This window comes from Seriola aureovittata, chromosome 5 (assembly GCF_021018895.1).
Source record: "Seriola aureovittata isolate HTS-2021-v1 ecotype China chromosome 5, ASM2101889v1, whole genome shotgun sequence".
Lineage (NCBI taxonomy): Eukaryota > Metazoa > Chordata > Actinopteri > Carangiformes > Carangidae > Seriola > Seriola aureovittata.
This window is the reverse complement of record NC_079368.1, coordinates 3,020,612-3,260,193: the sequence shown is the minus strand read 5'-3', so window position 1 is coordinate 3,260,193 and position 239,582 is coordinate 3,020,612. Positions and strand designations below refer to the sequence as shown.

The 239,582-nt window shown below is 40.2% G+C and overlaps 12 protein-coding genes across 20 annotated transcripts in view; 7 read left to right on the top strand and 5 right to left on the bottom strand.

Moving 5' to 3' along the window:
* Positions 1-89,077: 89,077 nt before the first annotated feature.
* On the bottom strand, positions 89,078-110,827 carry traf2a (Tnf receptor-associated factor 2a). Of its 2 annotated transcripts, XM_056377185.1 has the most exons (10): positions 110,322-110,826; positions 107,080-107,158; positions 106,280-106,378; positions 104,841-105,002; positions 101,866-101,940; positions 101,659-101,733; positions 98,887-99,372; positions 97,900-98,077; positions 97,637-97,785; positions 89,078-95,419 (listed from the first exon to the last, which is right to left on the bottom strand). In XM_056377185.1, the coding sequence occupies exons 1-10, from the start codon at positions 110,507-110,509 to the stop codon at positions 95,201-95,203; spliced, it is 1,710 nt and encodes a 569-aa protein (XP_056233160.1). In that variant the 5' UTR covers positions 110,510-110,826; the 3' UTR covers positions 89,078-95,200. The 2 variants fall into 2 exon arrangements, with proteins under 2 accessions (XP_056233160.1, XP_056233161.1); XM_056377186.1 differs by lacking the exon at positions 101,659-101,733 and having other exon boundaries at positions 110,322-110,827.
* An 867-nt stretch (positions 110,828-111,694) lies between these two features.
* On the top strand, positions 111,695-136,292 carry rabl6b (RAB, member RAS oncogene family-like 6b). Its single transcript, XM_056376402.1, has 17 exons — positions 111,695-111,826; positions 112,852-113,246; positions 113,371-113,505; positions 113,867-113,914; positions 114,093-114,122; positions 114,499-114,551; positions 114,767-114,855; positions 116,469-116,609; positions 120,513-120,618; positions 120,720-120,823; positions 122,226-122,605; positions 124,412-124,565; positions 124,767-124,970; positions 128,271-128,532; positions 128,831-129,017; positions 130,549-130,607; positions 130,701-136,292. The coding sequence occupies exons 2-17, from the start codon at positions 113,117-113,119 to the stop codon at positions 130,884-130,886; spliced, it is 2,268 nt and encodes a 755-aa protein (XP_056232377.1). The 5' UTR covers positions 111,695-111,826; positions 112,852-113,116; the 3' UTR covers positions 130,887-136,292.
* A 711-nt stretch (positions 136,293-137,003) lies between these two features.
* On the top strand, positions 137,004-143,833 carry imp4 (IMP U3 small nucleolar ribonucleoprotein 4). The gene is made up of 9 exons (XM_056375340.1): positions 137,004-137,130; positions 139,104-139,212; positions 139,316-139,399; positions 139,486-139,595; positions 141,051-141,183; positions 141,539-141,693; positions 141,786-141,880; positions 141,982-142,055; positions 143,396-143,833. The coding sequence occupies exons 1-9, from the start codon at positions 137,128-137,130 to the stop codon at positions 143,506-143,508; spliced, it is 876 nt and encodes a 291-aa protein (XP_056231315.1). The 5' UTR covers positions 137,004-137,127; the 3' UTR covers positions 143,509-143,833.
* Positions 143,834-144,137: 304 nt separating this feature from the next.
* On the top strand, positions 144,138-162,242 carry araf (A-Raf proto-oncogene, serine/threonine kinase). The gene is made up of 16 exons (XM_056375847.1): positions 144,138-144,209; positions 146,051-146,265; positions 148,823-148,926; positions 149,443-149,545; positions 149,697-149,851; positions 150,707-150,805; positions 150,902-151,046; positions 151,647-151,674; positions 151,791-151,921; positions 152,091-152,293; positions 152,432-152,608; positions 153,105-153,151; positions 153,705-153,823; positions 153,937-154,068; positions 155,010-155,144; positions 155,460-162,242. Exons 2-16 carry the CDS (start codon positions 146,155-146,157, stop codon positions 155,598-155,600), a joined length of 1,830 nt encoding a protein of 609 aa, XP_056231822.1. The 5' UTR covers positions 144,138-144,209; positions 146,051-146,154; the 3' UTR covers positions 155,601-162,242.
* A 277-nt stretch (positions 162,243-162,519) lies between these two features.
* LOC130170114 (leukocyte surface antigen CD53-like) lies at positions 162,520-170,576 on the bottom strand. Of its 3 annotated transcripts, none has more exons than XM_056377258.1 (9): positions 170,180-170,576; positions 169,568-169,741; positions 168,711-168,795; positions 167,545-167,733; positions 165,084-165,158; positions 164,880-164,990; positions 164,653-164,757; positions 164,445-164,528; positions 162,520-163,883 (listed from the first exon to the last, which is right to left on the bottom strand). In XM_056377258.1, the coding sequence occupies exons 3-9, from the start codon at positions 168,771-168,773 to the stop codon at positions 163,812-163,814; spliced, it is 699 nt and encodes a 232-aa protein (XP_056233233.1). In that variant the 5' UTR covers positions 168,774-168,795; positions 169,568-169,741; positions 170,180-170,576; the 3' UTR covers positions 162,520-163,811. The 3 variants fall into 3 exon arrangements, with proteins under 3 accessions (XP_056233233.1, XP_056233236.1, XP_056233234.1); XM_056377261.1 differs by having other exon boundaries at positions 169,568-169,711; positions 170,180-170,502; XM_056377259.1 differs by lacking the exon at positions 170,180-170,576 and having other exon boundaries at positions 169,568-170,144.
* A 2,275-nt stretch (positions 170,577-172,851) lies between these two features.
* On the top strand, positions 172,852-181,516 carry dph7 (diphthamide biosynthesis 7). The gene is made up of 10 exons (XM_056375644.1): positions 172,852-172,926; positions 173,225-173,397; positions 174,761-174,894; positions 174,974-175,061; positions 176,282-176,376; positions 176,499-176,656; positions 178,581-178,653; positions 178,730-178,795; positions 178,919-179,091; positions 180,004-181,516. Exons 2-10 carry the CDS (start codon positions 173,266-173,268, stop codon positions 180,411-180,413), a joined length of 1,329 nt encoding a protein of 442 aa, XP_056231619.1. The 5' UTR covers positions 172,852-172,926; positions 173,225-173,265; the 3' UTR covers positions 180,414-181,516.
* A 231-nt stretch (positions 181,517-181,747) lies between these two features.
* Positions 181,748-183,789, bottom strand: mrpl41 (mitochondrial ribosomal protein L41). The gene is made up of 2 exons (XM_056375646.1): positions 183,657-183,789; positions 181,748-182,376 (listed from the first exon to the last, which is right to left on the bottom strand). The coding sequence occupies exon 2, from the start codon at positions 182,335-182,337 to the stop codon at positions 181,930-181,932; it is 408 nt and encodes a 135-aa protein (XP_056231621.1). The 5' UTR covers positions 182,338-182,376; positions 183,657-183,789; the 3' UTR covers positions 181,748-181,929.
* Positions 183,790-183,903: 114 nt separating this feature from the next.
* Positions 183,904-210,902, top strand: pnpla7b (patatin-like phospholipase domain containing 7b). 2 transcript variants are annotated; one of them, XM_056375643.1, is made up of 35 exons: positions 183,904-184,103; positions 184,842-184,888; positions 186,616-186,690; positions 187,505-187,592; positions 188,037-188,116; positions 190,346-190,440; positions 191,106-191,246; positions 192,901-193,060; positions 193,183-193,263; positions 194,431-194,559; positions 194,714-194,794; positions 195,239-195,359; positions 195,453-195,530; positions 196,699-196,781; positions 197,349-197,495; positions 197,704-197,781; positions 198,984-199,189; positions 199,277-199,408; positions 200,517-200,640; positions 200,805-200,994; positions 201,189-201,338; positions 202,242-202,305; positions 202,524-202,692; positions 203,920-204,102; positions 204,203-204,321; positions 205,565-205,721; positions 205,984-206,100; positions 206,313-206,382; positions 206,731-206,847; positions 207,667-207,815; positions 208,258-208,410; positions 208,511-208,627; positions 209,052-209,136; positions 209,394-209,524; positions 210,083-210,902. In XM_056375643.1, exons 2-35 carry the CDS (start codon positions 184,844-184,846, stop codon positions 210,107-210,109), a joined length of 3,942 nt encoding a protein of 1,313 aa, XP_056231618.1. In that variant the 5' UTR covers positions 183,904-184,103; positions 184,842-184,843; the 3' UTR covers positions 210,110-210,902. The 2 variants fall into 2 exon arrangements, 1 of the variants encoding a protein (XP_056231618.1); XR_008827808.1 differs by lacking the exons at positions 209,394-209,524; positions 210,083-210,902 and having other exon boundaries at positions 208,258-208,342; positions 209,052-209,075.
* A 1,305-nt stretch (positions 210,903-212,207) lies between these two features.
* Positions 212,208-218,411, bottom strand: LOC130169168 (phosphatidylinositol 4-phosphate 5-kinase-like protein 1). The gene is made up of 10 exons (XM_056375645.1): positions 218,332-218,411; positions 217,838-218,026; positions 217,698-217,748; positions 217,380-217,534; positions 215,569-215,693; positions 215,104-215,138; positions 214,958-215,013; positions 214,758-214,870; positions 214,460-214,622; positions 212,208-213,355 (listed from the first exon to the last, which is right to left on the bottom strand). The coding sequence occupies exons 2-10, from the start codon at positions 218,024-218,026 to the stop codon at positions 212,941-212,943; spliced, it is 1,302 nt and encodes a 433-aa protein (XP_056231620.1). The 5' UTR covers positions 218,332-218,411; the 3' UTR covers positions 212,208-212,940.
* Positions 218,412-219,376: 965 nt separating this feature from the next.
* Positions 219,377-220,362, bottom strand: LOC130169824 (C-X-C motif chemokine 10-like). Its single transcript, XM_056376840.1, has 4 exons — positions 220,208-220,362; positions 219,975-220,104; positions 219,809-219,889; positions 219,377-219,684 (listed from the first exon to the last, which is right to left on the bottom strand). The coding sequence occupies exons 1-4, from the start codon at positions 220,260-220,262 to the stop codon at positions 219,591-219,593; spliced, it is 360 nt and encodes a 119-aa protein (XP_056232815.1). The 5' UTR covers positions 220,263-220,362; the 3' UTR covers positions 219,377-219,590.
* A 4,587-nt stretch (positions 220,363-224,949) lies between these two features.
* On the top strand, positions 224,950-225,935 carry LOC130169839 (C-X-C motif chemokine 10-like). The gene is made up of 4 exons (XM_056376863.1): positions 224,950-225,104; positions 225,208-225,337; positions 225,423-225,503; positions 225,628-225,935. The coding sequence occupies exons 1-4, from the start codon at positions 225,050-225,052 to the stop codon at positions 225,719-225,721; spliced, it is 360 nt and encodes a 119-aa protein (XP_056232838.1). The 5' UTR covers positions 224,950-225,049; the 3' UTR covers positions 225,722-225,935.
* A 1,550-nt stretch (positions 225,936-227,485) lies between these two features.
* The window catches only part of fam189a2 (family with sequence similarity 189 member A2), a 19,748-nt gene continuing 7,651 nt past the window's right edge, over positions 227,486-239,582 (top strand). For 3 of the 5 annotated variants that reach the window (XM_056376791.1, XM_056376790.1, XM_056376789.1), the window contains exons 1-6: positions 227,486-227,961; positions 230,289-230,345; positions 233,409-233,519; positions 237,225-237,344; positions 238,972-239,079; positions 239,373-239,506. In XM_056376791.1, coding sequence (XP_056232766.1) covers positions 227,683-227,961; positions 230,289-230,345; positions 233,409-233,519; positions 237,225-237,344; positions 238,972-239,079; positions 239,373-239,506 — 809 coding nt within the window. In that variant the 5' untranslated portion in view covers positions 227,486-227,682. The remainder of the gene's footprint in view (positions 227,962-230,288; positions 230,346-233,408; positions 233,520-237,224; positions 237,345-238,971; positions 239,080-239,372; positions 239,507-239,582) is intronic. The other 2 variants (XM_056376792.1, XM_056376793.1) reach the window with 2 other exon arrangements.

Here is a 239,582-nt window from a genome sequence, read left to right as displayed (position 1 = left end):
CTTCACAGCCTCGCCAGGCTTTGCAGAGAATAGCTGTGGGAGTTCTCCACCTTCTTGTATGTGAAGGTGTACCTGTTCACCGACTTTCAGAGCAAGTGAACTGAGCAGGTTTGATTTCCCAGATGACACCCCGTATGTGCATCCTCGCCTGTCATCCAATTTCTTCCTCTCTGGAACCAGACATCTGCTTGAGGGAGCCTCTTTTTTTTTATTTCCATTAGAGCACAACAATGTTCAGTTTTATTGGCTGTCATTTAACATATACAGAGACAGAAAAATATTACAATAACATGCCAAAGAGAAGAGAACAACTACCTGCATTGACTGATGTTGCATAAGGCTGGAAAAATCGGAGACTGCAGAGGGACAGGCTATTTTCAAAAACAGGTTTCCATGACACAACCTACTTAAAATTAAATTTATGAGTTGTAACGTGTGTTATGACAAAACTTAATTGTATTTGCGATATTCACAGTGTGTAACCCACTCCTGGAAAACTTAATCTACAGGCAGCAAGAGGAAAAATGTTGCTTGGAGCTCATAGTAAGGTCTTCTTACCACTGTATAATTGATCATATCTAACCTGAAGGAAAAAGAAGGGACTCTGTGGGAAGTGAGACTCGTTCCGTCAATGACAGTGAGACCTAATTATACTAAGGAGCCCCTGCAGCCATGGAGCATGTCAAAGAGGGCAGCAATAAGGCAGCCGATGGGGAAGACACACCACCCACTACGGGTGTGTGTGAGGTTGCAGGTGACCTGGAAAGACCTGTTTACCTCATTAAAAATGAATCACAAGGTAATAAGGGCCCCCGCTCCCATTCCTCCCCTCCCTCCCAATGTCTGTCCTTCATCCATTATGCAGCAGCAAGGTGGGACAGTGTGGGTTAAATCCTCAGGGAGGGTCACTTTAACAGAGACCCAGTCTACCTCCTCTTCCGCAAGCTATTGAAGCCCCTGCCTCAGTAATGCAATAATGAGACAATAACACAGTGATGGGAAGTATAATACTGGCGATGAGCACTGAAGTAGGGAGTCCAAGTAGAGGCAGCCATCAGCGATAAGCCTCCGACCACAATAAGTTAAACAAGTGAGAAACAGCCTATTAGCAGTGATCCATAATTCATAATGCAGGGAATAGATGGGCCCAAAGATAGCTTTCATGAGACGTGGAGGCACAGAGAAACCAAGCGTTTCTGTTTCACTTTTCTGCAGCTGTTTATATAGCTGTTTGCATCATATTTATAAAAGACTTTCTTGAATACATGAGGGATTATAGTCTAGAGGTAAGAGAAACAGGACTGACATCTAAAAATTGCCAGGTAGAATCTCTTACTGCAGAAACTTGACAGGAATCAACCTGGAGGCAAGTGTCCTAGTATTCAAGGAATAGTTCAACATTTTTTACCAAATTCACATTTTTGCTTTCTTTCTCAGAGTGAGATGAAACAGCTCTGTTTAGTAAAGCTCTGATGAATCCAGTGAACATTAACTGCCCAGCAAAATACAGACTTTGAATTATAATGAATTATAAGATAGTTTCTAACTTTAGCCTTAAGTTACAGTTTAGCTAATTAATGTTAGCTAGCTGATATCGCGCCCTGTCATTTCATCACCAATACAAAATGTCATATCTAATGTTAGCAAACACCGGTGCTCAGTCATGAGCAGTGATACAATGGAGGATTCTGTTTTGATATATATATATATAGAGTTTATTATTTCATTTTATTAGTCTTTTGTGTGTCTGTAGTGGTTTTGGTTAGCAACTATTGGTGAACATAGTGGAGCATTTAGCAGTTATTAGCAGATATTTCCCTTAGGAGTTGGTGGAGACCAAAACAGAGTGGTTTGCTAACACTTTCATAACAACTTCATAAGTTGATGATATGCCAATTATGTGCTAACTTGTTGCACTGTCCCCATCTGGTCAAAATATCGGTCAATGGAGCTTTAAACAGAGCACAGAATTGGAGTCACAATGTCTTTCCAGTTAGCTTAGCATATAGACAGGAACTAAGGGGAAACAGTTAGCTCCGTTAACAAATATTATTAACAAATATCATAACCTGTATAGACCTGTTCATGTACAAACCGAAGATATAAGATACAATTCATAGACAGTTTTACAGCTGCTGGTAAGTGTTTTATATCCCCCCTGCTTCCAGTCATTAGGTTAAGCTAGGCTAACAATGTCTCAACTTTAATTCTCTAGGCCTACATGACACAAAAACATAAAATTATTATTTTAAATCTTATTTTCAGAAAAAAATAAAACAAATTCACATTTCCTATAGTTTTAAACTAACCCTTTAAAGTTGAACAACAGAGTACCTGGCACAAATTATGTGCATGAGAGGCTTTACTCACACTCTGCTGTTATAGACCACACACAGTGACAACTGCTGAACCCATCTGCATAAATCGGCAATAAATGTCCTCAACACAGTGTCAGGACCTTGTATCTGTGCTGTGGTCCCTGACCTCTGACCCTATAACTATTCTCCACCCACCTTTTGTGTTGCTACAGTTGGCACCCTGTTGCCTCTGACTGCCACCTACATTTGACAGCTGTCTCAGTCATCCAAGCTTGACAGTGCACATACGATACTCTTACTCTTTGGATCTGTGTATTTAAAGCAAGGCAACACAGAATATAAGCAACATTTTCAGAATACAGACTGACAGACCACATGTAATGCAATAAACACCAAACCCTTCAATATCCCACACTTGCATATTTGTCTTTGTTATTTGTTGTAATAAATGGTCCATTTTAACCACCACAGCACCACGCTTCTATAAATAAACAGAGGTCTAACAGAACATGTCAAACAAGTAAACCATTTCGTCCCCACTGGCTGGCCACAAAAGAGTCTATGTTTTAGATTAAATGAGAATTATTACCAGGGACCTCACTAAGCTTTCTACTATATAACAAACAAGGGTTCAGATAAGATAAATACTTCAAATATTATTCTAAACCATTCCGAGTACTTTGATTGGAAGAGGAAATAAGTGGGATTTGGAAAAAGAAATTGACAGCTAGTGAAACTGAGTGCAAATAGCTGTCCTGTCCTGTTGCTTGCATTCATGAAAGAATGTGTCCAGTAAGAGCTGGGGGACCTCCTGGGTGAAATGACCTCTTGAGATCTGACCTCACAGAGGAGTGAGAAAGTAACGCCACACAAACGCAGTGAGACGCCCTTAGTGAGCCCAGGTTACAAGACTCTCAGCTTTCAACTAGTCTGTCCTCCTGCAGGGTTACATGAGGCCAAGAGAACTTCAAAATGAAGTTGGACAGAGAAACCAAAAGAAAGATGACAAAGACAAAGAAAACTGATTATCTTTCAGATGGTGTACATTGTTATCAAAATTAGAGATCTGATCTAATGCAACTGCTTTGCTGGTGGAGATAACAAGACAACAACCAAGAGCTCCAATAAAGAAAATTAAAATTAAAGTTGCGTTACTAGTTTTAACATTAATTAGATGAAAAGATATGCTAACACAACTACTTAAACTCAGTGAGTTAAGTATTCAAGTCAGACTAGAATCAACTTCCTAGGGTCATGGCAAATTTGTTTTAATTAATTAAAAAAGCGCTAGCGTGGGGCGCCTCGGTGGCTCACCTGGTGGAGCATGTACCACATAGGCTTAGTCCCAACCACGGCTGCCACGGGTTGAAATCCGACCCACGGCCATGCACGCCTCCCTCCCTCCCTCCCCCACCATGACCATCACAATAAAGGCAAACATGTCCAAAAAATAACTTCTAAAAAAAAAGGCACTAGCAGTAAATATTTGCCATTTAATGAAAGCAAACACTTTTAAAGGGGATTTAGGGGCTAATAATAAGAGGGGCGAAAAGACTTTGAGCTTGTAAAGTGATGTTCACAAACAATTCCAAAGTTGGTAGTTGTAACTTAACCTTTGAAATCCAGTAAAAATAAATCTGCATGAGAAATTCAAGTTTGTACACGTGTTGAAAAAAGTGTATTTGTAAAAAAAAAAAAAAAAAAAAAAAATAGAATTACCTCCTTGTGGTTCTCTACATCTGCCACCCAGACTAGTTTCAGATTACACACATAATTGCTGTGAAGTCTTGAGTTATGGCTAAAAAGTGTTTTGTGAGGTCACACTGACCTTGACCTTTGACATTTTTGACCTTTGAAAATTTGATCAGTTTGTCCCTGAGTCCCGTTGGACATTTGTGCCAAATTTGAAGAAGTCCCGTCAAGGTATTACTGAGATATCATGTGCAAGAGAATGGACGGACAGACAACATGAAAACAATATGCCGGCTGTTGCCAGTGCGGAGGAATAAAAAAAATAAAAAAAACAGTGGGAATAAACTCTGTGAACAAATGATATCAGTGGTGAGGTTACACAAAAACACAACTGTGTACAGATACAGAGAAGAACACTGCAGGAAGCCACCACTACAACCAGTTAGAAAAAGCAAAGTAATCCGGTTTGATTATGAAATTCATAAGCGATCGTGGTGATGAGCAGGATGAGCCATTGCTGGTGTGGAAAGAGAATTTACTTCACTGGTTTTTGAAACAGCTTATTATTTCACTCATGAGTTTGTAATTTCCTGTAGGCACAATTCAGCCACTCGTCATGCTTGACTACGCTGGGAATTAAAATCATACACTGCAAATTGATGAGTTTCCTCTCACATCACTTTGATATAAAACAGGGCATTGTGTATCATGAAAAAGGCTACACCGGGATGTTATTTTTTTTTTTTGTTGTTGCTGGTGATGTTCGCTTTGATGCCAACATCAGTTTGTATCAGCAGGCATTGTCTTCAGGAGATAATGGGCATCGCAGTCTCAAATCTCACAGTGTTCAGCAGAGGATTCTGCACGCCTCATTTCCGTGTGGAACACATATCAGCCCACACCAGGTTTTTTTTTTTTGTAATAATATGTAACAGCATGGATGCATGCTGACACTTGGTCCTTATCTCTGCTATTTTAAGCTGTGGAAAGGAGCCCCTATAGAACAGTATGGCAGATCCCACCCGTTGCCTCCTAGCTGAACCCAAGCTCCACATCAAACAGGTGGAGACAGATAAACAGCTACTGTATGTCAGACTTTATTGCTTTGTAGATTAACGTGTCGGGAAGTTCAGAGTATTCCTACAAGTCTATAAAGCCTACAGTAATATAGCTTATGGTTTAAACATGATGTGATTTGTGCCGTAAACCATGACAGAAGCATAAGCTGCAGGATTCAACCTGACAACAAGGATCCAGAGCTGATATTTTACTATCAGGAGCAAGTTGCACCATTGCAAAAAAAGAATTTAAATTCCCGTATCTTGCTTCCTCAGCATACCAACACAAGGCTTGCACACTCATTACACTTTTCTGTGGTGAACCTGAGAAGCTGATGCACTACAGCTTAAGAAAACACATGCAAATAGACAAAACACATGAAGATGGAGAGAGCAGCTGACAATGAAGAGTTTAGAAAAAAAATGCAGCAGAGAAGTAGACAGAGGCAAGTTGAGAAACACATTCATTTTGACATTTGACAACAGCAGCATAAAGAAATGTGCTGCAAACACAAACAACACAACCAAATATAGAAACACAGAAATGACTTCTACTTCTGAAAAGTGTTGGGAAATGAGCTGACACTTTTCAGGTTTAACATTCTGATTGGATAATACAGATATTGTTGCAGAAGCTATATAGTGTACAGGCTTACACAGCCCAGATATTAATTAACTCCAGCCCTTTAACCGTGGTAACAGCTCATGGATAATGATAAAATGAACTGGATACCACTTATAAAGATGGAAGCCTCTTTGCCCTAATGATGAGAAACTCTCCAAATTTTGACTTAGGCCTACCCCAAAGTCACATGCGCTAGCTAGCTTTCTGTCATTGCTATGGGAAAAGTGGTTGGCATGCATGGCTTTGCACTGATGTTGAAGCAAGCAATTAGACTATAAGTATAATACTACAATTATGATTAAACACACTGTACAGAATAGTAACCAAATGACCCAAATTTCAATGTAACAATTATAAAAATAGAATAAAATAATAATACATCGATCCACATTGAAGGCTGATTACCTTATAACTACATCACATGCGGCCCTATAGAAAGTCATTACTTTGAGATACTAAAGTACTTATAGAAGATACATAGAAGATGCTATTTATAAAATACATTATAATGAGATGCCTCTAATTATTTTGAGGAACTTTCTCATTAATTTGACATACACTTTCATCAAAGTGGCGCCTTCATCCAGAGGGAAGAAGCTGAAATTCACTGTTCAGAGGGTCAGAGAGTCGTCATTTAAAATTGAGCCAGCTATCCGCTGTAACTGTTTGGTGTACAGGGATTCTAGGTTAAGCCATGACTCACCAATCAGCTGACTGGACCATTCAACAATTTGATTGTGAGAGAACTCCTGCTCTTTGAAGACGGATTTCCAAACCACAACGCCAGAGAAAAACATAATCAATTCTGTGTTCAAACTTAGAGGTCTATTCATTTCTGTCATGTAAACACTTCATTACAAAGCCATGTTTCCACAAGCTTCCTCATGCTACTGGATTTTTGGGGCCGTAGAGCATGTGCAGAAGAGCCCTGCTCAAGCCTGACTTCCCCGATGGCTCCTGAGTAACAATTTCGTCATATGGCTCTTCTAAACTTAACAAATGTTATTGGACCAAATAGATCAAATTGTGATCACAGTGAGTGTCATTTCAGAGGAGGTTTGATGGTCAGAAAAATCTATTCACTTTTTGTGTATGGGAAAAATACACTGAACCCAGACAGGGTTCATATATCCGCTGGATCCACTTGCTTTGTGACTTAGATGCATTTTCTTTCTGCACAACTTGAAACGTTTCTGCATTTTGTTGTGACTGAATTTTCAGCACATGTTGTGTCATGTCACTGTTTCTGTGTGTGCTTGTAATTATCTGTACTGACACCGTTTCTGTATTTGGCTCTCTACAATTGCAGCACTGTTGACGTGCCGCATATGTGTCGAGAGATGAAGGTGTGGCTGTTTTCTTTATTCGACCGTGTAACACATATTTGTAGCACATTTCTGTATTTGATCGTGTTGCTTGTGTTTTTCTTTAGTAGCAGTGAATTGAGTGCTCTCGGCGCCACCGTAGTTATGCTGTAAGTTAAAGAAATGTAAAGATGCACACAATAATGAGGACACCCCTCAGAGACAGAGGCTATGTAGCTGAAGCTAAAGGGCACCCCGTCACAGCGCAGCTCCATTCAACCCCAGCATCTCTTTATGGTCGCTTTACACAGTCTGTCTGGCCAAAGGGTTCAGGCCTGTGTCTCTTCCTCTTTTGTCTCCTCTCCTGGGGGACATGAATGGGAGGTTGGGGCCTGAACAAAAGGCAGATCATGGTTCTCTTGGGGGGGACAAATGAGCTTAGTTTGGGTAATGGCAGCCAAAAGGAAAAGGAGGTCTGGAGAAGTATTGAAGCTCACCTAGGACCGGAACGGGAGGGGAGATGAGTTCTCCAGGATGAACAGCTGAGATCCTCCTTCCCACACTGCACATGCTCCATCACTATCTGACAACAACAGGGCCCGCACTGTCTACAGGCGGAGGACGGGAGTGAAGGGAGGGCACGGGTGGTGAAAGGGAGAGAAACACCAGCTGATTGCATGTTTCTCCATGGCAACTGTGCCGCAGTCCTAATAAAGAGGAGGGTGAACTATGACCACTGGCTGGTGATCATCACAACAAAAATTACAACTTATTTTGGACTTTTTTGAGTCTTAGAATCACCCAAATCTTATACAGCATTATTCCCACCTCGATACCATGCCATTATGGAGAGTTATGGATAGTTTACATCACATATTTTTATCAGCTAGAAAAGTTGTAAAATGTACAGAGATTGAAGCAGGTCTGCGAGTCTACATCTGAAAGTGGATGCTTTCACACAAAGGTGGACTCGTGTTACACAACACCTAGATGTTAAACTGAGTGAGATGGATTGTTGTAACAAAAATGTGGACTGTCAATGAAAATGTCATCATTAATTTCCTCTGTAACAGACACTGTTATGCTGCAAATGCCTCCCTTTGAGAAATGTGTGTCTCTATGTATTGATTTTAATTATTATTATTTTTGTTTTTATTGAATGTGTTTCGGTCCTGTGTCAGACACCGTATTGTTCTGTAAAATAATGTAAAAAAAAAAAAATAATAATTAAAATAAAAACAAACCAGAAACAAATGTACAATTCTAATTCCAAGTGAGGAATCTGAATTTTGGTTTATCCTTGTTTGTATCACAAGCTGTGATTATTAACAGCGTCTGTTGTAAATGAAATGCTCCTATACTGTGGTATATACCTCTGCTACTACAACTTGTGAGCAACAGCCAGACCCCTTTTTTTTCCAGGGATCAAGATAAAACCTTTTCGTTCAAAAGAGATTGAGGTGAGATTTCTCTAAATGTCACCTTATCACAAATGCCATTTGAATTGCGCCCTTCCACCCACGTCTGCTGCTTCACGCTTTCATTTTTTGTTTTATTGCACACTCCTCACTCCTCACTCATACACACACACTCCTCGACATCCCCATGTTACCCCCCCAACTCCCTTGTGGTTTGTGTCTGCTGCTGCTTGCTTATAACCCCTTCTCCTGTGTCACTAATCCTGCAGACAGCAACACTGAGAGAGGCATACTGCAGACCACAGAATACAGGCAGCTTATAGTAAAACCAGAAGAATTACGTTTATTATTACTTTTTGCATATCCAGTGTTGCTTTTGAATGCATTCATTAGTCCCTATACGCCGGCTGTATGCATATCAGATATTGGCAAGTGAATGTGGTCGATTTCTGATATGATGGATGTCAATGCTTTCATTGGTTAAATATCCGCTTTTTGATTGACTGGTGCTTTATGTGCAAAACCGTGGCAGCTGGCAAGCTAATGAAGACACATCACGGTGCTCGTCTCTAAGGTTTGTATTGACTTGTGCTTTTAAAATCATTTTTTATGACAAATGTGAGGGTATAGATCTTTAGCAGAGAACATCCCCAATGTGGTGTTGCCCACTCTGATCCCTACATCACTCCACTGAACGGCAGGTAAATGTGTGACAGAGAGAAAAGTAATTCCCTGAGCTTCAGATAGAGATGGACAGTTTCTAGTCTGGGAGGGTCCAGTGAAAGATGATGGTGAAAATCAATTTGCATTATGGGAAATGTAGGATCCAGTGTTTTGGAGCTTCACTCGGGAAGAAAAGTCAGCAAGCCGAGCAGTTCCAAAACAACCATGTTACCGTTAGAAAAACAGATATGGTCGAGGTTTGATTAAGTTTAGGCAACTGAAACTACATGGTCACAGCCACTCAGTACACTGAACCATCCATCCCACCTCCTTCCTGACACCCTGGTGTAGCATGAGGAGTAGTGTCAGCAGAGCAGCAGCAGCTCAGCGTAACACAGGATGTGTTCAGGAACAGAACTGAGTGTAGGTCACATGCCAAACCGGAAACCGACACACAATCACTGCAGCTACAAACATAAAACACCTCAAAATATGTTTGGTGTTTTACACATGTACAGTGATGAAACATGAGCTGGGTGAAAAAGTAAATCTCTGGATGAAGGGAATTGAATCATGCCATATATTTCCATTCAATCAAATCAGGTAAAATTAATTGTTATATGAAATAGATTTATGGATGAAAACTCATATTAAATGCACCAAATTTGACTTTTGTTAGAGTAAACACGTTTCCTTTAGTAAGTCCAATTAAATTCACTTTAATTTAATGAAGAGATTTAAGAGAGATTTATTATTATTATTTAATCTGTTAATGAACTTTTAATAGCTTTACTAATATCAACGTCTTGTTTATTTGCTTTCACTCCTAGTACCAATAAACATTTGTTTCAAGGCCATGAATGTATTTGTTTTTACATGTGATATTAACAACAGATATTGGACATGCTTTACAATGCATGAAATGAACTCATGGGTACACCTAGCTAAAATTAATGAAGTCTAATCCATGAAGCTTATAATGTTGAGTGTTTGTTTAAGAAAGGTGAATGAGCATTTTGAAGGATGCAGTTTGTGCTGCAGTGGAGTTGCATTACACTGAAGAGCTGGTGATACTTGGTTAATCCTTTTTAACAGAGTTGGTTGAACAAAATACTGGAAACACCTTTCTAAACAAAAACTGAACAGCTCGAACACTTTAATGTAAAACATTCAAGAGGTGTAAGTGTGTGTGACTGCTCCAGCTGCAAATGTCCACTGTGAAATACACTGTGTGTGTGTTATTAAGTTAAATCTTCATGTGTAAAAAGTAGTTTCAGTTGCCTAATCATGACCAAGCCTAAACCACAGAGGTGGCACATAGAAAAAAAAACATAAATGTCAAATGACCCATTTTATTATCCAAGTAGAAAGACTTGTTTCTCTCCAACCAAATTCTGTCCAGGCATTTCATCTTTGCCATGAAAAACTAGTGTCTGGGCAGGGGGGTTAATCACAGGGAGATTTAAATCTTTAGACAAAAAGAAAAATCATATCTGAAAATCTAAATGTGTGTTAAAGATTATTTGTTAAACTGTTGTGTCCGCTGGTAATTAACTCTCTTTTACTGCCCTACACTCCCAAGTGACAACTAATAGCACCTCGTTAAACGGATGAAAACACATTCTAGTGCCGGCTGTAATGATGTGACTCTGGCGATGTGACTGATGACCAACGGCAACCTCTGGGTACGAGGTCGGCTGACGAGCTGACAGGTGATGTGTAAAGCAACAGGAGATGAGCTGCTGAATAATGGGCCCTTGTCAAAGCCTTTTCTTTTGCTTTAGAGGAGCCGGCACACAAGGGCGAGCACAGCCTGGGCTCCCATGATTGATGCCCACCTCGGGACTGGGCTCTGATAGGCTGTTGGTGGTCCCTGAATGTGAATGAATGAAATGTGTTTTTTTTTTTTTTGTTTCAGTCATGTCAAGAATGCCACCGCCGTCCACAATATCTTCATTCGCTATAGCGGTAAAGACATTAAAAAAATGCCATGTTTTGCAAATCTGTCTAAGCTGTGTGAGGATATCTGTGAGAGAAACTGTGGTGCAATGAATTTTAATGAGGCTCATTCTCTTAGAAATACAATGAAAGAGGTGTTCCTAATGGAAACTCAGGCATGGGGATGTCAACTTTTACAGCTTATCTCTGCTGTTTATATTCCCCAGCAGTAGAGCTGGAGGCAGACACAGTGTGAGGACGGCTTCTCTTTTCATTCACGGCTCCTTCCCTTCTTTCTCCAATCTTCTCTTTGTCTTTTCCTACCTTTACATAACCATCCTTTACCCATCGTTTCTCTTTTTGCTTTTGTCAAGCAGTAAAAAAAAAAAAAAAAAAAAAAAACCCCAGCACGAGCCACACTTTATGGGATTTCAAAACGCTGTGTTAGTTGCAACTATCGGTCTCATCTAAATCACCCGCCAAAGAAGGGAGCCTTTTTCCCTCTGGAGGAAACGCCCGTCCATCATAACACGGCAGCAGCTGTGATGGATAGAGGTGAGAGGTGAGGGCAGCCGGGTCAGCACCGAGCAGAAGGTCCGATGGACAGAGTGGAGAGGCAGCTCTGCACAAATCACATTAGGCAGCTGTGAAGAGGTCTGAGCACGGCTCTGCTCTTCACATCTATTATATTTTCTCAGTCAGCTTCAATGAGGAGCCATTAAGACGCTCTTCTATTTGTCGTCATTGTGCTCCTCAGGAAGAGCACCGGACTGAAGCTGTATGAAAGGTGCATATTTTGCCATCTTTGTTTACAGTGCACCCTTCTGATTCCTGCTGGGTGGAGGTGTCCTGCTGCAGCCGCGCAGGCCGCAGGGACTGGAGATACTGTATGTGATATTTTATTGAGCTGGAAAAATTAGGTGACATTATGGGGGGGTTATAAGATGGACCATTATTATCTTTCCCCACCCTTTTTTTTAGTGTTGGTGGTAGTGGGTGTATTGTGTACTCCACGTTTGTAACTATATGCAGAATATGTGTACATGTATACACAAATGCTCTTGTTTAAAGTTTATATTGAAGCTCGCCACACACTTATTATATACTGACTCTTCAAAAAACGGAATGGACAAAATTGTGAAAAAATAACATCAAATCAAAATCAAATGGGAATCAGTGCCGAGGGCATGTTAGTCTAACCGGCTTCCCCTCTCAGGCTGATGCTGGGAACACACTGCCTGTGCTGCGTGTGCATGGCAGCTGGTGGAGGTGAGCTGCTGCGGAGAAGCACAGGTGTATGTTCACACTGACTGTGTCTCTGCTTCTGTCAGCGCTATGGCTCTACATAGAGTTTGCAGTTTGCATCAATTAAAAATATCAAAATAAAATATCACTGTCCCCCAAAAATTTGATTTATTTTTTTTTTTTTATGTCTGTGTCACATTCAGATTCAGCCTAGACAGAGACAGAGATAACTATAGTGGGAGGAGTCAGTTTAATGTAATGTCGCTGGTACATCACACCATATGACATCAACAGGTCCGTTTCTGCGGCGAGACATGCGCAGCACGTGTCTTTAATGTGTTATGTGTTTATATGTTTTATGATTTTGTCAGATGACGTCGCAGTTTTAAAATCAGGTTTTGACCACAGGCGGTCTAGACATTTATCCTTGTTGTTTTTTGGACATTCTCGCTAGTTGCTAACTTTGCTGTTTGGCAGCGTACAGTGGATTTATCACAGGTTAAATCAGCTGCGGCTGAAAATGATACACTGAGAGCGAAGTAAACCAGTACAGGTGTGGGCTGGAAAAGCAAAAAGAATCAACCGAAAGATGTTAGAACACATCACATTATCATCATCATCACACTTCTTCTCTGCACTGACTTTTGTCAGAGAAACTGCTTTTCCATAAATCTCTCAGTGATCCCATGTCAACCCTCTCATCCTCAGTTCCCAGAGTCCACACTGAACAAGCAGTAATTAGTTAGTCTACACACACACACACACACACACACACACACACACACACACACACACACACACACACACATACCTTGCACTTCAGCTTTCAATATCCCTTTTAAATGCTTGGAAAAAATTATGTAAAGAAAACATTATGTAAATCACCTTAGTGTACAAAATGTGCTCTACAAATAAACGTGCCTTGCTTAAATGACTTGTTAAGATAGGAAATTTTTGCTGACTGCCATTAGTATTCTTCCTAATGTTCATACTGAGAAAATGTTGGCCTTGCAGTATAAAAGGGTCTCTCTCTCTCTCTCTCTCTCTCTCTGTCTCCCTCTCTCTCAGCTTGTAGGCGTGTTCATCTGTAGAAAACACTGTTAATGATTCATCTTCTCCTGCGCAGGGATGGAGCGATGGAGGTGCAGACGCAGGGAGGGAAGGATGGAGGCAAATGGGGACTACTAAGTGTTTATTAATGATAAACTAGCTGCAGAGACTCTGGAGGGCTCAGTGATCTCCTGAGGTGTAGAGGCTGCTCCATTTATTCTCACAACCTGTCAGCCCATTTGAAAAAAAAAACAGACAAAATTTATCTGGAGCCCTGCTGTGTTCACTTATGGAGCCGTGCAAATGTCTCGCAAACACAAATTACATTCAAATTTACCCCAGAGCTTTTCTTTAATGATGGCAGGTCTGTCTGGATTCTAACACTTTCAAATTTTGGGTGGAAGAAGAAAAAGAAGCAGAAGAAGACACAGAAGAAGAAGAAGAAGAAGCAGAAGAAGAAGAAGGCAGGCTTTCAGTTATAAAACTAGTTATTGAAAAACACATTGTTCTTGGGAAAGTAGTGGTTCAAACGCTGGTTCTCAGGAACAAAAGTACCAATGATTTTCAAATTAATTACATTCCAAGCATAAATCACTCTTTCACTATAAAACAGCACTATAAGACCAGAAGTAAATAAAAGCATGTGTCTACATACTTTGGTTATGTAGTACATATTTATTAATTCCATATTTACAAATTGCAAATAGATCAAATTTTCATTTTGTTTAGTTTTTCTCACTGGAACCTGCTGCATCGTGGTGACGCTCTGATCTGAAATGATGGGACGCACTTGTTGCGTGAACAACAAGTGCGTCCCAGCCGGGTTCATTGCTGTTTTTTTTTTTTTATAATTTTTTTATTTCACCTGGTCGAGTGCATACCATGAAGGCATAGTCCTAACCACAGCGGCCACGGGTTCGAGTCCAACCCTTCGCTGCATATCATCCTCTCCCTCCCTGACTTTCCTGTGTCTTTATCGCTATCAGAACAAGGCAAACATTGGAAACCCCTGGAAACGTGATTGATGAAGCTGTTTTCTGAATTTGTTTGTGTTTCATCTATTTACATGTGTTTTGTTCTGTGGCAGTGTGTTGAGCTCTCAGGGCCACCGTACTTTTTTATTGCTTTTACTACCAGTGTCCATGATTTCCCTTGAAATTTCTTGTCTTATCCAGTATAAATAATTAGTGCAAAGGGCAAACTTTGAAGCAGTATTGATGGTAAATTTGGAAGGGATGTGGTAAAAGATCAGCACGATGAGTATAGCAATGCTCAAAAAAAAACAAATGAATGCACCAACAAAGTCAGTGTAGAGAAAAACTGAAATCTAGCAAGCATTTAGAAACAAATAAAATATTTTTTAAAAATCTTTTAAAATGTTTTCTGTGGACCAAAATGCATTCAGCACATTTGTTAAACCTCAAGGACACGCACAGTGAGTTGTTTATGAAAAAAACGCCACAGGGGAGCTTTTACGATCAAGTAGCCTGCAATTATGCAACATGGACTCAAAAATCCAGGTCTCAGTAGGAGTCCTGAATATTTTGCCATGGCAAACATAACCCTGCTATTTGCAGTTTACAGATGTCTGATGATGGGACTTGCCTATTACAGAAAGTCATACAATCACCTTTTCTCCAATTTGTTATCAACAGTGTACATGAAGATTAAATTAGGCAACTGATAATCTGACTATTCAAATGAAGCTATTCAAATGTTCAATGCCAAATGTCAAAAAGAACTTCACTGGTAACTGCAGGCACAATGTAACTTCCAATAAGTATAAAATCACTGTGCTTTCAGCCACTTTCCTAAAAATCCTGCTTGTATGATTATATGAGCGAGTGTTGTGCATGTTTACCCTCCCTGAATGTAATGTGACTTTATTCCTCTCTCAGCTCACCCCTTGTCAGACCAGTTGCTCAGCAGCTGTACTGCACATCTGTATGCCACCAGCACTGCCACCCTGAAACACAGTCAATGCGGCCTGGAAGGAACAGAGAGAATAGCTGAAGGTTTTCTGTGCTACACGTTCAGGGTAATAATCGTACACTGCTGAGATGCTCTCTTTGGAACAGTAACAGGGGAACGTAATGGCCTCCGCCGCTGGTGCTGCTGCTGCTGTCTGAACACACCGAGCAGTCTGTCGCAGACATGTTTTTTTTCCCTCTTTATGTTCACACTTGCAGATGATATACATTGCTTATAGAGAGTTTTGTATGCGTGGATGATGTGTCCATAGTTTTCCTCAAATTCCGCAGCGCTGTGTACGTGCATGGACATCTGTGTGTGCATGTCTGTGTTGCTTACACAAGTCTGGTCTGCTGAAAGACGAAGCCACAGCCTCATTACCAGCAGCCTATAATTACAGAGGCAGCTTCAGTGCGAGAGCAGAGAGCCTGCTGGGTAATTGCCACTAAGAGCAGAGGAAGTATGGCTCCTTTACGTCCTGCACTTATTCAAATGGATCAGCTCAAGCCATTCCAGAAATTGAACAGGGCCAAAAAAAAAAAAAATCACAGCAGCCTTGTGTGATTGCATCTAAGTGGCAGAAAAAAGTCAGCAAGAGTCACCTTTATAAGTACATAATTATGAATACTTAATAAACTAGTGGTAGATGGTAGTAGTAGAAGAGACTTCATTGTCATGACAACATCCAGCGAGAGGTAGATATAGATACAAAGGAGCTGTGTTGGTATCTGAGTATTTTTTGTTGATATGGCTATCTTGAAGTGTTTGTAAAAAAAAAAAAAATCCACTGTGGTGGAAACGTATTTGTTCATTTTTGCTTGGAGACAGTTTCCAAAACAGTTGCTGCTGCTGTCAGGTTGCTGTATGACCATAGGCTGCAAATAAAGATTTCCAAAGAGCAGTTTTGAAGCTCAGAGTGAGCTGCTCCACTGTTGTCACCTTGGCAGTGTCTGACTCCGCCCTAACTCTCAGCTAATCCAAAATTGAATGAAGAGGAGGGGCGTGTGTGGAGCTGAGACTTCGGTGCATGATGGTTTGTGGCAAGCATACGCTCACCCACCTGTCACTCGAAGCAGACACACCCTCAATTATGTATAACTTTAAGTCTTAATAACATTTAAATGGGTGAGTTGTATAAAATTTCACTGCCCCTTACAGTTACCACCCGTATAGAGACCAAAACTATTTTTTGAACCAGGCTGTAAACATGTTTATTTCTGCTGTAAAGTTGGACATTTTAGTATGAGAGTCTATGGGGATTGTCATTAGAGGAACTGCAGCTTTTTGCCACAATTAAACCTCAAGTTCCTCTCCAGACATGTTCTAAACTTTGTAAAAATCCCCTGCTGTGATTAATATTTTGTTTAACATGGTTTTCCCACATAAAAGGGAGGACAAAAGGAAAACTGGGTCTCATCTACACTTATTTCCTCATTGAGAAATCTGAATCAGGCCCAGCCTACCACCTGCTTGCTCCAGGTTGACAGGTGAAAGAGCAGAGAGTATCAAGATGGTTAGAGGAGAAAATATCAGAAAGACTCAGAGAGACCCAGACTCAGATGAGGAGTCTGTTAAGACCAGAATCTTGATTTTAATCAGATGGGATCTTTCACAAATAGTGTTTGTGTCTTTTACATTTTTTTTGTCTCTTTGCACAACCCTGATGATGTAATCAGGGTAATTTTTATCTTTATTTTTAAGTGAACTGACCTTCATGTGAGAAATTGGTAAGCTTACCCTTTAATGCAAAAGAGATGATGAAGTAAACAAAGATATAGATAGTACATATACATATTGTATAGTATCTGGTTAGCCTGTGCTGGCTGCATCTATACCAATATCACAACTGATGAAAACCTCACTCAGAGTGCGCAACTGGAAAAATAGTAAAGCAGAATGAAAGTGAGCTTTTCATTGAATTTGAACGTTTGGTGTAGCCCCTTCAAATTATGCTGGACACTTAATTACAGCACAAGGCGATAAATACACACACACATACGCAAACCTTGGCAAGCTAGTGAAATCTGAAACATCCCACATAGGGATCCTGGGCATTATCACAGGGCTGCAGCTGACATTTTACTGCTAGTCAAGTCTGCGCTCTCAAATCTAGAAGCAGCTCAAACAGCCAACAGCTCATTGTGTCAGAACAGAGCGAGTTTTAAAGGAACAACAAAGTCTGTAACACTGTGTGTTAGTCAGGTTTATATGAAGGAAGATGTTGTCTCTTCAACTCATGTAGCGCATCCCGCTAAAATAGGTCATGTTAGCTCTTCCTCTTCTGATACCAACATTTCTCAAGAATAACCCCCACACATCTCAAAGAGGTCATGTACTGTGTAATAGAAATGCACATTTGAATAAGTAAGTGTACAGACTATACCTCATTGTGTCCAGTACGTAGAATGTTTCTGGGCACACATACTTATTTATTACTCATATTTATTATTTCCTACTCCATTAAAATTCTGCTTGGAAGTTAAAATTGCTGATTGATGCATTAAAATACAATTATAGTTACTGAAAATAAATGACTGACCCGTAATGTTGGATCTTACTTTCCCATAATGCAACTCTTTCATTTGACCATTTCCATTGGTGGAAAGTAACTCAGTACATTTCCTCAATACTGTCGACTTCTCAGGTGCTTTACGTTAGTATTTCCATTTTGTGAGACTAAAAACACATGACAAGCCTAAGAAAGACAATGTATTGGTAAAGATTACCATACAAAAAAGTAACAAAAAAGAGTCTTAACAGTTTTAACAGTTCCACCAGAGAAGAGAGGGGACACTCCTGTCCATAGGTGTAGTGCTGACGGAACCGGAACGACGCTCCATTACCTTTTTCTCCAAGCGATGAAATAAAATATCTACTATTCACATAATCCGGTTGAAATTGATTTATATTTAAAAGCCAGCCATCATTAAAATGTGTGTCATGAAGAGAGCTAAGTTCTGTGTATTGACATTTAAGATGTACATAACCTTCGAAACGAGCCACAACTTAAACCCTCTGAGACCCACAATACACACATTCTGAATCAGCATAACCTCAGCTAATAATAAATGTCACCCAATAAAGACTTCAGTATAACACAGGTTAATAGCCCATAAAACATAAACAAATAAAACAAAAAGAAAGAAGAAATCAACACAGAAAGTTGTCCTTATTTGTTTGAGTTGTTCTAGGTGATTGGAAGTTTCTATCTTTTTCTGTTCCTGAGATATGCTCATTCTCTGGAGCAGTATTTATGGGTGTTTTTTGTCTGCTCCTTGAAAAATCAACTCCAAATCCTCCGCTGCACTAAATATCCGACTGCTTACATCCTTCTGTCTTTATTCTGTCACTTCAATAAACTCAGAACAACTTCTCCTCTCTCTGAGCTCAGAGTAAAACAGCACTGCTCCCATTTAGTCTGGGTATACAGCCAGAGACAGTAGAGAAACAAGATGGTTCATTTCCAATTATTTCCTGTATCTGTGTCACATGAATTTCTCCACCTCCCCGCCCCTTTAGGAGACCAGCACCAGGTCTGAGTCTGTTCATTTCAATGGGCAAAGTGAACGAGATCACAGATTATCACAGATTCTTTTGCTCCATGGTCAACATAAATAAATATTGGACCAATTTTTCACAAGCCACAAGTCTTCAGAACATTCTGAAATCAAAATAACATTTTTCAGATGAACAGATCAGGAGAAAATTAACTTTATCGGAGACCTCCCTCTGTCTCAGTGCCATACTCTCGCGAGATCTGGCAACTGCCGACATCGTTTGCCAACCAATAACCAGATGTTTAGATGGACCAGAGTTATTTTTGGATCGACTTACTTAGACATGAAACCATGGATTAAACTTTAAAACTTAAAGAAAACTTGTTTCATTGCTTAACAATTACTATCGTTGTATGTCGTCATTATTCAAGTATTTTGGAGGAGAAAACGGAGAGTATTTGGCGTGATTGGGAAACCAGAGTGGCTCGGTAGACTGCTCGAACAAGAGGTGTAGTCCTAAGCCCCCGGTCACCTCCATACACGGTCCAGTCATGAACCAGGTTTATACCCAGTCTGTTTTTAAAAAATCTCTAAATATAGTGACAATGTGCTACATTGGCAGCACTGCAGCTGTAAACACCCCCTAATAGAACCTGTTTTTACTAGACACTCCAACTGAGTGACCAGGCACTCAGCTGACCAGTGGTGGAAATATGATCACTCAGTCAGTCAGTCAGTCAGTCAGTCAGTCAGGGATATACCAGATTATAGATCTGGCCCTGCTGTTGCAGTCCTGCCAAACACACAACAGAACAACTAGCATTATGTTCCAAATGAAGAAAATGGCGCTTATTCATATTACAACTGCATATCTACTGACCTATTGTTATTACCATTCCCCGATTTTTGTCTGATTCTTGATCATCAACAGCAGGACCTGAAGTTCTGCAGTGTGAAAGTCTTCTTTTGTGCCTGCTCTGGCCCAGCTCTGCGGGACCTACATCATGTAGACAGCACATGCGAAGACATACACTCACACTTTGTGGTGACCCTTCTCGGGTGCTCATTTACACCAACACACAGTCACTCAACTGGCTTTGAGTAAAAAGCAGTGACAGACAGTGACCTCTGACCCATAAACATCAGGACCCTCAGTCTGCGTGGCAGTAAATTGAGTGCTGTGGCTGTAAACCTTAAAAAAAAGACAGGGAAGGGACTGAAACAGAGATCCACAAGAGTCGGGTTTGAGGGATTTATGAGAGACACTGATGTGAATGTAAAACACTGAAGGCAGCCCGCAGCTTGTCTCAGCTTTCAGCAGAGTTTTTATTTAATCAGGGCTGAAGCCCAGCTGGAGCCACAACTCCCTGACTCTCCTGACTCTTCTCACTTTCTGTATCCACAGGATACCTGATCAATTACAGTATGGAGCAGGAGAGCCTGTGACACCAGACACACTCACAAAGTCCTATGTGCTCGTACATGTATTCATGCCATCTGTGAAGCCCTTTGGGATGAGAATGTAAATAAAGGAATTTCCAATAAATGTAGGTTTGACCTGGCTTGCCTCTGTGTACGACTCCGTCAATCACTATGACAACTGCTGGCACGGAGACCGTGGACAGCCTAAAAAAACCAAAACACTGTAGCAGAGCTGGGCAAAGCGTGAAACCAGCAGAGATTTGTTGAATCCAAATATTTTCAGGAGTTCAATTTGGCAATCTGAGTGTGCAATGGGCTTTTGAGCTTCACAGTGTGATCTCATCCCACAGGGCCACAGCAACAGTTGAAAGCGCAAACTTCTGCAAAACTCTGCAGAGGCAAAAATATCAATTTTCACTAAACTTCTCCACATTAAAGATCGCACAGCGCTGCACGTCGACGCTGCCCTGAGATGACCAAGCTTGTGCTTAAATTATCCTTTAATATTCCTGCACTTTTGTGTGTGTGCGTGCATGCGTGTGTTCCGAAGCATTCGTTTCGACAACTCTGCATATTTCATTTAAAATGTGAAGAAACGTCTTTTGCCTTTTCATCGCCGACAGCCCAGGAGGGTTGGATATCACTGCGATTCCTGTTGTGTGATTGACGAGCCCTGCCGCCTGTGTAATCTCATTGCATGGCTGACTGGCACGATCTGCGGAGTCAAACAGAATAAGGCCTTTACATTGATATGCTAGGAGAGTCCGGGGACTGAATGGATGGAGACCAGTGGTTTCCTCACTGTGATTTCCCCCTTCTATGCTATACAACCGCGCTAGTGGCTGACGGGGGAGTGATACAAAGAGCTCAGTGTGTGAATGTCTAGGTGGAGAACAGTAGTCAGTGTCAAACCCAAACACAGACACTCTAAACATGAGGACACATGACTGAACAGATGGTGAAAAGACTTAACACTCCACAATACACTCAGCTACGGGCTTTGTTGGGAGATTTGGAGATTTTTGTCACATTACAGCATTGGATTTCAAGGTTGTTGGAATTAGGGAACACACACTTGATGATCAGATGCATTTGAGGATTACATAACTTCTCAAGTTCTGACCCTGTGCAAGCTGCAAAATCTCTTGGAAAAAATGCTTAATCAGCCTAAAACAAACTGATGTAAGTCTATGAACGGCTCATGCTACAGATACGGCAAGAAAAACTGCGAAACCGAACATGTTGGAGAGAAATGTGTCGGTGTCAGCGGGAATAGGAGGGATGAGATCAAAGACTTTTGTACACATTACAAGATGGTCAGGATGATAAAACTCACTCTTGACTCGATTCATACAGATTACATTCAGATACTTTTTACCATTAAGTTCATCTTTATATGAATTAGGTCAATTGTATCATGATACCATAATAGAAGGCTGAGGAGTTTCCACCTTTGATGTGAGAAAAACCGGGACACTCGGAGAAGGAGGGGGGTGGGGAGGCCTTTATTATAATCCATCTCCCCCCAAGTTTTTTGTAATTGTTTTTACTAACACTCCTACAAGGACCCGCCCCAGTCCTTTCTGCCTGGATTCATGGAGGGGTCAATTTTTGCCCTTTTTTTTGCCTTTATTTGACAGGACAGTAGAGACTGACAGAAAATGCAGGGACAGGGAGCAGAGGAATGACATGCAGCAAAGAGTCTGGCACAGTCTGGAGTCAAACTGGGAACTCAACCAAGGGCATCTGCACCCATTTAGTATGCACCCTAACCACCTGGCTATCAAGTCAACCAAATCTGCACTAATAAGGTAAATTGGTCACTGTTGTACCTGTTTCCATATGTTTACAGACACAGGACTGGACATAACCCGGAAGGAAATAGAAAAGCAGTAGAAGGAAACAAGATGTTTTATTTGAAACTAGGAAATTCTGGATTAGAAGTGAATTTTCACAAAAACTGGAACAATTTGTGTCACGGGAAAGAATATTAATTTTCTAGGACAGTCGCTAGATAAAGAAAACAATCGCACGAAAACATTCACACAAATCAAATGAAAGCTGATGATGCTCTGTGTCTACTGTATGTGTAACTGTTTGCTTCTCACTTCAGATGGAAGTAGACTGATGTTGGGTTTACACTTTAGCCTACAGCAAAAATCAACCAAACAAACCAAAAACACTACACCTGGGGGGTTTCACCTTATTTTGTTGCTAGGTCTAAAAATAAAAGTATAAGCCAATCATCACTGTTATCCCAATTTTCATATGTTTACGGACACAGGATTGGACAAAAGTGCATCTTCACTAAAACTGGGACAATTCGTGTCCCTGGACAGAATATTCATTTTACGGGACAGTTGCTCAAAATAAGCGAACAATCAAACAATCCCAAAAAAACAGGACAGGTGGCAACCCTACCTGGCTGCCATGGAGCTGTGTTCCCATCCACCTCATAGACTTTGTCCGACATTTAATTTTAACTCTATTTTGGTCTCCACCAACTTCTGAGAAAAACATATCCGGCTCTGTAGCTGCTAAATCTACCGCTATGTTCACCAGCTAGTCTCCATCTTCGTCTGTCTGCCATGTGGTGCTGAGCATGTATGTGTGTGTACAGTGAGGTTATGAAAGTTTTTTTTTCTTCTGCTGAGAGCAGCTGCCCTCTGGAAACAAGAACGACAACAGCTGAATTTGCATGTTTATAACAAAGAGCTAAAACAGACTGTGAAGCTCTGTAGAGCTGAGGGGAAGTGCACAGTCGTCAGGCTGTCACCCTCCCGACACCCTTCACATTACACACAGTCATTTGATCCATTGTTAATATCCTGTAAAAAATATTGAGTGCAGCTTTAAATATTTGAATCCTTCTGCCATGTTTATATCAAAGAAACACACGAGTATCTAAAGACACACTCTCAGACTGCAGTGAGGTTCATCTCTGCTGTGAGCACCGAGCCGTAGCCTGATTGAGGGGCTTTTCACCGCCTGAGCGAAGGACCTTTTCCTGGGAATCGATCCTCCATGATGACATGTCATCCTGAGCCTGGATGGATCATCCAATGTCTCCTCAATGTCCTGTGTCAAATAACCTGGATCATCTATTCCCAAGTCCCTATCTCAAGCTGATCTCAAATCCCCCGCTCATAGTGAAAACATTTATAAGAAGCTGAAGTATTGTGCTATGATTTGTGTTTCCTCTCTCTTCACATGCCTGTTCATCTTCTCCTTCATCACACAGGAGGAGAGGAGAAGTGATGGAGCACAGCCTCGCCCCTCTCTCCTGACTCTCAGACACATTAATGCCAGAGGAAAGTCCCTCTGGACCGACGCACCGCTGTAATATACTGTCTGTTTGGACTTGTAGACACATGCAGCTACTGGACATATTTTCTGTATCAGTGCTGAAAGCTCTTTGTTTCGTACATGTTTGATGTTTATATATTTGCAAAGGCAATGTTCACTTTTAAACATATCAAGCTCAGATATAAATTCCAACCCATTCTGGACCCGACTTTTGCTGACTGACTGACTGATGAAGTTTCACCATTTGTTGGTCGGCCGACTGTTCCCCATTGGCTCAACATGATCTGGCATGAACAGTTTCCCATTACATCATCAGGAGGGAGTTTACAGGCAGTGATGCCAACTTACTGTAAGGTTTAGATGTTGTGTATTTGAGTTAGTTTACTAAAAATATATGTGCAGTGTTTATACAGTTAATTATTTACACATTTATGTTTATACAATTCTTATTTACATATTTACAAGTTTAAATATTTACATGTGCATCTTTGAAAATAGTTACATTAACCTCCTGAATCAAACTCAAAAGTTTTCCTCTCATTTACCTCAGTCTAAGTCCTCCTCACCTATTATTGGTTAGTTATGCGACATGGGACTTAGCGACAGGAAGTGTTGCTGTTGTGAAGCGGACAAGGTGAACTGTCTCCATCCAGCTGTTTCTTTTACCAAGAGTGATCCAAACCACCACATATCCAACCCTCACATTGCATTTGCATCATTGTCACTGGATTTTCGGACTTTTCAGATTCTCCTAGTGAATTGTATTTTTTTCAAAAAAGCACCTAGTGACAAATCCAGCGATTTTTTTGGACAAAGATTAGCTACTTTTCACACAAGTAAATCGCCAGTGTTTGTGCGTGAGATCAATGTCAGGTTTTTCCCTCCACAGGCACGTCTCTTTACGTATTGTTACTTTTTGCTTGCGTACCGTCACTTCTGACAAGCTGCCGGTAATCTCTTCTGCCCTCTCTATGTCAGGTTCTGGCTGATCCGTATTGACCCTATACGAACTGCATTACCCAGAGGGCACTACGTGACTCATATGTTCACCTCTCAACAAATCGAGTTATTCCTAGCAGAGACCGTCCAATGCTTATTGAAAGTTCTCTGATGCTAGTTTAATTAACCAGTGTGTCCATCATGGAGTGTCACATGCCTCCTCTGATAGATGTGGAGTAACTCAAGTGCAGATCTAGAGCTTCCAGTACACACAGACATAATATACAGTTTCAAATTAAAATCTTTGGCAAATGGTTCCTTTGAGAAAATACATTTATATAGTGAACACCAGCGATATCTAGTGTCTTATATTCACTGTAGAAATTTACTCCACGATCTCTGTTCCTTTCATTCAGCAACAGCGGATGTGATGAGCCTCAAACTTTCTCTCTGAGTTACAATTTTACTGGTAAATATGAAGCTGAGTGAACGTCCAGTCAGTAAAAGACGATCTCCTTGCACATCCCTTCTAAGTCACAAGCACAATTTCCTTTTATGTCTAAGCTCCACCCACCAACTCATTCTTGTCTTCATCCAATCACAGCCTGACACGCTCACCTTAGCCAATCACTCGTAAGCTGTTAAACTTTAAGTGTTCTGTCTCTCTGCTGTCATTCAGCACCCACCTCCACCCCTTCACCACCTTAACTGCGGATGCCTGGCCGTCTCCAATCAAACCCTCCGATTAGAAGTTTCCCTCTCATGAAGAAGTTCCCATCACCAGTGTCTACAGGCTCCAGGGGAAGTTTCCCATGGTGCCTCGGCTTCCTGCCGGGGGGAGCGCCAAAGTGTATTCATCTTGTTCGCAATGAATTTAGTTTTACTTAAAATTTCTCTTTCTGTTGTCGACAACTGAAACAGAGATAGATGTAAATGAACAGCTTTAATCTGAATTCAGTTGTATTAAAAAAACTGTGTATGAGCAGGAGAGAAGAAAACAGATGAAGGGCTGAAAACCAGTTCACACGAGGCAAGGTTAATGCAGTTATTTTTTCCGCTTAATTAACTTTTTTATTTACTTAAAAAACTTGTATGCTATGGCGTGAGGTTACAGGCAAGGTTTCCTTCTGCAGACTCCTCCATTTAGATGCTGTTTGTGCATCAACGCTGCACCGTGGACGTTGCACCACGACTTCTGTGTCAGCTGAACCTCCCTGCAGCTCCTTCGCATTCATACTGGGACGCGGTTTTGCCGCTCTGCCCAGAAGACATGCAGTTTTATCTGAAAGTTTTCTTGATCTTTCAGATCTTGTCTCGACAGTGATCACAGTTCCTCTTAATTGCCATTTCTTAATGACCTTTCGGACAGTGGAAACTTCAAGCTGGGAGCGCTTTGATATCTTTTTACAGCCTCCCCTGCTTTGTAGGCATCAATTAGCTTCATTTTAGATCCTCGGTCAGTCGCGTAGCGGAGCCCAGGGTCGTTGAGTGTTACCACAAAGTTGGAAGAGTCGGAGAATTTATCATCAGCTGAGAAATCCTAAAGACACTTCTTGACCTGCTTTAAGTCTATCCGTGAGTCAATTAAAGCCTAACAAGTTCATTCAATTCAGAATATTTTACATGAAGCCGAGCCGAACAAAGTGCCCAAACTTTTCAACACATCGCAATTACTGTGCAGTGCTCTAAACGCACCAAATGTAACTTCCACCTCTAAGGGTCTCTCAATCAAAACAATAACAAAAGACGGCGTTAGGTGATGTCGTAAAGTAGCGTGGGATCATGGGAGTTGTTGTTTTCACCACTTTTGTCATCAGCTTCTCCCGGTTTGATTTCCTTCATTGTCAGTGGTTCAGGAGATTTTTACCAGGGGCTGAATTACTCACAGACGTGTCCTCCTCTCCACAACAAACACAGCAGGTGATTAAAACCAGTACAAACACTGAACAAAGCAGTTTCACATTTAAAGTTTCACCGACGCTGCACGGAGGACAGAGGTCAGGGAAGAGTTGGGAGATGAGATTGATGCTAACCTTTGTTTTGTTTGTTTCTCTGATTCAAAAGGTTTTTTACCAGCAGCTGATTTATCCACAGAGGTGTCCTCCTCTCCATAACAAACACACCAGGGGATTAAAACCAGAAGAAACACACATAAAGCAGTTTCCATAAATCAGTCTTTCAGAGACGCTCCTCAGAGCTGTGTAACATTTCCTCAGCTTGTCTCTCTGATAACCTCAGATCCAGACGGCAGATGACTAAAATCCTTCATCTGGTTCAAAATACATAGTTGAAAACGAGCAAGTAAGTGTAAACAGTGTATGCGGCTTAAAACTGGATAAAAGTCCATTCTGAGCGTCTGGCAGGAAACCACAACACTGACCCACATGGGAAAGGATATGATGTCATGATGCCATGATTAGAATCACAGATTTCTCTGGTTTGAGAACTAATGTTGAACTAATGTAGTTGTTTTAGAACATTTTAATGTGGTAGAGTTACATATAATAACTTTAGAAAGACTGAAGAAAGGCTCACTTTTAATGTCTGTTGCTGTAGGGGTTTGTATTTACCTCTTTTCACTTATAGAATATGTAAAAGTACATATGTAAAGTACGTAGGGGTGGCCACACGTTAGCATACAACTGTACACCAATCAGCCACAATGTTAAACATGTAAATGTGGCTGATGTTCACTGTTTAGAGAAAGGGTCATTCTGAACGATCAGTCATGTGATTTAATTATTCCTTAAGTTCATGACATCACTAAGTCAACAATAAAGTTACATTAAAACCAGTTACCTGTTTTACTGTTGTGGTTGAAGTGTATGTTCTAAGTCTTTAGAGACACACACTCAGAAAATGTGTGTTGCTTTAGAGCAGCACTGTTCTTACCTTTAGAGTCTTACCTTTAACATCTATCTGTAGTGATAGCACCTTTGATTTTTAAATGGGGTAAACATTTCTCCAATCCTTCAATCCAGTTTTCTATTTGCCTTTTTTCTCACAGTGTATCATTGTATCTTTGTATCTATCCATGCTTTCATAATTCAGAGAAATGTCTCATAATAATCCTTGACAGTGTGACAGTAGGTGCATTTCCATCTGCCCTGTTCCTTTGCACATTTTCAATCATTTTCAATTTGGGCATAAAAAAAACTGAATTGAAATGCAGATAATTCAAAACCAAACTAGGTAAAACAAACGTTATGCTTAGTTGAGGTGGAAAAGTTGGTGTTGGTTGGATTTGATAAAAACAAAATGCAACAGAAACAGACTTAGTGAATAAATCATCAGGTACCCGAGGTTGTGATCTATTTGTCACTCCAGATGTGACAAACACATCTGTGTGGAGCAATGAGGAGACTGTAAGCATCACATTCTGTGTTTGGATATGCTACAAATTCAAATTACAGCAAAGACCTGATGTCACACTGCAGGTATGTGGAGACGGAGACGTCTTTTTCCTGCCTCCTGAAACAAGGATATCATAGATTTATTATATTACATGACCACAAGGATATGAATATGTGGCAGCTCTGCTTTCTGCTGAGGAGTGAAGCATCTCTCCACACATCCACGTTAGACTTAATGATGACATCAGAAGATTTAAAGGCACATCTAGATTTGGACTCTCTGAGGAGATGAGTCATGCAGCTGCAGAGCAGACACATCTGCGTGTAGTCTGCTGAGACCGCAGTATTGTCATTATCAAAGCCAGGTTTGACCTCGTGACTAAGTTGGTTAATGTAGTTTTCAAAAAGTGTGGATTCACAGACAGTGAAACCATGTCTGAATCCAGTAGCTAGTAGTCTGAGTCTTATTTTATGACCCGACATGTCACACCAATTAAAAGCAGCCCTGGAGGATAATGACCTCATCAGTGCAGCTTGCCAGCACCTAGGAGATCATCATCATCATCATCCGGACTGCTTTGTTGGGGAGCAGGATTGAGGAAACATCCTATTTGGCCGTTGGAGAGGACCAGACACTGATTACAGCATGCTGTAGCACTTTCCCCCAACATTAGCACTAATGCAATCCAACAGTGGGAGGAATGACACCGAGCAGCAGGAAGGCAGCAGGTCGCACCAGCACACTGTGCCACTGGCATGGCAGTCTACCGTTTGACCTTCTGCACATCATCACTTGGCCATTAACCAGGTGAAGGGGAGAAGGGCCGTGTTTTAACAGCCACTTAGTGAGAGTGCAACTGTGGAGCTGAGCGTGCTATGTAAACACATTTACCCCCGGCATGTGTGCTCTGTGGACATACTTAAATCTACTTCACTGACAGTTTACTGGTGTTGATGGCGAAAGTGAAAGAACACTTCACAGCATCACCGAGGCTCATCGCTGTCTAATAAATGAGCAGAAAACCCCCATCCCACGCTCCTGGGGTGTAAAAGCTCTGAGAGTGATCCTCTGGCATGCTTTCTGGCTCATGCCTTTGGATTTGCACAGGAAAGTAGCGCCCGAAATGGACTCTGCTAAAAAGATAAATCTTCTAACGCGAACAGTAAACATATCTGTTCGTAAGTGTGTGGCCCAGCGGCCTGGCAGAGCGATAGGCGATGCATTCTAGAGAGATGGCAGCCTGAATAATGCAGGCATTTGTTCTGTTTTGAATGAAAAGGAGTTGGCACTGGGGCAACTCTTGCTGGCAGATGATCCAATGGCAGAGTGCCGCCCTCTGTAGGGGGTGGTGGTGGTGGGGGGGGGTAAAAAAAAAATAGAGATCTCGAACAGAATCCACCCTTTGCATAACCTAGACTAGACCAGAGAAATCATACATTCCAGGAGTCATCAGAAAGGTTTGTGACTGATAAATGAAAAACAAACCTACAATGTAATTGAGCTCAGAGGAGGTGGCACCGTGGTCTAGGTACCTGTAACGATCTGACATCAGCCCCCCTGTAGAGGTTGTGCTCATGGAAACAGGAGCCTGAGAAAAGCGCTGTGCAAGGTGCTTTTTCCTACCCTTCTTTTCACCTTTTCCTACCATTAATTGGTTGCCAACAGCACTTGACTGTAGCGAGTTGAAGCCTCCTTCTTGGCAGGTCTTTAGCTCAGTCCAGAGAAAGCTGGGGGCCAGATGAGCAGAGAGGTTTTTGCCAGTTCCCAGTGCCAAGACGCCAGAGAGCCGGACTGTTTGCATTTGGCGTGATTAGATAGCTGTTATGTGTCACACAAGTCTGGGCTAAGCCTGGGTCCACTCTCTCTTTGGAGGAAAGCTCTGTGTCGAGCGTCGTGTATAGGAGGAAATTATTTCATCCGTTAGTCTCAGGCCACTGCTGACAAGGTGGGGGAGACCACCAGCTTCCTCCTAACTAGGTCACTGTGTTATTCAAGTCCAGCAGGAGACTGGGTACAAGAGAAGGCTCTGTTTAAACTCTCCATCACCCACCGCTGGGGATCTTGTTAAAAAATGCCACAGAAAACTAAGAAGGCAAAATCGGATCAACCATAATTACATTTCTAGAACAAACAAGTACAACACACAAGAAACTCTGTGTGATTCTGCCCTTTCTTTTTTTTTTACCTGACAACAGTATATACACAGGATCATTTACTGTAATGGGCTCAGTATGGGCAGTGAGAATAAAAGCAGCCGCAAGCTCTACCACTATACAGTATATAGCTAATAATCTAATAATACTTATATCCTATTCTGGCTCTTTAAAACTTAAACTATAAAGTCAGCATTCTCTTGACATTCTGTCATCTCATATCACAATCTTCAGTTTGTCCTTTTTTAAAGTGCTTTAACATTTTTTCAAAAGGCAAACATTGTTCAAATAAGACTAGGTCTAAACCTAGTGTATGTCTGGACCACCTTTGGTCAAATTAAGCAAGCATGTGAATCATAGTCATTGGTACTCGGCCTGCAGCATCATACCGACAGTCACAGCTGTGCTGATATTCAGTACAACATCATGACCTCGAGTGTGATATTGCTTTTATACAACAGTTCTATGAGCTTCATATTAGTTATATAAGCAACAACATTTGTTTGTTTACTTTGTCATTTATTTGGCTACGACAACACAAATAGTTCCACAACTGGACTGGTACTGGACTGTTGCTAAGCAACACATAAACATTTTCCTGACCTGCACGCTAGCTTGCTACTTTAGCCATTTTTCAATCTGCGTTCTTCTCTGTATTTGTGTCTACATGTTACTGAGGTATCCAGGCTTCTTCCCTTCATCCTCTTCTGATGACCATACATAATTTAATTCAATTTTTTTTTTCGAAAATATATTCATCTTTGCAAAGTTTGTGACAATCTAAGACAGATGACAACCATTAATGTAACATTAATTAACAGTTAACAGAACACCTGTAAAGCGGAGTGATACATGTAGTTTAAAGTCCCAATCGTCCAATCAAATTACTTGGTCGGAACAAACTGTTGTATAACCCTGATTTTATAACCACGGCGTTGTCCGATGAAATCACCAAACACATAAATTAAAGTCAAAGAATGAGCTGTGATTTCAGTTGTATTTACTGTAAAATGAGCCCTTAGAGAGAAAGTTAGAAGATCTTTATTTTCTTAAGTTATTTTTTCAGTCATAGTGAGAGAGAGAACAAAGGGCCACAGAAAAGAATAAGCTTTCGTATCTAGTCTCTCACACAGCTCACAGCATCCGTCTGGGATCCACAATAGTTTGGTCTTGATTTACTTCAACTCTGGAACGTAACAGACTTTTATTAGAGACAGGTCTTTATGTCTAACTCCCTCTGTTTGATATGTAGAGTCTATCATAGCAGTTAGTATGAAGCCTTGATACTGATGACTTCTCTCTCTCCTGCTCTCTCTACTCAGTGTGTCTTATGTTTAGTTATTCCTCTGCCTCCTTTACTAATAATGATACATGTAAGGAAAGTAGTTTATTTGCTGTGATGGAGGCGAGGCTCAGTGTATTGGAAGCGCTCCTCCTCTTCCCTGCAGTTCCCCAGCATCTGGGAAACCAGAGTGGCTCAGTAGTAGCCCCAAGCCCCCAGTTGGCATTCATACACTATCCAGTCATGAACCAGGTTTACAGCCAGTCTGTTTGAAAAAAAAAAAAGTCTAAATCTAGAGACAATGTGCTAAGTTGGCAACACTGCAGCTCCAAACAGCCCTAATAGAACCTGTTTGCACCAGAAACTCAGTGAAGAGGCAAATATGACCACTCAGTCAGTCAGTCAGGGAAATTTCAGATTATAGGACTGGCCCCGCTGTTGTGGTCCAGCTAAAAAGCATAGCATTGTTAATATTACAGAGATTTATTATCTTAACAAAACAAAACAAAAAAAGGCAAATTTCTTTAGGAAGAACTCAAATTTCAACATTTCATTAAGTCCATTAGGTTCGATAGTGTTCAATTCACAAATCCAAAATGCTTCTATTCTTAAGAGCTGATTAATCAAATGGCAATGCCGGTAAATTTAAGGGAAGTAGCCGACCCATGGTTTTTCTCTTTGTGGTGTCCAGTAATGGTACAGTCCAATGTTCCATTTCCAATGGCAGCCTTCTGCTCAGCAACCCTCAGTCTGAGATTGTGCTTTGTTTGGCATACATACATTAAGTCACATGGGCATTTCAAGATATAAATGGCATGTGTAGAGAGGCAGTTATATGTCTTAGTATCAAATGTATTTGAAAGGTGTGTGCACATTTTCCACATCTATAATTTCCATGTACATGTTGAGAAAGCCAATTATTTTGTGTGGGTTCCTGAAACATAGAACTAAGAACTATTTCTCTGACATTTCTGCCTCTCTGTCACCTCTATATCACATTTTCACACCTGTGAAACGTGTTGTTCCCTCTTTAAAAAAAAGTCACAGTGAAGCCATTACAGTGTGCTGTGGTTAATATGATTTTCACGTTAGATGTTCCTGTGACCAGCCAGCTCCTGTCTTCACCATTCATTAAATCAAGCTATGGATCATTTTACAGAAATGTACCTGAAGGCTGCCACTGCCAGAAGCCAAATTATCAGTCTAAGCAGTCGTTGACATACCAGTCAAGAACCCCCCTCTTTTTTCATTTGAAATATTCATGATAGAAAAATACACCTCTTCAAAAACAGCCAACTCAACTTAGGAAAACCTCATTCAGTGGCTGCCGTGTGAGGTGCTGGTAGCTCTGAAAAGAAGCAGTGAATTGCCTGTAATAAGGTCCCTCTCAAGTTAATCGGTGGGACTTTGGACGACTTCTGCAGAGATCATCTTACACAACAATGGCTTGAGGCTAAAATGAGAGACTCCAGCTGAAAATGTGTAGCTGCACCTGCAGAGCCCAATAAGCTTCCAAAACGGTTCTGGTAAGAAGTACAAGGGTAGTGCTGTGAAAGGATGTGTATTATTTTGTTGCAGGCCTCGTGTAGTCAATCTCTCATTCGCTTTTCCTCTGAAACACTGCATGTTGCCATCAATAAGATAGAATCCAGTTTCCCTAACCTGACACAGAATTTCAATTGACCACATTAACATTTATTTTGCTGCAAAGCAGAAAACGGTTGTTCAGTTCTTCTAGACCGCTCATTGTTGTGGTGTGGAACTGATAGTCACCTTTGTCCTTTATCTTTTTTTTTAATTTTTTTGGCGCATTTTGCCTTTAATCCGATAGTTGCCATTAAAGAAAGAGAGGGAAGTCGGGCAGAGAAAGGGGGGATGGCATGCAGCAAAGTGCTGCAGGTCGGACTCGTACCCGGGTCGCTGCGGTTAAGACTAAGCCTTTGTGGTGTGCACTCTACGAAGTGAGCCACCGGGGCACCCCCGGTTCCAAAATCACAACCACATGTTTATTACTGTAACCATGATGGCGGAACAGTAAGGAAGTACTTGGGTCCAAATGTCACCCTGTTTTTTCCCAGCCCGGCTGTTGCCATCATGTTATTTTTACATATAGTTGCTGTCAATGATTCTGGTGCAGAGGAAGAGAAATGTGTATCCATTCAAAGAATTGATCATGATTTGATTATGAAATCAAAAAAGCTTTTATTTTTAAACTTGTTTAAGTCACTTGTGAGATTGAGACTGATTGTTGATTAAATTCTTCTCATCAATGTCTCATCTTCGTCATGGGAAAAAAAAAAATGTTGACCAATTTATTTCCTCACAATTTTCAATAATGAAATTAACCCTTATATTTAATAGCATTATATTTCATCTGCACTGTGAGGAAGTTCTGCATTTTGCATTTTCTGTTTATTTAAAGTGAGACCTGTAGTAATTGATAAAAGAAATACCACATCCCAGAAATTCATAATTGAAAACGCACGCCTGCTTAATTCAATACACTTTGTGTATTTGGTTAGTTGTTGTTGCAGTTTCAGCTGCTACCGCCTTGGTGTGGTAGGACCAGTAACTTCTGAGAGCTAATGTTAGCAAAGCTACTTTGTAATATACATTACTGAGTGTGTTTCCTGACTTTGTGATTATTTTATCACACAATTATCACCTAGACTTGATTTAAGCGAAGTAACAGATCTTTATTAATGTAACATTACCACATGCAGAGGAAAGTTAAGTCTGTTAACAGATACCTTAAGTTACTAACTAACATTAGTCACCATGAACTACTGTTAAAGAATTCAGCTTTTCATTTTGAAGAAGGAAATGTTATTTCTTCTTCGAAAAGAAACTCACTCTGATTTGAAGTAGAGGGGCCGGTTTCACAGAGATATGTCAGACTGGTCTGTAGTGTTGGTCCAGTTTCCATTTCACTCATAGATTCGTCTGATGCGAGTCAGACTGTTTCACAAAAATAAAGACTGCCTCATTTCAAGTTAAAATCATTTGACATCTTACCCCCAGGCTAAGTCAGGCCTAACACCAATGCTACCATGGTAACAACCAATGACACCTGCGCTGACCAGAATTCTGGGTAAATTAAGACAGGGAACCGCATCCAACTGCTCAGCTCCATTTACCCTCAGCAGAAAACGTTTGTCTTTTGGAAGAATTCAACAGTTTATTTACTTTTACTTGGGAAATTCAGTGAAGAGTGAAACAATAAAAAGAAAAATTGGATTTTGGAAAAAAACTGTGCTGTCTCTAAAAACTCTTTCCCTTCTCCTTTCTCTCTCCATGACAATGTTTTCCTGTTTTTTGTTGCTGGGTGCTACATTGTACAGCAGTCCAGCTTAAGATAGTCAAGAACTAAACTGCTTTGTGCAACCGATGAATTCAGACGTCTGTCTGAAGTCTGACTCTTTGTTATATCTTAGACACAGTCAGAGTCTGTCTTTGTGAAACTGGCCCCAGTGCTTGCTCTGTATTTTTTACTTTATAAGCACTAGACAGTTGATTTTTGAAGTTAGCTAATGAGAAACTTTCTGTGCCGAGGTTTCTCGTCTTCCTCGGTTTGTGTTGCTCATTGAGAAAAATTCATCGATTTGGTTATTTTTAATTTCAGTCCTGCAGTATCGGAGCCAAGTGTGCAAAGTGATGGAGAGATGGAGTTTTACAGGAGTCAGATCTTGAAAAGCAATCCAATTAAGAATTAAAGTTAATTAATTTATTCCCCTGATTTTACACATATGAGCAGTGCTACTGAAAGCAGCAGACTGTGAAAACAGGAACAGGAATTCCTGCTTTATGGAAATTACTTGACCAATAATAAGGAGAAACATTTTTGTGAGTGACGCAGGTTTGTGTAATACTAAATCAACAGAGGGCCCCTTTAAATCAGAGCCTCCATGGTTTAGGTTATAAGAGTATTACTCACTATATGGTAGCAATAATGATCGGCCTACTATTAAACATGAAAGTAAATAACAAAAATTGAAATGTGCCCTGTGTACAGCAGATCTCATGTACATCATATAACATCACGAGCTGTTGAGACGCCTGACTGTGATGGGAAAGCAGAACTTGTAGAAGTTACGTCCTGAGCTCCAAAGACTCTTTCTAAACACACTGTTTTGACGCCTCCCAATCCAACACTGCCTCTCCCAAGGCCACCAACCCCCAAAAGTGGAGCACGGCGCCTGGAGCAATGCAAAGGTAATGTAGAGGGAATTCTCCAATCAAATAGCTGCGAGGGGCTCGTGCTGCCGAGCGACGAGGGCTTCCTCCGCCTGCAGCGCTCTCCCCAGCTTTGTTCTGCCCGTTATCTTTGGCAGCAGATTATCCTGAATGTGCTGCTTGGATCACAGCTGCTTCGCCAGAATCAACCACCGGCTCATCATGCATGTTAAACTCATTATATATTCAAAGGGAACTAAATCTGCTGCATATCTGCTTGCTGTAGGGGCCTGTGCATGTGTGTTTGCATGCGTGAGTGTGTGTGTGTGTGTGTGTGTGTGTGTGTGTACGTCAGCCTCCTCCTTCATCCTCACACTGGCTTTGTTACTGGCATTCTTCACCCCCTATTTAACCTCCCCCCTTTCATCCTTCCCCTTGCTCACATAGAAAACAGTTTGACTCAAAACTTCACTTTGTGGATTCTTTGGAGATTGTTGTAGCTGTTGATAGATAGATGAGTGTGTGTGTGTGTGTGTGTGTGTGTGTGTGGGAGGGAGTGTTACACAGGGTCAAGGCTCTGACTATCATGTGTCCCAAAGGACATGGCAGCATCTGAGTATGAGCAGATCCGAGAGAGATAACCGATCCTACAGGGGTAAAAGGTCAAACCCACCAACGTCTGAGGTTACACTGCATCTGATTTTAGAACAGTGTGAAGGTCAGTGTTCACAATGGGACTTGAACACCATCTGACAAACAATAACTATAATTAAAGCCAGACTAATCAATATCTTTATATCCACGATGGATCAATAACTATGTATATGTAATGTAAAAGGGCCGCTCCACAGGAAGTTATCACCCACCTCTGCACTTCCTCTCACTTTCTATGGAGCGTTTCAGCATCTTTTGCTCATTTGTTTTCACAGGCTGCAACTCTGCAGTTATGGTTAAATACATAAATAAATAAAACGCTCTGATAAACCATCTGTACACTGTCTACCCAGACCAAACAGCAGGCAGACGCAGTATGCTAGTTCACATAATGGAGCATTTACCAGCTACAGATCTAGATATCTCCCTCAGGGGTTGGTGGATACGGAAGCAGAGAAACATACACACAAATATTTTTTCATCCCGTTATCTCAAGATAATAAAGCTGGTTATCCCGAAATGACGAGATATTATCATGAGAAAACAGTTGTGACTGAACCTCATACACTAAGTTGCAGTAACACTCCTTAGCAACAACCCTCAGTGACTCGTTAGCTGACGAGGACTGATCTGAAAATGATCTTGTATGAAAAGACACAGTGTGATATTGAAATATTGTCTGGCATATCTGCATTCTGGAGTGGCACATCTGATCTCTGATTAACAAACTAATTACGATGAGAAAACAAACTTCGTTATCTCGAGATGACGGGATAATTATCCATCTATTTATTCTATCTCAGAATAACAAAAAATCTTTTTCTCCTGATAATATCTCATTATCTTGAGATAACGGGATTAAAAAAAAACATTTCTGAGTTTGGCCTTTCTCAGCTTCCATAGGTGGAGACCAACACCCAGCTGAAAGAGAGTAAGTACTGAATTTACAAAGATTACGCTGTGGCTAGAAGAACAACTCAAAATGAATGCCAAGCTTGTTCTGTGTCTGCCGGATGTGTAGACACATTGACATTTACATTTACTCATTTTGCAGATGCTTTTATCCAAAGCCTCAGTGCTCAGTCTGTTCAATAAGGTGAAGTGCAAGAAGACAGGTACACTGTAAGAGCTAGTTAGACATAACATGGGTGTTAGAGGTGTTAGGAGAGGAGGTGCTGTCTGAAGAGATGAGTCTTCATCAGATTCTTGAAGATAGAGAGAGAGACGCTCCTGCTCTGATAGCATCTGGTAGCTTGTTCCACCATCAGGGAACCACAGACCAGAACAGTCTGGACTGAGAGTGTCTTGTGTGCAGGGATCGCAATGCTAGACCACCTTCCTTGGAGGAACGCGGCGGCTGAGAAGGAGCATAAGGCCGAATGATGGAGTTCAAGTAGATGGTGCAGAGCCAGAAGTCGCTCTGAAGGCAGCATTAGTGATTTGAATGTGATCCAGGCAGCCATGGGTAGACAGAGGAGCAGCGGAGTGACTAGTGCCTTTTTAGGCTGAGCAAAGACCAGGTGAGCTGCTGCCCTCTGGACCATCTGTATGGTTTCACTGTGCTATCACTATCTGTTAACTCTTTCATTTAAAAATTCAGAGCAACAACACTTTTATTTAAACGGCAAAGGTGACTTGAATAGATATTACAAAATATATTTATTTTTCTTATTTGCAGATGATTTTAGTCTTTGAATTGAATTAACAATATTAATTTACAATTGTGTCTTTTCATCTATAGGTTGACACCTGACGATACTGCTTGTCAACATCTAATAAAACTGAGAATGCATTAAATAATAATAATAGCTTTAATTATATAGCACTTATCAAAACAGAGTTCCAAAGTGCTGTACCAACATAAAAACAAAGCGAAGCAATAAAAGACACAGAGAAGAGAGAGAACGTGTAGTGCATAAATATCTGTGTTAAAACAATGAGATCGATAGAGCAACAAAAGAAAATAAAACCAAAAGTAAGGACCCAAAGTTAAAAATTTAAATCAAGAATTAGAAGCTGCTTTGTACAAGTGTGTTTTGAGTAGTGATTTAAACAGGTGCAACGACTCAGCACGCCTGATCTCCACGGGCAGGGCATTCTGGGGGCTCTGATAGTAAATGCACAGTCACCTTTGGTTTTTAACCAAGACTTAGTGTTTTGCCTGAGAATCTCAGGGAGCATCTAATTTAAATGCTTAAATGCATTTAAATGTTAGAGTCTGAGCTTTGTCATCATAATCACTGGAGCAATAATTATCCAGAGCTCATTAAGACCTGTACTTTTGTTTTGTTTTGTTACAGATATTTGCTTGCACAAAGCGCTCCAGACAACAGTTCATTTATTTATTACAGTTAATTAGTTGCTAACAAGCTTTAAGTATTTTGCTCATTGCCAAAGAAGCTCAGTCAACAAAGATCCAGCCCTAAATGGGATGAGTTGTATACATGCCTTATATCTCATCTAATTACACTGAATCCCTGCTGTTTTATTTGGATTTCTCATAAGAGCTTGTTTGGACCTTGGTAACAACAACAACAACAACAACAACATAACAATGACATGGGCTGACACTGTGCAGTAACTAGCTGTCCTGAACAATTATAATAATAATGTGAACGCACCAAATCAATTGGGTTAAACAGAAAAGAAGTTGAGTGTATTGTGTCCGGTATCAACCAAATCTGGTTAAAGAGATCAAGGAGATTATTGCAGAATACAATCTCCAGAGAGAGGGCTCATCTATTGTTCCACATGATATGTATGGTTTCCCCAGAGTTCATACATTACACATGCTTGCAGTAATCACATCATATTCTAGGATCTGTGTAGAGGAGTTTAAGCTGCAGATCAATCTACAGTGGACATGTGCTCGGCGACGTTAGGTTAATTAGTCGTGTTGGAAATGCGTTCGTTTGCATGTTGGGCTCAGTCAGTGGCCGCTGATCTATCTGCAAGTCCTCACCTCCGCACTCACCCCTTAATCCTGTCCCCAGACAGGCTGATGCCAGATCAGCAGTGACTTCAGGCTGGAGGGACCCCCATCTCCACTAGTAAGCCTTCTGGCCAGAGAATCAGCCTCCATAATTCACCACTAACAGTTATCTGTCAAGGTGGAGGTAAGACTATCAAAGTGCATTACTCCTTTCTACCTGTGCAGTATCCCAGCACCCCGTTCAAAAAAGGAGGTGAATGGATCATCGCTAAATTGTATCTTCAAATAACAATCTTCAACTTTGTTTTTTTTCTTTTATACAACTCGAAAAATCTTTACAGTGAATTATATTTTCAAGTACAAAGGCATAAAATGCCCAAATTCCCTATTGTTCCAGGTTGCCAGGGGAATATTGCCAGTGGATCAGCGGACAGTTTATTTATTTATTCATTTAGTTAGTTAGTATTTTGTGGACAGGTCAGTGTAGAGAGACAGAAAACGCAGGGACGAAGAGAAGGTGAATGACATGAAGCAAAAAGTCCCTCCGGCTGGGAGTCCAACCATCTTGCTGCTCAAAAAGTCACATGCACCTTAACCACTCAACTATCCAGACGCTCTAATGTGCTCATGTTATTTTGACTGAGAGAGCACTGACTGTCAGTCAATGGATAACATTAGTGTCGGCTGTTGCCCTCAGTCCCTCCCTCTCAGCGTGTCTCGTGTTGTATTTCCTCTCGTGGATCCTTGGGCTCGTACAGGTGCGCTCATCGTAACTTACTGAGAGATCGTCAGTCGGAAGCCAGGAGGTTGTGAAATGTCGCAGAAGCAGCGAGTAACACGGTGTAAACCATGTTCCTGAGCCTGAGCTGTGGCCGTCGCCTTACAGGAAGTAGTCTACAGACACTGTGAGAGTCTATGCAGCTGTTTCTAAATGAACTATAGCACCCATTTTTTAATAATGAAGGAACAGTGAAGTACATTGTTGGTTTCGGTCTTTTCAGGGGATTTGTTGACAAGAATAAAAATATAGAAAATCACCAGCCTCATCCTCTAATTCATTCTAAGTGAACCAAATGAACTCTGTTTTCATTCTCCCTATGGTTTACAAAGTTGTAAAATAAGGCTATACCAGTAATTTTGTTTCACAAGGATTGCAACCATACATATCAATGCGTTATGTAAACAGGGCTCAGTGTACAACATGTATATTACTGTATGTTCACGCATTGAGCTGTTTTAAAAAGATTTTCTATGCAAGAAATAAACTGCAGTAACTAATATCATAGGCTAGAGATTTATCCATACAGCACCGTAATGAATGAAAAGCATCCTTGTAGTGGGAAGCATCTACAACAAACAACATTCTCGCCCATTCCAAGGCCCAGTCATTTAAAACAGCACATATTAAAAGGCAAATTCGTTCTACTTGATTTGAATTACTACAGTCAGTGGAGGTGAAGTAAATCCACACAAATATTTCTATGTCAAGTTCAAATGTGGTGAACTTTGGTGGGCGCTAGCTGTGTTGCACCATCAGGCTTGGTTATGCGGACGGTTGCGAGACAGAAGTCGGTGGTACACACACACTCATCTGACAGTCTGGAGAGCTGTGACGTGCAGGTGATAGCGTGTCCCTGGCTGCCTTGCATGTAGCAGTTAGCTTCTAGCTCCACTGATTTCCTGATGTGAGAGTGGGTTTATACTCATTCTGCACAACTACCTTCTTCACGTAAGCTGATGTCATTGACTTTTTTTCCTGTCCCTTCAAGGATTCAACAATGCATGGCCATATGGGTGTGGACAGTATTTTTTTTTTTACATGTATTTTCATGATACGAGTCCAGTTCCAGGCAAGTTATATCAGCGAACACATTCAATTCAAGTAAACAGTTTTCTGCAGTCAGGCTCTTTGCATATGCTTGTGCACATGTGTGCTTATGAATGGGAAAAGAGAGCTATAGAACAAGTGCACATAATACAAAAAATGTCTCTTTCAAAGATAAAACCCACACCTATGCCCTTGCAACCATGCAACCTTCCACACACCAAACCTTCTCTTGTATTTACAGACTACCATCTGAAGTTGGCATATGTTTCCCAGGTTTGCCCAGGATGCCCTGCTGCCACTCTGCACCCCATAACACCCACAAAGACACCTGAATCTGGCCCACATTTGTTTGTTTATTGGCCGCAAAGAGAGTGGTACTTTGTTGGCTAGAAATTCTGTGAGCAGAATAAAATCACAGCTGTAAAACAAGCGTAAAATATCAAACCATTTGTGCACTGCTCTCATTCTCCTCGAGGTTCTTCAGGTATATCTGAAGGGGTAGTAGAGATCAAATATACTGCACCATTTGTATTTGTTCTATTTTAAAATCAAACATCGGGCCATGAGTTTTTGAAATAGGTCAGATTATAGCGATAAGACAATGGCTTCATACATTTACAGGACACATATGGTCTGGGATTCACCACCACCCCAGTACATGCTCAGAATTTCTATCAGATACTCCTGTGAGACGCCCCCCCACCCCACCCCACCCACCTCCTGTGTCCTCAGGTCAATATAAATCTGTCTCAACACATCATCCTCCAGCCACTGCCTCCACACTTGCCGTCATATCATTGTCCTGTTATAATCTACTGTTTGAGGAGCACACAGGAAGATCAATGTCTGATTACGGCAAACACACTAAGTAAGGTGTTGTGATGGGAAAATCTATCACAGCTCCATACAAGCTGCAGAGGAAAGAGCTATATAGGCTACATCTGATGTATCTGCTGAGCGCAGGTCAGGGAGAAGTGAGGGGGTTCACAGAGTCTTTGATTACACTACAAAGTCTTTAAAAATACACTCGGGTAAATGGAACACAAACTTGGACCAATGGCGCATCTGAATCAACAGCCTTGTGGGTTTGTCTTGTCAGCTTGATTAGATTCAGGAGGAAAGTGGGTTGATGAGTAAACATGACAGCATCAATATTGCATGAGACTGAACATCCGAGTTTTTTTTTTTTTTCTTTAATGTTTGTAAGAGATCTGGGTCGAATCCTCTTAATACTCATGACTTGAAAAATGTTTTTTTTTCGTTTTTTCATGGATTAAGCTGCCGCATTGAAAATGAACATGGAACATAGAGAGTGTCAGAAGTGAGAAACACTAATCAAGTTTCAAAATCTCAAATGTGCAGTTCACCAACTCAACGTCACAGGCGATTTACTTTGCTTATACAAATACTCAGTTTCACCTATCATTCATTTTATACAGAAAAGCAGAAAAAAAAAACAAAAAAAAAAAACTCTTCTTAAAGGAATAAAAGCCGTAAGCAGCAATCCTTAACAAATCCTGTGAAAGAAACGAGTCTGCACCCGCAACCTGATAATCCCAGAAGCACAAGAAGAAGTGGAAAAAGTCTACCTTGTTTATATGGAGCCGGGGCACTTCAGGCATTGTCAGTGCTGTAGCTGCAGGGTGCTTGTGTTTCCCCAGTGAACTGAAGCAGATGTCAGCAGAAACACCTGCTCTGGCTCAGCCTCCTCCTCCGTTGCCTGCCAGCCCAGATGTCAGGGGTCGCCGCCCTGCCCCAAAATACACCCAACGCTCAGCCCCCTGGCATGCTATTATCTTAAGCACAGCCACAGATTTATGAACTCATTAAGACATTTGAGCGCCTTTCTCATCTGTTGCGTGACCAGTGAATTGCTGTGAATTAAAGGAATGGGAAGCTGATAACCTAGAAGCAAAGACGGCGTCATGAGCATCATTATTCTTGCGAAAAATATAACTGATTGCTTTGATGAAAAGACCTAAATTAGAGATAAGCATGAAAAAAAAATTTAAGGAGCTTATACTCTCTTACCAAGGGAGTAGGTCCGGGTTAGGGCTGGGTGGGTGGGTGGGGAGGGGGGTGCGCGCGTGTGGTGGTGGTGGCTGGCCATCTGTTTGGAATGTTTCACGGTGGGCTTGCATCAACGCCTGTGTGATTGATTGACAGCCCGGTAATCCAATCCCTGCTGCTGGAAGTGGGAGTCAGAGATACACAGGGCAGTAAGGATTCTTGGTGACAAAGGACACTGAATCACGCAAACCTTCACAACAGCACAAACAGGCGAATGTTGTGTAACTTGGCTGTGACGGCCGGGCAGAGATCTTAGGCCATAGGTTGCGGCTTTAATCAGGCCCTGCTCAGCAAAGACACGAGGAGCACTGACCTACATTCGCCTTCATCTGAATGACAGATGTCCCCCTGTATCTTTGCTGCAGAGTAGTAGTATGTGCTTATTCTTTAGTGATTACTGCTGCACACCACACAGCTCAGGCATTTACAGCTTCTACAGCAGCAAAGAGTCTGAACTATCTGGAAATGTCCTGTGTAATTATACCAACCCTGCTTCCTAATGATGTCACATGATACGACTCATTTAGAAATATGTTTTGTATTTTTGATGGATTATGTTTTTTTCTATCAACATAATGAGGATATGTTGTTCATTTACATGTTTGGCAGGTGACAGAAAGGTGTGATCTCGCAGTACGATGTCCAGTAGTGGCAATGTTAAATGTTTTATGTGTTATGTTTTGGTGGTCAGAGGTCAAAGGTCAAGGTCACGAGGACCTCACAAAACAGTTTAAAGCCATAACTCCAGACTTCACACAGCCATTATGTCTCTGGATAAACAGGGATGTAACCTGAAACCAGTCTGGGTGGTGGAGACAGACAACCACGAAGAGGTGATTCTAGTTTTGTCACGATTCCTGTCATACTCCACCCCCCACCCCCCCCACCCCCGATGCCCCCCCCCATCCACCTGCTCACCTGTTTTCCATTCCCAATCACTGGAATTTCCCCGCCCACCCACACACCTGTTCCTCATTTCTGTCATTTTCTCCCCTGTATTTACACCAGCCCTTTTCCCCAGTCCGTTGCCAGATAATTAGCTCATGTCTCAGCGTGTTTCTCTTTGCGATATGCGTCCTGTGGACTCTCGTTCCTATCGCCTTGCCTTTTTCACAGAAGGCCACAACTTTCACCAAGTGCTTTGTGGCCTAAATAACAATAGAAAGTCATCAGGCTTTAGTCGGCAGTAGAGGATATTGAAGGAAAACAAATGATATACATTGACAATGAGCTATGCTGGAAGATATTTACAGTGGTGATGGAAAAAAAAAACCTATAGCCCTTTAGTTGTAACTGAATATTATTTTGGGGGGGGGGCAGGGTTGCGTTTAGCAAAGATTACAGAGCTGAACTACAAAGAGAAGTGCAGTAGTGGGTTGTGTTAGTAACATTCGAGCATGAACGAGGCACAAAGTCATATTCAACTTTGGTGACTTTACAGAGCAATGCACACATGAACAGATCCTATTCAAGAGCGTACAAACCCCTCCAGACCGTTAGTCTGACCTTGATACGAACGCTCCTTATGCAGGAATAAAAACATCCAACATTTGTCCTTGTAACTGCACTGTACTGCACACACACGTGGCTGTGGTGTAAATGATCCAACCAGCATCAACATGCAACATGATGGGGATTGCAGAGGCAGCCAAATACTGAATGTCAGAGATAGGACCATCTGAGACAACTGTCCCAGTGTCTTCCATATGTGTATCACACGCAGGTTCCTCTACAACCAAATGGAGTTTAATCTGTTTTTTCCAAAGGTGTCCAACATAGGCTGGTGGCAGTTTTGCACCTGCCACACAATGCCACTGTTTCCCCCTCGGGGGGGGGGGGGGGAGCTTTTGTCTCTTTTTCTGTTTGTGTCTGTTTTTCTCTTCCATTTTGAAGTTGTCACATCACCGTGGCATTGCATGCTCTGCTTTTACTGGCGGGAAAAAGAGGTGATTTGATCAATCAGGACTAATGTCAGGCCTACAACACCTTCTGAAAATGTATTCCTCCCATTTCCATCTGCACCGCACGCCTCTGGCAATACACTTAAAAGTCAGACTCTGTGTCCTTGTTCTGTGCGCCTTTGACTGAGCTGCGCACCATTAGTTCACATGAGCCAAACCCTTAAAAGATGGATGTAACAAGCCTGAATTTATAAAACCAAATGTAGGATTTCAGTAATATCCACTGGCAGTATTGAGACAATAAATCCATCCTGAAATCTCATCTGCTGTGCAGAAACTGTCTAAAGCCCAGCAGGCTTTGCTCCTCAACATTAGGACTGTAGGTCATCGGTGTCCTCAACCAAAGTGAACAAGCAGACGGCCATTTGTTAAAATACATTACCCACAATGCATCTTCTATCCTAAGAGAGCATAAAAGTAAGATTTTGCCATGGAAGAGGTCTACTGTTCACTTTATGATCCTGTTTAGAGGATTTGTGGAAGCTCAGGAAATTATTTGTAAGAACAAAGTGAAGTGAAGTGTTACAGACAGTGTCAGATTAGCTCCAGTAATAAAATGTATCTAAGATTCAGCAACCTGCAGTCCTGATCTTTAACTTTAAAACTTTGTTTTTGTTGGGCTTCTCCAAACTCTTGAATGTATGTTTATGCACAGCAGTGGTTATTAACAATAGCCACAAGAAGAAGCATATCCCATAATAATGCAGTGGACCATAGAGGGGTCACTTGTTAAGGATGCACACACAGCAGTGGGCACACTTCCACAATAACAGCTTACGTATAGACATCTTTACTTTTGTAATAAAGCAGCTTGCTCCTTCTTCAACATTTCATTCCTGTTTGTTTTGTTTTTGTGGTTAGGACAAGAGTATTTATCACCCATGTGTTATAAATAAAGTTGCTTTAAAAGAAATACCAGTGTCCTAATGAATTCTCCTTCACATCTTTCATTAACTCCTCCTTGATCAAAGCCTCCGTTACAGCACCCTGGCATGAGCTTTCCTGGGAGGCCTAGAAGTGTGATACCCTGATAATGGGAGCACACCCTCTGGTTACCCTCTCTAAATACAGGAAGCACAACATTTCCAGTCCACAGGCACTGTCCCCGTCCTCTAACCAGCACTGAAGAGCTGTGTCAGCTGATACAGCCCAACAATGTCCAGAGCCTTCAGCATCTCGGAAAGAATCTCATCCACACCTGGTGCCTTGCTACAGAGGAGCTTTTTGCTGAGCTCAGCACCCAGCATGTGAGTGAGCTGGAGGCCTTTTTTTTCCCCCCCTTTCTGAACCGAAGGTCCTTCTCCATAGCCTCCTCCAACTCATGTTCTTGCAACCATGACCACTGCAGCTGCAGTCCATCTGGTCCTCCAGTACCCACCGGCTGCTTCTTGAGACTCCCGGGCCAACCGTGCATGAAAGGCACTCTTGGTCAGCTTGACAGCCCCCCTCACTGCTGGTGTCCACCAGCGGGTTGTCAGGTTGATGAAACGACAGGCACCTTCACTTTCTGATCGCAATCCTGGCCAGCTCCCTTCACGGTGGAGGCCCTGAACACGGCGCTCTCCAATTCCAGGTCTCTGACCTCTCCTGGGATGCACGAGGACTTCTTGACTTTTCGTTGAGTTGAAGTTCTCGGAGGTGTAAGTTGAGGACCTCATTGACAAACTGACTCATTGTCTCGGCCTGGCGTCCCCAGGCGACACTCTTGTTCCCCGGGGACAACTCCGAACATTGCGGCCCTCAGCCGTTGGCTTGTGAGAATCCCCACACCCGCCCAACGCCTCACACCCTGGGCAAATCTTCAAAAGCTTCTCTTACTTATTTGACATACACAAATCAGCTGTATCCATGACTGTGGGAGGTTTGTCATGCAGCGCTCAAAAACAAGCTGCTCCCATAATGTAGTCGAGGACGCATTAACATGACGTTAACGTACATGTCCGTGAATCCGCAATGCTGCGAAGGACTGCGACCGGATCCAGACTGGATGTGTAATGGGTGCATTCACACAAGACACACGTGAGCACCAAGTGTGAACAAAGCTACAGTATATCAACACCATGTGTGTGAACAGTTGTAGCTCGTATTGAGGCTAGTATAAAACTTAAAAGAAGCTGGACAAAGCAACTATAAAAGCCTCTTACGAACAGTATGGTTCAGGTTAAAAGGGACTTTGAAGACTGACACCAGTGTGTCTGGATGTGAATTGCTGACAACTCGTCATTTTATGCTAGAACAGCATTTTGTTCCGCTTAATGGAAAACAACGGTTTGTTACAGCGTACAGGTTTTTATCTCAGATTTGTTCAGACATTTGGTTCTATCTGTTATCGTGTTCACTAAAGTAATAACTGAGCTCTCACAAGACATCAACATTACCAATTTGCTCCCTTTTACATTTATTTATGAATTGTTTCTCTGGCTTGTTCACCTCAATAGGCAGATACAAAATGAGGGGAAGTATAGAGTTTTTCTACCACATGGCACCGACTCAACTTGACTCACTTTTAGTACCATCACTGCTTTGGATTATGGGTAAGCTTTCACTTGGAACATGATGGCTGCTGTGACACTCACACAGTAATGTATATAGACCCCTCTGCCCTGCAGATGAGGGCATTGTCCTCCTGTTTCTCCACATTTTTCAGGTTTTTCTGCGACCCGGGTAGGAAATTCACGGCAGCCATGACGGTCATGCAGTCGTTGCCCCTCCCTCTGGCCGTGATGCCCCCCCAAAAAATTGTATGCCCTGCAGCCAAGCGTGTTCTTTGCCCCCTGATGATACTGTTAAAATATCGAGGTCGCTTTAAAAGCTGTGCTGCAGCAGTCCTTGCAGCTTAGATTGCTTGTGCGGATATACTATATTGCTAACTTCTAACTAACTAGTTAATTCTCTGCTCCAGTTGCCAGCATGACCCCTCTCCCTCCCCCTCTCCCTCCCCCTCTCTCTCTCACAGCTTTAATTTGGCAAACAGCGCTTGCCTTGCCTGCCCTGACGGCACTGAGTAGAACATTTAAACTTTACTGTGTGAAATGATTTATGCGAGTTTGACACTTGGAGACTGTTCTTACATTCATCTGCTGAAAGTGATGAGTTTTTCCTGAAAAGAAATATATTTACATTTTTATAGAGTCCGGTGAATTAATACATGATAACAGATTGCATCTTAAAACATGTCTTTTTTGATTTAAAAAAATAATAAATAAAAAATTTATGATTTTCATATCACACTTCTGTTATTTTCTAAGTTTCTTCTCATCAGAAAGTCAATAGATTTGTTTATAGGCATCAAATCACTCTGTGCTCTTTGTGCCCTAAAAGTTTTTGTGATACTGAAGCCTTGCCCCTAAAATGACCTAAAATACAAAGTCCTGGTCTGACTGTGACACTATTACATTTTACTAAATATACAAAAGGCCTACTTTTGCATCACCATCAACCTCTGTGTTATCATTACAGATAGATAGATAGATAGATAGATAGATAGATAGATAGATAGATAGATAGATAGATAGATAGATAGATAGAGTGTGTGTATCACTGCAGCCATTAGCTCCTGTTTTGAAGCGAGTTGTGCTTGTACTGGCCCCCGTTCAGGAAGCAGTCCAAGGTTAAATGATTTTGCAGTCGTTGTGGGGACATTTCCAATGAAAATAAAATGAATGCAATGTCTCTTCCCTTCCTCAGATGATGGGAAGACATAAAGACGGTTGTGTTGGCAGAACAATTTGCTTTCTTCTCGTCTTTGAAAATTAAAAAAAAAAACAAAAAAAACAAAAGAACACCTTTACTAATGGTCAAACCAAACATAGATTTTTTTTTTTTACCTCTTGCTCGCAGAACCAAATAGGAAAAAACGTGCGAGCGTGACCACCTGATTGCTGGACTGTATGATAATAACTTTACGTTCACAAGCATAATTCTGCCCCCCCTCACTGAATACTAGAGATGTATTTGCTCCACTTGCTTCGGCGCCTGTGTGGTATATAATACTGTATAAGACGCTCCACTGCAAATATTTTAATGGCCAGGTAATTTTGTGACAGGTAAATAATATATACAGCTCTATCTCTGTTTGCTGTCAGTCTCACCTGTTGTTCCCGCCTTGGCTGGCTCTCCCACAGCAGCATGTTGGCTCTCTCTTCATTAGCCGCTATCTCTTCCTCCCTTGCTGCCTCCGCCGCCACAGCAGCACTGGGTGAAGCCTGGAAATATTCAAAACTAATTAATAGGAAAGCTAATCACACTGTTCAGATTTCCAACTTGTGTTTTTGTGAATTTTCTATACTGTTTGCCCGATGGTGTGAGGCTTAAGGTTGTCAGGGCTCAAACGCAACAGAAATGAAGGCTGGGAGGTGCAATGAGAAGGAGCTTTAATTAACACAAACTTACAGAAGCGCCGGGCAAAACTCAAACCAGAACAGAAGCAGGATGAAACATCAGGGAACAAGTGAACAGAAGCACAAGGAGTCACACAGGAACAAAACTAGAAAAATCCAAACATGAGGGAAACGGACGAACTGACAAAGACTGAGGTGAAGACAGAACCCGTCAACATGGATTCTCCTCTGGCCTTGTGAAGTACTGTTCCTATTCAAAGTCCACATCCAGCCAAGTACAGATCAGGTGTTCTCCTTCGAGGAAGCATCAGGACTTGAGGGACTGCTAAGTATCCCAGAATGCCTTTCACACCAAACAGCAGCAGTTGTGGAGATTCTGAGCCTGGCTCAAAGCTGAAACAATTTTCCCCCTAGGAGTGTAATCATATCAGTTCATTAAGTTTTGATACTGGGGACATTAGGATTCCGACTATGTGTCCGTTTATCCAAATAACTCCTGTTAGGATATTTGCTCGGGGCGTTTTCAGAGATGTGAGGACCCAACTGCCGGGTGAGAGGTCACATCAGCAGCTCTCTGCCCAGCTCCTGGGACCACTGGCCAGTCAGTGTGTTATCTCTGCGAGCCCTGTGACAATTTGCAGGTGTCATCGGTCGTGTTTTGATATATGATAAAATTCCTTTTGGGAGATGAAATTTGATCCGAGTTGAAACATAATATTTGTTACTGATGAGTTTGTCTGAGAAGATGAAGCTTAAAATACATGATTTGGCAGAGAGTAACAACAACCGTGCTGCCTTTGTGGGCTCCGTACAAATAGACCATATTTCAATAAAAATAAATATATAAATGAAAATGAGCAGAGGCAGTGTTTTAGTTTAGGGGAACAGTTCAAATATCTAAAGGTTAGAAGTTGTTAAGCACAAAAAAAACATAAAAAAATTGCACTGGACCCTGTTTACATCCATGTCGTTGCTACTAATGTAAGAGTGATCATTCTGACCCTTCAGACTGTGTGTGTTTCCTGTGTTGCACAGGGGAACAACATTTGGTCGCTCCCCTGTGGGTTTGGCAAATACATGTGTGAAAATGGCAATAAAAATGAACCTTCTCTGGAACCTTTATTGGAGCTATTAGACCTGCTAACAGAAATATTGCAGCACAAATCCCAAATGAATGAGTTTATTTTTTTCCTTATTTTTTCCATTTCCAGATGAGATTAAATTGTATTGAAAGGGAAGCAGTGCCGTTCGCTGTTCATTGCCAGACAAGATGGCTGTGAGGAGAGGAGAAATGAGAGGTGACAGATGCTCACAGAGGAGTATCACTTCAGAAACTCATTAAAATGAATGAAGGACAATAGATTGAGTCCATTGTTTTTACCGGTTGCCAACTGGAATCTCAAATCAAACACGCTCAGAGACCGGGAGGTTCAAATGAAAATTATTGGCGTTTTGTGCCTTTGATGGGCACCTCACTGCTGGCTTTGCTGACGGAGAAATTTCATTTTCATTCACAGATATTGCGCTCTTTGTTGCTTATTCTTAAAATGAAAACGGAAAAGGGCAAAATTCAATCATGGTCCCCTGGAAGACAATGATTTAGACAAGGACAGATAATGAGACAATGGGCACAGACAAGCAAACACCAAACACACACACACACACACACACACACACACACACACACAGTAATTGTGTGTCTGTTTGTGGTCATTGAACATCTCCCGCATTCTCATGTACACAATATCTCAGCAACGCCTTGAAGGAACTTCTTCAAACTTGGCACAAATGTCCACTTGGACTCTAGAATGAATTTACTAGATCTTGCTGGCTAAAGGTCAAAGGTCAAGGTCACGGTGGCCTCACAAAACATGATTTTGGCCTCGTGAATGCAATATATCAAGAATTCTTCAAAGGAATCCCTTCAAATTTTGCACAAATGTCAACTTGGACTCAGTGTCGGACTGATCAGACTTTGGTGGTCAGATGTCAAAGGTCAAACCTCACAAAACTCAGTTTTGGCCTTGTGAGCGTGATATCTCAGTAATGCCTTCTTCAAATTTGGCAAAAAATGCTCACTTGGACTCAGATTTTTGATTAGATTGTCGTCAAAGGTCAAAGTTCAAGGTGCCAGTGACTCTTCTTGTGAATGCAATATATCAGGAACACCCAGAGAGAATTTTATCATTTCTGTCACACTGTGACCTCACAAAACATGTATTTGGCCATAACTCACAAATTCACACACTAATTATGAAACAATTTAACTCAAATGTCTCTAAGGATAAAATGCAGTGATGATATTTTCTATCTGCCACAGTTTAAGTTAAGGCTGGACCCACATGCATGCCCAAACACAAGGGAGCAGGTGGAAAGAAAATGATTTACTTACAAGATAACACAAGGAACATGAACAGCAAGCTGAAGCATGAAGTAACACATGGAACTTAAACAGATACCAGAGGGGAGCACAGAGACTAAATACACACAAGGGAGGCAAGGGTGATTGAACACAGGTGAAACGCATTAGGGCGGGGCAGACAATCACCAAACAGGGAAACAGGACAAAGACGGGAAGTTACAAACATCGAGACACACAAGGAAAACCAACTACAAAATAAAAACAGGAAGTGACAAAAACCCAAACATAATCTCAAACATAAAATGCCCGCCATGGCAAACCATGACAACATCCAAATGGTCAAAGGTCAATTTCACTGTGACATCATAAAGTTCTGCAAAAACACTTCTGGCCGTTATTCAATGCTGGAACTCAGAAAAGAGAGATTGTGACCATATTTAGTGGAACTAATCTGAGTGGTGGAGGGAACGCCCGTGAGGCGGTAATTCTAGTTTGTGTATGTAGTTGTTTTGCATGTCTTTGTAGTCATTTTGTGCCTAGTCACACTTGTTTTGTTTTGTTTTTTGTACCTGTTTTACATCACTCAATTGTTCATTTCATACGATGCTCAGGTCCAGGGGCGTCTTGAATCCTCAGGCCCACTAGGCCCGTTCAGTAATCCCTCCATGGATTTGGAGGTTGTTCTGTCTGCAGGACCTTAGAGGATGAGAGGGCAGGAGAAAGGACATATGATGGTGATGAATAAAAAACTAGCACCTCATTTCTTTCCTTTGTCCATACCTGTCAAGCTCCACCGCACAACTTCTATAACTCATGTCCTCATAAGATTTATAGCTGCTCTCAATCACTCCCATTAAATATGACTAATTCTAAGTGATCCTGAGTGAAAGACAAACGTAAGGTAATTATTCACTCTCCATTAGACCACCCATAATCTGCCAGTAACACAATAATGATTGGCATTCACCCTTAATGTGTATGTTAAATCTTAACAGCCTCCTTTTCAGATTTACTTTGAAGCTACATAGCAAATATATGACTAGAAATCAACATGCTATACAATACTGAACAAAGAAAGCTATACCTGAAAAGAACAGTTGTCATGTGGGGGGTAGATCTGTTCATTAACATTGCAAATGAAAGTGAATTTTGTCTAAATATAGTAAGATAGATTTTTTTTTTTTTTCCAAATTTAGGTTACTGGGACACAGGAAACGGTCTTGTCTTTAGCTCTAGCCCCTGGGGGTTTGTATTCTCGACATCAAAGCACTGCTCGTTGGAGCTTTAGAAAAATAAGCAGAGTTTTCTTAAGCACAGACTTGCTTTTGGCTTTATTTCCAGGCTAGCTATAGCCAGCAGGTTACACAAGTTAGCGTGTATTGTATGCATTGTGAAGCTTTTAAAAGATAATTTAATGGTTTAGATTTGTTTTATATATATATATATATATATATATATATATATATATATATCCACATGCAATAGGACATTTAAAAGTGTTACTGGATCCAGTAATCACTCTGGCCATTCGTTGATCCATTGATTGATTTCTTCTCTTTCAGGTCTGTTCAGTCAGGAGTCATCATAAAGAACAAGAATATTGAATGGATGTCGCTTCACTAAATCCCCTCCTATTATGGAATGCACAATAAATAATGACTTCAATTGAATTTTCTTTACTTAACGACTGTATAAAAATGTCTAAAGCACCTAGGCCAGGAAATGGCTCACCTTTTCCCTACTCCTTCATGTCATCTAATTTCAACATTTCAATCCTGTTTGTTTTGTTTTCGTGGTTAGGAAAGGAGGATTTATCGTGCATGTGTTATAAATAAAGTTAGTTTAAAAAATAAAAAAACTTACTGTTTCTTTATGAAAACATCATGCTCACTCATTTCTATGTTAAGGGCTTATAATGAGAGCCCTTTATATTAACCTATTAAACAGTTTGAACCATACAGCATACACAACATCTGGTTCAGCCATATTATTTCTGTCTACCAATGACTGACCTCTAAGCATTCATAAAAGTAAGTAGCACTTATTGTTTAATTGTTGATGTCACACTGGTAAAAATCACTTCACACAGACTTTTTTTTTTTTTCTTTTTGTTCTACCCTGAGACAGTCTTTCCCTCTGTTTAAACCCCGTGTCAGTGTTTAATGTCTGTCTCTGTGCCAGATGGTTTTCTCATTCCAGTAAGTGTAAAAAGAAGACTTCACCGATCAAACCAGAGCGGAAAGCCCAAGGAAGGAGTAGGCTACTGGGGCCCCGGGGAGTCCATCCTCCTCAGATTACCACGCTGAACATAACTCTCGGTTTGGACACAGAGACGCTGATTGAAGCCAGAGACAGAGGAAGCTGTTTTGGTTCACTGTAGCTTTCCACAACGGGAGCTTAATGACCTGTAACCTGGAGTTTCCTATAAGCTGAACTTTGAAGAATGTGTAACGCTTTGGTTTCAGGTTCTGCCACGTGTCTCACTGTAGTCTACAAAGCAGAAAACAGCCAGTCTGGATTTACATCACCGAAAAATAGATATAGACAGTTAAAAAGCTGATACTGGTCAATCACATGACACCAATTTCATGGACAATGCAATGCTAATTGTCCAGGGCTGCACCCCCAAATCAAGCCTAGAACCAGAACCATGACAGTTGTTCTTCAGTTACAGGTCATCAAGTTTCCATAGTGGAGAAGACATACAGTATTTCATTACTCTCATGAACCTGGTTTCCAGCACAAATAAACAAACAAACAAACAAACAAATAAATGAATAAGTAAATCGGAAAAATCCAAACACAAAAATAGAGACTTTTCTTCTTCAGGGGTTGGTGGAAACCAAAATGAGTTAAAGGCAGAGTGAATATTGAACTTCATCAGATAACCAATTTTTTAAAATATCAAATATCATTATTATTATCAGGTTTGATCTGGTATTAAAAAGTGAGTTTCCCCAAATATCAAAAATACCTTTATTTACTGTTTACTATATGTTTAGGTGCTGGCAGCACTTGGTTAAGGTTAGGAAAAGATTATTGTTTGGTTTGGCCTAATACAGAAAAAGTCCACAGTGACTTTACACGCATGTTTATGAACATTTAAAACAGCAATCTTTACTCACACAGAGACTGTCTTATGTTAATAATAAAACCTGTAGAGCAGCCAGGAAACCTCCTGATACAGTCGGTCATACCTCTCACTTTGAGAAGATGACTGCATGTTTTCCTGCCGGATGTCTAGAGAAAATATAAAGGAGTTTTCCATTCTCTAAGTTTTGAACCCTTGACCCCTGTCCTCCCAGGAGACCAGACGTTTTATGCCTTGTGTCTCACCTGGCCTCACTATTCATCCAACGTGTGTGACCGCAAGTAGTTTGTAACCTCAGCCATTCCAAATTGAGAGAGGATATAGAGGAGGTACTTGCACCTCAAATAACTTGATGTTTCTCCATTGTGTGATAAATGACAGGAGTTGTGCTCAACATCTGGCAGGAGCACAAGAAACTGAGGGGAGACCTGGGGAAACTGGGTCAAATAGTAGCTGCAAATCATCATGTTGTTTTAATCTGCGTTCACTGACCAGATGGTTGGGCTTTACTTCAGCTCAGACAGTGGTAGGTAAGTTTTCAGCCAGAGGAAAGCACTAAAGAGACATTCCTGTTATTAGATACATTCTCTGCACTTCTACTATGTGGAAACACATGGAGTCAAATCCCTGGTATGACTTGGCTGAATAAAACATCAATCAAATTGCCATAACAGAGCAGATTGATACAGCTTTCTCCTCGGCCATGATGGTGTAGCATCTGTTTGGTTTAACTGTGTAAATACACTTTCAGCAGATCTCTATACACAGTCATTTAGTGTGGCAGCCTTCAGGGCTGAAAATGGAAGTGAATTTAACTCCAGTTACTTTAATGGCCATTTGATACCGGCTCCACAGAAACTCTCGCTGTGAAAACATTTCACTCCTTGCTTAAAATGCAAATTGAAAAATAATTTTAATAAGAATTTAAAGGAATAGTTTACATTTCGGATTAAATATGTTTATTCACTTTCATGCCGTGAGACGTTCCCTGGTAACACTTCCTTTGTCTTGTGAGTATTTGTTGAGGAACTGATGAAGATATTTTCTAGTAAAATGTTTTACTAGCAGTCCGACTGGTTGGTAAACCCAGCAGCCTGTTCCCCTCACTTCACCCCATGTTAACCACCAAAACAGGTCCATATGTATGAACTCCCAAAAATCTACCCAAACTGCCCTAGTATGGTTTTTTTTTTTATAACCCTGTGCTCCTGACGTTTACCCTGAAACAGAACATACATGTTGACACAGTTTGGAATATGCAGATTGAATTATATCTCTCAGCATTTTAGTCGTTTCTATAATATCTCCCACGGCAGAGTCTGTTTCATAAATAACTACCGCACAGAACCCAACACTTGACTAAATGACAAGGTTGTACATGATATCTACAGAGAGAAAATGTGTCAGTTGGTTGAATATGAAACAAACTTTGAATGTCATTGCACACAAGGGACTATTTTTACTTCTGCCGGGTTTGATCCACTGGCCTATAAACAAACTGCATCTTTGAGGGAGAAGGACGGCACGTTCTGCAAAGCTGCATTATAGGCACATATGGGCATATAGATGTTCCCTTGGGAGAGCTATTTGAGTGTCCGTTCTCTAGAGAAAGATGGCAAACTTGTCTCTCCGTAGATCCTGTCCATCTTAAACAGTATTTCAGACCATCTAACAGTGCTGCTAGTCATTAGAGGAAACCATGAGAACACCTCACCTCTCACTCCATTTTTGTAACAACAAAGTCTCCCCACTCGGCTTTTCCACATTTCTCCCTGGTGTCTGTGTTTTTGTGTAATAATCTTTATGCGACTAAGATGATATCCACTTTTGCAGATACTGTATCCCTGCACTCAAAATGTCTGATTCTTGAAAGTCATCTAATCCTTCAGACTGGCGAATTTCAAAGCTTTGTCATTCAACTAAGCTTTCATTTAGTATTCTGATACACTGGTGAAGGGATGGATTAGCGTAACCTGATTACAGACTGGTCCTGCAGCTCAAAGAAAGCTACGTATACTGTATACGAGACAATGTTTCTTGCATTCTCTAGATGTTATTGTACTGTTTCTACGACCAAAGCAGAGGTCACAGCAAACATCTTTTATTATAGTCGATACCAAAATATTATGAGCCCTCTAAATTCCTATTAGGCTCTGTTTGACGGATGCAAACAAAACTTAAGCTGGTATATTCATGCTGGTGTTGATTTTTGACTATGACAAAAAAATTTTACTGTTCATTGACTCCTCAAAAAAGATCAATATTAGATCAAAATTTGAAAACAAAAACTATGATGAAATGTCTTTTAAAAATTTTGAGTAAAAACTAAATAATAATCTGATTTGTCTTTTAATGTAAAGTTCTGTTTAACACCTGCAGAATGAGACATTATGCTTTTGCAAAACACATTCTCTGTCACCAAAAAATATCTCTTATTTAATTTAATTGATCTAATTGACCTATTGAGCTAATAAGCTGTCATGGTCTGCCAGGATTGGACTCTTTATGTTTGGATTTTGGGTGATTTAATGTCGATTTCCTGTTTTATTTTGGAATTACTCCCCTTGTGTGTCTTGTGGTTATTTTACTTCCTGTCTTTGTCCCATTTCCCTTGTTGATTGTCTGTCCTGCCCTAATGTGTTTCACCTGTGTTCAGTCACCCTTGCCTCCCTTGTGTGTATTTAGTCTCTGTGCTCCCTGTTGTCTTTGTCAGTTCATTTGTTTTTACTCTGTTTGCCTTTGAGAAAGTTTCCTGCATCTTGTGCCTTTGTGTTGCCAGTTTTTGGGTTTTCTGTTTTTGCTCCAGTTTTGCTCCTGCTTTTCTCCCCATGAGTTTTCCTAGTGGTCTGTTCCTGGGTTTTGCCTCCATATTGGATTTTGAATTATGGAATAAAGTCATGTACAAATCTCTCAACAACAAAAACAGACAAAAGGTCAAAGCTACTGTTATTAAGGGCTATGGATGTGGTTGTAACATTAATGTGATTTTCAGTTGGCTAACTTTCATATCTATAGGCTGCTGTTAGCAATGAGTGCAGGTTTGATGTAGGCTCTTCCCCTTCATGTTGACAATCAAATACATTTCATTGTTTTAAAAGAAGTCAGACATATTTACTTTCTCATCGTAAATTGGATGAGAAGATTGATGCCACTATAGTAAGCGTGTTGACTCCCTGTGGGCCCTCCACCTGCAGGGCCAGGAAGGACAGAAGGAGCCAGAGTTGGTGCAGGAGATAGGTAGAGAAACTGTACTGGAGCTCACTAGCTTTTCCTGCTATGACAAGTTAAAATGTCTGGTGTGACAAAGGCCAAAATCAAAACAACAAAAACAAAAATCAAATCACTAAAATACGACTAGAACAAACAAAATTTTCAGTAAACTGACATTAAAATCAAATCCAGGTGCCAAAATGAAAACTTTATGAAGCATCCATGAAAAATCTAGCATGGCACAAGGTCAGCATGTAAAGAGAGGGACATGCACGAAATGATTATGAAGGCAGGACGGCGCAGAAGAAAGAAGTCCTTTGTATAGCTCTCCCTCCTCACTCAAACCTGTAGTCAAGAAAAACATATGACAGATGTGGTGAAAGATATGAGCCACGTGAAGAATCAATTGGAATGTCTGTCTGAAGTGACTCAATGAGTAAATGGAGGCTCTCTTATCAAGAAAGCACAGCTGAGGGCACCTAAATGTACTGGTCATTATTTATTAAGCTGTGCTGTTTATCTCCTGGGAAGAAGAAAGTGGTTGATACTCCCCTCTTGCTCTGACAGCTTAGGAAGGCGACGCAGTCAACTTCCTGCAATGACTGAAGGAAAAAGACTGTTTCTATGGTGATGAGCATGTAGATGGTATATAAAAGAAGCTGAAGTAGACAAATGGGGGGAAAAAAAAGAATAATTACAATAAACACGACGCAAAAGATTTTGGCTCTGACCTGCTAGACAGTTGAACTTCCTCCCTTAGGAAAATTGCTGAGTAAAATATGACCCTTTAAAGTGTCTCTGGTGCACACTCAGCAGGGACCCTCCGGAGGATTTCAATAGGGACGTGTCTTGTGTGGGTTTGCAGCAGTGGCATCAATAAAATAGGGGGGGCCGGCCCAGTTTTTGGCATTTTCTTGTAATCATCTATTGAACTTGCCCCGGGTAATGACCTAATTCTCATTGAGCTTCCCAGTGTGCCACAGTGCCTCCGTATGCAGCCGCTGCCTCCTGCTTCCCTTCACTCATCACTGCATTCACTCGCTTCCAGAAGATGCGAACATGGAAGCGAGCAGGAGGACTCACGTGAGAGAGGGGCGAGTTTAGTCCATCACGCCTGGCTTCATCATCATCATGGGTCCGAGCTGATGTAAAGGGTGCATTGTGAAAATCGGGTCCAGTGGAGCAGCAGGCGTGACCTTCTTCTACTGCGAGTTAGAGGACACTGTGATTGAGTGGGCTCTATCTCTGTGAGTACATCTACACACACTCACACATTATCATAATAACACTGGCCCATCATAAACTGTAATATGAAGTGATTTACTAAAGAATAAGACTTCATACAAGTCAAGTGTATGAGCTCTTCTCTTTGTTTAAGAGCCTCATCATTCCTCAGTCATATGGCAACGTTCGTGATGAAGTACCCTGTTATTCTTGCACTGAAGACTGGATGAGTAATCAAGAAATAACTGTCCAGACTGCAGGCGACCCCCTGCCTGTCCCCCTGCCTGTCATTTGGACTAATCCCCTGTCATCGTCGGGAAAGTGTAATGGACGGCAATCCTCTGAAGCATTCCACAAAGCAATATTCTCAGTGATGAGACTGTCTTCAAAGAGAAGAAAAACTCTGACATCTCAAATCTCCTTACTTTTCTCAACATTAATCATATTATGTTCCTTATACAGTAGCATAGTTTTTTTTTTTCTTTGGAGGGGGCTGGGGAGGCACACTATCAGCTGCTGCTGGCAAAGTGCAAGTCAAATTGATAAAGGATGTATATAAAATGACAGTGCTGGTGTACAAAGGGAGCTAGATCATCATAATCATCTGATAGCTGGAATCCCATTAGCTATGGGTCTGTGACTTACAATAATGATGCTGCGACTCAGCGTCATAAACTGTTGACACCACACCGCTGCAGATCGGCCGCACTACCTGCACCGGTGTGGAACCCCAATAGATTATAGCAGGTTTCTGTTGGATTCATCTGAGAGCCATACGTTCTGATCGACGAGAACATGATCGACATTTGTTATTTATTGGCAAGGACAGAGCGTCACAGCGCAAACATAGAGTACACTTCCATCACACATGACAGCACCACTGTATACCTCCTCATTAAAACAGTCCTTGAGAAACTAATGTTTAGTATACTGAGTAAACTCGTAGACTAAAGCTGCAGCTTGGCTGTTTTTGTCATTGGCAAAGATGTGTCACATTCACATTGTCCTTTCCATGTTTAGAGAAACGATTGTACATGGGTTTGTTTCGACAGCTGCAGCACCACAATGCAGGAGCGCTCTCTCTCATTAGCACATGAATATACCATATGTTAAAGATGAACTTTCAAATGATCTGCCATTGGTGGAGAGTAACAGCATACATATGCATTGTGCTGTAATATTTTTTATACTAACAAGTTTAACACTGAGAATGTTGAAGCGGTCACTCACATCAATGAACCTACAGAGAATTATCATCTGAATCTGTCCTTAGACAGAGAGTTTTTACCCTCTTTTGCTGTTTTTCAGCACAAAAAACAGCTCTAAAGCCCCATAATACACTACCTGGCCAGCATCAAGCAGCAGACAGGCACAATTAGAGACTAGCTGGTTGCTTCCCTCAGGACAGATGAGACTGTCCACCTGGAAAAAAAAACGAGCCTGTAGGTCGTCTGTGCAGCAGGTTATTATGACCCATGATTACATTTTGTTGCTAGGTGACATCTAGTGGTCCTAGTAATTATGACGGGAGCAAAGGGAATAGTGCAGTGATGTAGTGTAAAGTCCACATTAGGAGGAGGCCTCTAGGGGGAGTGCTAAATGGAGCATATGCACTGTATTTAAGCTCGCTAACGCTTGCTACGTTATCTGTTGCTAATTTATAATAAATAGTAAAAACTACGACCAAATGTAAAAAAGAACATGCTGGCCTTTTGGTTCGAAGCTCAAGCTCTTATGCTGAAGCTGTTCCACGTACAGCTCCCCCTAGAGGCCTGGAGCACTTCTGTTGTGTCGTCTGGATATGCAGCATTTTTTCTGTCTTGTGGGTTTGTGTGTTTTTGTTTTTTGCATCGTTTCTGTATTTGCAGTGTGTTTGCTGCTGTCACATATTTGTTCTGTCTTCCTGCAGCTCATTTTTTCATTTGCAGCACATTTCCATTGTTGAATTTGTTTTGCATTTTCGTATGCGTTTTTCAATCTGCATCTTTTCTAAATTTGCAGCCGGGGGAGGTTTCTACTGAAAAACAGCTCACAGCATCTCATTAAGAAAATATTCATTCAAAGAGTTCATGTTTACTTAGTTCAAAATTCAAAAATTGTGAACTATGACTGTGACCTAGCTCATGAACTGAACTTTGAAAACATTGTAGCTCAGTGATACAGTCTTATTTTTGCTTTAGATAAAATTCAGAAAAATCTTTCAGCCAGATCATGAAAACTTCCATCAGAACATCTCATGTCATTTCCACATGACTACTGTAGTAGACTGTGCGTTTGTACCTGTACAGCTGGACAGCTACCTGTTTGAAATTACATTTCCAATCGTGTCGTTGAACACACTTTTCCATCTGTACAGGACAGTGTGTTGCCATTTCTGTGTCTGTAGGTGCAAAGTATATTCATGTCTGTTCCATGTGGATTTACAATTCCCTTACATTCAGAAAGCTCAGAGAAGCTCTTATGTAACAGTGGCAACTCCCTTGACAGCGGCTGTCCCGCACTCTTCGGCAGCATGGAGGACTGTAGGGACGGTAGCAGGAAGTTGCTTCTGGAGGTGAAGCAGGGGAAATTATTTACAGCGCTCTGTTCTCTCTGCTGGGATAATAACTGGACCAGACTTCTGTCAGGACAAAAGCCAACAACAACCTACTCATCCAGGACCAGAGCCAGAGAGCTGGATGTTGAGGTTCTCTGGTACACCTACAGTGGAGCAAGATCAAGTACAATTGGCTCAAATGAAGTATTGGCTTATATCAGACTGGGACCAGTAAAATTTTACACGTAGAAGGACAGTACCAAAAATGTGACCCACCGTTGCACTAGGTAATAAAGAACACTTTAGAACTGGGGAGCTGGGGCTGACTTCCCACTCTCTAAGCCCCAGTTTATGTTGCCAGTCAACCTCCAGGGGCCTATCAGATACAATGCGCACAGTAGACACATTCAGCTTCAATATATTTTCCCTATAGCCCCAGACAGAATACTACCAGGTTTCAGGTTTGGCCTCAGCCAAATGAGGCGGTGTGGTAATTTGATTAAACTCAGTCTCCCTGTACTCACTCTTGGCTGCTGGACGTGTGCCTGAACACGAGCGCCGCAGGGGACTGTCCTCTCACCTTCCCTCTTCATTTTGTACACCTCTCACTTTCAGTGCATCCCTGATTCCTGTCACCTACAAACGTTTTCAGATGACTCAGATGATGCAGTTGTGGGGTGTGTCACAGGAGGCAGGTGGACTGCCTTTAGGCGTGGTGTGGGAACAACCACCTGCTCTTCAATGTGGCAAAAACCAAGGAGATGGTTGTGGACCTCAGGAGAACCAAGGACTATATTCAACACAATTTCCATTTTTGGAAAGGAGGTGGGGGCTGCACGGTGGTGCAGTGGTTAGCGCTGTCGCCTCACAGCAAGAAGGTTCTGGGTTTGAGTCCCGGCTCGGACGCGGGATCTTTCTGTGTGGAGTTTGCCTGTGTGGGTTCTCTCCAGGTACTCCGGCTTCCTCCCACAGTCCAAAGACATGCAACATGGGGACTAGGCTGATTGGATACTCTAAATTGACCATAGGTGTGGCTGTGAGTGTGAATGGTTGTCTGTCTCTATGTGTTTGCCCTGCGATGGACTGGCGACCTGTCCAGGGTGTACCCCGCCTCTCACCCGAAAAGATGCTGGGATAGGCTCCAGCCCCCCCGCGACCCTACTAGAGGATAAGCGGAAGAAAATGGATGGATGGATGAATGGAAAGGGGGTGGAGGTAGTGGAGGGGTACAGATACCTTGAAGTCCACCTCGACAACAGAGTGGACGGGAAATGCAGCACAGAGGCTCTTTACGGGAGGAGACAGAGATAGGAAGAGACTGCACTGACTGTTGAACATCATGGAGAACATCTCACAACCTCTTCACCACCTGCTGGTCAGACAGCAGAGCAGAGCCTCCTTCAGCCCCACTACAGGAGGTTGCTCCTGCCAGCTGCCGTCATTCTGCACAATGACACTCCTCTATGTCGGGGGAGGGGACTCCTCCGACTCAATAGCTTTTCCTTGTAACAGCACAAAACTGCTCGACTGGACTTTTTATTTATCACATTGTGCAATACATCCGTTATATATTAAATGTATATCTGATCTTTCAAGGTTTGCTCTATCCAACAGACCTGCACTAATGTACAGTGTATTGTACTATATGACATTACCACCATTGTACAGTTTAGATTGAGCACACAGTATATCTGTGTCTCTCTCTAGTGTCTATTTTATTACTTATACTAGTCTTGCATTATTGTTATTTACATATACCTCATTGTTTTTGTGATTCAGCTATTATTTACTCATGTTAAATACACATTATGAGAATGATTTTATGACGTTGCAACTAGTCTGGAAGTGACACATGGTCCGGTATAAAACGGATTTAGATTTAGGAAGATCTACTGTGTGCAACAGTTGATTTTTGGAAGTAATTCACAAACTGAAACAGATCTCAGAATGTGTGTGTGATATTTAACTCTGTATTAAAATGACCTAGGGTATTATTTAATCCCAAACATGTGTGCTATTGTGCAAATACTTAGGCAATGTAGCTTTATAGGCTTAATGACTGGTCTTAAAGGAACACATGGAAATCTACAGAGGGCACCAGAGAAGTGAGTCAGCCTCTTTTATTGCCACAGTCATTTTAGAAGGGGTTCAACAGCGTACTGAGTTTATGGAAGATAGACCAATAACTGAGACGGACCAAAGTCAGTAATCCTGTTCATGCTGGCTGTGGGGAGTTGAGAGCCGGTCTGGGTACAGTGGCAAAGAGACAATAGTGGCACTGTGAGACAGACAGCTGGGTTTCCACCCCCCTCTCCTCCCCCCACCAGCCCCCACCGACGTGGCTTTGTTCCACCAGCTTAGGCCGTGGCAGACCCAGGGCTTCCCCAAACCCTCTGACATCACTGCCCAGCTGATAGGAAGCACAAAGGATCCTGCGGGGAAAAAAAAGGATGCCTTCTATTTATAATCCATGAATGAGCACCGTGATTCAACTGCCTCAGTCGTTTGTGCTGAACCTCCAGGCCAAGCACTGCACTGCGAAACATTAAGGAGGAGGAAAAAACTGCCAAAAAAGCTTTTCAGTTCTCCAAAGGCAAACTGTCATATTGAAAACATATGCAGTCTGAAGAGAAATCCTTCACAAAAGACACACAGCACTTACATGCGCAATAGTGTGAAGTCCAAAGACTGCTTAAGTATTTTACTAGTAAAATTTCTGATGTTTTCCAACCTATTTCTTTCTCTGTGATACACAGTACTTAAAGCAGGGTTGTATAGTGGAGGTGTTCACACAGGCCAGGGGTGAGGTGAGGGGGTGACATGTACTGTACAAAATCCCCAAATCAGACCGAAGATTTTCTACTGAGATTCAAAACACAAGATTGGAACCTGCTGTAAAATAATTGGTGGATACTTTAACACAGGTACATTGGTCCAGACTGAAATATCTCTACAACAAATGGATGTTTTGACATGAAATTTGGTACAGACATTCATGGTTCCCGGAGGATGCATCCTACCGATGCTGATGTACCTAGGGAGTAGGTACAGCCTGTCAGAGCTGCATGGCTGCAGACTTCTATATTCAGGAGGCATTTCAGGTACATTTTTCTGTTTTATGTTTACCTGACTATTTAAATCAATCCAGCTGTCTCCACAGCTGTCTGCTTACAGTGTAACGATTTTGTGTTTCAGTTGCGCTTTATGCTCATAAAGTATATTCTTTTGCTTTAAGGTAATTTCCTTCTGTTTTATCCATGTAACTACAGTGATTTTGGATCAGGCTCTGAGTGCTGCCAAAATGTAGGAATTACTGTTTCGTATCATCTTGCAAGTCCCTGAGAACAGCTGTGATATGAGGTGATTTTGGCACAGTGGTCAAACTATGTACAACTTCTGTAATCATCATTTCATACACATTGGTCCAAAAAAGCTTTCTTCTTCATACACTTGTAAAAGAAGCAGCTTTAAAAAAAGTGAATAGATTATTCTGAGCGTCACTACAGCCCTATAATAACTTTTCATTATTAGGATTTCATCCATTTGGTCCAAATTATATTTGGAACGTCTAGAAGAGTCATATAATTAAAGCTGCAAGCAATGTGTATACTGAATTTTGTACAAACACAGTGCAAGTAGTGCCTAGTTTAAATTTTCTAGGGGGTCTTATCGAGCCATTTTGCCACACCCATGGGGGAGACCCATAATATTTGAGTGCAGTAGGCTATCAACTTATCTGAATACATCCACAGAGCACTGTAAACAGTTAACTAGACCTCTCTCAAGTAAGTGGTTAGGCTTTTGTGTTTAGATGTCCCTCAGAGAAAATAATGAATGGATTAATGAAAGGTGAAGTCCAGTTTTATAAAGATTGCCAGATCTCTATTCTTAAAGTACTTAAACTATTTATGTAAAAATAAAAAAAAAGGTCTTGCAACAAAAACGTAGCAAACTTTAAAAAGGGGCACATTGCTTAAACATGGTAGTTGGAAATAATTTTTACTTGCGTGGAGTGCAGAGTACATCTTCATTGTTTCCTGTTTTAAGTCAGTCAGGTGACTGATCCCCAATCCATGCTTCTGTGTCTTCAATCACTCCATATATACCAAGAAGCAACATAACTACACACATTTACAGACTGGTTATTCGTCTGCTCCCTGGAAGAAGGCAAAAATGTTTCATAGCATTTTCAGACAGTTCGAATGAGGTTGGATGGCACAATTTCATGAGGTTATACTCAGGGGTTTTGTGGTGAAATGACATACAATAAACTAAGACAGCTGCAGGGTTGTGTGTGCTCCAGATTTGAGTGCTTATAAAAAAAGGCTGCCCCTGGACATATTCATCGCTCTCCAAAACACAGTATGAGAGGGTGAAGTACAAGGCTGGTTGAAGAGCAGCCGTGCTCCTCTTAAATTACCTCACCAAAGAGATGTGAGGAGGAGAAGTCTAATCGATAAATCTTATATCCTCCTTCCTCAGTGCTGGGAGCAGTTAGAGAAGCACAATGAGCAGGTACTCTAATGATCTGTCCTGGGACTTCCACCACCTTCATTCTCAGTCAGCAGTCGTCCACATCCATTTTTATATTGACAGATATCCCATCGAGCCCAATAGATGCATTTGATGAAGCCAGGCGCTCACACACGACTGTTTAATTCAAGTGCTCTCCATCTAAATATTGACGTGAATAAGTGGCAGCAGCACAAAGAATAATTATGAATCTGAGAAGATGTGGCAATGATTGTGCTTGAATATCATCTCTTTCAGCACAACCTGTCTGACTGTTCCACTATCCTCAAGGCTAATTAGACAAATTTTTAAACATGTCACTTCCACATGAACTTCCAAATGATCCAATAGTTTACACTTACATCAAAACCTGTCTGATCTTTAAAGGGGCCATTTGTACCTTTTCTCTGCCGCCAAATAATAGTTTCTTGCCGATAGTGGGTGGTGGTGATTGAAGAGCTTCGGCCATCATTATCTTTATAATACAAGATGTTATAATATATCCTTTGAGTCGCTACTGGAAAGTGACAAGACAGGCTGGGGCTAGGTGGTTAGCATGCTAACTTCAGTAGAAGAAAAGACGGATAGAGACAAGATGTAGAGACAACTGTTTGTTTCCACCTCTGGAGACAGCTGTTGGTGAGTAAAGGAATGACATGCATACAGCCATGCTAGCAGCTCAGTAAGGCTGTACTTTGGCACAGTACATCAGCATTACGGCAGGTACAGACGTAAGATTTGTTGCTTCTGTTGACAGGAAGCAGTTACGTTTCTCAGCTCAATAGTAAAAACTACACCAATCACCCACAACATTAAAACCAGTTACCGGTTTTGAGGTTGTGGCTGATGATGTGTGTGTATATAAATGTATATGTAAATTTATAGCGATATGAGGATGATATCAAGATTTTAATCTAGACTTTATGTCTCATGCAACTGATGACTTGAAAGATATGTGTACTGAATTAAATCTTACCCAAATGATAACAGAACCCACACCATCTATTAGCAAAATATTAAGTCATTCCTTCCCGCTAGATCTCATTCTTACCAGTAGGCCAAATCATTATGTTCCCAATACATTTGGCAATTGCTGTCCAGTGGGCTCTGCAGAATTAAAAGATCATGACCTCAGTATGTCTGTGAGAAATAAACTAACTTTGCTGAAATGTTGTCTGTCTGTTTTAAACTCTATAGCAGAAAGACAAGCTCCAGTTGTGAGATTTAGGATTAAAAATAGATTTAATAAAGATTTAGGTGAGGTTATCTTACAAAAAAACAAAGCTTGGGCTCTGGCTTGAACTACTGGTAGTGGTGTGGCCTGGCAAACTTTCAGATGTCTTGGAAATGCACGTACTCGCATGGTGAAAAGGGATAAATCTTTCTAACTGTGGTAACAATTCAGCAAATTCTGGAAAGTGGTAAAAGCTCTTAAAGGCATTACTTCATACACCCTCCTTCAACAGATTAAACTAGACTCTAAAGTTGTCAATGAGAAAAAGGAGATTTGTAATGGTTTAAATGATCACTTCATCAAATTTAGCTTGATGAATGTTTTTTAGGACTTCCCCTCTGATAAAACACAGTGCATAGATGCTACAGAATTGTTAAGATTTAAAAATGGTGTGCCACAAGGTTCAATTTGAAGCCCACTGCTGTTTACTTTGTATATTAATGATGTCTGTACCTCAGTAGACAACTGCAAAGCACATTTTTATGCAGATGATACTGTTCTTTATGCTTATGCACCATCTGTGATGCAAGCCATGTCAGATATTCAATATGCATTTGATTGCATGCAGAAATACTTTTTAAAAAGTCTTAGATGGGTTCTAAATGAATCTAAAACTAAATTCATGCTATGCACAGAGATTTTTTTTAAATGATGACTGGATTAGAGATTGACAAAAATTAACAACTACTAACAATATACTCTTTCAGTCAAAAAAAAGAAAAATTTCGACTTCAAACCTTAATGATAGAGGTGGCAGATCAGAAAACACTTGTATGGATCATTTTAGGAAAATATTTGTTGTAAAATTTTTATCAGTATATCAGTATCATAATTGAGCATTGGTTCTGCTACATTGGAGCATGGCCCTGCAACTGACTACTTCCAGCCCACCGCATCATTATTACATCTCAAAACTTTACGGTTTCCAGAAAATCCACTCACCAGCAGCTGGCTGTAGATTCACCTCAACTGAGACAGAAGGACCATGGGATTGGTTTCGAGACCCCAGGCAAGACCTCCAATGGCTCAGTGGTGCAGAGGGGAAGATTTAATTTTGATCAATGGTCGCAATTAAACAGATTAAAAAAGCAGATGCCTAATGAATTTATCAACACTTTAATCAGGAGTGTGGAGGGAAGCTTTAAAACTGGCTCTCTGAAATTTCTAATTTAATACTTTAAATAATTGCAATGGTTTAAATGAGAATTTAGCCCTATTAAACCCAATTCAACACTAATGACCACTGCAGAATGCCATTAGACCTCCAATTAGTAACCTAGCCAAGGCAAGGTTACCAATTGGTAATAACTGCCATATGTTGACTTAATTGAGCCTGATGAGTTGAAATCAATTTGTTTGATAAATGACGATAAAAGGGATATCATGGGGGAAGTAAACAGTAGATTCAACATCAAACTAAATGGCAATGACAAATACTCAGTCTGTTTGAAGTGAAAAGCAGAGGAAGCAGAGAAAACCAGGGTCGTATCAATCTTCAGAGAGGATTAACCCTTTCCCCAGGGGTTCTTTATGCAATGGGAAAATATCCCCATGTTAAGAGGAATGCGTCACAGATACAAATCAGTCATCATGTGGCTCTGTGTGTCTGTGTATGTTATTTCCTCCCCACACAGATGCTGGACCAGCTACAGGTCACCAAACAGGGACTCAGCTAGAGGAAGAAAAGGCCTCAGTTTACCTCAGCTCCCTCTGAATCAGCCTAGAGTGATTTCAGCTGAACTGTTACTAGACCTTACACTGATCACATACTGTGTATATGTAATGCAATTTTATTTTATCAGTCCATCAAACTTTATTTGTATAGCACTTTTCATACAGGTTAGTGCAGTTCAAACAGCTTCGCAGACGACTGATAAGCTAAAAAGAAAAAGATAACTCAAGTAAGAAAGCTGACAATCAGATACAATAAAATGATTTAAAAAGCTATCATAACATTAGCAAACAAAAACAAACATAAGAATATTAATAATAAATGTAAAATACAATAGAAGATCCAGACTACTACTACTAAATTAAATAATAATCTGCTCAAGTGTTTCTTTTGTTACTCACTGATTTCTGAAACATCTGGGCTACTGTGTAGTGACTGTATTAGTGTCTACTGTCACCATTTTAAAAAACAAATTTGAACAAATTTAAAGTAACATATATTTTTTTTAAATAGAATGCAAGCAGTATAGTCTAATCCTAAAATATATTGTAGAATTGAGATTATGGTCATTAGCGGTGCCTACACTGCTTCACCTGAGTAACAAGCTAACTTTACTAGAAGGCAGTTTCATTTTACAATGTGAGCCAACAGCTTCACTTTTATCCATGATCTTTCAATCTCATGGGCCGAATTCCAAATTGTTTCCTCAAATTACTTCACAGATGGTTTGGTAGAATCTTTTTTTTTCCTAGCTCCTGACTTACTGAAGTAAATACACAACAAACACTTTTTAATCATCATCATCATAAAAGACAGTGTTTAAATGTAAAACTAAAGTGTAATCTTACACATTACAATCTGTGCATGAAAATTTTTATTCAAAATGAAAAATAAAATTTAAAAAGTTTTATTATACTCCTTACTATACTCCACCTTGGATTTCTATTTCCTGTTTACAATTGCTTGTATTGACCTTACACGTATAAGATGTCTAGATTACTGCATTCTCTCTTACAGAAGAATTAAGCCAGGTTGTGTGCACCACCACTTATTAATACATATAAAATATTAATACAATAATATATTACTAATTATCAAACAACTTAGAATGTAAAGTCCCAGCACCATTTATGTCTGATGTCATGGTCTCATTTTCTAGTGGGTTCATCCCCTCAACCAGCGAAGGAGACAAGGGGACTTTTATCACCTTGTAGCTGAGCTGAGGCCGGACAGCCAGCACCATCATCATTATTTTCGGATGAGTGCAGAGCAGATGGATGAACTTCTGTCCCTCACTGGCCCTGAACTGACCGCACAATCAACAAACTACAGAGCTGCCTTACACCCCGAGCAGAGACTGGCTGACACTGAGGTAAACTGCAAATGTCAAAGAGAAGAAAGCACTGGCCACGAGCTTAAGAACCTTATTGTTTTTCAACGAAAGAACTTTTTTTTTTCTAACATTGAAAAATAACAAATACAGTAAATAACTGTTCAAGTCAAGTCTCTATGGAAATATTACAAAATTTTGATTTGAAAAATTTACATATTTTTAATAGAGACACCAATTCCAACACCTGAACTTGTCTCTCGGCCATTTCAGATTTCAGATCAGATATTAATGCCTTAAAAAAATTAACAGCTGCATACTATTAACACTGTATCACTGTTGTATGGCATGGCTCAGGTTAAACTCTTTGTAAAACACGAACAAATCCTTGAATCTCTCTTTTTTTATACATGGTAAACCATTTATAGAGATCACAGTTGGAGTGATCAACAACTTATATGGATCAAAAAACTTCCTATACAAATGCTGTTTGTAAAATTCACTTACAGTAATCAAGTAGTCTGCTTACAGTGTTCATTTTGGGTCTTTTCATACATGACTACATAAGTAAGTTTCGATAATTAATTCAACCATGTGGTTCAGTCCTGTTTTTACCAGCTGAGGATCATTTCTATCAATCACTGACCTACAGATCATTGTACATGCATTTATCTATTCTCGGCTTGATTATTGTGATGCACTCTATTCAGGTATCAGCCAGGCCTCCATCCACCGTCTTCACCTCGTACAAAACTCTGCTGCTCATCGTATTACTGGAACTAGCAGGAACAATCACATAACTCCGGTGCTCGCCTCCCTTCGTCGGCTCCCTGTTAGATTTCGGATTGATTTTAAAGTTTTATTGCTGACTTTTAAGGTTTTAAATGGCTCTGCTCCCAATTACATATCTGATTTATTGATGTGGTATGTGCCCAACCGAGAATTGAGATCTGCAGATGGAGGCCTGCTGGTTCCCCCCAAGGTCAAGGTTTGTGAGTAAGGGTGACTTAGGTTTTGCTATTAGAGCCTTGACACTCTGGACCTCTCTCCCAGCCGAAATCAGACGCTGTCACTCATTAACTTCCTTCAAATCTCTTCTAAAAACACATTGCTTTGTCTTAACCTTTGGTAATGGCTGATACTTGTTTTATTTATATTGTTTTATACCTAATTAATGTTTTTACATATTTTATTGCCTCTCTTCACTTATTGTCAGATCCTTTTGCAGCATGTTCATACAGTATATGATATGTTTGTTATATATGGTTTTCAGCTCTTTTCCTCTGCTCAGGTTCTTTGACCTTTTCTTCTATCTGGTTTTAGTTTTCTGTGAAGAACTTTGTAACTTTGTCAAGAAAAGTGCTATATAAATAAACGTTATGATAATGATAATCATCATAATAATAATATGGAAAAAGAAGCTGTAATATACTGAGGCTCCCCAACTCATTTCTCTGACTGCTGCTCATCCAATCACATGACCAGTAGAAAAGTTGCACCAGTGTAAACAGAAGCACACAATGTAATAATAACTTCTAGGTTATAGGTCCAGGTCCATATATTATCTAGGTCAGCCAATCAGTGACCTAGGCCAACGACTATGGTTACGCTATTTACCAGAAATCAGTTCTTCTTTGTCAGTAGTTGCCAGTGTCTCAGTGCAGTTCCCTGAGTCGGCACCTTAGTGGAAGTCAACAAGAGTCACTTTCAAAACAAATTCACATTTTTGTTCTTGCGTTTTTCAAAATGCTTATGTTGACTTGTTTCCATCTTATCCAGTCTGTGCAACAGTGGCACAAGGCGTAGGGTAAAGGACTGGGCTTCACCAAGTTCATCATCTGGCATATGAAGTTAGCGAATTGGTTCTTGAAGAATGGACGATGTCTGTGGTCTGTGGCCCCCCTCGTCTTTTTTGTTGCACATTGTTCCACTGCTGGTCTGGACATCTGCTCCGAGGAGCTAGGGATCCCAGAGGGCTTTCCCTCTCTCCTGAGGTTGTGGGCAGGGAAAGAGCTGGGGCTGGAGATCCAGATGTAGCCCTCTGCAGCTGCTGTGAAATACCTGGGCAACTGGATAGTTCCTCAGAGCCAGATAGTGTTAGGGGGGTACCAGATGTGTACATCCACTGTTGGTGGACTACACAAGTTGATTTTTGAACTATATAAAAAAACTAATAGCAAAAACTAAACGGGGAAAAAAAGAAAAATGACTTGTTGCAATTCCTTTATTCCAACGGAAAATATCATTATAATTTCTTACCAGCTTTGCATTACACCATGAAAAGTTTTAGTGTTGCTTTACTCACCAGTAGTGTTATCACATTGGTTAAGACTCCAATAATTTCCTGAATGTTAAAATATTTCCATACTGACCTTCTTTGCTTTGCTTTGCTTTGCTTTGCTTTGCAAGGACATTATCTGTGCAGACTTCAAGCGTCGACTGAATCAAAGAGTAGAGACAGATGAAGAAAAGAATTTCACTCATAAACATCTTGTTTCTTCCCTCACAGGCACTGGTCAGCCTAGCACTCAGCTATAGGTTGATTACCTTTTAGTAACCAGACACTTATAACAGAAGGCTGGAATGGAAATCCACCCAAAACCACATCTGTGGACAAGTCACATGAGAGAGTGAGACTGGAGGAGTGAGAGAAAGGAAGAGAGGGCACAACATGTCTTTGTTTCTGTGACAGAGGAGAGAGAGAGTCTGACTGTGTACCTGAAAGACAGAGCGCTGTAAGGTTATCTCTGCTGGACAGGACTGGACTGTTTAATGATATTGTGTAGCAGAACAGATCGCTATTCTCTGATTGACAGAAATCAGTGACATTTCCCTTTCCCCAGTTCTATAAATTACAAATAAATGACACATTTCCCGGCCAAACCTTGCAAACATCAAACGCATTCTGAGGCTCAGGAAAAATATTTCATGATAATTAAAATAGGAAAGTAAAATAAAAAATGTGTGACATGTGAAAATTAACAGCAAATATTTCAAGTTTGATTATATATGGCATTTTGTGAAACTGTCCTCTAAAAAATGAACCCATAGGTTGTCAACTCATAGTTACGTTTTGTTGCTAGGCGACATCTAGTGGTTGTAATAATTATGACAGCAAAGGGAAAAGTGCGGTGACGTAGTATAAAGAGAGACAAAGTCCACATCAGGAGGAGGTTGTGGTGGATGGATGGGTCAACAGAACACGAGAGAGCAGTGTTCGATTCCCATTTGAAACTAGCTGTTTATTCTGTAACCATGACAACAAAGAACGTGTAATGTTGAGGAAGTACAGTCACCATCTTTTCCTAAACCTAACCAAGCCATGACCATTATCATAGTAACCATGGCAACAAAGTTATAGTCTGCACAGTCCACGTGTCTATTATCATAACCATGACAACCGAGGTGTGGTACGCCTACCGCCATAGCGGCGCTATTTTAGTAGATGCTCCCACGGGTCGTATCAGAGGGTTGGAAAAAAATGGCGTGTGTGGTTGTTGTTGCATTTCGTTGGCAAGTGGCCATGGTGTAAGTGGGATATTACACCCCCAAGTTTGTACGTTCCATGATTGTAATGGATGGAACCTCCCTTCCTCTTAGCTGTACAGGCTTATGTCCTCATTTCGAAAAAAGTTAAATTTGTCTCATACGCACTGAAACACATGGCCAGTGTTTTCAGCTGTACACTCTCTGGACGCTGGTTTGGAGAAAAATGCTGCTTCAGCCAGGACAGACGGCTGACACAGGGAGGGAGATGCTTTTCTTGCAAAATCCATACAAAGGGGAAAAGTCTCATGGCTTTGAGTTGTGTAATAAGAAGTGGATACCCAACTCCAAAATGGCACCCATTCAATTCCTATAAAAGTTGTCCACCCACCTGTTTCCCGAGCCCCAAACCACTTGCTCGTCATGTAGACTTTATTTTGGCGTTATGCACATAAAAATAGCTTAGCTAGGCTTTGGAAAACTTTTTCAAATATTAGCTTTTCATGGCTAAAATAGCCACAACACAAAAAGCAATAACTGACCTTGTATGCAGTAAAATAATAATAATAATAATAATCATTTTACAGAGGTCTCTTTACTAATGGTGATCTGTGAGGAAAATGTTTTTTGGGGCGCCAGGGACTTTTGTTAGTTGCAGTACCATGGCTGACATGCAGCATCCAGTAAAACCAGTGAGACAAAGCTAATATGATGAGGTTTCTCCATGTTGTACTCTGTGGTTCTCTCTGTTCTGTCAAAGTTTTTAAATTGGTCAATGGCAACAAATTTGTGTATCAATGTTCACCAAAGTTGAACTCTTCACAAATGTATGATGCAAATTTACTTTGTTCTGAAATTTGAATGCAAGTTCAAACAAACATGTAGTAAGCATTTGCAAAGAGATTTGGTTTGTGGCTTCCTCTTTGTGGGAAGTAAATGGATCTGGATAATGAGCATAAGCAAAACACTGGCTGACCAGACAAAAGAAACATCAAAAGAAAATGATGTCATGAGAACGGACTTGTTATGAGTAATGTGCAACGAGCTCCTAAAATGTTTCCAGAATTAAACAAAGTTTGAAGAAAAAGAAAGATTTTGCAGATTTCATCACATCACTTTCTGCTACAACCAGAATTCTACTCTTGTAGAGGAGCAGCTCCCCCAGACCACATTAGAGTCAAGTTACATACTCAAGGGCACCTCAAGCACAAGTTGTTGAGGAGAGGGAAAATGTTAGTCACTTCCCCCACCCAGTCTGATGACTTGCCCCTGTCTGCTTGTTCATGCCTCCCCTCTGAACTGCGTGCCTCTCCTCGGACAGTTTATTATTAAGACTTAAGACCCCACACTTTATTTGTAGCAGTCACCCTTGAGTTTTGCCCTCTACATCTCAAAAGGGCCATTTTGTCAGGGAGGTGATGTGTCCCTAAGGGGAGGCCGCTCACAGTGTTAATGTCGTTGAAAGGTTCAATTACCAAATGTGACGTCTAGATAACTATCTCAATGCGAGCGTAAAATACGGAGGCCCCAAGTGGCGCTGAACCAGAGGATCCCTGAGCAGACAGCAGTCAGAGTCTCCAGCCTGTGGTGGATAGAAGATCTCAGAGAACAGAGAGAGTCTTTGTGCTCAAGCCGCACTGCTGAACTGTTGGTTCTGTGGTGAGCCACAGAAATGGAGGAAACCATGTAGCTTTGACATGAGGTGAGTTCACCCCCACTGCCACTCACTGTATGATTGTGGAAAGCAATGTGCCATGTCATCACTTTTTAGTTCCACTTTAACCATAAATCATCTACTTTTCTCATCCCTGAGGATCCCTTGTGTGCGTCAAAGCCGATAACACCACTATTGGACTGATGATGCAACGGTTACATGTTTTTCCATTTACATGCCACAGCACTTAATGTATTCATTGTTCTTACACAGTTATACTTTAATTAAGAAGCCAATTAAATTATTTTATCCCCCTGTGGGCAAGGTGTTTTATGAGTTCATTTCTAGAAGTCGTGTGGACTGTCTTCAGGTAGCTGTAATTAAAGCTGCTATAATCAATATTTTTATGCCTTCGCACCGGCAGCAGGCAGAGCTGGAGGTATATTTTTTTCGTCCCATTCTCGTGGACAAGATATCTGTGTGACAACTCGGCAGAACTTTGACTTGGACTCAAGGATGAACTGAATAGATTTTGGTGGTCAAAGGTCAAAGGTCAAGGTCACAGTGACCGCACCAAACACTTTTTAGCCATAACATAACAGGACAGCAATTATGACAAAATTTCACACAAATGGTTCATATTTTATATGACTCTGAACAAACAGGGATGTAATCTGAAGCTAGTCTGAGTGGAGGAGGGATACTCAGACTGATCAGTCATAGTCATTCTATTTATATTAACTTCATTGATAATGCAAGATGGTCAGATTCAGATTAAAATGCTATAGTATTCGGGTTCAGGTCTCTAACATTACAATCGGGGGAGGCTGGGAAGGCTGTTCAATGATATATTGACCTCTTGACATCAAGTAAGTGTGTAGAGGTTCCACAACTTTTTTCTGTCTTGCAGCTGTTAGCTCAGTGAAGGAATGATGTTGGTGCTGTGTTGTCAATAAAGTAAAACATAGAACAAGTAAAAAAAAGGTTGGATGGTGGATCCAGGTGGGCCATGGCTGAGGGCAGTGACTGTATAGTTGTGACATCACAAAGTTACAGAAGCCCTGACGGCTGGTTTTAAGGCTCAGTTTCTGAAAACAGGCTGTGTGCATTTCTCAGTACTTTCACAGAGACCTGCTTTATGATATAAACATTACACACGAGACATGAACATTATAATAAAGACATGGACATCTGCCTTTATACTATATGGGACCTTTAAATCACAGTGTGTAATGTGAAGGATATCGTTTTATTACCCAAATCAGCAGTTTCCCTCAGCTACTGTTTTTATCCTTTTTCAGCTTTGTGTTTTGGTTTCATGGCTCACAACTGTCGGTTCAGTCTCACCGCTCTCATCAGTGTAGTTTCAATGATCATCCTAAAGGCAATTGTTTACTACCAAGTTCGCAATATCATCTTTAAAAGGGGATGAGTCAGTGTTATTTTTACAGCATGTTTCTAAGTGGACAAAACATATTGAAATATTAAGTAGTGCTTACACTGTGCTTTAGTAGTGCTACATTAATATATGAAGAAGTAAATTTCCACATGCTGAAGCTGGTGTCTGTCGGCCTGAAGGGTCCAGGGCCTTCGCCTGGTTAGTAATGCAGCCTGGCTGTTAAGTCTCTCTGCTGTCTCTCCTCTCCACCAGTGTCCAGGCCCCATCTAAAGCTCCCCTGGGGATCTCAAGAATGAGCAATTCACAGGGTCTCACCCCTATAAATTGATTTCACTGATGGGGTCAGTGTCAAAGATGTTTTAATTACCGAAATAAACGTCTGTAGAAGTATGGCGTCCTCCCTGATTGAAATATGTTTCTCTGCACTGGTTACACTGGTTACGAGCTGCAACCACTTTACAGCAGCAATAAAAAAGGCATCCAGATGGGCCTCGCTCACAAAACTGCCATACAATTATGGAGAAAAGGAAGGAAAGAAGTCATAATTCATAATTGAGGTTTCATCTTATACGACTCCCTGAGTTTGTGATACATGTATACTGAGAAATCTCGGCCATGTTGCAAGGTTTCGCCATTTAAATGTAAAAAAAAAAAAGGTGGGAAGCCAAGATAGTGCTGCTGATGCTTTGACTCCATGAGCTGCCAGTATTATTTCAGGTGAGTTGGGAGACAGCCACTGAGCTCCTAAATTAATTTTCTGACGGGATTCAGAAAAAAATGAAACATGACAGTTTGTGTAAATACTAGTGGGCTTAGAGGTTCCTTGTTACCAGAAGGTCATACATTCACATAATAATAGTAACATCAGCAGCCTGGTGTGTTGCTGAAATCTCCTTGGTGCCTAAAATACATTGTAAATAAACCTTACTGATTGTTTGACGTAACCTGTTTTTTGTTTATCTCTTGTGAATCCTCTCCATCATTGCTGTTCCTGCAGCCTAATGCTCATGTTCAGATTCCACACTGACACCCACCTTTCAAACAGCAGTAAATGGAAATAATAACTATTATTATCATTTCTGCCACACTGTTGCACCTTATAAACCACGAGGACGATCCAGGTGCTTGTAGTGCACCAGTCTTTGAACGTGTATGATCAAAGCCTCTCTGGAGCGCTTGAAATGCACAAACACTGTCCTTTACATTGTCAATAGCTCCAGAAAAGACAGAACCTTTGCTCCTCTACATTGTTAAAAAAAAAAAAACAGTATCTGTGACACTGAGAAGTAAAAGTTAGCTAAGTGCTGGCATGTCTAATGAATGGCTACTTAAAGCTAGCTATGATGCCGCGGCTCATCCAGGCATCTTTAGAGAAGCTGTTAGTGTGAAGACAATGATTTAGAGGCACGGTGCTGAAAGTGAAGCGGCCTTTTCAAATTTATAGCTTTTAACTCTATCATTCCAGTACGTATCCCAGCATGCTGCCTGTCTCCAAGCTTTTGTCTGGAGAACCTACTTACGTCAAGAACCCTTTCATAAAGTTCAATGGTCTCCTTCTCCAGACCCGTCAGGGACATTAAGAAAATGCTTGTAATTTCTTTCCACAAGCCGGTCACAGCCCACATTATAACAAATGGCAGATTTAATACATTTAAATGTCTTTTTGAGTAAGACTGTAATATAATCCAAGGTGGACAGGAAAGAGGAGAGAAACTGATTCTCTGTCCGAACTCCACTGCCCTAAGCTCTAATAGTTAACATGTGTAGTCCAGACAAAAACCATGACAATCAGCTGTTTTAACAGGGGGCTATGAGTAAGTAAATGGATTTCCATCTGCTCGGACCCACTCACAAGTGATTTTCATGGCTTGCTGGCAGGATGCACACTCTCCAAACACACCTGTTGTTTAGACATGCAGTTCTTTCAGGTCAGCTGTGACTCGGGAGGTAGAGACGGTCATCCACTAATCACAGGTTGGTGCTTTGACTGAAGTTGAGTTCTGCTGAGTCCACTACTGATTGACCTCCACTGGCTACTCATGACCGCCTGAAGTCGCTATTTCTTGCCTTCAGATTAACTCCCATCATCTGCTCCATCTATTTGAACTCCATCATTCAGCCTTATGCTCCTTCTCAGCCGCTGTGTTCCTCCAAGGAATGTGGTCTGTCATTACCAAACCCTCACACAGAAGACAGTCTCAGTCCAGACTGTTCTGGTCTGCGGTTCCCTGATGGTGGAACAAGCTACCAGATGCTATCAGAGCAGAGGCATCCCTCTTCAAAAATCTGTTGAAGGCTCATCTCTTCAGAGATCACATCCTCTCCTAACACCTCTAACACCCTTACATGTCTAACTACACTTTCACTGCACTTCTTTACCTCATCTCCTTGACCTTCACCTTATTGAATAGATGTAGTACACCAAGGTGTCCTACTGCACTGAAGCTTTAGTAATGCCCCTCACTTGCAAGTCGCTTTGGAATAAAGCATCTGCCAAATGAGTAAATGTAAAATTACCGCCTTGCTGTGGTATCCCTTCTCCACTCAGACTAGTTCCAGGTTACATCCCTGTTTATCATGACTAATATAAAGTATGAACCATTTGTGTGAAATTTTGTCATTATTGCTGTGTGAAGTCCTGAGTTACTTTTGTGAGGTCACCGTGACCTTGACCTTTGACCTTTGACCACCAAAATCTAATCAGTTCATTCTTGAGTCTCAGTGAATGTTTGTGTGTCATCAAGGTGTTACTGAGATATTATGTTCAGAAGAATGGGACGGATGGACGGGCTCTGGCCGTCGCCGGCACAGAGGCATACAAATGAAGTTGCAACTACCTTTCTCAGCCCTGAGTAGCGTCTGCAGGTACCAGTGAGATAAGGCGGTCTGTATGTAGCCTAGAGACAAAAGCCAGAAGTCCACAAAAGACTCCCCACACCACACTACTGCTCATTCAGTTCATTGCTTTGAGTGCACAGTAATAACCATGTGAATATATCAACATTGACTGTGTGTTACTGTGGTGGCTGGACGGTAAGAGAACTACAGTTAAAAAATACCAACCTGAAACAATAAAGGTGACAGGGACATGCCCCTCCCCTTTCCCATGTGGAAATTGTGACCTTGAAATTAGATAAATGTGGCTATTTACCATTATCATTTAAAGCAGTTAAAACAGATTCTTTGCACGGCTCGCACACCAGGTACCGTCTTTAATTTAATCCTCTGTGAAAACCAGGATGTAAAGATAAACGAACCTTACTTTTCTATACACTGAATAGCTTGCAGTTCTTAGTGCAACAGGTGATATAAACACACAGACATTATGGTCTCCTGTTCTCCAGTGGAACTCTACATCTACATAATAATAATTTCATTATGAAGGGCAGACATCAAGCCACAAAACCATCTTTCATTTAGTAACTAATGGTTTAAAAAGATAGATGCATTATCCTTGCTATAAATATATTGCTAATTTCACCTCTGCAGATGTGCGGATTGTGAACTATTGTGAAAATTATTACTCCATTAAGCAGATATTAATGTTTGATGTTGGGTTACATCATTTAACATCTTAAATTCGTGTCAATAAGTGTGTGACCCATTTTCCTGCTTCAGTGAAGGCGTGTATCTTTATGTGTGAAATAGGTTACACACATCTACAGGATATCACATGCACAGTGAGAAGGCCAGTTCTAAATGATTTGACTTAAGCCACCAACCATGATTTACATCCCTCTGTCACAAAACAGAAACATCTGTGCAGCAGTCCACTCGGCACTAAGCTGGGCTCATAAATCGAAGGTTCAGTTACAGAAGGTGTGGGTGTGATAATGAGAACCACGTTGGGGTTTTTTCTTCTTTGATAAGGGTTTGTTTTGCTCCATAAATATGACAGAGTGGGGGAAACTCTTCCCCTACCAGCCACTGACAAGGAAAACATAAGGGAGGCCCCAGTGCCACGGAGGATTCAACTTCCACTGAGTCCAGACCATCCAGAGGCAGACAGAGACCCGGCCTCTCGGGAAAGCCAACTGCAAAGGGATCTGAAAGGGATGAACGTTCTGATGGTTATAAAACCATCCAAAGAATAGTGACTTTGTACAGAGAAAGTGCACTATAGGTTTTAGAGCATATCTGTGGAACAGTGTTTCACGGTGAAGAGCCTCTGCGACGCCAGCGCCCGGGCAAACGCAGCTTTTATGAAATTTTCAGTCTGGGCCTTCCAATTTATGTGTTGCAGTCGCAGTTATAAAATCAGGATCTCACCATAGTCACTCCAGACATGAACTAGGTTTTGACCTAGTCTTGTTGTTATCTGACATCAGCGCACATACACACAAACTCTCATAAAATAACCCCAGGATAACACACTGTTTTTCAGGGCATTGTAAATATTTCTCTCATTTTCCATGTGTTTTCAATGACTGGTCTAAAAGTTTCCAGGTTTTTTCAGGATCCATGGGAACCCTGATCACACTTAGACTTTACTATTAGCGTCTTTATGGGAAGCTTCACTTCCTACACACTATACTACATGTATTTTTACATTTTAGTTAATTTCATCCAAACCATTCAGATTCTGTGGTCCACATCTCCAGTCTATCTTTTTCTTGTTTGGTCTAAATAACATTGTGTAACTTGTAACTCTGTGCAACTTGTGTAAGGTGAATTCAACATGTAGATAACAATGAATGTTGTGGTTGCAACTGTTAGTCCCATTATATAGAGGCTATTAATATGAAGAAAAGTACATATCTACATTAAGTACATAAGGAACATTTGTTTTCTTTATCCAAGACTAATTCCAATTTTAAAGAACTCCTCAAGTAATCTCTCATTTGAATTCATGTGTCTCAGTTTCCTGATGTAAAGAAAATTGTTACAGCGCTAATGATCGCAAAGCCCTTGTAGATGTAATATTTGAAGACATCATTGCATCACTAACAAAACACTGAAGTTTCAAGCGATCTGTACCAACTCTGTGGAGAACGTTCCTTGTTATAAATGAAAAATTGCTTCCACTGAGCTTCTTCAGACAGCTGCTTCATCATCCCGACTCCCCAGAGATGAGATGTCTATATTCATCTTTAACCAACTTCCATCTCTCAAACTCATCTTCCCGCCATCACGGTGTTGCCCGATGTGCTCAAGCCTTCAGAAACAACCACTCGTGCTGTCGTATGACCGGGGGTGCCATGTGATGGCTGTGTTCTCTGGGGAGTCGCCAAGCGGCGGCAGAGATATTTCACAGCTTCAGCACGTCCACTGAGGTTGAACCTTAACGCGACCCAGGCCTAACTCTCGACCATGTGTTCAACAGCCACATGCTTCCATCTTGAAGAGATCACATGCTGACTTGCATTGTGAGCAAGAGACATTTGTTTCATCAGGGTGGCCCAAACAGGAAATTCTGTAGTGGAAGAGTGATGCTGTACCACACTGAGTCACAGCCGAGAGGGAAAGAAGTCATGGAAACACGAGCAAAACCTAAATAAATACACAACCTCTAAACCCCCCCGCAACCACCCTCCACCCACCCCCATCCGCCCACATCAACCGCAAGAGTTGTCTATAGCCTTGGGCCCCATGTGGAAGACTGTTGACGGGTGACACATACGCATGGAAAATCTGCTTCTGTTACTTTCACTGTAACTAAAATGTATAATTGAAAGATAAGCATGAGGTGAAAATGACTCACTTATTCACCTGTCAGCTCAAAATATCACGGTCCAATTCAAAGTGAATGTTAAGAAGCAGGCCTGACGCTCAGTAGGTGACACTTCGCCTTAATAATGAACATCGCAGCAGGTACAAACTCCGAGAGGTCGGCAGTAACACCTGAATGCCATTTACTATTTCTATTGAGTTGTAAAACTCACTGTGCGGTGTGTCTTCTCAAGGGCTCATAAAAGCAATAACAATAAGTAATTGTCTGGTGCAGAGTGATCTAAGACGAGCATAAGAACTGAGTATAGTTCAGTATATCTCTGCCAAGACAGATACCAAGGGGAATTACATAGTAAAACTCAATATATGTGACCTCTAGAAAAAAAAAAAGAATAGAACTTCTGTCCCGCAAAACTTCGTAATACAACTTTTCAAAGAGGTAATAGCAAAACTCACATCAGATCAACTTTATTGATACATATTTTATTGTAGGTCCATTTTATCATTATTGCTGGTCCCAGGATAAAGCTGTTTTCTAGTGACAATGCCACTATGTTTTTTCTTGGGGAACTCAGGCTCATTGATTTCCTTCCCACGAAGGTAAATGTCAGGAATTTCAGGAAGGAGTGACAAACTATCATACTTAAAAAAGACTCTCCCATAACATTGTTGGTACAACAGACAGTTTTTTTTTTTTTTAAAGAAAACTATCATATTTTTTATTCAAAACATTTTTCTTCCTTGGCAAGACCCAATGCCTCGTTACCCATTCGGAGATTGGGATGTGCTTCCACATAAATCATCAATTTAAGTTATTTAGAAACGTCTTATTTGCATATATTTCATTAAGTTAAGGTTAAAATTCCCCATAAATCTGTCTTTTTTCGAAATGAAGAAAAAGAGAAAAGAGTTACATGACTGAAGCCTTTTTGTCTTTTTATACCCGTGTCTCTGAGGAGTGAGATGGTTATGTCAGTATAACATAATGCAATTCAACAGCACCACAAACTGCATGTCCTTAAAGCTGAATCAAGATTCAACAACAACAGTTTCAACAACATGCTGGAGGGAGGAATTCACTGCAGGACTGTGTAGCCAGTGTAAACTGGCAACAACTGTTTGCGTCCAACATGTAGTTGAAATAGGACAAAATGAAATGTAGCCATTTAAATGTTGAAACAATGTTGATCACCTACAAATGTTAGTATTAGTAATAGTATTCAACCAGTTCAGTTACACCCAGACATTTAGACGACTATTGACCTTTAAATAAATCCTTGTTGGGATATTGTGAATTGTAATTTACGATAAAATTGCTGTTAAATTAGTGATACTAGCAAAACGAATGGCTAGCAGAGCTAAGGGAATGTTACTATAATTTAATCTGAAGGTTCTCTCGATCAAAACAATAACAAAAGATGGCGTCGGGTGACGCCAAGAAATAGCGCGGGATCATGGGAGTTGTTCAGAGATTCACCGACGCTCTTCAGCGACACAGGACAGGACGTCTCCAGCAGCTGGGAGCTGAGCTGTCTAACATTTCCTCAGCTTGTTTCTCTGATAACTTCAGATCCAGACGGCCGACGACTCAAATCCTTCATCTGGTTCAAATATAGAGCTGAAAACCACCAAGGTGTTAAAAGTGTACGTGGCTTAAAAGCAGATAAAAGTCAATTTAGAGCTTAAACAGATACTTAAGTAAAAGGATTGTTAAATTGTAAATATCGTACAAGTGCATTGTAACAGGAACTGTAAATTTCTCCCCCACGTGGATGAAGGATAGTCACATTCCTGTGCTGCAGTGTAAACTAACTCAGCAGGGGGGCTCCTTAGACCACCCACTATTTACCTTGAGATTGGATCTTGTGTATCCAACAGAGCAAACACAGAGGTTCTCCATGTAGACCTCCTCATGGTTCTGAAACTGCAGAGGATGAGGAGAAAGGGTTAAAATGATATCATCGAGGGGGGAAAACTGGATGGCTGCTACCCACAATGCCTTTTCATGCTGGGGCATGGAGCCATGCTGAAGAGGTGATGGGAGTGAGGGCAGGAGAGGAAGATGGATAGATAGATGGATGTGTCAGACAGCATTAATCATTCTCTTCACTTGTCATCAGTCTACTGATGTATCTTTCCCCTCTACAGCTCTAACAACACACACAGTGATGTAGTCTATCACATATTGAGATAGTGGGTGTTTCAAGGAATAAAAATACACTAGAAGAACACAGCTCTGTTAAACATACATAAGGTTTATAGGATAAAAACCCAAGAAAACAACTATATTGAATTCACTCGTATTTGTGTTGGTGCTTCAGTGAAAATTGAGACAAGCCTGCCCTCTACTGGGCAGCGAGGCGGGAGGCACATCAGATGGCTCCGAATCTTTTTGCATCAGTTCCAAGAATCAAGAAATAAAGAGTGAAAAACGTTCATCCATTAGTTAGTGATAGAGTCTTCATTGTCTTGTCTCTAATTTGATTTAGAGTAGATAAACATTTTTAAGAAATAGTCTTTCCCAGCACCTTTAAGTCAAATTGTCACTGGAGCAGTGCAGTATGGTAACTGTAGTTCATGTACTGGTGATAATGAATATATAAGAACTAAATCATCTCCAAGATAGATTATTTAATGAATGAGGTCTACATTAAAAGTACTAAACAATAAAATATCTTTAATTATATACCGTATATGCATTTATGTATTCATTCATTCATTCATTCATTCATTCATCTTCTAACATTACCCTGGATTCTTTGCTTGCTTAATATTAGACTTTTATGTCCTCTTGGCTTTTATTTTGACTTTTTTACAGTTCATTTAGATTGATTTTTCGTTTTTTGATTCTGACACTTAAAAAGTTTTTTCCATTTTGGTTCTGAGGTGAAACAACAGATTGGATTTTTTTTTAGAAATTGAAAAAATGTCTGATAGATTATCTGATGACACCCAGACTGTTAACATGTGTGCTAGTATCCTGTTATGATCAGGTTCTCGGAGTACCCAGATCATGTAGTGGTAATGTGAGCACTATATCCTGAGTTCAGAGACCAGGATAAGCTCTTATCCCTGTTCTAATAAACCTGGATCTGTGAGCTGCAGTACGTCTTATCTAGATTTCTGATAATTCTCTGCATCATCAACTACCTGTCAATAAATCAAGAAATATGATGTTAAATGATGTAACATGTTGAGGAGGATGAGGTCGCTTAAATAAAGGGAAAATCTGACGTCAATAAGGGACTCGACATCTTAAAATTGTATTATTGCCAACACGTCTTTCAACCTAAATAACCACAGGTTTCTTTCCCTACTATTAGATACAGCCAGGGGCGTACCAGCGACGGGCGTCATGGTAACAACATGCAGCTTTTGGTTAGTTATCCAAAGGAGGTTTTCATTGTGTTTGGTTTATGGACCCTGCAAAATTACATTCCCATCAGCCTCGGCTGTACTTGGTGTCCAGAGCAAATTAGCCAATGTTATAGCATGCTAACACGCTAAACTAAAACAGTCATTGGTAAACATTATACCTGCTAAACATTAGCATGTTAACGTTGTCGTTAATTAAGAGCTGCTGTAGACTCTTGCAAAGACCAAGACGGACGAGGGATGTTCTAAAGGAACATGAAACCGATCATGTGCTCTAGAAAAAACATCAAAAAGAAGTTCTCCTCCGTTTGTTGTTTTTGGTTGGACAACCTGTAAAAGTCGAAAAGATGACACATGACACCCCTTTACATTTTCACTATCATAATAAAGGCAAAAATGCCCAAAAAATAACTGTAAAAAAAACAGTGTGTAAGTCAGAGGACAAGTGTGAGATTTGTTTTTAATGTACTCATATGTTGATTTTGATATCTCTCTCATGGATTTTTTTTTTTTTTTTTGAGTCTCTAACTAAAGCCCCTTCTCCACTGGTCAAAAAACCCGCTCAGCCCTGCTGACGTCAGGCTTTTATCGGCTCACACCCAGGACAAATGACTCTGCAGGAGAGGCAGGTATTTATCTGCTCTGGGTCCTGTCAGCACTGATGTTAACGCAACATCCAGGTGAACCCGCGGATTGTAACAAACAACACACAGCTGCCCAAGGAACATTTATTGGGGTATTTGGGTTCAAATATCTGTCACACGGTTCTTTCAATATTGACGTAACCTTACTCAAATCCAAGCTGAGACATGGCGCTTTCTTTTTTTAAATTGAATGTGCTGAAGCACGGAGCCTGGAGAGCTAAACAATGTGTGCGCGTCCAAATGGACTGTATATTCCAGAATCTATATTCCAGCTACAGGCCCTTTATTCTTTTAATGGGTTCTGTAACTGAGGAAAACATTTCTCAGTTCTCTGTCCACCTACCATTGTTGAAGGCACCATTACCTGGATCAGTGGAGAGACTGGAGGACAAATTTCACAAAGATCTGCCTGTGTGAACAACCATGGCCTCATTCATAGAAACGGCAGGTAATGTTTCCTCATCCTCAAGACGAACTCACCGTATTCCTGAGTGCCTGTCACTGGTCATTTCCTCCACTCCAGCAGCAGCTGCCACTTCAGATCATCTCTGTCTTTGAAGCTGCGGATTCCAATCTTCCCACGAAGAAACCCCCCCCCCCAAAAAAAAATGGGTCTTTGTAAAGGCCACTTCTTGCTTCAATACTTAAAGTTGTTTTTTTTCTCCTGTATCACATGGAGAGGAAAATGAGCAGTGCTCTACTTTCATATTTAACCTCAAAGATGTTAATGGTCGTTCGCATGTGGAGAAAGTTTCATGACCATAAAGCTACTTTTCTTATTTCTTAAAAAAACGTCAAAGTTAACCCTCTGGAGTCCGTCTCTTCAGTGGGGAATACAATGAACATATTTCATTTACATGAGCGTAACTTTATTTATATGGTCATGTAGAGACAAGATGAGAAGACAAGCTGAAAATGCTGCGTGGGGCTTTCCGACGTGATCTAATACACATCATTTATTAAAAGAGTTTTAACATAGTGAGATGGTAAAATGAATTCATATATTCAGTTAGATTTCTAATGAAAAAGTTCAAGAATAAAATCGCTTTACAGCTGTAACTTTAGAGCTGTGTCTGTATAAACAGGAAACAATATTTTTTTAACCTTAAACCGTTCTTTGATCATATTCTGAATGATTATAACTAAGGATTTGTAAAACTCTATTGTCTGACAGCTTTACACATGGAACAACAGGAGGATACAGAGTGCAGAAGAAAGAAAAGATCGACCTCGACTCCAGAGGGTTTAGATAAAAGCCTTCGACCCAACGGCAACAATTTGTTGCTTTTTAATTTTAAAGTAGAGAGAACATCCAAATATATAAACCGTTCAATATATTATTTGCTATGGATGTAATTTCCATTCATGCTTGCTGTCACAGAATATGATTTACAGCCTGATCTTCAATCACACACACAGGAGGAAGTCTGTCAGTGGGACACAGAGCTCTTTACCAGATGTGTGTGTGTGTGTGTGTGTGTAAGACGTTAGCTCATAGCAGTTCCAGGGGATTGACTAAAAACCACTGCCACCAGGATGACATAATATGGACTCAGCACCATTATTACTAACTGATGTTAGTCCTCAAACATCTTGGATGAGATCTACAAGAGTTTCTTTGTATGTGGATGAGTCTGTTACCATTTTGGCATTTTCATTGAGAAAGCAGCAACATTTCCATGGGCTTAGATATTAAGTAAATGACCCCTGCTGTGTGTATGAATCTATGATTCATTATAAATTCATTTTTTATATTGCTTAGTTTAAGGTGTCCCAAATACATTTACATACATTTTGCCTAAATCTTTACCATGACTTTTATATCTATAAAAGCTTGTCACTTGTAGTTTCTTAGTTTGCATCTTGGTGTAATGAGTTTTATTTGAAGACATGATCATTGATTTATTATTAATAACACAACCATCCAGAAAACACACATTGATATTTTTCCTAAATAGTTGGGACCTGTACTGGACTCAGGTTTTTAAATATCTGAGAATGTCAAGTGATCTACATGAACCAAGAATAAGAAGTTGCTATAAACATTTTTAAAAAGCTGTGATAGGAGGGTTCCCAATCTCTCAGTGCTGCTTTTAAAATGCTTTGTCTGCTTTGTAAGTTCAGTTAAGTTGTATTTACTTTTTTCCACTTCAAAAATCAACATAATACTGTATGTAATTTACCCAGGAGTACCCAAAGTTTTGCATACAACTGTACATCACATTGAGGTATCGTATGTTTTGTTGCACTAATAATGAGGCGCAGTGCGGCTTTTCCTTCAAGTCAGTATCACTGACACATGATATTGTTCCCCGAGCTGAAGTCGAAGGTTTCTGTTCAATCTATTAAACTCTTCAGCTACAGGAGGCGACTAATGTGTATATGTAGATGCCCGTTTATGACATTTCCCAGCATACATCACAAGACACAGCAAATATACACATCAGTACGGAGCTGCAAGTATGAGCATAACATCAGACCCAACGAATGTAGCAGCTGATTTATTTGAGGCCACGGTCATACATGCAAAATGGAGTCTATGTAATGTGCAGGAAAAGATTCATGTTTCTGCAGTAACGACATAAGCTGCGACCTGATGTGGTCAGGCTGCAGATGTTTTCTTGTCCTTCTCGCTGATGGTCACAATCTCCCAAACAAAGCAACACGTGCTTTTAAACTGTCTCAACATACAATGTCACTTTGCTCTTCAATAAATACTGTGTATATATTATGTATATTTATTAAAATGTTAAATATGTTAGAACTTTCTCACAGCAGCTCACACACACCGTCAAGCTCGAGTACACCGTCAACATTTGTACCAATTTCATGTCTCTCACACACACACACACACACACACACACACACTTGCTCACATGTATATTGATCATGAAATCACAAAGAAATAAAATAAATAATATGAGTTCCTACTGAAACGTCTCATGCACAGGGAGGTTTCAGTATGTTGAGAGTTTTAACACTTGCCGGATGTGTTTGGGTGAAGGTGCCAAAAGCTTGTGTGATGGTTTAACAAAGTAAAGCTGTAACATTCATTAGTTTTATGTATGGAAAGCGACAATGGAAACATTCTTAGTCAATTACATTGTATCACAAGGGTCCAGTATTGGCGGGGAGGGGGTTATAAGTATAAGTAGAAAAAATAAAGACACAAATTAAGATCACACTGCACAAAATCAAAACATTCACATTCTGGTAGGTTTAAACTCACAGGGAAGCACATCCACAACTCAGTGGGCTCAAGAAAAACATTTCTTTTCTTTTTTTTTAAAAAAAAGGTACAGGCACTTCTTTTTCTGTAGAAAGCAGCTCAGTTCAAAGCTGTAAGGAACAAATATTACAGTAACATCAACCATTTCCTCTGTGAGTGCCTCAGCTGCGCTTCCATCCGGAGGCCGTCACATCTCAGTTCCAGACCGACTAAGCTACATATCCACACACAGCTGACACATTTTAATTAAGGTAATGAAATAACTCAGAAGGCATCTTTTGGAGTCTCCAAATGCATTTCATTGATCATGATCATAGAGAAAAACACAGATGATCTGACATATCACAACAGAAACTGGATCACAAAGGCTTAATTGTAAAATGAATCAAGATTAAAAGAAGGGAAAGTGTGTTTAAACTCAGATTTAAAGCCCTTCGAGGCCCTCAGAGACACAAAACAACTACAAACACCACCACACTGTTTGTAGTCATTTCGTGCATCTTTGTAGTTGTTTAGCGTCTCTTTGTGGTAGTTCAGTGTCACGTCGTGGTCAGTGCTTCTCTTTGTTGTTAACTTTCAAACAGGAAACATTAGCAGAGGTTCCGTTACGAACCAGCCAACTATCTATCACCTTCATATCCCAGCCCTGGCCACCCCCTCTGGTTCCGCCTCTGAGCCTGAGCCTGTATTTATCAAGCATGTCACAATAGTGCTGTCACTTTATTCCTAAAATCAAGTTTGAATGAAGTTTAAATTACACATGACACCTGACATCGCTCCATGTGCTGCCTCTCTTGGGTGGCAGGCTACTACAGTGTAGGACCTACGGTACTTCCACACACTTCCTTCTCAGATGCTTTGGTGTCTGACCAACAAAATCACATTGCCGGCTGCTCGGTTTACTGATGGGTCAGCGGGGCGCGCTTTGGGTCGAGCTGAGAGCGAAGGTTTACAGCGCCCTCTGCTGGAAGGAAACCCACATCACATGGTCTGTTCCTCTTGTAGACTGTAAATTTGAATCTCAGAATCAATCCTAATTGAACTGCACTGAAAGTTAAAACACTCCTGCCTCAGAGTATGAGAGAGTGTGATGTCAGTGTTTTTACAAAATCTCAGCTGAAAATATGACGACGTGTTTTTTCTGACAGTTGCTGTCTGCGATATTAAATAATGAAAAATGACATATATAGAAAATAACATTCTATGTGCAGCCTTAATGTATATGGTCAAACAATATAAGTGACTAAGCTGCTTACATTTCATATGCAAAAATATAATGCAAATTGAATCAATAGCTAAATCAAGTCTCATTATATTTATCAGTGAAGTGATCGTAAGTCAATACTGCTTGACTTAACCTAGTCATCCAATTACAACTCGTTACGCTGCCTGCAATAGTGTCACACTGTGCATGTATTGTGCACCTTGCACACGCACCCAGCAATGATGTTACATTGCAGTTATCTTATTTTTCCACTGTTCAATTTATCTTTCAACTACACTTAACATATGTAAATGTCAAAGGTGGAGAAAATTGATCATTTCTGTAATGTCACTATTGTGCATTACAACATTTGGACATATCTCAAATATCAAAGTTTGATTTATCACTGTAGAAATTACTGTCAGTATTATAACCAAATCAGCTGCAATTTTCCTGTGGCTGTGAGGCTTTGTTGACAGAGCATAAACTCTCTTTGGCACAAGGCCTGTCAAAAAATTACATTATTTTTTTTTGTTGCAAAAACTGTGTTTTAAGTTAATAAAAAATAAATAATGGCTGAGATTGAGCAGTGATTTCCAGGGTTAAGAAAGTTCATTAAATGCTTTTCCTCCTAGTCCTGAAAGTAAGAATAGAAAATATATTAGTCTGAGAATTTTTGCAAATTTCTGGACAGCCGAGAAAGGTCATACTTACAAATACTTTTTTTTTATCCCGTTACCTCGAGATAATGGAGCTTTGTTATGTCGAGATCATGGAATAATTATCCTTTTACCTCGAGAACACAAAGCTCCGTTATCTCGAGATAACGAGACAAAACAAGAATCTGCCAGTTTGACCTTTCTGGGTTTCCGTAGATTGCCTAGTCTTTGGAGATTGATGAATATATCTCTGTGCCCCATGTTTCCAACGAAGTGTTGAGAAAATGAGGTAAATAACAGAGACTATTATGAAGCAGCAATCTCAAAGATGTACAAGTAATGGACCTGAATAACAGACACCATGTCAGAGGTGGCCCTTCATTCATCAACATTGTTCACAATTCATTGCCAGTAAACCAAGCCATTAAACACTTACAGTGAATTGAGATTTGTCTCATCTGATGAATCCAGTTTCAAATATACCACATGGTATTCTCAGGGTTTGATGTAGATAACCCATCATGCATGATAACAGTCATACAGTTACTGTTTTTTCCTACATAAAGACAAAAGAGTCTAAGGGCACAGGGTCTAAAGGTGAACCAAATTCTGAACCGTCACATATTACCGTTTATAATATTATTACATTTGGGGGATAAAAATGTGTGTATTTTGGTCATTACAAACAAGTTTGGAGAACTACATTTAGGCAACGTAGATAAAAACTAAAATATTTTGAGAAGAGACTGCCAATGGACATATGTTTGATATGCCTCTCATGTTGGTACATGTGTGCATAAAGATAGTATTATATTATATTCAATATTCTTTTGGCCATTTCAATATTTGTACATATGCATGTTATTAAATATTATAAATTGCTACAAACAGAAGGGAATACATCCTTGGTAAGGTGGTCAAAATGCTGTAAATATGCAAACAACAAATATTGAAAAAAGCCAAAGTTTAATATCAAAAGATATTTATTGAATTTATTAGAACTTGTATGCAAATACATGTTTTTATTTATAATAAAATATGTCATATTTCCATTTGGGCAAAATCAGCTTGACCACCATCACTGTTCAGGTTTCCTGGACAAACAACCCAGAAACTGTTGTAAGATACAGTGCATCATCCACAGATCCAACATGAAACTAAAACTGCAAATCACAGCAAAGAAATGTACACGTACACACACTCTCTCACACACACACACACACACACACACACACACACACACACACACACACACACACACACACACACACACACACACACACACACACACGCACACCAACATTGACAGCTGAAATACTGCACTCAGAATTCATGGAATTCAAACAATGTCCACCACCACAAATGATTACCAATGAACACAGGACTCGAGTTGGAGGCATAGATGTTAAGAAACTATAAACAAGTTAAAAAAAAAAAAAAAAAAAAAAATTCCAACTCCACTACAAACCGTGTGCAAAGCTGAGCTGATACTCTGAAGGCTACATGGCGTCACACTGGAACTCCAATTAACAAAAACAATCAGTTAATCAAATGTCAGGCAGCACATGCCTCCACCTGCTTGATCTATCGCTGTTCTTGTAGGCTGTTTAATCTACATAGCTAGTATTTTCATGGCTCAGTATTTTCAGTTTTTAAATTAAAAAAAAAAAAAAAATTGGAAATGTATTGGTGTTTGAAATTTCAAACTATAAAAATACAAAAATACAATAGAAAAACCCAGGTGAAGATTGGATAACAGAAATATAATTTGCATCACAAGCAATTTGTAGTTGACAGATGTTTTCTTTAAAGCTGCACTATCGATATTCTTAGATTAACAATCAATACAATAGGCCAAATAACTACTTGCAATTTTTGGGGAGTCACTCCTGGTGACATACCTGGAGATAATTATAATCTGATACCTTTTATCAACTTTTAGCTGTTTTGATTGTGCGACCCACAGTTTTGCTGTTTTGATTCAGTCTCACCTCTTAGTATCAGCAGGCATCACGCTCTGATAAACCCACTGTACACCACACGCCCAGTGCTGAACAGCAGACAAAGTTAGCAACTAGCTGGTGAACATAGCAACTAGCAAGCTAAAGAGAGATATTTTTCTCAGGAGTTGGTCGAGACCAAAACCCCACAAAAAAGCTCATTTTGGAATTGAATTTAATGTCGGACTTTATATTTCTCTTCTCCCACTGAATGCCATGGGCAGGCATAGTCAAACTTTCAATGCCATAGTTGTCAAATGTGTAATCCTTAGCTTGTTGTGGAGTTAAAAAAATAATGATGTAGCTCTAAGCGTTGTGTGCCACTCGATATGTGGTAATAAAACTAGCTACTAGTTAAAGTCCAGTTATTTTGGCTTTAAATAGCAACTAGTGGTAATATCTATTTTTTTCTCACAGGAGGACCGAATTTAGTTGTAGCATAGCAACATTTGAATGTTACGACGGAGTATAAGGGCCACATTGAGAAAAAGTCATAATATTATGAGAATAAAGTTGTAATATTACGAGAATTAAAAATGTTAAATTTTGGGAGAAAACCTTTTGTAGGAATATTACATCAACCAATAAACTGGGTGAAAGGACAGTCAGTGTCAGCCTGCGCTGCTTCTGGCAGCTGCTGTTTGTGAGTCTAACTATAGAACAGACTCTTTCTTCACAATGTTTTAAATGTCCTGATGATGATGATGATGACGATAATGAGCCTAAAGATGAAGTATCTCCTTGTTAGTGAAACCTCAGCTGCAGTATAACTTCACAGGATGCTCCACGTTCCTCATTTTAAAGCTTCTGATATTTCCCCTCTAAAACAACACGTGACCTAAAATTACCACTTTATTATAATATAATTACTTTTTTCTTGAAATATTATGATTTTATTCTCAAAATTACAACTTTATTCTCATAATTTCAAATTTTCTTTTCTTCAATGTGGCCCTAATACTCTGTTGTAGAATGTTAATGGACATAAAATCCTTGTGAAATCAGTTTAAAACTTAAAGTTTAAACCTTAAAAAGAATAAAAAATAAAAATCAGGTAATTTTTCTGTGTGAGAAATGATGGTGAGCCTCATCTATGGTACAAGAAGCCATAGGATGATCACTAATGATTAGAGACAGTGTCGTAGTTTTCTAGTTATTTCACAAGTATAATATACTACCTAGGTTTTGGAATGCTTCTGTGCCACCAGCCACATATTAGCATGTATACTGTTTTGTATTAACTCCTCCAGTGACCTCTGAAGGAAATCAATGTTTTTGTCGAATAAAAACTTGGTTAAACAGTTACTATGGTTAAGGAGGTTTTGAAAAACCCACAGCCACGGTGACCAGTGGCCAAAAAGAAGTTACGTTTCCTGCTCTGTTCTCACATATTGCAGCCATTAATCCGAAAAGAACTCGACGGACCCCAGCGTTACTGGTGGTACAAAAGCCTGTTGATTTGAACAGGTTAGTAGCAACAAAAGGCTGGGGTTGCATTTATGCTCTCATCTTTTGCCTAGAGTCCAGTGAGGTCTACGATGGCCTTGATGAATATGGTGTCATCTCGTATGTAGGAGTTTTTAGAGTCCAGTTTGGAGAGCGAACAGAAGAGTGGACAGCCGCTGGCGATGTTCATATCACTGACGGGCCTCTGGAAGGACGAGGAGGAGATGTCGGGCCGGAAGGCGTCGATTATGTGCTCCCTGTTGTTCTGGTCAAGCAGCATTAGGGTGACCTGGGTACAGATGTTACGAGTCTAGCCTTACATCTGCTCTGACAGGAAAACTGCAGCTGAGCCACTAAAGCACATCCAGTTTTAGCACGATGACACTTTAAGGGGTTGGTTATAATATGATTAACAATGTATTCAAATTAATAATACATCATAGAAAAGGTAAATCAATTGATTAAATACATTTTGGTTTAAAACCCCACTAAGGACGTAAATCCGAATAATACAGCAGAGCAAAACATCATGGTGCTTTAGGAGTTAAAATCATTTAAAAATAAAAATGCTGTATTTCCTCAAAAAGAGGGCGATGTTTTTATTTACCTCGACATTCGATGGTGACAGGCCTTTATTTGAGGCAGGTCTGTATTTCCACCTCCCTCTGTCTGAGTATAATTGGTTTTAGATGACTGCTCTTGTTTTCTTTGTAAAGTTACTACATTACGCTGTTAGTACGATGACAACTCAACTCAAATCAACACTTCCTGTTTCAAAGTAAAAGCCCTACAATGTTTCAGTGGACAGAAACCACTTCATTTCTTAACAGGGCTTTTATTGTGAAACATTTGCAGGCATGCCATACGAATAATAGCCAGATGGGATTAAAGGTGAAAGGTTAAAGTGGATCACAATGAATGAATCAAAAACTTTAGATGAGTAATCCAGAACAGCAACTTGTTGAAAAAAGCATGATTATATTGTTGAATTTATTAAATAAAAGCAGTAGAAATATACATTATTCTTAACTGGTGTGCACATTATATAACAGGCACCAGACATTTCTCCACCCTTGTTTTTTTCCCAGCCAGTATTTATTTGTTGTTGTTGACCACACCAGTGGCCATTATTGGAGACCCAGCTTTTTTTATTTGAGGAAATATGTTAGCTAAAAGACGCCAAAAGTACAGTGTAGGGATGCCCCGATTGATCGGTCCCTGATCATGATTCATCGATTTTCATTAAAAATACTTGAACGGTAGATCTGCAAATTATGCTCCTAGTCACAGATCATCTTAAAACTGATGATCTGTGGATAATACTAGTGTAGTCCCACATCCCACCTTGTTCACTGTGCCGGTGCAGGACAGGACAGGCCACAAAACAAAACAACATGTCGGCCGCGTGGAACTTTTACAAAGTGTGCGAGAGTGATATAATGTACGCCATGTGCAATGCAGGGCTCCAGACTAACTTTTTCACTGGTTGCAGCCATGATTTAGTCGCTCCTTTTTTAAATACAGCCTATTTCTTCATGAAGGAGGCTCTGAGGCTTCCTCTTCTTCAATTATGTTAAACAAAAATATAAAATTATATCACTACATTTCAATAATGAGGTACAAAATTACATTATGGTTTTTATAAAAGCATACTAACCTAAAAACCTGTTACTGAATCATGACAAAGTTTCAGAATGACAGAGACACAGAGTCGCGGTAACCATAGTAACTCGATCACACACCTGTCTGTGTACACATGGCACGAGAGAAGCAGCAGAAAGGGAATAAATTACAATAAGAGATTTATGGATATTTCTCGCTTTGCTCTGATGGTCTGAAGAACTCAGTGTTTCTCTGTCTTGTCTGTCATCGTCCTATCACGCAGCGACCTTAAACTCAAAAAAAATTATTTTACAGTGTAAAATTGTGCTATTTGCGCTGTTAGAGACTATGTATGCTACTCATATGCTATTAGGTTTACTGGGAGAGTATATATTAGTAATATTAGTGAAATATTAGTGTAATATGATGGAATGATGTGGAAGGGGACGGAGCAGCCAGGTACAACATTGCTATTATACTGCAACCACAGGTACGGAGTTAGCCCAGTGTCTCTGTCTGTCCCTGTGTGCACCTGCATTCTGATGAAAGCTCAGGTAGTCAGAGAGATGGAGCCAGTGAAGGGGAAAAAAACAAACTTTCAGCTACAACACAGCAAATGTGGGGCACCAACACAGCGTTGCATGTGTTATTTTAACTCACACACTCACAAAAAATAGTTGCATATGTGTTGCAGTTTGGAGCCCTGCAATGTCTGCTAAAAGTGATCTGTATCGGCCGATCTCACTCGTACATGATCGTATCGGTGGCAAAAAAAAACGTGATCGGGGCATTCCTAGTACAGCGCATTAAACTATGTTGAATAATAAACTTCTAGCATTAGTTTTATGAATGTATTAATTTCAAAAACAATTAGTCATACAGTAACATTAATTTTGAGTGTTACCTTCTGATTAAAAGGCCACTTGAGGAGTGCGTCGCTGTGTCCTCTCATCACCACAAAGAACAGAGACAGGTGGGTGCCGCGGCCGGTCCCATCGCCGTTCAGGTAGATCCGCAGGCACATCTTGTAGCCGTATTTACTGGTATAAAAGGCTGGAAAACACCAATGAAGTAAAATCATGTCTGTTATTCACTGCTTATCAGACAGACAGCTCATCATTGTCTGGATTATAAATCAAGATGTTATCCATCGTGTGAAGCTGTTACCAGGAGAGAACATAGCGGGGGCACGGCCGGCCACGGCGTCCTGTCTCTTCTTGGTGAAATCTGAGATCTTCCAGACAAAGATGCCGTCGTACGTGGCCGCAGACATCTCCCTCATTTTCCCCTCCATCTCCACGATGGACAGGTCTCTGAGACTCACCGTCCTCTCCAGCTGACGAACCTGCAGCACAGCGACACGTGAACAAGGCGGTTTGTTTAATGTGACGCGCTGTCTTTGAGTTTTCAGTTCCAACCAAACTGACCTTCCCTGAGTGTTGCAGTGTAATGTGATGAGCAAACATCTGATGAAGCTTTTCGCAATGATTCTATGGAGTTAAATATAATGAGAAAATTTATATTGTGAAAAAAAAAAACAGGATGGAATGACTGGGACCTTTGACAGACTCATAGATGATAGTGAGTATATTTTCATTTGTGGTGTCTTAACAATAAGGGTTGGGTGGGAAAAAAATTCACATAAAAATCACCACTTTTACATTCCACCAATGAGAAGTGCTTAACAAAGATCAAAAATGGATGAGTTAGTTAATAACTCTATGTTGATAGAAGTGCGAGGGCACAGTGCAGCACCCGGACAGTGACCAGCACGCACATACTACAGTAAACAGTTCATTTTCAAAAAGGCAAACATTTAGCAACATTTTGGATTTAATGACTTCTTGAATGAATTCTTCATGCCCAATCATGTTTTCTAGTCTAGTCTGTTTCATTCATCAAGCCCTGCACCAGCAGTGTCTGTGACACACAGCTCAGATTCACTGAACGCACCTTAAGTAGCAAAATGAAGCTGTTTTTGATTCCAACAGCATCACAACTTGAAATTAAAGCAGACACTAAAAATATGATAAACCATCCCTGTGTGATATGTTTGAGGAGGCGCATTTGTCTCCTTTCAGTGTCACACTTTGCAGCTCCACTGTGATTTTCATCAGACCAGTGGTTTTCAGAGCTCATGTGTCATTTTGTCACCTTGTTGTTGAGGATCTCGATCTTGTCCTGGTCCAGTCGGTGTTGGCGGTTGTAGGCCTCCATGGTGGTGCAGGAACGCTCCATCTCTCGGTTGAGGACGCACACGATGTTCTCGAACGTGCTCACTTTGAGCTCCAGCTCCTGGCAGCGCCGGCTCAGCTCCGCCACTTTGGTCTTTTCACTCTGGAGCTGTAACTCCAGGGCCGCGCCCATGGCGCTGGGCAGCGGGGTGAAGGAGGTGGCCAGGGTCGGGGCGCACGCACCCTGCACAGGAGCTGCACCCCCCCCTCCACCCAGCTGGCTCATCTTCTGCTCCAGGTCCCTGAGGGACTGGTGGAGCTCCTGCAGCTTGTGGCTGGCGACCTCCAGGCTCTGGGGCTGCAGGCTTTCCAGGCTCACCTTGATGCCCATGATGAAATGCAGGAGCAGGTTGAGGTGTTCGTAGGAACACTGGCGCTCATGGTCATGAATCTTCTCTTTCTCCACCTTCAAGTCAAAGAAAGATACAAGCAGAGACACATTAAGAACACAGAGAGAACAGTCCTTATCCACTATGTACATGTCAGCAGAAATGCCATCTTAATGATGTGTGTGAACAGAAGAATAGTAAAAGCACACAGAAAAGAAATAATAAAGCTAATAATGGATTCATATACTATACAAAGTATTTATCCTACAGTTTTTTCATGGTTTTTGTTTATCCTCACTGATACTGAGCAACAGAAAAATGACTTGATGTCAAGTAAAGTGAAAACAGATCTCATAAATTAAGTACAAATATAAACCACAGATATTCACAACCTTTACTTTTATGGCATGTTTTTGCAAGTCCCAAATTAAGTTGAATGGAGACTAGAGTATGTGATTAATCTAAGGTTAAATACACCTGGTGGTCCGACAGTTTCTGGTCAAAAACTACAGAATGGCCAAACTAATCTGGAATAATAAAAATGAAATTGCATGAAGAAAGGCACAGTACATCCCTCTGAGTACAGTGAGGTCAGCACATCTTGCTAGAGAAGGTAGTGCTTGAAAACTGAGGGGCTGTGGTTTACTTAAAGAACTAGTTTTTAAAGCTCACATGACGTCTGGGCTAGTGTTTATTTCAGAGTCTTACACATGCCCTCAAGTCAATGTGACGGTGGCAAGAAACAGAAGGTGAACCTTTTGCAAATTTGGTCAGATCTTCATCTAAGTTACAATTATAAAAAAACACAATCTACAGTATTTTAATTAATAACACACAGATCGTTATATTGGCCTTCTTCATAATGAAAACAGGTTGGTTAGAAAAGTATGAACTCTTCAGGTTTACATACTTTTCCAGTTAGCAAATATCAATGAAAGCAGATTGGAGATGTAGGTCAGAGCCATTTTTGACTTATAACAACAAACACACAAACATGATTGGGTCTGAAGATTACAAGCTGGAAAAGTAACAACGTGGGGGTTAAAAAGACGCCTCTGCTGCAGGCTACAGGGGCTGGGCTACATTAGCTGCTACCATAGAATAACACACCCAGATCTCTGAGCAAAACTGCCGGCTATCAAGATGCATTGTTGGTAATGTAGGCACCAAATTTGGACAAGGAAGAAAAATGTGTGGAATAAAAAAAAAAACTGTCCACAGAGAGTCTAACAATGTCAAAGGGAGGCCAATGTTAAACTGGAAGAATACTCTTTTAAAACTGTTACTGCCACCAAAGGTGCTTCTACAAAATACAGAGGGGGGGGGGGGGGGGGGTGGAGTCAAATTTATGTTTCATATTTGTACTGAAGTTTCCACGAACTGATCTAATTTGTTTTCACTCTTTCTGTTCATCAGTGTCAAAAAGCCAAACCACACCCATCTCAGGTGTTAAGTAACACATGAAGGAGTTCAAGATAGGTGAAAACTTTACATAGGCATTGTGCATATATACAAACATGGGCTTCACACGCAGTAACACAAGATCCATTCACAGGTGTAGCAACCAATTCTGTAAAGCTGTTCAATAATGTAAAACTTTGCTAATAGTCTGTGTATGATCGGATAATCCGTCCAGAATTAAAACCAGAATCAGAATCAAAAAACGAAAAACCAATTAAATGGTCGGTGGATTTCGGTTCATGTCCTGTTGGCTTTTAGTTTGACTTTTTTACACTTCACTTCCTCTTCCCGTCTGTCCACCTATCTACTGTCTCTGCCAAATGAGAAATGGAAAAATTAACTTTCCAAAAAACAAAATTGGTCTGTCTATTTGAATTTGATTTGATTTTGAATTTCAATTTCAATTTTGTCTTAGAACTAAAAATCATTTAAACCATATGAATTTGGTTTTTGGTTTCAAACTAAATAATGATAAAAGGAATTGTCAAAAACCAAAAACAGACCATTTTGATTGGTTTTTCATTTTTGATTCTGACACCAAAAAAGTTTTTTTACATTCTGGTTTTAAAATGTCATTTTTAAATTAAAAATGAATTAGGGATTATCCGATGATACCCAGACCATAATGTTCCTATAAATGGTTCAAAAACAAAAACATCCTTTCTTTATTAAAATGATGTAATTTAATTTTCCCATAATATATCAGAGCAAATCATGTTATTTGTACACTTTACCCTTTCTAGATAAAACATCAGTCTGAAAATTGAATTACTGTATCTCTCTGTATTTTTGCTGAGTTTTACTACTTATTAAATGATCCTGTAGTTATTACATCAGCCAGTGTTACATATATGTAGATGTATATATATATATAGCAAATTATGACAAAAATCTCTACTTACAGACGTATCGCAGCCAACAACATGAAATCTGCATGGTGCTTTAAATTTACTGCAGAACTTAATATGGTCCACATACTGCAAAACAAAAAAAAAGAAAGAAGCTAATGATCTATAGAAACGCTGAGGAATTTGATCCCTAGCTGAATGGTTAATGAGATCAATCTAACAGAATTATGAACATTCACTTGGAATGAATATCTGTGATACCTTTTCTCTGGGGATCTTTTTCTTTGCACAACCTTCACAAATCATTGGGTACTTTGGACAGATTTCATCATGAGCCTAAAAAGAAAACAGGAAGTAAAGTTAGTTCCCAATAAAATCAATGTCACATTGTAGTGCAGTTGGCAAACACTCAGCCTCTTTCACTTTTCAAGCACTTTTTCTTCTGCTACTAATTCAGTTCTAAATATAAAAAAAAGTTCTTTATTTTTTTTTTTTTTTTTTTTTATGAACATCATTTTACCAAATATGTGTTGAGGTATAAAGTTTGCAAAGTTTACCCATACACTTTTTTGTCTATATGTTCCTTTGTATATAAATGGATACAGGAGAGTGTCAGTGTTACAGGGATGTAAGAAACAATCTGAGATTTCGTTAATATCTAAAAGATATTAGATTGACAATGCAACAATGGAAAACTTCACATTACACTTTTAGCTACATTACACACTAAAAGTGAATGCATTAAAACCTTAACTTTTGAAATCATGCCTTAAACAAAGGAACCAAATGTACAAACACGTTTTCTGCTTTTCAGTTTGTTTTCAATTCTACAACACACACTTGCAAAAACACTACACACTCTTTCTTACATTAGAGTCTTTGTTCAAAACTTAAATCTAGCAATCATTGGGAAAACACTTCTTTTTCAAACTGTAAAAATCACCTGGATTTGGCACCACACACATACACACCTAAAAACACTTATGCAGAAAGTGAACAAAGAAGACCTGGCAACAGGCGGACACATATTTCAGATGCTTTGTTGGACCAGGTTAGAAATCATGGGCTGACACTGAGGGAGGCTGAGTGGAGACGCCAGTTCAACCTCAGTCACTACACAGTGGCATCCATATTACAGACATCTGGACCGGAGAGCAGGTCTGCAACTTTCTACTAGACGGCACCTTTGAGTGTATTGACACTCAATGAATATGTGCCCGTATCACTGAGCTGTAGAGTAATACAGTAATGGCAGTAGATTGTGCAGTGTTGCCAATGCACATATTCAGACAAAGCAGTATGTGACCTGCTAGTTCACCCTTTCTGGGGGTGGTGTCTGTCCCAACCGCCCCCAGCCCCATCCTTGTGTGAGAGTAATCCTGTGTGTTTTTCACACCAGAGTCACTTTCACCATATTTACAGTTGAGTGTAAACATGTTCTGTTACAGAGTCCTGGACGTTGATGCTGCTGAACAACCTGTACATTCTGCTGTTCTGTAAAAACCTGTTTGCTGAAAATGTTCTATTTCTGTGTTGTGTGAAGCCTGGATGACCAAATTAAATAGATGTACAAAGTTGTAAAGACAGCAGTGTTTTGTGTTGTTGCAGCTTTGGAGTAATTCAGATGGTGCGTATGGTTTTGTTCCAGAAATGTTTTGATACAATGAGCCAAACTGTGCAATAAATGTGTGAACAATCACAAAAAACCTTAATGGATTTTGTAACTCTTACTTATATTACTATTGCATGGTCTGTCCACTAGAGAGCACTGTGACTCCACTGTTGGTAAAATGGCAGCACAACAGTGGAGTACCTGTCCTGTGAACTGTCCTATAATATTCTCCCTCATCACTATAGTGCTGGCAGCTGCTATACAGCACATGCTTAAAGTTTATCTGTTCATTAATTAACCATGAAATTAGCCAGTGCTATGACCTGTCAGTGGAAGACAGCTGAGGAGTCGTTCATGTACAGTGATATACTCATTCTGCCTAAATGACATAATAGCAAATACAGTATATCCAAGACTTGCATTCTTAATGTGTTTTAATCTCAATTTGTGTAACTGTGTACGGTGTCCTTGAGTGCCAAGAAAGGCGCCTTTAAATAAAATGTATTATTATTATTATTATTGTACAGTTACAGTCAGTTACACAGTTACAGTGCATTGGACACACAATTTCCACCTATGATATTATACTGGTTTTCCATAGTTAATGTCTGACTGTCACAATTCAAACAGCTACAACTGATAATATCAGAGGCGTTATTAGACTGGTGGAAAAACAAAAGAAATACCCCCTCCCTCTCATTTCTGCAGCAGCGTTCACTCTCAGTATCAGTTTCCTGCGTCATTAAAGATGATGCTTTAAAAGTGCAACATCAAGAGAGGTTGGAAAATTGCATCTTTCAGATAGAAATACAAATGTGCTGTTTATTAGAAAAACTGGATAAAGCAATGCTTTAAATTACCCCAAAAAGCAATAGTTGCTCAAGTTTACCTTTTGCTATGTTAAAAAATATATCTGCTGTCTATCAGCTGATACATCATTATTAGAGTTTTTCAAATATCTGAATCAGCCTCTGCTTTAAAAATCCTGTACTTAATGTCAGACAGAGGTAGGAACATTTTTACATGTAATTTGGGTTTATAAACTTGTTTACCCGTTTTGGGGAAAAAGTATTGGGATACGTAGGGATGTAGGGTGCACTTGATTATATATGTATCACCAAGACTGCGCTTATTGGAGGAACAGATTTGTCCAGTACATAGAGGTCATCACGGCTCCCCGAGTGATTCTCTGATATTATTGATAAGTACTTCCTCTCAGTGTTAGAGATAGTATCATATGAACATGTCAGCTAAAGCCAGTGATGAAGGTGAAAACTTTAAGATGTCTTGGGACCATTTTTTTGGTCACTACTTTAATTGTGAAATGTTAATTAATTTTGGTTGTTTTAAAAAACGGTAATTTACCATGGACCTTTGAATATCCCATACCCAAAGATGATAATACTGTCTGTTTATGTATATTTAAGTAAATAAATAAAAACTTGAATTATATTTTTAAAAAAGAGATGTTACAAGTTGTAAACAGGAAGTGTAATGTTGCCATGGATTCAGTGAGTTAGCAGTGGGGTACAATTGGAGCTCCATATTTTCACAAATCACAAAGCGTGAACCACACCCTAAAGACAAGACAGTGTTTGATCATAGTAACACAGAGAAGTCTGACCTTGATGTTCTTCAGTAAGAAGGGTTCTTTGCAGTATTTGCAGTTGAGCGTCCTCTCTGGACACTCTCTCTCGTTGTGGCGTTCCTGCTCGTTGGCTCTCATCAGCTCTTTACAGGAAGGACACAGGATGATCATGAAGTCACAGTTGCCCTCATGGCCGGCCTGCAGACGCCCAACGAAAAAAAACCTTTTCAACATTTTTTCTAAAGCTGAGTTACTGTTTGTTGAACTTGAATGTCCCTTTGACTAGATGATGTCACTGACTGTAGGTTTCCAGGTGGTGAATGTAGGAAGTATAAGGATGTATCTGACATCTGATGCAATAAAGTTATGCTAATGCCATAATATAATTCAAGTTCAGCTTGGCAAAATGCCATCTTTTTTTTTCCATAAAACTTTATGAAAGTCACTGCAATGACAAACAACACTGACAAGGTGACGACTGAGTGAGTGAGTTTTCAGATATAAGATTAATACCTTATAAAGTTTTTTTCTAATGAATGGAGACATAACATGGGCTTATGTCTTGACTTTTTAATTCACTCTAATGTTGTAGTAGCTGAATTTACCACAGATGGGGGGCAGCTGAGCTAAATTTCAAGTGTCAAAAAAACACATTGATAAGTTGTAATGCTCACCTAAGCTCCACCTTTGTGTACGGCAGTGTGATGGGGAACATGGCTTTTGGTTCATTATTTTCCCCTCACATATGTAAAATACTCTAAAGTGTTATCGTTGGCCTGTTAGGTGAACACAGGTGTGGAAATGGATTGTTTACTATTATTTTCATTCCACAGGTTTGTATGAAATGGGAGGGAAGTGATGGAGGGGAGAGAGGAGCACACAGACAGTTTCTAAAATGCTATCCTAATGTAACAACCTGCAGTGCTGGGCAGTAACACATTACATTACATTACTTATCACTTCTTTTCAGTAACAATTTGAAATTCTATAATTACTTTACAGTAGTAATCCCAGTAAAGATGGAGGAGGCTTGACTGACTGGGGCAGACTGGTCTGGGATATGGTTGAAATGCAGAACAGGTAACATCCTCTGCTGAAGGAGGAGAAATCTGATCCCAGGCAATTCCAAAGTTTGTCGTATTTAAATGTTGTGTGGTAAATGTTAGCCACAGGTACATGTACATTCAGTAGTGACCTCGTTTTCATAGTTGGAGGGACTGAGTAATTAGTAAAGTGTTTTAACCTGATACTCAACACATCAATTTATATAGACTTTCAAATATTTATAATATAATATAACATCAATATTTATAAGAAAACTTGCTTATGGTTTATCAAACCTTTTACCTGTAATGTAGCACATCTGGGCTCATCAGTGTAATTTTGCACATGTGGAGATGAAGTAGCAAAATATGATCAGTGGCACAGACATTACTCGTGATGGGAGCGCTTGTTAAAGTTGCATTAGTATGCACCTCAAATTCTTTGATAGTCCCCGTCCACGTACATCCCTCGTTGGGACAGACAGCCGCCAAGGCCTCTACTTCTCGCCGAGCTGCATTGTCTGGGAAAGCCTGGATGGAAAAGAAGAAGTTAGCCGTCAGTATCGTCTGGTTTGTGTCTTCAGTTACAGTCTGAACGGTCGAGTTACAAACACTCTGCGTTGGTTTACTGAGGGTCAAGCTACTTGGAGCTCACTTTTCTCTCCTGGCTCTAATTTCTCCAGCACATATGATCATTCTCGGGACACAGGACGATAGTTCATACGCCTACAGTGCAGTCACAAAGTTTTAGTGCAGGGACACATTTTGTTGTTGGGTCGACACTCCAGCATATTCGATCTGAAAACAAACAATAACTATGACGTTACAGTTCTGACTTTCAGGATTATTTTGAGGGATTTTTCATCATTACATACATTTACTATGCTGCTATTTTGTAAATTTTTGTAAATATCGAATTGTACATATTTTATTATTATCAATTATTTGACATTTTGTAGTTTTTCTTTCTTGTACTGTCCACTTTTACTGCTGTGACACTGCAAATTTCCCCAGTGTGGGACTAATAAAGGACTATATTATCTTATCTTATCCAGAAAACTTCGACTCTCATCATCCACAACCCAAAATTTATATACCAAACCTAGCTGAAATCTGACCCTAATGACAAACTCTTCATTATTTTAACAAATTAAGGGATTTGTGTTTGTGTGTTTAATGTAACTGTGCGAAGCTCTGGAAAAACATGCAATGAAAGGTAAAAATATACTTACACCACCTTGTTTGAGAATAGAGGTGGGTTCCTCAAATAAGTCTTCTTTGATGCAGGCACTGCATTTCTGTGGTCCGGAGCTTGAAGGAACAAAAACACAGATTGACATTAATATAGACAGCCTGCTGTGCCCAGGTTAAAATACCAAGCATGTGTCAGACAATATAGATCCTTGATATTACCATCATCATCATCATCATCATCATCATCATCATCATCATCATCCAAATGCTGTTTCTTCTGTGAGTTCACCGAGTTCACTCTTGGCCCTTTGATCATTGAGTATAACAATATAATCTCAACTCAAGGTTTCGTCTGAGCTTTCATCCACATCTCATGGTCTTCAAGTGAATGTCAGACCAAAATTGGTCACAAGTCAATTTGCTGATGAAGACGTGAGAAGCTCCATTAAAGCTGGTCAGTGGACCTTGAGTTGCGATCATTTTGTCACGCAAAGAGCTGAAATGATGAATGGATTAATTGATCGATTAAACAGCAAATAATGAGGTTAACTATTCTATTAATCCATTTAGTCATTTTCCAAGCAAAATGTCAATTATGTTCCAGCTTCTCAAATGAATGACTGAATAACTAGATAACTGAATATCTTTAGGTTTTGGACTGTTGGTGGAATAAAACTAATCATTTTGGCTCTAGGGAATTTTTCACTATGTTCAAAGCAATAAATCTATTAATTGAGAAAAATAATGGCAGATTATGCTATGTAGCTATAGCAAAAACGTACTTATTGCACCTTTTAATTATAAATGGATGAAATTTTTGCCCATTAATTTACACTCAACAATTCATAATGTCAAAGTGAAAGTGTTTTTAAAAATCTTTGCTAATTTGAAAAAGCAAAGAAGCTTTGTCAGACTAAATGGAAATGGTCTGTAAACTTTCATCTTCAGGTCTCCTCACAAATGGCCTATGGGGTTTCAGTCTGGGACAGTGAGACTTGTCCCACATAGACTCCAGCGTGGTGAACCGTCACCCCTGTGTCAGGTCACGTGAACTCTGGAGCAGGTTCTCTTCAAGGAACTCATTCATCCTTTCATCAGTTCTGACCTGTGCCTGCCACTGAGAAGCACCTCTGTAGCATGATGCCGCAACCACCATGCTTTACTGTAGGGATGGCAGTAGCCAGGTGATGAGCACACCTGGAGTTCTCCTGACATAATGCTTGGAATTCTGCCCAAAAGGTGAAATTTTTGTCTCAGCAGAGTCTTTTAAATGCTGTTTTGCAAACTCCAGACTGGCTGTCATATGCCTTTTCCTGAAAGTGACTTCTGTTTAACTCCATAAATGCCTGATTGACGGAGAGCTGCTGAGATGGTCGTCCATCTGGCAGGTTCTCCCATCTCTGGACTTCAGAGGATCTGTTAAGAGTGACTGTTGGGTTCCTGGTCACATCCCTGAATGAGGCCCTTCTTGGCCAGTTACTCAGTTTGGCCTGGATGGCTAATTCTAGGAAGACTCAAAGCTACTGAAATGATTTTACGCACTTGCTCTGATTTTTGCCACGCCACTATTTTATCATGGAGGTCTACAGAGAGTTCCTTGGATTTCATGGCTTGGTTTTCATGTAAATTGTTGGGCCTCACAGCATTGCGTGCCTTTTAAACTTCAATTTTGCACAGATGGGCTCCAGTCAAGTTGTAGACTGATCTCAATGATAAATAAAGCAAAAAAAAAGCACCTGCACACAACAGGGTGTTTTGCGTAAGTGGGTGTGTTCACAGCTTTAAGACTTTAAGATTAAGTTTTGCTGTATCAGCAATCATTTCCCTTAGAGTGTCGCACCCAGAATTATTAAACCAAAATACAACTTAAACAATATACATACATACATACATACATACATACATATACATATATATATATATATATATATATATATATATATATATATACTTATTCTCAGTCCAAAAAATGTGTTCACATCACTCTGGTCCTAGCATCTCTACACTGGCTGCCTGTTTATTTTAAGATTGATTTAAAATTTATTTTTAGAATAATAATTATTTTAATGACTTTTAAGGTCAGGTTTGGGCTGCCCCTCCCTACATTTGTGAGCTTTTATCCCCCTATGAGCCGGGGCTTTTAGTCTGAGATCCTCTGGTAATTCATTGCTGCCCAGTTGAAAACTAAAGGAGACTAGGCCTTTGCTGTCAGGTCCCCTCAACTATGGAACAACCTACCAGAGGAGATCAGACTCTCACAGTCAGTTTCCCGTTTTATCTTCTTCACTTCTTAAGATACATTTGTATATTAAAAAAAATGTATTGTGTGATGTCTTTTTAATTTCATTTACATTTCACTTTGATTAGTTTGGATGTTTTACATTTGAGTCATATGAAGCACTTTGTTACTTGTATTGAAAAGTGCTATACCAATAAATTATTATTTTTATATGGTATATAACATATACATGGTTTATGGTCCATCACACACATGTGCACTGTAAGAAAAAAAAAATCAATGATCTCACTATCAAGCTTATTTTTTCACTGCGCCGTTAATCTTGACACGAAATATAATGTTTTTTACTTATTAGTATCTGTTTGACAGCAAAATGAAAGAAATTCAGTCACATTACTGTCATTCTAATATAGAAATATTAAAAAGTATAAGTACATGTAGTGCATGGATTGATAGAGCCTTTCCTGGTGATGTCATCTAACGTGAATATAAAAGTCATGCCAAACTTCTATAAACAAATATTTAAAAAAAAAAAAAAACAATTTCATGTTGACTTGTTTATCGACAAAGAATCAAACTTAATAAGATAATGTAAAAAGACTTGCTGTTGCTGGTGTTTCTGGTGAAACTGGCAGACGATCTGGTGTTACTTTTACACAATACAGTGTCATGTTCAACTTGTGGAAATGTACCCTGCCTGCTCCGGTCACATACAACACAGGTTTGCGGAACTTGTCTACGAAGACAGCTGCTGGCTAACCCATTACACAAGTTGAGATTTTATTGGGATAAAGGGGTCATCGGTGAATTATTGTGAGCCGAATTTTACAAATAGATCTTTGCAAGATAGATATATATGTCCTAACCTGCCCTTTTATGTCGTATTTTATTATTTATGTCGTATTTTATTTTTATGTTGTATATTGCGTTACCTGTGACAATAAGCAGGTATCCGTTAAACTGGGAGATATTTGAAGGATGGTTGCTAACATATGGATATACACACCTAGCTAGCTGGCTAGCAACCATGACACTACTCACCTCACAATTTTGTTGAAACAGAACGAACAAAAGCGGTGACCACACTGGGCCTGCAGGGGCCTTCTCAGTATCTTCTGGCATGAATTGCACAGATGCTTGTCTTCGAGGTTGTTGGCCAAAATTTTCTTTGGGAAACCCGGTTTGTTGCCTTCCAGGGAAGATGGTGGAGACGGTTCCTGTGCAGCCATTATTTCCCCTGAACAATATCGGGGTACTCAGTGGGGTGTGTTCAGGACAGCAAACACTGCTGAATGTGATTTTAGCATTAATCGCCAGCAAAGACTCATGGCTCCTTTTGTCGCTCGGGTTAACAGAGTATTCCTTCTGATGTCAAGAACTCATAGCGATATTTGATGATAATATGCATCCACAAAAAGAAGCAGGCGTTTGTATGTGATGTGATAAAAGTGACAGCTGAGGATGCTACGTGCAGTTGTACGTTACTACGTCTACCACCAGGCGCCGCAAGCCCGAAGAACACCATCTGATTTTCCTGCTGCCTGTTCGCAATTAAATTTATATATTATTGTAATCTCTTTTTCTTACTTTTTCTTACTGCCCTGAACATATATACGAGTCGGTAGAGTTTTGTTTATTTACGTATACGTAAGAATATGCGCATAGCATCAACACAATTATCACTGTAAAAACACTTATTGACTTCATAAATCAGCTTGTTTTGGACTTTGATGAATCATATTGTGTCATTTCCATTCAGTACACATATCATAAGTGTGTTGAACTTTGCTAAAGTAGAACCTCACTTTCATGTTTTCACCAAAGAAATTGAGCTATATTAAGACAATAACTTCGTCAAAAAAAACCCCAATTAAAACTATGAAATTGTGCTCCCATTTTGATGATTTGATTCAAGTCAATTTCTATGTTTTTATCATTGTCCCTGACATTTCTTTTTTTCACATATTTTATCTTATTTATTTTATTTTATATACTGCTATTTCTGTTTTATGTTATTATTACTTTTATTATTATCTCGTCAATGTGTGTATTTTGACCTATATGTTTTTGAACTGAGCTGCTATTGTGGTTATTTATCTTGTTGTTTATGTGGAATTTTTTTCAATAAAGAAAGAAGACAGAAAAGAAATAAAGAAAAAAATAATAACCCAGTACTGGAAAATCGAAATACTCAATACATTTTGAGGTCCTTTGACCCCGCATATGCCGAGGGAAAATACCACTGGAAAATCCCTGCATTTGTATATATGGTTTATCAAAAGCACTTTCTTAACACACGCTATATAGAGAGTATTTAATTTTTTAAAATTTCTTTTCACGTTTGTGATGAACTCGCTACTTCTACAACATAGGCTTTATTTTGAAAGTTTTAACGGAAGTTTAACGTTTTGGTGTGACGCTGGAACGGTGGCTGCTTTTTTCTTTCCAAAGGAATGTCGCTGCTATATCTCTGTTGGGATGGAGGTCTGACAGATATTTTGAGACAAAGATGTCGGGACAACAGTTTCTTATCTCATTACATAACCGTGAGTATTTCTAGCTGATTCCACCTGGAAGAAGACATCCAGTCTAGCTGCCGTTTAATGTCATTTAGCATAGAGGGGGAAAAGCTAAGCTAATATCGGCTGGATAGCTAGCTAGAACAGAGCCAAAGGATAACGTTACCTTTTAAACCGGGTAGGTAACAAACCGAGCTGGCTCATCACTGTTTGAAGCCTGTGTTGACCTTGACATACCCTTTAGAGATTTTGGCTTTTTACATTTTTTGCCATTATGGCTTAAAAAATACGAGAAAGCTCTGTCTTAACAGGCGCTAATAGCCTGATCAGCTAATGCTAGCTGGACAACGTTATAGGGAAAATGCACTGTTATTATTCCAACATTACATAATTCGGCGTTGTATTTTAGCTGGTTTCTCCTTTAGCTGAACAAAGACACACACTTTGCTGATAATGTAAACTGGAGACAAAGACTTGATATTGAATAATGTAACACTTCCTAGGACACTGACAGCTCTCATTAGGATTTTACAGGATCATGGAGACATGCTCTGATACACACCTATAAGCCCTTCCTTCATATATCACTAATATTTCACTCATGAATAAATGAGCTATTTAATAATTCGTTTGGTGATGGATCTACTGCAAAAAGTATCACCTTGCCACATCATCAGATGTAGCCCCACATTGTGCCTCTCATGTATTGCCATTACGTCGTTTTGTTCGACACACTGTTTTTTATGAAAATATGACATAAAACAATTAATCGATTAATGGTTTGATAGCTAACAATATAACATCATAAACTTAAATCAGTATAAATAACAATAATAGAAATCCTTTGGTGGAGTAGGTGGTATATTGTTTCATCCATATGGTTCGAAGAGTCTGAGGTATCTGGAAATTATTTCAAAATCAAAACAGCAGGATAAATAACCTTGTGTCTTTTTCAATGATCATTGGGTAATTGTTTACATAATTAAATGGATCTGGCTGCACATTCACCCAGTTACCAACCATAACTTCTTTATTCCTCTGTTTTTTCATAGATGATGCTCAAAACAACATGGTAGTTACATCCACCACTGACTGGCGAGCAAGAACATTCAGTCAGGTTTGAGAGATCAGCGGCTGAATTCAGAGTCACTATTTAGTATTTTGGCATCAGATTTTCTTCTAAGCATGGACCTTTAGATTCCTCAGCCATCAGGATACACTTTTACTCTTTAACTTCGGTTGTTGTGGGACGAATTGTCAGGGAAGTTCCACTGTACTACCACTTGTTTCTGAACAAGCTAGTGAAGCCTCGTCAAGATGTTTTCAGCGCTGAAGAAGCTGGTGGGATCTGAGCCAGGGCAGTTCAGGGAGAAGAATATCCCAGCTGGCATGCAGTCGATGAACCAAAGTTTGCAGAGACGCTTCGCCAAAGGGGTTCAGTATAATAGTAAGTAATTCAGCCTGGCGTCATACATGTCTGTCCCCTCTATAACTATCAAATGTTGCTTTTTAGTTAAGTCATTAAACTGTTATCTGATTAAAATGAATCTACAATGTCTGTCTCACTCAAGTGAAAATAGTCATCCGGGGAGATAGGAACACTGGAAAGAGTACTTTATGGCATCGCCTGCAGGGCAAGAAGTTTGTGGAGGAGTACATACCGACTCAGGAGATCCAAGCCACAAGTATACATTGGAATTACAAAAGTAAGTTATAACCCATTGAAAATGATGGCTTATTTTATCTCATCACCACTGCTTTGATTATGTTTGTGTTTTGTTTCTGGTTTGTATTTGACATTTGCTGTTTGTGCCTTGGTGATTTATTTCAGTGGCTCCATATCAAGGTAAAAAAATAAAAAATAGACTGCATTTGGATTTAGCTTCATCTAACTGAGTTCTAGAGTAGGTGTCCTGTATTTGTGTTAGTGCTTCCACCACTACGTTTTGTAGTGTTTTTAGTTACTGGGTCCATATTAGAGTCACTTAACAGCCTCTGGATTTCAGTTCTTTTTACTCTGTGGCCCAAGAACATGAATAATGAAAACACTCTCTCTGTTTCTCTCAGCTACTGATGATGTGGTCAAAGTAGAGGTTTGGGACGTGGTTGATAAAGGTGAGTGTTGAGATACATGGAAGTCACACATGCCAGTCTCTTCTGAGGCTGACCTTGCTCTGAGAAGTTCAGAGAGTCAAGAGTATTTGATGATATCAAATAGTTGCACGGTTACGTGTTTGTTTTATCTGTCCTCAATGTTGATGTTGTCTTTGCACCTCTCTCGCACTCATCTCAGGCCAAAAATATCCTCTCCCTGAAGGTGTAGGTGAGCGCCACTATAGTGTGTAGAAATTAAACTGGATTGTGTGCTGTGGGTTTGCCCTGCCTCGTTTTACTCTTATCTGATTGTCAATATTCTCAAGGTTTGGCTATTCCCAGGTTTGCTGTGTGGCTACATGTGACAGATTTTTTTTTTCTTTTTTTCCTTTTTTTTTTGCGCTGTGTATACATAGAGCCTGAGTGTCTTGAAGTGTTTTGAATATAAGCTCCGAGATGCTTTTCCATAAGAAAAGCACATGCACTGCTCTGCTTACTTTACTCATCATAAAGTAAAACAACAAACTGAGCTGTAGATTGTGATCTTTTTTTTTTTTTCTTATCAGCTTGTCTAAATGTAATACTTTTGATTTGTCTTCTTTCAGGCAAAGGCAAAAGGCGTGGAGACAATTTGAAACTGGAGAATGAGCCCCAAGAGGTGACTATCACATGACTGTCATGTGTTCAGAAAAAAAGGCTGACTTATAGTATGTGGGTCAGTAATGGGATTAACCAAAGAAGTCTTATAGGGTGTAAATAATCAAAATTACAAGTTGTCAAAATAAAAGTATAATATATATATATATATATATATATTTTAGATATATCGTGTGATTAATCTGGTTGTTTAATGGGAATATATGTGTGTTGTAGTCCGATGAGGTTGCCCTGGATGCAGAGTTCCTGGATGTGTACAAGAACTGCAATGGAGTCATCATGATGTTTGACATTACTAAGCAGTGGTAAGACTCCTCTGTCTAAACTGTTGTCCTAGCACTGTCTCATCAGTGAACTGTAATGCTACAATATGCATGGACAGATTAGGTTTCAGTCAGTCTGCATGTGGCTGTGCAACTGAGAACCTCCGGTGGCGGATCTTTTTATTTTATTTCCTGTCAACAGATTTACCATACAATTAAGCAAGTGCTTAAGACCACCTCAGTATACACAAATTAAGTCGATATCAAAAATTTTCTGACTGAAAAAAAAGGTGTGGGCTGAGGGCTAAGCTTCCATAATTTAACCCCTTGAACTGTCACACATCGTACTAAATCATACAACAGATTATATCCCCTGAGTGGATATCTGTTGTCCCTCAATGAAAACAACTCGTTAATACAGTTACTTTAAACATCACTTGTAAGGTTTTAAATTCTACAAGGTTCTTAAATTTCAATGTATTTGATTTAATAAATAATGAATTAGTTGGCTATTTATAATCAACTTTATTAACAATTCTTATGGCTCTTTTTTGTAATGTAAATATGCAATTGGTGCTGGTTTTCAAATGTATTTTCCCACACACATTCTGTAATATATGGAACTATGAGTGTGCAACATAGAATAAAAAGTAAGTTATGATTCAGGAAATCCTTGGTTTTGAGCAGGATTGCACTGGATTTGGACAGTTTTGATTTGATATTGGTTACGTTAGGTTTCAAACATAGTTCATGGACTTTTATCTAATTTATTTTCTCGCACTGTCAATTTCTACATCATTAATCTTAAGATTTACTTCAAAATTTGTTTTATGATATCAAACACAATGAATTTTGTTTTCCTTAGATTTCCTTAGACAGTTTGTTCATGTCAAACCTCCTCTTTAGGGTTTCCAATTCCCTTTCAACTGTATCCAAAAGTTAAGAGAAGCGGATGTCCGCCACTGAATGACTGATCATAGTTCAGTGATCATACTTCCACTATTGAACAGCAGAAGGCCATGTGACTGAGTTGGAGTTTCCCCATTGGCTGTTGCTCTTTCAAAATGATTTGGCACAAACTGTTTCTATTAGGGGGGGCATTTACAGCACATTTAGAGACTTTTCTAAACAGACTGTGTATAAACTTGGTACATGTCTGGACCGTTTATGAATGCCAACTGCGGACTAAAGGCTACACCCCTTGTTACGGCAGTCTACCGAGCCGCTTGAGAACTGCAGGGAAGCGGGGAAGTGCTTTCAGTTTACTCAGCCTTGCCTCCATTACAGCAAATTATTCCTAATGGAGGCACAGGAATAACTAGACATAAGACAACAAGCAGAGAGAGAGGGAGGGAGACAGAGAGAGAGAAGTCATCGCAGATCTGATTAGCTAGAAACAACAGAAACACCAATAATGCGCTGTGTTCCAGTATTTATTTTATTCAGTATCCACTATTTCATACTTGTTCTGTTCCGAAACAACAGCAACTGAAAAACATGTAAATGAAAACTGCTTTATTGTGAATTCAGCTGTATTAAAGTACTGTATATGTAAGCATAGAAACAAACGGATAAAGGGCCGAAACCAGTGACAGGACTGAAGTATGTTTTCTTCACCCACCCACAAATCTATGCTGTGATATTGTCAATTGCAGGACATTTAACTACATCCTGAGGGAACTGCCCAAAGTACCCACCCATGTGCCGGTGTGTGTGTTGGGTAACCACAGGGACATGGGCGAGCATCGTGTCATCCTTCCTGATGATATAAGGGACCTGATTGCTGGACTGAACAGGTAGATATTAGCATGCAACTAAATGGTCAGATGTTAGAGATGGAAACAAAAACACTCACTCCGATAATTCATGTTGAAGTTGTATAGTACATAATAAGTACATCATTTCTCAGACGTGCAACAGCTGTGGAATCTGATTTAAAAATGGACAATGAATTTGAAAATTATCTATATATTATTAAGGCTGCATAGTTTTCCCTATAGGCTGCATCTGCAAATAACAAGACTGCATTGTGTGATGAAGTATTGACAGACAGAGGTGGCAGAAAAGAAAAACTAACGTGTGAGAGATGGAAGAGTAACACAATCTAGGAAAACAGAAAGTGCACACACATTTTTCCAACCCTATCTTCAAAAAAAAAATGCAGCTGACATTCTGTGAGTAAGTGTTCTCAACTTACTTAAATCAAGTTTTTAACCTTGTAAACATCCAAATGATGTTTTTACTATAATACAAGACATGATGAGCGAAATAATCATCAGCACCATGACTGAGTGTTTCCACCTTGAACTGCAGTGAACCAATCACAGTCTCATGAAAACAGATTCAGACAGACAAGGTTTCATATGTCACAAACCTAAGGAACCAGTGTCAACTTGTGGGGACAGGGGGCGGGACTAAAAAAAAAACCTGAAACCTTGTCAGTACAGAGAGAGAGAGAGTTAGCATAACACAACCACTAACACAGTTACAAGCTAACAAACAACACAAACAAATAAAAGATGCTAACTACGCTAACCGCTCTGATCCGTCTGCTCGTCTCTGATTCTGGTCTCAGACTCCTCATCTGAGTCTGGGTCTGACTGAGGCTCGAACATGTGGCTGAGTCTCTGTGATGTCACATCCTCTAACCATCTTGATGCTCACTGCTCTTTCACCAGAAAGGCCTGATTTAGAATTTCTTTAGAATTGATTTAGAATTTAGGAAGTGTAGATGAGCTTCCAGCCCCAGTTTCCCTTTTTTCTCATTTTCTATGTGTGAAAACCATGTTAAACAAAATATTAAGCACAGCAGAGGATTTTTACAGAGTTTAAAACATGTCTGGAGAGGAACTTCGAATTAATAGGTTAAGTGTATAAGGTCAATCAATAGTTTGATTGTTCCCACTCAACATTCTTTCTGATACTAATTCTTTGTACAACAAATCAATAGCATGTTCCAGATCATATTATAGATTAATAATTTGTTTCCCCAGATTAGAAACATAGATAGCCAGATACCTGCTTGGCTCTGTAAAAGGCCAGAAAGTCCCTGCTGCCTGACCACACAAATGTCCACTCCTTAAACAGTAGCCTCAAACAGTCACTATAGTTGTTGTAATAAATAAAAAGTTAGAAATGTTGTAATAGATTGTGATCTGAGTAAGAGATTTGGGTCCTTGATTTGGTGCAGTTATGTAGCTGCTGTAAAAATTGGCCAAAAATGACATTTGATTACTCCTCAAAAAAACACATAGGCTTGAATCATTTGAATATCTATTTTTGCACATTACGTCCACAACAAGATACATAACTACTTGTATTGGCGATCATATGGGTGCATATTTCCGAGATGTGCCATCAGGTTGCTAGTGCAATTTTGGTATGGGATGGAATTAACTGTAGCTAACATAGTCACAAAATGATACGTACTAGAGGAAAGTTTCCCAGCACACAATTCTTCAGACCCTGCTCCCTCTGGGGATTCATAGCTGCAGACTGTTCTGAGGGTCCATGCTGGTCATTACGTTTTGCCTCATCAGTGTGGCTCCTCTCAGCTTTACAGTACTTTTAAAGCTTATTTTAGGTCATTACTGACTTCTGGGCTGTAATCTCTAATGTGTTTAATCTTGTCTACAGCCATAGTAGGCAGATATTTTCAGCAAAAAAGGCTCTGATAACCCGACGGTAGACTACCTGCTCAGCACTAAAAACCTAACAGACAAAGTTAGGCTGGTGACCTCAGTGGACCTTTAGCAGCGAAAGAGCCAGATAATTCCCCCAGGACTTAGTGGAGATCAAAAACAGAGCTTTAAAGAGAGGAACTATTCATCATCAGGCGGACACAAACATGACTCCAAATGAATTAATAGTGTTGCTCTGAGTTTTCTTTAACAACTTAAGGTGATAATATGTCAGTCAGATGTCGTATTTAACCCTCCGGTCATGTTCACCTCCCGGCCCTTACTTTAGTGTTCCCGGTCAAAATTGACCGGTCTGTTTTAACTGCTCTTAAATTAGCACAAAAACCATTTTTCACCACCAAATTTTTATTCAACATTCTTTAGCTGTGAACAATGGCTCAAAGTAGTGTTTAACATGAATTTATAGAATTAGACATAAAATAACTGCAGTGAAAATACAAATAGGCACTGAAAATGTATTACAAAATGTACATGTAATGTAAAAAATAAATGGAAAACCAAAGATCCCTCTGCATCCCACAGACTTTTTGTAGCCTCATTGTTTGAGTGATATACTCCTGCTAAAATCAACAGACCTATGTAGGATTGGAGGTCTATCAGGTCGAAATTTCTCTCCAGGTTGGAAGCTGGACTTGATGTCATCCACACGAGATGTAGCATACCGTGTTGGCCCTGACGTCATCTTTAGATTAGATTAGATTAGATTAACTTTATCTATCCCACAATTGGGAAATTCATTTACCACAGCAGAAAATAAACATCTATAGAATAAACATCGGAAATATGGAAATATACAACAAAAATATACCAAATATACAGTAATAATACAATATACACAATACACACGATATGTACATGAAAAAGTGCAAGTTTGCACATAGTCAGGAAGTTGTGGAGTCTGACAGCTGCTGGAATGAAGGACGTTGTGATCTGAGCGTCCCAGCGTGATGTTGATGTTTTCCACTCTCGCTCTACTTCCTCTGTCCTGGGTGGATGAAGACCAGAGCAAGTGTCCACTCTTGGACTGGAATGTCTCCTCAGGTGCCTGTTCTTCAGGTGCCTCTCCCTCTCCATCTGTTGACTGGTCAGTCTCCTCAAAGTCTGGATCAAAATCTGTGTTGCCTTCCACTTCCGAGACATCCTCCTCTGTCTCTGGTTCAATTTCAGTCCTCAGTCCATCATGTCCAAAAACCTGGACCAGAACCTCTTCGACAGAGAACCGCTTGGTCAGTTGCCTACTCATTGTGCTCAGAGTAAAAGGAGTGCAAGGCAAACATCAAGCTATATATATATGGGGTCCGTGTGAGGATGATACATTGATTAGTCTGGAAGGTGCGGTTCACGTGGGGGATAGGCACAAAAGTGCGGGAAATAGATGGGTTCACATAACAGACACCTGTCTAGTCTGTGTGAAGATATGATACGTTGTTTCATCAGGAAGTTGGTTCACGTGGGACGATCGGCACATAAGCGCGGGAAAGAGATGTGTACCCGCAAAAGACATTGTTCAGTCTGAAATGTGTGAGTGAGTGAGTGAGTGAGTGAGTGAGTGAGTGAGTGAGTGAGTAAGTGAGTGAGTGAGTGAGTGAGTGAGTGAGTTGGGGTGGTCTGTATGAGGATGTTTTCTGTCTGATGGATGAATATAGTCTGGATACCCATTCATTTCCTATGGCGGTCACTTTTGACCGGGAACACCACAGGTGTAACAAGGTTGATTAAAACACTCAAAATTCAATGAAAGAGGTGATCATCACTTTTATATGTTAAAGTGCATAGTGTGGAGGATATCATAAGGCCTTGAGGCAATCAGATGTAAAACACAATATTTATGAGTGTTTTAAGTTGTAAATCGGTCAGATTTGACCCGAACACGACAGGAAGGTTAAAGCTTGTTCTGCTTAATTAGTGCAGCTCCAACATGTCAACCATTTTAACCTTGAAACCACTCTTATAACAATTAATGATCTTGCTTTAACTCAAGTTACTTGTGTTTTACAGACCAATGGGATCATCTTACATCCACTATGCTGAGTCTTCTATGAAGAATGGGTTTGGCTTGAAATATCTGCACAGATTCTTCAACATCCCCTTCTTGCAGCTACAGGTTTTTTTCATTTGCTTCATAAACATTTTGTTTTTACCTAGTTTTTCCAGGCTGTGCTGGTTTAAATTAATGTGCTTTTGTGATTACTACTTTGTATGCAGAGAGAGACCCTCCTGAGGCAGCTGGAGACCAACCAGCTCGACATGGATGCCACCCTGGAGGAGCTCTGTGTCCAGCAGGAGACTGAAGATCAAAACTATGAGATGTACCTATGTTTTTTCTTTTCTTCTCTGCATGCATACTGCTACACAGAGCCCCTAGAGTGACATGAGAAAAAGCTTTACCTTCCACAAATTTGCAGTGCACACCAGATTATGAATTGTGTTAATTTCTGGTGAACACCTTTGCATATGTCCACTCGGGCTCGTTACTGCTGGGAACACACTATAGACTGGCTGCTAATGGATACATTTCCTTCAGCTTCTTCCTCAAGAATGCATTGGTGCAGTTATTGCTCTTGACTCTCAGCTAAGTTTGGCTGTAAATTGTCAGAAGAAACAATTCAAACATTTACAGGTGATAGTGGATAGAGGTACTGCCAGTATTTCAGACTCAAGATCAAAACCTGGTATATGGCTGAACTGTATATGGTCAGTGTGTGAAAGTGAGGATGTATTTGTAACCACCGACTGGGCCTGAGAACTGAGTTCTCCGTTCAATATCCACCGTGTCTGCGTCTTCTAATGTAATACCATGCGTCTCCTTCTTTCCCTCTTTCTTTCTGTTGGTCTTTGTGTGTCAGCAGAACGAAACAGTACAGGGGAGAGAGTAGAGAATATTTAATCAATCACGGATGGTGTCGTTTTGACAGATTAAAAAACATACAAATAAAATGTCAAAATGAGTCAGCAATATACTTGTGCTGCTGTTATATACCAGGGCAGCCTGCCCAAGTAAAGTCAATGTGTGGGAAACCCTGGTGTTATGTTTAGTTATTCCTCTGCCACCTTTAATAATGATACATGTAATGGATGTAGTTTATTTACCGTAATGAAGGCGAGGCTCAGTGAACTGGAAGCGCCACTCGACTTCCCAGCAGCTTCTGAGCGGCTGGGTGACTGCTCGTAACGAGGTGTAGCCCGAAGCAGACAGTTGGTTCATTCACAGTCCAGTCATATACTAGCTTTATACCCAGTCTTGTTTGAAAAAAAGTCTCTAAATCTAGCAACAAATGCACCAAGTTGGCAACACTGCATCTGTAAACATGTTGTGGTCCAGCCAAAAAGTACAGATCGACATTTGTCAGGGCAGTCAGCACTGAATCTGTAAAGTAATTTAACCAACAAAGACAACTTCCATCACAAGTTACTGCAAATTGCTATCAACGACAATGTGTTCCTCTTGACAAACACATTTGTGAAGTTGTTTTACACACGCTGTGTATTTATTTTTATCCCAGAATAAAACTGTTAGTTTATCTCTCAAAAAAGTACCTATCACAGGACAATGTCTAAACATTGTCAAGACAATTGAAATGATCATGTGGAATTTACTAAATCAAGAGTGGGTGGCATTTATACTCTACAACGGTGCACTGTATTCCTAGCCTCAGATATTTTTCGAAGTGAATCACAGTTTATTCATTTTATCTTTTGTGATTTCTGCAGTTTCCTGGAGAACTTGGAGTCTCGCAGTAAGAGCTATGGCTCTCCTGGTCCAGCTAACGGTTCCTCCTCAGGCTCTCAATCCCCCATCGTCCCTCCCAGTGGGGCCTCCACAGGCAGCTCCAGCCCCAGCACCCCTCAGCCTCCCATCCTCTCTCAGATGATCCCGCAGTCACCATCTGTGTCTGCGTCCTCCCCTCCACCTCCCTCAGCAGCGGTTAGCGGGGCAGCTTCACCTACTGTTGAGTCAAAGCCATCAGCCCAGTCTCCTGAGCACCAACAGTCCTCAGCTGCATCTGGAGCCTTGGCCCCCCAGAAACGCAGCTTCATCTCCCGTTGGTTTGGTTCATCACCTGCTGCTGATGCTCCTGTTTCTGCACCAGGTGAGTGTCCTCTTTACTGTACTTAAGCAAAAAAATAGTTGACCAGCAAATCAGTAAAGAATTTAAGGAAACTGCTGTTGCAATAATTGACAAATACCATTATTTAGTACCATCAGTCAATAGGAGAAGTCACTTGAGATTGAAAGGGATTAGTATTGCTGTGTAAGAAGTCTGATTCCCAGTCACCCACAACTACATTACAGCAACTGCTGCTCCCATAGCTTGCAAATAAAATCGATCTTCAAAGCTGACCTAATCTGTGGTTAGAACAAAATTGAGCAAATCATTTAGGGATGACTTTGGGGGATATGATAAAGATTTGACAAAGCTCTGGCAATGGCCTCTAATTCTACATCCAGAGTGGTCAAAAAAATGTTTAATTTCTATCTGATATTCATTTAACTGCTTCAAACGGTCTTTGGTATCTTTTAGAAAAAATGGCTGTTTGATGACCAAAGGTTTAAGATGACGCACGACAATTGATTCATCTTGATACATCACAATCAATAGGTTTTATACGGAACAACATACAGTGAGCCCTCCACATTGTCGAACATATTAATAAGGAAGACATTTGTTCAAAGTTTCCTGGCACAGATGCTTAGGCTTTTGTTTTCTGTTGGATGGAAATGTTTTGGTTTGGTAAAGGATTTATACAACGTATAAAGACACTACCTATCCCCACCTGCTATGATTAAAACTAATGGCTAATGTCTCTTTAATCTTAAAGTTTTATGAAGGGAAAGGAGGAGGACTCTCTTTATCCTTTTTATTGAACATCTGGCCCAGGTTAGACAGGAGAGAGGTTTGATATTAGAGGAGTAGAATATAAAATCAGAATCTCAGAATCAAAAAACCTATGCTCAGGTAGTAACTGTGTGAGGTAGAATCACAGTATGGACAATGGTGCGAAAATGAAAATGTGCAAAGTAGCTCAACAGTACTGATGGAGATGTGCAGAAAGAGGGGAAATTGTATGAGTGAATGCCACCGGAAGGAAGGACTTCCTGTTGCATTCAGTGGAGCACTTAGTCATTCAGTCTCTGGCTCAATGTGCTCCTCTGATTAACCAGAGCACTGTGTAGAGGGTGACTCCAGGTGTCGGACCTGAAGTCTGAGGTGTCCAGGGTTAAAAGAAAAGGGGATAGGACAGTCCCCTGTGGAGCTCCAGTACTGCTCACCACTGTGTCTGACACATAGCACTGAAGGCACATATGCTGATGATGTCCTCTGAAGTAGTCCATGATCCAGGACACCAGAGGAGCGTCAACCTGCATGGCAGTCATCTTCTTCCCCAGCAGGAGGGCAGGCTGAACAGTGTTAAAGATGCAGGACGCATCACAAAGCAATGATTCTGACTGCGCCTCCTGGCCTGTCCTGTGTGAGGACAACACTGGAGAGGGCCATCTTCGGTAGTGGAACCAATGGACACAGGAACCCTATCCAGATGTAAACTGAGGTTAAAGAGGCGCTGGAGTATGACACACAGCTGGGGGGGGGGTGAAGGCCTTGACCACCCATCAGTGATGGTCCTCGTACCTCTCCAGACCTCCCTGGTGTTGTTCTGCCACAGACGCTGTTCCTGCTTCCTCCAGGTTTTTGTAGACCCTCTCAACTACCTTTTGCTGACCTCATCCAACACCTCACACCTGTTTTTGTCCAAAGCTTCTTTTTGTGTTGATTTTTAAAATTGTTTTGAAACATGGGGAAATGTGATGGGAGTTTTTTAACATTACAGTGAAGATTTGAATGAAGTTGAGTTTTTTCATTATTCTCAAATACATTTTGGCTCATTGTTCTCCTCAGAGGACCCTACTGCACCAGTGTGTCCTGCTAAGGTTCAGAGTGTGGATGATTTTGTGCCAGATGAGGGACTGGACAAGAGTTTCCTGGAGGACAGCCTGCCCACAAAGACCAAGGTGCCGCAACCTGCACATGCTCCAGCTCTGGACAGTGACAGGTGAGATGTCTGCATGAATTTTTGAAATTTAAACTTTTTACTTTTCTTTGATATGTCATGATATATAGGTTATATTTACTTTTGAGAATTTAGACATATGCATTTGTACATGTCATGGAGATTCTTGTTTCAGCTGCATTGCATAATAGCCCACAGAAGTAGACCCTCTCTCCATGAGTAAAAGTTATTTCTCTGTTCCAGTGATGGCGAAGACAGAGGAAACCCCATGGTGTCTGGCTTCCAGGATGAGCTCGATCCTGATGACACTAAGCCCAGCCTTCCCCAACCTAAGACCCTGCCCCCCAGTAAAGATATCACTCTAACTAGTGACGAGGAGGAAGGAGTACCAGCAGCCCACACTATCACACAGGACCAAGACTTGGACAGTGAACCTGAGCTGAAAGCGTAAGTCTTATATATCAAGTGTTACTATTAATTTGCCTACCCCATCAATGAAGGTGGTCTAGATAACAGAACCACAGAACTGAAATGAAAAACTACACGATGGGAGGATTTATTGCAGAACTGTTGTATTAGACTGCATTAGTTTTAGAAGGGTTTTCCTAATAAACCGCCAACTGAGTGTAATTATCAATTGTGTGCATACGCACATTAGGTTGCATTAAGTGCAAGGAGATCAGGTCAAGAAGTACAGTGAGCATTCATAGTAAGAGCTAGTTAGACTTGGTAGGTTCTTAGAGGTAGAGGAGGTACTCTCACTTGTAAGTCGTTTTGGATAAAAGCATCTCCCAAATGAGTGAATGTAAATGTTAGAGATGAGTGTTCAAGAGAAAAGGGGATAGGACAGTCCCCTGTGGAGCTCCAGTACTGCTCACCACTGTGTCTGACACATAGCACTGAAGGCACATATGCTGATGATGTCCTCTGAAGTAGTCCATGATCCAGGACACCAGAGGAGCGTCAACCTGCATGGCAGTCATCTTCTTCCCCAGCAGGAGGGCAGGCTGAACAGTGTTAAAGATGCAGGACGCATCACAAAGCAATGATTCTGACTGCGCCTCCTGGCCTGTCCTGTGTGAGGACAACACTGGAGAGGGCCATCTTCGGTAGTGGAACCAATGGACACAGGAACCCTATCCAGATGTAAACTGAGGTTAAAGAGGCGCTGGAGTATGACACACAGCTGGGGGGGGGGTGAAGGCCTTGACCACCCATCAGTGATGGTCCTCGTACCTCTCCAGACCTCCCTGGTGTTGTTCTGCCACAGACGCTGTTCCTGCTTCCTCCAGGTTTTTGTAGACCCTCTCAACTACCTTTTGCTGACCTCATCCAACACCTCACACCTGTTTTTGTCCAAAGCTTCTTTTTGTGTTGATTTTTAAAATTGTTTTGAAACATGGGGAAATGTGATGGGAGTTTTTTAACATTACAGTGAAGATTTGAATGAAGTTGAGTTTTTTCATTATTCTCAAATACATTTTGGCTCATTGTTCTCCTCAGAGGACCCTACTGCACCAGTGTGTCCTGCTAAGGTTCAGAGTGTGGATGATTTTGTGCCAGATGAGGGACTGGACAAGAGTTTCCTGGAGGACAGCCTGCCCACAAAGACCAAGGTGCCGCAACCTGCACATGCTCCAGCTCTGGACAGTGACAGGTGAGATGTCTGCATGAATTTTTGAAATTTAAACTTTTTACTTTTCTTTGATATGTCATGATATATAGGTTATATTTACTTTTGAGAATTTAGACATATGCATTTGTACATGTCATGGAGATTCTTGTTTCAGCTGCATTGCATAATAGCCCACAGAAGTAGACCCTCTCTCCATGAGTAAAAGTTATTTCTCTGTTCCAGTGATGGCGAAGACAGAGGAAACCCCATGGTGTCTGGCTTCCAGGATGAGCTCGATCCTGATGACACTAAGCCCAGCCTTCCCCAACCTAAGACCCTGCCCCCCAGTAAAGATATCACTCTAACTAGTGACGAGGAGGAAGGAGTACCAGCAGCCCACACTATCACACAGGACCAAGACTTGGACAGTGAACCTGAGCTGAAAGCGTAAGTCTTATATATCAAGTGTTACTATTAATTTGCCTACCCCATCAATGAAGGTGGTCTAGATAACAGAACCACAGAACTGAAATGAAAAACTACACGATGGGAGGATTTATTGCAGAACTGTTGTATTAGACTGCATTAGTTTTAGAAGGGTTTTCCTAATAAACCGCCAACTGAGTGTAATTATCAATTGTGTGCATACGCACATTAGGTTGCATTAAGTGCAAGGAGATCAGGTCAAGAAGTACAGTGAGCATTCATAGTAAGAGCTAGTTAGACTTGGTAGGTTCTTAGAGGTAGAGGAGGTACTCTCACTTGTAAGTCGTTTTGGATAAAAGCATCTCCCAAATGAGTGAATGTAAATGTTAGAGATGAGTGTTCAAGAGATTCTTTAAGGTAGAGTGGGATGCCCCTGCTCTGACAGACTTTGGTTCATCTGTAAGGGTTTCACTGTGTGTGAAGGGAGGCTGGTCAGAAGGGCATTGCAGTAGTCAAAGCCTGGTCTGGACCAAGAGTTGGGTTGCATACTGAATCAGGTGAGGCCACATATTACAGTATTAGGACCACAATGAGGAAAAAAAGGAAACAGAAATTTTGGGAATAAAGTCATAATATTACTAGAATTGAGAACAATATTTTTTAGGAATATTACAAACAACCAATAAAATGGTGAAAGGACAGTCAGTGTCATCCTGAGCTGCTTCTGGCAGCTGCTGTTTGTTTGTCTAACTATAGAACAGACTCAGTTTCTTCACAATGTTTTCAATGTCATGATCTGATGATGATGATGATGCTGCTGCTAATGAGCCAAAAGATGAAGTATCTCCTTATTTGTGAAACCTATGCTACCGTAGAACTTCACAGGATGCTCCACGTTCCTCATTTTAAAGCAGGTTAACTCTGCTGCCAATATCAAGGGTGGAATAGATCCTATTTTGGCTTTTAGCATATTTTGGATTGGTAACCCTACCAATTAACCATATTTTATTTTACTAAGGCCAAGTAATCTGCAGTGTGCCCGATTACTCAATTGTTTATTAGGCTAGACACTGAAGTGCAACATATACTGTTTATGAAGTGATAGCAGCTATTTCCATCCCAGTCTTATTCTCTTTTCTTGTTGATGTTGAAATACACCAAACACAAAATTGTTACATCCTGTTTTGTTATCAGTTGCATTGTAGTGTTTTATCTCAACTTCATTCAAACAATTCTCTCAACTTCTCATGTCAAAAAAACAAAGTCATGACTTCCATCTGAAGGCAACTTTCTTTCCTTCGATTTCTTTCCATTGTGACCAGATTGTTCCCATACTATCCAGATTCCCAATCACAATTTACACTACACTCAAGTTGAGAGCAGTGTATAGACATAGCCTGAGCTGTGACTCATGTAGATCTCCCACATACAGTGCTGTGTCGTGACTAGATGATTTACATATTCAAGCTGTAAAGGCCAATGTAACCATGACAGTTGCTGACTTCCAGTGGTCTGTGGGATTTTTAGAAACTTTGTGTACACTGCTGCAGAAAAACGGTAGATTATATTGATAAAAAAAATTTTGAAGCAGAAGTTCATAAGTGAGTAACGTTAATACATAAGGAAGAAATGTAAAAATGAATGTAATATATATATCAATTAAAATACTAATATATTTAAGGTAATTAATTATCTCCCTGTTTCAGGCCTGTGGTGCATATCACAAAACCAAAGGTGGCATCTAAAGCTCCAGAGCCCAGAAGCCAGACCACAGCGCCCATCTCCCTCACTTTAATTCCAGCAGTTGAACAGCCAGCCCTGCAACAAGGCAAGAAGAAGGGAAACACACCCAAAACTGAGGACTCTGATACCGACCCCGAGGCCCCTGTCGCCCAGCAAATGCTCTCTTTTGTCATGGATGACCCCGACTTTGAGTCGGAAGCTTCAGACACACCAAAAATAGCAAAGGTAAAGTCGAACCCATTCACCATCACGGCAGATTTAGTCTGAGGTTAACTGAGTTCACAGCTCTCTTTACTGCTGAAAGCCTGGACTGTTAACTTGTGTGTTGGTTTTGAATCAGGCATTGAATCAGTCATTCAGTCAAATGCTCAGCATGATAAAAATCAGGCAGAATACTGACATAGTGGCTCATATTAGTAAAGACAGTGTAATGCACTTCTGTTATACTGCCATCTCAGAAGCCTTTATTTTTCTCTTTATTTTCTTGTGACAAGTTTATTTTTGGCTGCCCCATTCTTTCTAGGATACATTTCCAGTTAGGGACGAGCTTCTGTCTGATCTCTCTGACGATGACATGCAGTTAGCCAAAGTGCCAGAACCTATGAAGCCCACTGTGATTTCCTTCAAACAAAAGGACGACACTGACCTGTTTGGCCTCGGCATCCAAGAAGAGGCTCCCACAGCCAAGGACAGCAGTGAGGAGCAGGAAGGTAAGTCATGAAGTGTCTGTTGATGTGTTTGTCTAACTGTAATTATCAATTCAGGCTCAATTCACATTTTGCAATTTCATACTAGTATCCATGAAAGGAGCTGTTGCTGTTGTTCTGATGAGGGAAACACATGAATTGATGTGATTCCAATTCTTGGTGCCATGATTATTGATTCAGAATTGATTCTTTATTGAACAAATAGAAAAGTGGGCAGTACATCAGGTAACCGATCAGACAGGAAAAAAAGGATGCAGTACACAGCTTGTTATTTAAAGAAGTTGCTCTTTTTCCTGACTCAGAATGAATTAAAATATAATGTACTCACCATGGCCACTAGAGGAATGACTTGTGCAGATACCAAAGTTGTTGGTTCTGCCTGGGTAGCGCACTGTGCTGTTAATTATGTTCTGTCTTTACCAGTGGGGAATAGCTTATCTGTCGCAGCGCTAGCACCAGGTGAATCCATCATTATCTACCACGCTGTACAGCTGCAGATCTTCTGAAATAAAGTAGGATACGGACTGAGTTATTTCCTTCATCTGATCAGAGTTGGCTGCAAGTAAAGTAGTGGTTGATCAGCTCGTTCAATGCTCCAATTCAATCCAGGTGATGACGACAAAATATTCATAAAGTATGAAGTTAAAAAACAACACATAAATATATAAACAACACTTAGCTTCTATGAAGATGAACTCTACAGCAGATAACTCTAGTGTGTGAAAGCTGTACCTGCATCACTTTTGTTTGAGTTCTACCTTTTTTATTCCATCAACATAATGTTTATAATTTGTGAATTGATTCAGTGTTGTAGATGATAAGGGTTGTAATATGTGAGTGTTTTTTTTCTTCATATGTTGTGCTCGCAGCCTTCCCCCCCCAAAAAAGTCAGAACAATTCTCTGTAGACCAAAAAACAAAGAAGAAGAAATACAACAATCGTTGCATATATAGTTACCGACTACATTTGTGATGCCTGGGTGTTGGTGCATTTTTTGGAATATATTTATGCCTCTGCACCAGCGACAGTCAGAGCCAGAGGCATATTGTTTTCGGGTTGTCCATCCCATTCTCGTGAATGTGATATATCAGAAACGCAAATGTCTATAAGGATAAAATGAAGTGATGATATTTTATATCCAAATGGTAAAAGGACAACTTCACTGTAACATCATCATTTTCTGCAAAAACACTTCTGGCCATTATTCAATGCTGTAGCTCAGGAAGAGAAGATTGTGACCATATTTCCTGCAACTTGACTGGTTGGTGGAGGGATACAGCCACGAGGTGGTAATTCTAGTTTGTTTTGAATCATTGGAGTTTTGAAGCAAAAAAAAAGGGTATAAAGTTGCTCTTTTGGTGTTTTCATCAAATGGTTGAAAAGTCTGTTTTTTTTCCTCTGAACGATTCATTTTGTTTGTTTTAATTTTTTGACTCATAAAAAGACTAGACTTTAACATATTTAACTAAATCCACTATTGACCTCTTCAGTTATACATCACCATGGTTACTGTATGTATCTGCTCCTCTTTCAGAGAAAGAAAGCAAACATTCCTCTAAAGAGAAGAAGAAAAAGAAGAAGAAAGGCAAAGAGGTAAAGAAGTAGTTGTTGTTCTTCATCATATTACATACTATATGTAGTAATGTGTTTAAAGGTTAGTAATAACTTCTGTCCTTCCGCTGTCAGGAGGATGACAAAAGTAAGAAGAAACACAAACACAAGAAAAAGGAAAAAGACGAAGTTGCTGAAGGAGACGACAAAAAGAAAAAGAAATCCCGGACCAAGAAAACAGATGTGGATGAACTGGAGGACTTTCTGGGCGGAGGAGCAGGTTTGATCAAAAGAGATGACGGTGATTATGAAGAACTATAAAGGCCTCTGTTTTATTAGGAAATGGAGCCACTGATCAACAGAAAGGCACATGGTCATTCAAAAACTCCTGGATCCTTGACTTGTATGTGCATAAAGCAGCATCTCCAAGCCATACGCAATACGCAAGGCTACTGACGACACCCAGGTAAAATAACCAAGGACTCTGGTACCTGTATGTTCCTTCTGTTTGATTTCCCCATCTGCACTACTGCTGTCACCTCCGCTCCAAACAGTAAGAAAAGGCAGGGACACCCTCATGTTCTGTAGTGAGCTATGACATAAAATTTGATTGGTGTAGCCACAGATTGGCTCTTTGTACTTTGATATGTTGGCTGAATATTTTCTTTGATTTGATACACTCTGTAAGTGATCCACTCCAAATCAACTGCTGTAAATAGGGTTATTATTTTGTCTGAATGTTTGTGTGGTTCGTGTAATAATTGAGAGCATGCTCACAGTGACGACTGACTCTTTGGAGACTCCATAGTGTAGATCATTTTTCTCTTCTCTCATTTCGGCTGAAATGGTTTCAGACAGATCCTTGTCCAGATTTATTCTTTTGTCTCTAATTATGAACAGTGAAAAATTCAGAGTGAGTAAATTAGGAATGTTGCCATTCAGCAACAAAGGAAATGGCTTACCCTTCTTCTTACTCTTGGAGTATGTCCACACTAAACTGGCTTAATTTTAAAATGCATCTTTTTGTCTCTTTCTGCTTTTTGTCCACACTGTTTTTATCCAACAACGTAGCTTTTTGAAAAACAGTATCCGAGCTCTTGGAAAACCATGTTTTAAGCCTAAAAGGTGGCAGCAAAGTCAAGAAGACAAATTTTTGTCACCTCCAACAATCTCTGTGATCACTTTTTAAATTGTTGCTATAGCCAATCACACACTACAGGGGTTATCATTAGGCTGTGTTTATCCTGATTTTGGTCAGTCCTTCTCATCATAAATAGTAATTTGAGAAAAAATCATTATCATTTGGAAGTTTTTACAAACTGCAAATAAGGACTGAGTTATGAATTTGACTGTCTTAAAAACTGGCATTATAATGAATATCCCGTCTGGATACGGAAAAACGCAGTATGTTGACGCAGTATTCCAAAATGTAAATGCACAGAATGCTGTTGGGTCGGCCGCACTGCATCTGCAGGGGATCATACTCGGCTTGTTTGTGGATCTCAACCTCAGTATAAATGACATCTGTACAGTATGACCACCTTGCGAAGAAATAATTGTCCAGTAAAGTCACCAAACTCTGTCTCTTCTACTCACAAGCAATCCTGGCAGAAGCTGTAAGTAGCAGCTGTAGCTAGCAAGTCTTCCCTTGGAAGAAGTGATTTAAAAAATTGACAACCATCCATAGCACTCCTTCTTTTGACTGACTGTTTGTTGACAGGTCCGCCAACATTTCTAACTAACTTGCACTTGTATTTGGTGAGGATGATAGGCTTGCTAGCTTGATTTGTCTGTGATTTGAACAGTGTCTGTATGTTGCACATTGATACTGAGAGATGGTACTTAAAGGATAACTCCAACTTATTTCAACTTGGTGTATTTCTCATAAATGTGGTTATTGTGGGTCTATGGGTCATGTTAACTTTGCACTCGTCACCTCATCATGGATGACCTTCAGGGGATTGAGGCAAAACAGAGTTTATATTGGGACAACCAGGCTCAGAGTCTAAATGTATACACAGAATGTAGACGCTGGGATCATCCATTATGGGGAACCTATATGGATCTACATGGAGGGGCACTTGCTGGATGACCTAATCATTCTATTTATGAATATTTCTTTACAGTGGATCCAGGAATATAACCAAAAGCTAGTGTTTGCTGGTGGAGACACATGTTGTAAACCCTCACACAGCATATTACATGTTGTGTTGTTTAATTTCATATCTGGGCAGCTGAGCGTTTGACCAGTCGGCCTCTATCTTCTGTCAGTTTTGGGAAGATGAAATAAGTCTTCAGGAGGACAATGTTGATAAGCGCTGCAAAACCATTCCTTGTAGTCGCACTGCTGGAATTCCTATCATCGGTGGAGATATCTGAGATGTCTTGATTCTGCAGCAGAGGGTTGTTTTTCTGGATGGTCCTGCCTGTTTGTTTCAGCTCATCGTCTGTTTACTCTGGTTTGGATAAATGCAGTCGACCACCGCAGGGAAATGACTCGTCCTCATAATCCTCCACAGCACAATTCTTTATTGAATTTAGTTTTATGAGTTTCCTTATAAGACTGTATAACAGCAGTGAAAGTCAACCTCTCACACGTAAAAAAAAAAAAACTGGCGGTGCGGCAGAATATGCAGGGGGGTTAGGTCAGCCTGCAAGTTGCCCTGGATGTGATAAGTTGGCCAATAATGACTGTTACTAGCAGCTGTGTTTAATGACTTACTAGCAGCTGTGTTTACTTTGGGTCAGACTGAGAGACAAATGTTTAAAATGATTCATGTGAAAACATGTTTATTTGGAAAGCTGTAGGATGCTTGTGCTGGTTGCACCAATATACACTGTTTTCCCCGTATCTGAACAATGGAGTGCAAAGTTAGTATTAGCCATGAGCTACAAAAGTCACATTTATGGGAATTAGACCAAGTTGAAATAAGCTGGTATTAACCTTTAATGAATGGGAGCTGTGTGTGTTTGTGCATCTTTTCTAATTCTAACTCTAATTATTAATATGTATTGTGGCTTAACCTCTGAGTCTGTAATGTGTGAAACTGAGTATCAGAGAGAAACTTAACTTTTAAGTTTAATTCCAATTTGGCAGTGACGGGGAAGTAACACTACTTAACGCCTAAAAACTGTTTAAATGTCCACTTTCAGGTTTGTCAAACTTTTTATTTGTATATTGAAAACCTAAAGATTTTCTTTGTGTACTCCATCCAAGATCAAATACCTGGTCGCAAACAGAATAAAAGTTTCACAAATGTGAAACTGTATTTTAAACTATCTTTAAAATCTCTCAGTAAATCTAAAATCTAAACTCGGTTTGTGGTCTGGATAGAGAAAAAGTTCTGAAATCACAATTTCTTGTGTTTTCACAAGTAGAATAAAGTGGAAATGTGGTGGTTTTTAAGAAAGAATTGGCCTGTTGTCTGGTTTCCTAGTTTTCATAAAACGGTTTCCCAAATCTGCTTTTAAACTGCTTTAACTAGAATGTCTAAGTCCCCTTCACAGCAACAGTGGATCAGAATAGAACGGCATCTTCTTCTCACGGTGTCTATATTGTATTGTTAGTATCATTTTTTATTGTTAATATTATCATTTAAGTTTTCCATAACTTTCCCCTTAACTGCCAAATCAAAAGCTAACGTCAGCATCACCTTTTTCTGCACAACTGTAATTGTTGCGTTAATAGAAAGGTCGATGTGATTCAAAAGAGAGAGGGATCAGGTTAGTCCTATGGTTTCTACTCTAATTACAGAGCCACAGCTTAACACGCATGTAAAGGCGACTTCCACAGAGAGGAACTTGCTAGTCTAGAGAGTGATCATCATCTGACTCACCAGCCGTGTGTCATGGAAAGTGTCCTGGAAAATGATCAGCCTGCCCTCGCTGCCCAGTGAGACCATGTATTGCTCCAGGTTCATTTTTGAATCCTAAAGCTGTGTTTACATACAGAAACATTTGTTGTTGGTGCTGTCGGGTGCTGGCTTATACTGGATGTAGTCTTGGTGGGAAACTAACAACAGACACTAAGCAACACTTTCAATTTTATAATATCATCCACTGGTCAAAATGGCTGAAACAAACTATCTTCTCTCCCCGTTCACTTCACTTTTCCTGGCCTTCCTTTCTCTGCCACATGCAATAGGCTATGTACAAATTCTCCTCATGTTTTCTGCAATTGCCTTAATGGAGGTTATTACAAGGGAATCACATGCCGCTATCCTCATGAACCATTATATTAAGTGTTCTTAATGTCAACAGTTTAGTAGCTCAGTTGGGTTAAACAGAATATGTCATCCTTAAAGCCTGTTGTAAGGTTGCACTGAGTCAGTACATTTGTTTGGCTTTTTTTTTTTTTTTTTTGGACAGCAAAACATCATAAAGGAGTATGATGGAATTATGTTGAAAATGATCTGTTCGTGCAACATTTCCAAAAATTTCTCTTTGTTTTATTCTTGTGTTATTTATTGCTTCTGTTTTGTTTTTTTGTTTTGTTTTGTGTCTGAGTTTTTGTTTGCGATTTGTCCTGAAACTGTCCTTAGCAGTCAAACAACATCATGCAGCTTTTTATGGCTTTTTGTTGTTCACATTCGTGAACTTTCTCCTGTAATACATTCTCCAAACGGTTTAATTCCACTGCTTTTAAGGAAATGTACGTGGTGATATGTCCTGCTAAACTTTTACCTTCATTTCTTTTGTCCAATGCCTCAAATTGCCTGCTCATGATAGACAGAAATGACATATAGTATCTTCCATAAAATGCATCATCAAAATGTTTCAAATAAGTGAAGCATTCTTGCATCTAAGATAAGTAATGTGTATTTTTAGACATGTTTTGACAAGTGACAGGTTTCATACATTTTCCATTTCCCATACATACGGTTACACTGTTGGTTTACAAAGACATTATGTTTGATATTCCAAAGTTGAAACTATGCAGCATTGATCCTGAATACTGTATGCTGTTTTTTTGTCTTCTGTCATGTGATTGAGGATAAATGCTGAAAGCAGTTTCAAAGCAAAGCATGAGACTTAAATGTACAGTAAAAAGAGAATGTATAAAGTATATATATAAATAGATATATTTGAAGAGCTGTGTTCCAAGATGATATACAGTATACACCATGTGGAAACAAAGCTCCAGTAGGGAAATTATATGCACAAGTACAGTCACTTATACAGTTTATTGGTGCACCTGGCTGAAACTAATGCAGAGTAATCCAACAGTCCTGCAATAAATCATCCTTCATGAAGGTTAAAATGCTCAGTGTTTGTTGAAACTGTTAAAGAGGTGTTGACTCATTTTAACCGCTGAATTGTATTGTGCTATGTTGACAAGTGTTTCTGTGATTTTAGGGTAAATCACAGAAACTCCTCTTTTCAACAGCACCACAAACTAAATGATACATATCATATCATAATCATACAGCTGAATCAGCACCTCTTTAACACAGTTTCAATAAAAACTAAACATTATAACCTTCGTCAAGGGAGAATTTATTGCAGACTGTTGTATTAGTGTTAGCCAGGTGTTCCTAATAAACTGTCGACTGAGTGTATATAATAGATATTGTATTTCAGATACTGTTTCCACATGGATGTATGACATTTTGGAATGAAACCCTTCATATATTTTTCACCCCATGACATGTTCCATCTTTACACTGTGTGAGTTTGCCTATGTTTGGTTTGTCCAATAAATGCAAACTTATTTCTTCATAAAGGGAATTTCATGTCTCACTTTTTGAAAGAATTTCACCCACAAAACATGAATTTGGAAAAACATTTCAGCACCATGTCATGGTCCATTCTGTCTTTTTAGGTCGTCTGTCCTTCTCTCCTTCTGTGTGAATATTATAGCTCAATGGTGAAGGTCGCATTGAACTCACGAAACACGGTTTTGGCCCTCTGAACACAATATCGCAGGAACTCCTCAAGGAAATCTCTCCAAATTGTCACTTGGACTCAAGGACTGATTGGTTAGTTGGTCTGTAGCTGGACAGTGACCCCTCCTGCCCTGTGTGGAGGAATATCATCTCATTCATTAGGGGTTTTTGCTTTAATTTGTCCCCCATCTGTAGTTTTAAAGGCACAGCAGAGATGGAGCATTATGTTCAATTCTTACTTCACAACACATTTGGCAAAAATCACATATCTTTATATGTCACATTATTTTACATACCGTGACATATAAACACATACCCAAATTTATAAACGAAACTGGTTTAGCTAAAAGAATGTAGCTTTTTTCTTTTTCTGCATAATTTCCTGATTCACACTCCAGTCCAGTGGTTGGCGGCAATGCACCAAAAAGCTGGTTTGTCAACCGCATATAAACGTCAAAGAAGAAGAAGAACAAACTCCACGTTCCATTTCAGTGGGAGGCGGTAATGCTCCTGAAACCTGTTTGCCAACTGCCATCAAACAACATCAGAAGAAGAAGAAGTGAGTATGGCGCACTCTGATTCGCTCCTCTGTTAGCGAATGAAAGAAACTCTTGTACACGTGTGGTCTCTCCATGTGAGTAGTGCCTGCCTGCTGACTACTAGCTAAACAAAAGAACATGGTAAGTTAAAAATTGATTTTAGAAATGATGATAATCTCTCTTTGAGCTCTCTGTATGTCTTTTGGTGTGAAATCTATAACGACGTAAAACGTTACGTTTAAATTCACGTCAGCAGTCTGCCTCCTTCTACTGGTCAGGGTTATACATGTTGGTCTGATGTCTTCATTGATGTTAACGTGACACAACTTGTTAATGGTGATTGTAGTTGGAGAAATGATTTATTGTCAGTGTATTATCTAACTGTCAGATAGCAAGATTTTCTTCGTGTACAACAACAGCTCGTTTTGTGATCGACACCCAGAACTTACTGAGGGAATCGTGTCACGTTAAGTTTGTTGTCTGCTTTGAATATTCTTCCAGTTGTTTACAACATGAAACCTGTCGTCTTGAAAATCATTTTACATTGGATTCAGCTTTTTGACAATGTCACTTAATGATACTTCTTAAAAATGTGAAATAAATATATAAATAGATCCAGATTAAATATAAACAATTCAACCTTTCCCAAAATTAAAAATCAGCTTGTATAAAGTAACTGCACTTTACACAGACATAACATACTAAAAACTTTAAACTAAAGTCCTGCACATATGAGATTACTGATACAGTAGATGAATAGTTCCACAGACTGTAGGTTCATAATAAGAAGGGTTAATATATCAGTAATATACAGGAAGAATATAGAGTGTCTGGGCTCAGCCTTAGAGATGGGGTGAGGAGCTCAGAGTAGAACTGCTGCTCCTTCATCCCGAAAGGAGCCAGTTGAGGTGGTTTGGGCATCGGTTTAGGTGGTGCCTTCTTTTGGAGGTTTTCTGGTTACATTCAACTGGTAGGAGACCCCGGGGTAGACCCAGAACTCACTGGAGGGATTACATATCCTATCTGGTCTTGGAACGCCTTGGGATTCCCCAGGAGGAGCGGGAGTGCCCTGCTTAGCCTGCTGCCACCACGACCCGACCCTGGATTAACGGAAGAAAATGGATATAGGAAAAACAGAGAGCAAAGCATCAGACCTAGTAGTCAACATCACTCTACCCTCTGAAGAGCATAATGGCTCTGTGGACAAAGGAGTCTGTCTGTCGAGCAGCTCCGTGACAGCAACCTGCCACTGAACATACTCCTGGATTGCAGTTGGTGACTTGTCGTCTAGACAACAGTTTGCTCGGGGTCTTTATCTCTGCCACCATCATCAGATAGTCCAACTCCATACCGACCACAGAACCAGCTTGTCCAGCCACATCATGTCAACACTTCACAACACACAACAGAAGGATGGCAACCATGGACATGCAGCCAACTCTGCCCCTTCCTCCAAAGCATGCCCATGTTCTCTGACCAGTCTAATCTGTCGTCCAGCTGCAGCCTAAAGTACTTATAGGTCCTGACCGAGCAGCAACCTCCGAAGCCAACACTGAAGTGTCAAAAACTGCAGTTCCTCTAATGACCACTAGAGTCCGGCTCAAACAGTGACTCCCATGTTAAAATGTCCAACTTTACAGCAGAAATAAACATGTTTACAGCCTGGTACAGAAATACTTTTGGTCTCTACAGCTAATTTCCTCCTTCATGACAACTGTACATGGGGGAATTTTTATGTAACTCGTGTGTGTGTGTGTATATATAACTGGCAAGATGGCGACAGTGGAGCAGTGAGCTGCAAAACTGTTCTTCAGAAACCTGTGGGTGATGTCACAGAGGGTACATCCATCTTAATTTAATCTGTGGATTCTGACCACCGCCACATCAACGGCCTCAATGGAGACTGGTTGCGTGAGTCGCCCAGACGTAGGAGCGTCCACCAGCATCTCCTTGGTCTTGGATGAATTCAGCTGCAGTTGGTTGACTGGAACCATGCAACAAAGTCTTCCACCAGGACCCTGTACATATTTTCCTACCAAAGAAAGCATTAGGCCTTATTAAAAGCCTGCATCTCTTGTGATAATTTGGTCTAATGGTGTGGATGTAACTTCCAGCTTCGTCGAGAGGTGAGACTGAGGAGGGAGTACCTGTATAGGAAGGCCCAAGAGGACCGGCTCCGAACAATAGAGGAGAAAAAACAGAAGCTGAAGGGAGCGCTTGATGGTAGGATGGCATGTTCATTAGATTCCATTTTTCCTGCATTTTGCATGGAAAGTTGTCAACACTCTCAAATCCTTGTTTAACATAAGCTTTTTTTTCTCTGCAGAAAATTGTCTTCTTCCAACTGAAGTACGCAAAGATGCCCTGCAGCTACAGAAACTACTGGAGTATGACGATGAAGGAGCAGAAGGTCAGTGTCATTATGTTCCTCCTGTTATCAACAGTATTCTTCTATTCTATCTTGTTTAATCATCATTCATTCTTTTGACCGTGCAGGCGTCAGCTCTCACATGGATGATGAGTATAAATGGGCCGGAGTGGAAGATCCTAAAGTCATGGTCACTACATCCAGAGACCCGAGTTCCAGACTCAAAATGTTTGCCAAGGTCAGGTCACTTTCTCTGTACGGACAGCAGACTTCACCCTGAGGTTGTGAGGGTGGCCAGTAACAGGAAGTTGCTGGTATGATGCAGGCCAGACGTAACCAAGCTCCTCGATGGCCCACGTGTCACTCACAGCTCATTGTTTAAGTGTCTCCGAGCGAAGCAGTGAAACTGAAGCTGCAGACAGCTTCTCACTGTGATCCCCGTGATGGCATGCATATGTACTGTCCATGCTGTGTGGTTGGAAATCTACTCTAGTAGTTGCGATGATGTTAAATGTTTATAACGCTGCAGTTTTTGCGCCTGTACTGCAACTTTCTAAAGATGTTGTTAGATGTTTCCTAAAAACAACAATGTCATTTGGTAGCGATGCACATGCACGCAAAACTCACGTTTCGGTACAGTGGGGGGAAAAAAAAAAGACATTACATTTCTTTTAAATTATAATAAATTTAACTTGTAATTGTAAACTTGTAATCCTGTGGCAAACTGGCCATAATTTAGTTTCATGAACACAAGAAATGCACATAAAGGCACATGTTTCTTAAAAAAAAAAAAAAAAACATTCACTCTATTCTGATCATTTTAATTGAGAAAGATGAATGTATGAGAGAGAGAGAGAGAGATGCAGCAAACGGTCATGGGTCGGATTTGAACCCGGCCCGCTGTGGTTAGGACTAAGCCTTTATGGCACCCGCTCTACCAAGTGCACGACCAGGCACCCCCAGAAAGAGCAGATCTACTTTATTCACTAACGTGTCGTAGGCTGAGCATCACAACACAAAACGTTATGAATGTAAAGTCCACAGTTAAAGCTAGATTATATTCATCTGGATCACAACTCGAACCGAACCGGACGTCCTGTACTGAACGGCACGGCACAAATATACGTGTACCGCTACACTCCTACTGCACATATAAAAATGTGAAATTTAAGCAAGCAACTTAACAAATGTGAAGAGTAAAATTTGCAGCATTAAAATGAAGGGTCACTTGGGGGTAAATCGGTTCCACTAAACCCTCTGTGCCTGTAAAATCCAGTCATAGTACATTTAATCCCAAATGTAAAAAAAATAATCTTACTTGTACATGTAACTTTTATTGGCAGGCGTGAAAGAATGATGATGCTTAATTCGATCCAATAACGATCCATTCATTTGTTTTTTGCTCTTGTTTAGGGCCTTAGCTAGACCGAAGGTTATCCCAGCACAGACAGATAATCCCACATTCCCCTCACACTGCTTTTGGCTGCTCCCAGTCATTAATGATTGGTGGCTAACCTCACTGTTAGCCACTAAGAGCTAATGTTGCTTATTAAATGCTTAAATTCAATGTTGTTTTTTCCGTATAAACCCATTATTCTTCTTCTGAATTTTACTAAAGCCTCAGCCAACTTAGTTCTCTGTTCTTATTTATCAATCACTGGAGAGTTGATGAACAGTACGGAACTTGTTACAGGAAGTGAAGCTGATGTTCCCTGGAGCTCAGCGCATGAACAGAGGGAACCATGAGATTGCTGCACTGGTGCGAGCCTGCAAAGCCAACAACGTCACGGACCTGGTCATCATGCATGAGACAAGAGGACAGCCAGGTACGCTTGTTTACTTACATCTTTTCTTTTTCTTTCTTTCTTTATATACTGTTGTATACAGCAACAAATTGTTGCAGTGCAGCCTAAGCCATTGGAAATAATGGGTTTCGTAGGGTAGTGGTGCTGTTGTTATGTTGTGTCTGAAAGCCCCATAAATGTAAAAAATAGGTGACAAAATGAAAGACTAAGTCGTAGCTCTAAGATGGTGACCATTGTAAACGGTAAAAACACTTGCTAAACATCAGGGTATAAGTGTGGTCATTGTGTGCCAACGTGCATCCTGGTATCAGCTACAGTCACTATGGAATAACTGCACATGGAGAATCTGATTTTTTTTCCCCCTGTATATTAACAGATGGCCTGGTGGTGTGCCACTTACCATTTGGACCCACTGCTTATTTCACACTTTACAACGTGGTAATGAGGCACGATGTTCCAGACATAGGCACCATGTCTGAGGCTTACCCCCACCTCATTTTTCACAACTTCACCTCACAGCTTGGCAAGAGGGTAAGTGCTGGACCATGCACTGTACGCATGCCATTGATATTTTCTTTCGCCACTTGTTTGTGCATACAGCTCATTAATTCTGGTTTGCGCAGGTATCGAATATCCTCAAGTATCTTTTTCCAGTGCCGAAAGAGGACAGTAGGCGTGTAATCACATTTTCCAACCAAGAGGACTTCATCTCTTTCAGGTCAGTGAGAAAGAACTCCCGCTATGTAAATGCCCTACGGACCTAGTGATACTGGAACAGTAAGAATAGTAATAATCCTCTTTTCTTATTTTTTTTTACAGACATCACACCTACAAGAAAACAGACCACAAGAACATTGAGCTGACAGAAGTAGGACCCAGGTTTGAAATGAAACGTAAGTATGGATAGATGAAGACATTTTTCACCTTCTAGATTCCTCCAGTACAGAGGTAGAAGCAGGGGGGAGCTCTTGAATGTATTTGTGACTAATTTGCTAGCTAACAAGACCCAACATATATCACACCTGTGTGTGGTTGAAGAGTCTTTTCAGTTGTTCTGTGTCCCTCTGCTTCTGGTCTTCGGTCTAGACGGCGTTCAAGACGAAAAAAAACAGCCCTGTATGCCTTGCATCTCAAAGGATGTCATGACAAAAATCACTACAACTCTCATTTTGATCATATATATATATATATATATATATTTTTTTTTTTTTTTTTTTTTTGCCAGACTGCGCCATTTTTTTTCCTCCAGAATCCTCTGCTCTAGGTGAAGGGGCTGTGTTATTATCAGCCAATATAAACTTACAACAAACTTAAAACAAAAAGGCCAAGATGAAGGTATCGTTGGAAACGATCTCCATTTATTCTGACTAAAGAGGTCAATAGTAAAATCCTCCAATCAATTGTGATCATGTAACTTAGCCCCTACACAAATTAAATGACACAATATATTTGTGTACAACACAATACATTTAAGCGAGCTACTGACCTCATGAATGTAGTTTAACAGACATTACTCTAATCACAATGCCATTGCTTACCTCTCCCCTAGAGTACAACAACTAAAAGGGGAGAAGTAAAGGCAGGAGACCCCCTTTATAGTGGGGACCCCATGGAAGTTCACATAGGGATACAGAAACTCTCAAACCTTCCACATATTGACTCACTGGAGGGCTAACATGTCATATTATAACTACTAACACAGATTTTGTGTAATTATAATACAACATATTAGTGCTGTATAAATCACTCGTTACATATATAAATATTGGTGCATATGCCAGCCTGATAAATAACAAGAAATTCCAGTACAGCGATGCCAAAGATATGTTTGAACCAGTTTAGAAACAGTTTGGCATTACATAGTTTGTCCACCAAAGATCTCTGACAACTTCTTTTTAAATTGTCAAAAAAAAATGTTCCTGTAAAAAGAAAGATTCTTAGCCAGTATGTCATCATTAGAGTTTTTAAACTCTGAGAAATTGATGTCAGTGTTCTGCACTGGAAGAGGCTAGCACGTTTTGTGAAAGCACTGTAAGTCTTATGTGTTAAAACATCACGGTTTATAAGCTATGATGAGCGATGAGATTAAAGATTTAGGAATAAGGAAAAAAAAGAGCCAGTGTGGAATGAGGATTTCTGTTTTAGGGGCATTTTCCTATTTCACTGGAGTTCCTCTGTTCTGTTCCACTTCTTTTGGACTGTGTTAAATATTTATATCTGTTCTTTTGTTTAGTGTACATGATCAAACTTGGCACCCTTGAGAACGAGAGCACCGCAGATGTCGAGTGGCGTCACCACGCGTATACACACACAGCGAAGAAAAGGAGGTTCCTCAGTGTGCAATAAGATAATAAAGGACCTAAGAAAGCATAACCGCACTGTCAGAGACAGTGCTCTTTTTTTTGACTGATAACAGTCTTAAAATGTGGAGTTTAATAAATAAGAAGTGAGGTTTTGTTAAAGTAACCTACCAAATAAGAATAGAAGTTCAAGTCAATTGTTTGATATGGTCAACAATTATGGGTGTTTGGACTGCATCACATACATCATTAGTGACAGCATTTTTAATAATAATAAAGTTTCTGACAAACTCATTGTTAAAACTAATGCATACTACATTGACTGTATTATAACTGTTCAACTGTTTAATAATAAAAGTTGTTTTTAAGGACCTGTATTGTTCTAGTGGTATTTTGTATTTAGTGGAGAATAAAAACACACGTTCTTCTCTACATACATGAGCAAACATAAAGGATTTGCAAATATATACTCAAGTGTATAAATAACAAGCAAGTATGTTTCAAATATATTAACTTATTTATATTGGTTCTTTTTTGCTGCAAAAATGTATGTAGTTAGTTTACATTACACAACTATACTGATTGAGAACTCCTGTCCGTTACAAGAACAGTTGGTGTTGTCAAATGAAAGGACGAAGCTACAAGAATTAACCAATGAAGACCGAGCATTTCGGAGGTTTTCCGCTTTCCCCGAAGTTCTTGACAGATCCGACTTCAGATTGAGAGAATTCAAGATGGCTGCTACAGGTAAGAGTGTATCTTGTATCCAAACTGTAACAAAACACTGGTGGGAAGATGTTTTGTTTTTATGACATGTATTGAACCAACTGTATCGTGTTGTTTTATGCATGTCAGGTAGATAAGTCACGGTTGAGTATTTTGGGAAGACACTAAAAGTAGCCAACAAACTGACGCGGTGGTAGCCCCCCCTTCTCCAAGTTGGCTAACGTTAGCTGGTTAGGAGTAACGTTAGCACCAAAGCGGTACACAGTAAGTGTTAAAGTAAGCTAGCCACTGAGTTAGCTAGATAATCTCCTTTAGCGCTCCCGTCGGCGCTTAGCTAACTAGCTAGCTAGCTAGCTAGTTTTAAATGGAGCAGAGAGGAGTTTACAAAAGCTCTGATAACTTTGCATCGTTAGCATTATATCGCCACTATGTCACTTCGTACCTACTTACTACTATATTTAAAAGCAGTTGACTAGTTAGCGAAAGTCATTTAATTGGCGCCCCGAGTGAAACGTGGCCTCCCAAAACTCGAAATGTCATATTGCATAGCAGGCAAATCCTATGGTAAGCTAACTGGCCAACGTCAGCTAGCATTAGCATCACGCGAGTAGTTAGCAAGTTTGCAGCTTTGACTGTCAGTGCTTCATTTCAACATTAATTTAACTCTCGGCCTATTAACGTGGTAGGTTACGTCAGGGAAAGTTGATATTTGTTATGTGAGATATCTTAGTTGTATAAAGCGTTGTCGTTTGTGCCGCTAAATTACACAGATGTAACGTTAATACTCGGTAACGTTACGTGTCATTCTCTCGTGTATGAACAGACATGATTTAAAACTCGGGTAATTACGTTAAAAGTTTTCCTCTTCAGGGACAAAGGTTGTTACCTATGTGAGAATCACTAAGAAGCCTTCACGACTTTATCTGGTTTACCCTAGTTAATGCATCCATCGGGCAAACATAGTTTCAATAACGTTATGAATTCAAGATTTTAAAGTGTCCGTTGTGGCTGCTGTCCGGCGGACTGGTGATTTTTGTTATCTATCGAGATCACATCGAGATATGTATTTATAGTGTCTTGCATCACTTTCTCTCCATATAACTAAGTACAGTGTTGAGAAAGGATGCGCTCTTAATTTGATGTATTTTTCCTTTATTCATATTTCAATAGTCATGAACAACTAATTCTCCCAATAATCAGTCTGCTCCATGTTTTTATTTACGTCATATTCCTTTTACGTATGTGTATAATGTGGCATTTGTACATTATTATTATACTGTACATTGCTAATGTTAATGAAGACATGAGTGTGTGCTATGTTGGATTCTTATAGTTGATATGTTAGGAGGGGGATCCATATATCTGCGATATATATTGCGATACAGGAATTTGCACCAGAAGACTTGCATTACTGTTTTAGGCCAGTATCAACCTTTCCATAGCCCAAATAATTCCATAAAACTGACATTGCTTTTCTTTTTGCAACCAAACCTTCCTGTTCTGTGCTATTCTCCCCTTGTTTTTTGTTGTTTTTTTGGATAAACTCATCAACAATGACTAATATTGGTGGTTCTCTGTGCGTGCAGAGCCTGCATGTCACTCACTAGCAACAAACTGTGTATCCATGAATGTTTAAATCAGAGTAAAGTAGTTTACTTTTGAATCAAGCAACACAAAAGTTGTAGCAAGAGATACTTGATACTGCTCATCCTGTGATGTGACTAATGAGCATGGTCAAATTGTGATGACTATGCCAAAACCATATATTGTGTAGCCCTAATATCTAGGACAGAAAATGCCCCTTTGCCTCAAAAATCAGTCCCAATAATTACAAAAGGTATATTGTGTCCATGTTCTTACAGGTTCTAAGTAAAGAGCCAACTCCTCTGGACCCCACTCTGTGCATGAAGCTGTCCTTAGGTTGCAGTGCAAGTGCTACATCCCCCAGCTCCTCTTGCCTGTCATTATGTCCTCCACCTCTTCCTCCTACTCCTCCTCGGGGGAGACTAGTCCGGAGGACGTACCCCGAGGTGGGGGCACCATCCGAGTCTACCTCCCCAACAAACAGAGGACAGTGGTGAGATCATTGGCTCTATACTTCTCTTTGTTAATGATGTAGTGGCATGCAATACATTCAATGAATAAAAATGTGAGAAGTGGATAGTTGACAGTAGGGCTGTGATGTTATGGATCTTTTATTACCGTGTGGAAAAAGCAATGTTTCCCCACAATTTGGCCAATGACGTACTCCCCACCAACCCTTCCAAAAGAACAACACTATCTGCGATAGTTGATAGATGGGTGAATGTACAGATACAGGAGGGGAAGAGCGAGGGGGGATATTCTACTATAACTCGTATAACTATAACTCGTAGTCCAATTTCCACTTCTTATAAAAACATAAAAGATGTCTAAAGTAGTGATTAGCTCTGTTGCCTTACTGTAGAGGTTCGTGCAGTTCAATTCAATCCGTCCATGCCCTGCTCTCTCCCTCACTCACTCTCTCACACACACACACAAACAAACACACAAACATATTGGCAAAAATGAAATACAAAAGGAAAAAAGAAGTAGTTATGACAGTAATGAACTTAGCCCTGCAGTTGGCATCACATGACTCCAGTATTGTGGTTATGCTGTTATTGTTGCAGCCCTAGTTGACAGTTACCACCACTGTTTGTTGGAAGTGTAATTATTCACTCAAAATTTGACATCTTTCACAACACGGTAATGAGTATGCCAGTGGTCTCTTGGTGTCAGGTTTCACAGATGGTGCCTGCCACCATTTTTCACTTCTTTGAGTTAAAATTCCTATCAGACATAGATTTCATGTTTTATGTATTACATTTTTCATGTATTATAGCACTTTTTATTTTAATGATAACAATCAAAACATTCAGAGCTGAACTGAGAGCAGGGGAAACATATAGGAAGCTCAATTTTTATTTTTGTTTGACTGAGAGAGATCACTTATTGATTCCCCAGTTTTTACCATGGGTGTAATCTGTAAGCACACAATCAGACAGAGATAACAAGCAAGTATATAATGTGGTCAAATGACAACGACAACATTGAAGCTCTTATCATTGGCTCATCACAGTGATAGGACTTAATAAAGAAAAAAAGAAAAGACTGAGTTTTTTTTCAAACTATTTTAAGGTTTTTAAAAACCATTTTGTTTTAAAAAATTGTATGTTTTGCAAATTATTTGTCAGCCCACTCGCAATAACTTCACAGCAGTGAAACATCAGTGGCCCCTGGCCCATCAGCGGTCCATAGGTTGGGAACCACTGTTCTAAGCCATAATTTAATAAGCCATGAGAACTTTACTGACTGAATTAAATCAACAACAACACTATGTACCAGGTCTGCTTTATATTACTGTGTTAGAGATGAATATATATGTGAAATTAATATAGATGTATATGTCAAGTTAAGTCAAATTTTATTTATATAGCCCATACGTTTGGGTGCTAATACGGTTGCAACGTTATTTGTTTCACCACCATCATGAGAAAATTCTGCTGCACAATGTGCACATATATAGGCCATAATAAATGCCTTAAGAGTGTCCACCACCACTGTCTGTGTGGTTGAAGATGCTATGAAAGTGAACACAGAATCTTTTGTCAACAATGTACTTTTTCAAATGAATAACGTGTCAGAAACGATTAACAAACTATCTAGGTATTTAGAAGTGATCATAATTGCACGTCACATGACAGCTTCTCCTCAGAAGGAGCGCACCCCAAATGACAAGCAGATAGAGGGGGCTGGTAAAGAGGCTGACAGACAACTAGATAGAATTTTGTTGGAATTTCTCCCGGCCCTCCTGATGGCCTGTCGGACTGACAGAGGGATCTGTTCTGTTGTCAGTGTGTTCTAAGAGAGAGAGCGAGGAGAGACTGAGCAAATTGATGTGGTGTGTACTGCTCTACAGTGAAGCTGTGGCACAAAACACAACATTTAACATCTTTTATTTTATTTTAGTGTGAATGAATTTTAGTTTTTTATGAAACTGTGGTGGGACAATTGGTGGACTGCCCTCTAGATAATTCATGAGAAACACTGAATGAACATAAAGACATGTTAAAAATGTTAATTTAACATAAGATCACAGTTAAAGTCCACTACAGCCATCTTGTGGCAGGAAATGATATAGCAGATATTGGTGATACTGTATACCGCAGAAAATTTTGGGGGAGGTTTAAAAGTATCAAAAATTGGATACCGCTCAACCCCAATATGAAAAATCACAAATTTACCTCAACACCTTCTGTCCTTAGACCTTTGAATTGGACAAGGGAAAGCAACTTCCAGGTACCAGGCCAGCAGTATGCGGAGTATGCTATATATTTGTTAAAAATCTTGTGTAGTAATATCATCATGGAACTAGCAGCTGTGGTCAGAACAGGAATGTAACATTGTTTGGGGGAAAAAAATATCTGTACAATGGACTGAAGTTCTAGTCTGATGGAAGTTGTCTGTCACAATATGAATCATTTGTAGTGTCAGCATTAACTCAATATGTGACTGTCATTTTTGCTTATCAGTACTTTAAGTATGCTTCCATGTTACCTGTGTAAATGTCATTTCAATGCCACTCTTGTCCAAATATGGTTTCTTGTTCTCAGGTGAATGTTCGCCAGGGACAGACGGTGCACGAGAGTCTAGACAAAGCGTTGAAAGTGAGAGGCTTAAGCCAAGACTGCTGTGCTGTATTCCGCCTTCTAGAGGGGTAAGATGGTCTCACTGTCTGGTGGATGTCCACCCACACTATACAGGGATAATGGGTTGCATTTCTCATCACCTTCATAAAATCTCAAGAGGCAACTGCAAAAACTTTTCACAGTCCACAAGTCCCTGGGCTACATATTGTACAGTGTGGTTTGTTAATGCATTCATGGAATATTACGACTGAAGACAGATTATGAATTGTGGTGCAGACTAATTTTGTCTGTTTAAGTTAAGTGTGTTTAAATGTAAGCAGTTCAAGTCCAGTGCCTAACCTTAAATGGTACAAAAAAATAAAAGAAAAAAAATAAGAAAAAAACTAAAATAGAATGAAAATTTTATAGAAAACAGGCCATTTTGAGGAGTTAGAAAATTGGGTAATTTACAGTTTTCCTGTAGGTAGCTGACAGCATTTGAGGTATCTTTGCATGCCATGCCCGCATCCAGCTGGCGGCTTAAAGAAATCTGTTGTTTTGTCAACCTCTTGTATGATTGCTTTTTTGTGTCTTTGCCTCTCCAGTCGCAAGAGACTGACAGACTGGGACACAGACATCACTCCTTTGGTTGGAGAAGAGCTTTTAGTCGAGGTCCTGGATGATATTCCTCTCACCATGCACAACTTTGTAAGTAGCTGGCAAACACGCATACCCTGATTTTTCTGTACCTGATATACCGTACCTTATACTCACAGAATGCCAACCTGAAAAATGAACTTGGAAAATACACCTAATTATTGTTTATCTAATGTATAATGAATACTCTTTGTCTGTGCAGGTACGGAAAACCTTCTTCAAGCTAGCTTACTGTGATTTTTGCCACAAGTTTCTTTTTAATGGCTTCAGATGTCAGACATGTGGCTACAAATTTCACCAGCACTGTAGCAGCAAGGTCCCAACTGTGTGCGTGGACATGGATACCGTGAGCAAACGGTGAGTTGGAGAAGAAGCATTCATTATCATGGGCACCAAATGCCTTTCTAGTCATACGATGCCAACAAGGGCAAAAGTTATTTTCCAACCTGCCAATGTTTCTTTAGCAGGTCTTCCAGACCAAGCATAGGTGCGATATGGGGTAAAGCTGAATTTCCGGAATTTTTCTTCAAATATATTTGATCAAAATAAAACCGCACCTGTTATAAATAGATGGAATGTGGAAGTGTTGAACAAAAAAAGCATTAAAACCTACGAGTTTTCACTGTTGTCTGGAGTTTATGGTACTGTTTCTGAGGTCAAAAACAGAGTTTATGACCAGACATGGAGAACAAAGATATTAGAAGAAAAAACATAACCACAGCATGGTGAAAGGTGGTGCTATAGTGAAGGGAATTTGGATTAAAATCAAGAAAGAAATGCAGCCCTTATCCAACGACAAGGATCCACAGATGAGCATGATGGTATAAAAGCTTGTCTTTTAAATCAACAGATTGATAGATTTCAATTTCTATGTAATTTTTACGTGTTTAAGTAGTAATAATAGTAGTTTCTGTTTGCAAATGTTAATTTTGTCACATTAAAATCTCCTTAGTCATCAAAAATGGATTTTGATATATATTTTTTATCCCAGTTTTTGTGAAAAAAAAACACACCAGCCACTGAATTGCTCAGTTAGTGTGCTTATCAGATTGTGGTTTCTGGTTGTTAGCTGGGTTTCATGTTCGAGTCAGGATAAAAGAGCATAAACTTCACATAACCAGAGCCTCACCAACCGAAAGTCTTTCATCTGACGTTTGTTTCATTATGTCTCTTCAGTTTCATCCCATCACTTTTGCCCTCTGTTTTATCCAGGTGTTATCCTAATCCTTGCACAGATGAGTACCCACGGATATTATTGCCAGAAAATTCCCCATCACAGAGCAACCTAGCCTTAACCCCAGAGCCCGCTGGGTAAGCTCCCACACTCAACAAATGATATTCAAATTAAAAAGCCTGTGGAACTGATATTCAGATACAAATTGTTGACTATTTCAATTCATCACACAGGATGGACCTCTTGTCCCCAACCTCAGCCTTTCGCTTCCCCATGCCTGGCGGAGATGGCCAGTCTCTACAGAGACACCGCTCCACCTCCACTCCCAATGTTCATATGGTCAGCACAGTGGGCCCTGTGGGTGCAAGCATCATAGAGGTCAGTGTTCACCCATGTTTTGATTGGTTGCTATTGTTACAAGAGGATCCAATTATATCTACTGACTACTATTTAATCTACTAACCTACCCGCTTGTTTTCTCACCTATCAGGGTAAATACAGTTTTATAAGTCAGAATAGCTTCCCCATTAGTTGGCTCAGTTTAGCGATTACAGAAAACAGAAACTGGACGTTGAGGAGTGTCTGTTGTGTGTAAAATATTTTCATCCATCACCCATTCCAATCCATCCGAAGTACTTTGCAGCTCAATTACAGGAAACATTATAGGTTAAATATGCTTTGAATAATTATTTTGTTCCACAGTTGTCTGCCAGTGAAAAAATTGAGTTTTAGTACAGGGTGCTTTGTATACACTTAAGCAGAACCAACAGGATATGGTCAAAGAAAATTAACCACATGCTAATCAGACTTGTTTTGTAATGGGCGAAACAACTAGAACTATCAGGAAATTCTTCTTGAAATGTTTGATCTTTCTGAAGTAGGAATGAAAATCATTGATAATAACACTTTTATTTAAATTTATTTAAGTTTCAAGTTTTCAAATGTGAATTAACTGTGCTCTGTTTCTCCTCCTTTTAGGAAGCACTAAAATTCAACAACACAATGGGTGCGTTTTTGATAATTTTTTCCCTTTGCCTGTTTGAATATTTGGTGGCAGTTTGTAATCTTACACATTTTGTAATCCTACACATTTTGTTATTCTGCTGCCTCTCAATTCCGCAGGTCCTGAGCCCTCACCGAAGCCCTCCACCAGCCCACCCTCTTCTCTTGGCTCTCCAGGTAGGAGACCACCAAAGTCCCCTTCAGAGCACAAGGAGCGAAAGCCCTCCTCATCTGACGACAAAAAGAAAGTGGTAGGTAGTCCTTAGCCTTATTCACAGGTCCTTGATTATATTCAGACAGGTGTGTAATGAGTTAATAGTAGCTGGAAAACCCTTGAAGAATCCTTTCACAAAAAAGTAACAGGATTTACTTATAGTTTGAAGGAGTAGTTCATAACATTCAGTCCATGTGTTGTTTCAGCACCGAGGGGGCTACAGAGACTCAAGTTACTACTGGGAGGTCCACTCTCGAGAAGTCACCATTCAGAAGAGAATAGGTGCTGGCTCCTTTGGAACGGTGTTTAAGGGAAAATGGCACGGAGATGTGGCGATCAAGATCCTTAAAGTCACAGAGCCGACGCCTGAGCAGTTACAGGCCTTCAAAAATGAAATGCAGGTCTTACGGTCAGTAGTGCATCTTCACCCTCTTCATCAAGGATTTTCACTGATTTTTGGTGCTTGAAAAAGGTTTCAAACCAATTTAGTGGGTCATCATTATAACTGTATGGGCACCATTGACCAATTATCACCTGTTCTCTGCAGGAAGACCCGCCACGTCAACATCCTGCTGTTCATGGGCTACATGACTAAACCCAACTTTGCCATCATCACACAGTGGTGTGAAGGCAGCAGCCTGTATCGCCATCTGCATGTCACAGAAACCAAGTTTGACACTATGCGGCGCATTGATGTGGCCAGACAGACAGCACAGGGCATGGAGTAAGACCTGCTGCTAGATTCCATTTCACCATCACCACTTACTCACTATTTACACCCTTTCTGAAATATTCAACACATCAACTGTCAGTTGATGAGGTGTTTTTTCCATTGCACAACTTTGTGCAATCTGCAATAAGTAGTTGTTAGTTTTGGTTTTACAGATAAATTATTCTGAGATGCATCACTTGTACATTTCATGAATTTTAAACTTTCCTAGCTTACATCTGTTAAAAGTTTGTTTAACTTGTTTCACATATGGTTTGAAAGCAAAAAAAAAAAGAGACATAGTGCAGGCGCCAGACTGGCAGTAATGGTAAAAGTAAAGACTGTTAATACTGTAAGAGCCTGTGGGAAAGCTGACGACTTAGCACCACCTTTTTTAACATTGTGCAGGATGCAATAAGTGGAGTTGGGTCTTTCCAAAATTTGCTGCTCTGTCTGTTCCCTTAGGCAGATGAAATCAATGATTTTGATTTTTTTTTTTTCCCTCTTTCAGTTATCTTCATGCAAAGAACATAATTCATCGAGATCTGAAGTCAAACAGTATCCTTTTATTGTCCACTGCCAGTTTAGAACTTTGTAAGAGAGACCTGTGTTTGCGGTGTGTGAGCGTAGAGCGCTGTCGACTCAGTCAATAACCACAAAGACAATTTTAAACACCATGTTCTGTAGCTAGCAAAGGTTAAACCACAGACATTAATCATAACTTTTAAATAGGCAGATACATATAACGACAGTAAGATGGTTATATTTTTGTTTGTATTTTGTGGTGCTTTGGATTTTAAATGAAACACATCAGGGTAAAATGTTGGACTTATAGCTTTATATGTGTTAGCATCTATATTGGGTCAACAGTGTAAGAGTTTGAATTTTCACAGTCTTCAAATGAATTTAGACAATGAAATCGAAACAAACTTTTTACCGATTTTGGTTGACAAAATTATTCTATTTAGTTAAAAATGTAGTTGAGTAGTTTCCTTTCTACAGCTCTCTCTTCTCATAATTCCTTGCTTGTTGATGGCTTTTGTGATAGTTAATACCATGAATATATGTATACCAGCTGTCTGATGTGACATTTCCTGAGCTCTGCTGCTAGATATTTTTCTTCATGAGGGCTGGACTGTAAAGATAGGTGACTTTGGCTTGGCCACGGTGAAGTCTCGGTGGAGCGGTTCTCAACAGGTGGAACAGCCTAGTGGATCTATTCTCTGGATGGTAAGTGTCTCGTTTAATGTATGTAATGACTTTGTTTCGACACATAGACATCCTTTATACCAGATGAAGGACGAATTGACGAATGAGTTTTTTCCTCTTTTTTTTCCCGAAAGGCCCCTGAGGTAATCCGAATGCAGGACAGCAACCCATACACGTTCCAGTCTGATGTATATGGCTACGGAGTAGTTCTGTTTGAGCTGATGTCAGGGACCTTGCCTTACTCCAATATCAACAACAGAGACCAGGTGACATCACACTCTATTTTGTGTTAACACTCACTCAATCTAAAGCAGAATATCTGATTAATCCAATTAATCTTTCTGAAGTTTTTGCCAAGCATGATGATTAAACACACTTTGAATACGCATAAACACTACTGTGTTAGGGTTCTTAGCTGGAGTGTATTTGGGTGACATGCTTACAACCTACACCACATTCTACATGTGTAGAGGCAAAAGAATTCATTTAAAGGATGAAAAAAGGATTTCTGTATCTCCAGCTTGGTTTTGTGTTTCACTCGGTACAGTTGGCAGTAAGGCTGGGCGATAAAACGATAAAGATAATTATTGCGAAATAACTTTTCCTTAATAGAAACATAAGACATGGTCGATACGACGTCGATAGAACTCGTTCATCCATGTTTTGACAGAGAACAAGAACAGCCAAAGATAATGAGAATAGCTCTGCGCCGAACCAATCGTGGCTGGAATAGATTTACAGCCATGTCAAGTTAGGTTGACGCACACACCACAGAGCGTTGGAGTAGCAGCCAGTACCAGCACGCGTGTTAATGTTTGGCCTACTATAGCCGGGCCCACATGTACTACACAATGTACCACATTGTTTTGATTTCATGGTGGCACTAGATAGATAGTCAGGGCAGCTTCAAAGTCATCATGATTCATCCAATGGAAACCATGACTGTCTGTAACAATGTCATTGTTGCAATAATTCACTCTGGACCAAAAAGTTTCACTAACTGACCAAGAGATGGAGGGACACAGATTATAATATGGTGTTTGTCTTAGATTCTCCAGCTGTATCAAATGAAGACTTAACACCTGGTGGCAAACTTTCCAATCTGTTCTCTTTATAGAAACTCAAGTTAGTGATACTGGCTTTCTTTCCCTTCATGAATAACACTGTCATATTTCAGTAACGACCTCCTTTATGTTTTCTTTTTCAGATAATCTTTATGGTTGGACGTGGTTACTTGTCTCCAGACCTCAGTAAGCTGTATAGTACCTCACCCAAGTCAATGAAAAGGCTCATCATTGACTGCCTGAAGTTCACACGTGACGAGAGGCCCCTGTTTCCCCAGGTGAGTGGTGTATAAGTTACTGATGTAATCTCAGCTAGTGTTTCAACTGCTACGAGCTGTCATTGCTCACGCGTCTTTTTAAAAATGGTGGAAATACATGGATTCCACTCAAAAGTGCTTCTAAAAAGAATTTTCTTATTTCAGTTAATTTAATTGCTTAATGCTTTAAATGTCCATATATAAGCTGTTAGTAAATTTTGCACAACATCAGTTCTTTGTAAAATCCAGACCTGAGAGTGACAACGACATGTATATGGACACCATACTTAAATCTTATGTTGACAGTTTTCCTTACATTTGGTTTTCCTTCATCAGATCCTGGTGGCCATCGAGCAGGTGCAAGACCTGCTGCCAAAAATCGAGCGGAGTCGTTCAGAGCCTTCACTCCATCGGGCTGTTCACGCTGAGGACCTGAATCCCCTCCTGTTCCACACCACCAGGCTGATGCCCCTCTAAGCTCCCTGCAGTACTGGGCAGAGAGGCTGTCACCCTGTCCGCAACCACAGCACACCTGTGTCTCAGAGAGGCCACAGCTGGCTGCCCTGACAGACCACCACCCAACTCACTGTCTGCCCCTGCAAAGCCCTGGAGCTGCACCACTCAGCACAAAACTCAGTAACAAACTGCAGAAATAACCTTAACATTTACATTGACACATTTGGCAGACATTTGCATGTACTCATTTGGCAGATGCTTTTATCCAAAGCGATTATAAGTGAGGGACATCATTAACCCCAGGACATCAGTGTCTAAATGTTATAAGAAGTAACCTGTGTCCCACACAGCGCAGGACCCAAGGAACTGTTGAGAGTCTTTGTCTTTTCCGGTCAGTTTCTATCACATTAAGCAACATGTTGCTTAGGAACATGTTGCTTGGTGTGATAGTGAATGTTCTTTTCCTTTATATAAGTCACAATGATCTGCTCATTAAGTAAAAAAATGGTCTACTGTGTTTAGAAGTATGTTAAAATGCGTCTTATCAGGCCGAGGAAATTCATCAGGTTGACTTGCATTAGACACTCTTTCTTACTGGGAGGTATGTTGATTTTTGACAAAAATGTAAAAAAGTATCATGTTTTACACGTGCAATGCAAAATTGCGCTGCCCATTTTCAGTAGTAAAATATTCTTACTCTGACCTTTGAAGAGCACTGTGATCCCAGTCAAAGATTTTAATCAGTTTAGCCTGACCAAGATGCTGGGGCAGTCGATTCAGGTCACCTGATTAGCTGACATACTTCAAATGCTCAGTCGTCATGCGCCCCTTTCAGACTGCTAGTGATTTGAAAGCAGACCATGTGCCTGTTTGAAAGACTGGGCATTTTGTCTTAGTCTCAATGGGGACATCCAGTATTTACTGCTTTTGCACAAGCAATATATATTTACAACAAACCAACATGAGGAGGCAGAGGAAGATGACGCTCAAACTTTTAGAAGCCCAGAAGATGTTGGCAACTTCATACACTGAACTATGAAAAAAGTTTTAGTAAGAAATAAAAAAATAATAATTGCTTTGATGAAACTCTCTGCATATACAAACAGCAGTGAAAGGCTTGAAAAACACAAGTGGTGGATCTTTGCAAATCAAAATGACCTTGTCTTCCAACACTTGTCATCAAGCAGGCACCCCATTCTTTTAAATCACCAACCAGTGTTTCCATTGAAGTTGCAGTGGACTAATAAAAAGTCAAACGCCAAAAGAGCATTTGACATGTGGAAGTTGAACAGCTGACCCAGTAGGATGTGGTCAAAATTTGCTGTAGATCCAAATCAACACATTAGTCTATTACAACACTGTTGTAGAGAATTTGCATTATCCTCTAGTCTTAAAAATCATTGAACGGGAACAAAACAGTAGGCCAAGTTTAACTGGTTTCAAAAATATAAAAAAAAAATAAAATAAAAAAACAGAACAGTGCTTCATCTTAACACACTATCAATTCCTAAAACATTGATTTCATGTAAGTTGTGTTATTTACCCGACACCACTGGTATTTTTCAGCTCAGTCAGACTGAATACAGGATTAAGTTGTAAGGACCAATATTCTTGAAGTGTATACAGACGGATCATTCTGATATTCAACATTTTCAAGTCAGAATATTCAAAAAGTGTTCCCCCACACATTTTATTTTTGCCAGTACAGGGAAAACCTTTTAAAACATCAGTTAGGTCATCACAGCACTCCTAAAACCCATTGGAATAATAAAATGTTTGTAAGGTTATTAAGAAAGTTCAGATTAGGGGCTCTCAGCAGACCACTACCTCGGTGGTGATTGATTCTATAACTACTACTGCTAACCCTAACTCCCAATTCCACTCGTTAGTCTACCCCCACAGTGATAAAGACATGTACATACGAGGCAAAGACATTACAGGTCTCATGAGAGAACAGCGACAGATTGAAGGAACTCTCAAGACTTTCCACAGATTCCTTTTCACTAGTTTGAACTCACAATGTCGTCACGCTTCAGATTGCAGATGAGATGGCTTTTACTTTGGTTGTTTTCTAAATGATTGTCCTTTTTAGCCTAATGAGGAATTGACAGACAGTGAGATGCAGTCTTAATGTTAATGGTTAGTTGTATTGCTGCTACATTTAGTGACTTTTTTTGTTCAGTTTTTTTCTGCACCTAGAGGATGACAGACTTGGAGTGCAGTCAATTGCCATAGCACAGAGCTTCAATAAGTCTTTTGCAGTCCTGTCTTAATATTTATTCTTAATCCCCTCAAATGTTGCACCCTGGATTAGCTCCTATATTTCATGCATTCATGCACATGCAGACATTTAATGGTTGTTGGAGATGCATTATTGCATGATTGCAGACACTAAAGGGCTTGGTCTCGTTGGTCAGGATTGGGCTCACTGCTCAGTCACAAAATGTGATATATGTGATCGACTGACCACAAATAGAATCTAACTCTGTGTGAAATACTGCACCATTATAATGGCAATCCACCAAGGTGCAAGCCCGCCTGGCTTTTAAAGGGACTGGGAGATGGCACTATGATTGGTTTATTGCATGTTACACCTAAAACAGTCCCATGATTAATTAAGACAGTAAGGACAACCCTTTTGGACCATAGGCCTGGAGCAGCAACTGTTTTTTCCATGTTACATAGCAAAAGTGACCTAGACACGCCCTAAATACACATTAGACCATGAGCTTTGGATCATAAAAATGGACCCCAAACTGTGATGAAAGTAATTGTGTGAAGAATGAAAAAAGCTTGAAAGAGAATTTCAAATTGTGCTTGCTTCCACCTGGCCAATGGCTGTTTAAAGTGAGTGTGACTGTTGAATTGATTTCAGAAAATTTTGAAAATTGTATGACCCACTTGTCATCAATTCCAATGATGAAAATGGAGTTTTAGACACTAAAGAATTGGGCAAGCACTTTGTTTGAACAAGCAAATATCATCCACCTGTTCATGTAGTACTTGGCCAGTTGAGCATTTACCAGTCGTTGGTTTTGGTTTATGCGTGTCGTCATTTTCAAACAAGAGCCTGAAGGAAACTTGAAGTTGCTGTTCTCAACATCAAAATCTGTTTGTATCACTGTGATTGAGTGTTTCGCTGTCCTCTGTTTCATGGCCGAGCTTGTCCGTCCGTCCGTATTCTCTACACCTTCTCCTGCTCTCACCTCTGAAAAAGAATCGAGGAACCAAAAAGTGATTTGTTTATCATGTTACTCACAGAGTTATCTCTGGGTTAGGCCCGTAACTAGTTGCTGTTGTCTTTTGGCTAACGTGGTAAATATATTCAGTTTGTTTCCTTGGGCGTCTTTTGTTTAGGATTTGACCCCTTAGTCAGCGCTGAGGTGTAAACAGCTTTATGATGCAATAACTTTCCAGTAAACGTGGATGTGTCATAACTTAAGCTGAAATGATTAAAACAAGCTGCCTTACAAAACTATAATACAAGGTCAAAACAAAGGCTACAGCAGCATAAAGATCTTCCCCAGTAATGATGGAGGAACTGCAATGGTGTGTGGTGCCTTCTCGCACAGTTGTATTTTAGAGGTCAGTGTCTCTGCTGTGTAATGACCGTGGGTTGACAATGAGGAAGCTTTAGGGTTCAGCTAACATCACTGTGCTGCTCCAGTTGTTGGATGTGACAACCTGTGCCTTGTTGATCAGGGCGTAGACTTTTGTGAAACACTGCTCCCAATTTAGAGCACAATGTTTCATGAGATTTAAGTTATCACAGGGAATAATTAGCAGTTTGGGGATGGGGCTAAGCCCTTTCATGGTTTACTGATAATGCCATGCAAAATCACTATTTACCAGTGTGGAACCATCAAACGTGAACATGGAGGCGGGACTTTGTGCTGAACCAAGCCCGGAGCTGCTTTTTCTCTCAGCTTCTTTAATCTGTGACACTAGTGGGACGGACTGTATTTCTTAAAAGCTTCAATAGAATATCATTTGGCATCTGCTTTGTCTTGTCAGAAATGCTCTCAGTAGAAAGTGACATGTCTGAAGTCGTCAGATTTTCAGAAACAAATAGAAGCCGTACTTGTTCAGTCATGCTGTCAGTACCATTAGCAGAGCAGGAGGTTCAGTCAGTATTTTCATACCTGATAGTCAGTCAGCCAGTCACACTCCTGTGCTGATTCCACTTGCTCAAGGACACACTGACAGTACAGTTTACTGTTTGAATAGATGTGGTTAATTTTTGAAAAAGCAAACAATACATAGAAGTAGAAATGTGGATAATGATAGTTTCTGAGGCTTATCAACAGCCAACACTATTGTCATGGATTGTGGATGTTCAGTTTTTCATTTCTTGAGCACTTGAGCACAACAAGGAATTATCATGCATGTTGATTCTTGACCTTAGAAACAGCAGCATTGGAAAAATAATCTCACCCCAAGGTCCAATAAGCAGCTGTTATAAAGCTTGGAAACTCCATTTGCTCATGTAGATTGTGTGGTATGATCAAAAGCCCGGGAACAGTGACTAAAGGGACCTTATTAGACAACAAATATTGAGTGAAGAAAGAGCAACACCTTCCTTCAGATTGTCTCAGCTCTTTGAGGATTTTCAACCAAAGTCTCTCTAGATGTTTCACATTTCCATAGCACTGGCCCCTTTGCTGGATTTATAAGTAACCATTGAGGAAAGCATTCTATTAAAAAAACAAAATAAAAAACAAGCCAGCTTTCTTCATGAATGTTGGTCACAGATACTATGCTTTGGAGTTGATCAGTACAGACTAATTGGAAGTATTAGCTTCATGATACTAATGAGTCATGGTTTTTTGCAAAAAAATTTGAACTGCTGCACCAGCAGCAGCCGTGTGAGGGTGATGTTCCTGGTGGTGGTTGGTGTACTGTTAACTGGCTGACAACCTCTGTATACTGTATGTGATGAGACTTAGCATGAAGTGGAACAGATTTTAATGTTTGTGTCGGTCATTAAACCTTGAAATTTAATGTTGTCGAACTAGGGGCTGGGAACCCTAAATGCTCTTACTCATTCCAGTTGTATTGGTGGATTGTGGTTTAGGGGGACACTGGTTTTAGCAGCGGGGGTTGGGGTGGGCATTTCTGAACCAGGGTTGGTAAAAAACTTTGCTTCTGTCTTTCTCTTATTTATTGCAACTGCAACTGCAGTTCTTTGAGGTGGATGAAATGTTTAGAGACAGAGGGCTCACTCTGTCATTCAATGTTGTCTCTCCAACCAGAATGTTCTTTTAGGCACGGTACTGTCTGTTCCTTCAAATTACTTTTATTCTGATAAATTCTCATTTACTGCAGGGGCATTTGTAATAGCTGTTCTTTAAAGGTGCTATATGTAAGTTTTTGCTATTATGACATTGCTAACGTTAGCATTAGCAGCTGCCCACCTTACCAGTCTGGAATAAACGTGAGGTCAGCATCAAACTTCATTCCTTTACTCACCAAGAGCAACACCAATGTTAACTCTTTTGTTTCTATGTCTATTACTTATTTTCTTCTACTGAAGTTAGCATGCTAACCAGCTAGCCCCGCCCTGGCCCGTCTTGTATAGTGAGTCACTCTGGCGTCCGATCCCGAGAAGACGCCGTGTTTGGTGGTAGAGAAAACTTACATATAGCACCTTCAAACATCTTGAGCACAAACTAGTTATCAAACTTTTTTTAGGAACATTTTGTTTATAGGGTTTCACTACGATAGCATTTATTAATGGCAACACTTCAAAATACTGTAAAAGTATCTTGTTATTGTGGTGAGTGGTGTGTTAAACTTGAGCCTGTCCTGTGATATTTAAGAGTAGCTTACAAGTATTTGAATATTTGAATGGCATGAGCTGCTGAATGGAACAAAACGATCTTTTCTAAACAAGCTGCTTTATAAAACCTTTGAGCAATAGCAAGGGCAGAATGTCCTTTTTTTAAGATCTCCATAGTGCAAGATCAGGAATGCTTTAAAATAATGTCAGACCAGGCTTCCTGTGAGTCAGTGACAAATGTGCATCGCCACTCATAGGGACTTGCTGTAATGGACGACTCTGTTCGGCTGTTCAGAACGGATATTTAATAATTAAGGCTCAGTTTTCTGTTAGCGGGGACTGTGAAAGGCTGTCCAAGAGGACTGTGTTCACCTGGTATCTAACGGAGGAGGGAGAAAGTGCCACACTTACTGGAAATCCCTGTTAAAATGGACCTGAATGGCTTCCTGACACACACAAGATACTGTCCTGCCTCTGGAGACTTACAGGGAGGGGCACCGCAGGGGGAAAACCAGTCTTAACACAGCTGTTTGTCTCAGAACAGAAGAGGATGAGAGAGCTGTATCGGAGTAGTTATTTTTGTTGTTGTTTTTGTTTTGTTTTTTTTTTTGGTCTTTTCATATCTGTAGGTGAATTACAATATTTGTGTTAATAGTTTATGAGGTGTCAGGGTTGTTCAGTTTGCAATAAATGGTATATTCTGCTGTGTACAGTTACATTTTTTTTAATTACAAAAATTGTACTTGTTTCTATTTTTGTGTGTTGGTTTCAAAAGAACAAAATTATTTTAAAGTGTAAAGGAAATCTTAGTATTTTTTTAGTTTTTGTCTTAAAATATTGATGCAGGATTTATTCTTTAAATAAATAAATTCTTCTGTGTTAAATGCTTGTTTTCAACTTTCTCTGCTTGTCTCATTAAGTAGGTTTTTGGTGAGACAGGTCAAATGTTTGTGTCAGTTTCTTGATGGAAACTCTTAAATACGCATATCAAGGAGTAACTTTACATATAACACTTTCGCTAAACACAGCTGTAGGACTGAGTGTTTAGAGGAACTAAGTGATGGTTGAACGGGGTCAAATGAGGAAGTGGTTACATCACAAGTCAAAGACAGGAAATGAACATCTGAGAACATGAATGTAGTCAAAATGGAGGATACAGTGCCATTTTAAAACTAAACTACTTTATTGGTCCATTGCAGGATTTCTAAAAGTCGTCAGTGAGAACTTTGTGAAGGAATTTTACCTACATTTTGCAGAAACATGCTTTTCAAACTTTAATCCCTTATATAAAATATACAGTGCAGCGATATTAAGAGAAACTTTGCAACAAGCCAGTCATACAAAACTGCTTTCATTTCACACAGCTGAGACTGAAATAGCATTACACATAGCTTTACCTCACTTAAAACAGACATTGTAATATATTTCATTTCAGTTTCATTTTCCAGTGCAAGTGAAAAGTGGAATATATTGATATAACAAAATGATGCCGTCAATGCTGTGTTTATAAAATCATATTCTGAGCTTTCAGAAAAGTCTCGTATATTCTCAGGCACAGGATTTTTAAAGGACAGAACTGTACAACCATTAACTCGAAAAAAAAATACAAAGACAAAAGACATATTGTTTATAGCTGGTCATCAATCAGGTTTGATTGTAGGCCAAGTTTTTTTTCAGTATTCTTCAATATAAAGACGGGTGACAAAGTGAAGGAACAACCCAACACTGCAGTCGGCTGTTGGGCCACCATGTGCTGCCACAACATCTTCAATGCTCCTTGGTGTAGATTATCAGAACGAGAATGGAGCGATGAGCATCATTCTTCTGAAATAGATTCCCTCATTTGGTGTTTTGATGGCGGTGATGGAGAGTGCTGTCGACATGTTGGTCCAAAATCTCCCACAGGACATGAATTGGATTGAGATCTGGAGCTTCATGCTCTGTACTTCACTCATTCATTCAAGTTTTTTTCCTTTAAAGAAGCTATATGTACGTTTCGTTATTGCTACATAGGTAACGTTAGCATCCTCTTGTATTGTCAACACAACAATGACTGAAGCAGTTGGTGAGACTGGTAAGTAAACAGCTTCTAATGCTAATGTTAGCTACGTATCAAAAGCAAAACTTAGACATAGCTTCTTTAACTTGTCCCCCATCTGTAGTTTTACAGGCACAGTGGAGGTGGAGCCTTATATTCAATTCTTACTTCAATTCTTTTGTAAAACATGTGGCAAAAAAACACTAATTTACATAAATGTATTATTTGTTGCACTATGAAACTTAAAATACAATTGATGGGTTGTTTGCTTTTTAATCAGTACACTGTTATTTACATAATTCCGAAAAATAAGGAAACGGTTTTGATGCAAAAGGAAAAACTTTCATCAGGTGATCACATACTTTAGTTGGCGGGCCTTTTTTGCCCCACAGGACACTATTTGCCCACCACTGGTCTACAACTTGTAGCCCAGTCCGGATCTACTGATGTGGCAAAACAGCGTCATGGCGAAACACATTCCCAAAACCTGTCAGAAACGAGAAAAATTTTATTGTAAAACATTATATATGAACTTGTTGCCTGAAGTTTTGTTCTGCATGGACATATAATTATAGATTTTATTACATATATAAACTTCAAACATCAACATTTGTGGCACTTCATTCCACATTGCAAAGTTTGTCAAACATTGTTAATCAAACAGTGTAGAATTAAAGCTGTAAGGTCCATGTGTGTAATTTCAAGATCACAAAATCATTTCTTGAGAAAAAATATTTTTGACTAAAGAGTTTCTGTTGATTTTTCTGTCTTTTCAGAGTTCAAATCTACGGTGGCCCTGTGAGCTCAAAGTACTGCAACTTAAGAAAACACATGCAAATAAACAAAGCACAAACAACCTCAGATAACATCTTCATCAACATGCGCTGCAGATACTCACACACTCACACAACAGAAGTTGGCAACACTGCTGGTTCCCCCAAAAGCACAATTCATATGTTTAGATTTTGAATGTTAACAATAAACTGCTTTCCTAGCAATTTGGTGGTTACATTTAATAAATATTTGAACACTTCCACCATCGGTTTACCTCGATAATGCAGAGGACGATGACAGAAATCCCAGTGTGTAGGAAATTTTCTTCAAAGAAGGTCTGTAATTTTAACAAACAACCCTGCAAACGGAGAACATAAGTTTGAGATGAATGCAACCAACAGTCAAATATAATAGTATGACTCCTCTACAGTATGTCAAAACAAGTCTTGATCCCAGCTGTTCACAGGGGTTACACTATCTACCTTTTTCCAGTATTGAGGCTTAGATGGGTCGGATGGCTTCACCCGGCAAGATCCAGGCACGTTGTTTCCCCAGTCTGTCTTATTATTGACTCCACAGCACTCAAGCTGAAACAAATCATCAACATCTTAAACTGAGACTGAGAACACGTAGTTCCCAGTACTTTGACACACCACATTCACAGTTATTTATGTGAGCTGTCAGTATGTATCTGCTCTGACACACTTACCTGGCTCTGAAGCAGATCCCACTCGTTCAATACCTCCGTCGTTGAATTTCCAGCCGTTCCTTTAGCTTTCTCTAAACCGTTGTTGAGATCCTCTTTCACCATTTGACCAATCTAAACAGTGAGGTGACATTTGCAGATAGAGTCCTCATGCATTTACTTTATAAGCACAACACATAGTGTGAGAACTGATGGATGTAACCCTACCTCTCTCTCGTACATGAGTAGCAAGCACGCTACAGTCAGCTCCACCAACATCAGCATGAACAGCAGCAGGAAAAACTGTCATCAGAGTAAAGTTTAAAACAGTCTATTATGTTTTTACTATTTCAATTGCATTAAAATATATGACAGTACCATATAAGATTTACAGAAATTAAAGGAAAATTCAGGTTTCTTGCAACTTGGGTGGCATCTTGTTAGTTTTCTCTGAGATTCGGTGACATACATGATCACGTTTATGATGAGAGCACAGAGCGTGAGCTTGCTCAAATCAAATTAACTTTAGCTTTGTTTTAGCCATTGTAAGAGCAGCAAACAATCAACCCTCCCTCTCTAACATTAATGGTACGTGCAAAGGTAGTTAGTCATTGTATTCATCCTCTATGGAAGGCAAGTGGTTCGTTTCTCAAGGCAGTGTAGCTGACAGTGTGTGATGTGTGTCAAAACACACATGCCTGTTGTTTTCGATGTAAAGTCCTACACAGCAGAGGCTGTTAATTCTCCAGAAAAAGCAACAGTTTATCACATTTGCTCCCTGCATCATTTACGTCCTGTACTGTATCCTGATTACTTCTGAAGGACCTCTGTGTGAAACACTGCGACCTTTTTCCGCAGTTTGCGGAGCTTTCTATGTGCTTAAACTTTGATCCATGGTACTTACCTACAGAAGCCGAGAAAAGCCATACATGCAAGCATATTTTTTATAAAGGACTGTTGTGGAGAGACGTATGCAATGTAAGATGGAAGCCATCTTGGACAATACCAGCCATCTTCACCACAACATTCTGGCAGGACAGAGAAGCAGCTGCAGCTGCAGCAAACGTCTCATCTCACTGCGCTGCAGAACAGAGAGGTTCAGGAGATCCTTTGTTCTCGCTGCCATCAGGCTATACAACACCTCAGCCAAAGGAAGTGAACTCATCTAATTATTATTGTTTATTTATTATCAACTGTTATTATTATTATTATTATTATTATTATCAACAATAAGCTAATGGACACATGAATTTCTCCATTATCCATTATCTCAAGATAACGGAATAATTATCCCTTTATCTCGCCATAACAAATCTGCGTTATCTCGAGATAACGTCCTTATCTGGACACTAGATAATTATTCCATTGTCTAAAGATAATAGGATAAAAAGATATTTGCGAGTATGGCCTTTCCCGGCTTCTGTACTTACCATAGTTGTGCACATTCAATTTCCTTAGCTCATTTAGCTCTGTGATTCAGTCAATGGTATTCCTAATGCAACCCCCTGGGGAACAAGACTGGTATTTTGTGCTAATTATGCTAACATATGCATATTAACACAGTCACATAACAATGCTAATATGCTAATGTTTAGCAGATAATGATTAACATGTTCACCAACTTAGTTTAGCATGTTTGCATGCTAACATGTGCTAAGTAGCATTAAAGCAAAGTGCATCTGAGGCTGGTGGCACTGCTTTTAAATAATTTGATATAGTCAAATTTTGACCTGGTGGTGTTGGTCGATGAGAAGTCATTTGATCACCAAGGTTTTGAATTTCATGGCATCCAGTAATCGTACAGACATTTGACTCACAACCGCGAAAAAAGGTCAGAGGATCACTAACATACTAAGCTGTTAAGTACAATGGCATCTTAACTGATAAAAAAAACATGGTTAAAACTATGAAAATAAGACCCAAGTTGTAAAGAACCTATCCTCTAATGAATGAATCATGTTGTAGTGAGACAAATTATATAAAATAGAAACAAAACACAAGCATGTTGCCATGTGTCAAATGTTTCCTTCACTTTCAGGTCACTTGGGGGATTTTGATGCACATGCTCAAACAAACTTTTTTTTTTTGAAAACAACATGTAGTAGTGGTAAAAAATGATTTGCAACCAATGTGTGGGAAAAATTACAAACACTTTCAAAAGAGCTTTAAAGGATCAGTTCACCCAAATTCACACGACACAATTTTTTTTCTAGTAGTCTAGGTCTTGAGAGATCTGTCTCTCAATGTAAATGAGATGAATGGAATGTCATTAGTGGTGTCATCATCACTGAACAATTAAAAGCGGTGCAAGGGTCTTTCCAGAGAGTGTCACAGTTAATCTAGATAATCCGCAGAACAAATGAGACTACTTTCTGCAGAAAATGAGGTATATAAGGGTGGATGGTCTCTTTAAAGACCCAACCCACTGTCTATAAGCCTATATGGATCATATCTGTGTGTCCCACTTATCTAAATTGGCTAAAAATGTTTGTAAAAGGATCAAAGATGGATAAATAATAAGAATCAGAGTATAATACAACATCAACCCCAAGCCTGGAATCACTTGTTAAGGTGACAGTGTACAAATAACATCAAATTTGCCTGAAATGGAGACTTGAATAGCTGAACATGAGACGTTTGCAGAACAACACAACCGGTTGGGAGCACCCAGGGGTGTCGTGTGTCGTACCGTCAGGAGAAGACAGCGGTTCTCCTTCAGAGCGCCCAGGAATCCTAGGAAGGACACACAGGTGATGACAATGCCGCTGATCAGCAGCATGTTGGCCAAGTTGAAGCTGACCAAGGTCGGGGTGAGTGCGGCCATCTTGAAATTCACGGTCATGTACACACCGAAGCCCAGTACGGCCGCACCACACATCTGACAGGAGGAGACGAACACCACAGTCAGGTTCATACACCTTCCTTCATTAGATCATCACAGAACACTGGAGCAATTAGTGGCTCAGTGCCTTGCTCAAGGGCATTCTGGTAATCTGCTTCACTATATTTAAAGAGAAATATTTCACTTTACAGTTCTTTAATAGCTGTAGTTACTTTACAGAAGAAGTTATTTGCAAAACATAAATGAGTGTATAAAATACAATTTATTGCTATAAGTTATTCTACACAGCAGTATATTATTTAAGTTAAAGTTAACGCCAACTCAACCAGCTGCAACATGATATGCTTCTTACATGAGTGCATGATAATAAAAATCCAATTATTATACCATGTTGGTATAATACACACACACACACACACACACACACACACACACACACACACACACACACACACACACACACACACACACACACCCTCTGTCCCACTGTTCACACCTCTGTGGCCTGTTGTTCACTGAGCTGATTCTCCCCCCATCCATCTTCATGTTTCATCTTCTCATTTTTATTCTTCAGTTACTAACATTTATAACTGATAAAAGGAGCCTTGTTGTAAAATGTAAAACACATCAACATTTATTAATGAGTTACAATTAGGTTCCTTTTACCAGTTATAAATGATAGTAAGTCATTAGTAAGATTAATTAGTAAGCATTCATTTCATCTTGCCAAAGAGTGAGCCTGCATCAATGTATAAAAACTGTGTTATAACTTATTTATAACTGTTTATTTATCATTTACAAAGTGTTAACAACTGAATTAATAACCTATTTATAAGCCATTTATGAATCCTTTATAAGGGTAGGCTTATTGTAAAGTGGTACCCATAATTTTTATTAGCTCAGCTATACCACAATCTTGCCACATACTCCCTCACAATTTTAAAATAACCCCTGGTTGATAAAAACAGACACTAACTAATGCCAGAGATGATGAATGATTGAGACATACGTACAAAGCAAAGGAAGTTGGCGACACACATGGTGTACTTTAAACACTTGAGGCAGCCCTGAGCCATTGTGTAACACCTCTGATCAGACCTGTGACAACAAACAAACAAAAACAACAATTATATTATCATATTTCATCCAATATGAACAGAACAAGCCAAAGTGAACCTGTTTCTCTCTTTGGGTGTGTGTGTCTTAAAGGTGACAAAACGTCATGGTCACACTTGCAGGGAAGTGAGGCCGCTGCATCTTACTTCCTGTGTTTCCTCTTAGTTTACAGGCATTTCAAATGGCTTTTTTGTTTACGACACACAATGTGAATCATCGCAGGGGTTTGGGCTACTGTTGAAATACAATTACTTCCCCAAAATGTAAAAAGAATCCTTCTGGGTTTAAAAACCCCCTCCCCTAAACCAATGACCAAATGATATATGTTTACGGTGTTAAGTATATCCAAAAACATCTAATTGTTGATTTATTTATAACTGATCTTTGCTGGGAAAGAAAGATTAATAAAGTTTTTAAAGTTTTAAAGTTTTAAAAAAAATGTTTAAAGTAAAGTAAAGTATTAAAGTTTTTTAACTTTAATACTTTAAAAACTTTAAAACTTTAAAACCTTTTATTAAAGTTAATAAACTATTTTTTACAAAGTTGATACTTCGAGTTAGATTTAGATTTAGATTTAAATTTTTTAGCTTTTCAGCTTTTTTTTTTTAGTATTCTCTGAAGACATAATGTCAACACATTTTTTTTTTTTTTTTAAATGAAGAATCAACCAGAAATAAAACATGATCTTTACAATAATCACAACGTTCTCGTTCAAAACTCAAATAAAGGACCAGAATTAAAATTTAGGTCTTACCTGTTAAGAAGAGTAATTTGTTCGTCTCTTGTTCCAAACGTGTGTTTTGTGAACTTTGCTGCTGCTCACACTTCCCCTTCTCATAGTACCCAGGACTGTGAAGCTCTTGGTGGGGCTTTCAGCAGCCCTGCTCACTTCCTCATTCTCAGCATGAGCAACACGGAAAATGTATGACTGAGAAAGTGCAGCGGGGTAACAAAACCAAAATAAGTGCAACAGAGACAGAGGAACACATGTCTGTGACACACTGCTATGTTTAGACAAGATGTATGTTAAAAAATATAACTTGCTCTAAAACAGGCAAACAGTGGTCAAAAGCTGTGAGGTTGACAAACCTTACTGAGATGAGATTTTTTTTCAAAAGAATAAAGAACAGTTCAAAATAGTATTTCAAATAGAAATCATGTTAGGATGTTTCTGCGGGTCAATAATGGAATATTTGTTTGGGATAAGGAATAGATCTATGTCCTGTATATACTAAAATGTCTTTTAAAGGAGCTATTTGTCATTTTTTGCTATTGCTACATAGCTAACATTAGCATTAGCAGTTGTTTAATACCAGTCTAGAGGAAACGTTGCGAGTTCAGGATCAAACTTCATTCCTTTACTCACCAAGAGTTGTCTTCAGAGGTGGAAACAAACATCAGTGTGAACTCTTGTGACTTCTCTACTGAAGTTAGCATGCTAACCAGCTAGCCATTTCTGACAGCGACACACTGTAGCCTCCAATCTCCCCTGGATTGAAGAGCCCCAAAAATAACAGTGGTTTCCAGACCAACCCTCTCCTCAGTGGAAGACACATTAAAAAGCTGCTTGGAAATTGCAAAAAGGTTCCTGAAGGATTGTCAGACTGAGAGAAACCAGATTATCTGGTCTGATGAGACCAGGACTGAATGGTTTGGCCTCAGTTGTAATGCAGTCATGTCTGGAGGAAACCAGGCTCCACTCATCACCTGAACAACACCATCCCAACAGTGAAGCACGGTGGAGGCAGCACCCGGCTGTGGAGGGGACAGGGAGCCTGACTGACGGGAAGCTGAACAGAGCAAAGTACAGAGAGATCTTTAATGAAAACCTGGTCCAGAGCTCAGGAGTCTCAGGGACATGTGAGACAGTGGGGCTATTGGATATGCAGCAGTGGGATATATGCATTTAGCACATATAAAAACATGGGGCACATAAATACAACACCAAGACCAAAAGATAACAACAAGTTAATACATACAATAAGTTAATAAAAACAAAACAAAAACAGCATGTTAGTAGAAAATAAGTTTAAACAACATTTACCTTTTCATCCCAGGATTTAGGAGGGAGTCGGCAGAGAGTATAAATGAGTATTTTACAAATTTAACAAGGCATACAACAAACGTCTCTGGACAGACCTGAAGATGTCTGTCCACTGATGGCCACCCTTCCAACCTGACACAGCCTGAGATGATCTGTAGAGAAGAATGGCAGAAAAGCCCCAGAGCTTATCGCGTCAGACCCAAGAACACTTAAGGCTGCACTCGCTGCTTTATAAAACGTCTAAGATTCTGTTTTCACTTTGTCTTTATGGGATATTGGGTGAAGATTGATGAGGGAAAAGACTGATAGTGAAAAATTGAAGGGGTCTGAAGAGTTTCTGACTGCACTGCGTGTTAGTCAAGATATTCCCTCTGTGACAACAAAATTCTGCCCTTCAGACTCAGGTCCCTTTGGAGCCGCTGACTGAAACGTTTTCACAAATAGATACCACTGAACTATCTTTAACAGGCACAAGTTCATATTTATTGATATTATGGTAAAGTCCTGAAGCTTTAGAGAAGGACTGAATTAAGTCAAGGGGCATAAGATGTTTTTCTGATGTCTTTCAGAAAAATAGTTGTGTCGTTTGATATTTGGCTGATTACAACTTCTCTTCCTGCAGCAGAAATTCTTTCATAAATCGATCATGGTGATGTGATCAGCAAGGATCTCAGTAGTTACCAATCAGGCAAGATTTGGCAGCCTTGTCTAAGTCCTCTTTTGAAGTTAAATCTGGGAGAAGTTCCATTTCTGACTTTAATGTAACAATTAGCATACTATATAATGTTTTGATTGCACTACAAAAAATGAGCCAAAACAAATTTCTCAAGACAGCTAAAGATAAAATTATGGTTTATGGAGTGGAAGTATGAAGCTATAGATGCTAGTAATCCAGGATATCTAAGACTAAACATAAATTATTTTAAATATGTATATGTTTTTTTTATAAATCCAGATTGTGTCTCTCCAATGACAAAGTCCATTCTCTTGGCAAATATTGAAGCACCAATCTTATAATCATTGTGAAGAAGGTATTTTGGATGCTAATTTTCAATGAGAAGTAAATCCTTTTTGGGTTTGGGTATTACAGTAAGCATGGCTGACTCAAACTGGGGGGGAGAATAATACTTTCTGTTTGTGAAAACTTTGAGTAAAAATAGAAAACAGTTTCTAGAATTCCCCAGTTAGCTCATCTGTCCCTGGGGACTTACCATTTTTCAAGTGATCTATGGAGTAAAGTACCTCATCAATAGCAAGGGGAATAGCACTGTCTCTGTCGTAGTCTGTAACACCAGAGACATAATACATCCATTCTTCGAGCCATGAAGACGAGTGGGAGGTTGACTGCTGGATTTTTAAAAATACAATACAAACATGTACTACAAGCGTAATGATAGTAAAATAAATACAACTCGTAAAAACAATGAAAAATAATGAAATAATAATGAATGAAATAATGAAAAATAAATTGCCTAATATATATGTGTATATATATATATATATATATACTACAATAAAACTGTGAGACAGTATACATGTCTCACAGTTTTATTGTAGTGTAGTTGATTTTTTCAATTTGAGTTTTTTTTATTATTTTTTCATTATATCCTCTTATTTCCATGTTACCCTGCATTTATGTAGCCTATATGAAATTTACCTTATAGGATCATCAAATTTACATATTTATTATGTTCATAATATGTAATGATATGTTTACATTCTATTGAAGTTATTTTTACTTTTACAAATTATATAATTGGTCAATCGAGCAAGGAGGATTTTGGTTCATTATTGCATAAAATTGGGTGTCTAAAAATTTCGCGAAATATAGATTTGTTGGATGTATATAATGTAAAAATTTTCACATGTAATTCTTTAACTGTATTGGTGATACAAAATGTATGGGGTAATAGCCGTACTTTGTGCCAAGTTATACCTGTAAAGATGTCCCAAAAATGTTTGACTGCATCCAGGCTGCTCGGGCACTCATGACGCAGGCGTTGGTTGGTCATGTGACATGACGTCACTACTCCCAAGCCGTGTGGGGACTGTACCAGGCTGGTTTACACGTGAGTTTTGTTGATAATGATAAGTTCTGTGTATGTTCAGTTTTAAACTAACTAATAATTTGACTCTGGACATTTTATTCACCCATTGAAAATCTGTTCACTCTATGAAATGACAGTTTGCGCTGCGTGGGACCGCAGCTAGTTAATTATAGCTTGCTAGCTAGCTACCAAACAGATTGAGTTAGCTCAGTTAGCCTACAGAAAGTTAGCTAGTTAATATTGCTTAAGGATGAACGTACCACTAAAATCTCAGTTTACCTTTGGTTGTGCAGTTAAGACGTATTAATTTTGTTTTCAGCTACTGCTCTAGCAAAGTAATGTTATGCAGATCAGGTGGTCATGGCTTGGAAGTCGAGGACCCGCAGCCTACAAGTGTTTGACACGGAGCAGAGTGCTGATACGGTGGAGTGGTGTCCTGTTTCACCGAACCACAACATCCTGGTCTGCGGGACATATCAGCTACAGAAAGGGGTGAGATTTGAAAACTTTCCCGGTACATCCATTACCAGTCACATGGACAGAACCTCATACTAGTTAATGTCGTTGGTTTTTTATATTGTAATTAAAAAATCGATCAGTAATCACACAATGACATGACCTCATATTTTTTAGCAATCGTTAATGTTAATGTTAACTCATATTTACAGTGCAGTACGTTTGTTTTGGTTCTGTTTGGAGCACCTTGTATTTGTGAAAATAACCACAATGCTTAAAAGCTGACTTCAACTTTAGGCACAAGGACAAAATGCTAGATTACCACCAGGGAAAGTGGTAAAACTGCCCCACAGGCTTGAAAGCCTCAGGTACACTCTGCCTTAGTTGCTTTGCAGAAATGTCATAATCACTTTGTTTGGGATAATGCGCCATTAAAGCACAATATCAACTAACTGGCTTTTGTCAACTGGCTCGACAAAAGACGGTCATTCAAAGTTCATATTCAACACTTGACTCAAAAATTAAAAATCAGACTTGGCTCCTAGAATTAAAGGATGTCTGTCTTTCTCCAGCTGTAAAACTATTGTGCAGTCAACCTTCTTGTCTGTCCTCGAGTATGGTGACATTCTGTGGGTTTAACATTTGCAGCGTTGATGGAGCAGCATAACAACAGTGTATCACAGTTTATCACAAATGACAGATACCATACTCATCATTGTTCTCTGTATTGCTGCGTTGGTTGGAACCCCTTACAGTCAAGAAGAAATAGACATCCAACATTATTAATTTATAAAGCTGGAATGTTAAATCTAATATCCACAGAACACGATCCAGTAACTACTAAACCCTCAATATCCCCATGTTCTCATGTTGTCAGTTGTGTCTCGTGACTGCTTTTTGTTCTCAGGTCTTTCTTGAAAAAGAGATTTTAGTCTCAATGAGACTGCCTGATTAAATAAAGATTCAATTTAAAAAATCAAGTTAAAAACATAAGAAGGGCCTTATAGTCAACCGCTGTCAAAATCTGTTGTAAGTAATGAATGAATGGCCCCGCATTTTCTCTCATCACATGGGCTACAACCTTTGCAAAAAACAACCATTCCAGCTAAAATTGCAATTGCAATATCTGCCAAAGTAATCGCAATATGATTTTTTTTCTTTTCATATTGTGCAGCCCTAAATTCAATAAAATGTTGAAATTTTAGTTGGTTTATACTGTTCACCATATTAAGCCCGTATGTCGGATATAGTGGTTGGGTGGACGACGACTGTGGAAATAAGAGCTGAATCTTACTAAATGTTTAAATTGTACTGAATCATGATGTTCATTCCACACCAAAAGTTACTTTACTTAAAACATATTCATGATCCTGCTGGTCTCTTAATGTTTTTCCTGTAGGCAGGGGTAGAGGATGTCACCCCGAGCCGGACTGGTCGCTTGTACCTTTTTGACTTTCGGCGAGAGGGATCGATGAGTCCTCCTCTCACTGAGCTGCAGCGCATTGACACAGCGGCCATTTTGGATATGAAATGGTAAGAAATCAGGTTTGCCCGTGTGGCTGTTGTTGTCGCTGTTTGCTTCCTTCTTATTGATTCTTTTACATGTTCTCAGGTGCCATGTGCCGGTGTCGGGGAAGGCATTGCTGGGAACAGCAGCTGCCACTGGGGAACTGCAGCTGTACTCAATGTCAGATGGTCAGGTGAGAAATGTGATGTCTGAAGAATCACAGCCACTGACGTCCTAGGCTATGTCCAAACTACTGCGTTTTCATTTTAAATCAACATCCGAACTAACACACCTGAAAACGCAGACATACATGACTACTGCTAGCAAAAACAATAAGATCAGTAACACTTTGTACTTCGCCACTGGTAATTGAGGCTGATAAGATCCAATCAGGGAGCGTCCATGGGTGTCTACGTCGTCGTTTCCAAAGGTCTCCGTTTTTGCCTGTCCAAACTAAAGCGGAAAACCTGGAGTTCTCAAACTAAAACGGCGACTGCAGAGTTTCTGAAACTCTCAGATTTTTGGACTTGAAAACTCCACAATAGTATGGACGGGAGGAGGAAATGTAGGGAAGGAGATGTGTTTTAAACGAAAACGTAGTAGTGTGGATGTAGCCTTATATTTTTAGGCATTTTGGGGATGCTTGTTTACAGAATCAGCATATACAGTTTCAATTTAATATATCATCAGTCTTTAAGATCAAACTCTGATTTTTGGGTTGTCCAATATACATATGCCACTGTAAAGAAAGGAGGTAATTCTAAACAAACCTGGTTAAAATATGGCTTGATGCAAGACTGCCGGTACAACAAATGTCACTGTAATACAAGAGTTGTTTTTAAATCCTGTCTTATTTATTTTATTATGGAACTTATAAAGCACACTGAACTGCCGCTATGTATAAAATGTGTTATATGGATAAACTGCCTTGTCTTGCTTTGACTTTTGGCCATAAGAAATAGCTAAACACCAAAACAGACTGTGGTGGGCGACATCAAACTGTTCTGTGCTGCAGATTTACCAGCAAATCACAACCATATGTACTAAAACTGTGTTAAACTGCCGTACTTTATTGTTGTATCAAGTGCCTTTCAGCTTAATCAAACTGACCATGCACACAGTGGTAACCTGAAAGCCAGGGACACCTAATGATAAATATACAATATGATATGTTAAAGTGTATTTCACCAGACATATCCATTTGTTTACAGAAGAAGAAATTAAATGTGCATGAGTGACACATCACATATATTTGTTGTTGTGCATGAACATAATACCAGAGTAATAGTAAATAAATTCTTAGCTGGCTGGTGATTTAAAATGAGGAGGTTTGGCTGTGAATCTTAAAGTGCAGGATGAGTGTGTGTGTGACTGCTGTGGTAGTCTGCACTCATGGATGTGTGTATCCAGTAGGAAGGCAGCTGCAGTCTGCAGACCCTGAGCAGTTTGGAGGTGGGAGCAGAGCGGCTGGCTCTGTCATTGGATTGGTCCACTGGAAGGATGGACAGGTGAGGTACTCGGCATCATTCAGAGCCAGAACAACTACTACTGTATGTTTCCATTAACAGTATTAGATTTTGGACAAAAGTCACTGTGGTCATGTCAAGTATCCCCTTGTTTGTGTCAGCAGCAGTGACGTGCGCGTGGTGTGCAGTGACTCTGCCGGCTGTGTCAGTGTGGTCTCTCTGGCTGAAGGCGCTCTGACGACTCTGTCACAGTGGAAGGCCCACGACTTTGAAGCCTGGATCTCAGCCTTCTCATACTGGGATACACAGCTCATTTACTCTGGTAACACCCCATTACAATTATAGTCAGTCACCTCCCCCACCTCTTTCCTTTCTGTGACTGTCAACCTGTGTAGATTTACTGTATGTCAGTGTGTTTATCTCATTGTATGGGCTACCAAAAGAAATAGTTGCTTTTAACTTAGTTGATTTAATAACTACTGTATTACATCAGGATTAAGGCTACGTCCACACTACTATGTGATCTCCGTCCAGACTAACACACCTGAAAACATATAAATACATGACCAGTCACATGCACTGAGCATGTGCGGGCCGGTGTAAACAGGAAGCAGATTGTCTTCTCTGCAGATGATTAGTTGCACAAAATACTCAGAACGAGGAACAACAAAGACAGTCGTAGCGTTAAAATACAGAATTTAACTGAACAACAGCTGCTAGCAAAAACAATAAGGTCAGTAACACGTGTAATCCATTTTTCATGTTGCTTTCACTACTGGTAATTGAGGCTTATAAGATCAATCAGGGAGAGTCTGTGGGTGTCTACTTCAACTTTTCCAAAGGTCTTCTATTATGCCCGTCCAAACTACAACGTAAACCTGGAGTTTTCAAACTAAAACTGAATTTTTGAAACTCTCTGTTTTTGGGGGAGTGGTTTGGATGGGAGGAGGAAATGTAGGAAAACAAACGTGTTTTAAAACAAAAACTTAGTGGTATGGACGTGGCCTAAATCAGGAATGTTTTGCCTCAACCATCCAGGTCTGAGATCAGCAGATTGATACCTTCGTTTTTAGAAGAAATTAACAGAACATGATGTGAATACAATATGGATACAAATGTGGAAAGTGCATCATGAATTGTTTGTTCCTACACCACACTTTTATCATTCTTAATATGATTATTATTGTTATTATTACTTTGGCCTGAGCACTGAGGTTTTTAGGGCTGGAACCGTCCCAAACTATTGCACAAAGTCAAAGTTTGATTGAAGTAAATAATGTTAGTCATCGATTCTGTATCCAACGGTCATCCAAATTCAGGCTCAAAGTGCAAGGGCCCATCCAAAGCTGCTGCTAGCAGCTTTAATTATTATCTATGAAAGAAATTTATGGTGCAGCATCCAGCAGGGGGAACTTTAGGAGAGACAAGGCCCTACTCATAGTGTATACTGGCCTCAACACTTCACACAACACAGTTCTCCAACCTATAGGCAGATCATCAAAGCTTTTACATTAGCTGCTAAAAATGTTTGTTTTCACCAAAAAGTGTGACTCTTTTATTGACTTAATGACTTATTTCATTATGAGAATTTTTAAAAGCGCTTTCGGTAATTACATATACCTGCAATGAAAGATTACTAAAGAAAGTCACCGATTAAGTTTTTTTTCCTTTTTTTTAATAATTTTCTTACATAATGCAAATTTTGTAAAATCTATGTAAAAACCAGACGAACTGTTCAAAACAGTTTGGAATAAACCAGGATCCCTAGGTCAGTAGTACAAGCATCAACAGCCACCGTGACTGAATGTCAAAATGAAAGAGCAAGTTACAGAATCAGCAAAAGCATCAACAACAGTGAGCACTTAAATCATAAATAGAAACATCATGTGAATGAAAAATTATAGTCACAAATTTATTCTTTCACATCACTGCAAAAGTGCCTTCACAACTGTCATGCATATCATACCTATATGATTTATTTTGCCAGGTAAATTAATGCCTAAATATGATCATGGTCAATGCCACCATTTATTGCCTGTCCCTTTCCCCCACCAGCCCTTAATCATAGAGCATATTCACATACTTAAATGTAGATTTATAACCTTGTATTTCACGACAACACGACATTCATATCAGTGTCTACACACAGTATTTGTCTTGAAGTGGGCAAAACGCCAGTTTCTTCATCTTTCATGACTAGCTTGTGAGCTCAAGTTGCATAGAAATGGTCTGTCTTTCCTCACCAGGTGGTGATGACTGCAAACTTAAAGGCTGGGATCTCAGGGTGGGTCCCTCCTGCCCCACTGTGACCAGTAAAAGGTGAGTACTGATTCCTTCACTTAGACTGTCCATTTAAGCAAAGTACGGTGACGATTTCTGGTCTGTTCTTTTGAAGGCACTCGATGGGTGTGTGCAGTATTCAGAGCAACCCACATCGGGAACACATCGTGGCTACAGGCAGGTAAATTTCCCAGTGAGCTATGTTTGGTAACTTGGCATTTTGTGATTGTGACTACTCTTTACCACTGCTGCTCCTTCATTCATGTGATTGTAAGTCTTGTGTTACTGGCTTCTCTTTCTGCAGCTATGATGAGCAGGTTTTGCTGTGGGATGGCAGGAACATGCGACAGCCTCTCAGTGAGAGTGCCATGGGTGGTGGAGTGTGGAGGCTGAAGTGGCATCCGACCCATCAGCACCTGCTGCTCGCAGCCTGCATGCACAATGACTTCCATATCCTTCACTGCCAGCAGGCCCTGGGTGAGTGTGATAGAGAAATGGACAAAGAAATACTTGCTCTGGATTCTTAACATGAATTTTTAAAGTCATCATTGGGCCATTATTGGGTATTGAGTGTAGATTGATGAGGGAAAATGAATTGAAATAATTTAAGCATTAAGCTGCAACATAACAAAATGTGAAAAACGTGATGTGGTCTGAAGACTTTCCAGATACAATGTAAGCATCAGATCAGACTCAGCATTGGCAGATACCCAGTACCAAAGAACTCTGACTGGGAACAGGGCCAGAAAAAGACTCAGGACATCCTCACCTAGAATCCTTGTTATCTGTTGCAAATGTTTACCAGTTGTGTTCAACCAAACAGATTTTTTTGTTGTTGTTTTTTTTTTGTTTTTTTGCAAAAAGTTAAAAACAGTTCTGCAATTCACAAGAAAAAAATTTGCATAATATTGTGTAACATTTAAACTTCCCTTCTCCGGCAAATTCCTCAAATGTATCTTGCAACCTCTGGTGGAGATGAGTAGTAATAATAAAAGAATAGTCAATGACTCCAACACTTGAACACCTGAATCCTCAGAAGTGTGCAGTCAGAATATACAGTCCAATTTCTAAGAATTTGGATGGTTTTTGGTTTTCAGGCTCTGGGTCAGCACATTCAATTTGGAAATAAAATAATTGATACCAAGTCTCAGCTTTAATTGATTAAATTTGCTCTTTATGTTTTTTTTCTACATCAACATAAATATAATAAAATTAAAGCTGAGACTGGGCACTTCGATGTAGTATTCATTATTTTATTTCAAAATGAATGTGCTGGTGCAAAGAGCCTGAAGAACAAAAACAGAACTTGTGGTCTGGACTGTTTGTTTCTGCCTAATCAGTTATTATTGAGTTTCCCTGTAACCGTGTTGTCTTCCTGTCATTGACCAGAGGGCAGCGGAGGAGCTTGTCCTGTTGTAGCTTCCTACATCCTCCACAACTCCCTCGCTTATGGAGCTGACTGGTCCCAGCTGTCCCTGGACCATCCAGCCCCCTGCTCCCCTCATGCTACAGAACCAAAGGAAAGCCTCACAGAGAGCAGAGGACACGTGAGGATTCAGTACGAATCTCCCACCGCCAGCTTTGACACTTCCCTGGAGGATGATGCTGGACAATACATCCCAGAAAGCATTGCAGCACCATCTACCACCCCTGCTGCAGGCCCTGCCCTCAACCCTGATCATGATGCCCCCTCATTGACCTGTCTGCTTGCTAGCTGCTCGTTCTATGACCATATGCTCCATGTGTGGCGTTGGGACTGGACTCCAGGTGAGGCTCAACCAGAATCAGAGCAATGTTAACCAGGATGGAGCACTGGCTGAGACGACACTACAGCAACATCTTCTATCAAATTATAAATCAAACCAAAGTAAAGCAGAATATACAGCCCAGCAATGGGATGGGCCCCGTCACTTTGGAATTATCACGATTAACAAAACCCTATATTTTCATAATTACACTGATTTTTATAAACTTATATTTAAACATAAATTGTGTGTTGTCCTTATACTGTTAATCCTGTAGCTGCAAGATCAATACAACCATTCACCCTGTATCATAGCTTTTTTAAGCATTTTGTGATAATGATAAATTGTTCAATAAAACACCTTGCTTCAAGACCAGCAACAAGTTGAACACAGGAATTGGGGACCCATGCGGTATGTGTGAATGTTTGTAATAACTTTATTAAAGGAGCTATTTGTAAATTTTGCTATGGCTGCATACCTAGTGTTAGCATCAACAGCTCTTTACTTACCAGTCTTCCCAAGAGCTTCAGCCATCGTTGCATTTACAGTACAAGAGAGTAATAATATGTCCTCCGAGCAGCTACTTCTTCAGGTGAGACTGAGGACAGTGACTCGATGTCAGAAAGTCACATGACGGGCCGGCCAGGCCAGAGCTAGCTGGTTAGCATGCTAGCTTCAGTAGAAGAAAAGGCGTGATAGAAACAGGAGCAAAACAAGAGTTAACATTGTCATTGCTTCCCACCTCTGGAGGAAGCTGTCGGTCAGTAAAGGAATGAAGTTTGATGCTTAATGCTAACATTAGCTATGTAGCAACTACAAAACGTACTTAAAGCTCCATTAAGCATCAAAGGGAATTTCTCTTAATTTACAACTCTCTGATAGGCGCTTTGTGCTCCTGGATTTAGTTCAGTGTTTAGGACATTTTGACAGGGTTTATGCCTGATGACCTGGGTGAAGGCTGGTATTACGGTTCCCTTGTAGAGTACCCAGTTTATCTTTGAAGTGTTATGTTTAGTCCTGCTGGAAATTTGAGGTGCTGATCTTCACCATATGATGATTTTGGAAATGTCATCACAGTACTATATGAAAATGTGTTGAGGCCACTTTTATTGCCGGTTATGTTCCTCTTTCCGACCAATAAAGTTACATTGACACCGTCTAGCCTCACTGTGCATATCTTAATTTGGAGACAGCTGAATATTCATTTGAATTCATCAATGTGTAATGAGCAAATTAAAACAATAAGTCTCAGTCATTGCAGTGTAATTTATTGTGAGGCCTCACAAACCCTTGGTTTATTAATAGTTTTGATGTGTAAATAATGATCAGCTCAAACTGTTTAACTGATGTTTACAATAATGAATGAAAGAATGAACGAACAATTCTGCCACATGGATCATGTCTCCTTTATTAGGTAACATAAAAGTCAACCGCTGGTAGGAAATTGATTTTCTAAACATAAAATACAGTCCCTTGTGTGATGAGTCTCCTGAAAGTTTTCATGTCAGTTGCAGGTGTTTAATCAGCAGTCTGTTTCTTTCCTAGTAAATAAATGACACTGAGTGCATCTTTAACGCACATAGTTCTTGGGATACAGCTTGAAGAGCTTCCCCTCCTGTGTGGGCTCAAATCCATATTTCTGCAGCTGCTCTTTGCTGAAAGTGCCATCTTCAAAGTCTTTCTTGATCTGCGGCGCCACCACTTCAGCAAACACACTTTGCGCTGTGAGTGGAGGTTCTGTTCCTCTGGGAGAGCGATACGAGACGTACGGTTTGAGTTTGAATCCCTCCAAATGAGGCACCACAAACTCAGGAATCATGGCTCTAATGGATATGAACTTTCTGCTGGAGAGCCTCAGTCCGGTGGGCCTCGAGCCCCTGCCTTTATTATGAGTCCTAGATCCACGCTTGCTGGTGAACTCAGACATCCTGTCCGCTCCTCTCACCAGACCCCTCATTAGAGTGGATAACACACCCATGGTGCCGCTGTGTTTTGTCCTTCCAGAACAGAGAAAATCCTGCGGAGAAAAGAAAAAAACACGACAGTTTTAAACATGAGCTGGTTGAATTCTCTAAATGATAAAGAAAGGAGCTTCAATAATTTCTATCTGAACTCCTTTAGCATAGGAAACACTGGACCTTTCTTTTACGAGAGGAAAGGAGAAAATGCTATCCCACAATTCCTTGCCGCAGCAACATTTAAACTAAAGCGATGCACCATTGTAGTTTCACCTCGGCAGACCCACGTAAATGTAGAAACAGCAGATCTATGTTTGCGACATGATCCAACACGGATGGAAATCCTTGTCTGATCAACTGACGCCCAAATCCATAAATATAGATCTCTTCTCTCTCAGATCTGTCCAGTTAGGAGTCTTCTTGAAGAACAAGCCTATAGAATTTATATTATATTTATTTTATATTTATAATATCATCATCATAACAAAACACTAAAGCTTAAGCTATACATACATGTAGTTTCACTAAATCCCCTTCCATTGTGGAATGCACAAAATTTTTTCTCTACATTATAATTGTATAGATATGTCAGAAGTGCCTATGCCAGGAACCCTTGTACTTATTTCTGAATATAATTCATTCTGATCCCTTGCTCAGTTCGTTATTTTTATTTAATTATTTCAATGGCCCAATCTTCTCTTCTTGTATATTTCTTTCATGTCATTTTATTTCAATATATCAATAGTTTGTTTTCTTTTTGAGGTTAAGAAAGGAGTATTTATCCTCCAAGTGTTAAAAATAAAGTTAGTTTTAAAGAAGCTTAGTGTAAGTGCGGTCAGATTCTTCTCCCAAGTCCCCTTCACATCTTCACTTGACCTCATGAAGTTTTCCATCAATGTCGAGGAAAAGTGGTTAGAAAAGGAGATTATTTTGACTTTTCGACCGCAGCCATGTTTTTTAACCAAGACAGCAAGAATAACCGAATTTTTCGACAAGCACTTCAGCCTTAACTTAAGGCTTAATTAAAGGAGTCCAAGAAAGAAATCAACATCTTCAACTATATATTTTGACACGTTTACGTTAAGTGAATTAATGAAAATGACTTAAGGAAAGAAAAACCTGCGTAACGTTTCTAACGTAGATTAGAAAACAACTCGAAAGTGTTGTGATGCTAATGGTCATCTCATTTACTAGCTAGCTGATTTAACAGTCGGTTAACGCAACATCGTCTGCTAGCAAGCTGATTATAGATTTACTCAATAATAATAGACGACGTTTAAATGTTCTCATTTTAAACTGCCCATACGTTTCTATATTGTTACAATTCAGTTCCTCTCACCTTGAACACACTGTCAGTCCAATGCAAGTAAATGTGTCCGACTGTCCAATGAAGTGTTCAGCGATTGGCAGAGAAGCACCAATATCCACCAATCAAAACCCGAGATACTTGTGCTCACCAGTCAATGATTGGCCGATAAGCTAAGTATGACAGCGATCACTAGAACAAGAAGAATTGCCCTTCAAAATAAATCGGTAAAAGAGCAGCATGTGCAAAGCAAAGATATTTCAAAGTTCTGTGTTGATGTTCAGTTTAACTATTGAAGTGCTTCAAATGTAGCAGTTTAATTTCCTCCTACATCCTCTTTAAACACAGTCTATGTTGCATCACATCGGGGTCATCGTACATTTTCGCCGATAAGGGTTTTACTTTGAGGTATGACGGGACATTCAGATTGTTCTTACCGTGCAGTCTTTACACTATTATAAGGCACATATACACAAAAAGGTACGTGGGAAACTGTTTGGTCGATTTTAATCGAAAATGGTGTATTTGTTCGTTTGTATTTGTTCCAGTTCCAGTTCCACTTATTACATTAGTTTTTTGCATGTAATGCATTGGATTGTCCTTTTGTTGTGTAGCGGATTGCAGCCACAGAGTCCGCGGACAGAGTCTGTGAGAGCAGCTCTAAGTGAAAATTATTGTTTACCGATTTTGACATTAAATTTGGGCTGTGTACGTACTTTAAGTGTTAAATATCAAACTATTGAAGAGTGAGTTATTTTTGCTTCTTCCGCACCATACTACATTTAAATCATGTCAAAAAAATAGTCCCACAATGCTCCTTGTTGCTCCTTCTTTTAAAAATATCTGTCCGGCAGTTAGGTCAAGTCATTCTGCCACTTTTCAGAGTTGCCTTTAACTGTTTGCTGTTTTGGAGCGGAGCTGTGTTGCAGTGCAGGAGGGAGTGTCGGGTTACAAACACTGAGCTTGTGACCTCTTTCTCTTGACTTGTGTATGTGGTCAAATCTTTTGCTCTGTGACCTGTTCGTCAGCTGAGCAGAAAGAGACAGCCAGGTTAAGAGTTCGAGTCACGAGATGTTATTGATATATGACCACATGAAGCTTAATCAAAAACACAGTACTAATTCATCAGTGATCTCCTTAGGTTTTAAACACAAAATTGTCCCATATGAAATGTCACTATAATAATTTAAAAATAAGATTATTTTTTATTTCTTGCAGGCATGCAGCCGGACAACGATGAAGAGGAGAGCTGCAGTATATACCCAGTATGTCCTTCCTCAACACCATTCATTGCACTTCATTGTCTGAAAATAAACTTCCACGTCCTTGTGCTCAGCAAGGCATTTAGGAAGGGGAGCCTGGGGACAGTTGCAACACTTTTTACATTTCTCTTAGTTACTCAGAGGCTCCTTGTTCTAGACCAACCAAAATTTTCATATTACACATACATTAGTCTGCTAATCATCCATACCATTTAAAGGTGATTACATATGAGATAGCAGTCACAATATTTATTTCAGTTTAAGAATTCAGTTGTTGCAACTGACGCAACACAGATCACAGATGGTTTCAATATATTAAAAACACATTAAATTTGCTTGTTGTGTCAGTAAGCATAGTATTCTGAAAATATGGCAAATGGTATTATAGTGTTATTTATTTAACAATATTTATCAAAGAACAGTCATTTAGTTTTGTGTAGAGCATAGAACATAGTAACAACAATAGCAATAACAATTTATTTTATTGCTTATGATGAACAGAACAGGTAAATATATTTTAAGACCATGAGAGGAACTGAATAATTCACAAAATAACTTGTTTGTATTTTCTTATGTGGTAAAATGATCAATTATTGTTGCACCTGTTTTGCTATGGGGCAAAACTAGCTGCATATTTTGTCTATTTTGAACAGAAAATGTTGAAACACACTGTTGTATGGTCTGTTGTGATTTGACTGGGGACAGTTACAATAGCTTGTTGTAACTGTCTTCACCCCGTCAGCCATGACAGAACATCATGTGCTAAACACATTGACTTCAACACATTCTAACTATGTCATTTAGAAGTCAAAAAATAATATTAAAACTCAGAAAGTTTTGATTCTTTTCATAAAAAGTGCAGGACAGTTTGACAAAAATACAGCTTATAAAAAAATGACTTTCAGATCTCCAAAAAAAGTTGTGTCTTCCAGTGTCTTCTGTCTTCTGAGTGTCATCACTTTAGCATGTTTCTGATTGGAGGAATGACACTTGTTGCAACTGTCCCCAGTCTCCCTTACAAGTTCATGACAACACAACAGCTGTCCTGACTCTGACAACAAATATATATTTCTCATTCAAATACATGACAAATGCACATGTTTCACACATCCTGTAAGGCTTGTTGTTTTTCACCAGATGATTAGGCCTTTATTGGGTAAAAAGAAACTAGAAACATTTGTCACCTTTTTGTGCTCTGATTGCTCTTATGTGAAAAACCCACAGGTGGTTTGTGCAGCAGGTTATTATGACCCATAGTTACGTTTTATTGTTAGGCGACATCTAGTGGTTGTACTAATTATAACAGGAGCAAAGGTGGATGGATGGGTCAACAAAACATAAGAATATGACACAGAAGATCGGTGTACGATTCCCATGTGAAACCAGTAGTTTACATTGTTTCTATTATCCATGACCGTTGTTATTATAACCCTAACCCTAACTCTTACCCTAAACCCTGACCGTTGTTATTATTGTAACCATGACAACAAAGATCATCTGATGTGGAGAAAATGCTTATTTTAACGCAAATCATGATCTTTCCCTAAACCTAACCAACTAGTTTTTGTGCCTAAACCTAACAAACCCATGACTGTTGAGCGCCGTAGGGGCGCTATTTCACGAGAGACTTCCATGGGTCAGAGGTTTGAAAAAACAACCTATATGGCTGTTTTAACATATTGTCAGTTGATTTCATTCCCTCAGTGTGGTTCCTCTGCTTGATGTTTCAGAGCCTGGCTCCACTCAGCAGTGAGATTAAGGCCAGGATGAAGCAGTTTGTGGAAGAAAGGACGGAAGTCAATATGGTAACTGCCAACAATCAATTTCTGACTTCCTCTCTAATCATTTGACTGAGATGCAAATGGCTTGTTTTGCTATCCGAAATATCCCCTTTATCAAATCAGAAGTAACGTGCCAGGCCATCATTTCAGTCTCTGAATAATTAATAATGAAATCTTACTTCACACATAAAGAAGGTGACCGAAATAGAGATTTTGCCAAACTACGGCTGTTCCTAATCCATAAAGATGCTGGAAAACGTATGAGCATGCTTTTTTTTCCGGATAGATCAGATTATTGCAATGATCTTTTTACTGCTCTTCCAAAGCAGTCGATAGAAAGACTACAGTTTATTCAGAACCGTGCTGTTGGACTTTTAACTAAAGCGAGGAAGAGAGAGAACATTACCCCAGTTTTAGCTTCACTCCTCCGGCTTCCAGTATCTTTTAGAAAAGTCCTTTTACTTGTTTTTAAAGCTCAGTGTTTTGGGACCGGCCTACGTCGCAGATTCTCTGTGGTTTTATAATCCTTCACGAGTTCTCCGATTTTCTACTGCCAGGCTTTTAAATACACACAGACAGCTGAAAACTTTTTTATTCAACTTGGCTTTTAATCAATTCTCTCAAATCTACTGTTGTTATTAGTTCTGTTTTTATTTTCATTTAAATTATATTTTATCATCTACTGTCTTTCTATTGTGGATAACAGGTGGAAGGATAGAATAATTGGGAGTGAGAGATGTTCTGATATTAGATAAATGAATTAAAGAAAAGAAAGAATGGACTATTTTGATTCTGTTAATTCAAATGTTTTAAACATTTCGCCTGTCTTTAATTCCAGTGGTTGGCTGTGCTGATCGGAGCTGTGACAGTGATTTCAGTGGTTGGAGTTGTTGTGTTCCTACTTTACAGAAGATACAAACGGTCAAGTCAGTGCCCTGCACACTGTACACACTGTTGGGTTTCATTTGTATCTACATAAATTTCACTGTAAAGATGTGCAAAACATGTGATAATATTAGTTGTTTTATGTCTGTCTGTGTTTCAGAGACATCATTAACAGTTTCACAGTTCATACAGACACGCATTTTATGAGTTAGGTGTAAACTGGTAATTGGTTTTTGAAAAGTTGTAACACTAATTTTGCAGTTACACCACAGGTATTTGACAATAATTAATAATAACACAATAACATTGTGTTAAATGCAATCAAGTATTGAATTCATGAATGTTGATATTCTTCAGGATTAAAAGCCCCTGAGACAGAAGGGTGATTTAATCAGACCAGACTGACAGCAGGAGTATGAGAAGCATTGGCTGACTCATACAGTAGATTGCAGATGTTCTTACAGAGCATGTCTGGTGTGTTTCAGAGGAGCAGGCCGGTGTTCGTCATTATCGTTTCAGGAAGAGAGACAAGGTGATGTTCTATGGCCGGAAGATCATGAGAAAGGTCAGTGTCTTCTCAAACATCCCACTCAGTGTTGCCAGTTTCTATAGACATATTACACATTCAGTGCCCCCTGCTGCTGCACCATGGATTTATTTTTATAAATAATGATATTAACTATCACGATGACCATATGTGTCATTTTGTAATACTGCTGCCCACAATGGTTTTATCTATATTGTATTCATTGCACAAAATTGCGACTGCAAAGTTTTATTATACTCTCCATTATTATATAATTTCATACACAATCATGTTTATATTTTTCTTGTGTCATGCAGAATAAGTCAGGAGATAAAATCATATCTAGCTAGTCTTTGCTTGGATTAGGAAATAGGTTCACAAATCTTCTTAATAATGCAGCGGATGGATTTATATTGGATCACAAATAGCAGGGCAAACCCTATAATCATGAATGTCCGTCACTAACTGATTGACTGACTGACTGACTGACTGACTGATCATAGTTCCACCATTGGTCAGTTGAATTCCATGTGAATTGGAGTTTCCCTATTGGCCTTTACTCTTTCAAAATGATTTGGTGCAAACAGGTTCTGTTAGGGTTGTGTTTACAGCTGCAGTGCTGCCAACTTAGCTCATTCTCTCTAGATTTAGAGACTATTCTTCAAACAGACTGGGTATAAACCTGATTCATGACTGGACCATGTATGGAGCCGACCGTGGTTTTAGGGCTACACCTCTTTTTTCAGGCACTTTACTGGGAACTGCAGGGAAGAGGAGGAGCGCTTCCAATACACTGAGCCTCGCCTCCATTGTCTCATTATTACTAAAGGAGGCAGAGGAATAACTAAACATAAGACACACCGAGCAGAGAGAGCAGGAGAGAGGGAGGGAGAGAGAGAAGTAAACGCTAACTGCTAAAGAAACTAGCTGATCTAAATAGCAGGTAAACAACAGAAACACCAGCAACAGGAAATGAGACAATACGTTTAATGCAGCACAAGCAATAAAAGACCTGATCAGAAATGAGAGGTTTCTGTCCTCTGACATGCTAGAGGGCTTTTAATTTGAAACGGTTACAATACGGTTAAAATACTGTATATGTGAGCACAGAGAGAGAAGCAAACATATAAAGGGCTGAAACCAGCTGATACTAAGCAGAGGGTAAATAAGATGCAAAGATGTCAGTTGTTTACACCAGTTCCACAACAGTTTTCAACTAGGTCCTCACATTGACTGTACACGGTCCAGCCATGTACTGGGGTTTGACCTCGTCTTGTTTTAATTCAGATGGTTAGAAAAGTCTTAAAGGATTCGGGATGTTGTTAAATGACCTAGGTTTGTCAAAGCATCACTGGGTAATTACCTTTCAGAAGCTGGTGCTCGGCTCCGTGACTCAACTCAATCTGTTTACACTTTAGGTTTAAAACTATGTACAAATATCATACAGCAAATGTTCAGCTACTCCTTCTTTATTACATTGTCAGTGCCACTCTGTCCATCTCGGATGAGTATGTTACCATCACACAAACTTTGTGAATTCATAACTAATGTTACATACACTGTTTCTTTAGCTAGACTACACATACTGAACTGACATGAGGCAAATGTTGGAAGGCTGAAAACTGCAGAAAGAAAAGAGTTTCTACTCAGGCTACTACTCTGTCTCAGTGTGATGCATGTTCTAAAAGTACATTTTATCAGGAGAGATATCATCAGTTGCAGCTTGAGTCCAAGCAGATTAACTGTTGGCGATGGCCTTTCATATTTGTTATGTTGCTGTAGGACTTTTGGCCTGATGTTGTTGCTAAAACGAGTTTAATTATATAGCAAGTCAATTCAAAGTGCTTTACTGCATAAAGCAAGATATAAAAAACACAAGGCAATTAAGAAGACATAGAGTAAATGGGATTTCAAAAGATTTAAAAAAAATGAAGATAAAAATAAGCTAAAATGGAAAACAACAGAATAAACAGAAGAATTAAAAAATGATGGTGCAGTTACATTAAACTTAATAAAAGTCAAATTCAAGCCTGCAGTTAAAAGAACTGAGGAGCAACTGACCTCAGGTTTGTGTGGTGCATAAGACCTGAATGCTGCTTCTACAAATATAAAAGCTCCTTGATGACCTGAGAGATCTCGATGGCGGGAAATCAGAAATGTATTTTGACCTTAAACCATTCAATGTGATGGGAAAGTGTTGTTTTCATTCTGTCAAGCATCATGTGAATGCAAACATGTCAAATCACCAAACATTTCATTGTCTTGCAGGTTCAAACATTGTCCTCAGTTCCTGCATCAAACTCAAACTCAGCCTCCCGGCAGAGATTGAGGAAGAGGACCAAAGTCCTGTCTATAGCTCGCAAGTGAGTCTCTAGTTTAAGCCTGGTTTGTAGACAAAAGACAAACAGTCCATTTTTCATCTTAGGAACAGCTACAGGAACAGTGTTTGACAAAATGATGTCAATTCAAGATTCACTTTGTTGGACCTTGAAGTGAGATTATTTTGCCAATGAAAGGTAATGTAAGATATTACCAAAGCCAGTCACCACTATATGTTGTATCTAATCTGATGAATGATGAACAAATTCAGCTCCAAGTAATTCTAAATACTTTTTCAACAGAGTAATTCAGTGATTCAGTTCAGGTCACAATCTCTCAGTTACAGCATTGCATAACATTATGATGTCACAGTGAAGTTGACTTTTGACCATTTGGATACACAATGTCATCACTTCATTTTATCCTTACAGACATTTGAGTTAAATTGCATCATAATTAGTGTTTGAATTCATGAGTTATGGCCAAAAATGTGTTTTGAGAGCTTACCGTGATCTTGACCTTTGACCTTTGACCAAAATATAATCAGTTCATCCTTGAGTCCTAGCGAATGTTCGAGCCAAATTTGAATAGGTTTTTATATATACATAACATTAGAGAAACGTTTGCAGTGTCGCTCCTCTCAAGAGGATTCAAGAGGATTTAAGTAAAAAATGAAACATTAATAGATGAAGGATGTGTGTGTTGTTAGAATCCTGCGTATTCGGAGGGAGCCCCCCACCCTGCAGCCCAAGGAGCCCCCTCCCAGTCTGCTGGAGGCTGACCTGACTGAGTTTGATGTGCAGAACTCCCATCTCCCCTCTGAGGTGCTGTACATGCTGAAAAATGTCAGGTAAGCAAAACGACCTCACGAGCAGGGACAATGTTTCTATCTAACATATAGACATAATGAAGAGTCAGTGGAGACTTAAAAAGTGATTTGTAGACTGAAATGATTAGTCAATCAATCAAAGACAAGTGAAAGGAAATGAATGGCTAACTGTTTTGGTGAACACTTGTTTGTTTAAGTAATTTTTTAAGCCAAAATGTCAAATATTCTCCTGTTCCAGCTTCTCAAATGCAACATTCGGCTGCTTCCTGCTGTGTGATTGTAAATAAAAAGTCTTTGGTTTCAGTACTGTCCGTCGGACAAAACAAGCAGTTTGAAGATACCACACTGGGCTTTATGAAATTGATGGACTATTTTCTGACATTTTATTATTTTATAGACCAGCTGTTGCGATTTCGACTTCAAACAAGTATAAATGTTGATAGACAGTTACTATGAAAAGGATGAAAGTTCCTATGGTAACCATCTTCTTCTCAAAAGAAAAAACTCAACTAAATAAAAACAGAAGTCCTTCCACTGAAAATGACCATTTTTTATAGAAACACTATAGAATGAGACTAAAAGTCTCAATGTAGTTGTTTTCATTGTTTCTGGTGGAGCCTGCGTTTCCTGCTTAATATTCCAATTGCACACCCACCCAGAATGGATCCACAGCAAATGATGCCTGCACAGATTGAGAAGAGCTGATCCGATCTACACGTATCACATATGATCAAATTTGATCATGAGTTTGGGATTAGCGTGTTGGAAAACATTTGTATAAGTCTTTACTCTTCTTTATTAAAACAACATGATACAGTCAAAATAGTTAACAGATTAACTAGTGTTTCTTCTTCTTGTGTTGCATTCCCGACAGACAGCTATTTTTAAAAGTAAAGATCAGCATCTCTTTTTCAAGAGAGACCTGTGTACAAAGATTTTATATTGTAATATATGTAATATATATATTCACAGACATACATTATATATTTTCACATTAAAAAGGCATGTGCATGTGTGATTGTAGATACATAAGCACAACATTTTAAACTGTTCCAATGAAATAAGAGCGTATAACTTCATATTTTTTTGGGAGTTCATTCCATCTGTACGCAGTGTAGTGTTTGAAACCAGTTTTTCCGAGTTCAGTGTGAACAAGAGGTTCAGCTAGTTAAAATGTCCTGTGACCTGATGTTGTAAGTGCTGTGTTTAAATGTTACCAGAGAGCGGAGCCTTATAAATAAACAACATACAATGCTGCTCCGTTCTGTTTGTAAGGACCATCCCAGCTTTTTATATAGGATGGAATGATGAGTTAGAAAAGTGTGACCTGTGATGAAGCGTAATGAAGAGGCTTCAGTGTGGTGGGAGAAGCATACATATAAAAAATATCACCGTAATCATAACCATGAAGGGTTTGGATATGGGCAGTAGGCTGGGTACTCTTTGTTGACCTACAGAATAGCATATATTTTTACCAGCAAACTGTAGATTTGCAATGTGCCAGTGGCATATAAAATAGTGTCATCTACATAAAGTTGCACATTGCATAACTGAATGTATTCTTTATCGTGAGAACACTGTAAACTGGATTCCTCGTAGTGTTTTTGGTAAATTTTGGTAAATATCATTAGCAGTGATATAACGACAGCATTTGTACACATTGTGTTGTAACCAGGGTGCTCGGCCACTTCGAGAAGCCTCTCTTCCTGGAGCTGTGTCGTCACATGGTGCTGATTCAGCTGCACCAGGGAGAGGCACTCTTCCGACCAGGTGACACTGATGACAGTATTTACGTGGTTCAAGATGGCCGCCTGGAGCTGTGCATCCATGAGAGTGTAAGAGCATAAAGACGTTTCGCTCTCAGTGGTGGATTAGTGGTAAATGTGTATAAATTCTCATCTGTACTCTGATTGTTGCTCTTCATCCATATTGAAATGTGATTGTTGTCTTTCTGCAGGACGGTACAGATGCAGTGGTGAAGGAAGTTTTGCCAGGAGACAGCGTTCACAGTCTGCTCAGTATCCTGGACATAATTACTGTATGTCTGAAGTCTGTCTGTCACTCATCACCCTTTTCCTCCTTTTGTTTGTTGTTATTATACAGGCATGTTTAAACGTACACATGGTGGTTCCTCCTCATATGTAACACGCCTATAATTTAGGATTAATTAGGGAAAAAAATAATAGAGATAATATAAAAACAATAAAAGCAAAATTATAAAAACAATAAATTTACAAAAGGGGCAATCACATAAAGCACATTACATGGTAAAGTGCTTCTGAAACTGGTGAGTTTTTATCAGCTTTTAAACTGTAAACTGAGATGACATTTTTGATGACTAGAGGAAGACGATTCCAGAGGGTGGGGGCCACAACCGCAAAGTCACGGTCTCCTTTGGTTTATAGCCTCGACCTCGGGACAGTAAGGAGGCGCTGGTCAGTAGACCTCAGGGATCTCCCCGTAATCAGTGGACACAATAACTCTGATATGTAAGATGGTGCCAGCCCATGTAATTGTATGAGAGATTAATTATTATTATTATTATTATAGCACTCTATGGATAACCAGCATAGATTTGCTAACACTGGTGTAATATGTGACCTACGCTATGTGTTCGTTAGCAGTCTGGCAGCCACATTTTGAACCAGCTGGAGACACAGAAGAACGATTTAGGGTAGTGAACGGTGAATTGCAGTAGTCAAGACGACAGGAAACAAAAACATGGAGGATTTTTTTCTAGATCTTGAAATGATAGTAAAGATTTGATTTTAGCAATGTTTCTCAACTGGAGGAAGCAGGATTGGACCGATTTATTTACATGACATTCAAAATTCATATTTTGGTCAAAGAAAGTGCTTTTGGGGCCCATGAGTGGTCCTATTGCACACAACGGGCGGTTAGATCAGCTTTAATTTGGGTCATTTGGTCTGAGCTTAGTGCTTTAGCTTGTTTCTGGTATGACTTGAACACCTGTAAAAGCTCTCAGTTTGAAGCTTGTTTTTACCAACATTTACTGACTTATACTTTAAACTTTTATACATTATACTATAATGCTACAATATACTGTAAATATATATATATGTGTATTTTCTATTCATGTTGACATCATGGAGTACAACCTAACTCATTTTTGTGAAGGTTTTCGCTGACAATAGGATCCTTCTTTCTCCACACAGTATGTTATCTGTGTTTTACTGTATTTCAGGGCTATCCGGCACCTTACAAGACGGTGTCAGCGAGAGCTGCAATTCCCTCCACTGTTCTGCGTCTTCCAGCTGCAGCCTTCCAGTCAGTCTTTGAGAAATATCCTGAAACCCTGGTTCGAGTCATTCAGGTAAAGTTCCATATCAGCCAGTGCACAACAGGCAACAAAACCACAGATATTTTCTGAATATTTTTCAATTTCCTACTGTTTCTTTTCCTTTTTATATGAACGGTCCAGTCTCTTCATTCTCTGTGTTGTCCTGTTTCCCTCATGTCCTCTGTAGATAATCATGGTGCGTCTTCAGAGAGTGACCTTCCTTGCCTTACACAACTACCTTGGCCTGACTACTGAGCTCTTCAACCCGGTACTGTAACCTGTGCTCCAGACTGCGCGGTCTGACATAGAGAGTGCAAAAATGTGAACGATTAGATGACCTCGCTTTTATCTTGTGTATTACTGACATTATCCACCCCACACTTATTGTTTTATTTCTGTGCAGCTCTGCTTCTCTGATATACAAAACAAGAGTAATAACAAGAGTAGTGTAAGAGTTGCTCACATTCATAGAAGAATCAATACACGTACAGACTGGTGTCAAGCTTTGAAACTTTTTTCAGTCCCTCTCCACATTAGTATTTATGCAACAAAAATGTGACAGTCCATTTATCATAGAATATGATTATATGAAATAAACCCATTAGGTCACAACCACACTTTGGCTGACTTGGTATAATATCAGTCTAACTATATTTGAAATTTACTTTATTTTGTTTGTTTTTTTCTTAATATTGATGGATGTGTGTTACAGGAGAGCCAAGCCATTTCCTTGGTGTCAGTGGCTCATGTTCTGGGTGAAGCTCATTCAAACAGAGGCTTCCGCAGGCAGCCTTCACACTCTGATGATCTGGCCTCAGAAAAAGCAGACACAGGTCAGAAACAACAGCATTCCCAGTTTGCATTAATGTGTGTGTGCAGCAGTGGTTGACTAAAGTTCTCTGTTTTCTTCATACCCACTTTAACAGAAAAGTCCAGCCTCTCTGACATGTCCTCATCAAAATACAAGAAATCTCGTTCTCTCTCCACCCCAATGGCTGTTACAGGTACATACACACACACAGTGACTTTTTTTATACTTAAACATATTTAATGTTTTATTTTCAGCGCCTTTCTTGTCTCAATAGTACGATGGAATATTAGGCCACATTGAGGAAAAAAAATCTGAAATTACTGGAATAAAGTTGTAATTTTAAAGAATAAAGTCATAATATTTAAAGAAAAAAGGCATAATATTACAAGAATAACATCATAATTCCATGAGAGAAAAAGTCATAATATTAAAAGAATGAAGTCATAATTTTACAAGAAAAAAAGTCATAATATTGTGAGAATAAAGTTGTAGTAAAGTAAAGTAATTTTTGGTTGTTTTAGAGGGGAAATATCAGAAGTTCTAAAATGAGGAACGTGGAGCATCCTGTGAAGTTATACTGCAGCTGAGGTTTCAGAAATAAGCAGACCCTTCATCTTTTGGCTCATGAGTATCATCATCATCAGCATCATCAGCATCAGGACATTGAAAACATTGTGAAGAAACTGAGTCTATTCTATATTTAGACAGACAAACAGCAGCTGCCAGAAGCAGCTCAGGCTGACACTGACTGTCCTTTCACCTGTTTGATAGGTTGTTGTAATATAATTCTAATTAAATTTAATTTTTTTTACATTTTTAATTGTCATAATATTATGACTTTATTGTCAGATTGTCAGATTTCTTTTTTTTCCTCAATGTGGCCCTAATACTTCATCAAACAATAGGACATATGCAATTCAATAAACTATGTTGACTGTATGCCATTAGCTTTTCTAAGTGGATCCAAACAATGTATAATATTACAATAGAAACATTACATGTGGAAAAGTGAAGAAATGTGAAAAAAGTAGTCATTACATTTTAAGACAAACATTTAGAAACTTTCCTGAAGTTAATGTCACAAACGTGTCCAACTTTGTGCCAGTTCCATGTGTGTTTGAGTCGTTTTGCATGTCATCAATAATTATTATCAAACTGCATCATCACTAACTGCAACTGATGTTACTGTTAATGTAACATACACAAGGCCCACTGCTCATCAGAGTCAATGAATGAATGTTTAATCAGCTAACTTGGAATCAAGCCTATGAGCAAAGGGTTCCACAGGAAAATGCGTTTTTAAATGCTTTAATACTAAACTCTAATGCTCAAAATATTGTGATTTTTTTTGTGTCGTGCAGGTGAAATGTCAGCTGACCTCAACAGAGTTTATGAACGGGCTGGACTTGCCAAAGAGGAGATGATGCCGCACAGTCCTATGAAGGTCTGTGGATAAGACATTTCTTTCACACACTGTTAGAAGTTCTCTGGTTACAGTCCAGACAGGTTGGATGGCAGGGAGATATTTATTATACAGGGAGGGCTGGCTGTTGTTTACATGTTATTCACATCTGCTAGTTTCTTTAACTTAGCAGTTACTGCAGGCAACACACAATAGAAACTGTTTGTGCCAAATCATTCTGAAAGAGAAACGGCCAATGGGGAGACTACAACTCAGTCAAGTGGCATGTGGCTGACAGACGGTGGAACTATGGTCACTCAGTCACTCACTCACTCACTCACTCACTCACTCACTCACTCAGTCAGGGACATTTGCCCTGCTGTTGCGGTCGACCCAAAAATAAACAGATACTTCTTGAGGCTTTCTGGTTGAGATGTTGTATTTGAGCAGTGGTTACTTACAGAATAATGTTATATTTAGTACATTTAGATTTATTGGGTTATCTTGGTGTACTGCACATGCATGGGTTACTAAGAATGAGTGTCCAGTTTGTGGTCTACTGTCTTCCTTGCGGCCATTATGTTTTCCTGTGTCTCTCTGTCTCTTCAGTCTATTCTAAAGAAGAGTGTCACAATGCAGCACACTCCATCCGCTGTTTACCAGTACAGCGATGCTGGAGCAAACGCCCACCACAATAAAGTCAATGCCATTTTCCAAGCTGCAAAAAAGGATCTGCTGCAGGTCATCCAAATACAGGTAGCTTGAAATACAAACCACATGTACTGCACAACTTCATTACACACTTACTGATCCCACAAATGGAAGTTAAAATAAAATATTCTAGTAAAGTAGATATAGTATAGTACAGTATATTTAGCTGATCTGTTAATGGTCTTAAATTTCTGAATCCGTGATTGGTCAGACAGTTATCACATGTCTTTAACTTGTCATTTGTTGTCATCAGGACCACAGTCTGCTGGAGGGACGGGTGACTCTCCGCCAGGTCAAAGCTGGCACTGTTGTGGCCCATCAAGGAGACCAGGTCGGTCTGTTGAGCAAACACTGACAGAAACTCATATTGACAGAATATTGACCAGTGCAACTTCAAGGTTTAACAAAAATAAGGCAAACAAAGCGGGGTTTGGAAACTCAGCTCCTATTGATACATATCAGCAAGAACCATATGGACCATATTCTCTGTATTCTCTCACTGTATATACTGTATAATACTCTCTCTATTCACTTAGCTTATTCAACACCACTGAATCATCTTTTCTTCAAGGACTTGTTCAGGAGAAATCCTCTTTAATAAAAGCATGTAGCCCTGCAGAATATAGTGAACTAACATTAGTCCAAACCACGCTTTGCTTGCGCTCTATAAACTATTTTATAATAATTATAATCATAATAAACTTTATTTACATGGCACGTTTCTTAACAAAAAAATTACAAAGTGCTTCTCAGAAAGAAAAATGGGAAATTAAAAACAGCAATTAAAACATAAAATAGAAGTAAGTTACAGGAAAATATAAATTGTCCATATCATGGGAAAATAAAACACAACAACATATCAAACATTCATAAAAGCTTCCCGATAAAATAATGTTTTAAAAGACGCTAATGATGTAGCCTGCCTGATCTGATTATAATATATTCATTTAGTTATACTTAATTAAAATTCTCAATAAACCATAACTTTGGCATTCTAGTTTGCAGCACTATGCTTAAATAATATTATTCAATAATATTCACATCACCTATAAATCATAATCAGGTATAATAGCCAAAGTAAGACCAACAAACTTCCATAAATCAATCAAAGCAGAATTTGCAATATGGAATACATACTACTAAACATTACTGACCAACTAAAATTAAATGTGACGCTTCTGATTCATTTGTAATGTTTATTTCATACCAGTAGCATCTTTTAGTTGAATCCACACAGGTAGATTTAGATTTAGATTTGTTTCCCCCGGAAACTGAAAATGAGACTTAAGTTCTGATTGTGTTTAGTTTAGATTCGTTTAGATTTCCTCTTTTCTCTTTATCTGAGTTTGAAGTCAGCATGATCTCAGACTTATCATTATTGAATTTTAGTTTGAAGTTTTGGGACAGCAAACATGAAACGTCACTGAGGCAGGCAAACAAGTTATCAAGGCTACTGTGCTCGTTGGTTTCATCAGTTCATTTTACAGATGAACTGATATGTAATCTGATTTTTCTTCTCCACACGGCTTACAGGATGTGAGCGTGGGCTTTGTCATCTCAGGTGCGCTCCACGTTTACCAGCGTATGATTGACCGCGAGGACGAGACCCTTCTGTTTGTCACCCACCCAGGCGAGATGGTGGGTCACTTGGCCGTTCTCACGGGGGAGCCCCTCATCTTCACCGTCCGAGCTCACAGAGACTGCACCTTCCTCTCCATATCCAAGGCTCACTTCTATGAGTAGGGTCGAGTTCACACAGAAAACATTCAGTCATTTCTTTGGGGCTCAAACACACACAAACACATCTGTGTCTTCAACCTTCTCAGGATGATGCGTGAGGAGCCGAGGGTGGTGCTGAACGTGGCTCACACTGTGGTGAAGAGGGTGTCACCGTTTGTCAGACAGATCGACTTTGCCCTGGACTGGATGGCTGTGGAGGCCGGCCGTGCTGTCTACAGGTATCTACTTTATGGAGCCAAAACTATTAATACCTCACTGATATAGTTTTCCACATTATAATGTCTAAAAAACAACTAGATCTATGTTCTATATGTTGTTGAGTTATGTTCTTTACATTTTTAATCATGGTAACACTTCATTGGTCTCCTGACAATGACATCATATCCTGTATGTGCATGTGTCTGTGTTGTGTTTGTCTGACAGAAGCTCAACATTGACTTTTATCTAGTTTTAAGCCACATACACTTTTTACACCTTGGTGGTTTTCAGCTCTATATTTGAACCAGATGAAGGATTTTAGTCGTCGGACGTCTGGATCTGAAGTTATCAGAGAAACAAGCTGAGGAAATGTTAGACAGCTCAGCTCCCAGCTGCTGGAGACCTCCTGTCCTGTGTCACTGAAGAGTGTCTCTAAATCTCTGATGTTTAAAGTGAAACTGCTTTATTCCTTGTTCCTACCAGTTTTAATCCCCTGGTGTGTTTGTTATGGAGAGGAGGACACCTCTGTGGATAATTCAGCTGCTGATAAAAACCTGCTGAACGTCTGGTTCATAAGTTATCAGAGAAACAATCAGGACAAAGGTTAGCATCAATCTCAGCTCCAACTCTTCCCTGAGTCTCTGTCCTCCGTACAGCGTCGCTCAAACACTGACTTTAAATGTCAAACTGCTTCATTCAGTGTTTTTAACAGTTAGAATCTGTTTGATTTCCTGAACCACTGACACTGAAGGAATCCAAACCTGGAGGAGCTTACAGCAATGGTGGTGAAAACAACAACTCCCATGATCCCACGCTATTTCGTGACATCACCCATTGCTGTCTTTTGATATTGTTTTGATTGAAAGACGCCTAGAGGCAGAAGTTACAGACTGCATTTAATTACTCCGTGGAAACTGTTGTTTGTTTAGTTACTCCTGATAATTAATGTCCACGTTGTGTTTTGGAGACACAAAAACAACAAAGAAAACAGGACAAGAAGTCTGTCATGTCGGTCTGTTACATTTATGCAGGGAGAATGAGAAAATATTAAATTAATAAAATTATAATTAACAGTATGTGAGTGGAGTAGTGTTTGATTTTGCTGTGATTTTTCCTTATTGCTTTTAGGCAGGGAGACAAGTCAGACAGCACCTTCATAGTCCTCAGCGGCCGACTGCGCTCTGTCATTGCAAAGGATGATGGGAAGAAGGAGCTGGCTGGAGAGTATGGCCGCGGGGACTTAATTGGTGTGGTAAGTGATCAGAAAGTGGGGTCCTGTGTGGGTGGAATTCTTGAATTTCAAACTTAAAATAAAAGAAAATAAATGGAAGGAAATTATTTTTTAGAAATAAATATGGACAAACTTCTAGGGGAAATACATTTCAGTAACTAACACCTGCTGCCTGGATCGATCAGGTTGAGGCTGTGACACACATGAACCGAGCCACCACGGTCCACGCTGTCAGAGACTCCGAGCTGGCCAAGCTTCCTGAAGGAGCTCTGAACTCCATCAAGAGGAGGTATCCTCAAGTCGTCACTCGGCTGATTCATCTGCTGGGACAGAAGATATTGGGCAACATGCAGCAGATCAACGGACCTCTGGCCGGTACTCGTATTCTCTCTCTGTTACAGTGTGTCAGGATGGAATTGCCGTTCAGTATGAAAGTTAACATAAGTTATCATATGTAAGCTAGACTGGTACTTTAATTAAAATAAGAAACATTAAACAGTATATGGGTATATTACAGTACATTTACTGTCTAAACTATCCAATAAGAGAAACAATCCTGTGCCCTGCAGCTCGGAGTCTGGCTCTCACCACCCCCACCAGTAAATGGGACGCTGGAAATCCAGCTTCCAACCTGTCCACTGTGGCCATCCTGCCAGTGTCTGAGGAGGTTCCTCTCACTTCCTTCACTCTGGAGCTGCAGCATGCACTCAGTGGCATTGGTACACACACGCACACACACACACACACACACACACACACACACATGCACACACACAGTAGTTTACCTGTTATGCACTATGTGTTGTGACAGATTCTTCCCATGGTGAGACTTTGACTTGTGCCACAGTCGCCCTTCTGTCAGTTCGGATCAGAGGAGACAGTCTTTGATGCCCCAGTTCCTGGTTTGCACTGTTCAGTCCTAAAAGAGACATCTATAAATTTTTTGCTTCACAATATTGCACTTTTGTTTTATAAGGTTTGGAACACACTGGATGTGTGGTGTGTGCGTTGCTATAGTGCAGCTGTCTCCACATGCAGCTGCTTCCGCCATAGCTGTCTATGTCCAGGCTGAATCTGAATCTGATAGACATGAAAAATATAAATATATTTTTTAACCATTTTAGCAGCTGCATGTGGAGACAGAGACATTTTATGTTTTCTGTCAAAGATAAATCAGGAATTGATTTAAAATGAAAAGAAATCCAACATTCCAGTAACCTGTAAACTCTATGTAGAGAGAGAGAGCTGCAGCAGGTCAGTGACGTCAGCCGCCACGCTCACGCCGTGCAGGCAGTGTGTTCTCAGCGTGAAACAAATACTTAGATATTGTGATGGTTGGTTTTGTTAAAGGGCCTCAACTCAAAATATAGCAAAATAAAGAAAGTCCAAGGCTGTACCAAGCAAGTGACAGTGAAACACAGATAAAGATGCGAAGAAGTAAAGACCTGCAGCACTAACTGCTCACACCTACTGCATATCAAAACACACCCCTCTCCCCATCTAGGGGTTAGGATGATCTACTTTTGATTCTCCATCATGATACATTGTACCTCCCTTTCATTCACAGCAATTTCATCGGCCTTGTTTCAAAAACGTGATGGATGTGTTTCTGTTTTCTGAAGGTCCCACTCAACTCCTGACGAGTGACATCATCAAACAGCGACTAGGTTCTGCTGCTCTGGACAGGTAGACATTTGATCAAGTGAATAAACTGTAAATAGATAAGTCCTGCCAAATGAGACGAAGTCCCGTGAGGCATCCCGACTATGATGTCTGTTTTTTTTTCTGAAAACAAGATGTTAACTGAGATGATGTATTTTAATAGTTAGAGTTTTACAGATGTTATTTCAGTTGAATACATGTACACGCAGTAACAGGTGACATGTTGTTCTTCTCCTCTAAAGTGTCCACGAGTACCGTCTGTCCAGTTGGCTCGGGCAGCAGGAAGACATCCATCGCATTGTCCTCTACCAGTCCGACTCTAGCCTCACACCTTGGACCCAGCGCTGCATCCGGCAGGCTGACTGCATCATCATTGTGGGACTGGGAGAACAGGAGCCCGCTTTGGGCGAGGTTAGTGTTAATGTGCTTATTTTTAGTTAGTTAGTTAGTTTTCATTCAGCAGTAAGCACAGGAGATGTTTCCTTCTAGCAAGACACAACACAAAATCTCAACTCTGTTTTCCGTCATTTTCAAATTTGTCTGTAAAAAAAAAAAAAACTTTTACAATCTTGCATTGTTTACACCCAGTTTTCTAGCTTGCAGTCTTCTTCTTCTTCTTCACTGCATTTCTTGGTGCGTTACTGCCGCCTGCTGATCAGACAAATAGTGTGAAACAGTTGGCAGGACTGTATTACAACACCCGCATGCATGTGTGTGTCTTGTGCACGTGCACGAGACAGGAACCCACTCACAGAAAAACTGCTCCATTGCGCTCTGTTATGTGCTGCATTGCACTGACTGATGATTATCAAGAAATATGTAAATATTGAAAGCTTAACAGCACATTTATTCTCTCGCAAATGAAAAGTTGAACACATAAGCAACTAGAAAGGCACTCAGCAGACCAGTACCTGCACCAGGCTAAACAACACAAAACTCTCGCAATGTTAAGAAAGTGAAAAATCCTGAATCCCTTTAACTTGATCTGAAGGCCGCCACTATTTTCTTCTGGATAACCGGAATGGCAGCTCTTTCATTTATGATGAAGCCTTTCAAAACGCTGATAGCATGGAACCTTTTACCAAAGCCGCCAGGCCCTCATAACATTGTTGCTGATGCTCACAAGTCTAGTCACTATTTCCCTTTTCTCTGCAACACTCCTGCATTAAACTCAAGTCTGCTATCGGCTACTTTTCAAAATTCATCCAAACATTGCGCAAGAAATGGGAAAGCAGCGTCAACCTTTTTAAAAGCTATGAAACAGCCTGGAATCTGTATGTCTCGCTGAGTGCTACTACTACTACAGCAATTCCATGAGAAATGCTTTAATCTCATGTCCACCAGTCTTTTCAGCAGTCCAACAATAAAGTAATTACTTAAAGGCATAAAAAAGTATAAAAGACTCATGGGACTCCAAGGCAGCAGGGAATCGAAAAAAGGAACTCGCATTTGCATCAGGGCGGCTGCGGCTCAGAAGCCGTCCAGTTACTGCTCTGAAGTTACAACTTCACTTTGACTTAGAGCTACAGCCACACCGTCACACTGTTTTCATTTCTCTCTGTTACTTGGCCACCCTGCAGTGGATCACACTGAAAAGCTCTTCTTCTTCTTCTTCTTCTTCTTCCTCTCCACCTGTAGTTGGAGCGGATGTTGGAGGGCAGTGCGGTTCGGGCTCAGAAGCAGCTGGTGTTACTGCACAGGGAGGACGGCCCACCACCCAAAGGGACGGCCGAGTGGCTAAACATGCGGAGCTGGATCTCCAGACACCATCACCTGTCCTGCCCCCGCAGGGTCTTCTCCAGGAGGAGTTTACCCAAGCTGGTATTAACCACCACCTCACTGAGGCTTTTTATGGGCGATTCTAGCCCAGTTTACGAATGCTTCACTTCTGTTTGTGTGTGTGTGTGTGTTTGATTTGCAGAGAGAGCTGTACCAGCGTGTGTTTGAAAAATCTCCAGATCGTCATTCTGACTTCTCCCGCCTGGCCAGGATCCTGACAGGAAACACCATCGCCCTCGTACTTGGTGGAGGGGGTGCCAGGTACTGCAGCTTCTTATAGTAACACATTTAACACACCGGCACCACCAGATTTAGCCTCGAGGACCAATCATATACTCTGCAATCACAAGCTGGATCAAATACACTACTCTGGTAATTTGGTACTTGTACATATGAGCTATGATATTGTCCAGTTGTGAAGTGTAAACACTGTGAAGTTATGAAATGTAGGGTTTAAGTTTGAGTTGAAACAAATAAATTACACCAACCTGAAAAATGGAGAAAAGTGATTGAAATTGAATGAAGTGAGATCAGTAAACCGCGCACAGACAGTTGTTGTTTGTCACTTTACTGGCTGGTTTGTAATGTTTTATATGAAATCAAAGGAAAGAGAGCATAAAACTGTCTCTGGTGTCATTCTCACTTTTTGCCTGAACATTAGCTGTAGCAAATGTTTGGTCCAAGGAAAGCACTAATACGAACATTGCACTGGGCATTTACAATTCAGAGTATTCAGGGTTCAGGTTCATGAACATTGCTACATCATTACATTTTTTTAATTTATTTTGTCAAAAAAAATATTTTGAGAATCCCATCATATTTGGTAAAATGTCCATTGGGACTCAAGCCATAACCCAAGACTTCACACGAATGGTTGATATTTTATAGGACTCTGGATAAACAGGGATGTAACCTGGTCTGAGTGGAGGAGGCAGACGACCACGAGGAGATTCTAGTTCTCATTTGTTGCTAAGTGCTTCACATGTAATGACTCCATACAGTATTAAAGTTTAGCATAAGAAAAGACAAAAACTTTATCAACCCCCATGCTTGCATCACACAAGTATTAACACAGACAACTAATAATCAGTTTACATCAATACATCATGTGCATAATATGTAGATTCCAATAAGCAGGTGTATTCTGATTCTGTTTCTATTCTGATTGATGTGTTTCTTTTCCTCACTGCTCTGGCTTGTCCTGGAGCTCTGACAAGGTAGGGGCTGTATTCATGATAGTGCCGCCTATCTGTGGCTCTGTAAACTACTCTGGCTCCAATCTAGCAATTTTAACAAGTCATTTAACGTAGCTGAAACTTCAAATAACATGTTCCTATTGGAATGATTTCACACGTTATATCTTTACATAATCACAAGAACATCAAACTTCACTGCAGGTTTAAGTATGAGACTTGTTAAAATTGTTATTTATTATTTGATAGTATTTGAACAAAATGTGACATCAGATATCGTGTGTGATGTTATTTGATGGATCTCTTTTCAGGGGCTGCTCTCAGGTCGGCATCCTGCGGGCGCTGATCGAGGCGGGGATCCCTATCGACATGGTGGGGGGAACCTCCATCGGGTCCTTCATGGGAGCGCTGTACGCTGAGGAGAAAAGCTACAGTCGGATGAGGGTCCGGGCTCGTGAATGGGCCATGGTGAGCTGACATTACACTGAAGACATGAAAGTACTAAAGTTCAGAAGTGTTTGTCAATGATCAATGTCTCTGGTTCAAATTTCCTCACCGTTATTAGAAAATGGTCGTATATCAAGTTTTGTTTTTGTTTTTTTGTTATTTTTTTTTGGTCATTATGACGTGACAAACTTCTTTCATGTTTTCTCTTTTCAAATTTGACCCTTGGTTTCCACTCAGTCCTTGTCCCGTGAACATAAGTCCACACCTTTCTTTACCTCCTCAGGATATGACCTCCTACTTTAAGAAGCTATTGGATCTGACGTACCCGGTCACCTCCATGTTTTCTGGAGCTTCCTTTAACTCCAGCATCAGTTCTGTCTTCAAGGACAAACAGATAGAGGTAAGGTCAGGGCTTTCTTTAAAGCAAAATATTTTTTTTACCAACTCCAAATCTTCAAGCTGCCAGTAATAATAAGCTATTGAGTTTTACATGTGCAACTAAAAGTTTCATGTAAAAGAAATAAAGCATTGATGGACTCATTGTCTGATTACAAATGGCCGATGTTACAAATATGATCACAAACGTTGCTTTTTCCGGCTCTCTTCTGCCAGGACCTGTGGCTGCCGTACTTCAACATTACAACAGATATCACAGCCTCCTCCATGAGAGTTCACACTGACGGTCTGTCTAATTCTGAAAAACACAAAATGACACATGACATTTCATCCCTGTGTGTGGTCTTTAATGGTTCCAGGTAGACTGGGTGCTTATCATTGGTGGCATGGCGGGTTAATGATCAGAGAGACTGTCCCCAAAATTAAATGTTCACTGGATTCATTTCAATACACAGTACATATGTCCTTGGCCAAGAGAAAATGACATAATCCTTGCATGTAATAAACTCTGGCGACAGCTGTGGAACAAATGTGCAACCATACCTGAAGATAGGGAAAATACATAAACTGAGTCTCCTCTAAAAACACATATTTGTCAGCCTGTTAACCCTTTTGCTACCTCTCGCCTCCTCAGGCTCGTTGTGGCGGTACGTCAGGGCCAGTATGTCACTGTCTGGTTACCTGCCCCCCCTCTGTGATCCTAAAGATGGACATCTACTCATGGACGGAGGCTACATCAACAACCTGCCCGGTGAGGAGTGGGCTGGGTTTTTGAAATGAGATTTCATTCTTCATTATGACTCTTAGCTGGATTTCAAAGAGATGAAATATTTATTTATGGATTTGGAGCGTGTGTCTGTTGTGGTAAAACTACAATCATGCATTGTTTTTAAATGTTGCTATGGCAAAGAGTCTGCTAAAGGAGACCAAATAGGAAGTGTTAAAGCTTCTTTCCTTATCATTTAGAGCAGAGGTTTTCAAAGTGGTAGGGGGGCCTCACCGGGGGTGGTGGGGGTGTCTTAACTGTTTCAGGGGAGGCTCAGTGAATGGAAAGACAAAAATATTACAAGTTATTACACTAGTTATGAAAGGAGATCAGCCTTTTCCCAAGATGTATCTGAGAGTCACTTTTAAAACCTTTAGAGAATTGGACCAGCTCTTATCATGGCTGCCACTTACATACTGCCGGGTCATTTCACTCAGTTAGGAACCTTCCTGAGCAAGAAAGACTTTTCGACGGCAGCCACTGTGTTCCCTACCGTCTGTGTGCCAGTTCATCTTAGCACCAGTGTGTGTCCGGCGATCCAGCCTTCGTTTCCTCATGTAGCCTGATGTGTGTGATCAGTTTTTCTGTTGTTTTTGGACCCGAGCATTTTTGATTCATTTGCCTTAAGCATCACAGTAGTGAAACAAAACCTTAGCAACATGCTACATTTAGGAAAAGTGCAGACCTGAAAGGTCACAGCCCATAAAGTTTTTGACAATCTTTATTTATAAAATAAATCTGTTATAAAATGTACCCAAGACTTTGAACACTCTTTAAATGCATTTGTCCTGTTTTGGTACCTAGCTGACGTGGCTCGCTCCATGGGGGCCAAGGTTGTGATTGCAATTGATGTTGGGAGTCGGGATGAGACCAACCTGACCAACTACGGCGACTCCCTGAACGGATGGTGGCTGCTGTGGAAGCGATTCAACCCACTGGCTGAGAGAGTCAAGGTACGCTGACCTTTGCCGTAAATGTCAGATCTCCTCTGTAGTTGCCCGTTTCCTATAAAAAAACTACAATTACCGCCTTGCCGTTGTATCCCTCCACCAATCAGCCAAGTTGCAGGAAATATGGTCACAATCTCTCCTTCCTGACGACCTTCGACCGTTTGGATATAAAATGTTATCACTTCATTTTATCCTTATAGACGTTTGTGGTAAGTTGTGTCATAATTAGTGTATGAATTTGTGAGTTATGGCCAAAAAACGTGTTTTGTGAGGTCACAGTGACCTTAACCTTTGACCTTTGACCACCAAAATCGAATTAGTTCATCCTTGAATGTTTGTGCCAAATTTGAAGAAGTTCCATCAAGGCGTTACTGACATATCGTGTCCACAAGAAGGACTGAACATCAGTAACAGCTCAACATTGCTGAATTAATATTCCTTCCAGGTCCTGAACATGGCAGAGATCCAAACTCGGCTCGCATACGTCTGCTGCGTGCGGCAGCTGGAACTGGTCAAAGACAGTGAATACTGTGAGTACATTCGACCGCCCATCGACCACTACGGCACACTAGAGTTTGGCAAGTTCGACGAGATCACTGTGAGTTTGACTTCTGTTCCTCAACACCATTCCCCACGCCTCCTCCATGGCCTTGCTTTTTGAATGTCACCCTAACCCCCCCCCCTCACTGTCGCTGCAGGAGGTAGGATACCACCACGGGAAAACACTGTTCGATGTGTGGCAGCGCAGCAGGGTGGTGGACAGCATGCTTAAAGACAGACATCAGGAAGAGTTCCACAAAACCAAAACTGGCCATGTGAGTCAAATCTACAGACACTACTGACCCGGGAGGAGATTTTAAAGCCGTTATCAAGTTGTTCTGTTTTATTTTAACTTCAGACTAAGGCTGGACAATCATCAGTATCAATACTCGGATCTTTGTCTGTCATCATTTATTTTTAATGTTGATGTAGGTGATCTCAGCAGCTGTCATTACCCTGTCTTTTTATTTTATTTTTTTATTTTTTAGACCCAGTGTCTGATTTTTGTTTTCACTTTCTATGTATGAAAACCACATTAAACAAAATAGTAATCTGAGTATTTTTACAGAGTTTAAAACATGTCTGGAGAGGAAGTTTTAAATTCTACTGTTTTATTGATGCCAGTTGATGTCTGTTCTAAATGTAAAATCAGAAAGAGTTGATGAAGTCATCACTGGAATGATGCTGTGTGTCTTTCAGGTGGTCACCTGTCCAAACGCCTCTTTCACCGACCTGGCGGAGATTGTGTCGAGAATAGAGCCTGTCAAGAACGCCTTAATTGAAGGTTAGTTATCAATAACTATATGAGATCATGAACCAAAAAATGTCATATACATATATGTGTATATATGTAGAAAAAAATCTTAATATAAAAGGTTGCTTTTGATTTGTATTATGCAGGTGTAGACATACAGTAGGTCCCTGTGGTGCATATTTTGAAGCCTGATGTTTAGATCTGCAGTGTCAGCTACATGTCTGTAACTTTATGACCATCCTAAAATGCTGTGGGTGGGGATGTTGTCTCCCGTCGTCTGCCTTCAGAGGAGCTGTCTGATGAATACCAGACAGACTATGACGAGGAGGCGGTGGAAAGCGCGATGTCCGACTTTGAGGCGTTCACCCCCGGCAGTGAGCAGACAGAGGGAGAGGAGACGGCAGACACTGCTGAAACAGTATGTATACCAACAAAACTGTGTACTTGGTTAAGATGAATGTAAACAAGGTAGGGACAGCGAAAGGAGGAGGTTTAGGAAATGAGGAAATCTAATAAAGGTAGAAAACTGCTTCTCCTGGGCTCCTTTATCTGTGTATGTTTGCACTCTTAGATTCAGATGATCTTTTCTCCCTTATTTATTATTATTTAGCACTTAGACATTTGTTTTGGTCAATTTTCATTTAGTGTGATTATGTATATGTTTATTTTTTCATTTTGTTTTTTATTTCTCCTTTTTTAATTTGTTTATCTTGGATAATGTTCAACTCCTAAGGACAATCCTTATACCTTTATATCACCTATTTTATACGTGCGAATGTACATTAATAGCACTGGTGCAACAGTTTACTGTTCCTTTGGCTCAATAAAACATATATGAAAATAAATACATTAATGTGAACAAAAGGAATAAACAAAGCTTGTGTAAAAGTGAAGCTTTATCATCACTCATCTTACAGACATATGAAATAACTAAAAGACAGTGATAATCCAACTTTCCTTTTTGTCTTTTTTACAGGATGAGGAGATTCACATCCGAGGTTGACCCTGGATGAAGAATACTCCACATAATCCTTGGCCACGACCTCCATCAAAGCTACGCCGACCTGTCAGGGCTGCTAACCATGGTCCAACACACACACACATGTTGATGCAGTATGCCCAGTAACCTTTGAGAAATGCACTGAGTTTGCATTACAGACATGTCGCAGCCGGGTAGCATCAGTGACACGGACACTTCAGCAGAACACAAAACTGTTGATGGATGCGGTAATTTGATGTAAGCATCAAACCTGCCAGTAAAAGGAAATAGTTTTAATTGGGTGAAGACCCTAAACGTGTCTTGTTGCTTCGTGGACTTTGAGTTTCAGTGATTTAAACTTCTGCTTGTCGTGGACTTCCTGAGACATCAGGCACCTGGGAGATGTGGGGAAAAAAATCAAACAGCTCCATCATTTCACACACTGATGAAGCTGTATGATAGCCTTAGATTGGTAACTTCACACAAGCATGTCATGCACAGATGCACTACAAAATGCACTACAGTCATTCAGCATAAAAATTTCGTAATATGCTGGGTCACTTTTGTGGGCAGTTTTCTGTATAGCTGGTTCCAGCCATAATAAGCTCAGATTCATAAAGCTCTATAGTGCACTTCATAATGTTTACAAATAAGTTCAAAACATAAGTTAATATGTTTTTTGTGCCTACAGTGCGCTTCAAGTACAGTGTTACCCTCATGTCTGTATGATGATGAAAGGACCTCTCCTCTATCTGCCTATTGTAGGTTTGACAAGTGTAATGTGAACGGTCACTAATAAACTTTTCCTCATATCCAACGCACAGCCAGATGTATATCACAGCCTCCATGTCCCCATATCAGGTCTATTTTCAGCATAGAAACACTTCATTTTACAGTTCCATATTCCATTTTCTTTAAGGCAAATATTTTAGGTGTTTCCAATATTATACTAAATCACAAACCTCCCGTTTTTTTGACTCTGTATAACCCAAGAAACTTGACATCCTCTGTCATTGACCCGCAAGGGAAATTAGGAGCTACTCAAAGCTGGAAGAAATTAAGAACAAAAAAAAAGAAAAATGAAAAATATGTGTGAAGTCTTGCAGTATTCTACAGTCTCGGTTTTATTTACAAACATCAGCACACAACCTTTATCGTTTCAACTGACTTGTAGTGAAGATACAGTCAGTGGTGGTCTACATTAAATCTATAGACTCTGTTGTAAAATTATGTCCCAATATATAATGTTATCATTTTCAATATGATTATTGTTATTTTTTTATTAGTAGGCTATTAGTAGTAGTCTTTTATTAATATGGTTGTACAAGAGGAATACCAAATAATGTGTTGTATGACTTTACTGTGATGGATAAAACAGGAAATTTCCATTATGCTGAAGAGCTAATTTTCATTGAAAAGTACAAACAAGTAGGTGAAGAGCTTAAACGTAATGATCTACTCATCAATCCGTTGCTCATAGATTCTATAACTTGCACAACAACCACAGTGAAGATGAATGGGGCAATGTATGGAGAGAACTTTTACCTTTTATTACAACAAGAGTATAGAAAATACTAGTTATAACAAACGTAGCTCTGTGCCTTTATCTGACATCACGCAGTTAAAATGACTGATTTGAACAATTATGAAGCTACCACTGGTGTAACATACAGTACTGCTGCTGTACAGTAATTTAACTGACTGAAAATAAAAATGACTTTTACATTCAACAAACTGTTGTGAATTACATCACAGATAAGAATCACCCACTAAAGCTTTTAGTATTTCCCACGGTACAACAGAAAAAAGTACATCAGCAAGAAAAAACTCAAAACTGATGGACCTCAGTCACCTACAGTTACCCTGGTCTCCCCAAGCATTTGTCTCTATTGCCATAAGTCCCTGAAATTACACAGAGGGATACTTCTGTACAAACATGAACAGAGTGTCTACATTTATTGAGTGGTTACACTCGTACCCCAGATGTCCACTGGGTGCCGATGTGGGGTGTTTCAATTGACATTGGATGTTTCAAAAGCATAATTTTTGTGATTTAGAATTATACCGAAAGCATATTTACACTTGTTTGGATATTGTTGTGATGTTTGTATCGTTAACAGCAGCTGTATCAGCAAAAAGAAAACTATTACGGGCAGGGTTCGAATTATTCTGAATTAGATTGTGTCAAATGTCTTCGTGTGAACGCTAATGTTAACTTGTTTCTAACTTTAGCCTTAAGTTACAGTTTAGTTAACCAATGTTATCTGGCTGCACCCTTTCATCATCAGTGTTATATGACATTTTATATTGGTGATGAAATGACAAGCTATGAGCTAATGTTAGCAAACACTGGTGCTCAGCCATGTGCAGTGAGACAATGGCAGATTAGTTGTAGATACGTTTTGACATCAATATAGAGTCTATTATTTCATTCGGTGTGTTGGTTTAGTTCGTCTTTTACCTTTAACATTAGTTTTTATAATAGACACCCTCTGTGTTTTCACTCAGAAATCCAGTTTTACCTGGTTGGATTGAACAATATTAAAATACATGTGTGCCCAACACCAAAGTTCACTGAAGCTCTGCCTGCACTGTACTGGGTTCCCTTTCACCCTGGAGAAATAGTTGACCGCCCTGATTGTCATTGTATACTTCACACTGTGATTATAGGTATTTACAGTATATGTAATCATAATGAATTTCACACTTCAGAGACATGAGCTGCTCCTGCAGAAAACAGACCTGGCATGACGGCAAATTATCTGCAGCACCTGTGACAGAGCCAGAACGAGTCACACTCCGTCCAGTGGACACTGGGGGTCGTACAGCAAGTGATGAATATATTCTGCATTTTGTCATTGAGTGTGGTTCTGTATCCACTGGCTGAACCTCCGTGAGTACTTGTTGGGTCTAACTGTGGAAAAAGCCCTGCCTGGGAAACGGGCGCTTTTCCACAGGTTCTCCAGTTTTTTCTTCCAGTTGTAGACGGTAAAAATGTCTATGATGCCCACGAAGTAGCGATGGTCCGGCCCATCGATCACATGAATGGCATTTTTGCAGTTGGGCAGTAGTCTGTGATGATGCTCGTGGAATTCCTGCAGTACTGGGTCAGTCCTGGTCTCTTCCACAGGGCAGGTGATCTCCTGGAGGGGGATCCCGTCACTTGTGCCCTCAGCTGACCCACAGTCTGTAGTATCTGGTGCCCCCTCACCCAGTAGTGGAATGGTGGAAGGGTCTGACCCAGTGGGGCTGACATCCAAGTCCACAGACCTATAGGAGAGACAGAAAGGATTCACAGAACAAAAACATAGTAGACCAGCAGTGAACTCAGAGTATATGCTAAAAAGTGTTTTTAAGTAGTATATTTATATCTATTACTTGTCACATATGCTAGTTTTAGTATTTATCTCAAACAATCAAGCTCAATTTGCAGCCCAATGGATGAAATGAGCAGAAACATTAATCTAAACAAGGATAACTTTTCTTTATGATGTGTTTCAGCTTCATTTATAAGTCTCATACTTCAATGGTTTGGCAAAAGTGTTATTGTGCCAGCCAGGTCTCTCTCCTGCCATTTAATATTTTGACAGTTTTTTCTTTTTAAAAACTTTAGTTATCAGGCAACCCACACGAGTCTTAAAGGGATAGTTGGGGTTATTTGACGTAGGGTTGTGTGAGGTACTTGCTTAGCACAGGCACAGAAGCTGAGCGATGTGCTGATGTGGACGGGGCCAGCCGCAAAAATTTATTGTAGCCGCTTTTAAAAAAATGCCCACAGAAAAAATGTAATAGAAAGCCAATGTAAGATGAAGTCTGTCTCAAATCTACTGCAGGGAGAGCACTGACTATTGTATATCACATAACCCCAGTAAAATAACCCCAAACCAACAAGGTTAGGAAAATTAAATAATGGATCCTCACTTCCTGGATCGGCTAGGTTGTAAGGGATAAGGTTGTACGTCAATGTAATTTCCTCTGAAGTCATGGAGACACCTGTGGCCTCTCTCACACACATTGTGGTAGGTAAGGTCGCCTGTTTTGGGCTTCTTTTTTTAGAGCCAAGTTTACAGAGGTAGTTTTAAGGGGTGAGTGAGTAAAGGAACCAAATCTGTCTTGACTTTTTTGGACATTGGAATTTTGGCAGCTTGCTAATGCGAGAATCTAGAGAACTTTTACGAACATAACTACAAAGACTGTGAATTGGGCTCTGAGCGGTTCAAAAATTGTGGGCGACCAACAACGGTCAACTAGAGAGCTTTACAAGTGTTGGTAGGCCATTTTCTGAAGTTTGCAGAGAGCCAGGCCACGTAGCGTTTTCCCCTACGCAACAATAGGGTTTGTAGTTGCTGAAAGGATGCTGTATATAAAACCTACTTTGTGGTACGAATAACAATATTTGCCAATGAGTGTTTCCCATCGAGCTCATCTTGGTGCAGAGGTTGTCGAGCCAGCAGGAGACTGTAGTCCAGCACATTAAGCTCTTGAAGAAAGGCAGCATCCGCCTTCACTTGATTGGCAAACCAGGACTTCTCTTGACCTACAGCAACCACACAAACATTCCCATTTAGTGCCCTAACCCCTGTCGAGTGCATGTAGCTGGAAAAGAAACTTTGATTGCTCAATAGCTTCATTGATGTGACTACAGAAATAAGTAGCGGGCGAGGACACTTACCTAATACAATGCTCTGTCCTTCAAAGTTATTGTCCTTCAGCACTTTTATTATTTGTTTTCCCCCTGTGTCAGGGCTCGTCCATCTACCCACCTCACAGCCTTTAATGTCGTATCTATGCAATGAAAATGCCACTTTATACAACCAGCAAGTATATCTGAATTCTACAAAACAAAAGATGGGGAACACAAATATACTGTACCTAATATTGATCCTCTCATCGGGGTAAAACACACTCTGCATCACAATGAAGTACTTCTGGAGAGCATTGTAAGTGCAGTGTAAGTGCTGGTATTGTAAGGGTATAATGGATGTAATGACCTACTGGTTATTATGTTGATGAAATACCTTTATTTGATTCGGAATGACAATCCTGTGGACACCTGGAAAGCAGAGAGAAAGATGCATATTATTAAATCACCTGTGATTTTTTTTTGTAAGATTTCTTTCATAACCCATAATCAATAAAAGCTTTTTAACGTCTGCGCTAAAAGGACTTTAGTCCATTACATGATTCTTGTGATCAGGGACAAAGAACCTTAGAGTCCAAGAGCTGAGCAACCGTCCTGAACCAGGTCTCCAGTCCCATGTAACAGTTACAAGATGACATTGGTCTCTTTATTTGTCTAAACATATACAGAGCTTTAACTGATTTGAAACTGACACGTTGCACCAGAAGTGGATAATTTTGCAAGTTACCTTACAGTAGCTATACCTCATTTTTCGCTTTTACTCCCCTGTACTTTTCTTTTTACTCTCCTCTCCATGAATTGATGACGGCAGAAGAGTGTCAATCTACATAGTCACTCTTACCTAGAAATCTCACCATCAATGAATGAGGGTATTTCTCCAGGTGGTCCATATACGCCTGCAGATTGGACAGGAGGAACCTGACCTCGCGCCTGCTCTGGGTCTTCAGGAAGAACCTCTTGTCATTCCTAAAACCAAGCACAAATTATTCATATCCAATGCCACCATTTTAAAAATTCAAGCTTTCTAATCTCGCATATTGCTAGAAAAATGCCTGTGCCAGGAGAGTCACATGCTTCAGCTAAATAATATATCTAAATCTATATCTAGATGTCACAAAATATCCACAAAAGTGAGACAGAGTTTGCTGTTATTGGTACCCAGCAGAAGGCAAAAGCAAATCCTGCCGTGTGCTGGTGTCCTGCTGGAACACATCAAACCTGTTGCAAAGAATTTTGGCGTTTGGTTTGACAGCAACTTAAATTTTGAGCAGCACACAACAAAACTTGTGCAGTCTTGCTTTTACCATTTGAGAAATATATCCAAAACTCTATATATGTCTATCGATCAATATTTCAACCTATTTTATCTTTTAAAGACACAGAGACCAGTTTACAAGCTTTTGTTTCCTCTCGACTCTTCACCTGCCTCAACCACAAATCTATGAATCGGCTCCAGACTGAAAAGGACTTTTAACAGGATCCAGGAGGAGTGACCACATTACACTGGTTTAAGTACGTTTTAGAGATGATTTTAAGATCCTGCTCTTGAATTTTAAAGCTCTTCATGTTCTCTTTCCTTGCTTTATATCTGACCTCTTAACAGCTTATGAACCAGCTCTTGGCCTGAGATCCTTGGACAGAAGGTCTCTTAGTTGCTCCTGAAGCAAAGTGACAGAGGTTTCACAGTCAGAGCCTGAAACTGTGGAACGAGCCGCCTGAGGAAATCAGCAGAGTCACTGACCTCTTTTAAATCTCTTCTTAAAACAAACTTTTATCATAGAGCTTCAATTTCACTTCATTTTATTGACTTCTTTTGCTTTTAATGACAACTTTTCATCTTTTGGTTTTATTCATATTCACTGATTGCTCTCTTGCTGGTGACACTTCCTTTGGTTTATCTGCACAAATACTAAGACATTTTAATTGTATTTCTGATTGCTTGTTTTCACTCTTGCCTTATATGATGTTTTATTATGCTGCCTTGTGTAAAGCACTTTGTAAGCGTGGGTTTAGAAAAGGGCTCTAAAAAGTCAGTTACAGTTAAATCCTGAGGGTGTTTCTTACCTCCACGATTTTTAACTATTCTATTTATCTATCTATCTAATTTTATATTATCTATAAAACACATTTCATTCACCAAGCAAGCCACTGAAGCTTTTGTCTGTACTACCCAGCAGCCAGTCAATTCTCGTGCTTACTTTCATGGATGTGGGGCAGTTACAGCACCAGGGCAGTCTCCCATTTTTTTAACGGTTTTCAGTAACATTTCTTTTTTTCCCTGCATATAGGACGAGTAGTTGTGGTATTAATGACTGGTCGGCCTTTTCTGGAGGTGCCATGCACGGCACAAAAAACACTTATCGTCAAACAGTATTTCACATGCTGTTTCTGCCCAAACTCCACACTACTTCCTTCATTGTCCCCAACTGTTGGAACTAGACATCCCTTGGAAGGTACAGAATCACCCAGTGCAGATAAACCTCCCGGGCATACTGGTCTACAACTGAGACATGTATGTGAATATCTTTATATTGTTTGTGACTGGAAGAGTGAGGACATTTTGGGTGTTAGCTTTGTTTGTGTAGTTAGAAATCAGAGTCAGGATGAAAGAGGGTTAAAGGGTCAGCCGATGAAAGGTGTGATGGTGCTCACGTGACAAAGAAATCCGCCTTGCTTTTGGAGTTGCTGACGAACTGGAGGTAGCAGCCACCTAAGCAGAGGGAGTTCATGTATTCCTCCTCTGTGATGTCCAACGAACGCCTGAGTTTAGCAAACACTGGTGCGGCGAACGTCTGTATCTCAAACCCCTGGAAGGTAAGGGTTCAACAGAAGCCTTGAAAATTTCACAAAGCGCTTTGCTTTCATTTGCTTTACAGGAACTCATAGACCAACAAAGAGTATTTGTGAATATATGATCATAATTGACAACAGTATCCAGGTACTGAAAATAATGTGAAAATAAACACTTGCCTCATGGGTTTGAGTTTCCTCCGCTTTGAAATCTTCAGCTGTGAGTGTATCCTGCGCAAAGAAGTTCATGAGCGAAATTACATCTTCAGTGTTTCATGTTTACAATTCAACCACTGCCTTAAAATGAGAAGAATGTTCACCTGGCCTGCTGTGTCCACAGAGGCCTGAGTTAAAGCACGCATGCCGTCTTTCATCATGGATGTCAGATGGTAGAACTCGTGCTCTGGGTTGATCTCAAACACCCCTAGCATCCTCCATCGTCGTCTCAGCTGCCACCAGTATCTTCGCCTGGCTGCTCCGGAGGTGCCAGCAGCTGTTGTCTGGGCCATCTGTCACACCAGGTAAACAACAAGACCATCAGCTGCAAACTCAGTTACAGACAAACCAAACCATGTGAGTTTAACATGAGTCTCGGATATCAGTCGGACTACAGCTACAGTATATGTTGGACATTAGTGTCTTACACACACACACACACACACACACATACACACACGCACACACACACACTTCAGACATACAGTATGCTGTACAATAAAAGAGAGGAGGCTTCTAAGCTCAAGTTAGGTGTTCTTTCTTTCAAGGTGATCCTCAAAAGCTAAATCACACAACTATATATTCAGGTAGCTCTTACCTGGACCTTCTTGCTTGGGTCTGCCCACACACTGCGTCTGAAATAAATATTGCCTTTGTGTATGTAACGTTTCCTCCCATTGTAACTAGTGCCGCATTCCAGGGCGGTTAGACAAGCTCTGCAGGGTGTGGCAAATTCAAAAGCAAAGGTGTGTGTGGCATGGGAATTTACTCACTGTACTACAAGGAGGAAACCCTGAGGACAGGAAAACCCTCTGCCCCCACCACTCAGACCAGTTCCAGGTCCCATCCCTGTTTTTCCAGAGTCATAGAATATGAACCGTTTGTGTGAAATTTTGTCATAATTGCTGTGTCTCAGGTTAGGGCTAAAAAGTGTTTTGTGCGGTCACAGTGACCTTGCCTTTGACCTAGAATCTAATCAGTTCGTCCTGTTTATGGAGATATCACATTCACAAGGCCAAAACCATGATTTGTGAGATCACCGTCACCTTGACCTTTGACCTGTGAACACCAAAGTCTAATCAGTTCGTCTATGAGTCCAAGGCAATTTGAAGAAGTTCCATCCAGGTGTTACTGAGATATCATGTCCACGAGAATGGGACGAACGTACACTTAATCCTATGCATGGGTAGACAGGTAGACAGGAAAATGGAGTGATTAACTGATACACATTAAACCTTCTCATCAAGACTGTCACTCTTTATTACGAACTGAACTGAAAAATATAAACAATTGTTATGGGTATGTAATGATTGCATTTCTCAGTCATCCCTTTGACTCAGCAGTTTCACTTTCCAACATCCCTTTCACTTCCTCCGTCTCTTCCTTTTTCTCCCAACAAGCCTGTTTCCAAGAATCAGAGACGCTTCTTATCCAGACTGTTGAATTGTGAGCTCAGTATAATCATGTACAGTATAGAACATATGGACTGCAGATACAATGACATCACATTTAGCTGGTCTGATATGAAATATACCTTTCTGTCATCTTACTGTCAGCTCAGTATATTGAGTGGTGAAGATCAGCACAGGTTCAGTTTGTCATGTTAACATACATGAGGAGAAACTAAACACACTAGTCCCATCAGCTGTTTTATTTTCATTTTATTAAAAACCTAAATACAGATAATTTACTTCTTATATACATGTGAAGACAACTTCAGTAAAGAGAACAGAAACCAAAGACTGGCCATTGAGAACATGATCACATAAACCCACTTATTGCATCAACATGACAAAGCCATGATGGTGAACCACTGCTTCATTTCTAAAGACAGTGTTTCCTCTTCAGTGCAGAGTGCTACAGCTTGGATGTGCTGTGGAGTCTTGTTGAGCTCCAAGTAGAGGTTTGACTGGAAGCCGTCGTCGTGCTCACAGCTCCTTTCTTCTCGTACCTGAGTCAATGAGGGACACTGTTAGTGAAAAGCAATGGAAACCTGAAACACTCACAGTAGTGTTTCATACTGGAGATCCTGAGCATCAACACTGTGTCATGTGGTCTGACGTTTGTGATCTTACTTGTTTTTGTTTTTCTGAATGAGTCTTCCCAGTGGTGACTGTGGATCCACACATTTCTCCTTATTTCCTGTTATGGTGATACTGGGGGAGAAGAAAGAGCCGTGTTAGAGAGAAGCTGAAGAACCACACGTCAGTAGATGTGCTTTATTTCAGCTCTTTTACTCACATAATCTCTGTATGTGGACAGAAGACACTTGGCTGGTGTATGACTGGCTCTGCCTTGATGAGCTTTGGGCTGATCCTGCCGATATAACCGTTTGAACACTTGCATCTACGAGATCTGTTGGCTGGTTGTCCTGTGGGAAGAAAAGACAGGAGCTTGTTAACTGCTGATCCAAACCTGAGACAAAACAGATCATGATCATGAATGAATCACACAACAATAAACTTTTACAGTACCTTGTGCACAGAGGACGAGCAGGCAGGTGAGAGAGGCAACGACAGCTGAATTCATAGTTGTGGCTGTAGACAGGTTCTGGCTCTCACTGCAGTGTCTTTATTCAGTCTGGACTCCTGATGGTGTACAGCACATGGGATCTCTCTTTTATACACTGGGCAACATGCACACAGGGCTGCTGGTTACCATGACGCAACAGTTTCACTTTCCAATATCCCTTTCACTTCCTCTGTCTCTTCCTTTTTCTTCCCGCAAGCCTGTTTCCAAGAATCAGAGACGCTTCTTATACAGACTGTTTGTCTCAGAGAAACATTTCAGTCTACAGAGTGGCTTCTCTGTAATAATGTCAACATGAAGAAGAGGATTCACAGTGGTACTGTACTGAATGATGTTTATACCAGAGGTTAATCAAAACCAACAGAGACCTGTTGGTGCTTCAGCTAAAGTGTCACCCACTGCCTCTATTGTGTTACAGGATTTTTGCTTAATCATCCACTCTACAACTCCACTGATGTTGTAATGTGTGTTGCTCTCCAAGTGTGTTGCAGCTCTTACCCCCCCCTTCCCTAATTAGGTGCCTGAACCAACTCACCTGGAGCTTGTTCCAGACCACTGTCAGCTGTTTGTCACTTCCACATCAGTGGACATCTATATCAGCCTCCCAGAACTGCTTTTGTGGGCCCTTTGGCCACAGAGCTGCTTATAAATGTGTTGTGTTGTTACCGTGGTTGTTGCTCAGGCCTTTTGAGTTGGAGTCTGTCTTATCCTTGCTGACTGATTGTATTCCCCAGTGTTCCTGTTTTGCAAACAACTTTATTAAAGCCTTTATGGGGTCCTCTGCATTTAAAAAAAAAAAAAAAAATCTTCCTCCTGTTCTGTGGACAGTCAGGGAAGTTAGAGATTGTATTTGGGTAAACAGGTAACCTTTCCAGGTTTCATTTCCTGGATAGCATGGGAAGGTTTGTTTGTTTTTTTTGGCTTCGAGACCTTGATGTTTCCTGCTTCCCTTAATCTCATCTTAGTTTTTCTACTTGTGTTACTCTGATAATAAACGCCCACATTTCTACATTTGATATGTGTCAGCTCTTTTTCTTTTCTTTGTTGTTGTGGTTTGTTAGAGTAACCCTGTGAACTTTATCTTACTCCCTGTGTTTCCTGGACATTTAAGTCTGACAGCAGCAACATCTGTGATGGGAAGATGAACACATGAGGCCAGAATGTGTCTAATAGACAACTGAAGAGTAAATGTGATGACAGCAACATGACTGGTCTTTTCCGATTTTTCTGTCTGATGTGAACGATGGCTTGAACATGTTTCAGAACGACATATTATGGGGTGAGTAAACGGTGTGCAAAGGTTCTGTGAAACAGTCTGACAGTGAGTTTTGTGAACAAGCTGCTGCTGTGACGCGGGTGGAGTGAGCTCAGTGAGGCTTTGGCCATTAGACCGTGTCTTTACTTCAGCAGTCAGAATAAAGTGCACTTTTTCATTTATCCAGCCCAGTCTAGTGAAGGATGACACTGCCACCTATCGATATGATCCAGCTTCTTCAACTACCACTTTAAACACGCCCTGTGAGAGTGTAGTGTGTGCATAGACATGCTGCACATTTAAATGGGGGTCAGGAGTTTAATACAAAATGGAATTAAAATATTAATCTTTAAAGTATATATATATATTTTTTTTTTTTTTGGGGGCTTGAATGCATTTAATGGACAGCACAGTGGAGAGTGACAGGACACGGGGAGTGACATGCAGCGAAAGGCCGTCCAATGCGGGATTCGAACCGGGGCCGACTGCAGCGAGGACTGTAGCCTCTACACATGGGGCGCCTGCTTAAACCACTACGCTACACGACGCCCCTAAAATATTAATCTTTAAGATGACTTGACAATAAGTTGGTTCAAAGGAGAGCAAATGATGAATCTCTTTACTGTGCATCCAGATAAACTGAGGGCCAGAATATTTGCTATGTCATAAAGTTTTAATACAGAAAACAAAGGGACTTATTTCCATCCTTTCAGTCCACTGCCTTTTCTATGTTACATGTATCAATAGTCAATATGGCTTTAATGCTGATTTTAAATGTCACTGCTGTAAGAGAACATCCCAGGATGGTTTAATATCTGAGGAGGAAATAATAATGATCCTTGTCACAAGCAACAAACAGTATTCAACAGTATAAATATGAAATATTGGCCACAGAGTTGCCTCTACTCAGGTAATATTCGATTTCCCAAAATGTTAATTCTCATAAAACCTTTTGAACCCTACATTCAAAGATTCAAAATAATTTTAGTCACTGTGGAAAGTCAAACACTTTAGTCAAAGTTCATTGTGGAAAGTTGTTTCAATTTCACATCCCATTTCTTTGAAAGTCTTACATGTTTTACTGAAAATATTAAAAAAGGGAACACTTGCACTGCATGAGAGAGGTACAGGATAAAGCAGAACAAACTATCACCAAATGAATCGCCTTGTGATTGGTCCCTCCACCAACCAGCCAAGTTACAAGAAATACGGTCAACATCTCTCCTTCCTCAGTTACATCAATAAATAATAGCCAGAAGTGTTTGCAGAACATTATGATGTCACAGTGAAGTTGACCTTTTGGATATAAAATTTCATCACCTAATTTTATCCTTATAAACATTTTTGTTAAATTGTGGCATAAGTGAATGAATGTGTGAGTTATGGCCAAAAATGTGTTTTGTGAGGTCACAGGGACCTTGATCTTTGACCTTTGAGCTTGATCAGCAAATTCTAATGCTTTCATCCTTGAGTCCAAGTGAATGTTTGTGCCAAATTTGAGGAAGTTCCCTCAAGCCATTATTGATATATTGTGAAAGCAGAAGTAAATCAGATGCACATTTCCTTGAAAATACCAGTTTTTCCTTTGAGAGGAAATAATCTGGTGATATTATGTTTCTTTTGATACTAAATGTGTATAATTAACTGTTTCATTTACCAATGTAACCAATATGACCTGTTTATTGTGTCCATTCATATATGTATACATTGAGCCAATAGACATTATTGTATTTAGCATTATGAAGTGTTTATGATTGTTGACTTTTTCTATATGCTGTGCTAGAGTCACCAACAAATGTAACCTATTAAATATGTCCATCTCTTTCTTTATAAAGACATACTTGCAGTCATGATAGGGTAGAGGTAGATTACATTATTGATTTAACATATATATATCGTTGAGAGCTCTATGTCCAAATCCTTGGCTGAAGTCAAACACGTTTTCGTTGAGTGTTGGACTCCGCCAAGGCTGGTCCTTGTCTCCAATCCTGTTTGTGATATTCCAGGACAGGATCTCAAGGTGCAGCTGAGGTGAGGTTTGGGGACCTCAGAACTGCATGTTTGCAGATGATGTGGTTCTGTTGGCTTCATGAGAGCATGACCCCCAGTGCTCACTGAGATGGTTTGCAGACGAGTATGAAGCAGCATGGATGAGAGTCAGCACCTCCAAATCTGAGGCCATGCATCTCAGGGAAAGCGTTGAACTGCCTCTTCCGGGTTGGGGGTGAGTTGCTTCCCCAAGTGAGGGAATTCAAGTATCTCAGGGTCTTGTTCATGAGTGAGGGTGAGATGGAGCGGCAGATTGACGGACAGGTCAGTGCAGCGTCAGCAGGAATACAGACATTGTACCGGACCATTGTGTTGAAAAGGGAGCTGAGCCGGAAGTCAAAGATCTCAATTAACCTTGATTTATCGATCTTTGTTCAAACCCTCACCTCTGGTCATCAGCTCTGGGTAGTGACGGAAAGAACAAAATCACGGATGCAAGTGGCTGAAATGGGTTTCCTCCTCAGGGCGTCTGGGCTCAGCCTTAGAGATAGGGTGAGGAGTTGGACATTTGGAGGGAGCTCAGTATAGAGCCGCTGCTCATTTACATTGAAAGGATCTGGCAAGGATGCCACCTGGGTGCCTTCCTTTAGAGGTTTTCTGGGCACATCCATCTGGGAGGAGAGCCCAAGGTAGACCCAGAACTCACTGGAGGGATTATATATCCCATCTGGCCTAAAAACACCTTAGGATCCCCCAGGAGGAGCTGGAAAGTGTTGCTGGAGAGAGGGATTTCTGGAACCTCCTGCTTAACCTGCTGCCACGGCAACCCGACCCAGGATAAGAGGAAGAGGATGGATGGATGGATGGATGGAATATATATATTGTTGGTATATATTGTTTGTCCATGTGAGTTTTGAGGAGTCTTATTGTGTTCATCATGACGGTTCTATTGTTGTGTTGATGCTGTTTTTCACAGGTTCATCTCCAAATGTCAGCTGCAGTATGTGGGAATGTTTCTTTATGAGAATGCAGGAGAAATGAATTTAAATGATTTTAGAATAAAGTTGCAACATTAAGGAAGGACGCTGAGAACTTTCTGAATGAACTGTAGCTTCAAATGAACTGTTGGGACGAGAATACGTGTGGAAAACACATTTTTCCTCACGAATGATAAGACTATGTTTCATGGTGTGTAAGTATATTGATGACGATTTTGATCTTAATGAAATGTATTCCGCCAGAGACTCCTCTTATTATTATTACAGAGAAGCCACTCTGTAGACTGAAATGTTTCTCTGAGACAAACAGTCTGTATAGGAAGCGTCTCTGATTCTGGGAAACAGGCTTGCAGGAAGAAAAAGGAAGAGACGGAGTAAGTGAAAGGGATATTGGAAAGTGAAACTGTTGCGTCATGGTAACCAGCAGCCCTGTGTGCATGTTGCCCAGTGTATAAAAGAGAGATCCCATGTGCTGTACACCATCAGGAGTCCAGACTGAATAAAGACACTGCAGTGAGAGCCAGAACCTGTCTACAGCCACAACTATGAATTCAGCTGTCGTTGCCTCTCTCACCTGCCTGCTCGTCCTCTGTGCACAAGGTACTGTAAAAGTTTATTGTTGTGTGATTCATTCATGATCATGATCTGTTTTGTCTCAGGTTTGGATCAGCAGTTAACAAGCTCCTGTCTTTTCTTCCCACAGGACAACCAGCCAACAGATCTCGTAGATGCAAGTGTTCAAACGGTTATATCGGCAGGATCAGCCCAAAGCTCATCAAGGCAGAGCCAGTCATACACCAGCCAAGTGTCTTCTGTCCACATACAGAGATTATGTGAGTAAAAGAGCTGAAATAAAGCACATCTACTGACGTGTGGTTCTTCAGCTTCTCTCTAACACGGCTCTTTCTTCTCCCCCAGTATCACCATAACAGGAAATAAGGAGAAATGTGTGGATCCACAGTCACCACTGGGAAGACTCATTCAGAAAAACAAAAACAAGTAAGATCACAAACGTCAGACCACATGACACAGTGTTGATGCTCAGGATCTCCAGTATGAAACACTACTGTGAGTGTTTCAGGTTTCCATTGCTTTTCACTAACAGTGTCCCTCATTGACTCAGGTACGAGAAGAAAGGAGCTGTGAGCACGACGACGGCTTCCAGTCAAACCTCTACTTGGAGCTCAACAAGACTCCACAGCACATCCAAGCTGTAGCACTCTGCACTGAAGAGGAAACACTGTCTTTAGAAATGAAGCAGCGGTTCACCATCATGGCTTTGTCATGTTGATGCAATAAGTGGGTTTATGTGATCATGTTCTCAATGGCCAGTCTTTGGTTTCTGTTCTCTTTACTGAAGTTGTCTTCATATGTATATAAGAAGTAAATTATCTGTATTTAAGTTTTGAATAAAATGAAAATAAAACAGCTGATGGGACTAGTGTGTTTAGTTTCTCCTCATGTATGTTAACATGACAAACTGAACCTGTGCTGATCTTCACCACTCAATATACTGAGCTGACAGTAAGATGACAGAAAGGTATATTTCATATCAGACCAGCTAAATGTGATGTCATTGTATCTGCAGTCCATATGTTCTATACTGTACATGGCCAAAAGTATGTGGACGAACAAACTACCTGGAACCTGGCTGCAGGGATTTGCCACAAGGGCATTGTTCATTAATTATGCAGTTAGCTTCAGCACACTAATGCTGCTTAAAATGAATGACTGATGTTACTGGCGCCTTGTTGTGATCGTCGTCAGTCTGTTTTTGCTTCATGAAGCTCAGAACTGGTGTATTTCAGAGACGCAAAAGATCTCAACAGCTTTTCATTACAGTACAGGCCAGTTGCAAGATTGACTGACTTAATCCAAGCCATTTTCTACAAGGTGCACAGTGTAGAATACTTTTCATTGTCAAACTTCTTGGCATTAGAGATTGATGTGAGGGTGGACAGGCATTCCATAGACTGAAGTCGACAATGGTTTTTTAAAGCATTCAAGAGAAGGATGATGTGAGGATGCTGCAGCCTGCAGGTTAGACAGCAGAACTACAGGACAGGGTCTGTGTCTCCTCCGAAGTCCTGCAGAACTGGATCAGGCTCATCAGGTTTAGGTTGGTCATCAGAGCCAGGTTCAGCAGCAGTCAGACCAGTAACAGAGTCCTGAAGGCTGTAAGGAGACAAAGTGAATAACAAAGACAGGTAAGTTAAACACAGCACATCTAAGAAGACGAAGAGGAGGAATTGCTGAGAGGGTAAAATAAAAGGTTAAGGATAAAAGCCGATTAATTCTCAGGTGCAACTGATCTATGCAAGTGACATCATTAGTAATGTATTTTAATGTGACTGACTGACTTATTCATTCATTCATCTGACATAGTAGTGAACTGCTTCACAACTGTGAAACTATCAGGGTCATTTTCTCTATTAGCATCAAACAACACTGAGCCTCCATCATACTTGTTTGTTTTCTAACAGCTGGTCCAGATGTTCAGATGTCGTATTAACGTAAACTCTCAACATATGAATCTGATGTTTATGGTTTCAGTTAGATCTTTATTACAATGTTCAAATAACATCAAACAATAAATAAACAGGACATATCTGTGGGACCGGATCTGGGTCTTTATTTTAAACCACAAAGCTTTTCGTGGTTTAATGTTTTTTTCAAAGTTTTATTTAAATGTGGACCCAAAGCAGTTTTTCAGACTGCTGACTGAACATTGCATCATTTCTAAATATGACATGTGAGGAGTATATAGGGGCTGGGATGTGGTGGGAGTAAAGGGGGGAGGATGTCCTCACTGGTACATAATAACTCATTATGAAACATGGCAGCAGCTGTATTCAGTACATGTGTGCAAGTGGTCTTTATAAGGCTTGAGGACTACATGTTAGTCCAGAGACTGAGGAAGACCCCCCCACACACACCCTGTTTACATGTTACACATGGCCCCTCTGCCCCTCCCCCGCCCCTCCCCCGCCCTCACTTTTCTCAGCCTGCTGCCAAACTATGTGAAAGTCAATCCCAGCAGCCCGCGTGTTATTTTAGACTGGACACCATGATGGTACCGAGCTGCTCCGGTGAACCCAGCGAGGATCCACCCGTCAATACGCTGCTGTAGTCCCCTTAACGGCCTCTGTTTTCCACCCTGCCCGTCGATCCGCCTCAGATGTCGCTCCCGGTGGTGCTACCGGGGTCTTGCTGTCCGGTTACCGGGGCTTCGCAGCTCGCAGAGCCGTCGTACAGAAACAGACCCCGTGGCTTGTCTGCTTCCTCCCGGTTCGCCGGTGGCGGCTCTCGGCTACTCCTGCCCGGGCGGCCGCTGCTCTCGCTGGGCTTGTTGCAGCTGCTGCTCGGCGGCTCCATGGTGGCGCTGTCCTTCGGAGCTCTGTCCCTCAGCAGCTCACCTGCCATCCGGAACTCGTGTCCCTTCTGGGCGGGCTCCTCGGTAAGTTCGGGGGTCTCATCTCCATGGTGGTTTTTCACTGTTCAGACCGCTGAGTTCACAGGACAGGCTGTCCTGATCGGTGTGGGAAACAAACAGTAGATTTAACCACAGAGGCATTTTCAATTCAATATTTACTATTTAAACGGAAATGACGTCAGAGAGGAGATCCACTGTAATGTCTTTAACACTATGCCTCTTTGGAGATGAGAGACAGTCAGTGCTTCAACACACGTTACTGTCACAGTCCATTGCAGTGGTAGTTAACTTCATTGTGACTAAAACAGGTCCTGAGAAACCAGGTTCTGGTCTTGATGATCTATGCAGGTCTGATACAGTCCTGGTGGTCTAGGTTGTCCACACCAATGTGGAAGAGACCTGTCATTAATCACAGTGAACAGACTGATGGGCTGGACCTGTCCAGGGTAGTCCACCTCCCCTCCCCTTTCTCTCATAAAAACTGGGTCTGAAGCTCCTCTATTCTTACCTTCTGATTGAGAAATCTGGATCAGGCCTTTTCCCCACAGGTGAAAGAGCAGAGAGTATCAAGATGGTTAGAGGAGGAAACATCAGAGAGACTCAGTCAGATCCAGACTCAGATGACGAGTCTGTTAAGACCAGAATCAGAGACTAGCAGACGTATCAGAACAGTTAGCATAGCTAGCATCTTTTATTTGTTAATAATAAGATAATAATTCAGGAAAGAATAAACTGGAGCTTGACTCATATGAGTTTCTGAGGAATGAAAATATATAAAAACAGATTAATTGTTTGTATTAACAATCAGATAGCTGTATAATATGAAATATGTCATTAGTAGAGACAAACCCACAGTCAACTGTCAACAACTCTGCAGCTCCACTGAACGCCTTACTGCATGTTAGCTCTTTGTTTTAGCCTTGTAGCTTCCAGACTCTGAACAACCTGGTTTCAGCCTCTGCTCTCTACCTGCTCATCATACAAACAGCAGACAGAGAGCAGCTGGTGAACACTGGTACGTTTAGCAGCTAAAGAGCCAGATATTTCCCTCAGGAGCTGGTGGAGACCAAACACAGAGCTAAAAGAGAGGGAACACTGGACTTCGACTTTGATTCTGCTAACCCTTAAGTGGCAAACAACATTAACTAAAGGAGCTGTCAAATTATCCATCTGGTATATGTGTCTGTCTCAAAAGTAATAGATGATGAATTCTCTATCAGGTACCCGGTCAGCTGACTAACAGTCTCAGCACCAGTGTAAATGTAGAAGTTGTGTAGGTTTCAGCTGGTCTGGTCTGGATGCAGGATATTTCCCTTCACTGCAGCTCAGTTTATGGAAACAGAGGGGATTTAATTCTACTACTAGAATTACCGCCTCATGGTTGTCTGCCTCCGCCACTCAGACTAGTTTCAGGTTACATCCCTGTTTATCCAGAGTCATATAAAAAATATTAACCATTTGTGTGAAATTTTGACATAATTGCTGTGTGTAGTCTTGAGTTAGGGCTAAAAAAAAGTGTTTTGTGAGGTCACGTTAACCTTGACTTTTGACCTTTGACCACCAAAATCATATCTGTTCTTCCTTCAGTCCAAGTGGATGGACAGACAACCCATTGCAGAGGCATAAAACTGTGTCTCATGACAGCCCTTTGTCAGCTCTTCCTAAACACACCAACATGTTATTGACAATAACAAGCAAAATATACAGTATATTCTTCTTATTTTAAAATTTTTACATCATTGTAAATCAGTTCTTTTTAATTAATCAATATCAGTGTTTCATTACTTATTATTCAACACACAACCCTCTAACCTCTCAGACTGACACCTACCAAACACAGGTCAGCACAGTCATCATTAACCACAGTCACTTGATCCTGGTGAGCAAAGTGTGAACTGCTCCACATGTCGAGGTCGAGTGTGGATAGACATGTAATATCTCTAGTGTTTCAGCTGAAGTGTTTCTGGCTCTGCTTCGGGTTCTGGACAAACCAAAGACTTTTACAGCATCACATGGAAGTCAAGGAAACAATTTCCCTTTTTCCTTCTTTCCAGCCAGAACAAAACAGCTGATTGTCAAGGTTTCCAACTTTATCCGCTTGGCTTTTATTTTGAAATATCTACCTTTACTTCCGTGCAACCTGACTACCTTTCTTCATTCTTCAATTCAAGAAGGAAAAATGAAAGAAAGGAATTTGCAAATACCAGAATTAGTGCATGTCTTCCAATTTGTCCAACTTGTTTTTTGTTTGTTGGTTTAAAATTAAAAAACCATCAGACTTAATGTTCACGGACCTGTCTGTCTGTTTGTATAGTTCTGTGTTGTGTTTAATCTTTTCCTTGTGTTTGCAGGTCATCCTGTCAGGCATTGTCGGCCTCACGACATGGAGAAGACCCATGCTGCTGCTGGTAAGCCATGGTTCTGGTTCCTCCCAGCAAGTGTCCCGATAAAAGTGTTGAGTTCGTTAAAACTGAAAACAATTAGTCAAAGGAACAAAGTTAGATTTTAAACCAGGACTCCATCCTGCTGATCAGCACTCTGGTGGATGTCCTTCAGGTAAAGGTACTTCAGGTGGAGATCCTTCAGTTGTAAGTCCTTTAAGTGGAGATCCTTCAGGTGGAGTCTTGAAGGTAGAGGTCGCTCAGGTGGAGGTCCCTAAGGTGGAGATCCTTCAGTTGGAGGTCCATTAAGTGGAGATCCTTCAGGTAGACGTCCTTCAGGTGGAATCTTGAAGGAGAGGTCACTCTGGTGGAGGTCCTTCTGAACAAGATCATTCAGGTAGCAGTCCTTCGGTTGGAGGTCCTTCAGGTTGAGATCTTGGGTTGGTGATCCTTTGGTTGGAGGTCCTTCAGGTAGACGTCCTTCAGGTAGAGGTCCTTCAGGTCCAGATCCTTCAGGTAGAGATCCTTCAGGTGGAGTCTTGAAGGTAGAGGTTGCTCAGGGGGAGGTCCTTCAGGTGGAGTCCTTCAGGTAGAAGTCCCTGAAGTCCTTCAGCTGGAGATCCTTCAGTTGGGGGTCCTTCAGGTGGACGTCCTTCGGTTGGAGGTCCTTCAGGTGGAGGTCTTTGGGTTGGTGATCCTTCGGTTGGAGGTCCTTCAGGTCGAGATCCTTCAGTTAGAGGTCTTTCAGGTGTAGTCCTTTGAGTAGAAGTCCCTGAGGTGGAGCTCCTTCAGGTGGAGGCAGAGAAACGACCTGCAGAGGTCATCAGTTGAAAGGACTAATCAGACCTAGTCAGAAAAGATTTAAAATAACATAAACAAAGATATGACAGACAGATGTGATAAAAAGATAGGACAGATGTGGACACAGAGTGTTCCCTCAAACACTCAACTCAACAGCCAGAACTAAACAGTGGTGCCCATGGCTGAATGGAGAAAAGGTGGTAACACATACTGTGCTGAGGTAAACTTACTCAGAAAGGAAGAAGCTGATTAAAAATCTGTCTGAAACATCAGCTGATAAAAAGACAGTGACAGCGAAGTCAGTCCTCTGCTTCTGTGTGATTCTCTCAGTGAAAAGCTTCATCCTCTCAGCAAACTCTACACCTGCTCCACCTGTATTCTGATATCTGTAGTTACCGTGGTAACAGCAAGAAACCCCCTCTTCCCCCAGTTCCTCCTTTTCATTCAGTGGACATTTTGGTTTTTTGTTCCCGGTCCGCCTTGTGTCCATCCACCATAAAGCTGTGACACCGTTTCCTGTCCATGTGATGGTTTAGCTGAGGGACAACAGGAAATTACCTTTTAGGGTCAAAAATTGAAAATCCTCGCTGTGACGGGCCCAGACTGTGTTACTGTCTGACAGATCTAAACTGATTTGCTGTTTAGTGAACACATTTTGATGCTATTTGTTGTCTGATATAATGATAGTGACTAACATGTTGTGTTTCCCTCACAATAGCCACACTTCACTGATTGATGTGTTTTAGAGGTCCATATAGTATAAGGTAGATCTCCATGTGTTTTTTTAATTATAGATCAGTTGTAGGTTCTATATTAATACTGTGAAAGTAACTCAGTCCACAGAGAAATGCACACAGCTTGTATTCAGAAACTGAGTCTCTGTCCGACACAGTCTCTCAGTGGAGTGCAGAGATTTCAGATCTTCTGTTGAAACAGCTGTAGTTGGCTGTTTTTATTTTTTATTTTTTATTAAAGTTAAGAAGACAGTTCTCCAAGGAAGGTCTTGGAAGAATGAGGACCTGGTCTTGTGGTCTTGACAGTCTGGTGTGAGCTGTGTGGTCCTCAGATATAACGACAGCTCACAGCCTGTTTTGGTTGACCCGTGGTGCAGGATGTCTAAGTCAAAACCGGAGCTGTGATTGGTCATAGAGGAAAGATGACTGTTTACTTAGCACAGTGTAATGTGATGTAATGTGTACTCTGTAGAGCTCTGGGGCTGATGGGAAATGAATATCTGCAGATTCTGACTGTCAGTCCTGAAGTGAAACTTTCCACTGAGATTCTGCTCCATGTTGACATGACTGCATCACATCATTTCCAACATTTGTCAGCTGCACATTCATGCTGCCAATCTCCTGTTCTACCACATCACTATGGTGTTCTACCGGATTCAGGTCTGGAGACTGGGGGCAGTTTGTGACCACTTTGTGACATGGAGCATTATCCTGCTAGTAGCCATTAGAAGATGATGAACATGGTCAGTAGCAATACTCAGACTGAGACATTCAGACCATGACTGATTGGTATTAAGAAGAAAACATTCCCCACACCATCACACCACCACCACCAGTCTGGACTGTTGACACAAGGCAGGTTGGGTCCATGGATTCAGACTCTGTCCCGACCGTCTGCTGCCTCAGCACAAATCCAGATCCATCAGACCAGGTCTTCACCTGTCCAGTGTTGGTGAGACTGTGTCCACTGCAGCCTCAGGTTTCTGTTCTCGGTGACAGGAAGTGGAAGCTGACTTCTTCTGCTGTTGTAGTCCGACCACCTCAAGGTTCAACATGCTGTTCAATCAAAATCCAGGAGATCAGCAGTTTGAGAAACACTCAAACCAACAGTCATGTCACAGTCAGAGTCACTGAGATCACGATCATGTTGTGAATGTGACCAAACGTTTCTATCAGTAATCAATAATAAGATGTGTATCATACTGTATGTAACAGCATTATTGACAATCCCTGATGTATCCATGTGTTTGTGTGTGTGCACATACATCCATGACTGATGTATGATGTGTTTCAGGTTGTGTTGTTGTTCATCCTCTGTTTGTGTCGTTAACAATATTTCTAATTAATTTGATACATTTTGGCGGGGCTGGGGGAGTGGGGGGGGGGGGGGGGGGGGGTACAGTGGGGTTATTCTGCCACTGTTGTTGTCACTGTCCATTTGATGACATCATGTTTATTAAACCTGTTTATACACAGTCAGACATGTGTTGAAGCTACAGTAATCCATCTTCCCTTCTGTCATCCACCCCCCACCCCCCCATCCCTCCATCTCCAGGTCAATGTGTTTGTCCTGCTGTCTGTGGTGTGTGTGCTCCTTAATCTGGCTGGATTCATCCTGTGCTGCCAGGGAGCCCAGCTGGTTTCCAGTATGACCAGCTGCCAACTGGTGAGGCTGCTACCTGTCTGTGTCTGATCCTCATTCACACTCTCTGTCTCTCTACTCCTCTGTCTCTCCTGTGGACAGGGTCGACAGCATCATGCTCACTAATGTCAGGCGGTCCATCACGAAGCAGTTTACTGTCAGGACACGACGAATAAACAGGAAGTTATGAAGAAAATAACCATTAATCAGGAGAAATTCGTCAGCATTGAGTCACAGTAATATAACGTCAACACAGAAATTGTGTGCGTGTGTGTGTGTGTGTGTGTGTGTGTGTGTGTGTGTGTGTTTCAGCCTGTCTTCAAATGACCTTGGTCAGTTATAATAACACCAATCATTCTGTAAAAACGCACATAAGAGTCAGTGCCAGAGGACATCACTACTGTGTGCGTACGTGCGTGTAAAACAAAATAAGAATTAAGATTCTGAAATAATCTTTGCACTTAACTCATCTTAACATGAAAAGGTATTTGCAGCTGCTCCTCCCACACACACTTGTGTTGATGAAGCTCCATGAGCCTTGACTCACATGGTCACAGTGTTAGAATCTGAAGCTACAGTCTGTTGGAGAATCTAGTGCTGAGCAGGTTGAATATGGAACATGGCGAGTTTCAGGAAATGTCATAGACATGGGGCCAGTTTCACAAAGACAGACTTTGACTGTGTCTAAGCTATAACAAAGAGTCAGACTTCAGAGAGACGTCTAAGTTCATAGGTTGCACAAAGCAGTTCGGTTCTTGACTATCAATTCTGGGCAAATTAAGACTCTTTTCAATATAAAAAACCGAGGAACCACATCCAACCGCTGAGCTCCATTTACTCCAGCAGAAAATGTTTGTCTACTGGAAGGATTCAACAGTTAAAAGGATGTCTTACTTTGGAAATTCAGAGTAGAGTGAAACGATCAAAAAAAAAAAGTCTGTGGTGTCTAAACACTCTTTCCGTTCTTATTTCTCTGTCCATAACAATGTTAGCGAACCACAAATTATGAGCCATGTTTTCCTGTTTCTTGTTGTTGAGTGCTACTGCTCAGTGCAGTTGTCATTGATTGTTACCATGGTAACATTGATTTTAGGGCTGAGTTAGTCTGGAGCTGTCTAATGTTTTTGACTTAAAATGAGTCTCAGTCTTTATTTGTGTTTAACAGTCTGACATCAGACTGATCTGTGAGCAGGATGAAGACTGGACCAACACTACAGACCAGTCTGACATATCTCTGTGAAACTGGCCCATATAGTGATTGTATTAGCCTCAAGATCTCCACACAAAACTGCAGTTAAAACATTTCAAAATCATTAATAAAGTTTTCATCAGGACTTTAGTGTAAACTCTGCTACAACCTCCCAGCTACAACCAGACTGTTGATGTTAAAGAAAATATCTAACTCCAGTTCTTCAGTGGTGAGTCATCAGGACTAACAGTGGTGTGACCAGTTAAAGCTAAGAATAGACACCAGTTACTGAAGCAATATCTCTCCTTACATCTGATCTCAGACCTGCGTTCTGTCTCTTTAAGGATCTGATGCTTGTCTACTCTCATCATGCTATTCACTGCCCGCCAGTGGCAGCAGCAGGTTATTATCTCTGAAGCTAGCTTGACTACAGCAGTTGTATCTAAAGGTTCAGTCATTTCTGTGACCGTGTCCCGTTGACAAAGACTGGAGCTTCAGGCAGAGAGAGGAGCAGGTGACCCAGTGACAGGTGACTCTATAGTCAAAGTGTGATAGTCAAGCTGTCCTTGACTCAGCATCTACTGTTCACTTATGATATTGCAGCATTATTACACACATGCACAGACATGTGGAAACTAAACTTTTGCCTTATAAATTTACTTCTACAGTTTTTCCTCCTCAGTGTTCAGAAGCAGCAGTAACAAGTACACAGTAAATGACTGATTCATCATCTGACATTAGTTTAAGTCTTGTCACTAATTACTCAGTGACGATGAGGAGTTAGAGTGTACGAACTATGACAGAGAGCTGTAACAGACGTATTTATTCAGTTAATCATGTCATAAAACCTAAGCCTTTTAGTCTGTTCCTCTTTTAGTTTTCATATTAACTTCCTCTCTGTAAATCAGATCTAGATTCTCTGTGCAGGATCTGAGGGAGTTTGAGAAGTGTGAGACATGTTGAGACAGGAAAACACACAGTCTGTGGTCGAAAAGTCAAAATAATCTCCTTTCCTAAGCACTTTTCCTTGACCTCAATGGAAAAGTGGTTAGGAATAAAATAGATGCTGTGTTGTTTCTACATTCATGTGGGTCTGCCGTGGTGAAACTACAATCAAAGTGCATCGTTTTAAATGTTGGTGCAGCAAGGAATTGTGGGACGGCATTTTCTCCTTTCCTTTCGTAAAGGAAGGTCCAGTGTTTCCTCTGCTAAAGGAGATAAGATAGGACGCATTGAAGCTCCTTTCCTTATCATGTAGAGAATTGGACCAGCTGCTGCTTAGATACTTCCAGGTCATTTCACTCAGTTAGGAACCTTCGTAAACAAAAAAGACTTTTCGGACGCAGCCAGGAGTCTGTCATTGTCAGTTAAATATTCTGAAGAACCGTAGTGATTTATTTCCTCTATGCTGCACATGTGATATGTTCAATTAGTTCAGTTCAGAGGATCTTCCTCTCCTTCTTCTTCGTTAAAGTCACTGCTGTAGTTATCCATTGAATACGCAGGTTGGAAGGAAATAAAAAAGGAAGCATTTCAACTTTTTGAATTATTTCATAATTTTGTAGTTTTATTTATGTGAGAACTAATTTCCCATTATTTATTATTATTTATTGATCTTTTCAACGCAACCTATCGTGTGTGTGTGTGTGTGGGTGTGTGTTGTTCATGTGTGTGTAAACAGCTGCACAGAACTTCAGCTTTTACTAGGGAAAATGATTTCCTGTGTGACCTTTGACCTCTCTTCTGTCCCTGTGAAGAAGTTTCACCAACAACAAGAGATGAGGTTACCTAGTCACTCTATAAATACAGCTCTCTGTGTGTGTGTGTGTGTGTGTGTGTGTGTGTGTGTGTGTGTCACATGCTTGTTTTTATATCCCAGTGGGGACTGCACATGAACACGTGGTCTCATGTCACCGTGGGAACCACTGATGTCTGGGGGGTTACGACTTGGTTTTATGGTTGAGTATGGTTGAGAGTGAGGGTTGTGATGGTTAGGGTTAGGATGAGCGGTTGCGGGATGCATCATTGTTCCCACAGGGTGAGTGAAAGAAGAATGTAATTGATATCAGTGTAAAGTATCTGACAGACTGGGAGCTGGTTCCACAGGAGAGGATTCCACTCTGGATTTTATAGGGAGCCAGTAACTCAGGAGAGATGTGATCTCTTCTCCTAGTCAGTCCTCTGCTGCAGCGTTTTGAATCAGCTGGAGGCTTCTCACAGAGTTATTGGGACATATTGATAATAAAGAATTACAGAAGTCCAGTCTAGAGGTATCTGCGTCCTTTAAAGACAGGATGTTCACAATAGATTTTCACAATAATGCTCAGGTAGAAGAAGGCCGTTTCATGTGTGAGGTAAAGGACATGTCCTGGTGAGGTCATCCACAGCAACTGTGTGATCAGATAATTAGGGCCAAACACAGTATATAACTATGACTCTGTAGTGAGTGAAGTGATGATTAATATCTAAGGTATTCTCACCACAGTGACCGAAGCAGTCTGTGTACTACACATGTAAGTTTTGTCACTCTGTTGTTTCAGAGTGAGGATGGAGATGTGTGTTACTGCTGCTCCCTCTCCCCCTCCTCCACCTGTCCCGAGGAGAAGCTGCTGGAGCTCCACCCAGCCCACTCCTGCGGCACCATGAGGATCCTGCTGAAGGTGAAGCTCTCAATACTCCCTGAACATAGTTACACATGTACACAGTTAATAAATAACAAATAACACACAAGTCATGTCCCCAGTCTTTGCACCTCAGTGTGTGAGCTGTCGAATCTGAGGTTTCAGTGTGTGCGTGTGTGCGTGTGTGTGTGTGTGTGTGGTTGTTGTGTGGCAGCCTGGTGTTAACACAGTGTTAAAAATAATTTACTGAAGAGGTGAATTCAAATAGTTCATTTACATGTTGTCGTGTCACATGTGCTTTGAGTGTTTGAACTCATCGGTGTCAGTGAAGTGACGCTGAGACACAGACATGGTTCTGAAACAAGTCTGTGTCCAAAATCACTCACCACTCCCATATATACTGTATCCCTATAGCCCACTATATAGTGAGTTTACCATTTTGTAGTGCTGTCTGAATGTATAGTGAGAATTGTTATACTCTATATAGTGGAGTCATAGTATCCCACAAGGCATCACGAAAAGTAGTGCACAACCCATGGTCACTAACCAAGCAATATATAGCATCATGCATCGCACTCGCACTGCAAGACAGAACTAGAACTGCTGCTTTGTGGTTGTCTGCCTCCGCCACTCAAACTAGTTCCAGATTACATCCCTGTTTATCATATAAAATAGGAACTACTTATGTAAAATTTTGCCATAATTGCTGTGTGAAGTCCTGAGTTATGGCTAAAAAGTGTTTTGTGAAGGCACACTGACACTGACCTTTGACCTTCAGCCACCAAAATTTATATTGTCAGTTTGTACCTGAGCCTGGGTTTTTACTCAGAATGGAGCAACAACAAACCCATCCAGTGAGCAGCAGCTCTGTGTTGATGAGAGAGGTCAGAGGAGAATGGACAGACCGGTTGCAGCTGTCAGAAAGGCTACGGTCACTCAGATAACCATTCTTTACAAGTGTGGTGAGCAGAGAAGCTTCAGAGTGAACAACATGTTGAACCTTGAGGTGGTCGCACTACAACAGCAGAAGACCACGTCAGCTTCCACTTCCTGTCACAGAGAAGAGAAACCTGAGGCTGCAGTGGACACAGTCTCACCAACACTGGACAGGTGAAGACCTGGTCTGATGGATCTGGATTTGTGCTGAGGCAGCAGACGGTCGGGACAGAGTCTGAATCCATGGACCCAACCTGCCTTGTGTCAACAGTCCAGACTGGTGGTGGTGGTGTGATGGTGTGGGGAATGTTTTCTTCGTAATACCAATCAGTCATGATCTGAATGTCTCAGTCTGAGTATTGCTACTGACCATGTTCATCATCTTCTAATGGCTACTAGCAGGATAATGCTCCATGACACAAAGCTAAAGTGGTCACAAACTGCCCCCCCCCCCCTCCCGGTCTCCAGACCTGAATCCGGTAGAACACCATTGGGATGTGGTAGAACAGGAGATTGGCAGCATGAATGTGCAGCTGACAAATGTTGGAAATGATGTGATGCAGTCATGTCAACATGGAGCAGAATCTCAACAGAATATTTCCAACATCTCGTGGATCCATGACATGAAGGACTGAGGAACTACCCAGTGTTAGTGTGCTGTTCCTAATAAAGTGATCACCGTTGCTCTGTTTTGCTCTGTCCTAACTGATCTGTGTCTTCCTCTCTCCAGAAAGTGTTGTTTGCTCTCTGCGCTCTGAACGCTCTGACCACAGCTGTGTGTCTGATGGCAGCTGCTCTGAGGTACCTGCAGATCTTCTCCACCAGAGCTCCCTGCATGGTACGAACATCGCGTGACGCCAGGAGGTTTCTGGGTAATGGGGCTCATAGACTGAAGTCTCACAGTACAAGAGGCCAGTGAGAGGACTGTGAACAGTAGGAGAGTAGAAAATGAATATCTTAGCATAAAAACCTCTTGTCCATGTTGGTTTAAACAACACAGTCAGATTGTAGTAGATCCCAGTATCTTTTGGTTCTGGATCAGTCCTCGTGAGCGCATCCATTCACCAGGCCTGAGGATCTGATGTGTTTTTAGGATGATGTGTGATGTCACGTGTCCTCGATTTGTGATAGGACGAGCCCAGGGCCACGGTGGAGGAAAGGGAGGAGCCTCCTCAGGTCCCAGATCCAGATGAGTTTGTGGCTCCAGCCCCTCCCCCCTCCTACTTCTCCACTTTCTACTCATGTACACCACGTCTGACATGCCGGTAATACACGCACACACACACACACACACACACACACACACACACACACACACAAACAAACACTTGGACTGCGTTT

Excerpts from the sequence above, each read along its gene's own strand:
- traf2a (XM_056377185.1), bottom strand. The coding sequence starts at position 110,509 with ATGGCTGCACAGGAACCGTCTCCACCATCTTCCCTGGAAGGCAACAAA. Across the intron at positions 107,159-110,321 it reads TGTTTCAACAAAATTGTGAG|CTCCGGACCACAGAAATGCA; the intron begins GTGAGTAGTGTC and ends TGTTCCTTCAAG. Across the intron at positions 98,078-98,886 it reads TCGAGATCCTCAACAACAAG|GTTCGTCAGCTGGAGAGGAC; the intron begins GTGACAAAATGA and ends GCTGTGCTGCAG.
- rabl6b (XM_056376402.1), top strand. The coding sequence starts at position 113,117 with ATGTTTTCAGCGCTGAAGAAGCTGGTGGGATCTGAGCCAGGGCAGTTC. Across the intron at positions 120,619-120,719 it reads TCCCCTTCTTGCAGCTACAG|AGAGAGACCCTCCTGAGGCA; the intron begins GTTTTTTTCATT and ends CTTTGTATGCAG. Across the intron at positions 128,533-128,830 it reads ACACACCAAAAATAGCAAAG|GATACATTTCCAGTTAGGGA; the intron begins GTAAAGTCGAAC and ends CATTCTTTCTAG.
- imp4 (XM_056375340.1), top strand. Across the intron at positions 139,596-141,050 it reads GACTCAAAATGTTTGCCAAG|GAAGTGAAGCTGATGTTCCC; the intron begins GTCAGGTCACTT and ends AACTTGTTACAG. Across the intron at positions 142,056-143,395 it reads ACCCAGGTTTGAAATGAAAC|TGTACATGATCAAACTTGGC; the intron begins GTAAGTATGGAT and ends TCTTTTGTTTAG.
- araf (XM_056375847.1), top strand. The coding sequence starts at position 146,155 with ATGTCCTCCACCTCTTCCTCCTACTCCTCCTCGGGGGAGACTAGTCCG. Across the intron at positions 152,294-152,431 it reads AATGAAATGCAGGTCTTACG|GAAGACCCGCCACGTCAACA; the intron begins GTCAGTAGTGCA and ends TGTTCTCTGCAG. Across the intron at positions 152,609-153,104 it reads CAGACAGCACAGGGCATGGA|TTATCTTCATGCAAAGAACA; the intron begins GTAAGACCTGCT and ends TCCCTCTTTCAG.
- LOC130170114 (XM_056377258.1), bottom strand. The coding sequence starts at position 168,773 with ATGGCTCAGGGCTGCCTCAAGTGTTTAAAGTACACCATGTGTGTCGCC. Across the intron at positions 167,734-168,710 it reads TCGCCAACTTCCTTTGCTTT|ATGTGTGGTGCGGCCGTACT; the intron begins GTACGTATGTCT and ends TCCTCCTGTCAG. Across the intron at positions 164,529-164,652 it reads AGCCTCAATACTGGAAAAAG|GGTTGTTTGTTAAAATTACA; the intron begins GTAGATAGTGTA and ends CTCCGTTTGCAG.
- dph7 (XM_056375644.1), top strand. The coding sequence starts at position 173,266 with ATGGCTTGGAAGTCGAGGACCCGCAGCCTACAAGTGTTTGACACGGAG. Across the intron at positions 178,654-178,729 it reads CCCACTGTGACCAGTAAAAG|GCACTCGATGGGTGTGTGCA; the intron begins GTGAGTACTGAT and ends GTTCTTTTGAAG. Across the intron at positions 178,796-178,918 it reads CACATCGTGGCTACAGGCAG|CTATGATGAGCAGGTTTTGC; the intron begins GTAAATTTCCCA and ends CTCTTTCTGCAG.
- mrpl41 (XM_056375646.1), bottom strand. The coding sequence starts at position 182,337 with ATGGGTGTGTTATCCACTCTAATGAGGGGTCTGGTGAGAGGAGCGGAC.
- pnpla7b (XM_056375643.1), top strand. The coding sequence starts at position 184,844 with ATGCAGCCGGACAACGATGAAGAGGAGAGCTGCAGTATATACCCA. Across the intron at positions 196,782-197,348 it reads TGCCGCACAGTCCTATGAAG|TCTATTCTAAAGAAGAGTGT; the intron begins GTCTGTGGATAA and ends CTGTCTCTTCAG. Across the intron at positions 208,628-209,051 it reads ACAAAACCAAAACTGGCCAT|GTGGTCACCTGTCCAAACGC; the intron begins GTGAGTCAAATC and ends TGTGTCTTTCAG.
- LOC130169168 (XM_056375645.1), bottom strand. The coding sequence starts at position 218,026 with ATGGCCCAGACAACAGCTGCTGGCACCTCCGGAGCAGCCAGGCGAAGA. Across the intron at positions 217,749-217,837 it reads CTGTGGACACAGCAGGCCAG|GATACACTCACAGCTGAAGA; the intron begins GTGAACATTCTT and ends TTCTTTGCGCAG. Across the intron at positions 217,535-217,697 it reads AGGAAACTCAAACCCATGAG|GGGTTTGAGATACAGACGTT; the intron begins GCAAGTGTTTAT and ends CTTACCTTCCAG.
- LOC130169824 (XM_056376840.1), bottom strand. The coding sequence starts at position 220,262 with ATGAATTCAGCTGTCGTTGCCTCTCTCACCTGCCTGCTCGTCCTCTGT. Across the intron at positions 219,890-219,974 it reads TGTCCACATACAGAGATTAT|TATCACCATAACAGGAAATA; the intron begins GTGAGTAAAAGA and ends CTTCTCCCCCAG. Across the intron at positions 219,685-219,808 it reads ATTCAGAAAAACAAAAACAA|GTACGAGAAGAAAGGAGCTG; the intron begins GTAAGATCACAA and ends TCATTGACTCAG.
- LOC130169839 (XM_056376863.1), top strand. The coding sequence starts at position 225,050 with ATGAATTCAGCTGTCGTTGCCTCTCTCACCTGCCTGCTCGTCCTCTGT. Across the intron at positions 225,105-225,207 it reads GCTCGTCCTCTGTGCACAAG|GACAACCAGCCAACAGATCT; the intron begins GTACTGTAAAAG and ends TTCTTCCCACAG. Across the intron at positions 225,338-225,422 it reads TGTCCACATACAGAGATTAT|TATCACCATAACAGGAAATA; the intron begins GTGAGTAAAAGA and ends CTTCTCCCCCAG.